This window comes from Alligator mississippiensis, chromosome 5 (genome assembly GCF_030867095.1).
Source record: "Alligator mississippiensis isolate rAllMis1 chromosome 5, rAllMis1, whole genome shotgun sequence".
Classification (NCBI taxonomy): Eukaryota; Metazoa; Chordata; order Crocodylia; family Alligatoridae; genus Alligator; species Alligator mississippiensis.
In genome coordinates, this window is record NC_081828.1 from 117,650,860 (window position 1) to 117,932,717 (window position 281,858).

Consider the following 281,858-nt stretch of genomic DNA (forward strand, 5'->3'; position numbering starts at 1 on the left):
TTAGATTGCTTCTACTTCTGGCTTCTTGAATATCTGTATTTAGCCTCAGAGCTTGCAGCTTTTTGCTGTGAGAACCTAACTCCTGGATGTTTCCAAAGCTTGTTCTTTACAGGAGATACTCTATCCTCCACTCCCTGAATCTGCTTTACCAGGGCATCCAGTGAAGCCTGAACATTCACCACAAATTCCTGAGTCTTATTCACTGCATTTTTAATGCTTGATATTTTTCTAGCTATGTCCTGTGTCAGAGAAGCTAACTCTCCGATCTGCTTCTCAGATCTTACCTCAGAGGCCTCCAATTTGAAGTCAAGGGGCTCCTTCATGGGTTTTTGATGGCCCCTGAAACTGAGGGGAGTGAGAGTTTTTTCCAGCCATAAAGAATGATCTATAGGAATCTGAACTATAATTTCTGTAAGAGGTTGGTGAATTTTAACAACTAAAAGTGACCAAGAATGTCACAAAATAGCAGGAGTCTGTTAGACTTGCATCTGCTTCAGTCCACAGTGCCCCCTGGCTCTCCTTGGCTCTAATTTCTAATAACAAAATATCTAATGTTGCAACCAACCAGTGTGGAAACTCCTGTTTAATTCAACAGGATTTCTGCAGGGGAAGTAGCCAGAAAACTAAAAACAACTTCCATTTGCAAACCTAAATTCCCCTTCTGAACTTTTGGGACCCAGAGCATTCAACTCTTTTAGGTCAGTGTCGTACCTTTATGTCGTCAGGCCCATACATCTCAAATGTTATTAATTTCAAGGACTTATTTTTGTTACAATATTTTCCTTTTTACTCGCATGTGTTCTACTCTTGCTTTTGATACTAAAAATTATTTACAGTGGAAGTAAAATAGAAGGTAAATTGAGTTGAGTCATTTATGATAAGAAGAAAATGCCATTGTTTTAAAATTCCTTGCATAGAGAAAGTTCTGGTGTCCTCCATTTTTTATTTTTACTGTGTATTGCCTCCCACAAGAGGGCATTGTCATGTTAAGATATTTATTGATATTTATAAGTGCAGGTTGTTTGCTGATATTTTTCAATAACCTCTGCATTGGTTATGCAAAATGACTTGAGTCCATAAAGAGCAGCTAAGCAAACTCACCCCTCATATTCACATTTTTATCATTATTCAAAAAGTCCTAGAGACATATGGTCAAAATTTGGAAATTTAAATTAATTTAAAGAATAGTAATTCTATACACAATTATTGCAGGGTCAGTTAATGAAGGCTTCTGACAGAAACTGATATGATCGAATCAGTTTTAATCGTAAGTGTAACAGTAACCAGTATGATCAGGGGATGCTGTGATTCTTTATAACACTGACTTAGCCTAATGGCATGTACCCAAGTGCAGGCAGCCTGTTGGGCAGGCGCTCTAACTCATGGTGCTTTACACAAAGTTCCATGAGTTAGAGTGCCAATGAAGCCAACAGGCATTTGCCTGCCCCAGGCCTGGCCAGCAAGTAGAGAACAGCCTCCTAGGAGTCTGCTGTCTGTCCGTCTCCCCAGCCCTGCTGCCCCCCACTAGCTGGCAATTGTTAGCTATGGCTGGGGGGAGAGAGGGAGTGGGATGGAGCCCCCCCCCCCCCCCCGACCTCAGCTCTGGACATAGCAACCACAAGGCTGACTTTGTCAAGAGCCTCAAGTGGGGGAAGGCACAGAGGCCCCCCCGTCATGGAGACTCAGGCAAGCTACCCCTTCTGGGGTCCTGTGGGGAGCCGAGCTAGGCCAATGAGACAGAGGAGCTCCATTCCCCTCCTCTCCCTGTCCCAGCTTCAGGCAAGGCAGTTACTGTCAAGATGCTCATGCACGGGGTGGGGCCATGGGAAGGGAGCCCCCCCACAACTGTGCAGGACCAGCCCAGCTCACCCCAAGACCCCAGCAGGGGTAGCTGGTGGGGGGGCATGCACAGCAGGGGCGGGGGTTCCTTTCCCCCATCCCCGCTCCCTCCCTTGCTGTGACAGCCCCTCAGGTGGTGCTGTGCTGGTGTTTGCCCATGTCTGGACCAGTCCAGCCTACAAAGCCACATTGGATGAAGGCAAAATTGCCCAAAATTAACCCTTGCAGGGAACCTATACATAAATTCCCTAAGGTGCTCTGCCTTAGAACACCCCTGTCTGAAACTTGATAAGACGAGGGTTACATTTTCACATAATTAGCCATTTTAAAAGTGCTCTTTAGCCATGAACATTTGTTACATTATGGCTATAGAGTTCATTGCTGAAAAATGTAACTTCTATAAATGCCTTCAGTGAAAGGGACCAAGAAATAGATATGAGTACTAGCATCAATTTGACATTTAGTACAATGGGTACTTTGTATATTTGCTCTTTCTATTCGTCTTTGCAGTAAAACTTACTATCCTGGCTTGAATGCCAAAGTGTAAAAGTAAATTCTGATTCAAGTGTTTATCCAATAAAAAATAAGTTAAGATCTTTTGATTAATATCATATCAGATGAAACCGATTCTTTTCAAACTTTCTGATAGACTAGACAGAGTCTATTATATTACAGATCTAAGTCTGACTTGTTTTAATTCTTTTGGTTTCAAGAATTGTCCTGCAACTTTTAACTGTATTAATCAGAGGCTAGTACATTTCTAAGACTTCAGCTGATATCTTCTTTTCCAAGGAAACTTGTTCAGACCATAGTTTACCAAATCCAATTTATGTGTAATGGAGGAAAAAATGCTAATTAACAAAGGTATTTCAGCAATTCTTAGAAATGTGCAAATATAGTGTGCAAATGTGCAAATATAGTGTGCAAATATAGAAATGTGCAAGCAACTACATGAGAGAGGTACTTGGAATTCTTTCTTAATTGATAACTTCCTGGGCGTTGCTCACTTTAGGAATTATTAACTAAGAACAGGTAAATTTGAAACAAATCCCATATCTAGTCAGCCTGGAATTCAGTAATACAGGATGTCAACAACTACAAAATGCAGATTTTAAAGTTCTGTAGCAGCATTTATTTGGCCACATTGTATGCCTGGTATATTTTATGGTACACATTAAACAATACAAATATAGCAAGTGATTTATTGAGCTTATGTGGCTATAATGCAGGGATCTAATTTTAGATTTAAAAATAATTGAGGGAAATTTGGTAAGTTTGTTAGAGATGTTAAAATATTATTCTAAAAATTGAGAAGCATTTGGAGTTTTACATAGCTGCCTGTAAATCTAAATAAATATAATAAGGAAAAACAGGAAGAGAAGAGACTGCCTTCATGCAGTGTGGTAGAGTTGACATAGGAACATTAACTTTTGCATTTCCTGGCTTCTTAATTTTAACTGTGTAACTATAACACTGCATGAAGGTAAGGTTTTGCTTGCTTATTTTTTAACTTGATTTCCTAGGGTTTAAAAAAAAGGGGGAAAAAACCAAAGTTCTCAGTTTACTCAGTATAATTAAGTTAATTTGGTACTTATGATGTGGCATGCTCTGTATGCTGGTTAGGGTACACAAGGATAATTATGTGTTTCTCCTCTGTGTGGTTTAGAAGGGATCACTGAGCTGCAGAAGTTCTTGATCTATAACTTGAATTTCAAGTTTAATAAAGTCTCTATTTACCTTCAGACTTGCCTCCACGTGGTTTCTGAGCAAAACACAGCACAGCATACATGGAAGGTAATTGATGCATAGCACTGAAATGTGTTCTATTTCTTTATTGCATGAGCACTATCAATATAAGACTTCTTTATACTAGATGCAGTCACACCAGTATTTCAACTATGTTTTAGTGATACCACTTCTAGTGTGAGAAAGTAGAAGTCTCCTGGCCCTTTACACTTCTCTTTTCAGAGTCCCAACAAGAATGCTAGTTAGTTTAAATTCTGAGACACAATTTAAGAGCTACATAGGATAGATGGCAATATTTGTTCCTTATTATGTCCTGATGAATAGTCTACCACTCCCCACACACAGTCAGAATTATTTCTTAAATTCTGCTATTCATATTCATGCTTTGTGTAAATACAGTTCTAAGGGAAAACAAAAGCAACATTAATTATTCACATCTTATTTTTGTTTATAGGAAGAGTCTGTTTTGAAAAATAGACTGCAATTTATAGTAGCACATTTAAGTCATATTAGCTATAATACATTTCTAGCTTTACTTATAGCCAAATTTTCCCCTTTTGAATATCTGCAAGAATTAAACATGAATGCTTGCTATGTGGCATATCTAACATTGCACATTTGTTTATTTGAAAATCTATGTTAATCGAGCCAGCTGTGGCAGGTATCTTGACATACTTGGCCACCCAAAATAAATATGGCATGATTTAACTCCTACTATTCCATTTGCTACTGATTCAAACATCTTTTGGTTACAGGCGCCTATCTCAAGTTTGAGATAGGTGCCTGTAACCAAGTGGACTTTATAAACACATCCTTCTTTTTTTACAATAACAATGACAATTTACTGTAGCTTTAGTTACCTCTTAAATAATGATACTTTGTAATTCTAAAGGTTTTTTCCAAGGATCTCAAGGCACTTTATATATATTCATTAATCCTATCTTCATATCCATAAGAATTTGTACTAAAGATGGGGAAATAAAGGCAAATGGAAGTGCTGCTGTCAAAGATTGCTTAACAAGTCACCAAAAGAATCACTTCTATTCTCCATTCTCTGTATCCATTTTACCCTATTGACAAGTAATGTTGAAACACAGAATAAGACTGAGGTGGCCTAGACTATAGAACAATTATTTGGAAATAGGGCAAATGTTTTCCAGCTTTTTTATCAGGTTTGGAAATTGCTGAGAGTGTAGTCTTTCAAAAGAATGTTGAGTTCAGCTATTAACAATTAAAACAACATCCAGTGCTTCAACAGACGCAATCTGTCTAATACTAGAATGAGATGGAAACACACACATCTTTATTTGAAAGAAAAAGATGAGAACATTTCCTCTTGTTGACCAATCAGTAACACAGACTGATAATTCCTGTTTCCTTAAAAACAGGGAATTTGTTTATCTGCAGTAGTAATCATTTGTTTTTAAACATGAATAAAAGCTCATTCTTTTTTCACCAAAAGACACGTAATTAAAAGATGTTAATCAGAGTATAAACTAGAAATTTTGAATTTAGATCTGGATTTTATATATATGCCAGAGCTAAAATCTGCCCATATATTTAGATGCTAGCTATATATACAAAGAAGGTACCAAAATTCCTTCCAAAGCTAACAACACACTTTAAGGCATACAGATTCAATCCCAAATACCACTGGAAAATGGTAGCACATGAAGAACATCCGCTTTTTGCTGAATCCCATTTTGCTTGCCAAGTCCTTTCCTTTTTTGGAGGTCTGCCATCCCAAACCTGGAGGATATATAAAGCTGAAGATCTCTGATTTTCAGAGAATGGCAAAATGCTGTCACATTACAAGGTACATAGAAAAGGCTGTTGCCAGTTGCTCAATTTACTATAAAATTCTGAGATTTTGCAGTGTGGATGGGATGGCAGATTTTGGCTTAGGATCAGTAAATATGCTCTTCTGGAATATTCAATTTAAAAGAAAATAGGTGGAAATTATTTACTATACATATGTTTCCTATATCCTCAGTGTCTGAATGTAAAATGAATTACAACAATAAAAGGCCTTCCTTAACACAAGTTGAGACATCATGGTTCTTAAAAAGCTGGCAGGCACCAATGCATTGTATATACTGTTGTTCTCACCTTTAATACCACTGGCACCAACAGTGGGAAGTTTTTTTCCAGGAAATGGATACTGCAGACAAGGCCAATAGGCCTGTTCAGGACAAAAGTGAAATATATTCAATAGTGAGAAAAAAACAGTATTGTACAGTTTTAGCTGTACAATACCTATACAGGCCCATTTATTAGTCCTCAAATTTGAATAGATTCTAACAGGTTCATTGTTAATTTTTGTTCTTTTACTTGTATAGGACCACTTGAGAAATTAAAGAGAAGATGAAACCATTTAGTAGAAATTGTTTATATGTAGATAGAATGTGGACAGTTTTTATCAACTTCAGATTAATGAATAAGAACTAAGCCAACTTTAATTTTTGCTAAATGTTATGTACTTTGGAAACAAAAAGACTGATGTAAGACCACAGCACATTCTGCACAGTTACAAAGGTATAATAAAAGATTAAATCAGCCATTGCTTTCATTTCTTTGGTATTGACTCCTGACTTTCAGGTTCACATAAGTTCCAGTCTAATTCAGGCAATGCCAAGTTAGACTAGTTTGGGAGAAAGATTTTTTGCACTTTTTAATGCATTGTAACTGACATAACAAACTGAATGGAACAAATGAAACCCTGGTTCCCCCACTGATAACACCTTTCAGTTACATGATTGTAACTCACAGCAAGCCCTGGCCCACAGTCCTAAATTTTAAACTTTTGTTTCCAAACTATATATCAAGTTTAGCTGTATTTTACATATTTCATTAGTCCAAATACTTGCACTTGAGTCTAATCAAATGATGGAAGGACCACACAAACGTATAAATTATTCAGGAATACAGACCCCACTCAGTCTCGCACACTTAATTGCACAGTCATTCACTCATGCATAGAAATGATCATAAAAGCAAACAATGACATGCTCAGTCATTCACATAATTAGTCAGTCACTGGTTCTTTTCTGAATTGTTGTTCAAATTTACAGGCTTAGAATCTGATCTCACTGTCACCAGTGAAAACCAAGAGTAACTCCAATTAAAATTCACTTAAGATTCATACAGCTCTAGATCAGAACAAAATCCTTCATTGTCTTAGATACTAAACACTGAAAAAGGAAATGACCTGCCATTATTTTGAAGTCTTAAGTAGGATTTTTGTATTATGCATGTCTTTTCTGGCCCTCTGTAAAAGAGTGAATTTCAGCCTATCAGCATAACCGCTTTGGAAGCAAGACAGTAGATTCTGCATTTAGCTACTTTTAATTTACACCAGTGCAACATAGAGCAAAGTGCAGTCTATTATACATAATTTGTAGAATGTGTTTTAGCAGTTGCCTGTGTTGTTGACGGCAGTTGATCCTTCATTAAGATGTGGCTACGAACATTAATTCGTGCAAAATACTTTCTTTCAAAAGTTTAAAATCCATGTATAAAATTGGTCACTTCAGTTTAGTTTCTCTTGTTGGATGCTTTGGATCCAATATGAAGGCGCCAGAGAAGAAACTCATAAAAGTTTTCCAAATCACTAGATAGAAGACTGTTTTTATTTTATGATACAAATTTGATACAAGTTCAAAGCAGTCATTTTTCCATTACTCATTGGTCATTATTCATGCATACACCTGAAGTTAAGATTCTACTTCAAGTGAAATATGAAAGTTAATTGTATCACCCTGTGACAAGCTTCTGCATCACTATGTACTAGATTTGATGTACTGTTATACAAGGCTAAGTACAGACAGTCATAAAGCCTGAGGCTGAATTGATTCACTCTTTGCAGGTTAGTCTAAGATGCATAGATTGAACTGATAAGCAAGTCAACAGACGCTCACTTTTGATCCCAGAAATGCAGCCCCATGCCTGAAGTGGCTCAGGTCAGAAGCTGGCAGGCACTAGAGCATGTCTCCCTGCTCAGCTGGAGCACACAGCTTAGGTCAAGTCTAGCCCACCTACAATGTGAGAGGTGAGGGTTTGTGGGAGAGGTGCAAAGCATCCTGGGATGCTGGGGGACTGTGAGTTAACTTGAATCTGGAGGGGATCTGAGACAGCAGTTCAATAAACTTCTTAAACCTAAATTAGTTAAGTCTGATACTACACCCATCCAGGTTTATCTTACACCAGTTTCTGTCGTTTTGAAAGTGGTCAATGTGTAATTTCTGTCCCTAGTCCAAATGTTTTGTTTTGACATTTATACATTCAAACATCCCCTCCAGCTGCGCTACTACAATAGTTACCCTTTCCTTCCCAAACCATTAAAATCTTGCCAAATGGATTATTATTTTCTCACATTAGCCAGAGTTCATTTTTTGTTTTATTTCCATGAGCAGAGATTTGCACATAAATCAAAGAATCAAATTCAGTGTTTTCCTCTATAATGACTGTCAACTATTTATAAATTCTGAACCAGAAACTATTAAATTGATTGACAGCCCCCCACCAGAGCAAATGGATCTGTATAACCCTTTTCTGAAAATGCATTTAGACTTAGGTTGGGCTGGTAAAGACTAGCATAGCATGCCCATGTCTTTCTGAAGATACTGTCATGTTCTTTAAGTTCTCAGGTTTTGTTTTAAAAATGAATTAAATCTAAACTGTTAAAGCAGCAGGAAAAATATTAAATGAGTATAACCTCAATAGGGATGTCCACTGCTTTATCTAAGCTAGGATTTAAAAGCATTACTTAATACATCTTAGGTAACATACACTACCTAACATGTTTTAATATTTTATCTTCATTATGAAAAAGTGTGTTTTTATCATATGTTAGGTGTCCAGGTTGTAGCCATATTGGTCTAGAAAAAAAAAGCAATCAGGGCTCATGGACAGAAGTGATATCTTTTATTAGACCAACAAATTTTTGCAAAAAAAAATTCTTTAATTGCAAGCTTTCAGGAACAAACACCCTTCATCAGGCATCAGAGAAAAGATTGTAAAAGTTCTCCTGGGTAGAAATGAAAGTTTGTATTTGCATCATCACAGCCTCACAGGAGAACTGAGACTCGTTACCAGCTAAGAACTGCTGCCCAGAGGGTTTTTCCATCTATTCACTCCTTTGTGAAATCCTATGAAACATGAACTTTCATTTCTACCCAGGAGAACTTTTAGAATCTTTTCTCTGATGCCTGATAAAGGGTGTTTGTGCCTGAAAGCTTGCCATTAAAGACTTTTTTTTGCAAAAATCTTGTTGGTCTAATAAAAGATATCACTTCTGTCCATGAACCCTGATCGTTTTATCATATGTTAGCTAATTCAAGAGCCTAGTGAAGACAAGGCACCTTGTACTTTTCAAACGTGTTAACAGGTTAAGGTAAAAACTTTGGGGGAGTCTAGGTTTACCTTGACCTGCTAACTTAAATTAAATTTACACCCATCTTCATTAGGACTTTACTTCATGCTAATTATCACTTTTTAGTTAACATGGGGTGTGTCTATATGTGAATTAATGTGTTACAGTTAATGCACATTAAATTTAGTACCTCTGGGCATTTATACACATACTCTGGGGCGGGGGGGGGGGGGGCAGAGCTGCTCTAATTAAAGTGCCCACAGTGTCATGTGTATGCAGTGTCCCATGCTTCAGAATGGTGGCGGGGGCACCTGAACTAGAGCTCATTCAATGAACTTTAGTTCAAGCACCCTCGCTGCCATTTTGAAATTTGGGGCTGCTGAATAGATGTGACATGGAGGCTGCTGGAGTGACTCAATTAATTGAGTTTGCTCTGATGCGTGCTAATTAGCACACATCAGAGCAGACATTTGGCATGTGTATAGGTAGGTGCCCTCTATTGCGAGGTACTAAGAAAATGTGCATTAGCCTGTCTTAATGCACATTAACTAAAGAGCACAGGGTGTCTATACAAGTACTCTGGGGTCGGGGAGGGGGGTGGTGCTTTAATGACAGAGGCTCTGAGAGCCGCTCTAATTAAAGACCTTCAGTGTCAAGTGTATTCAGCATCCTGTGCTTCAAAATGTTGGTGGGGGCACCTTAACTAGGGCTGTGCAAAATTTCAATGGGTGTTTAGTTTCGAAGCTATTTTGACTTATTTCGAGTTTAAAACAGCGAAATCAAAATGAAACGAAAGGCTTCACAACAGCTTCGAAACGAAATGAGGGGCACTCAAAATGTTTCAAAGCCAGCTTGCTTGCAGCTAAACAGAAACTAAGGAGAGGGAGGGGAAAGAGTGGGGAAGGATTGCTCTGATATTGACATCTAGCTCCCACGTCGATTCCCCAGCTCTCTGTTTGCTTGCCTCAGCTCTCTGATCATTTCCCCAGCTGTTCCCAGGGGGCGCTGACCCCCTATGTGCATGCAGGGTTTCAGCAGGCTGCCGAGAAAAACCCAGTGCTGGTGCTAGCTCCAGCCGGCAGTGGCAGCCTGCTGTCATCCTGCACACAGATCTGGGGGCTTGCGCTCCCTGAGAGGGCTGTGGGGCAGTGCCAGACTCCTCCCAGAGGGAGTGGGTCCCCGGATCTGTGCGCGGGATGACAGCAGGCTGCTGCTGCTGGCAAGTGATATTAGTTTTGCTTTGAACAGTTTGAGGTGCAGTTTCACAAATAACCCTGCAGCTATCTCTTTGAAACTTGTCAGGTTTCATGCCCTCAGGTGGGGCTACCGTCCTGTCGCAGGGCACTAAAGTGCCTGCTCCTAGAAGAGTAGAAACTGCCTGGGGAGAGCCCGAAGAGACAGAATGAAGCCCAGGTGGAGGTTATCAGGGCAACAGGCTAGAGAACGAATTAGCCTGCACCTGGACCTGTCAGCTGACCGGAAAGGGCAGGGCCCTGGGCCCTTATAAATCCCCAGGCCGGAACTAGGGGGGACAATTTGTTGCCAGCGGCCAAGTGGGAAGGAGCCCTCCTAGAGGAAGAGGCCTGAGGGCGAGTCTACCTTCTGGGAATGCCTGGGGCAAAGTCTGAATCTTTTAAAGGGGTGGAGAATGATGGGAACATTTGTGTTATCTTATAGCCCTAGAGGCTTATGTTTTGTTTGCCATTTCATAACAACTGGTGGTTTGGGTGAGGCTATTTGGGGAAGGAGGAGGCCTCATTGGGGGCCCACTGCAGCGTGGGGACCCCAGTTTCAGAGAGGGCATGGGATTTGGGGTGCACAGACCCTGGCGCCAGAGAGGGCACGGCACGAGGGGCGCAGAGACAGGGTTGTGGAGAGCCCAGGTGCCGGTGAGGCATGGAGACAGGGCTGCAGAGAGCCCAGAGAGGACAAGGGGGCCAAATCGCAGCAAGGCCTAGACTGGATAACGTCAATGCCTTCTGCGAGGATTGGGGTGTGGTAAAGGGGCGGTTGGAGCCACGCATATAGCCCATAAGGCTGGGGTGTCTCCAGGAGAACTATTTTGAAATAGGACCCACAAGGGGTCCAGGACCCACGGGGTTCAGGGAAGTCCAACAGGACCATGCTCAAGTAGGCTTAAAGGCAGCCTCCCTACTCATTACCATTACATAAGATGCGGCAGGCAAGAATAGAGGGTGCCCAGCAGGCCGTACTAGCATGGTCGAGGGGCCCTAGGGGTAACATGGCTATCGTTGAGGACCCCATCCCATGACACATCCCTGCAATTTGCATGCAGCATCAAAACAGCAAACAGTTTTGATGAAATGAAACGGAACAGTGCTTCAAAACAGTGAAACAAAACACTGTCCCTTTGAAACGGTGAAACGGAAGTCAAAATGAAGAGGTGCTGTTTTGCACTGCCCTAACTTTAACTAAAGCTTGTTCAATGGGCTTTAGTTAAAGTGCCCGCGCCACCATTTTCAAATGCAGGGACACTGAATACAGGCAGTCCTCAGACTTACGATGCAATTTGTTCCTGAAAACTGGATCTTAAATCGAAACGTCATAACTTGGAACCAATTTTCCCATAGGAACAACGTTATTCATGAAGGATTGGTTCCTTTATGACGCTGGATACAGCTGTGTCCAGCTGGTAAGTCTGGTGTGGTGGAAGGGGAGGAGGAAAGGAAGGGGTGTAGCGGGGTGAGACAGAGGCTGGGTCTGGGGAAAGTTGCTTGTCTGGCGGTTCCCACTGCTCGTCTGGGAGGGCATGGGGGGGGTGTGCCCCCAGATTTGCGTGGGGTGGGTGGGGCTGGGTCTGCATCGGGTTGGTGCTGGGACTGGGAGCTATGCCCTCTTGCCACTTGCCCAGCCAGGGTGAAGCGGGGTGGGACAGGTGTGGAAGGGGCTGCTGTGCTGCCTCCAGACACACAGCGATCAGCAGCAAGCACTGCCCGCCCCCCTCGGACAAGCCATGGCTCTGTTCCATGCCCGATCTGCCATGGCTGTGTGAGCAGCAGCAGGGCATGTGGGGGTGTGCCCTTGGATTGGGGTGGGCAGCAGGGTGAGGTGGGATGGGCGGCAGAGCGGAGGTTGTGGGGGGCCATAGCACACCCATAGGTCCCGCTGCCCACCTAGAGTGCAGCCTGGCACAGCCCCAGCACCGCTCGCCCCGATCTGGGGGCACCCCCCCCCATGACCTTCTGGATGAGCATTGGGAGCCACCAGATGAGCAACTTGCCCCAGCTCCAGCCCCTCCCTTACCATGGAGGGCTTTGATCTGCCCCCGCCACAAGCCTTCCCTTCCCCTATCCTTCCCCCACACTGAACTTACCAGCTGGATGCAGCTGTTTCCAGCATTGTAAAGTCGAAACCCAGGCTGGAAGGTTGAAACAGGGTGTCAATTTATAAATATCTTAACGTTGTCTTAATGTTGTTCATTGTAACTCGAAAAGTTGTAATTAAGCTGCTGGAGAGCGATAATTAGCACGCTCCAGAAGATTCACAGCAGACTGGATTAATTGAGTCTGGTTAGATGGATACTAATTAGCATGTGTTGGAGCAGAGGTCTGTCACGTATATAAGTGCCAACAGTTTTTAAATGATGCTTTAATGCACATTAGCCTATTTTAATGTGCATTAACTAAATAGCACTTACAACATGTAAATGCTGCAGCACTGGGCACTTTGAAAAGCACCTGGCGCTGCAACTCTCACAATTGTATAAGTGGCAAAATGTACGTCAGTGCTGAGAAAATGGGGTGGTGTACTTTTGAACTAAAACACATCAGAGGTGCTTTAGTTCAAAAGTGCACCACCGCCATTTTCAATTAATTGAGTCTGCTCCAAAGCGGCAGATCTCCAGCACATCACAGGATGACAAAGTATGTGTATAAATGCCCATGGTTTTTTTAGTGATGCTTTTATGCGCATTAAAATAGGCTACTATGCATTAAAGCACACATGTAGGTACACCCATTAAGTAATAATATACCTCTTTTAGTTTAAGACAACAGTAGACAATGCATTAGCGAAAATAAGTGAAAATATTAAGAAAATAGTTGAAAATATTTAATTTGTCATTAGGAAACATGCATAATTTATAGTGAATGACATTTCATTTTAGTGCCACAGATGATGAACCTATAGCACCATTTTTTATTCCTCAAAACCAAGAAGGTCAGACAGAAGAAGCCTAGTATGGGCTATTGACATATTCAATACTAGCCCAGAAGACACTTTCAGTCGTGTTTTGAACACATTCATAGATTCATAGATGTTAGGGTCGGAAGGGACCTCAATAGATCATAGAGTCCGACCCCCTGCATAGGCAGGAAAGAGTGCTGGGTCTAGATGACCCCAGCTAGATGCTTATCTAACCTCCTCTTGAAGACCCCCAGAGTAGGGGAGAGCACCACCTCCCTTGGGAGCCCGTTCCAGACCTTGGCCGCTCGAACTGTGAAGAAGTTCCTCCTAATGTCTGATCTAAATCTGCTCTCTGCTAGCTTGTGGCCATTATTTCTTGTAACCCCCAGGGGTGCCTTGGTGAATAAATCCTCACCAATTCCCTTCTGTGCCCCCGTGATGAACTTATAGGCAGCCACAAGGTCGCCTCTCAACCTTCTCTTGCGGAGGCTGAAAAGGTCCAGTTTCTCTAGTCTCTATTGATACATTGATACCTTTTTTCGGGAGAGGCATCTAATTTTGAAGATGTACTGGGACAGAGTTTATTTTTATGGATGGATGTTGGAAGACCAATATCCTAACATGACCTCAGATTTCAAAAACACCTGCACCTGAAAAGTATATGTAGTACTTAACAGTATTATAATATTATCTTATTAGTGTATTATATGTTGATGTTATTTTTATTATACTTAACAGAGAATTTAACAGTTTGCCAAATATGAAATTAATTTTAAAACTGTGGATTTTGACTAACTCAATCATTGCAATTTGAATTTTTTTATTTCATCAGGTGTGCTATAAAGTCATATTTGCATTAGGTTTAAATGATCGTTAGTTGTTGAATTTGTGAGAACATAAACTATTTGGACTACATATTATAAAAAGTATGTAGGGAGAATGTAGCTACTAAAACTTCTTTACCATTTTAGACTGTCAAGACTAGACAAGCCTAGGCTATAAATATATGCCATTACAGAAAAAAGAAGAGATTAGACATAGGTAAACAAAAGGAGAAAAAGGGAGGTTCAGGTTGTAAGAAGGAAGCCAAAGGTGAAACAGTACATATAGGGAAAATACATACAAAAGTAGGAGGGTAACTAGATGTGAGGAGAATGCATACAGAAGGCAAGTAATGGACAAACAAAGTGAGGTTTTATAACTACATTCATCTTTACAAGTCTTTAATTAATTATACAGGTACCATTAAATTTTGTTACCTAATGGCCACTTATACACGAGACATTGCATAGGAGTCAGTTTTTCTCTTTAACAGCTGACTTTGCAACCTGAAATGCATGATGATTCCATAGAGTAAAATTTACTTCTTTAAATGTTAATAATCTTCTTCATCATCTTTGTCTTCTTCCTCTTCTTCTATCTGATAGAAGAAGACATTTTTCTTTTTCTGATAGGAGAATAAATGTTAATAATATTAATTTTAAAGAGAAATTAGCTACACTGTTTTTTCCACAAGACAGAGCTTCTGATATCAGAAACAAAAAAGTTTGTCTTCAAACCTCTCCATTTTAAACAAGAAGATATGATCATGTACGGTATTATCTTTAGTGTCATATCATTAGATTTTAATTCTTTGTGCTGCTATCAGTTCCACCCTTGTGTGTCATGCAACTATTTTCCTGAAACAGGATGTTTTGTAGTAAAATGTTGTCTTACAATCTCTATGTGGGAGGTGAACTGACCGATAACCCTAAAGGCATCTTTGTCTAGTGAATATTCTGTATGAAGACGAGACAAATAATCAGTTAAATGTCTGATAGTTTGTATGTCAATATGGGGATGAAACTAATATAACTGGAAAGCTAAGAACTAGCTGCATGTGATGGCAGCTACAGTATGAGACAAGAAGGCCATGAATTGTAAGGAAATGTGAGCATTTTGATATATTAGCCCTATATTGTGATAGCTAAAGGTCCAGTAGTGTATTTGTCTGTGTTCTTCTTGTTGTACCTTTTTTTCTTGCTACACACTGAACTTTTAAAATCTTGAATTCTGCTTTCAACACCTCCAGGTCATGGATAGGTTTACATTTAAATTTCTAGCTGTGATTTACATTCCCAGGTTTTACACTAGTGTTTTATGCTCAAAATACAATATTTGATTCAGGTTGTGAGCACACTGTCTCTTTCATGGAGACTTTGGTTTTCTTGGTTTTTGTTCTCTAAATGTAAACTAAAGGTCAGTGTGACTAAAAGCATGCTTACCCTATGTGTATAGAAAATACACATCTGTATCATTTTGATTACTAAAGTAAGATCTAAAGAAAATATAGAAGACTGAAATAACTTTCAAAATTGGTTATAAGGTTGCATTTCTTTCTGTGAAAATTATAAAAGTAGCATTAAAATGTTAATGGAAAACATTTAAAAAGGAATGTTATTTTAAACAAAGTTGATATTCACATGGTGAATTATAACATTACCAATTAAAATTAAATAATTACTACAGTGAGCAAACATAATTAAATCAATCATTCTGAAAAATAATTAATCATAAACACCCAATTGAATGTGTTTAAAATATGGGAGCATTGAACCAGATTAGCTGTTGTTGGTGGTGGTCTGATGAGATATTAGTTCTGTAGAGCAGACATTTATATATATACAGTCTCACTGAATTTACATGCATTTGAATGCAGTATCTAGATCATGAAATCTCATTGTTAAAGTTATCACTGATAGTTTATTAATTTTATAGGATAATATGAAACCACTTTCCAAAAAAGTAACCACTTACTTCACAGGGAAGATCTTCTTGTAGAGTCTTAGATAAAATTTCACATGCTTAAAGTCCAGTATATTGGAAAATGTGTACAGCAGTATTATGAAGTGAATAAATAACTGGTGTGCCTAAGCTACAGCTGCTACTATAGATCTGCAGAGCGTCTTATTTAGCTCACACCCATTGTCCGCCTGCTATAACAAATAATTTGATTATTCCATGTGTTCTGAGAGTGTGGGTCCATGTAAAGAAAAAGGACTACTGGTCCTTTGATAAATTAAAAAATGTACTTATTCCCTCTCTAATTTAATTAATAGAAGCAGGACTGGACCCAGTGAATTTCAGCCATATATAAAGAACTAATGCTTAAAATGTACTAAATTATGCCACATTACAGACCCACACCCCCAAAAAACCTCTGCTTTGTCACTAGCTGCAGCCATATCTCAAAGTAGAGAGGACAGCTGTGAAATAGCTGACAAGGCAGAAATTTAAACATTTTTGTACTTCCTTGTAAGAGCCATAGCATCAGCTACCAATAATCCTGATGTCAGGCAATAGGGGTGGAGTTGGCTCACATGTACTGTACTCACTCCTAGCCAAGCAGGAAGCACTGTATGGCATCCAATCAACAAGTGTTCTAGGCCTGCCTTAAAAAAAGTGGAATCTTTCAAACTAAAGGGATTCCTCCACTGATTCTGCCTGGCTCCTCCAGACAGGGATACTATCAGAGGCCCTTTACTGCAGAAATTGGTAGTGAAATTATTAGAGACACGATCAGAAGCCCATATTTGTTAAAAAAAACTTTCTTCACGTTTAAAAAAAAAGTTCTACTTTGAGCCTACCAGTGTTTAATTTTGCTTTACACTATTGTATCCCTTTCTCCACGAGATGCCTGTAATTTAAGAATAAATAAAGACATGCTATTAGTTTGCCCCTATATAAATGATCAGAATTGCTTGCACTTCTGGCATTTTAAAATGTTTTTAAGGCCAAATGCAGTGCTGAGATGTCTGACTCATAGCATATAACAATTCAATACTCTGTAAATTCTTTATGTAATACTTGATTCATGCATCAAAAAACAGGCATGTTTCACTGGTGGGTTGGACCCAATCCTGCTTCTATGAAAATTCATATGATTTTGTCAAAGGGAACAGGACCAAACCAGAAAAATGATGAATAAAGAAATAAAAATGTTTAGAATAATCTAAAGAAATGTATACTATCCAAATCAGATTTTTTTTCTGATTTGGATTTTGTTTCCATTGTTATATAATTTAAACATTTTGAACATTAACATGATTTTCAAATGCTTTAATTTAGATGGTTTCATCAAGAAATATACTAAAATGCATGAAATAACTTTGCAAAATATCAATTTAATCATTCAAATGATATTCTATAAATTATGAATTATATCTTTTGTATCTGACATCTTCTTTTCCTTTCTTGGAGAAGAACATTTAGTTAAAAAGACCTTCTTCCATTATGAAAATAAGTCAGAAACAGAAAGCCACTTGGGAGGTTTTGCTCAGTGAGAATGGAAAGTCTACAAGCAGCTCTTTGCAACTTTAAACACCTTGGAGCAGAAAAAACAACTGCCAACACTCAGGCTGTTTGCAGGAGACTGATGATCAGACAGTCTGCTTTTTAAGAGTTATTTTCTGATTAGATTTACACATCAAGGCAACACAATTCAACTAAAATGGAAAGAGTATTTCTTTTTAAAAAAGTACACAACCCCCACTCCCACCAAAAAAACCCAGTCCTTTCAGAGCGTTTGATCTTTGATTTCCTAATTGGAACTAGTTAACTCCAAACAGGATACATCTACATATATGCTTTACTGTGCAGTAAACTGTCATTGTTTACATATGCACGGCAATTGGGCCAGTGTAGACTAATTTACAGAGCCGCTGGATAGTCGTCAGACAGAGATACTATCCAACAGTGGAGTAAATTACTGCGCTTAACTGCATGTGTAGACAGTGTCGTCAGTATTAGTTTGCTCTGGCTCACATTGCACCAGAGTTTATTCAGTCGCATTAATTGTACGTGTAGACATGCCCACAGTTCCGGGCACAAACAACTTTCCACTGAAGTGCAGACATCTGAGATGAGGATCTGTTAACAGTTTAATATTAATTTCTCAGTAATAAAATTAACTAAACCAATTACAATAAGTTATTTTTAACATTATTTGTTAGGACCATTTTATGCTTCCTCACTGAAAACAAACTAATGGTCTCAAATTCTAAATAGCAAAGAACTGGGTGGCCATCTTAAATTTGGCAGCCATTTTGGGGTAGTTTTAAATAGCTTTATATCCAGAATTGATCAATAGATCCCATTTTAGAAATGTGCCAATTTTGGTAAATACAATCACAAACGGGAATCTTTTGAAATTATCATTTTTTTTCTGCTGGAATTAAGAAAGGGATAGGAGAATTTGTAACTGCTATGTTTCTTTATTTGCAAAGGAAGATGTTACAATAAAAATGAACTATTAACATTGACTCAATGTAAGGATCAGAAAACAAAGGAGACAGAGCTATAGTTCTATCAGGTCAGAAGATTTTCTTTAAGTTTTGTGATATTTTAGATTTTTGTTGAAACACAGGTTGCTAGAATTAAGAGACAAATACATTTCTAGTCTTTATAGTTGCTGGGGAAAGGTTGCAAATTTGAAGTGAACCCTAAAGACTCAGTAATGGGAAAACAAAAAACACCCAGAATGTATTATTGAAAAAATGGTGTTTCACTGATGTAATTATTTGGGAGAGGGGTAACTCATGGTTGTTTGAATGTGGCTGTTGTTTTTACAGATAAATACGTTATGGCAGGACCAATGAGCCTCGATCATATTCGGGATCCCTTGTGCTAATTGTGGTACAAAGACAACACAGACACCTGGTTCTCTGACACCAAAGAACTTCCAATATAAGATGAGACAACAGGTAAATACAGATAGAGAAACAGATGCAAAAGTACAAGGAAATGACCCCAGTCAGCAATAGGCAGTGATTTCTGCATGCTTATTTGCCTAAATGATATTTTTAGGTATAATGGCCAAAGACAGTTTTCAGAAAAGACTTGAAGAACTTAGAGGAGCCTCTTATAAGTCTGAGTTACAGCCTAGGAGAAAGCATGCACATTTCTGATTGAGAATGTAACATGAAATTTAACAGGAAACTCTGCCAATGAAACCAGGCCAATGAGTCTTGGGAGCTGAGGTCTGACAATGACAAAGAGCTAACAGGTAATATGGGGATGGGCTATGAATAACCATGAAAATGCAGACAAGTGGCTTTTGCGTGGTCCAGCTAATAAAGTTGAGCTGGTAGAGGGATGTAAAAAAGGTGACATGGCCAAAATGCTGAGCTGGTAAAATCATATTTACCCTAGTTTTGAACTGGCATGAGTGGGAAAAAAAACCCTTTTTCCTTAGAAGGCCAAGGAAAAGGCTTAGGTAGTAAGCAAGAGTGTGGGATGATGACAGCCTGAGTGAGAAGGCCGCGTAGACAGACAGGACAGCCTTTTTTTGTGGGGATGCTGTAGAGAAAGCAACAGGAAAACTTTAAGCATGGCCTCCACTTGACAGTGTGGCCAAGACCGAATAGACAGCAGCCCACAAATTAGAGGCCTGAGAGGAAGGCTGATGTCAGTGGCATTAGGTTTTGGGTAATGCTGCAAGATGGGGCATTACTAAAAGCCCTGGATAAAAGCTGTTTTGCGAAACGTGGCATCCTGTTAAGTGCAGCAAGCTGCTTGAGGGTTTGTCAACATCTTTATTAGCAAACAAGGGGCCTGTTGGGAATTTCGCGACCGTCCGGGGCTGCACTGTCAGCTTGGATGTGGAGAAAAACACTACCGAGGATGCGAAGGGTCTTTGGGAAAGGGAGGGGCGAGGAGCCCAGGCTGCTCCCGGCCCCGCTCTGCGCTAGGGACAGTTTTGAACTGGGCTTGAGACTCGTCCCCGAGGCCGGCTCCCGGCAGGTGTCAGCCGGGGCGGGGCTTCCAGCGAGCCGGGGCTGAGCCCGTGGGGAAAGGGCAGCAGCAGGGACTGCGGCAGTGGAGCCGCTCGGGTCGCAACAGGTTGGCAGGAGGCGCCGGGGGCACACAGGCAGCCCAGCCAAGCCCGCCCCCCGCTTGTGCCCCTCCCGCGCGCGCCGCTGAGGCGCGACGGTTAGAACCGTTACGGCTCCCACTTTCGAACTGATTCAAACTCGGCAGCGCCGAGCAAGGGCAGCCCCTTCCCTCCGTGACGCAAATGACAGTTTCAAGGTCCCCCCCGCGCCCCAACCCCTCTCCTCCCCCCCGCGCGCGCCCACGGCCGGCGTGGAGCGGGGCCGGTGTAGGGGGGAGGCTTGAAACTCCCCCTCCCCGCGCTGAGCGCGAGAACAAAGGGCTCCCCCGCCCCCCTCCCTCCCGCACGTGGGGAGCGCTGACCCCGCCCGCCGCCGCCGCGGATTGGCTCCTGCGCACCGTCCTCCTCTCGCCGCGGCCGGCCAATCGGGGCGGCGCTTGGTGGTCGCCAATGAGCGCGACGCGGATTGGGCCGCCGGGCTTTGGCGCTCGGTCCGCCCGGGAGGGTGAATCCGGCGGCCGGAGGCAGCGGCGGGCGTTCGCGGGAGCCGGCGGCGGGTGAGGAGGCTGCACGTCAGCGGAGCTGGGGGCTCTTTATAACCGGCGCCCCCTTTGTGGAGGTGGAGGCCGCCCCCCGGGTGACAGCGCCCTTTGTCTCCCGCGGGCACGGGGTGGGGGCTCGGGATCCCGTCCGAAGGGGCCCCCGGGGAGCACCCCGCCTCCGGGCTCGGCGGGGCCGCGGCAGCCTCGTGCGCTGCCCGCAGCCGGAAGCCGCCGCTTAGCCCAGGCGGCCCCCGTGGTCGCTGCTTCCCCTCCCCCCGCCTGCCCGCCCGCCAGCTCCGGTCGCTATTGTGATGCACGCGCCGCCTCCCCCGCCCCCTGCCAGCGCCTCTGGGGGAAGTGCGGGGCAAATGCGGCCGCGTGCGACCGGCTCGGGAGCCGGCGGGGACCTGCTGTGAGCCCGGCCCCTTGGCCATGGCGGGAAAGCTGTCGAGGCTGAGCCGAGCATGGGCTGTTCCCAGCCCTCTGTTTGCTCTATTTTCCTTTTCTGAGTCTCCGCCATAGGTGTCAGCAAAGGGGTTGGGGAGCATCCCCCAACTTGGGGCAAATGATTCATGCCCAGGGAAGGTGGCGGAGGTGGAGGGCTGATTCACGGGCGCCTGGTTCTGACTGGAAAGACTTAGTGGGGTGGGCGGGCAGGCGGACTGGCAGTGTCAGCTTGTCAGGGGAAGGGCTGGAGGCTTTTGTTCTGGGGGCTCTGCTATGCAGCCGGTTGGTGCCCCAGCCCCACAACCCCCTGCCACTAGGAAGCTGGAGTTTAGCTTTTTGTTTTTCTCCCCTCTCCCAAGGGAAACAGGGGAGCAGGAATCCTTTTTTGATGACCCCAAGTTACAATTGTCGTCTTTCGCAGAAAAGGATTTGTATGGGGGGTGCTGTGGGGATTGGCCGTAAGTTTTGAGACCTAAACCTGTGCGGCGAGTTCTCATTTGATTTCCGAATCGGGGGTTTTCTTCTGTTCCCAGGGTTTAGGACTTTCCTGGAACTTGCCTGTCACTTGTAACAGTTCATTAAAAGCTGCTCTTTTTCTTTGTCCCAAGTGTCCATATCCAGCTGGGAGCTCCTGGGATGTTTATTTGTGGTAACCAGAAAGCATGTTGTGAAGGGTGAGTACATGTACGCAGTGTTCTAAAAGTACCTGCCATTTGGTCTGTCATGATTTGAATACTTAGGACCTTATGAAGATCGGTGATACGGACAGTATATCTCATGCTTTTTTTTTTTCTGAAGTAGTTTGATGCGGACAAACGTAGAACTTTTGGTTTAAACATTCTGTATTTGTGCAAGACTGAATGTTAAACTGAGTCAGATTTATTTATTTATTTATTTATTTATTTATTTATTGTGTTTGTTTGCTTCCTGCCCAAAAAGACCACCTACTGTTTGGTTGCTGTGGAGAGGATTATGAAAAGATAGTTTGTGAAAATATCCCCCCCAATAGTTATGGGGTATTGGCAGAGGTTTCTTTTAAAAGCATTCTTTAAAACTTAGCATGAGGTATCAACAGCTACATTTTCTGATGCATTTCAGGATCCTAATTTAGCATAATAGGATATATGCAAGGTTTGGTTTCTTTATACAGATTTTAAAATATAGTTGTATTCTGAAATGTGACAGACACTTTGGGACTGCCTGCTGTGGCAATGACTTGTAGATTAAATTTGCTCAGTTTACAAATTGTTTTCTTAATGGGCTGTAGACTGAGATCGAAATCGGAGTAACTTTGCCTCTCATTAGAATTACTAAAGACTCTTAAATGGAATTTAGGTAGCAATTTTGTTGAAGGTTTGTGTATCAGCCTAGAATCCAGTTTGCTCGTATAACTGGATCCAGCACTAACAAGGCTATAATGTAGAAAGTATATCCTTGTGCTTGTGCTAATGTTTCTATATTTGGGGAAGCTGCTACTTAGTAAGCTAAGGGATGAATTTGCAGTAACCTAGGTACTCTGCAATAAATGCTTGTAGGGATGTTCTTAATGTACATTAAGAGTACATTTGCGGTAGAAAGTGTGTGTGGACAGCCAATGTATGCAGTAACTTCTCTGTACTGTAAATTAGAAAGCACTGTCTTGACTGTCATGAGCTCTTGGACATTGTCTAAGCAGGGGTCAGCAACGTTTTTGGCCAGAGGTTCCAGAAAACACCCGAACCTCCACCCACACCTTGACTTGGCATGCCAGAGGCGTGGGACCCATGAGTGGTCTGATCCTCATTGCTGGTGGTAGCTGCACATGCGCCTCTGGGTGGACAGCGTGGGAGGTGCTGGGGTTGCGCTGCCCCGGCTCCTTCCCTGCCATGCAATGTGAGGCATGTGTGCCCCCACCAGTGGCACAGAGCTGGTGCTGGGGCTCTGATTGCGGCCTGCTTGCCACCTGCTGTAGCTGCCCAGAGCCTGGGCTAGCTGTCAGGCAGTCGGAAGGCTGAAAATTGTGGTATTGGGCTCTGCGCCACTGTGTCTGGTGGCGATGGCTGCATGTACACCTCTGGGCATGCAGCTGGGAAGGGGTCTAGACTGCACAACCCCAGCCCCTCCCCTGCTGTCTGCCCAGAGGTGTGTGCAGAGCTGCTGCTGCCACCACTGAGCCAATGGTGGGGCTGCAGATCACAGAGCAGCTGTTTGTTGCCTCCCAGCTGCCTGCCATTGCCAGCCTGGACTCCAGACAGCTGCAGCAGATGGTGGGGCAGCTGCAGGCAGTTGCGCTAGGCTCCGCAGCCTTAGCAGTGGTGGTTGAACACATGCCTCTGGGCAGATGGCAAGGGAGGGCCAGGCCTGTGTTGCCCCAAGCCCCTTCCCAGCCATTCACCTAGAGGTGCTTGCACAGCTGTCCTACCCATGTTAGCTGCATGGGGCTCCATAACCCCAGCACTCTAGTTTACAGCATCCTGGCTGCAGTTAGCCCAGGCTGTGGGCAGCTGCTGCCTACCACTAAGCCTGGGCTGACTCCAGCAGGGCTTGCAGCTTCCTGGCCACTTGCTACAAGCAGCCCGGGCTCTGTAGCTGGTGGCAGCTGCCCAGAGCCCAGGTTGGCTGTGGCATGCTAAGGAAAATGGTCTTGTGTGCCAGCTGTGGCATGCCTGCTAGAGGTTGCTAGTCCCTGGTCTAGAGTCAGATTTGGAGGTTCCATTTGTGTTCTCAATCTTTACATAGATTGTGGGCATTTTTTTTGTCAAACATGGCACAGATTAGCTCCACGCCTTCCCCAAGTGCTACTGGAATCTGCAACCCTTATGCAGTTGGTTGCTCTGCTTTCTGTTCCCTGCCCTGTACTCCATGCCCTATCTGCTGCTTTGCTTTCTGATTCCTGTCCCCTGTTCACTGCCCAATCTGATTGCTGCTGGCTGCTGTAGCTTCCTGTCCCCTCCTCTGGCTGCCATGTCCCACGCACAGAGGCTGCTTCTGACATTTGTGACCTGCATGCCACAGGCTGGCCACCCAAAGACTAGGCAATCTGTTCTTTGAGAATGGTAGAGCTTTAGGCCATAGTAGTTAAAACCTCTATGAATCCTAGTTTATCATGTTCTAAAACTATAGTGTTGTTAAAATTTACATTGCCTAGTCTATGTTGAGATTTAGAACATACTCAAATATTAACTCAGGCAGTATAAACAAATTCCTATAAATAAATGGGAATCTTGATTCCTCCCCCCCCGTGTGAAGGCGTCACCATACGTATAGCATTTTGCTGGGTTTTTATAGCTTCATTGGTTAGAGCATGTTGCTAATAACACCGAGGTGGCAGGTTCAATCCCTGGTTTGGACTAGGTGATTTCTTGAGGTACTTTTCAGCCTTGCCTCTCTATGAAAACTTCCATTTTTTTTAGTTTTTCTGGTTGTGAAGATAACCTTAATTGTACATAAATAGTCTTTTGGCTTTACATCTTCATTTAGTTGTCCTAATGTTGAGGCTTTGTCTGCACAAGGAAGGTAATGCATGCTAAGCTAGGGTGTGGATATACAGCACATTCTCTATTTCATGCTAAATTCCTGGGTGGACATTTGTACTTTGTACTAAAGGTGAGGTCCAGAGAAGGGCTTGGGTGATTTATGTTCAAAGTTACGACTCGTGTGCCGCCCCCGCGCGGCCCCCTCCCCCCCCGTCATAATGCCTGCAACCACCTAAAACTCATTAGACATCTCAAAGCTGAAAGTTTCTTAGCTGTAATTGCAGTTGTTAGTTTTTTTGTGTGTGCACAAAACTTTGTCCTAAGCAGGCAAGTTGCATCTAGATTTAGAAAGGTGGAGAGATGCTGAAGTCCCCCGATTCAAAAAGTGTGCACAGAGCATGCTGAATGCACCCTAACAAGATTGTGCCTTTCACAAAATGAGGCTGTAACTGCTTTATTTTTAAAATGTGGTCATTAGAGGCAGTGGTGGTGATGGTTAGTTTTTGTGTCGTGGCCTAGTGGTTAGATCTCTTGCCTATGATGTTTGGGGGGGGGGGTGGATTGGCAGGCTTCTTCTCACAACTGAGTTCCCTAACCAGTATGCTGTGGGGTTATGCTGCTTGCTTCCTTTCCCTTTGGCCTTAAGAATCTTTAATTTCTTTCTGAAGAGTGGTATAGCTTTAACAGCCCCTACAAAGCAGAGGCTTGCAATCTTTTACAAGAGGTGGGCTGGGAAAACCCAGCTCTGGTCCAGTACAGACTGGGTGTCTTCAGCAGTGCATCAGTGGGAAGGGGCTTTTCCTGTGCCCAGCCAGGCAGCTGGAAGACGCTGCTGCTGCTGCTCCCTGCCTGTGGCATGGGCACAGCTTCCAGTCAGTGCAGAGCTGCAAGATGTGCCCACACCCTTGGCAGGGAAGGGGAGAGAAAAGTGGCAGTTTGCAGATGCCCTGCCTCAGTGTAGCTTCCCCTGGGCTGGAAGCTGCACCTGTTCTGCAGCTGGAGAGCAGGGAGCTGGGGAAAGCAGTAGTGGCATAGCTGTCTGCCTCTGACTTGTGGCTGAAACCATCTGGCCTGTGCTGGACAGGAGGTGGGAGGGGGTAAGAATAAGCAGTACTTGTGCAGACACATCTGGAAGGTGCCTGGCCTCAGTGTGGGCATGGGTATGGGCACAGGCAAAGCCCTTTAGATCTGCAGGTTGTGTCCAGTGGCTCCACAGGCCATATGTTGTTGACCCCTGGCCTGTAGCATGGCGGAGACCTTTCTTGAGGTAAGTGACATGGGTTTGAATCTCCTGAGGCTGGTCAGAGAAAGCTGGAGGCTGTAAGAGAGGAACTGTGCGGGGAAAAAACTGTAATCCTATCCAGTTTACTCTCCTTTTCAGCATCCACTCTCTGCCATTGTTACACAAGGTACTTACTTGGCAAGAAGGATATATGGTCTGACCCAGTAAATGGCAATTTTTATGAGACTCAAACTAGTCTCCTACTTCTTGGGCTAGTGTTTTGGCCACTAGGCTATTGGATGATAACATGGGCAATGCTGTCAGTCCCTCTTCCAACACTGCTTTCCTTTTAAAAGCATGAAGTCCTCTTCAGGTCTTCAAAAGAGCAGGTGTAGGTGCTTACCCTTAGGGGCAGATCCTGGGCTCTAGCTCCAAAGAAGAAAATCATATGCCTGTAGCCCTGATTTGGGTACCTGTGTTCTAGAAAGGTTCTCAAAGTTTAGACCCCCATCTATATTTAGCATTTCTTCTTGGATAGCTTAAGGTGGCTATGGGAAAGAGGCAACTAAGTTTTGCCATGTATTGTAGAGGGAACTTTGAAACCTAACTCTGAGTTTTGCATTTCATTCCAAGGACTGGTTCCCAAAAGGTAGGCATTACGGTACCTTTGGATTCAGCCCTAAATACACAAGGGCATTTGGTATGCAATGAGGTTGTCTGTAGAGTGAGTTGATATGAATAGTTGGTGTTCTGTAAATCCACAAGCTACCATCATATAGTATAAGTATATTAATATAAGTTATAACTGTTCAACAATTTAAGTCCTGTGAAACAGCTTTATAGTAGTTTCATATATTTTCAAAATAAGATGGGAATTGTTACTTGGAAATTAGGGATAGTTCTTTTTATAAAGTAGAGTGTATTCCCATGATTGCACCAAAATCTTGTTGGTGTTCTGTGTTAAAAAATATTGCAGGGCAGAAAACAGAAATTTTAATACTGATTTTATTTGTGTAGTATTTAAGCAAAAGTGTCATGTAGTGCTTCACAGCTTGTTAGACTTGATTCAAATACAAGACAATCATATAGGTTACAACATTGGGTTTATTCAGTGTTCAGTATTTATGGCATTTAGCTGGGCACAGTTAAGGAGGAATAACCAAATTTTAAGTAGAATGATGGAGCAAGGGGAAGTGTTAGGAATTAAAGGTCTGAGATAAGGATTTGAGAAGTTACTATGTCAAATAGGCTTGCTTTTACAAAATGTAATTTTGCCCAAGCCAAAATCTATTTGACAGGCTTTGTAAGGGCAGAAAGTATAGAGGTAGCTTACTTACTAACTGAGTATAATTTTGAAGGGCTTTGTTAGGCCTTAAGGCACTGGAGAAATGTAAATGTTTAACCAGTTTCTATTATCTGTTTCTTTTGTTTCAAACACAAATACCTTATTTATTTGAATCCAAGACAAGCCCACCTCCCCATTCAGCATAGAGGGAGGAATCCACTCATCTTGTGTTGAGTACAAGATGGAGGGAAGCAGGGTGTGCAGGCAGCAGATCACAGCTCTGTGCTGGCTCTGGCCCACTCTGTCACCACTGCAAGATCCCAGCTCCAGAGCAGCTCCCCGCCCAACCACACACCCTGCCCAGCACTACTGGGGTTGGTCTCCATGGAAACCCTGGCCCCACTCCATGGAAATCCCCCGCCGCAATGTGGACAGGTGCTGCTGGGAAATGGAGTCCAGCTGCTGGCTGGATCTGTCATTTTGCCCACCCCTGCCCTAGTGGCTGCCTGCCTCCTCACTCCGTCTTTCTGCAACCTCTGTCCTCATTCTCCCCCTTACTGTCCGGCATGGCTCTGGCTTCAGCTCCATTTCCTCCTGGGGCATGGAGCACATGGAAGCTTCATCCCTTGCCTGCCCAGTCAGCAGTACTGCGGCTCCAGGATGCTGCTGAGTGGCTGGGCAGGGGCTGTGTTCCATGTGCTCCATGCCCTGGGAGGGGATGGAGCCAAAGTCATGTCTGACAGTAAGGGGACAAAGGGGAAGGAGACAGAGGCTATAGGGAGCAGTGGGGGTATTGGCTTCAGGCAGCAGGACAGAGGTGGCACTAAGGCAGGCACAGCAGGGCGCATGGCAAGCTGCAGGGGTGGGGGGCGGGTTCTCCACTGTAGCCTCACCCACTTCTCCCTGAGGTGGCAGCCTGGTGTCCCCTGGAGCTGCCCCTCAGAGAAGTGGGCGGGCTTTGGTGGAGAAGCCCTGGAGAGCTGCAAGAACCCTGCCAATGAGCCACACGTGACTCGCAAACTGCGGTTTGGCCACCATTGTACTAGGAGGACTGGGTAATTTTTTCAGATGGTGAGGCAGAAAGTAGGGCAGGATGGCATTATAGAAACTAACTCTAGAGACTGGTTAAGAGCTCATCGCTTTCTGAACCAGTTAGTCTCTAAGGGCACCTTTACCTGTGGTCTGGCGGGGAGGGGGAGGCACAGTTTAATTAGAGCAGGTCTTGGCAGCCGCCGCTCTAGTTAAAGCACTTGCAACATCTCATGTATTCAGCGTCCTGTGCTTAAATTGTGGTGGGGGCGACTTTTAAAGCTCATTTGAGCTTTAATTAAAGTACCCCTGTCTCCATTTTGAAGCTCAGGGATGCTGAATGCACTTGATGTTGAGGCTGCTAGAGTGCACTAATTAAAACGTGTTAGAGCATCTATCACATGCCCGAAGCCTGCTCCAAGTTGTGACCCTGCCCTACCTTTTGCCTGACTTCACACTAACATGGCATGTGGGATTTTCACTGCAAAGAGAAGGGTTAATCATCTACTCCAGGGATATGGGAGGAAAAAAGCCTGACAGGAAAACTATTTCAGAACGAGTGCAGAATTAGAAAGGTACAGGGAAGAGACAAATTTTCAAAGAGGAACTTGAAGATACTGACTTAGTTTGGTAAATCTCTTAAGCATATATTTGAAGGTAAAAACATGCAAGTGTTTTGCTGAATTGGAGTATAAGAGGGAAATTTATGTACTAGATGCTGAGATAAATCCTTTTCTGTAAAGACACGTGGAATATCTGAAGTTGTGAGGATTAGAGCCTTATATTTCCATGGCTGGATAAAATAATCTGTCATATTATATGCAAATTTAAAATGTAGATAAATTTGGGGTGTGGGGAGGTGGGGTCTGGGTAAGAGGTGAAATCGTGACTTCAGTGTTTCTGCAAGAAACTAATCGTGGGCCTGCTGTAACTTACCTTACCATGCCAGCCATTGTAGAGCTGAATTATAAATCAGGTTGGACACCAAGGGCGCTTCTACACGTGCTCTGGGGATTGGGGGGAGGTGGCGCTTTAATTAGAGCGGCTCCAAGAGCTGCTCTAATTAAAGTGCTGCCATATTTCCTGTATTCGCGTCCCCACACTTAAAATGGCTATGGGGGTGCTTGAACTAAAGTTCATTGAACGAACTATAGTTCAAGTGCCCTTACTGCTATTTTTAAGCACAGGGACACTGATGCACAAGACGCCAAAGGCTGCTGGAGTGCAGGAATTCCAGCATGTTGGAGTAGCTTCGATACTTTTGTATAGGTGCCGCTAGGTCTTTAGTGTCAGGAGTGACTTAGAACCAGAGGGGAGATTGTTTTGGTTAATCGGGATGCCTGTTTTGAATTAATTGATTTGAAGAAAGTTCTGTTATGCTAGGGATTTTAGTTGAGGCTATTTGTGCAATAGGTGTGACTATCATCTGCACGGCTGAAGTTCTTTCTTAAATGAGACTGGTTGTGGGTGGGAAAGGAACCCTGAGAAAAGCTTACAGAGAAGTTTAATTGGAGGTGTGTCAGTCAGTTGCTAGTCATAAAACAAACAAAACAAAAAGCCCCCAAATGGCTACTTGGAGATCAAGACATGCATTAAATAGCTTTGGCAACCAAGTAATATGGGCTCTCCACAGTGAGCTCCTTGAATGCAGTATAATGGATGTATGTCAGATAAATTGCTTCCCCCTTTTTTGTAGCTTTTCCTTGCACAAACTGACTAGTATGAGACACATTAATCTCTTTGTTTTACCATTACATATGCTAAACTTAACTTTTTCCGTGTCTCACAAGCAAACATTTAATTTGTGAATAGTACCAAGTAAGCTTCTGCACATTTAATTTATGTGATCAATTAAATTAAATTTATGTGGTCAGTCAGTGAAATACTTCTGAACATTTAGGATGAGGTACCAGTATTTATAGTGAAACTAAATTAGATACATAGGCTAATTTAATTAATGGGTGTAAGAGTGGGGTGAAATGCAGCTCCCATTTTTTTCATTTAAAAATATTTAAAGTATGTTGAATTCATTGCAGTACCTCTGGTATTATGCAAGTAAAATGGCATATGTTATTGTTAACAGTCAGACCTCTGTAAGAGCGTGGATTTTTAAAAAAATGTGTACAGTAATGGGTTCAAATAAAGCTTTCCAAAAATTGCAATAAAATTCGTCAATTTTCTTATGCTCACGTTTTTTTATGTTTACGTTACAGTATGCTCTGTTGGTTTGTGCTATATCCATGTACTACTATGCTTTCTCTTCTGGTGTTGCATGGCATACAGAATGATTTTATTATTCCTTTTCAAAACCTGTAACTTTTTCCCTTTGATTCCTCTCTCAGAACTACTAGATATAACTTAAAGCGGTGGTTTTCAACCTCTGGTCCACAGACCCTGGGGGTCCACAGACTGTCTTGGGGGTCTGCAAAAGATGACTATGATCAATTAAAAGTAGATGAATACTCACACTTACAATTCATTCAAAACCTCCATTTGAACTGTTTTAGGGGTCCACCAGTGAAAAAGGTTGAAAACCACTGACTTAAAGAAACAAGCTTCTTTAAAACAAGCAAATGCTAGATAATTTTCCACAAACCCGCTTTTCTTTCCGCCCGGGTCTTAAATGTATCTGCTCTACCAAAATTGACACACAACTTTTTTGGAATCTAGTAGTCTAACTTCAGTAGAACTGTTTCTCATATTAAGAGGCATGGAATATTGCAAATTCTTAGGAGTGGGATTTTATCTTTCTGTAAGACCATTTTGTTCTGGTGCTGTGAATATATCTTGGATTTGCCTTAAATTTGAAAGATTTAGGCTATTGTGTTTCCCTGATTTTGATTGTATGGGTTAAAATTATTTTTTCATTCTGTTGTTTGTGGTAGCTTTCCCCAACTGGCTGTCCACCAAGCTGTACTATAGATTGCTTAGTTGGTGCATGTGACTAGTGTTCTCAGATCAGAAATAAATCCATATATCTTAAGAATTTATTATTTCCCCTAGCACTTGGAAGAGAGAATTGGTGGCATAACTACTTTTCTTGTTTCTGTTTTAAGACCTGTGTATATTTACCATTAAATATCCACATCCTTCATAGTAGATGATTTAAGTACCATAAAATAGTGTTTAAGTTGCATCCTGAAGTTGGACTGTCCAGTATTCCAGCCAGTGGAGTTGGGGATCTTCACCAGTATGTGCTTTTTTCTTTCTTTGAAGAAAAACACTTGCTCTTCAATGTTTCTGTTTCAGCACTTAAAACTGTAACTGATGTACTTTTCCCTGCCTCCCTCCCCTGCTGATCTTTGGAGGGCAGGTGGTGCTACAATAGACTCAGTCTCTGTATGTTTTGTGGATCCCAAATACCATGCATTGACCTTAATGTGTCAGATTTTTAGAATTCAGTTTGGCTGTATAACCTCTTTTTTGGCTATCTCTACTGTTTGAAGCAAACTTCTAAATCTTTCAGGTCTTTTGGAGTCAAAATGCACTCTGTTTTAACTATATAGTTTAGACTGTTTTCTACAGTAATTTTTTTTTTTCTATCTACTTAGAGCACTGTGAAACACTTCCCTTATGTGGTGGTGTGAAATCTTTCAAGACTTTAGGGTTTGTTTATATAGAGTGTTTGTACCTATTCTACACCCACTCAGTATATGGATGTTCTTGTTCTGCCATAAGAGTGTGTTGCCATTCAAAGTCAATTAAGCCACACAGCAAAAAATGCATGCTTTGGCTACAAACACATGTCACATTCAACCATTTTATCCCTGGGGGGAAAAATGCAGTCATTCAGACAACCACGTCTGTTTTCCTAGGACAAACCCTAAAAAGGTTTGTGGGCTAACAGTTTATCCTGGGACATTGTGAAGTGTGTCTTAACAGTTGTTCTGGGATTGCATCATTTAATCAAAGGCCAAAAAGTGACAGTGTATTCAGCTGCTTGCTAACCCTGATTGGCAGGGTGATGTGTGTACATATTGATCCCAGGACTTTTCTGTTCTGGGACAAACATGGGCACAGCTTGACCTGGGACAAGTGCAGCGTCTGTTACTAGACTTAGATCCAAAGAAGAGTGTCCACACTGAGTTAGCATGGAATAGCTATTTCTCTTGAAATTCTTGTCTTGCACAAGCCTCCTGTGTATACAAGCCCTGATGCTACAAGCAGTTGTCTTTTAAGTTACTACATACAATTTGCCAAAAGGATTTGTGTTTGAGGAGTTAAGGGTAATTAACAGTGACTATTTAAAATGTGTATGGGAGGCTGCCAACTTGGAGTGCTATAGAATACATACTCTTTGAGCACCCCTGAACGTGTTTCTTCACATGAAGGGGGAAGAATTTGAGAGAAACCTTTAAAGAGCCTAATGTTATAAGTAACATTTTTTTCCACATGTGCAAACAAAGTTCTAAGATTTGTTTTGACGTGTAATTCAGCAGATCTGTGTATCGTATTGCTTAAAGTCTTAATGGTGACCTGTAGAGAACATTAACAGAATTGAGCTAAAAGCCTCAAACATAACTAAGAGTATTTTAACAGAAATCTTCTTTTTTATAAAAGAAAATCTCAGGAAACTTAAGTGTGGCCTCATGGTTTGACTGTGGATGTTGTAATGGGTGCTCTGAAATGTGTAACTTACAGAAAAGAGGTGTTTATCAAGGCATGCTTAATCAAAAATGTTAGTTATTGAAGTTAATGGATGTTAAAAGCTTTAACCAGCCTAACTATAATTTTCCTTTCAGTTTCATTTCTGTTAGCTCTTCCTTTTATAAAATTTTACAGTTTGAACAAAGTTGAATTTGTAGTTCAAAAAAGCAAGAAAGAAACAGCTTTTTCTGCCTTTTACCAGGGTAAGAGAAGACTAGCTTCTTAACGTTTGTCACTTTTACGTGAATAGCATATGTCTAGATTTTTCTTGTTAATCTAATTTTTCTACCCTTTAAAGCTAGATCTTACTAAATTCAGGTTATCGATTCTTCAAATAGGTCATTAAAAGGTTTGTTTGTTTTTTTTTCAAGTTACAGTATCATTGGTATTATATAATCAAAACATACACAGGTTGTTCACTTCAAGTATTTAAAGACTTGAATTCAAAAGACTTTAAGGATCTCCTTAGAATTGGCTTTGTTGTTCGCTAGCGTTCAAGACAGTAGTTCTCAACCTGTTTTGGACTTGAGGCACTTTTCATTGGATTTGAGGCACCCCTCCATAACTCCTGTGAATTTAATGGTACCCAATTTCTAAAACTAATTTGTATATTACATTGCTTATTCCTTTGCAGTAGGGGTAGGGAACAGCTAGGCAGGAGGGAGCCTGCAGTTATCTACTCACACCTGTCATTTCTTCACATCTTATGTCACCCTTCAGAGCATCTTGTTCTTGTAGCATCCCAGGGTGCCATGGCTGAGAATCACTGTTTTAATATTCAAACATATTGCAATATCTTGCTAGTATCAGTTATTTTATTAATGCAGGATCCCACATATTTATATTCTACCTCTGTGGAATATTCCTTTAAAATAGAACATGCCCATAGCTTTTCTGAGGGAATGGGAGAGAATTATAAATTGTAGTAGGAAGAAAAGCAACTAGTGAATTCTAGGCACTGATTATATTTGACTTTGGGGCTGCTAATTGAAGCTTTGTCTGCTACCCCATTTGAGTGAAGTCTGCATCTGCATGTGTCCTAGTGATTAAAACAGAACCACATACCAATGAAAATAAAGTAAATGCTTATATTGATGTGGCTGAAACACACAGTTGTCTTGGCTGTAAAAAGTCTTAAAGGCAATCCAAATTTCCTAAATTTTAATGGAATTGAATACCTTGTGGTGTAGAATTGCATTACTCAGGGCCTTGTTGCACATTACTTGTAGGTGGCTCCTGGAGCTCTGAACACCTGGATTGTTCATACATTAACAACTGGAACTATTTTTAAGCACACTTTAGGCAGCTTAAAGATAGGCCACTCCAGGGCAGGTTTAACTCTGATCCTTTTATCCAGGTTGTGTCCCATTAATGTGTGCCCATTCTCCATAGATGAGCTGAATAAATTGCAGTCCTCTAGCATCCCAGGATAGCGTCCCGTTCTCCACCCTCCTGTTCTGTGTGGACAAACTTTTCACCCCCTGAACTCTACTGCCCAGGGGGTGGTTCTGGCACCAAGCCAACTCCCCCCTCCTGTACTGGGGGTAGGACCTTCCCATCTCCAAGGGGTGCAACCTTGTGTGAACAGCTTGCAGAGCACATGCCAGCTAACCAGGTCACAGAACATGGGTGGATCCAGGAATGGGGTCTAACGGTGAGGGGGGAGCAAGTTAGGAGGCCTTTCTTCATGATTATTGGAAGGTAGGTGTGCTGACCAGCACCCTCCATACCCCAATCCCAATTTATTAGATTTCTTTAAATTATGTCCTCTTTATTTCTATTTCGATTTTTTTCTTCTTTTTTTACTATTTTTTTTTTTTATCTTTCAGTTGGTGACTTCCTTCATTTCTCTTTCTCCCACCCCTATTTCATTATTCACCCCCACCCCATTAACTCTACCTCTCACCTTCATATTCTTGCTCCTCCCCCCACCCCCAAAAAACCCCACAAAAACAAACCAAAAACAAAAACCCATCTCTCCCATACTGCCAGGTAGAATAGGGATAGAAGCCTATCCTTGCTTACTAGCCCTGTAGTGGCAACTCACAGCTGTAGCTCCTAGTCGGATCACTGCTTCCCATCCCTATAGTAGCAAGGCACAACTGTGCAGGTGGGTTTTTAGTCGGAAGGTTTTTAATCTTAAGGCAGGTGTGGGAAAAGCATGGCCTGTGGCCTGGATCTGGCTCACAAAGAGATTTTGTCCAGCCCGCAGCATGCCTTGGGCCTACCAGGCACGGGGACAGCCTGAGCTGTGGCATCTGCAGCTGGTCCCACTGCCCCTAGGTGTGCAGCGGGGCTGGGATGGTGCAGCGGCTCCTGCCAGCCTCCACGGCTAGCCCCAATCCCACTGCCTGGGCACCCTGGCCCATCTGCCCCACATCTACAGCCAGGGGTGCCAGATGGAGCAGACAGGCAGGGTCTCTGTGGAGACCCTTGGATCGCTTAGCAATGGGAGTGCAGGGCTGGGGCTTGCCTGGGGCACAGCTGCAATCTGCTCCCTATATGGCCCTGCCTATGAAACTGGCTCCAGTTGCTGGGTTACGAGGGGAGGGGATCATGGCTCTGCCACAGTCTTGGCCCGAGCTCTGTGCTGTCACCACTCTGTGATCCCTGGCTCAGGCTCTTCTGCTCCCGGATCCTGCCCTCAACCCACCTGCACCCCCATCCCATCTTCCTGGCCACTTAAGGAGTTTTGGTGAGCTGGGGGGACTGCAGGTGGTGCTGACCCAGAGCAGGGGGAGGGGCAGGGGGTGCTGGCCTGGTCCAGGACCACTCACCAAAATTCCGTAAGTGGTCCTCCAGCCCAAATAATTGCCCACCCCTGCCTTAAGGTCCCTGCTTCCCAGTTCGAGCTAACAATAACAGTGATCAGTGTTTGAGCAGCTCAAAGTGCAACATGCAGCATGACCTTTAGGTATATTTTACTGACTGTTTGTTCAACTAATGTTGGCTTTCAGCTGAATGAGGTTAAAGTGTCCATTTTGGGTTGTATTTTAATTGGAATTGCTCAGTCATGCACTAATGCTTTTCTGAAATGTATCAGCACTTAAATGTTAAATTTAGGGCTGTACTCCCCAAAACAATACTTTTATCATACTTTTTCATTTTGGAGAAAAGCAGTGAAACTGTGGATATAAAAGAACTTCAGAAAGATTTACCATGTAGAATTCAGTAAGCCAACTTAGGAATTTGGATGTCTGGGAATCCCAAGGCCTCATGTTATACGAATAGGACTTGATATTTTAAACAGAAGAGATCTTGTAGCTGGGCCATGAAATGATGCAACATTTCTATGAAAAATGAACATTTCTGTGTGTTTGTAAAGAGGTATCTTAAAGCATATGCTGCTTCTTAAGGTTTTTTTTTTTTGTTTGTTTGTTTCAGACTAATTTGAAAGGTATAGGGTGGGGTTTATCTCTTGAAATTTCATCTGTTGCACAGAAGTACTGGAAGTGTTTTTTTGTTTTGTTTTGTTTTTTTTCTTGAAGAGTATAGGAAAGGATGAGGGAAATTTTTATTAAGCGTCTTCATTAGTGAGCCAAATATGCTACTCAGTCTGACGTGGAAAATCCAGATGCAGTGCAGTGTGGAAAAACCCACTCTTTTTCTTCCCCCTTCTCAATGAGAGAACTGAAAGGCATTTGCTTTCTTAATAAGGGTTCTCATTGTGGATTTTGTTCATTGACTTCATGTGAGATCATCAGCCTTTTGATGGTGACTGGTGCCTGAAGCCATGTGTGACAATTTTTTTTTTTTTTTTTTTTTTTTTTTTAAAGCTTTAAAGGATTTGTTCAAAACTGTGTTTTACCCTCTTCTGTTTTTTTATGATGACTGTGTTAGATCTGAATGTCTTTATATCTTCTACATCCACTTTTTTCTGTATGAACATTCAGTTTACGATTATTAAATGCAGTGATGTCTTGGAAGAGTAAATGCAAGATATTAAAGCTGTTCTCATTCTTAAGGTGACAATAGTATGCACTTAAATGAACTGAAATTGATAGGGGAAAACGGGAGATGAAAGTATCGTGGAAAGAATATTACTACTTAGAACCGAAAAGCATGGTTTAAAAAGAAAAAAAATCCTCCAGATTAGGTACAAACTGATTGCAACATAGTTTAATGCAGGTCACGAGTCTTAAGCAACTGTGAGACTTTCATATGCTATAGTAATTTTTCTTAGAAAAGACAGAAAGCAGACAAGAATTCAGTGACTAAGATTTATAACCAGTTTAATTATGATATTTGTTCATAAAATCATAGCCACCAGACATTGCTACGGTGGAAAGTTTTTAAAATGGGACCAAACAAATATTGCCCTAATACTTGTAATAACTGCAGATTGAACTTGGAGACAATAGAGAACTAAAACCTTGCCCAAGCTAGTCTGGGGAGGGGGAGAAATCTCTCACTACTGTATGATTTCTGGTAGCAGTAATGGGAACACAAATAGAGGTTGAATTCAGGTAGTTGTCAACATTTTTACTTCTTGCCTAGACTTGCTGCAAGTGGGTTTAGAAGACTCTGCAATCATTAGTAATTTTAGTGACTACCATTGGTTTTAGTTGAATTATGTGAGATGTGAGGCTAGCATAGGTACAGCTGTAATAGAATATGTTTTTGTCAATTACACACTTAAAAAGAAGTCTACTTTTTTTTTTTTTAAGATGGGGGTAATAATGGCGCAAAAATTGCAAGTATGACTTTGTTTTAGAAGTTAGCAGCCTTGGTTTTAGACCATCCCTCAGAGAAAGAGGAAAGTTGTAAGTAATCCAGTAAGTGTTTGAAAATGAAAGAAACCAGGAAGCCCGACATAAGTTTAACAGGTAAAGGGATAGAAGAGTAATGAATTTTAAAACTGACATGGATGTTACATGCGATTTAAAATGGCTTCCCCACATATGATAGTAGGAAAGTGTGTCTGTCTGGTATAATAAAATCAAAGCTGGATAAACATTTTCTGAATGGTGTCGGGATTGACAGACCCAGCATAAAGGAAAACATCCACTATATCTAACCAAGAGCTGGTGTGGAGTGGGATTGGGCAGATCTTCAAGTCCAATTGCTAAAAGCTGATGGGTATCCTCTAACAAGTGGATTGGAGTATAATGTTGCATGAGTTACATTTTTGCATATGACTATACCCCAGGATAAACCTCCAAACTTGTAAAGAAAGGTAGAGAAAGAAAAAGGGTATCAGGAACCTCTTCTGTACAGTTTTGGAAGCTTGGAATTATGAAGCTGGAATATACAGGTTATGTTTTGGTTTTATAAAAGCTGATTCTGCTTCCTCCGAAACCCAGCTGAAGGCAAAATTCGCTGCTAGGAGTGGCAGTCTAGAATAAAACATTTTTATTTGTAACTTAACAAATGGTAGTTCAAAGGTCTGTGTGAAAGGTGATCTGTCCTTTTTAAGAAAGGGAAGCCAGCCTTTTTGAAGGACATAAGGGTCTTTTTATAATAAGGGGTGCACCGATAAAGATTTTCTTGGCTGATACAGATAGCCAATTATTTACCAGGCACATTGGCTGATACCGATCCAATAACTGATTTACAGGAGCGCAGCCGGGCAGCGTGAAGAGTAGCTCCCTTCAGGTAAGTCTGTGGAAGGGACGTTGGGGAAGGAAGAGGTGGGGGGGGGGGCGGATTGAGCCCCCCATGGTGAGGGAGGGAGTGGGGCAGGGGCTGGATTTGGGGGCGCTGCCCAGGCAGGGTGGTGAATGGGACCCCGAGGTCAGTGGGACTGAGCCGTGGGTGATTCGTCCACGGGATCACCTAGCGCTTTAAAAATGGTGGCATGGGTGCTTGAACTAAAGCTAATCAAATGAGCTTTAGTTCAAGTGCCACTGCTACCATTTCTAAGCATGGGGATGCTTTTAGGAGTGGAGCCAAGTGGAGCGAAGGCGGATGTGGGCTGCCCACTGTGGGCTTGGGGTTCTCAATCCTGCTGTCTTTGCCCTGGGAGCCATGTGCTGGCCCTGCATCCCCTGCCCACCTGGCAGTGGGAGGCACAACTTGCTGCCCCCACCGCTACTGGATGGGCAGGGGACACGCAGCCAGTGTGCAGCTTCTGGGGCAAAGGCAGTAGTGCAGAGAGCCCTGAGCCTGCAGCAGGTAGTATGCCTCTGCCGCCCCCCCCCCCCCCCCAAACGCACACCAGGGGGTGGGGGGACACATACCCCTTCCCCCCGCATTGCCTCCCCTTGGGGGGGGTGTGCAGTGGCGGGGAGCTGCTCCCTCCTTGTCCATGTCCCCTGGACAAGCTGCCTGGGGCTCTGTCCCACTCCTTCCCTCACTGTGGGGGCCCTGATCTGCCCCTTCCCCTCAACAGACCTACCTGCAGGGAGCTGCTCTCCACACTGCCCAGCTGCTATCTTGACCATGTGCCACGTGCAACTGCGTGCATACGTGCGGCTTCCAGGGGTTCCTTCCAGAAGGCATATTATATTTATCGGTTAACATTCTTGGCTACATTGGCCAAAAAGGCCAATAGCTGATAATGTTAATTTTTTCCTTTATTGGTGCCAATATATCGGTGCATCTCTGCTTCATAATGGCATCTTCCACTGGGAGTTTAAAAACCCCAGAGGGACACTGAGAATGAAGATTGAAGGGAGAGAGCGAGCGAGCAAGCAAGCAAGCAAGCAGTTTCTGTAGTTGCATGTCACAAGAGGAGGCCAGGCTGCTGCACTGGGAATTGGAGCCTGAGGGCCCCTCTGAATGCCTGGGACATGGCAAAAAGGTTTTGTTTTATTGGCTTTTTTTTTTTTTTATTTGTTTGTTGCCCAAGAATTATGTTGCTTGTGAGGATTGGCTGAGGTGTCGGCAGGCTAGGAAACCTGTGGATATGGCGTAGATCCTAGAAGTGTAGTATTCTAGCTATTATGAGTTCTGAGCATGAAGAGTCTTCCTGTGTTGCCATATTATTGCGACAGTATAGATGGAGCTAAAGAAAAGGCTTCAGGTCTGTTGTAGATTGAAGAAGACCAGTAAAAGGAATGGTTTCTAGTTGATTGTTGCAGGATACAACATAAGTACTGCTCATATAGACTAAAGACTTAATATGCAAATAGAACATTGTTTTGAATTTCAACTTTGTGCTAATTTTAATGCATTTTCACTAATAAAGCACATTTCCCTTAACAACTATGGCAGTCTTGTTTTCTCTTCTCAATTACACCTACAGATAATTGAAGCACCACACTCCACCTCAGCATCTGACAGTATTTTGGAGGGTGAGGGGATCCCTTCCACACTCTGTGACATCAAACTGAGATTAAAAGGTAGGAAAACTCCATAACCACAACTCTGAAAAATAGCATAGTCTGTGGTTGAAACATGCAGGCCCCAGTTTCAAGCTGAGCTTGGCGTATCTTACTGTGAGGGCCAGAGTGGCTGTACTCAACTTTTATGGTCCTTTGGATTTTAGGATCAGCTATGACTTATTCAGTTTCTGTATAAGAGAAATTGTATTCCCTTTACACAGTATTTGGATGTGTGATCCCAGTCTCAGAATCTTCTCATTGTTTTCTGCCTCAAGCTGAATACTTGATGCATACAGCAAGGGGGAAGTTTATGGCATTGCCTCATCATATTAGTTTTGTGTACGCCTTTTGTGTATTGCTTTGGTCTGCTTATTGTTGGATAAACTTGTCCAGGTTTTTGAAGTGGAAGAGAGGGCCATAACCCCCCCCCATCATAAGATAAACTGTAAAGAATGTACTTGTCAGTTAATACATCTTCCTATTTTTAAATAGTGACCTTTATGAAGATGAGTGTGTGTAACAGCACTTTATTTTCAGTTACTAAAGTTAAGTTCCATCTAATAGTTAGAATCTAACATTCTAATAGTCTAGCATTTTTCAGATTCTTCTTTTAAAAGAAAGCATGTATATCTCTAATATCAAGAGAATGTTGTCTCCCATCTAACTGTTTAGAAGTGGTTTGTTATAAGATGGCATGAATAATCCTGTGACATATTTGTTATCCAAACAGTGAATGCTTCAAGTTAAGAATATTTATCTTAATCATCAAGAAATTTCCTGCCCTTGCCCTTTTAGTTAGAATGTTAGGGAGCAAATATATGTACCTTGCGCCACCATAATTTTTTAATGGCAACACAAGTTGTGAGTAAACCGACATCTTGGCTCTTTGCTGCTCTCCATGTGCCCAGAGGTGTTTCCGTGACCAAAGGTAGTCACCATTTTTGATGCTTTTTAAATGGGAGGACATCTGCTACCTTATTGTGTACCATAGGGATTCCTCTGTAGGGGATTTCCATGGCTGGCATGCATATCAGACTGTCATGCCGTGATTCCACTTGCAGATGTGCACCACAGAAGATTTCCACAGCATGCATCTTGCTGTTGCACCCTTTCCCTATGGAATCCTCCGGGACAGCGGCCCAAACGTCTACAGATGCCAATGAAGTGGATCAGCCATGCTAGAACACATCCTGCTCTAAAGACATCTGTTTATAGCCAAGCTAAATTGGCAAATGTTGACTTATTGGAAAGATGATTTCTGTTGCTTTTGTTGAAGTGAATGAGCTCTGTGGAGGTCATAATTTTTTTTTTTACCTCTAATTTTTATTTTGCTTTTTCAAAATGTTAATTTTAAAACTTACCATCTTGCATCCATTACTGTGATTGTAGGTTATCTTGTTACTTTACTTTTCTGTAGCAAATGTATCTTATACAAAGCATTTCATTTGTATTCCAGCTAATTTTAAATGGAGGATTGCAAAGCTGTAACATGCTTCCAGACCTATTTTCTCTTTACCCAGAAAAGGAACCATGATAAGATTTGTCTCAGGGCCATGAAAAGAGAGAGGATGGTGGGGGAATCTGACATCAGTGACTAGTACATTGACATCCTGGTCTGTGACTGGAGGTCTAGATGCAATACAAGTACATATTTGGGACACACGCTTATCTTGGGTTCTTTTCTGATGAATGGAAAAGCATGTTACAGTTTAAGTAATTTTGTACCTGGCTTTATGCAGGAAGCAGAAGCAAGATTTCAAGTGTAGCTACTTTTTATATACTCATAGAAAGGGCAGAATTACTCCTAATATGTTTATACAGGCCATAATTTATAATACAATAATTTAAGTTGTTGAACTAAACAAAACAATCAGAGTTAAATTGATTCTTCTCCTTTCCAAATTAGAGAGACAGACAGTTTGGTTTTACAGGCCACCAGGGAATGTTGGGGAATGGTAGTTGTAACTGTCTTATTGGTTCACTTAGTACCAGGGGGTGACAGGCCTTCCTGACAATCGTGTAGGCTCACAGAATGCAGCTCTTCTTGGGGGCGGAAGGAAATGTTGCACCCTGTGTTTTTAATCTCTCACTCCTTCCAGTAAAACAAAGTATATCATAGATTGTATTCTGACAGAGGAAGGGGTTTCATTCCTATACTTCATCAACTTTATACAGATGTACTTCGTGTAGGAATGGCCTTACACATATGGTTCAAAGTTTCCTCAGTGTGAACAGATCTGGCTTAACCATCTTTTCATCCTCACATACCCAGTGAACCCTGGTTTAGGGGATAGAAAGGGATGTGCTTTGAGTGTTCTTATTACCTTAGTTATTCCTTAGTAGTGCTGTAGTCTGTAGAGTTAATTGCTGTGAAAACACATGTTCATGCAGTCCTCAGTTTCTGCACCTGGCTTAGAGTGAAGAGAGTGAATTTTGCTCAGTCTCTTCTTTTCCTGTTGAAATCCAAAGGAGCTAGGATATGAGTAGTGATTCTAAACTGGTGCTAGCTGCCTTTGTTTTACAAAACACATCTGGCCTTCTCATGTCTCTTACCTTGTTTTGAAATGTACTTAAAGTTAGTTTGTTATTCATAAATCATTAAGGTGAAATGAAAAAAATGTTTATTTTAATGTCTTCTGTTTAAAGAATCTTTTTTACGCTGGGACTGTTTAATACCGAATGTCATCAAATACTTTTCTGTAATGAGTTTGGGGGGGGGAGCAGCCCTGCAGTGACTCTCAGTGCATAAGTAACTTTCCAAAGAACAGTGACTAGGCTATATAAGTGTTGCATATAAATACATATCATCAACTTCAACTTGCAGGTGTTTAGGTTTTTATATGGGTGGCAGGGAAGTACTTTTTAGAATAATTCATGGTCTTGCAGATGGCTAGGGAGGCTGTCCTAGAGCTCTGAGCTTTGCAGGGATAAATTTCTTTTCAGCCCTCTGAACTTGTTGACTTCTACATTGCCAGAATTGCCGTGTTGGGGAGGAGATGCTTACCTCAATCACTGAGTGCCACTGATTCGCACAGCTGTTGACAATGAGGAATGGTAAATTTGGAGGTGTATAGAAGCAAGGGCTATCTGTGCAGCCACCATGAAAAGCTCTGGAAGAAGGTGGTGCTCTGGATAACCTTTTTTCACAGCTTTTATGACTGACACCAGTGGTGTCAAGTCCACCTCAGTTCCTTCACTGCCACTGTAGAGTTACCTTTTGACATGAGAACATCAACCAGGCTACTCAAATAATGTTACTTAGTTATAGATTAGTTGGTTTCTTTATCCTCTAAGACAGGGGTATCAAACTCGGGGCCAGATGAAGTGCATGAGGCCAATCTGACTGATGCACGCACCCCTCCCCCCCCCCCCCCCCCAGTACTTGATCCAACCTGCAGGGTTGGTCCAGTGTTGGTGGCACATGCAGCATGTGCCCTGGACTGGTCACACTTCTGGTTCCAGCCATGTATATCACATGCAGCATGCACCTGCCTGGGCCCCACACAGCTTGCAGCATTTGGGGGTGTGCATGGCATGCCACACACCACACGGGGCCAGTCTAGTGCATGCGCTGCAAGTGACATCCATGCTGGAGCTGGCACTTGGGGCTGGTCTGTGGGCCGAATCTGGACCAGCTTTGGATCGAGGGCCTGTCTGGTGCAGGTGCCACGTGCAGTGTGCGCCTCATTGTGGCAGGCAGCACTGTGGGCTGGATAATATAGTTCCATGGGCTGAATCTTTGACACCCCTGCTATAAGAGGTTCATAAAATCTGTGACATCGCATCCTTCTCATATATATATATAACAGATGCATAGGATTGATGCCTTGTATCTGCCTCAGTCACATAAGATTTCCCATTGTACAGTGTGCTGTGGTGTCATTCCTTGGATGAAAGTAGACATAGCTAAACAGTCTTGCAGCCTGAACTCTGATTAAAGCTCTACTTGTCCTTTCCCGCAGGAGGTTTGAGGTTTGCTGCTTTGTTTGAGGTATTCTTACATGTAGCCAGAGAAGTGTACTTTGTCCAGCAAAATGCCTGGAGCAGCTGAGCTCCCTGTCTAGATGGCCTGCACTAGCATGATAATAACATGATCATTCTAGTAGTGCTATATTAGCGTTATTGTTGGCACTGAAACTTCTTTGGAACCATTAACGTTACCAGTGTCACTGCAAGGCAGACTTTCAGTTCTTGTGATTCTACGGGGATGGGGGAGACAAGAGGAGCTTGTCCAAGACGAAGAAGAGGCATTGTACTTTGTCACCCGCATATGTTTACTCTGAGGACTTTTACATTTGGAAGGCAATGTCCTTACTGCTATTGCTGACTTACAAATCTATTAAAACTGAATATTGTAAAAGTCCAGTTGACCGTTGTGCAGCAAAATCCCCTGAAAATGCATGGGGGTATAAGACTCGCATTTATTCCAAGTAGTCATGTTCATAGATTGATCAGCATTCATTTGAAAGGATCTAATTGGTCTCTACTAAATAATTTAAGTTTAAAAATAGCACATCTAAATAGATACAACTTTTTAATCTGCGTGTGTTGCTGCATTCATTGAGCATCTATAAAGACACAATGGTCAGTCTTCTATTATGGCTGTACTTATTGTTGATATGGTCATGAACATCTTACTGAGATTTGCTATTTTCTAAATACACAGTCTCTGTGTGCATTATTTAAAAAGTACATGTGAAAACTGTAATAAAAGTCTCCCTTCTACATATATGGAAATCCCATATGTAAGACTTTGTGGTACTTCTATGATCTTGCACATAATTAGAGCTCATTATGTAGGAGTTATTGTAAATAAAGTGTACTGACACTATTTTCTGTATTCTACCCAACATTTAACAAATCATCCAAATACATTTTCATGCTATCTTTGCTGCTGCTATAGTTGATTGCCCACTCAATGTGGGTAGGAGTGGAGAACGAGGGTGGGGGGATTTCATAAGTGTCAGACTTTGAGTGGCTTCTTGTATTTTGTTTTTTTCCCCACTAGTGCGTCTGGTGTCCTGCGGTCAGTTAAATGACACTAGGTGTCTACAATATATGCCATAAACTTATTTTAAAGCATATCCTTTTGTTTGTGCTTTTGCTGACACCAACTGTTTACAAAGTTTAATTTTGTCAAAGATGACAGCTTTGTGACTTGAGGTTCTCTGTAGTTCACTGGTTGAGACCCCATGCGCTGCCACACCAACTTCAACAATGTTTTCCCTGTGTCTGTCAGTGATTCTCATGCAAGGTGCTGCAAAACTCTGTTGCAGTCCTTTTGTGTTTGCCAGGCTCCTTCATGAAGAAGTAAATGCTTGTTTCTCCATGTGCTGGGCACCCTATGTCTGCCACAGTTTTCTGTGCACAAGTGGCTCCAAACTGTTCCTCTAGGGATTCCTGCACCATGGCTGCCCCTCTACCAAGTGCCTCTGTGCTCTAAGTGGGGTGCTGTCCTGTGGGAGGGCAGGTGGAGGTAGAGCCTGGCTTGGTTCCCTGTTCCTCTCATGTTCCCAGAGCTTGTGGAAGAGGCTGTGGTGGGGCAAGTGGCTCTAGTCATCGCATACAGGTCCTCAAAGGAACAGCTGCTACAGCAGGGGCTACACCTGCCCCCCTTAGGTAAAGATTTGGAGGTTGGGACAGGGTGGATGGGGGATGGGGGAAAGAAAAGGGGGCATGGTGACATCCTGCCTGTCCCTATTGCTCTCATCTGGCACCAGCCTCTGCAGGGTGCAGCAATGTCTCCTTCAGGGATCTTATGTCCCACCCCCACCATGAAGGCCCTGCCAGCAGATTGGAACATCAGATCACCTTGCCATGCAGAGGCCTTGCTTGTACTGAACACAGTGTACTATCTTCTGCCGTGCTCTCAGAAGTGTCCCCTATCATCCTGTGAGATCCTTAAGGTGTGGTATGATGCAAGAAGGTAAGCTCTGTAAGAAATAAATTAGTTTTTTGGAATGGAGTGTTACTGAACTCATATGAGTTATGAAGGGGTGACTTGAGTCTGAAAATGTTGAGAATGTATTTGCAGGTACATAGAAGTTATCAGTCCTGCTCTGGCTGAAGTGTTGCAACAGCTTACAGAGGAATAAGGCAACTGAGTTTTCAAGTTCTGGTCACAGTCTGTAGTTTAGTGGCAGAATTTGCTGTAACATCTTGCCACACATTTCATACATGTGACTGGTACAAGGTTTTTGTAAACTGTCAGGTATGTGGATTCGTGTTTTAATTATTTGGTAGGAGTAGACTTTTTAAACTCCATTGTAAGCCAACATCCTTAACAGAAAATCGTTGGTCTTGGCTTACATAGTATGAACTAGAGAAAAATACTTTCCTACTATTCCCATCTCTGACACTTTCCCAAATCAACAAGGATTGAATGTGCTGTGACTGTTAGAGGTGGAGTGTTACAAATTAAAAGTATGTTAATCTTTTCTGCTTCCTTGTATTTCACAGCTGGGGTTTTAGAAATCAGTATAGTTTGGTGTCTGAGAAACAGTCTGACTGACCTTGGAAAGACTTTTCTTCCCATGGAAATGGGGTGTACTATATAACATGTAGGGATGGATGGACAAAAGGTGAAATTCTGCATGTTCCTTGTACAAACAAACAAAAAAACCCTTAACTGGTGGAGGGAGAATGCATATGATCACGTGTGTTCTTTCTTTCTCTCTCTTTCTCTCTCAGATGCAGGTACCACAAAGCATATTACTGCTAGAACTGCACTTACTGAATATTTAGAGCTGCCTCCTGGCTTTTGTTGCTTAACTTGTGTAATTGATGTGAAATCAGGAGCAGCTGAATAAGCAGCAGGAGATAATTTTGTTCCATGATCCACATGAATTATGGTTATTTTTCTTGATCATGAGATTTTTGAATGGGCATTTGTGCATTTTCTGTAAACTACCTTTAAAATGAGCCTTCTGTGGGTTAGATTACAGCAGAAATTATGGTGATTGTATTCTCAGATCAGTTTTTCAGCGCCTAGTTATGCCTAGTAACTTTGGAACCTTCTCTGTGCTAAATAGATAATGTATTTTAAACTGTTTCTCAGGCATAATAGAAACAAAGCCTATTGGAGTCTTTCCACTGACTGAAGTAGGCTTTCAACGCAGGCCCATAAACTGTCTTGTCTGGTTTTAAATTTAGTGCGTGAAATAAAATGGTTATCATTTAGAAAACTTAGTTACTGTTTATGGAAGTTTATTTTAAGTTTGGTTTGGCACATTGAAATATAGGTTAGCCATAGCTGAACAGCTATTTTGGTGATTAGGTTTTTAAGTACCATGCTGTTACAAAATAGACTTTCAGAAATTGAAAATGACTTCTTTATGCAGATTGTTTTTTATAATATGTAAAATGTAGAAATTATATTTATCTTTCAAAAGATTTTTGAGAGCCTTTAGATCTTACCTAAATTGTGATTAATCTCAGTATTCATGATTTATTATATTGTCTTTTATTATTTGTTTTTAGGAAGCATTGGATTCAATTCTTCATATAAAAACACTGAGATTTTGATTTATAACTTTTTAAATAAAAATTCAAAGGACCAGATTTTGCCCTCTGATTTCAGTATGAAAAGCAGTTGGAGATCACTGTAAACTGAGTGTTCTGACACCTGAAAGGGGCCCTAATCAAACACATCTTTTATAGGGGTGGGGAGGAGTTGCTGTACAGAAAGAGATGTAACATTTTACAGTAGGCAGATATTTCTGCTGATGTTTGAAAGACATAATTGAGTAAACAGTGAACACAACCAAGATTCAGTCTAGTTTAAAAATATGCATTAATTGACAAGTTCATAAAGTGCAGATTTGAGTGGGTCTGAATTTGTGAATTTAATTAAAAGTGATGAAATTTAGGTCTGGGGCTACAGCAATTTACATTTACAACTTTTCTTTGGAGAAATGAGATTTAAAATATTGGTTAAGAATATATCATTGATCACCAGTGCAGTTTAAAAAAGAATAATGTTTGAAATTTTGTGATGTGCTATGGACAAATTTGTTCAGTATAGTGACTCCAAAGTATCAATTGAGAGTAATATGTTGTGTAAATGTCAATAGCCATGAAAAATAAATGATTAGGAAGCTTAGTATTAGAAACATTGCTATTTTAAACCTCTATTAATATTATTACATCTTTGTAAAATATTTTGCAGCCTTTTGGTTTGGGTTTTTTTAATTTTTAAAAAAGTCATCCCTATTTGTTTCTCCCGTTTAGGGGAGGCTTTTTTACTTTTGTATTTGCATGCTTTCAGCTAGTAAGTCTAGTTACAATCTTATCTAAAGTAACCCTTATAAAGTTCATTACAGTGTTGATTTTTATATCACCTATACTTGTGTATGAATATTTCCATGGTGGATGAGAAGAAATAGGACACTAATTTTAAAACAAGGATATTTTTACTTTCAGCAGTAAAATGGCATGAATTTGAATTGATTTTTCTATACTTACTTGCCTCTCATTGTGAACTGGAGCATGTATCACATGTCAATATATCACTTGCAACAGGCAGACAGCAGTATTAAGTGAGACAATTAGGTCTGATTTACACCCTTTGGATGCTAAAAGTAAATACAGCCCTAATTAGAATTAAAGTAACTTGTTCTCTTTCAGGCTCTGTGCACAGTGTAGGGATTTTGTTGGCCAACAGCATTGCACAGAACTTTCTTGCAAGGTAGAATGATCAAACTCATATCTGTTACCTGCGAGTCCCAGCTCTGCAAGAATGAATGAAATTAAAAGGCATAATTCAACCCATGTATTTCTGTTTTAACATAAAAAAACAGTGGGTGACAATGTAAAAAAGACAGGCCTTATAACTCTCACTTCTGTCTGAAATAATAATATTGCTTACCCCTTTTAAAAAATACTGAGATAAAAACAGATTTTTTTTTCCTCTTGTCTTTTTTTTCTTGGTTTGCATATTTGATGCAGTGAAGTTATTTATATGGCATGTATTTCTTTTATGTTGAGATGAGACCTAGCTTTTATATATTTCAATATTAGAACCTTATTCACGTGTAAGTGTTTCCGGGACTTGGCATTTAAGTATTTTTCCCCGTTTATATAGGTTCTTCAGAGAAACAGAAGGAATAAAAATTGGAAAATGAAGTTACATTTAAAATTCTAGGTACAGCTTCTGAATGATGACTGAACAAGAAAGTTGTACTAGCATAAGAAAATGCATAATCTTGCAAGGACATATTTTTATAAGCCAAGTTTTAAACCTGTATACATGCAAAGTTGTACTGAACTAGTAGAACTTCTGTGTATATACAAACCCTGAAATTGTTTCTTATTTATATTTCAGTGTGCTAGTGGCAACAAGTTTAGAATAGGGGTGTCAAACATGCAGCCTGTGGGCTAGATCCAGCCTGTGGTGGTGGGCCCTCCAGCCTGTGTGGCCAGGAATTTGGTGCCAGGGTAAATTGATGGCAGCAACATTTGCCTCTGTAGCTGCCAGATCCTTTTGTCATTGGGGCCAGGCCCTGGGGGGGTTGATGGTGGTGCTGTTTACCCTGTTACCAACATTTCTAATACCGAGTCCCATTGGAGAGACAGTTCTGTGGTGGCAGAGCAAGCAGCAACAGCTTTAACCATCACAGCTGCCAGAGTCATGATTGGCAGGGTCAGCCCCCAGGAATTGACACCACTGCTACTCACTCCACTGATGGGATCAAAGGTCTGCTGAGTTTGATACCTCTGCTTTAATACATACAGTTTTCAATTTGAAGTCCTGGTACAAATCTAATTTAACATAATTAGTTAAGAGTATGGTGATCCTTCCTTCTGTTACAACGCAAAAATTCTAACATGCTCAATTAACTACATTTACCTGGAAAATTAGAAGTAAAGAAAAGGTGATGCACCTTAATTTTTCTGCATGATTGGATATTGTTGACACTTTTCATCTGCGGTTTTTAGGGAATAGGTGGATAATGAAAATTATTTTATTTCTTTATGTTGCTCTAAATCAGTGATTTTTTTTTTGATTTTTTTTTTTTTTTCTACCAGGGTGCCATGGCACCCTGGGGTGCCTTGAGGTCCTTTCAAGAGTGCCATGGGGTGCCAAACAATGTTAGCACTGGTAGGTGTGCTGACATGATTCACATAATTAAAACAGTTTTCAAATAGGAATCCATAGTGTTAAACCCATTCTGACTTATTTTGGGCTTTCTGAATTCTTTGCAATAGAATTGCTCTACTATTTTTTTTTTTCTCTAATAAAAAAAACACAAGTGAAAATTTAAGAGTGATATTTTTCTGAGGGGTGTTTTGAGTTTTTTGTTAAGGGGTGCCCCAATTCTCAACCTTTGTAGAACCACTGCTATAAATATTACCGCCAAACTTCTCAATTGGGACTTTTTAATGGGTTTTTTTTCCCCCTGCCATCCAGTTGATTTTTAGCATCAGAACAGAATCATCCAGATGCCTGTGCTTGGCTGCATCGTAGTTGAACTGAACAGAAACAGACAAATGTAGTTTACCTTCATAGTTTGAAACTCGGTACCACAAAAGCCTACTAACGTACTGTAGTTGGACCCTTGATGGTGGAAATAACTTCTCAAACTAAGAGTTCTTTCAAGAACTTTTTTTTTTGCCTTCCCTTTTCTTCTTGTGTTTGCACACTTGTGCGCCTCTGTTCCTTTCAGTGTGATTGGTGCCATATTTTTCCTTTTTAGGTTCTCATCCTGCAGAGGCCTTCTCTAATCTTTATATGCAAGCTTTGCATTAATAACTAAGTGTATCCGTGAGGTCAGCGCATTATTTGTAAAGAACTTTTTCTATTCCAACTTGACTACCCGTATTCAAATCTTGATCATGTCTTTTATTACATTTGATGTGAAGGCCTTTCAATTGCTTAAATCTGGATGTGGCAACCTATAGTCTGTGGGCTGGATCTGCTTCATGGAGCCACTGGATCCAGCCCATGTACTTTGGCTGCATTTTGTCAGTGAGGAACTTTGCCTATGGTGTGGGTAGGTGGCAGGGAGAAACAGGAATGCCTAGGTCATAGCAGTGGCCTGCCCTGGACATGAGTAAGTCATTTTGGTTGACCTCTGGCTCAAATGTTTGACTCGACTGCTAAATCTAGGGGGATGAGGGAGGGAAATCTTTTATGGTAACTGGAAAATGGAAATAGGACTGTTCAAAAAGAAGACTTTTTTTTCTTTGATGTTGCATTAAATGTTACAGACAACAGTGCTACCTGAATAGATTGTATTTCTTACTAAATGTGACATTTCTCATAAGTGCTTGTTTTGGGCTTGGAAACATACTTACAAGTTCTTTCCATGTTTTACTTAAATTCATTGTAATAATTCCACAGACATTTTAGTGTTATTTTATATACTTTGGTACGGTGTGCTGTATGCATGCAGGTTCCTTTTACTTTTTGCAGAATAGGAGTCATCTGGCAGTTTTACTTCAGAGTTTTCTTTAGTCTGTGGCATTTGATATTCTTGGAAAACTGGACTATTTGAATTGCTTATGCTGTATTTACTCTTAGCTACACCCCTCCCCCCCTCCACAAAAAAGCCTTCAAAATGGGTAGGGGGTATGTTAAGCAGGGAAGCTGATTGATGGATTGATTGATTGGTTTGCAAAGAATAGCAGCAGTGACATTTCTATTCAAGCAGCACTGATTTCACGGCTGTATTCTGATCTCCTTGATTGCTGCTAATTGCTGTTTACTGAACAGGTGTTAATGACCCGCTCTCGTTTTCAGTGGTCTTGATAATCTAGTAATTAAGATACCCTTCCTTTGGCAATTTTGATGAAAACTTTGCGGCTTAGCTACTTCTAGTCTCTTCTCTTATTTTGCAGCCCTACAGCCAGTTTTTAGATCTTTGAGAATTCTAGATCTGCCTATAGATCTAATCAGCAGCAGCACCTCCAAGTTTTGGCTAAGCAGCCAAATAATTCAGCTGTGAAAGGGATAAAATCATAGCTTTTGTTTGAGCAGGAAAGGGAGGATGAGTGAGCTGAAGATAAGACTCTGTCCCTGCTCTGTGTACCCACAACTCTGGAAAAATCTTTTTTTTTGTTTTTGTGTGTGTTTTGTTTTGTTTGTTTTTGTTCTGGTTTACCCCTCATTCTGCCTTCCCAAAAACAATGTGTGTGTCTTATTTGGGGGGAGGGGGTGGGGGGTGGACACAATGAAAGGGGTGGTAAGTGACAAAATTAACAGTATTTAATGCAATTTTAGTTTAGCTAAGCCATTCTATTTTATGGCTTCAGTGCTTTCATCTTGGGTTTCATTTGTCTTCTGAATTCATTGATAATTGTTTCATAGCACCTAGGGCCAGGAGGGACCTGAACAGACCATCTAGCCTGACCCCCTGCCGCAGGCAGGAGTGAATGCTGAGTTCACAAGACCCCAGACAAGTGATCATCCAACCTCCTCTTGAATAAGCCCAAGGTAGGGGCGAGGACCACCTCCCTGGGAAGTTGGTTCCAGATTTTGGCCACCCTAACTTTAAAATATTGCCTTCTGATCTCCAACCTAAACCTATTCTCCATCAGCTTATGACCATTGTTCCTCATCACCCTAGGTGGTGCTGGGGAGAAAAGAGCTCTGCCTATTTGCTGTTGATCCCCCCTGATGAGCTTGTAGGCAGCCACCAGGTCCCCCCTCAGCCTCCTCTTGCTGAGGCTGAACAGGTTCAGCTCCTTCAGTCTCTCCTCTTAGGGCCTGTCCTGCTGCCCTCTCACCAAGTGGGTTACCCTCCTCTGAACCCTGTCTAGGCTGGCCACATCCCTTTTGAAGTGCAGCGCCCAGTACTGGACGCAGTACTCCAACTGCGGCCTGAACAAAGTCGCATAGAGGGGGAGTATCACCTCTCTGGACCGGCTTGAGATGCATCTTTGGATACATGACAAGGTATGGCTGGCCTTGATGGCTGTGGTTTGGCATTGGCGGCTCATGTTCATCTTGGAGTCAATGTTGACTCCAAGATCCCTTTCCGCTTCTGTGCTTTCAAGAAGGGAACTCCCCAGCCTGTATGTACGCTGTGGATTCCTTCTCCCAAGGTGCAGCACCCTGCATTTGTCTACGCTGAATCCCATCCTATTCTCATCTGCCCACTTTTGTATTCTGTCTAAATCTAGTTGCAGCCTCTCTCCCTACAAATGTGTCCACCTCACCCCACATCTTAGTGCAAACTTGGACAGCGTGCCTTCCACCCTCTCGTCCAAGTCGCTGATGAAGATGTTAAACAGTGCAGGCCCAAGGACCGAGCTCTGGGGTACCCCACTGCTCGCATCTCGCCAGGTTGAGTACAACCTATCCACCACTACTCTCTAGGTGCGCCCCATCAGGAATCTTTTACCTATCCAACTGTGCAGGCATCAATGCTGCAGTCACTTAATTTATTGATGAGGATGGGGCGAGAGACAGTGTCAAAGGCCTTCTTAAAGTCTAGAAAGAGTATGTCCACAGCGACACCATCATCCAAGGATTTAGTTACTTGGTCGTAAAAGGCAATCATGTTGGTCTGGCAGGACCTGCCTTTGGTGAAACCATGCTGATTGCCCCTGAGCATGATCTCCCCTGCAGGCCCCCCACAGATATGCTCCTTGATGATCCTCTCCAAGAGCTTCCTGAGCACTGAGGTGAGGCTTACAGGCCTATAATTACTTGGGTCCTCCTTCCTCCCCGTCTTAAAAATAGGGACCACATTAGCCAGTTTCCAATCCCCCGGCACCTGGCCAGATGACCACGAATGCTCATACAGCTGGGCCAAAGGCTCTGCAATGACCCCTGCCAGCTCCCTCAACATCCTTGGGTGGAGGGCATCTGGACGTGCAGATTTAAAAATGTCTAGCCCTTCCAGAAGATCCCTAACTACATCTGCTCTGACTGAAGGCTTGATAGAGCTATCCCCAAGATTGCCCCTACCTCTGGTAGGTGGGATATCCCGGTCCCTGTTCAGGAAAACAGAGGCAAAGAAACTGTTAAAAATATCAGCTTTCTTGTCTGGTGTGGCCACCAGATTACCGTATGTGTCTTGCAGGGGCCCTACATTGCCTGGTGCCCTCTTCTTGCTCCCAATGTACTTGAAAAAGGACTTTTTGTTGTCCTTAATTCTGGACACTAGCCTGAGTTCCATCTCTGCCTTGGCCTTCCTAATAGCCCTCCTACACTCCCGGGCTGTTTAGCTTCTTGATAGAATTTTTCTAAATATTTATTTGTTATTATCTGATAACAGACTGAAACAGTGAGTTTATATTGGCAGTTCCTTTTCCTTTCCCCTAAATAGAAATTATCTCCAGCTTTCTTCTTTTTTTTTTTTGTATACGATTCATTTTTCTCACTTTTGCCTTTCTTTGCAATGCCCTGAATGTGATATAGCTGCCATGCTTTTCAGGACACTCACGTTAGTTCTCAAATCCAGGTCCTGTGTATTTCAAAGTGGTGTTCCTCATTTACAAAAACCTAACTAACCTCTTGACAATTAGCTCTCTCTGAAGCTTCTTCTGTGATTTATGGTAAAGCATTTGAGAGACTGTGGATTGTTTTTGTGCTTTGTTTGCAGGTTGGAATTCCTTGGGCATGGATGCAGGGCATATTTTTAGGGTATGGACAGATATAATACTTGAACTAATCCAAGAATGTAACTGTTTTGAGAACTAGTTCACAATTATTCCTGGGCAGCAGTGTTTGCATGAACATTTCTAAGGGTTGTAAGCAGATCCTCGCCCTTCAGTAACTGCACTGTTGATGAAGTGCCACTGAGTGCCCAGACCATCATGCTTTCCAGGGAGGAAAGGAGAAAATGTTAGGTGCTGGGGGGGCTGTGTGGCCCACCTGCTAGTAATTCACAGGAGACTGTGCTCCCCCCCACCCCTCCCAAGAAATCTGAAACTTTTCCACCCCTGCCTTAAAAGCCACGCTGTCAATTTGGTCTCCATGATAAGAGACCCAGGCTCATTTGGGATGAGGGAGAGGCAAGCCACTCAGTACCCCCGCAGTCCACCTCCTTCAAAGGAGCCTGGCACCCAAGAGCGCAGGTTGTTAAGCAGGAAGGTGAAATTGGCACAGCTTTCAAGGCATGAAAAGCTGCAGAGATATGGGTGGAGGGAGGGTGCAGCAGTTAGCTGCCTCCCATCCTCCCCCAAGGAACCACACAATCTGGCTGGGGCAGAGTCAGAGAGGGGGAAGTGGTACAGTTGCACTCTCATTTTGGACCACTCAATGGAAGCAACGATAAACAAAGCGGAAACAAATCTCTTCCCTCCCCTCCCTCCCTTTCTCCTCACCACCCCAGCCACTGTTGATGTCTCCTCCATCTCCAGTTGACTGTGGGGAGGCTCCAGAACTGCTCTTGCCCTGTTCCATTTGGGGACAGCAGTGTTGGCAGGTGTGTGGCGTGTCGTGTCGTTCCCCAGGAATAAGTAGCAGCAGAACACCTTGCGCTGCAGCTACTTGTCCCCGGGGAACACTTTTGGCATGCAACAAGTTGCCCTGGGTGAGGTAGGGAAGGCTGGGCCCCAGCAGCCTTACCTGGGGGCCTCCCGGGACTGCAGCCGCAGTGATTCTACTGTAGAGCCTGGCTGGCAGCTGCAGCTTGACTGGGTGGCCTGACTCTGCTTTTCAGCAGTGTTTGCTGCCTGAGCATGCGCTGCACCATTTTTTTTTCGACCCCTGCACATCCAGGGTTAAAAAGAAAAGTAATATAAACTGGCGCAGCATGCCCTTGCAGCGTGGAGAACGCGGGACTGTGCAGTGTGTGTTGCAGCAAACGTGATTGCAGCGCCACATGCCACAGGACCACACTTGTCTGGATGCACCCTGTGTTTCCCTTAGTGGTTTAACTGCATGTTAAAACACATTGCCAGTTTATATTTTTCATACAGTTTTTGGGCTTTTTGCTTTTGTTTTTTCTAATTGCGCCATAAGCCAAGTGGTGTACATGTCCTATGGTGAGTAAAGGCACAAGTGTTAACTCAGTTAAATGTTTAGAATTTTGTTACTGAATACTGTAATTTGCATGGTGGGTTTTTACATAAATATGTATTTTGGTTTTCTTGACTCTAACATATCTCCATTTATTAAATATAAATGAAGGAACAGTAATATGAGAGCAATTTGACTTCTGGCATTGCAGTAGTATACTTTATGATCAAGAGATCATCATGAAGTCATTTATACTCTACAGGTCCTATCTAACTATGAAATTGCAGTTGCTGAAAATAGCTCTGCCTACCGAAAACTTTTTACTTACACTATCTTAAAGTTGATAAAAATAGTTTTCAGTATTATATCAGAAATGTTGTCACAGCTGACAGATAGCATAGGCACTGAAACTCTGACCAGTGGTGCTTAATCTTTTGGCCACAAAGGCCAGAATAAGTGACTTGGGGCCAGTCTGCAGGCTGGATCCCACATTGGGTTGGCATGCAGGGTGGGACTGCAGGTGTGATCTTGCACATGGCCTGACCCTGCAGACTGGATCCAGCTGCAGAATGACCCTGTGCACTGGCCACACCACATGCCTGTGCTATCTAGTGTGCAAGTCATGTTACCTGACCTGTGAGGCTCCCTCTGGGTCTGGAAATTTGGTAGCAGGCAAGCAGCACTAAATGTTGCCACTGCTTCCCTGCAGCCAAATTTGCAGACCCATGTGCTGGATGACATGGCTTTGTGGGCTGCCCACAGATTGAGCACCACTACTCTAGGTTGGAGAAGGCAGAACTGCATCAGTTACGTTGTTGACAGGTTATCTTCACAATCAAAAGGGCTAAAAACTATTTTGCAGAAGATGAGGCTTGTCCAAGATAATGCCAGTTGTTCGAGGCAGTTGGATTTTTTTTGTTCTGCCAGGCAGGACTGTGAACATAATACAGCTGAATCATTATTCAAACCAGAAAATGTAGGTTGTAAGGGTGCGTTCATTAGGGAAATCTTGACGGAGCAGCTCTGTTCTAGGGATGGTGGCAGCCAGGAGCTGCGTTGCCTTCACAATGACTGTAGGGTATAAAGTATTTGGCATTGTTAAGAGAACATGATAGCTGTGTATTGGTAAAGTGGCCAGAATCTTTTTTGTCTGATTGCTAATATTACTGTTGAAAAAGTTTGCAAATGAATAAACTTACACTTTCTTTTCTGGGGTTGGGGAACACATAATAGCACCATTCGCTTCTGTTGGAGAATCTTCCTGTGTTTGCTACATTCGTTTGCCCAATGTTAAACTTGTGTCTACAAACTCCTTAATACAGTAGTGTTTGGCAAGTTGTATATTTTTCATAGTGCATCAGAGAGGCGAGTAGTTTACGGTATTTTATTTTGGTCTTGCCCTTTTGTGGTAATCCTTGAGATTTGATCACCAGCTGTAACTAGAAAGCTTTAAATTTACAAAACATTAGTTAGTTTCATAGTGGGAGGTATTTCTTAGCATGTGAACTTTTCCAGTTGGCTTCCTGAAGGAAGGGCTTGATTCTGCAAAATGCTAAGCAATCTAGCAAAGCATTAAAGCTTGTGCTTAAAATTTAAGCACGTGTTTGGTCCCATTCACTTTAGTGCAGTTACTCCTGTCATAGCATTTTTAAACACCGGCTTTGTTGGATGGGCCCAGACTGTTCAGTGCTTTTCAGGCTCAAACCTTTACAGGGTTGGCGTTACTGGTAAGTGTCTACTTTTTATCTAAACCGTTGTCTAACTCTTGTCTTTTGAGTAGATTTAAATATTCTATCAGCTAGTGTTGTAAAAAGAGTGACCATGTTGCTTAATCTTAACGCAGTTCTGTTGACTGTAGGGTAACCATGGGTCAGACCGGAAAGAAATCTGAGAAGGGACCAATTTGTTGGCGAAAGCGTGTGAAATCAGAATACATGCGGTTGAGACAGCTCAAGAGGTTTCGTCGAGCAGATGAAGTAAAGGTATGTCACCTTTTAGCTCCTTCATGAAGTTTTATACTGTAGGTGTTAAAATGGCTTTTCTTTTCTAGTGTCTATTAGAACTCAAATCTTGTACCAGTAAAGTTGTCTTGTGGCCATCTATTTACTTAATTTTTGGAAAACCACTTTTTTTAAAAGAAGAGCTATAAATACCTTTTTAATATCTCAGTAAATGTGAGCCACTAATGGTAAATGTAATATGTAATTAGCATTATTGTTTTCTAGATAGACATTTGCATACATCTATTTATGCATCTGTATAAGTAAAACATCTACTTTATCCAGGAAGATAAAAAATGCATTCGTTTATGCTGGGGGGAAAAAAATCCTTGCACATTTGAGGAGAATTGATTCTGGGGAAATTGGCTATAGGCCAAATCAAGCCTATTCCTTTTCTATACAATAACTGTGTGAAATCATAGGTCTCCAAACAGGTAGAAATTAAGAGGATTGGATGATGTCTGGTTCAGTACCTTTCTGTTAGGCAAAAATTCAGGTGCTATAGCGTATACGGTTATTTTCTTGTATTGTCTCACTTGTGTTTGGTTTTTTTTATATTGCTAAGGGGCAGGGAAAGAAGAAATGACTTTGTGCTCCTGTGTATTTCATTTAAAAAGAAAATGACCACCTGGATTTTTCTTAGATATTATTAATACTAAAGTCAAATTGCAGTGAATAACAAGCATGAGAGAATTACATTTTGAGAATAGAAATACTAGATAATAAAGCTAGAGCTGTACAGCTGTATATGCTTTATATAGTGGTGTTACTATAATCTGCAGGAGTTTAATGAAATAAAACCAAAACAAAATAAGTGACATTAGGGGCCCTAGGTCATATGCACTGATCACAAGGGTATTTTGTGACTTAATAATTTTGCAAATCTGTGTGAAGACTGTAAATTTATATATATGGTTCTACATCATTTGAGGAGAGGACACAGAGACAAGATAAACAGGATTCCTTAGACAAATAAATATGCCATTCACAAATACAGGCTTTTCAGAATACTTGGTAGAAGCGATGAAAATGCAAAGCTAATATTTTAATAAAATAAGATCGAAAATACAAATTTTATTTAAAGAAGGCAACACACATTTTCATGATGCTGCCTAAGTTCAGTTTGTTGGCAAAGATGAGTACTATGTTACTGAAATAGATCTGCTAGCTCTTCAGGTGGTTATTAGATGAGTTCAGACTCCTTACTTAGTTCACTTGTAATTTTTTAAAAATGTTCTTTTATTCTTAGAGTATGTTTAATTCTAATCGTCAGAAGATACTGGAAAGAACAGAGATCTTAAATCAAGAGTGGAAGCAGCGTAGGATACAGCCTGTACACATCATGACTTCTGTGAGCTCATTGCGCGGGACCAGGGAGGTTGGTTAACATGATGTGTTGTGGTAATTCTAGTTATGAGGTTGTCAGCACATTTTAGTTTTATTGGTGAAAAGTTAGCTGCTAATTTTCACTGTGACCATGTGAAGCTAACTTTCTTTTTTCCTATGAAACATTTGGAAACCACTTTCTAAAAAGTATTTCATACCAACCCCGATCAGATGATTACTGGGAAGGAATCAATAAAATGCAGCTTGGTTTGGCTTCTAAAATGTATATAAATCAAGACAATTTTTTGCTGCCATATATGAGATTTTATATAATACATAAACATCTTTTAATCAAGGCTTCTTGTCTCAGAGCCACTTAGATCTGATCCAGCTCTCACTGAATAAAGAATGTGCATGAAAGTAGTGAACAGATCCACTTCGTTTTGAATTTGTTTATGTTAGAAAAGCTTTACTGATTTAACTAAAGGCAGTTGAAATGGATGTGATTAAACTGATGAAAGCTCATAATTCTGGCTTAAATAGATAAGACACAGAGGTAGGTGCTGCAGTGTAGCGTGGAGATAAACTAGTTAATGTGGTTACTAGTAGTAGTCAAGGCATGGTAATGCAGAGCTCAGCAAAGCTGATTTATTTTTCTCAGCTACAGTGTAGATATTGCCCTCAAACTGGTTTAATTTGCATAGATAGTTTTACTTTTTAATGTTTAATGTCTCATGAGAGAACTTTTCATAGTCATGAATTAGATAAGGTTTTCCCATAAGCGTGAAAGCAAATTAAATCACAGATTTTCTGCAGGGGATATTTTTATTTAAGGCCTGGAAGAACTGCAGAGAATTGAAAGATTTTGAAGGGGAACTTACACAAAAGTGGTACCTATTGACCACTGGAAATATATGAAATACTTATTTTTATCCTAAAGAAATACTTTAAAACATGCAGCTTTTCATCCAAACTAGATGTTTGGAGCTCATAAATAATGGAAAGAAATGGAAAGAATTCATGTTGCTTATCTTACTGGGTTTTTTTGTAACTATATAGTCAGCTCATCTCTTTTAGCATGTCTTCCACTTTCCTCTATGAAAGTAGGTCTGTAGTCAGAAATGCAAAACATGACTGGCTTCAATCCTCTGATACTGTGGATATAGCCATAGATCCCCACTGAAGTCAGTAGGGCTCTGTGCTTGACCACTGGTCACATGCTTGGTATTGTAGGATTAGAGATTTGACAACTCTTAGCAGTAGCTGTATCTGCGTTCCAGGGTCATGTGCTTCACTTTTGCAATTCTTAGTTGGAAAAAAGGCCAAATTTCACTGTTAGAATTACAGCATGAATATATCAGATTTTGATTTGCTAGCTTGATTTGCCGTCCTGTTTCAAGGGGATAATTTTTATGTTAATTTTATATCTGAATTGATGGAGTGCATTCATTATTGCATTTTAATCCAGTTTGTATCTCATAAAGGACTTGGAAGAACACTAATTTCAACGTTTGATTTTTAAATTGCCATAATTTATAATGGGAGAATTAAGCCAGGGAAATGGTGTCTATAAGGCTGTATCTGAATCCTTTCTGAAGTAAATTTTAAAAGTATTTTTAGCCTCAAATACAACGTTGGGTAGATACTTTTATCATCGTTTTATGATAGTGAAGCATTTATTGAAGGTTGCAAGTCTTATATGATGCTTCCCTTTTCTGAGTAGCTCCACAAACGCCAGACGAAAAAGGGAGTTCAGTTTTTGAATTTTTTCAGCATTATTAATAAAATCTCAGGCTTTCTAATAATATGTCTTGGCCCAGTACGGCAACCAGCAAAGTCCAGAAGCATAGCAAATACTCTGACCAGTGTCTGTCCATGTCTCCTTGAACCTCTTCAGTGATGAGAGCATCCATAGCTTCGTGAGGCAGTCTATTCCAACAGCAAAGAAGTTTTTCCTGATTTCCAATCTAAACCTACTTTGCTGCAGCTTCAAGCCATTAATCTGTGTCCTGCTCTCTGTAGCAAGAGAGAAATGGTGTTTTTCTTCCTCTTTCTGGGAACTCTTCAAGTAATTTTGAAGACTACTATCATGTCCCCCCATTAAGTGCCTTTTCTGCAAGTGGAACATGCCCATCTTTTAAGCCTTTCCTTTTATCATTTGCCTTCATGGAATCATAGACAATTAGGGTTGGAAGAGACTTGCAGGAGGCCGCCTAGCCCAGTGGTTCTTAACCTTTTTTTTGTACCAGGACCCATTTGTAATAATTGATCAGTCCTGAACCAGTGCTCCTCACTCCTTACTTGCTGTCCTCTGCCCCTAGGGTCCATCCCCCGCAGTGTGTGGGGCAGGGGGAGTGTGAGCTATGGGGAGCCCCAAGGAGCTCCTTGCAGGCTGGAAATGCCAGCCTGAAAGGGAAAAATCACAGTTTCCCATATTTCTTTCCTTTAAAGGAGAATCCATTTTTAAAAATTTGTTGATCCATTTCTAAAGTTTGTGTGTAACCCTTTCATATATTCTTGCGACCTACTTTTGGGTCACAGCCCATGAGGTTGAGAAATGCTGACCTAGTCCAACCCCCTGCTCAAATCAGGACCATCCCCAACTAGGTCATCCCAGCCAAGGCTTTGTCTACCAGGGTATCGAAAACCTTCAAGGATGGAGATTCCACAACCTCTCTGGGTAACCTGTTCCATTGCTTTACTGTCCTCCTAAGAGATTTTTTCTTAATATCTAACCTGAACTTCCCTTGCTGCAACTTAAGACTATTGCTCCTCATTCTGTCATCTTCCACCACTGAGAACAGTTTAGCTCCATCCTCTTTGGAACAACCTTTCAAGCAGTTGCAGGCTGCTATTAAATCCCCCCTCAGTCTTCTCTTCTCTACACTAAGTAAGCTGAGACAATGGAAAAATGGGCAGGTCGCCAAGGAAATAGCAAGAACATGTAGGGACAAAAAAACCAGGAAGACAAAGAATGAGCTGCTCCTGTCAAAGAAGGTTAAAGACAACAAGAGGTTCTATAAATATGTTAGTCTCCAAGAATCTTGTCGTCATCTTTACTGTTGGCCATCTTGAGTTTGTACATTCACATCTTGCAGTTTCCTCTTTGGTTAGATTCCAATAGAAGCAGCATTGGTAGCACAAGAAAAAGTTTCTGCTTTCAGTTGTGGTTCCTGATATTATAGCAGCACTTAGCAATGTGAAAATGCAACTGAAGAGAGAGTATGGCTTAGTCCCACTGTATCCCAGAGGGAGCATGTTCAGTTCAAACAATCTTCAGAGAATTTAGCTGCCAAAATCTACGAAGCCTATATTGAACATGTGAAGACTGATTTTTCTTCTTCTTTTTTTTTTTTTAAATACAATTTAAACAAGTGTGTGTGTGTGTGTGTGTGTGTGTGTGTTAGAAACATTCGCCACATACCCTGATACAAGGGACTCCTCACTTTCTTCTTCCTGCTGGCCACAGGAATGAAGGTGACCACATTTTTCAGTGAAATTGTTTTTTTAATCTGGTTAGAACAATATGTTTCTTTCATTTAGATCTTGGAGACAACTGATTGCACAACTTACTGAACTAAAGAGATTTATCAGAGCCTTCTTTGCACTTAATCATTGCACATAACACATTATAGAAGCCATTCACCAAATTCTGCAAACAATTCCTGTCTCTTCTGCTTATTCTTGTTGCTGCCCTGTAAACATTGATGCACTTTTCCAAAGGCAGATTTACTTAATTGTGATATCTATATTTTATACAGTGAATTCTTTTGAATTTTGTCAAAATTTTCCTAGAAGAGAAATTTAATTTCTACCTCTTGTTTCAGTGCTCTGTTACCAGTGACTTAGATTTTCCAAAACAAGTCATCCCACTCAAGACTTTGAATGCTGTTGCTTCAGTGCCTATAATGTATTCTTGGTCTCCCCTTCAGCAAAACTTTATGGTAAGTTTTAAAAATGGAAGTAGTTTATATTTTAGGCAGCAAATGGCAGTTACAGTGGAAACCAGTCACCTAGTATATATGAAAGGGAAAGGAAGCATTCCTGTTGTTTTTAATAGCTGTATTTTGTCTCTGTATTATAACCGGAATATCTTGCTGCCTTTTACACTGCAGCCTCCATAGACTGCAGAGACATTGGACTCTAAATTGTACAATGATGCTTGGACCAAGTATTTTTATTCCAGAAAGATGGCTGGAGGAAGACCTAGGACTAATAGTTCATAGACTAATTCTGTGCTTTGCTGTGCAGAAAACCTGTGTATCTAGGGTCTGTAGCTGGCTGAAGCTGAGATTGAGAAATGACAATATCTGGTGAAAATTAGTTAAATGCCATTTGCATCGTACTTCTATGCTTGTAGCAAAAGAATGGAAAGGAATTTTTCAGTTTCTAAGATGGCTACTTTTCTTCCCAGGTATATATGATAAGTGCAGGTCTGTTTTCTATAATGGAGGGTGGGAAGGAAAAACAAAGTGACCCAAAATGAAACTGAGTGTTTGAATAGCTCTTTGTAAATTCCCCTTGCCTCTTGTTTCGCTGTCATAGTTGAGTGCTTCTTATCACATGTGCTTTCTGAACTCTGTAGAGGGAAGTAGTGGCTCTGTTGTGGGTGTCTGAGACTCCCTTAGTGTTTAAAAAAAAAAAAAAAAAAAAAGGGTTTCTGGCCTTTTTTTCTGTTAGGTTGCCACTTGTTACAGGTGTTGGGCAATAGCACTGCTGAGATGGGAGACTGGTCAAATATGCAAATAACGTTTACGTTGTGTTATTCAGATAATCTGTTTTTACTTCATTCTAGGTAGAGGATGAAACAGTTTTACATAACATTCCTTATATGGGAGATGAAGTGCTTGATCAGGATGGTACATTTATTGAGGAATTGATCAAGAACTATGATGGGAAAGTTCATGGAGACAGAGGTGAGTCCAGATACACACATTTATAGAATCTCAGTACTGGAAGGGACCTCAAATATAGGATGCACTGTTATTAAACCTGAATCAGTTCTTTGTACACAAACACAAAACACCAGTGTTTATGAAGCAATCAGCTATAATACACACTTTTATAACCTAAAGGCTGTTATAATACTACCTCTTCCCCATCATGATTATTGAGGACTTATTCAATTACTGTTTATAGTATTACTTAGGACCCTCTATGTCATGGGTATGGTAATTGCACTTAGCTTTAATATATGGGCTGTGTAAATATTAACTAAATTCTTGTGTCAGTTCAGGGTGGTGAAACAAAAAACATAGTTGCCCAAGAGCATAGCAAGCCATAATAGTTGAGATTTAAAGATATAGAAATTCTTGGTCATGTTCAGGCCACTGAAACATACTGCTTCTTAGTATATTTTGTCTTTTTTATTAGATGTAGTTTAGTTAAAAGGCAGAGTTCTGGTGAAGACAAGACTTTCAAGCAAGGCTGTGTAGCAGGCCAGTTTAATTGTTTAGGGGTTTTTTTGTATTTTAAATGCTGGATATGCTGCTGTCTTTTGGAACTAATTTAAGTCTTTAGTTATAGCATCATAGAAAAGTAGGGTTAGAAGGGACCTCACAAGGTCATTTAGTCATGCATCATGCTGTAGGCGGAACCATCCTTGACTAAACCATCGCAACTGTCTGTACAACCTACTCTTGAAAACTTCCAAGGATGGAGATTCCACAATTTCACTAGGTAGCATGTTCAAATGCTTGACCATCCCTGTAATCAAAAAGTTTCTCATAATCTCCAACCTAAATTTCCTCTGCTGCAGCTTGAGGCCATTGCCCAGTGGCCATTGCTCCTGTCCCTTACGACCACAGAGCAAAGGTCTTTTCCACCCTCTGTATAATTGCCCTTCAGGTATTTGAGGACTTATTAAATCCCTCCTCAAGTCTTCCCTTCTTCAGACTAGTTAATCCTAGCTTTTTTAGACTTTTCTTATAAGTAATGCTGCCCAGGCCCTTTAATCATTTTTGTAGCTCTGTGCTTGACTGTTTTCAAGCTGTCTGCATCCTTTTTGAAGTATGGTGCTCAAAACTGGACACAGTAGTCCAGGTAAGGCCTCACTGGTGCTGAATAGAGCAAAAGAATCCTTTCCCTTGATTTGCAAATGACACATCTGTTAATATATCCCAGTATCCTGTTCGCTTTTTTGCAACAAGAGCATGCTGTTCATTCAGCATATGGTTCTTTTATAAATAACACTTGGCTCCCTTGGGTAAAACTTCCTACAGGTCTGTCTTCTCTGTAGGTTTGTTGTATAGAATTTTAGCGTGTAAAGTTATTTTTTTTTTTTTTTTTTTTGCTCCATGTGGGAGTTGTCCCACAAGCTGTGTCATCTTTTGCCCTCTCTGGCTTATGGTGACAAAGTAACCTTTTGCTTACCTTTTCTGTAGCACAACAAAAAACAATAGATTCCTTTGTTAGGGGTCTAGGTTTTTGCTATTCAGGCTCCCTCTTAAACTGTCCCAGTTTTGTTTTGTTTTTTGCTTAGCTGCTCATTGGTTATAGTTTCATTTAATGCTGGAATAATTGGGATAGGTAAGCCTTTTGGGTGAAGCTGTGAGGTGGATATCAGCACCGCTATTTTTGAAGGGGCTGTTGTGGAAGACACGTGTTTATATTGAACAAAATATGGTACTAACTATCTGTCCTATTTCTGTTTCTCCATGAAGTCTTCTTTGGATGGTGTTGCTATTATGATGGAATGTTTTTTTGGGTTTTTTTTTTTTGTCTGTTTTCCAGCCCCCCCTCTTTCCTCTCTTCTGTGGCTTTTTCCTTGTACATGTTTTTATGTACACTGCTGGTACCCAAAGACCATAGTCTTTTTTTTTTTTTTCTTCTTCTTTTTTCTCTTGGAGGTTCTTATCTGGAAAACACAGTGATAATCTGTATGAGGAAGGGTGCCTTATAAAGACTTTACCTCTTACAACTTTGTTTCCCTTCGCAGATTAGATCCTTGGCTTATGGCAGTAATTAGCATTTTGGCCATCAAAGACACTTTTTTCAGTTTTAAATAGAGAGACTATTTTTCTTTAATACTTGTATCATTCTTATTTGGAGATGATCAATACAGGCAGCATGGGAATCTGCAGTCCTGAGGGGCCCTTGTCAGGAGGCAGGATAGTAAAATGCCTCTCTACTTAAAGTAACTTTTTAGGATAGTTATGGAATGTTTCATTCTTTGTATTATATCCTCTGTCTTCCTTTTGACTTCACTGGCTGTTGGCTCTGGATTTAGGACCCAGATGCCTTGTTCTGGAGGAGTAGAGATCCACCCTCAGACCGACCACGACCTTTCCGTTCGATAATAGGCAAACTTACTGATGTACAGTTATAACAGAGAAGAAATGATACAAACAATCAATTCTGGTAGCTACCAATTCTAGGGCTGTCATCAGAGTCAAGAAATGTCTGGCCAGGATGTAGGCTTCACTCTGAAGGCTCTCCTAGGTGTCAGCATGTCAGCAGCCTGGAGGTGGGATACCAAGGCCCCTCCCCCTCCAGTGGAGTGGATGAGACAGGCTGATGGTGTGCCTTCTGTCCATGGTGGCCTCGGGGACCCTTCCCGGAGGATGGGGACCCCTCTCGGGGACCTTGTTGGGGAGGAGGAGGACCCGGGCTTTTTGTTATTCTCAAGTCACTGCTTTGGTATTCTTTCTTCCTTCTGATGACTCTTGATGATTCTTCATCCTTGACTATCACTGCTTGGTCTTTGTGTTTGTTACACTATCCACATCCTGTGTTGTCAGCACATTCCATTTTCATAAACCTATCACATGCTCACATCCTACTTTGAAGCTTTACCGGTGTCCTAATATGGTCTGTTCCCCCAAAACTGGAAAACTGTGGCCCCCTGCTCTGGGGCTTTGTGAACTGGTACCACCTTCTCTCATGTTACAGAACAGTGTGGTACATGCCCCCAGTTTCTCGGACTCTGCACGTGCATTGGCCTTGTTGTGTTAGACAGCCTGTCTGCTTCTGAGGGATCAGAAAACTGCGTATGAGACCCAGGCATTCTAATGCGCGCGCGTGTGTGTGTGTATGCGCATTAGAATGCCTGGAGCTCGTACATGGGTTTCTGAGCCTTCAGAAGCAGACAGGCTGTCTAACGCAACAAAGCCAATGGACGGACACACCCACACCACACGTTTAAATACCACCTTTAAGCCATCACTGACTAGAGCAATTTTTTCTGGTATTATTCTTGGTCAGTGGTCTGTCAGGGAGGGGCTTCTAGTTGAGGAACTACCTCATGCTTGAGGTGTCCGTTTCTGTTCAGTAATAACGGCTTTTTAATCTTTGTTGCACGATTGGCACAAACTGGCCATCGGAGAGCTGAACTTTGGCCTTGATTCTCGAAATAGAGCAAGCAATCGACCCAGCTACCTTTGTAGGAAGAGAGAGGATGAGAGCCTTGCTTTTTTCCCCTCTTACTGGTTATTGGAAGGATTTTTGTTCTACCACTCTGCTAACATAAATATCTTTAGGAGAAAAATTAATAGGTAAGAGACTGTACTTTCTAACTCCTTCTAGCCCTCCCATGTCTGATGCTGAACCTAGGTTGTAATGTGCTTTAAATACAGAATGCACTTCATGCTAAACAGTAAAATAAGGGTATAAATGAAGACTTTGTGCGTGTGTGTTCATTACTATCTTGTTGAATTTCAGAATGTGGATTTATTAATGATGAGATATTTGTGGAGCTGGTCAATGCACTTGGTCAGTATAGTGATGATGAAGATGATGATGATGATGGAGATGATATTTGTGATGAGAGAGATGAAAAGCAGAAAGACCGAGAAGGCAATAGAATAGGTATGTCAATTTAAGTAGTATTTCTTGTATTTATTTGCTCAATGGAAGTTTACTTCTCAAAAATACACGAAATAGAAAGTGGTTAATAGATCTTTCCTCAGTATTTCCTATGCAGTTCAGTTCCTAATTAGCCTAGAGCAATGGTATTCAACCCTTTGTCCTCATTGGTATGTTGAGTGGCATGGGGCAGTCCATGGGCTGGCTTGGGTTGGGCCCCATGCTGCCATTTAGCATGCAGGCCATGTTATCTAGCCTGTAGAACCCCCATGCATTTGGGAATTTGGCTGCAGGGAGTAGCAATTAAGGCTTCCCTGCAGCCAAATTTTCAGATGCTTGGGGAGCCCAGTGGGCCAGGTGACTCTTCAGTGAGACAGCTCTGACCCATGGGCCTGGAGTTGAGAACCCCTGGACTAGAGACTATTATAGATAGGCTGACCATATGGAAATCTCTGAAATTTGGAACAGCATCTGCGAAATCCAGATACTGCCTGCAAGGTGCTCTGCACTAATCTAACCCCTGGCCAGACTGTGCCCCACACCCCTGTGTTTCTGGGATGTCCATTATAATTCTCAGTAGCTGGCCAGGACCAGCCTCTGAAATCCAGAACTCTCTGCTAAAATGGGACTTATGGTCACCCTAATTATAGGTAGTAGTATTGCAGCTTGATATTTCTATTTCATCTGAGATGGACATGCTCTGGGTTGTCACTGTATGGTAGTACTGTGCAGCTTTTAATAAGGAAAGATTAGGCAGATATAGCTGATAATTTGACTCCGCATCTACAGGTGTGTTAGCCGTATACATTTTGTACAGAGGTTTTTTTTCCCTACTGTAAATTCTTTTTTTCTTATTACTTTACAAACTAAAATTGTCATCTTCATGAAGTCAGGTCTTTAGCTTTTATTAGTTTAAGCCAGTAGGTCCTCCCCACCCTTTTCAATATTGGAGTAAGCGATAAGTTTACATGTAGAACAACATACATATACGTATGTGTGTGCTATTGCAAGGAAAAGCAAAATAATTTTCCTTTTTATCTCCCCTCCCCCCCGCCCCCTTTTTTTTTTTTCCTCCCAAACTTTTTATCTGTCCATCTTTGCAGACAAAGAGAGTCATCCACCTCGGAAATTTCCTTCTGATAAGATATTTGAAGCCATTTCCTCGATGTTTCCAGATAAGGGTACAGCTGAGGAACTGAAGGAAAAGTAAGATCTCTGTTGTACTTAATCATTGTGTGGGCTTTGGGGTTTTTGGCTCTCCCAAAAAAAAAAAAAGTTTGTTGCCAGCTGGGGGAGAGTGCCATCACTTCAGGCCTTAGGACTGGGAGGTGAAATTTGATGGCAAATAGTATAGGTTATATAGGTGATATTTAAAAGGCATTGGTTGTTTCAGATAAAGTATGAAAGACCACTGTTGCCTAGTGGATAAAGCACTGAACTGGGACTCAAGTCCTGCCTCCTATGCCTGGCTCTGCCACTGATCTGCTGGATGATCTTGGGCAAATAACTTCTGTAAAATGGTACTGAAGATATCAACCTCATTTGGGGTGGGAGTGTGGGGGCTTGAATCTACAAATGAAAAATGTTATATGGGAGAGAAGGGCAGTGTATAAGCCTTATCCAGGGGTTATCAAAAATATTTATGTATATGTTATTGCTCTGGCCTTTCAGTGAAAGAGAGAATACCCTACTGCTATAATCTTTGAGTGCAATGGGAAAGCTTTATCTGGAGGGGATAATGTTTCTAAAATGATAAATTGATCCCTGCCTTTTATATCTATTTGTGGATTAATGAGTAAAGAAATAGTAGTTTGTCATGACAGCTGTATGTACATAGCCATCAAGGACATTTGATTCAAGTAATTCAGATTTTTACTTACATTGTGGCCTTGGAAACCTAATACAAAACTGAATCCCCTGCCCCAACCTCCCAAGATAAATCGGTGGAGAGATGATTGTGGGTGATCGGTGCCAAATTCTTGTATAAATTCAAAATAACTACAAATAAATCCAGATTTACTTTTGGATTTATATCTTTATTTGGTTTATATTTGATCCTTTTTATATAGGTAAGCAACTTCTGATTTTAATTTCTTTTTCACAGATACAAAGAACTCACAGAGCAGCAGCTTCCAGGAGCTCTTCCTCCTGAGTGTACACCAAACATAGATGGACCAAATGCCAAATCTGTTCAGAGGGAGCAGAGTCTACACTCCTTTCATACACTCTTCTGTAGGCGCTGTTTTAAATATGACTGCTTCTTACATCGTAAGTGCAGTGATCGCAACATTTTTGTAGTACATCTGTTTTACATTATGGAACTCAAGAAGTTGTAAGTAGCATTAGAGTACAATGTATAACAGGATAGGGAAAAAAGTGCTAATAGGTGCTAAAATTAAATATGGTAATATTAGAATGATGTTGTAGCCATGATGGTCCAAGATTTTGGATTGAGGCAAAGATTTCGTAGGGTGGTATCTTTTATTGGATTAATTGTATAGTTGGGATGGAGTTAGACAAGCTTTCAAATGCAAGACATTTCTCTCTCAAACCTGATGAAGAAAGCCAGCACAGCATAGTAACAAACTGTTGAAAGGAGGGTGGAGAGAGAGTTCCTAGGGTAGCACACACAGAATTAGCAGAAAAAGTAGCAGATTAGTGGGAGATCAAGGTCTATCAAATAGAGGAAGGTAAGTATCATCACCTCTGTGTGGAAAGAATTCAGGAATCGGGTATGTTTATAATGTACCATAATGCCAATATTATTGTTAAATCCTTGGTTCTTAGTGTCCATCCAGCTTATGAATTTTTGTCCCCAAGTTCTCCTTTTAAGTGTTGGGTAGATTTCTCTTGAGCATGAGGATAATGAGTTCAAAGGGGGAGTGGCTGTTTTGTGAGAAATGTGCTCCTAATAGTGTATGTTTGTCCTTTTATATTTCTTTCTGTAAGAATTCATTCTGGTGCACGGTTTCTTGTTTCGTTTCACCTGAGTAGTTGACAGCAGTTGGTGCATTGGGTCAGGTATATCATGTTTTGGGAAAGGCATGTGTAGGAACCATGAATTCTGAGGGTTTTGTTGTGGAAGGTGTTGATTGTAGTAACAGCAAGAAATGCTTAACCTGTCAACAGATCTTCACTAAGGCAAGCCTGCGTTCCTCTTGATGTTTGGGCAATGGGGAGTTTGGTTTTCTGAGTTGGGCAAGTTTGGATAGTTGTTTGAAAACCAGGAGCAGAGGGACTGGGAACATTTCTTTCAAGGTCTCGTTTATGAGTGTAGGTTGTAATTGTTTCATAATCAGAGAAAGGAGACGGAGCAAGATTATATTGGTGGTATAGATGAGGCCACAAACTCTCAGAAGGTGACATTCAACAAATTAATTGCCTAAAGATTCCAGGTTTGTGGGGCCATAGAAGGCTTCAGCAGCACTAGCCTTAGTGTCTTTGTGCCAAAGAATGGATAAATTAGAAATGAAATGTCAACATACAAAGCCTGTGCTAATATCCAAAGATAAAGTGGAGGTCTTCATTTAAGGCATCTGTAGGTGCTCTTCTATAATGGCAACTTTGCCAGACACACCTTTTGGATGAGCAGAAGTTAAGAAGACTTTTGAGAAGTCATTGGTACTGTAGATATCCATCTTCTAGATCTGCTATTCTAGAGAAAGGTACAGGTGCCTGCAGAACTTCATAAAATCATCTGAGGCTTAAAGACAATCAAACTATCGGGTTCTATGCTTCCAGTTACAGTAGTGCAATATGAATATGATCACCAAGGCCATGTCAATTATAGAATGGAGTTCTAATTTTCAGAGGAGCACTTCTTTTGGCCAGAGAACTCCAAACGCACCAAAGCTAAGTCCTCTATATGGCAGGCCCTGAGTAGCAGGCGCTGTGGACTCCAGATTCTCCAAAACCATTAATATTAAATTTGTGACTTGGAAAGAGTGGCTCAGTTCAACAGAACAGACATCCTCAACAAGGTATTTGTTTTCAGGGAGGTCAGATTTGGACTACTTTTTCCTTTGCCTTCAAGTAGCTTATTATAAAATTATGTTGACTTTGTGTCCTGTCTAACACCATATTTGATTCTCTTTTCCACAACAGTTCATATGCTCACTTGAACTTGAATCTCTTCCTTTAGAAGTAGTATCTATTGTGTGCTGTTCAGTCGAGAGAAACTGCGAAGCATACAACAGTTACCTTGTCCAGTTCACTTGCCACAGCCTCAGAAATGAAAAACAGCATCCAAAAAACATCTAATTCACATGTGGAGAATAGAGTGGCACCTTGGTTTTCTAACACCATTATTTTTCCCTGAATCAATATTTAAGACTAGGTTTGTGTCTATGAATTTCAGTGTTTCCAAGAAAATAAACAGACCCATATACAGGATGTGTTCAGTTTCTCTGTAGTTATTGATTTAGGTCCTCAACTCGGAGGAAGGTTGGTCCCTTCATTTTCAAGATGGCTACTTAGACAGTGATTTTTATGCTTTTTGATGTTTTGTTACTATTGCTATCGGTCTCTTCAGTTTCTGAACTGGAAACAATTGGAAAAAAGCTATCTCATGTAAAGATGATGCTTGCAGGAACCTTGAAAGAGTTTTGTTTAAAAAAAAAAAAATGTGTTTAGGAAGACTGTGTGCATGCGTGCGCACATGCCAGAGAGAGAGCGAGGATACCATTGTTAGGTTGTGTTCTAGAGAACTGTGTCCAGATTATTAACTGAATGAGGAACTCATTATTCTTGGCTAGTCTTCCTGGAATTCTGATTCCATACACACCCTGTTGATTCTCTTTTAGTATAAGATAGTCATGTCAAATGAGTGTCAGATACCAACATTGATGTGACTTGAGTCAGTGTGTGTATTTTATACCTACATCTACCAGTACTGGTAGCAGTGAAGTGGGAAGCCATCTGCAGGCTCACTTCTGTAGATCAGATTGCAGTGCTGTCTTTATTTGGACTCATGTTTTCCTAACTGCTAGTTGTCATGAAAGTGGATCTGTAAGGTGCTAGTTGATAAAGAGCAACTTGTGGGGAAAAGGATGCATCTTTGCATCCTTCCCTTGAAGAAGAGCAGTCTGAATCTGAACACAGTAAAATTAAGTAAGTATTGCATGGGCTGTTGATCTTGATGAGGGGTGGGAAACTGCCACAATTTGTCAGACAATAACATCACAAAGGATTAAAACAGTGTCAGATTAGCTAATTGGAGACCACATGTCCAGTAGAATGAAAAATCGGTCACCAGCTGTTTGTCATATATGCCAGCTTGGTTGACTAACTCTGCCAGCAGGATTCCATCGCTGTTTTAGAAAATCCAGAGAATATTCTATCCCCATTTTCCATTAGAAAACAAATATCCCAAATCATTGTGTATTATCATGTCATGTGGACCTTCACTCAAACCCATGGAGAAGTTACTACAAAAGATAGCGAGGTTTGCTTCTTTCTGATTGCTGAGGACTAGGCAAAAGGGCATTATTCCCAGATTTGGTGAATTTGCCAGTGGAACTGTCACCCTGGCTTCTAGTTAATAGGTTTTAAAACATTGGATCCAGTCGTCATCATTGATAAAGTTCACCACTGGCTTACAGCGTAATTATGGATAGAGTCACCTCAGATAGGGAAGAATATCCATCAGTGGCAATTTATTCTTTTATAAGCAAACTATCTCTGTATAATACAAAAGAATTTGTTAACAACCATGCTAATAAAGATGGTACCTGCCGCCTACAGTTTTGTACTTTGGAGTTTTTGCAAGAGGAATGTTTTGAGGACGAGTATTGGGTCACTAATAGGGCTGTGCGAAATTTCAGCAGCCGTTTCGTTTCAGAGGTGTTTCGGACCATTTTGGCACATGAAACACCAAATCCGAATAGAAACGGAAGGCTCCAAAACATCTCTGAAATGAAACGAGGCATCCGAAAAGTTTCAGAACTGTTTCGGAAAATTTGGGAGTTTCAGAGCCGGGCTTGCAGGGAAACATCTGTATGCTGCTGCCCTGCTGCGTGACTCGGCTCTTCAGGGAGCAGAGATCTGTGCTGGGGTCTCCTTGCCACCACTGCCCCAGATCTCTGCTCCCTGCGGAGCTGAGTCATGCAGCAGGGACCAGCAGGCTTGCTTGCTGCTCTGGACTGCCTCCCTGCCCTGCAACCTAGCATGATAGGGATCAGAGATCCACGCGGGGGTCTCCTTGCCTGCACAGCGGGCAGTGGCCCCCCCCCCCCCCCCCCCCCCCCGGACAAGCCACCCACAATCCCATCCTGCTCCCCACTGGGGTCCCTGGCCCCAAGCTCTCCCTGGCTGGGCAGTAGGGCTGTGTGAAGCTTGCAGCCCATTCGAAACCGATTGGGAGGAGATTCGGCTCTGCAGATTCAGCCGAAACAAAACAGGGCAGTGATCTGAAACAAATTGCTGTCCTCTGAAATGACTGAATCAAAAACCAGATCGAAACACAGCCATTTCACGCAGCCCTAGTTGCTAATATTTCTTCAGCAGGAACTGCTGTAGGTTTTCAGAGTCCTATAGATACCTTGTCATTGGGGTGCATTGCATCATATCACTATTAGAAAACAGCAGAGTTAAGATGGTTTAATCAAACCTGTTCCTAGCAGAAAATAGATCTTAGTCCTGAATCTCTCTCAAAATTCCTGTTTGAGCCATTGTGAAAGATTTTTTTCTTAGATTCTTACTCCCCAAAGTGTATGTTTTGCTCTTCAAGGTGGCAATCTCTAGACTGGCTTGCAAGTATTTTGCATCGCTTTTTTCATCATGACATGGTAGTTATTTGGAAAGTTCCATTATTTAATTAATTCTTTCTTCACTCAGAAGAACCCCTCTCTTTCATTTCTTGCTAACACAAATAAGCAAAAATCTATTTGGAGGGGGGGGGGTTGATGGAACCAGAGCTGTCAGAATTTATTTGTAAAGAAGATGGTTCAGTTGTCTGAGACCAGACAAACGGAGACAGGGACAGGTAGGTGACTTACTGCTGCAGGCATGCATCAGTTGATCTTCTGCAACTGTGTTCTGCCCACTGCTAAATTGCAGTAATTTTACTCATGAATGAAACAGGTGGTAATGGAATTGTTACCATGGTTCAGCTGAATCCTCTAACCTTGCCCTATGAAAACATTATAAGTCAAAAGCCAAATCCATCTTGTTGAATTAGGAATAAAAGATTTACCAGAAAAAGTTTTGCATCAATGGTGGGAAGGTTGTAATGACAACATTCAGGGCACAAGCAGCAACATGAAGAATTACTTCTTGGACAAATGTTTGATGCCTCTCTGATAGCTTATTCAGTTGTTCTATTGTGCCATCTTCATAACATTGCTAAAGCAGTGGAGAGTGATATCCACGCTTCTGCTGCTGCAGTTGTCAAAAGAAGTGTCTGGTAGCAATGGTGGGATGCTATAGCAGTTGGAATACTAACTTGGGCGATCCAACTGCCTGGCATGGCATAGAAGCTCAAAAAAGGCTGAAAACTCTCCATATCTGATCTTTTTACTGAAGGAAGTTACTTTATACTGCCTTTCTGTTAGTCTACATTCCCATCTTCTTGAGAATAGTTGCAGGCTTTTATCACAAAAAGTTTGAATTCCTAGTTATATGTTGGAAATTCAGTAGACTTCTGAAGTCTGCTTGATGAGCTGCCAATCCCTTTATATACTGGTATATATGATGACACTCATGAAAATCTTTTACTGACTTCATGTGTTGGTAGTGAGGAATTTATATCTAAGCATCTGGGCTTGCAAAGAATATTAGAAGGAAAATTATTAGGTAGGGAGAATTTCCAAAATAGTTTATTATGGATTAAAAGTACATTCCAAGTTAAAATGTTACGCATGTGCTTGGACATTGTAAAATCATTAGGGTTCAGTCAAGTCTTGAGGATTGAGCCTGTTGGGGATGATACAGATCATAAATCCCAGGATGAAGAATGAGAGCTACAGACAAAACTCTTTTGGTTTGAAAGGACTTGGCTATAAAATGAATTTCTAGAAGAAATCATGTGAATCCAAAGTTTGATTTTATTTTTTAGGAAACTATCTGCAAAGTCTTCCACTTTTGGAAGGGGGTGAGGTGAAGAGAGGGAGGGCAGAAGCCCTTTTCACTGAAGAAAAAACAGTTTTCAAAAAGTTGATACACCCGATTGGACAAATTTACCTTTTTCATCCCTTTTAAAACAAACTAAGGACAAAATACTCCCTGCTGTTTTGATTGATAGATACAGACTAAATTCTTCAGGTGCAGTGTTTTGAAGTGTGTGTGTGTGTGTGTGTATCTCCAAATCTTATTTTTGTGAACTTTGTGGTGCTGGGTGTTAGAATATTGGCATGCCTCACTGTGTTCTGTTACAAATTAAATGGCAGCCTCTTAATTTTTTTGCTTTTCTGCTGACCAGGAAAAAAAAATTGGCAAATTTGAGGACAAATATAACTCCACCCAAAAGCTGTTATAATAGAAATGTCTCCATGTGAAACTATTACATATAACAAAAGTAGTTTTGATTTCTGCAGATTGCTGTAGTCTGGTAAACTGCAAGCTTTGGTCCCAGCTGTATTCTCATTTTACTGCAAAGCCATCTTCTTTTGGGTATGAAGAGAAAATAAGTCTTTTTTTTTCTTGAGCACTGAAAATTTTAAAGCTTTTCCAAGACTTTGTTGCTTTCTGTTTTCCTGCTCCCTTTCATTTCTTTTAAAAGCTGAAAAGAAATGAACAAAAGTGATGATGTTGAATCTTCAGATTTGTAAAGTTTCTTTGTGTATTTTATCTATGTGACATCTGAACAATTGAAGTGTGTGTGTGTGTGTGCACGCGTGTGTGTAAATCTCTTATGTAGATGAAAAAGATGTGTAAAGTTGCTTTTAACAGTAACTCACAAATTACGCTAACTGATTTTCTGTTTGTAGCTGTACTCCTTTTGTACTTGCCTATATATTGTGGGTGCCAAATGGGCAAATGGCAATGTTTTCAAATAAAAGGCATATAATTTCTTTATAAAAAGAAGAGTACAAAATTATTTGATCAGATACAGCTTTACGTCAATCTGCACTTAATTTTTTTTTATCTCTGAAAGGTTTTAAGCACTTTTATTAATTGATTAAACTTCTGAACACCTACTAAATATGTAGTATCCTTTGCACAGGCTGCATTTGGTTCATAGTGTAGGTGTGCCCTGACCTGGGTCCAGTCTGCTCACATGGGGCTTGGAAATTTGGCAGCAGGGTAGGGGTGGCATTGTTAATTGCCTGTTTTCCCCCCTCTGCCAAATTTCAAGACCCAGGGGGATGCCACTGGGTACATACAGAGTGGGACAGGGTTAAGCTCCCCTGGATTATGATAATGACTATATGCATCTAAAGTTGCATGAGATATATAATCAGAGATAATTTTCTAATTATGTTCATATGCATACTTAAATTCTATCCCCTTTTAAGTTGTATGTTCAACTATTAACATTTTCATTTCCTGACTTGAGGCTGTATGTAACAATCACACATTCCAATGAAATATTTCATAAGGAATTATTTAATAAGTTTGTGGCTTCTTACAGTAAGCACTTTACAACTAGCATTGTCAGAGGGAATGTGAAGATTTTTAGGATGTTTAAGAATTAAAGTTTCTTAGACTTGTGATTTATTTTGTGAAGTTTGTAGAACAATACAAAACTAATAGCTAGGAATAGAATCTGAGAATCATATGAATAGCATCTCTTCCCCTGCCTGCCCTTTTTTTGGGTCAGTGTGGTAATACTATGTATTGGCTACTCTGCCACTGGATATTATTTGTTTTAAGATGGAACAAGGAAACTAACTGCAAATTCTTTTGGGCTGACAGTTTAAAAGATACCTAAGCAGTTCTCATTTTAAACAGACCAGCTTGCCAGCCGATGTAAATTGGTGCAACCTGTTGTGTCCATAGCAATGATTTTTAATCATGATACTGGTGTTACAGGATGCTGCGCACTATTAACACTGTTAGATATGGAAACACCTACACATGGCTCACAAGATATACCCAGAGATTTCATGTAGTCCCTTTATATAGTGTCAAAAACATTTTGACTAGCTATGCTTTTTCTGAGTTCTTTAGAACAGAGCAATTTTTCTGTTGCTGTAGAGAAGAAACAAGTGAAGGCTAAGAGCTGGGATTGTGACGGGTGCCTTGAGTCTAATATGGGGTGCCATGAGTCGTCCCGCCTCTCCCCAAAAAAGGTTGAGAACCACTGGTTAATAGTGTCTTCACATGCAGTCAGTAGTGCTACATCAGTTTATACTAGCTGGTCTAGTATGTTTAGTGCTTTGGTTGTCTTGATATTGTGGAAACTTTAAACTTCTTTTCTGTATGTAATATTATAACAAAATGAATGTTATCTTCTGTGTTATGCAATTGAAGTATAACATTTGCACTACGGAATTAAATTGTTTACCATTGGGACTTGAGCACAAACCTTGTTTATGCATAGTGGCTGTTTTTTAAATCTTAATTACTTTTAAGAAAGAACAGTTAATGTTACTAAAGTGTTCCTATTCTAAGGATAGAGGGAAATGTACATACTGCTGTTACTTAATGCAGCAAACCTGTAAAAGATTATAGTGGTAATTATTTTAATTGCTCTAATAATAAATATTTATGTATGTTAGATTCTAAATAGAGATTAATGATCCTCTAAGAGTTTGATTCTCACTCTAGGCTATAAGTAGGATCACAGGTGGGATTTATTAGCTTTCTACCTTATGGTTAATTTTATATAAGTATTGACTTTTAAGAAAATTATTTATTTATTTTTTTGGGGTAACAGAGCACTCTGAATTCAGGGTAGATATCATACTAATAATGACATCATCTTAAACATTTCTGTAAACATTTATTTTCCTTAATCTTTATAATAATCCATTGGAAACAAAAACAAGAGATCTGTTTTTTACCAGTTTTTCCTCTTTCACTGAGTATCTCGGACAAGGAGTTGATTTTTATTTTCCTTTCTGGTTTTTTGTTCAGTTCTGACACACTTAGTACAGAAAGGTATTAGCTTGGAAGCTCATCTAGATTATGCTCCCATGGTGACCCTGATCTGTGGTCAAGAGAGCTAAGTATGTTTTGAACAAATGAATATGACCTGTCTCTTAAAATAATAAAAGTGAACCATAACAAAAGGTGTATACTCCTTGCCGCTTGCTATGATATAGAAAGTAGACTTTGAAAGTGGTATTTTATTTCCTCCTTGGAAAAAAAAAAAAGTGGAAATGACTGTCCATTTTATTCTTTGAGTATTAGAGCACTATCGGAATAAGAGCAATGTGGAAACCTGGGAGTAAAATTTTAAAAAGCGCCTAAACAACTTAGGACCCTGGGTTCTATTGACTGTCTCTGCACAAATTTGTCATCCCTAATTAGTTGAATAACAGCAATAACATGGAAGTCTGGATGTCTAAAAGTGTGTGTGTGGTAGCTACTTTGAGGTTATCTTTTGAAGTTCAGTGTGAATCCTTGGATGCTTTTTTTTTTTTTTTTTTAAAGTAAGATGCCTTCACCCTGTGAGTAATGTAAAGGAGGCTTAATGTGAATGGCAAAATGAGTCCACTGTCTTTCCAAAGACAGACCAAATAAGAATTTACTTTTTAGGTATTAGCTATGATCAGTCCTGGTTCATAGATTCATAGATGTTAGGGTCGGAAGGGACCTCAATAGATCATCGAGTCCGACCCCCTGCATAAGCAGGAAAGAGTGCTGGGTCTAGATGACCCCAGCTAGATGCTCATCTAACCTCCTCTTGAAGACCCCCAGGGTAGGGGAGAGCACCACCTCCCTTGGGAGCCCGTTCCAGACCCTGGCCACTCGAACTGTGAAGAAGTGTTTCCTAATGTCCAATCTAAATCTACTCTCTGCTAGCTTGTGGCCATTATTTCTTGTAACCCCCAGGGGCGCCTTGGTGAATAAATACTCACCAATACCCTTCTGTGCCCCTGTGATGAACTTATAGGCGGCCACAAGGTCACCTCTCAACCTTCTCTTGCAGAGGCTGAAAAGGTCCAGGTTCTCTAGTCTCTCCTCGTAGGGCTTGGTCTGCAGGCCCTTAACCATATGAGTGGCCCTTCTCTGGACCCTCTCCAGGTTATCCGCATCCCTCTTGAAGTGCGGCGCCCAGAATTGCACGCAGTACTCCAACTGCGGTCTGACCAGCGCCCGACAGAGGGGAAGTATCACCTCCTTGGACCTATTCGTCATGCATCTGCTGATGCACGATAAAGTGCCATTGGCTTTTTTGATGGCTTCGTCACACTGCCGACTCATGTTCATCTTGGAGTCCGCTAGGACTCCAAGATCCCTTTCCACTTCCGTACCACCCAGCAGTTCATTCCCTAGGCTGTAGGTGTGCTAGACATTTTTCCTCCCTAGGTGCAGCACTTTGCATTTCTCCTTGTTGAACTGCATTCTGTTGTTTTCTGCCCACTTGTCCAACCTGTCCAGGTCTGCTTGCAGCTGTTCCCTGCCCTCCGGCGTGTCTACATCTCCCCATAGCTTTGTGTCATCTGCAAACTTGGACAGAGTACATTTCACTCCCTCGTCCAAGTCGCTGATGAAGACATTAAAGAGTATCGGTCCAAGGACCGAGCCCTGCGGGACCCCACTGCCCACACCCTTCCAGGTCGAAACCGACCCATCCACCACGACTCTCTGGGTGCGACCCTCCAGCCAATTCGCCACCCACCGGACTGTGTAGTCATCCAAGTCACAGCCTCTTAACTTGTTCACCAGTATGGGGTGGGATACCGTATCGAAGGACTTCCTGAAGTCTAAGTATACGACATCCACCCCTCCTCCTGTGTCCAGGCGTTTCGTAACCTGGTCATAAAAAGAAACTAGATTGGTCAGGCACGATCTGCCTGCCACAAACCCGTGCTGATTTCCCCTCAGCATAATTTGTCCTGCCGGGCTCTCACAAATGTGAGCCTTGATAATTTTTTCAAAGACTTTGCCAAGGATGGAGGTGAGACTGATTGGCCTATAGTTGCCCGGGTCCTCCTTCCTCCCCTTTTTGAAAATGGGGACCACGTTGGCCCTTTTCCAGTCCTCCGGGACTTGGCCTGTGCGCCACGAGCTTTCAAATATTCCCGCCAGTGGCTCTCCAGTGACGTCGGCCAGTGCCTTCAGCACCCTCGGATGGAGCTCATCCGGGCCTGCCGACTTAAAGGCATCCAGTTCTTCCAAGTGCCTCTGCACCATCTCAGGGTCTACGCATGGCAGTCTGGCGCCTTGCTGCTGCCTCTCTACAACCCCAGTGAGAGACTTGTCGTGCCCCTCACTTAGGAACACTGAGGCAAAGAACTCGTTGAGGAGTTCAGCCTTGTCCCCCCCTGTCTGTCACCAATTGTTTCTGCCCATTTAGCAGGGGTCCTATTCCTCCCTGGGCCTTCCTTTTACTCCCTACATATCTAAAAAACAATTTCTTGTTGTCTTTTACTTGGGTTGCCATCCTCAGCTCCATGGTAGCTTTGGCCCGTCTAACTGCCTCCCTACAAGCACGAGCAGAGGAGGTATATTCATCTTTGGTGATCTCTCCCTGTTTCCACTTCTTATGTGCTCCTCTTTTGTCCCTTAGGCTGCCCTGGATTTCTCTGGTCAGCCAGGGAAGCCTCCTGGCCCCTTTCCCTCTTTTGCCTTGCTTGGGGATCGTCTTGCTTTGTGCCCGAAGGATCGATTCCTTAAGGCACAGCCATCCTTCTTGGGCTTCCATTTCTTCAAATCTCCTCCTCTGCAGTGTGTCCTTGACTAATCGCCTGAGTTCATTGAAATCAGCTTTCCTAAAGTCTAGTACTTTCACCCTACTAGTTACCTTACCCACTCGACGTCTTATGGTGTATTCTATTATTAGGTGATCACTGTTCCCCAGATGGCTACCGATCTGGAGGTCCACTACCATGTCATCTCCCGTTGCCAATACCAGATCCAGTATGGCATTCCCCCTAGTGGGACCATGCACCTCCTGTGTCAGGTGGAGGTCCTGTACACAGGTTAGAAACCTGCATGAGCGGTCGGACTTTGCTGTCTGTGACTCCCAGCAGATGTCCGGGTAGTTTAGGTCCCCCATGACTACCGCCTCTTTAGCTTTTATGGTCTCTGAGAGCTGCCTCAGGAGCCCCGAATCTCTTTCTTCCCCTTGATGTGGGGGTCTGTAGCAGACCCCTACCACCAAATCCCTTTCTCCTTGCCCCCCATGTAGCCTAACCCACAATCCTTCTACTTCCTCAACCTTGGATTCTGTCTTGATGAGGGTTGACGTATATTGCTCATTGACATAGAGCGCAACCCCTCCCCCTTTCTTCCCCGACCTGTCCTTTCTATACAATCTATAGCCCTCAATATGTACCGCCCAGTCATGGGATGAATCCCACCAGGTTTCCGTTTGCACTAAACACCTATGACTTAGTAGGGCTAGCAGGAGCGCTAGTTCATCCTGCTTGTTTCCCATGCTCCTAGCATTAGTATATAGGCACTTGAGCCCTGCGACTGGTGCTTTTGCTGCCCCCCCCCGCTCCGAGTCCCAAGGGGCCCTTTGATTCTTGCCTTCTCATTTCTTACCTGTGCCGTAGTGCTGGCCTCCCCATGGCTTTCAGGTTCCCAATGCTCTTTCTTCAGGTTGGGCTGTCCTTGTGGGTGCCACATGGTTTGGTGGTCCACAGCTTCCCCCGCCCTCATCTTCCCCTCCCCCTGGCGAGCCTAGTTTAAAGCCCGCCGGAGGAGATCCGCCAACCTAGAAGAAAACACACGCTTACCTTTGGGGGACAGGTGAAGCCCATCCCAGCTGAGCATGTCCCTCGTCGTGATGTGCGGGTCCAGGAAGCAGAAGCCTGCCTCGAGACTGCCGAAGCCGCCAGTTGGTCTCTCGGATGCAGTTCTCCTGCTGTCTTCCGCGTCCGTTCACTGGTAGGATGGAAGAGAATACCACCTGTGCACCGAACTCCTTCAGCACGCCGCCCAGAGCACTGTAGTCCGCCATCAGGTGATCGGGGGTTCTCCTGGCCGCATCATTAGTACCCACGTGGACTAGGACCATGGGGTAGTAGTCGGTGGGCTTGATCCTGGCCTGGATTACCTCCGTCACATCCCGAATCTTTGCTCCAGGGAGGCAGCATACCTCTTGTGCTGAGGGGTCCTGGCGACAGATGGGCCCTTCCATACCTCTCAGGATGGAGTCGCCTATGACGAGCACTCTTCGCCACCTCCTCTGGGTCCTCTTGGATCTCTTGATCTGTTTGGAATGTGAAGAATGTGGTGTTTCTTCCTGCCCAAGGGTTTCCTCCTCCCCTTCCATCTCCTGAAGGGTCGCCAGGGCCTCGTACCTGTTCTCCAGTCGAACTGGAGAAGCTGGTACCAATTCTCTGCGAGCTGCTCCGGTCCTGGCTGTGACCGTCTGCCACTCTGCTGCGGAGGGCACTCCCCGGGCTGCCTCTTCCTTTGGTGCCTGGTCCTGCAGGGAAAGGAAATATCTGTCAATTTCATCCTCCACCTCCCTGATCCCCCTCAGCCTGCTAACCTCCTCCCGGAGCTCCCTCACCTGCGCCTCCAGAGCCCTAAGACTGGCACCTGCCGGACAGGTGTGGGGGCCCCCAATCTCTGCCCCCCTCCCCGGCCCTGCTGGGGATCCCCCACAGGCCAGGAGGTAGGGGGACATCAGCTCCCCCATGGGCTCAGTCTGGGTGGAGGCCTCAGACCAGCCCCGGTTAGCCTTGTCCCCCTGGGCAGAGGCCCTAGCAGCACTCCTCGTAGACACCATTCTGAGCTGCTGTTTGTAGACCTGTGTGGTGTCTACTCCCTATCACAACAGGAGTCTCTCTCTTGGCCCTCCCGGCCCGCCTGCCGGCGCGAATGCCTGTGCAAACGCCAGCGCGCTTTCACAGAGCGCGCCTATTTGCACGCTCTGTTCGTGCTGCGCGGCTCGGGAGCACGGCTCCCTACCAGCTCAGCTATATGGGACCCGGGGGGCTTCCCCTCTGGATCCGGCTCAGCTGTGCCGGGTCCCTCTGCCCCACTTACCTTCGGGGGATCAGCTGTTGCTGCCCCCGCTGCCGATTCCTCTGCTGCTGCCGCCTCCAGTCAGTCAGTTGGTTAAGGGGACACACGTGTGCCTGGCTCCTCTCCTTCCCGCTGCTGGTTCCCGAGTGGTCTTTGTACTGGATGTAAAATGTATGTTTATAAAAAATAATCCCAGAATGAAAATGATACTAGTGGTATAAACTGCTGCATCTCTCCCCCTCAAAAAAAAAAATGCTTATAGGAGAGAGAAGAATAATAGTCTACATTATGATACTGATCTGAATAAGTACTTACACTTAGCTTTCTAAAGTTTTATTTACCTGCTTTCTTGGCTTCTTTCTTTGAATAACAAATGAAATATCACTTAATTTCTCCCCTGCCTATTACCAGTATTGCCATGTTAAAGGTCTGGTACTTGGTCTGGTTTCAATCTTAGACGAAACTGAGCAAGACACCCTTGTATTTATTTTGTTTGTTTGTTTGTTTTATGACTTGCTTGTAATGTTTTTATTCGACAGCATTCCACGCAACTCCTAACACTTACAAGCGGAAGAATACAGAAACAGCAATAGATAATAAACCTTGTGGACCGCACTGTTATCAGCATCTGGTAAGATAATTTCTTTGATTGCAGGGTTGGGAGATTTTTTTTTCCCTTGCTCTGTGTCCATGTATACTTGGATATGAATCACGGGAAAAATTCTTTTGTTTGGTGCAACTAATTGACAGTTTTCCAATTGCATAAAGGGTGACTTTAGGATTACTATCTGTGCATAAATACCATTACCCCTGCAGTATGGACATGTAAGTATACGCAGTAACTCAATGTAATTCCTTGGGGTGGGGAAGGTTACTTTCAGTCAAATGTTTCACGGTATTTTTTTTGTGAGAGTAAGGGTGTTATCATCAAGGACTAGTAACTCCATATTGGGAAATTGAATTTCTTTTACCTGCATAAGATGCGCAATGTTAGGCTCAGATTTAAAAAAATAAATAAAATAGGCATCTTTGACAGTACATATAGCTTTCCCTGTAATGGTGTTGCATCCAAACCTTAGTTTCCCTACTCATTTGTGACTTCAGCTGTTTATGGGATAGCAGTAGGGGGGGGCATAATTTAAATTATTTTTCATTTAATTTTAAATTCTAAACTGGAGACACTGTTTCATCAACAGAGAGGTTTCCCAGTCTTTGCATCCTGATGAAGCTAATGTGGCGAAAAAAGTGCCATCTGCTTTTGGACTGTATCAGCCCTAAGTTGATAAAGTTTCCATTCCATTCTTTACATCTTTCTCAGGTTAGCTGTTCAACAGAATAAACCAAATGTAATTCTGTAATCTAGAAATCATTTAAAATACATTCTTAGATTCCATGCCACTTCAAAGACAACTAGCACAAATAGAGCTGTGTAAAATTAGAACACTTTTAGTCATTATGTTCTGATAGTTCCTAGCATCTCTTGTTCATAGTGGAATTTGCACGGGAAAATATTGTTCTTCCCTCAAATTATTTTTCATTTGTTTGGATAAAGGGAAAACAAAATAAAATTAGGTCTCCTAAATACGTTCTACTAATGATAACCTTCATATTTTCAATGAGCCTGTGTTGGAATAAAATTGCAAAAGCATCCTAGATAAAAATATATACATGAATAAAAAAGTGAACATTTTAGCTGAAGTTTAAAATTGTAAAATGCGTATTAACATAGAATAATGCAGACTTGGGCCTGGAGTAATTCAGCATTCATTCCCATCTTTTTTTTCTACCCACAAATTTAAAATATTTCAAATTCATGATCTGAAAACTCTAGTGTTGTTTTACATAGGAAGGGGCGAAGGAGTTTGCAGCCGCACTCACAGCTGAGCGTATTAAAACACCACCAAAGCGCCCAGGTGGTCGCCGAAGGGGAAGACTTCCAAATAACAACACAAGTAGACCCAGCACACCAACAATAAATGTGCTGGAATCAAAGGACACTGATAGTGATCGGGAGGCTGGAACTGAAACTGGAGGTGAAAATAACGATAAAGAAGAAGAGGAGAAGAAAGATGAAACATCCAGCTCCTCTGGTAAGGCTGAATAATGTTTTAATAAAGGAGCTGCAAACATGTTAAATAATTCATAATGAAATATTTCATTGGAATGTGTGATTGTTGCATACAGACTCGGTAGTCAGGAAATGATAATGTTAAGAGTCAAATGTACAACTTAAAAGTGCAGTTTTGAGGAGGGCTCAGAGCATTGCAAACCAGCTTTAAAACCTATGTATTTTAAATCTAAGTGGGCTTTTTACTGATCAGGGATTGGCAACAAATGGCTCTGGATGAGATCTGGTCTGCAAAGAGGTCAGATCCAACCCATGAAGGTCAAGTCTATTTGGAAGTGCTCGGTGGCACAGGGCTGCATTATGCTGCCCATTCTCTCCACAGTGCTTCTCTTCAATGTGGAGCCTACTGCTCTGTTGTGTCTGTACTTGCTGTTGCTACAGAGCAGTTGGGGTTCAGTGGTAAGGGCAGCTGTAGGCTGCTGGCCACACCAGGGGGCGCATACTTGCAGCCCACACCGAGAAAAGATTCCTGACCCTTGAACTAGAAGACTAGGTATGAGTAGTTTTGTCACAGAGTCCTATGATGAAAGTTCAGAATAGTGATTTTACACTGCTATCTCAGTTCTTTCCACTATCTGTCTTTAGTTTCTCAAATAGGTATGTGAAGGGTTCTCAATTTGTTGCGTTTTTCCACTGGAAAAATATTGTAGATACTTTACAATAGAACTTCATTCTCATATCTTAAATCCATGACTTGATATTTTTGAAGGTTCATGGAAAGTGTTAAATTGTAAAACCAGCTTAAACTGATAGATATCTTTTGATTGTTGCAGAAGCAAATTCTAGGTGTCAAACACCAATTAAGATGAAGCCAAATATTGAGCCTCCTGAGAATGTGGAGTGGAGTGGTGCAGAAGCCTCAATGTTCAGAGTTCTTATTGGCACCTACTATGACAACTTTTGTGCAATTGCCAGGTTAATTGGGACCAAAACGTGTAGGCAGGTAAGAAGTGGAAAAGGCTCACTGAGATGGCAGCATGTGATTTTTTTTCTACCCCCTCACCCCACCCTTACCCCCCCCCCCCACACACACACACACACACACACTGGAGGGAAAAACATCAATACTATTTCCATTCCTTAAAGTACATTTGTTAACTATATTGGTTTTCCTGAGAAATGCTGTCATCTGAAGTTAATTCCACAAACGTGTAAATATTAGAGACTTTAATATATTATTGGAATTGTATTTATCTAAATTTTGCATAAATACCTGTTCTTAAATGACCCGAAATTAAAATTATATAGTAAGTCTTAGGGTATAGACATATGAGCAATTTATCATCAGGCAAAAGGGGTGGGATTTTATTGATATTTTTTAGGTGTTCTGCAGTAGGTGCCCATGTGCGTGATGTTACCTTGTGGCAAGTGAAGCAGATCCATGGGTAGCTTAGTCTTCAGTTAAAGAAGGGAAAGCTATTTCTGTTAAGCTTCCACTTACCATAGGGTAAGAGCATACCCAGAGACCATTATTGGAATGCAGCTGATGTGTTATGATAAAGCCCCACCCACCCCTACCCTGCAGTAAATTGTTTGCATACCTTTAGATACACAGGGAGGTGATTTTATGATTGGATACAATTTGTAAAATGTTGGAGGAAGTCGTTTAAAGTAGAAAATGAGCCATTTTCTACCAGTGAGAGATTCATCGTGGATATGTTATGGTATCTCTTGTTAGGTGTATGAGTTTAGAGTAAAGGAATCTAGTATTATTGCTCCAGCTCCTGCTGAAGATGTTGATACCCCTCCAAGAAAGAAGAAAAGGAAACACAGGTAAATCTGTTACTAAATAAATGTAGATGTTAAACATGAATCAGTGGTAAACAAGAACATTGGAAGAAAAAACATAACTTTTATTTTTTCCCTAGCTCCTTTTTGTCCCAGAAAAGCAAAACCTACAGATATGAAACTGATTTGTCCAATTTTTCAGTTGTTATTTTGGTCTCAATCAAAAGTATTACTTTTAAAAACAACAGCAAAAACAATTTGTTTTTATAAATACCTAAGTTAGTGTTAACAGACTCTTAAAAGTGTCCTGTTGTATTGAAGCTAGTAAATTCAAGCTAGGGTTAGAATCTCAATACTCCAAGACTATTGGTTATACTATTTTATATTTATAATGTTATTTTTTAAGTTGTGGTTGCATGTATTGGTCAGATTAGCAAAACATATTGACTTTTTAATGGCAGGTTGTTTCCTTTTATTGACATTCCATTACATCCTTTGCCATACATGAATACTAAGTCCTACTATGCTTGCAGATTAAGATGCATATAACCTCCCTCTAAAAATAAAAAATAAAAATAAATAATTACTTGCCACCTATGTATGCTCAAATAGCCTAACTTGCTTACTAGGTAGGTATTCCAGTTAGAGTCGTAACAGTAGGTTGCTAAATTTCCAGGGCAAAACAAAGATCAGATGGTAGCTTATCTTTTCTTGCGTTAAGTGAAAGGCAGAGCCATGAGGAAGTTCCTCTTGGGAACAGAAAGCCGATTCAAAACTAAGTTGGTTAAATTTAAACATTTTTTAAATGCAGAGAGAAGAAAATTCTTAAATGTTTCCTTCATCTTCCCACTGCTGCATTGATTTATTTTACAGAATAACCTTTTTTGCTGCAGACAATTTTTTAGTCCCAAAATTTATAACTAACAGAAATCTGCATTAGACTAGGGCTTCTGGGATGCCAGAGCCACATGTTGCGCAGGCTGCTTGCCATGCAGGCATCCCTTCCCCCCTGGCAGCCCAGCTTTATCCCAGCTGCACATGCAGCCCTATTCTCCAGCCAGGCAAGCTGTGTGGCTAGCTCCCATCAGCTGCTCCTGCACACATTGCTTCTTTCCTTCCTGCCCTGGGCACCCTGGAATTCCTGCTGTGCATGTAGCTTTGGTATCCTGAGGCAGGGGCAGAAAATGGAAGGCGGAGGGGAAGCCCAGAGACCTCAGCTAGAGTAATGTGGGGAGTAGTAGCTGGGCAGGAGCCCTCATGCTGCATGTGGTCTGTGGGCTGCCCCTTGGCCAGTCCTGCATTAGGCAGTTTTGTGTAGTCCTAAAAGGTTGAGAGAAAAATAAAGATAAATAAACTAAAATTTATGCCAAGCACACACCCCTCCAACAGGGCTTTCCCCCTCCCCTTTATTCATTCTTACTATTGTTCCTTGCAGTTGTCCTGGCTGCTTTCCCCACTTATTTCTTGATGTTCATGCTTTGTGAAACCTCTGATTGTGGTGGAGAAGCTTTTGCAGGGCTTTAACTTTAATCTGCCTACTTGTAGGATAGGCATCTGGCATTGGGTAGGGAAAAAAGAGTTGGTGAGAAGCTAGAAGAGACCTTGCTGTCCTTGGAGCAGAGTACTGAGTATTCTGGGGCTTGCTTTTGCACATGGTGCCACAGTACTGGCTAGGGGCGTGTGCTGCACACAGCTCCCTGATGGACAGGCCCCACCCAGCGACCCTCATCCGTCCTGTGGGGCTGGATGAATTTGAAACTGCTGCTCTAAAATATTGTCGCACGGTGTTTGAAAATCAAAACCAATAGCCTTAGTTACCATTTTTGAAGCTGAAATAGACTGTATATCAATTAACCAACAGATTAATGTTGTTTGGGAGATTTCAACTTCATTAAAAAAAAGGCTTGAAAATACTATGTGCCAGTGGGGTTTTTTCCTGATTGTTTGCCAGTATCAATAATAATGTGTGTTAATGATGGGTAATTTTGTAACAGCTTTAATGTTTTTACTATATTACATTGGAGGGAAAATTGATTCTACACTGAATTATGTCAAAGACTTAATGGGTAACGTATTTTTCTTCCTATGTAAGCAGCAGCTTAAGTCAAACACAAGGGCATTCTCAACCCACATACAGACAAAGAAACATGGGGACTGCTTGGTAGAGAGCTTTACAAATGGCAAAAGAACTTCGAATAAAGAGGGGACGAAAAAGTATATATTGACTGCACTCTATTAATATTAGTATTTAGAATATTAGTTCTATAGTTACTGTCTGTGACTCATTTGGATTTTGAACATAAGTTTCCATTGTAGGTCGTATAGTGTCTGCTACGTGCATCTATTTTCACACGAGAGGTGTGTGAGAGCAATATAAGAAACTGGCTAAAGAGAGAACTTTGTAACCTCAAAAAAATATATGAGCATACACTGGAAGGAGCGAAAAGCTCTGCACTTTTGTTGTTCATTCTTGTAATTGGGAATTTAGTGCATCTGTTGCCAAGTAATTGCCAATTTCTCTTGCCTTTTTTGAATTGATAAGGACCAGCTGTAATTTGTAGTCTTCTTGCTTGATTCCTCTTCATTGTGGCAGTTCTTGAGAAGAATTTCCCTTTTTCTTGTCCTCCTCCAGGGCTTGGTTTTTTCATGGCATCTGCCCACAGGTTGCTTGGTTTTTTTTTATTAACTTTATTCTGTGGTCTGGAAAAAAGTATGGCTGAATCTTGGCACAAATTACTTTGCATCCCACTGGAGAGAGATAAAGGACATTTAAAGAAACAGTTGAGTACAAAAGCAGAACCTGGCTGATGGCAGAAAAACAAAATCCTGCTTCTTGCATGTTGAATTTATCATTTTAATGGACATCTCTTTCTTGTTTCCTAGTAGTTGAAGCAAAACTATTGTCTTATGTTGCTGGATAGAATGGAAGAATAGAGGGCAGACAGACTTTCAAGAAATAAATCTTTTTTTCCACTATTCAGTACAGTCCCAGTATTGTAAAAGTTCAGACATCAGCCCTACAAAACATCTGAGGAAACTTGCAGTTCTTCCAGGCAGGCTTTACCTTCTAAGTCGTACATTTCTTGAAAGTTACCATATTAATAACTCTGCTTTAGGGCTATATACTGCTGGTCATCATTATAGTATTGGGGTGCATAATTGAATGTCATTAGCCCAGCTTGTTCTCCTTCAAACCCTAATTTGATCTGTAGTCTGTGTCTCGTCCCTTCCCTCACACTTCCAGCTGTGGAACTCATTGTCCCAATATGCCTTTAATTCCTTGTCTCAAAATGCTGCTTCTGGGCCCTCATTTTTTAGCTGAGTCAGTGAGTTTGTGGCATTCATCACAAACCTTCAGATCAAGTTTTGTGCAGGTTAGGTAATCTTTCATTTTAATCAGGCTTTTTCTCTTAATTTTTGTTTAAAATCTAAGCCTTGCCTTGTATAACCCTGTTTGTTATACATGTTCTGCTATAGTTATGTTGCTATGGTAACTTGTATACTCTGCTTTGTATACCATTGTTAATATGGATATTTAGAAGTTTGGGGAGATATTACCATAATAGAACATGTATAACAAGCAGGATTACACTAGAAATTGGGTGGTACACTTGGACCCTTTTCAGGGCACTAATTTGTTTCGCTATAATTGGATTATTCCTAATTCATGGACTTTTTATATTGATTAGAAGGTGCACTAAAGAGTCTTGTAGACTTTCTATAGCTATTGCCTATAGAGATGGGACTGCTAGTGTCTTTTGGGCCAAAAGGAAGAATTCATTTTTGGAGTAAGTATTGTTCAGCAGTGTGGTATCTGCTACAAGCTCCATGTTTTAAAATCTAGATAAAAGTGACTTAATTTCATTTTTGGTTATAAAAACTTTTAATTTTTTTATTTAAAGATCTTATTCCTCCCTTCAGTTACTTGAAAAGTCCAAAAGAGATTCCATTTGCTGAATTGATACACAGTAGTGTCCTTCTACCACAATAAATTTTGAGTAGCCCACCCTAACAAGGAACCAAATCTGTTTTTGAATAAAATTATTTGAGTTCAGGGTTGTTGTGTTTTTTTTTAACAGACTTGCCAAAGGACTGATTAAAAACAGTTGTTTAACATGTTCCTTTTAGAAAGAAGTATTTTAAGCCACAGTTACCTGCAAGAGACTCAACTAATGGGACACAAGATGCAACTGTTGAGCTGTCAGAGGGGTGTTGAGTAGAGAATCCTATTATGTTTGGCTGAAGCTGTTGTGTGTGCAAGAAGGGAAAAGGCATTTATTTATTAGAATCCAAATTGGCCTAACGCAGTGATTAAATGAAGCTAAATAATTGCTGTTGGTTAAACTAAGTTTATTTTTTTCAAAATGTGTACATTTGAGTGTGAATTTCATGGGAAATAAATGTAGATATTGTGGCTCATTTTTTCTTAAATGTTTTGAACCTATTATGAGGATGTCATTACATATCATCAGCATTATTACACTTACAGTAATGAACTCTGCCTTGAAATAGAGGCCTACTGAGAAGCAAATAAGCAGTATTTTCCATTGTTACAAAAAAAGTAGGTATTAATGCATACAAATTAACCCTTTGAAATACAAATTTAGAAAGTTCTGACTGCAAACAGTTTAACTGTGTGGGTAGGATGTTTTAGTTGAGTTAGTCTTAACTGCTAAAGAATTCTGTGTATTCTGGAGCCACAGCTTTTAAGATGGATTTAAAAAAAACACTTTTTAAAGTGTAAATATCACTTGTGTTAGGTACTGCCTGAGGGCCCACCAAAATTCAGGCTCTATTTTGCTAGGTACTGAGTTAACGCAGAATAATTAAAGTCCCTGTTCCAAAGAGCTTAAAATTTAAATGGGAGAAGGGTATAGTACAGAGTGAAGAGTGTATGGTGGCAAACCATGGGAGATGAGACAAGTGTAGAGTGAAGCTGAAGTGAGAGAACTTTGAGGGTGGAATGGGGTGGAGAAAGAGGAGTTGAACCAAACAGCCGATTTTAACAAAAGGAAGGGAAAAGTTCAGTCACAACTGAAGTAAGTTCTTTGACTGTCTGAAGGTCCCTTCTTCGGCTGCCTCTGCTGCTCTCCTACCAGCTGGAGTCTTGGGCTGCAAACTCTTTTAGTTTTCCTCTAAGGCAATGTGAAGAAATAGCACTACCTGGGTCTTAGTGCCTTTAAGAGTGGGGTTGGGATCTTCCCCTGAGAGTTCTGGGTCCAGAGGGAGATTGTGGGAGGAACTGTAAACTGCTCAAAGAAGGCTACTGCCAGATGTTTTCAATAAACGGATATTGTGGGGATTCTCTTGTAACAACTTCTGATTTTAAAATATTGGAAGATCGTTCATGTTGCAGAAGACTTTCCCAGACTTTGTGGGTGCATAGATGCAGCTACATTTCCCAGCCCAATACAGGAGGAGTTCCTGTCAACCTTTTTGTGTTTGTTTTGTGTTTTTGCAGGTTGTGGGCTGCTCATTGCAGAAAGATACAGCTGAAAAAGGGTTAGCATCTTTCCATTCAACTTTGTCCTGAACTTTTAAGTTCCTAATACTGTTTTTTGTTTTGCTTTGTTTTTAAACCTGTTAGGCCATTATGTGCATTCCATGGGGAATCGGGGGTCATGAGGAAACTGGAAATAGTAGACTCAGTACCTATCCAGAAAGGACAGAAAATCATCTGGTTTTTTTTATGTAGCTATTCACACAGAGTTTATATAATAATACAACTAAAAGGGGAGGAGGCTGTGAAATCTTAATGCTTCAGAGTGGCCTCGTTATTGCAGTGTAGATAAAACATCACTGCTGGAATGGTGATGAGCTGCATTAGTTCAAAAATAAGTTCACTTTTTAAAGATGCTCTAAAAATCCATGAGTCTTGGCAGGGGAGGGGGCACATTTCATAGCTTAATAAAGAACAATCTTCTGTTCAGAGACTTTTTTTTAAAGCTGCTGAGTTATTACATAAAAATAGACATAATAATGCAAATACACCTAAACCTACCTAAGCACTAAAGGCAAATGCATGTTTAGGGCCCAAAGCCTATTAAATGCTTTACAGGTAAAGCTATATATGTGGTCCTTCCCTGCCGTAAAGTTCTTAGGGCTTGTTTGCACCAATAAATTGACCAGCAGAACTATATTTGTGTTGCTGTGCCAGGGTAGTGTCAGTACCAGGATTCTTATGTGGATACCCCTCACAAGACTACAGGTTGCTTTATTAGGAGATTTCTCCATATGGCGCCAGAATAAAATCATTTTTACTTTGGAATGGTGTTTACTCAGGGAGCTAGACCATTATTATAGTTCTGTCAGTCACTTTTCCTTTGTAGACAAGACCTTTAAATTCCAATGGCAAGTAATAGAAGGATAAGGTGCAACAGGAAGCAATCAACTGAGTAATTGTTAACAAGCTTCTTGTTAATGGTGCAATTTTGGTGTAGTCTCATTTTCTAATGAAGAAATGAGTAAGTTTGATAGACTTTCTGTTGTTAACGGGAGTTTTAAGAAGGGACTTCAAAGGAATTTTCCTCTTGAAATTTGGGGATAAACAATGTACAGTTCTTTCGCGCTCTTAAATTTTTCAAAATATTACTATTTTTATTCAGATGGATCATCTAATCATGTTTACAACTATCAGCCATGTGATCATCCACGTCAGCCCTGTGACAGCTCATGTCCATGTGTGATTGCTCAAAACTTCTGTGAGAAGTTTTGTCAGTGCAGCTCAGAATGTAAGTAATAACTTAGAAAGGTGTTTATAATTGGAAGTCTTTTCAGTCTTACTAGTTGATATGTAAACTCACTACTGGGGAAAAAAAAAAAAAAAAAAAAAAAGGACTACAGATGGACAATAATGGCCTTATGCCCTTTTTGGCTGTTTTATAATGCTTTCAGGGCACTTTACCAAGCTATTATACTTGCGGGTTACCTGCTTGGAGTTTTTTGTTCAGAATTCACAGGTGGCACAGTTTGTCTGAGAATTCCACAGCAGCATTACAGAAATTTGAAATGTAGTTGCCTGACGTTTTTAAGATCTGGTTGTTGAAGCATATAAATTAAGCCCTGATCCTCCAGCCATTTAAGTGTATATTTCAGTGGGACTGCCCATTTGTGTAGAACTAAATACATATATTTAAGTGCTTGTAGGATGGGAGCAGTATCCGGGAGTATCGTATTTCTTTAGTCAGGCCTTACAAAGAAGCTACTGTACTCACTTTTTTGTTTTTGAAGCAGGAGTACTGCTTCTCTCTGTAAGAGACTATAGAAGAGTTCACTCCTAATAACCACTGATGGGTGCTCTGTTTACTTTTACATTTGCTTTTAAGCATTGATGAATTTGTAACATTTGGGAATCACAGGTATTTTGACTAATTGCAGGTCATTTGCTTTGGTGTAGTGTAGAGGTTGTTAGTCTGTTGTTCTTAAGCAATAGTTTATAACCTTTTTTTCCTGTAGAGAAGTGAGATTCCATGGCCCTACAGCCCCATTTTCTATTTTTCTGTCCCATGCCATATTCACTGTTCCAATCCGTGCAGCTCCTTCTGCTTTTCTTGGGTGATTTTTTTTCTTCTTTACTTAATCATGTAGCATCAGTGTCACTGGAAGTCCCTTTAAGTTTGTTATGAAATCTACAAAACTACATTTACATCTGGGCTCCTGTAGTTCCAGGTCATTTTCCAGCCAGTGTTATCTTTTGTAATAGCTCATAGTTAAGCATTTCTGTCCTTTTAGCTGGTTCCTCTAGCATCAGAATTCAAAACCTCTGAAACGTCTTTCATCTTTTTTAAGGGACTTGTACTCTTTCAGAGATCTAAGCCTATGTAGCACCAGATGCAGTTTTGATCTTGGCTTTGGCTTCAATTTGCAGCAGATGGTAGGACTTTTTTTTTTCTTGCATGCAGCCATTTCTCTTACTGTTTCCATTTTAAAGGCCAAAACAGGTTTCCTGGATGCCGCTGTAAAGCACAATGCAACACTAAGCAGTGTCCATGCTATCTGGCTGTGCGTGAATGTGATCCAGACCTCTGTCTTACGTGTGGAGCAGCTGATCACTGGGACAGCAAAAATGTTTCCTGCAAGAACTGCAGCATTCAAAGAGGATCCAAGAAGGTGTGCACAGTTCTCCAGACAAACCCCTTCTTTTGTCTTATGTGTTTTTCTGTTGACTGTCTGGGCAGGGGAGGCAGGAGAGGGGTTGTGTCCGAGTATTCCCATAACGGTGCTTGAAATTTTCCAGTGATTTCAGTGGCTAGCCAAAGGCCTAGCCTAAAACAAAGTAGCTTTTACCTGCTTTGTCATTCAATTACCTCTTGTCGTAAGGTCCTCCCGCAAGACAGGAATTTTTGTACTGCATTGGAGTAGAGTATCTGTCACTATCTCCTAGTACTAACTCCTGTGTGACTGTATGTAAACTCTTCTCTTGTAGGCTGCAAAACAACCTGTTGTTCTTAAGTGATAGTTATAAACCCTTTTTCTCTACAAGTGTTCCTAAATCTATTAAATTCCATGGTCTACAGCCACCACACTACCTTCTGCTCCCCGAGGCCATTTTCCCTAATGATCTCTTTATAGCCATGCTGCAGAAACACCTAAGCTAGCTTTGCACAGTAGGTCTAGAATGGAAGTGTTTGTTTGGCATGGCACCTGAGTTAATGAGCTCAGTCTCTTAGCAGAGCTAATTAACCTGTCCACAGCACTGTACACTTTAGCAACTGGAGCTGCTTGGTGCCAGGAATACTGAAAGGAGAGGGAGGAGTGTGATTGGCCAGTAGGCACTCCCGTCTTATCCCCATAGCTGCATTTATATCGTGCTAGTTGAAAACCACTGCTCTACTCCATCTGCCTGCGGTCAGAAAACGTAAGAACCAAACTTCTATTTGTAGACTTTTTAAAAAAGTCTTAATTTTCTTACTGCATTTTCTTGCATATAACCTGCACCCTGCTTCCCCCTCGCCAACCTCAACCAGCTGGGGAAAAATCAGGGTGTGCATTATATGCAAGGAAAAGGGCTCCCCATGGGTCTAGAACAGGGGTGGGCAAAATGCGGCCTGGGGGCCAGCTGTAGTCTGCCAGGCTATTCTATCCAGCTCGCAGGGCCCCTAACATTTTAGAAAATTAATATTTATCTGCCCTGGGCTGCCTGTCATGCGGCCCTCGATGGCTTGCCAAAACTCAGTAAGTGGCCCTGCACCTGGTCTAGAAATTGGGAGGGGTGGCAGCGTTAATGGATGCAATTTTGGGAGCAATGGCAATTAACCCTGCCACAGCTCCTTTTCCCTCCCCAAAATTTCCAGACCACGGGTCTGACCCATCACACAGCCCCTGACCTGGCCTACGGCTCCAGACAGCCAGTCCATAGGGTTGGACCTGGCACACATTCTTGGAGTTAGTGTGCTGGATTGGGCTTGCACTGTTGCATAGCCCCCAGCCCTGGCAAACCCCATGCCTCTGATACTTAATGGTACTGCAAGGTAAGAATCCCCTCTCCCATTTCTTTTTGCAGCCTTCTAAAAATAGTGTGCAAATTATATTCAAGGGCATGTAGCATGCAAAAAAACATGGTATCTTTATTCTGCTCTATGTATGTTTAATATATCCACATACAGTTCTGGTCCATCTTTTTTGGACTTAACCAATGAATTCCTACCTTGAAATGCTCTTTTGATAGCTCTATATGTCTTCCTTCATGTGCAGTTTTCTTTCCTTCCAACCCAACTTGTACCTGTGTGTAGGTTACAGCTATTTGATTTTTGTCAGCTTGTCTCATCTCGGGGACATGATGTAGGTTTGAGGCTAAGCAAGTCAGGCTTTGTTTCTTTCTTTTCCTGCATCCAATAGCATTTGCTGCTAGCACCTTCAGATGTGGCAGGCTGGGGGATTTTCATCAAAGATCCTGTACAGAAGAATGAATTCATCTCTGAGTACTGTGGTGAGGTAAGGAAAAATGATACCATTCAAGCATGTGCTTAATTGGTACAGTTCTACCAGCCCAAGTAAGAAAATGTTTTAAATAGTATTTGTGGACCACAGTGGTATGTTGTTTCAACTGAATATAAAGCAAAACTGATTAATGCCTCCCAGATCAGGGTTTAGTTTCCAGATTTACTACCAATTTTGAGGAATTACGAAATTCCTTGTAGCAATTTGCACCAAGTTTTACATATTTGGCCTTTGAAATTCCAGGGAATCTTTAATCTTGTGAATGGCAGTTGTCATCAAAAATATTTGTTAAATTGGCATTTGTCTATTGAAAAGATATTTCATAAAATGCCAAGGCCTGTGAGGACAGGGGCTGGGTGGATCTGAAAAGCAATTGCAGTTCAAGCAAATCTGGGGCTTCAAGCAGAATGATTCACTTTGTCAGCCTAACAGGCTTCTAGGCCCCATGCTGTGTGTAGGAGTTAAGCTGTGAGGAAGAGAGCGCTAAGACCAAAAGCTGTTCTGAAAGGAGCAGAATTACAAAATAATTCACTATTTTGGTCTGATTGACAGCACTGCTTTGGCAGCATTTGGGGCTTGGCTTTTCCTTTATCAAATGGGGAATGGCTGAGTTGGAGTTGTACTTGTCTGCAAGATGACAACTGGTTGGCCATCCAGCCATCCTTTTGGTAGCTAGCCAGCAGAGTAGCATCTGTTTAAGACATTCTCAGCCTTCTTAGCTGCAGAATTGGAGTTAATATTGAAAGTGCACTTAAGAGTAAGCATGTGAATAGTTATGTGATGACTTAACAGCTGGAGCCACTTTAATGCATAGGTAGTGGAACAGAGAGGGCAGCATTCTTGGTGTTTGTTTTACATTTGTAACGATACTATTTGCTTTGTATGTACTGTTTCTTTCAGATTATTTCTCAGGATGAAGCAGATAGAAGAGGAAAGGTATACGACAAATACATGTGCAGCTTTCTGTTCAACTTGAATAATGGTATGTATGTTGACTGACCATGCTAAAATTGGTTGTGATAGATCTTAAGCTCCTTCCATCATGTTTAAATCAAATGCAGAACTACTCACTTAGCACAAGTTTCTAAAGTCAGTAGATGGGGCTTGCAGCAAAGGTGGAGAAGACTTGTTGAAGTTGAATTGGTGTCTTGCCCTAGTCCATTTCCCAGAATGTGAAGGTTTCTGCACTGGTGACAGATAACAAAAAAGGTTTGGAGGTAGTCTTGCCTCATCTTCCCATAGCAAACTGGTAGGCTGCTAGCACTTTTCCCATGTGCATACTTCAGTGGAAATCAAATGTCACCCAAACTGAATTTGACATCACACAATGCAACAGTGTTGATAAGACCAGAAACACATTCTTTAGTTCGTGCCTACAAAAAGTTATCAAAATATAAATGGGAAATTGTTATGCATCTCTCTTCATCATTGGTAGCTGCCACCGCAGTTTCAGGGGCTAGTTGGCAGCCAAGTGAGAGAGTTGATATCTCTCTCATATGACTTTACCAAAAAAAAAAGGAAGCCTTTATATGTGTATGCATATGTACATGTGTCTGTATAAAAGGTTAGTGCAAAACATTTTCACAAGCTTGCGCTCCTAGAGAGGGATGTTTCAAAAATAGACACATCACTCTATCATCCAGGCAGGAGACCAAGGTAGATTGCTTAACTCGAGGGTTTTCAACCTTTTTTAGTAAGTGTACCCCTGGTGGCTGGATGGGGTGGGGGCGCAGCTGTACACAAAACAGCAGCAACGCAGGGTGGTGGGAAGTGGCGGTGGCTGCTGTGTGCGAGCTTCCTCTCCCCCTCCATGCCCACCCCTTCCCCAGGCCTGCTTCTAGGAAGCAGAGGTGTGGGGTAGGGTGGCAGCGCTCCATCCCTGCCCACCTGAACTTACCCCCTAGGGCCCTCCCAAGTACCCCAGGGGGTACACATACCCCCAGTTGATAACTCCTGGCTTAACTCCTAGTAATTGGAAACATACCAATTACAGGCAGCTTTGTCCAACTCCCAAACCAAGACAACTTCTTGACTTTTCTGCATGAAAAGTCAACATCAGATATTTTCCACTGACTTTAGAAGTTAAATTTGCCAAAGCCATATAGCATGCTAGTGCTATAAGCTAGGGTCATAAAATGGGCCAGGGGCCCTTCTTTTTTCTCTCAAATTGTATTTAGAGGCAACCTGTTCCAATTGTGCTTATATTCTTTTCTAGATTTTGTGGTTGATGCAACACGGAAGGGCAACAAAATTCGATTTGCAAACCATTCAGTAAATCCCAATTGCTATGCAAAAGGTAAATGTAGTGTTTAAACCAGTGCTAATTGTTTTTGTATCAACTAAGAATAGATGGTAAGGCAAATGTTGAAATGGTGGTAGTAGCATATTTTAAGTACAGCTAGGTGTGAAAATATCAGAGCACTAAGAACCTAACCATTTACTTTTTCTTTACAGTTATGATGGTTAATGGAGATCATAGAATAGGTATATTTGCTAAGAGAGCCATTCAGACTGGTGAAGAGCTGTTTTTTGACTACAGGTTGGTAGACTCAAATTTTTTTCCAATTAAACCAGATCTTAAATATGGGATATGTAAGCTAGTGTTTACCAGTATAAACTAGTAATGTAATAGGTAGGGGTGGGTTTTACAAAGTAATAATTGTGCTGTTCCTTTTTCTAGTACAGGTGGCCTTGGTCTCGCACTCCATTGTGGGCTAACCAAACACACTTGAAGCAGACTGCCGTTCTAGTCACCCTAGCGTGCATAGATTTTTAAAGATAGATTTATGCATGACTAGTCAGCATTGTAGATATGCTTTTTTTTTCCACTTAGTGACTTAACACTTGGGCTAACATCCTCCAAGTATTTGCTCCTTTCAACACAGCAGCCCAGAGGGGTACATAGGGAAGTGCCCAGGCTCCCGTTCCAGTACAGAGGGCAAGTTAAGTGCTTAAGGAAGGGATTCTCAGTTTGTAAAATGAGGGGGGAAAAAAAAAAGCAATCTAAACACTGCTCTGGGGATTAGGGGCATGTCTGCTTGAGATTTGCTAGCTGTGAGGCTGCTTATTTTTCTTTTGAATTTGACAGTCAATGTTTTTGTCTTTTTTTATTTCAGATATAGCCAGGCTGATGCCCTTAAATATGTGGGCATTGAAAGAGAAATGGAAATCCCTTGATACCAGCTACCTCTTCTCTCTCAAACAGAACAGCTGCCTTATCTTCAGGAATTTCTAGTACTGTGGGCAATTTTAGACAAATAAAATGATGCAATTTGAAATTCTAAATTTGCAAAGTACTGTAACAGTAATTTATAGTAACACATTTCAAAATCAACTTTTTATTGCCTTCTCACCAGCTGCAAAGTGTTTTTGTACCAATGAACTTTTGCAATAATGCGGTGTGGTACACTTTTTCAATCTTGAATAAAGGATACTTGAACTACAGTGTGCGGAGTACAGTTGAGATGTAATTCTGTACTAGACTGCAAACAGTTTCTCTCCTTGAAGACTAAATCTTGAGAGAACTACCAATTTTACTGAAGACACTTTGATATCGTCCCCTCATATTATAATGTCAAATTTCATTTATAAACTCTTGGGACCTGTAGACCGATGCATGAATATTAAGCATTGTCCTTAGCTGCCCTAGTTCAATGACTCTTACTATGAAAAACACTGAAATCAAAATGTACTGACAAAAGAATAATTCAGGTGTCAAAGAACAGTAGTGCTCAATCTAAATGTTGTCATTGGTTAGAGCACCATCTAGTGTATTTTATGCATATAACAAGGTGAGCGCTGGATTGGCTAAATGTTTACTTTGTCTGCATTAAGATTTTTGGCCAACCTGGATTTAAGATGCGATTAGCAGCTGTTATCACAGTTCCATATCAAAATGAGAAATCAACAACATGCAGTCAGGCTTCTTGTTTCACTAAATATAGATTCTTCTACTCCATTTTTAAATACAATTTATTACATGTTCTGTGTATAGCAAGTTCACTCAGTGTCCTGAAAAGATATCTTTACCCAAGAGACTCCTTGGTCTAAAGGTTGGGTCCAGTAGTTGGGATTTGAACAAGTAATTGAGGAAGAGTAAGTAACTTGCATTTTATTCCATGTCTGAGATATTTAAGTATTCACCTTGCTCCTGTGCAATGCAGTAGTTCCTGCTTCATGTGGAGTCTGCCTGTACCAGTCTAAAACGATGGGGGAATATTTACAATAAGTGGAAAGTGTAGCTTGGTAATAGATTATCTCACACACTGCTTTGTGGCAATTTAGTTTTAGTTTGCAAACCTATTTACTAGAAGTTCAGATTCAGTCTATAATGACTCAGGGAGCAAATAAATTCAGCAATTTTGTTTTTAACTATCCTGCCTTAAACTCCAATTAACACCCATATGGAGTAAACTGGGAACAGCTTGGGGCTTTGGCTCTGGCTTAATTCCACACTTGTAGGCACTAGAACAAGGGTTCCCAAAGTTTGTGCCATGGGGCAATGGCACCTGCAAGGCACCACTTTGGGAACTGCTGCACTAGAGAGGGGAGAAGGGGATTAATTGAGTATGCCACTGTGCAACAAGTGCTGCGCATGCTCACAGTGAAGCTTGGTTAGAAAAAGGTGTTTGGGGGAAACATCATAATATCAGTATTTGACTATTATAAGCTAATGTCAGGAATATTTCACCCTTATTAACAAGAACTTTTGTGAGAAATGCCAACTCTTATGTGGTTCTAGCCACACTAGGATAGAAACTTGTCTTTTATTTTTAAGGGGGCCATACAGAGATGACATTAGCTGGCCTAAAACTGAAGTGTGAACATCTAGTGACCATTAAGGAAAAAGAATGCTAGGACTAAACTGATACCACTTCAGTGCCATGCAGCATAGTGGTAAAAGACAAAGACAGCTTGCTTAATCCAGCTAAAGAGCAGCTCCCCATACAGGCCCCCTTTGTTCCATTTGGGACTGAGGATTCACATCAAGGACAAGAATTTGAGGACAGTGTTTCGCAGTGAAGAGCTACAACTGGCTGCAGACCATAACTGAGCAAAGGGACAACAGTGTGCTGATTCTCAGTTTTTCAAAGGAGGGGGAAAAGCACTGACCTTTTCTCTAGCTTAGTCACCATTTTGTTCAGTTCTGTCTAATAACCTGGCAGCTTCATGGTGTATGTGCGTCCATGTCCATTATTAGCAACAATGCACACAGCTAAATGCATGCTGCTTGGCTGAAAATGGAAGACAAGTGAAGAGGGAGATCTTCAGCAAGTAGCATCACAAAGTAAAGAGGAAAATTTAAAATTACAAGTTAAATATTGGGCCTGATGACCAAAGCATTAACATTACACTGTACTTACTATGATAGTCCACAGCTGTACTGTCAGATATTTCTACAAAGATAATCCCTTACTACAATACTACATATGTCCAAGCTACTGGCCAGCTCTGTCCCTGTGAGCATAGTTATGGTCTAGAATCAAAAGCAGTTCTCTATCTGGTGCATTAATTTTCAACCAGGGTGCCTTGAGTTCCTTTCAAGGGTGCCACGCAATGTTTGCACTGGGAGTTGTGCAAACATGACTCAAGACGAACACAGATTTCAGAAGGAAGTCTAGAGCGTCAAAAGCTTTCTGACCTGTTGTGGTCTCAGTTTTTTGCAACAGACAAACTTATTTTTCCATTGCCAAGAAACATGAAAACTAAGACCTGGTATTTTCAGAGGTACCTTGAATCTAAAAAGGTTTAAGAACTACTGCTCTAGTGAACTCTGTGGTGTTAGGGGAGATGCTTTATTTTGAGTGGTGAACACCTGTGCTCTTTGTCAAGTCCATGTTGCTCTGCCCACCTGGAATACCTTTCCACCAGCTTGCAACTATTGCAAAAGCTCTACCTATTCTTGTTCAATGCTGAGAAAAGGCTTCAGAAAACAGCAGACATTTTCTCATTCAGTTCCCCTGGGAATGTACAATGCCTTCAAAATGCCTCTGATCTGTAGAATACTTACCTAGGGACCAGTGAACCTGTGAAGACAGCGCAAATGCACACTTAAACCAATGTAGTAATGGAAACAACACTGCCACAACAGCGTACAAAACCCACTGCTCAACCATGTTTGAACAGTCTTTTCAGACCACAGCAAGACGTCAAGCTTTTTCTCCCCAATTATCCTTATCACCCCATTTCCATCTGTGCATCTCTTAGGGATGGCAGCAGCAGACACTCACAGTAATATCCTACATTAATGTGTTTTTCCTCAACAGTTGTCCAAGCCAACTCAAAGAGCAGCATGTCATCTTATCAGAAAGGCAGCTCTAGTCCACTTTGTAAAAGCAGACCACATTTTTTTGTGGTCCTAGGAAGAGTAACCAACTCCATGAGCACAGTTGGATCACCATAAGATGCAGTTTACAAACATCTTTAAGAGGTGGCAGTTTCACTTGCAGCTTTGCCAATTCCTCAGTGCTGTGGGTATGCAATCTAGCTGTTTCAAGATGTTGAACAGCGGACATTTCTGGCATTGTAAATAGCATTTACACACAACATTCTCATTGCTCTCCACACCCTGGGAGTTTGTGCAACAACAGCCATTAGCCATTTATTCCAACAGAAGAACACTGAAGATTGTGCTGAAGTATTTTTAAATAAGCCCGGCATGCAAGGGACACACACACACTTAGCACTAACATCTAAATCACCATTTCAAAAACAGCACTTGTGACAGGCGAGCGACTGCCAGCCTGAAACAATGCAATGGTTTGTTATGCTAATGACGGGGTTTCAGGGCATTTATACTTTGTTTCAGAATGCCAGGAGGTATGGTAGCTACAACACACAAATGTGAGATGGAGCTTGGCAACAGTGGGGTTTTTTTTGGTTTTTTTTACAAAGTTAGGGCCAGGTGCAGCAACTTGCCATCTTACAGTCTGGTAGAGTAATCTTGTCACATTTAGCTTGTTTGTAAGTAGAAACTTGGCTTTGGGACAAAACAAACTTAACTGCTTCACATCCAACTGCCAAGGCAGTTTCTTCCTCCACATACTAAAAGAAAAGAATAAGGAAAAAAGAAAACCCAATTTTTTTTTTAGGAAACTTTCCAGCAGTCGTGATGCCTTCCCCTTGTTTGAAGTGGGAGGTACAGCAGCAAAATCAAGCTATGTGACAATGGCAACCCTTTGATACTGATTGCAAAAAATATTTTTTTACATTTGTAAATCTGAGGTATGATGAGCAAAATATTTACATTAGGGACTGAGGTTATTTTCTATGGCTGCAGCCCTCCCCTTGCCCCCACTCAGCTTTCCGCATCATGAAGCGCCACACCAGCATGCAGGTTTAAAAAGAAAATGCTACAAGTGTTAAAGGCAGAGTTAGGCTAAATATAAATAGCTTTTAATAAGTACATACTGAGGTTCATACAGAGGTATTTATTCCCATTTAAATAACCTAGTTAAATGAGAACCATTCTCTGACTGGATATGTGCATCCAAAATAAAGACCTAAGCTATTGCCCAAAACACTTAATTATTCAGATTAATCTTGAACAATCATTGCGTCTTTGAAGACCTGTAGGTGATGAGTTAAGAGTGTTTTACCAATTCTGAGCTCAAATGCCAAGTTTCTTGTATAGATCCTAAGCATCTGCTCTTCTCTTAGCATATTTTGAAAAAATCTGTGGACAGTTAAATACACACTTCCTCATAAGCACAGACCTACCCCTCAACCAGAAGCGCACACAAATGTAATTTGATTAAGAGATGAAAACTCTTGTAATGTTTCAATCTAGTGAATAAGAGGTGCTTTGTTTGAAGTCCCTGAGAAACAGAAGTAAAAAAGAAAGCAAAACTAACAAACTGCTTGTAGCTTTCATAATCATTATACCTTTTATTTACATTTAGAAAGATAAGTAGTGAAACTTAAAACAATAAAACCAAATGCGACTTGTACAGAAATCATTTAATTTTTTTTTATTTATCACACATTAAAAAATGAAACACACTATACAAATGTTTCATAGCAGTTTACACATGGCTCCATTCAGACCCGCTCTCAAAGTGCTGCCAACATTTACAAGTGCTGCCTGTAATGGCAGCTCTTTATCATCTAGCCAATGTATTGATTTAAATGCAGTAGCATGCAACCCTCAGTGGAGAAGGGTTTGATTCCTTTTTTCTTAAATTAGGTTAAATGGCATTGGTGTCCATATTTACATACTTGAAATGTATCAATCCTGAGCAGTTCCGATGTAAATCTGAGACTGGCTGATGGGAGTCCTGGTCTCAGTTATTAAAAAGGGAGGTCCAAATGGCAGCAGGCTGGCTGCTATGAAGTTCAGTTGTTTTCATTCTTTCCATCACATAACTATTTGAGTGTCACACAGTCAGATAACTGCTAATAAAAATGTTAAGCCAGGTAACTGTAGGTGTCCTTCTCACCATCAACACGTTCCAAGTACTCCTTCTCGATCAGGATGTCGATGCATTTCTGTCGGTAGAAATTGAAAGGTCAGAAGCGTGTCAGTAAGAAAAATAAAAATCACATGCAGACTTGCATTTGCAGAAATCCTTTTTTGGAACAAACATGGCAGTTACATCTCATGACTAATCAAGGTTTACTCCCGAGCAGCAATGGAACTAGTTAGCTGGCAACTGGCATAAAAAATAACAGCCCATTCAAACTACTAAAATTTACTCCAAATTTTTGAGCGTGTCTGCAAGACTTTAATTAGCTCCTCTTCAAGTGAACAAAGATAACCTGATACTATGACATGCAGCTAATTCACAGCAGTGACAGGTCCATTGAAATCCATGACATTCTATAAGTTAGTACATCATCAGTAAATGATGAACTTACTATTTACTATCTGAGGAATGTGAACAACTCATTCCTTTAACCTTTGCAAGTCAAGTTTCTCTAAATCCTCCCCTAATCCAGACTCTTGTTTTAAAAACCCATAACCTATACAGCTGATCTGTTCACACACCTTAATCACTGGAACTCTTGGCTTGAATCTTGAGGACAGCTGGGTTAGCACTTCTCCAAGCAATTGCTGGTGTTTAAGAACCTTTCTCATTTTCATAATTCTCACAATAGCAGCCTAAATAGCAAAATTGAAAGACTTTTAGGAACATACAATGTACATTCTGGGCTGAGCCATTCTGGGCCTCTACCTGGCTTCTAGTTGCAGCTTATACCTGTTAATAAGGAGGGCAATGGAAGCAGCATGTAAAACACACTTGATACAATGGTACAAGGCAGGGGACTTGTTCGTTAACTGACCAAAGCTGTCCCAGAAACTGGAAAATGTGCATTCAAGCAGCATGCACCATAGCTGCATACATGCATTCAATTAATCTGGAAAAATCTTCATGGGTTTGTTCTGGGAGAGCCAGAGCCATATGTACAGACATTCAAATACTGAGGCCCTGAACAGCAGACAGCTTCTGGTGCGAGGGGGGGGCAGCTGTGCACACATCTTTGCATGTTTTGCAGGCTCTCTCAGCCCACTTGGTAACAGATGGCAGCAGTGCATAGGGCAGCCCTGATTGGCTGACCAAGACTGCACATTATCAATCAACCTGTTTCCCTGCAGCACACCATGGGGATTGTGAAAAGGGGGTGTTCTGCTCCCTCCTGGAGCAGCAGAGTCCAACAAGCAACACATTATCTCACTGGGCAGGGGTAGTGGGAAGCTGTAGGACTGTTCTCTTCTGAGAGAAGCCACAGCATGTACAGACATTCACTCTCCCAAGAGAAACTTGGAGTGATTTTAACCCTGGTTGTTTCTAGGTTATTTTTCCTCCTGCAGCAGCCATTTTTACTCTGGAAGAAAAAGCCTGAACATCTGTATACTCCTGGAAGAGCAGTAACTATCCCAGGAGAAACTGAACCCCTCTATGAAACCTATGAGTCTATTTTTAGTGTGTATAAATCTATATGGTTAAGAACAGATTTAAGGCATTTTTTAAGGAAAAAAAAGAAATGGGCCTTAGTGGCTAGGTTAGGCAGAACACTTATACAATATGTAGATAGTTAAGGCTTCCTGACTTCAGCAACGTAAGATTTTCCCCTTTACGTGCTGATCCTCAGCTGCCAGAGTATTGCCTCCATGCTCAAGCCAACTCCACTGAAATTATTTGAATTTGAACAAATATACACAGTTTACATCTAAGCTGAAAGCCCAGTAAACTCAGTGCATGGTAATGTGGAATCTGAATACTCCTTATCACGCCAGCTAATGTCAGCAACAATAAAATGGTTCTGTTATGCCCTAAATATTTCCTATTAAAAAAGCTAACAGCCTTTGAGGTTCCTGTGTATTGTCTTCACTTCAATCTTATTTTATATATATACTGTAGGCAGGTTGAAGTCAGGAAGCCTTAAACATATCTACATATTGTATAAAGTGTTCTGGCTAACTTTGCCACTGAGACCCATTTCTTTTTATATGGAAATAGCATGGAAATATTTGGCAACCCAGATCACCTGAATCAGTAGTTTCCTGTCTTCCTCTATGTTCTTGTGTGTAGTCTCCTGCTCCTGCTTCTGTTCAGTCTTCATTGGCACATTGATGTTTACCCTCAATTTTTTGCTGCCAAGAAAAGGAAGTTAAAAATAATTGACTCATTTCAAGGGACAAATCTGATACGGTAACCTGATTATCTCTTACGACACCGATTCTACAAAAGGGAAATTTTGCCCAGCAGAGGACATGGAAGATGAAATAGAAGAAATATCTGCGATTATTCCCCCTCATACAAAACGATTTTCCTCATCAAATGTGCCACTGAGGCAGCATTATTATTATTATTGATCTAAACATTGATATTACATACTATAAAAATTCACCAATACCAGCTAGATATTTCATGCTGCAGAGGAAACCCAAGTACAATTAAACACTTATTCTAAGCCAGGTCCAAAAAACCCAAGGCACCACAGAATGGCTGCAACCAGGAATTTAGGAGGAACATCATAATCCCAGAGGGAACCAAACAATAAGCTTGTTTCTCCCCGTGATTATTTTTTAGTGATATTTTACTTAACAAGGGACTCAGCCCTATGACTACATCCTCACTCCGGGATCCCTATATCTAAGAGGCCACCCTCTGAAGTAAAAGGAGGTCTGCCCAACACAAACAACTTGGCAAGGCCAGGGCCTTGGATAGTACAGTTGGGAATGTCCATTTCAAAGACGACCCACCAATGAACCAAAAACAGTAAGAGCTCGACAATGAAGGGGAGTTTGTACATCAGAACTCTGACTATAAAAAACTCAACACAAATACTCTCCAAGTTAAGTGTGCCTGAAAATATGCAAAGGCTAAGTTATGTTGTGTATACCATTTCCAAAGTGCCCAACTCACATTGTCAAGGGATACTCATCGAGTCAACAGGACTTCAGCACATGGGTGTCTACAGTAGGACATCTGTCCTTTTGAAAATGTAATATTTTATCTGACTCAAGAATAGTGCGCGACACTTTGAACAGTTATTTACTAGATGGGCTACGATTAGTCATTTGGTCAAACAAAGGTCAAATCTGTAACTATTTTTTGAAAGACCAGAGTTTCATCTTAAGTGAGAGATGTGACAGATGCTTGATTCCAATTATGCCAATGTATTCATAGGGCAGGGGTAAATGAATTGTGAGCAGCAACATTTAGGGGAAAGTAGCATATTGGTTGGCTGATTATACGCTGATCATAATATTACAAACTCATCCCAATATAACTGCTATTCTGATAATGTCTTCATATATATTACAGGGGTGTAAGTTGTAGCCGTGTTGGTCTAAGGACATAGGCAGACAAGGTTCTTTGGGCAAATCTGATATCTTTTGTTAGACCAACTTAAATAGTTGGAAAAAAAATTTAAAGCAGGCTTTCAGGTTTAAAAACCCTTTGTGAGCTGAGGAAGTTTCTGCAGTTGGTGTGTGCTCTTCCCGGATGGAATGAAAAGTAAAGAAGCCAGGGGCTGGGCTGGGCTGCATGTGAGATAGGCAAAAGTGATACAGAACTTTTATATCTCTTCATAGATGTTATGAAGAGATATAACAGTTCTGATCCTAAGTTCTGAGCCTAATGTTAAATGTTGATATTTTTCCAGAAAGCCATACTGCAAATAATCCTGTGGAATATTTTCAGTGCAGAAAATGGGACGGTACCATTCTGAATAATTCTGAAACAGGAAGGGGTAGATCTTTAGAAAGTAGAATACAAAAAATAGATGTGAATATTATAAAATAGGTGGAAAAAACAGCTGAAATGTAAAAAGTACTTCAACAATAACAATGACAATCTCCTTATCCTACCAATTTAAAACATGTTTTCCAGAACCCTACACTACAGCATTTGTAAACCTAAGATGGTTTCAGCTACCTCTCTACTGGCGCTAGTGAGACCCCAGCTGGAGTACTGTGTCCAGTTCTGGGTGCCGCACTTCAAAAAAGACGTGGATAACCTTGAAAAAGGATTCAGAGAAAGGCCACAAGAATGATTAAGGGCCTGGAGGACAAACCTTATGAGGAAAGACTAAGAGATCTGGGACCGTTCAGCTTGGGGAAGAGAAAAGACTGAGGGAGGACTTGGTGGCCATCTGTAAGTACGTAAGGAGTGAATATCAGCAGCTGGGAGAAAAACTGTTCACTAGAGTGCCCCAAAGGAGGACAAGGAGCAATGGCCATAAACTGTTAGAGGATGGTTTCAGGTTGGATGCAAGGAAAAGCTTCTTTACGGTAATGGTGACCAGAATCTGGACTAGACTTCCCAAGGAGGTGGTGCAGTCCTCAACCTTGGAGGTCTTCAAGAGGAGACTGGACAGACACCTTGCTGGGATCATTTGATCTCAGTGGTATTCCTGCCCAGAGCAAGGGGGTTGGATTCGATGATCTTTCAAGATCCCTTCCAGTCCTTAATTTCTATGATACCAGTAAGCCAAGTTGCTCCTAGGAATTTCAGCAAAGCCAACGTATCATGGTTTTTGAGCCAGAATAACATTGCTGTTTGTGAGTTCACAAAGCAAAGAATGAACCACCCAATGGTTATTTCTTGGGTCTGGAAGAAGGATATTTAATATTTAAATACAAGAGAGGTTGTCTTGAAGAAAGTTTCTTTCGCTTCCATTAATTCACTTCTCATTATTTTTTTAACACGTGGATTAAGTTAAAGTGGATGAATCTGAAAGGCTTCTTGAATATGAAAACAGCAGTTATGCATGCCTGAGTTTACAGCTAGCTTTTACTTAAGTGTCAAAAAAATTACCTCAATACAATAAGTAATTTGGAGTTTATAGGTACAGAAAATGGTACTGAAGCAAAATAAGTTAACAAAAAGATTCTCTCTGTACTATTGCTTTTTTAAGACACTTCGGAGCCCAGGTTTCTAAAGTAAACTCCCTAATATTTCTCTCTCCAACAGGGAGAAGCAGCAGTGAAGGCTTGCCTTGGGCTGCAAGGGGAGGAGGGGGGAAGCAGCAGACATGATCAGCAGCAGCACACAAAAATCAGGAACTGAAAAAAAATCATGTATATCCATTTGATTAAAGTCTGAGTGAGCCGAAATGAGAATTTTAGTGCATGCCAGAATGAAAGTATGAATCGAAGACATGAGACCAACATGAATGGTGAGGGAAATCCAGTTTGTTTTAAGGACTTCAATGTTTCTAAACCATTGTAAGCAAAACACAGTAAGTGGTAGGAGCTTCAAAAAACAAACAAACCACCAAACAAACAAAGACCACAACCACCCAAAAACTGGTGTATATTACTAGATTTTTCTTACTTTTTATAACCAAGATACAGTTTTATTAAAGTATCCGGCTTCAACTCCACCTCATCAACATTGGCATTTTCATCTTCCAAAACCTATACGAAACAAAGAATTAATAAATATTCACTAAACATTTTCTATAAATAAAATATGCAAAGGAGAAAACTTACCAATAATTTTGACTTCAATAAGATCTGTAGAACTTGTGCCAAGATATCCTACAAGCAACAGAAAAAACTGAGCAATACAAGCTTAACAATATATATATTTCTTTTTTCAAGCATCAAAAGAACTGGGATTCTCATGAGGGGTGTCAAAGATACCGTTCACAGGCCAGATCCAGCGCATGGAGTTGCTCCATCCTGCCAGATGACTGGAAGCTGGGGGCATGGCCAGGGAGAGGCAGACCCTGCAACAGCATATGGGGCCCCTGGATCCTGCTGGACATAGCCACCCATGGCAAGAGGGCTACATACCCTGCTCACCTTCTGGCCTGTCGCCACTTGGACCAACATGCCCAGGCTGCCATGACTTGGCTCTGCCATCCCTGGACCCCCCGCTGCTGCTCCCAGACCCATAAAGATAACGTTGAATCCTGCCATCATTCCCAGACCTGCCACCAGACCTGCTGGAGATGCTGGCCCTGCAGATCCAGTCCAGGCGTTCAATCCCCCCCCCAATATAAAAATTAAATATCTGGAATTATTCTTGTTTCAGATTTCATAACTATGAAAAGCAGATTTTGTGGAAACACAAAAACACATAGAGAACACAGATGATTTAGTTCAGTGGTTATCAGCATGTTAGACTCAAGGCACCCCATGGAAAATGCCAGGTTTTAGCTGTCACTTGTTTTATGACTACAGAAAAATAGAGCAATTCTTCTGCTGGAAAGAACTCAGAAAGACCACAGGTCAGAATATTTTCTTATTTGAATGGAATTTTATTTGTAATCTCTGGGTTTATTTTGTGGATCATGTCTAGGTGTCTGAACAGCTAACAGTGCTAATACTGAGTGGAACTCCACAAAGCCCTTAAAGGATCTTGCGCCACCCTAGTTGAAAGTCACTGCTTCAGACAGTGAAAACTGAAGCCTGAGGACAACTGCAAAAACATACAGGAAGCATTAAAGACAGCTTGTTATTGAAGGTTAAAGACAAACAAACTCCACTTTGGTTTCAATGTATTCTTTTATGTCAGACTAATAAATTCCTCAAAAAATAGCTCTTTTCCCCACAAAACTGTACTGACATGCAGGAATATAGCTACTCAAAGACTTTTGACTTGACATTTGCACTTTCTGAGAATTTTGATGCAACATAGCAGATTTCTGAATCCAGTATTTCTCAGGCCACATCTAGCCTGGGAATTTGCCTTGGCTACAGCCAACGGTGGAAAGCTACTGAGGGCCTGTCAAGATGGTGCAATGCAGTGTCATGCACAGGTAACCAAGATACCCAAGTGTAATGGGGGCAATACTGCCGTGCATGTGTTATACTGCATTGACAAACCCTGTGGTAACTGTAGTGGGACATGCAAAGCTAATACTTGCAACAGTTATTTGAATTTCATGGAAGCATACACTCCCCATCAATGCAAATGGTGGCTTTGTCTGCTTACAACACAAGATTTTCCTTAGGTACAGATGGTAGCGTAACTAGGGTGACCAACTTGTGCACAAGCCTTGGGTGATGACCAAATGGGAGCAGAGGGGCAACAGAATAGGGACAGGAGGCTCTGACAGCATAGACTGAGAGCAGTCCTAGTGGGAGACACTGCTACTGCATGGGGAGGTGTTGGGCTTCACCCTCTGACAGCTGCTCCTTCGGACACTAAATTAAGGTTTTTATAGTATCATTAGGTATACAATTCAGCAGCAGCTGCCAGATTAACTCTTGCAGACAGGTTACAGACAGACCTCCTCCTGCTGCAGTGGCATCTCCCACACATGGAAAGGCTTAGAAAGGGAATGGGAAAGGCTGAAGCTAAGGGGGAATTTCTGTTCCTGCTTCATGCAGTCAAAGCCCCAAGCCCTCTGGCAGGTACACCTCCCTGTGAGCCCCTACCTCCTCAAATAAAACTACCTACTCCTTCACCCCTGTTCTCCAGCACTCAGCACATCCTCCCTCACCTTGCCCCTTCCCACGCTCTGGCTCTGCCCAGGGCACTGGAATAGTTAGCTACGCCTCTAAATGCAGCTACATCAGCATGGCTGGCAATGAATGTCTGTATTAGAGGAAAATCCTCAGCAAAGAAAAGACAGCAGTTTCTTATTAAGAACTCAGTTTGCTGATTAGGAGTCACTTAACCCAACATGCACTTGCAGACCCTATATGAACGTACTAGCAAAAACGCACGTGCCTACTAACTGCCGAGGAGGAAGACTCATATTGAGGACACAATAAGAAACCTCTTTTCCAAGCAGATGAAATGAGCCATGCATCTATATTTATCAATTCATTCACATTTTGTTTCTGTTAAAATATATAGAAGATGGGAGATTCTCTGAAAAGAATAATAAAGGGAAACAGGGAATAAATAACCCTGCTCATAAACAGCAGTTTCGAACAAAACATAATGGAAAACCAATCTATTACTTCAGAAAAGGAAGGCTTTAGTGAGCAAATCTAAAAGTTTAAACCAAGGATCAATGGTCACATATAAAAGCTTCAGGTTTGTTTCGAAACTACCAAAATGAAACTTAGAAAGTTGCCACTGCTGGAAAGCAAAGTTTACCCAAAAAGCCAAACTGCTTTTGAACAGTTCCAACCTTGTGCTCCTCTTCCTATGATACCAGCACCCTGAACCCCATGACAAAGATTTTACACTGTAATAGTAATATAAATCTCATGTAACACAAGACATAAGTAAGTAAGACACTACCATTTTGATCTGAGTACTGTCTGTCAGTTGTTGTACGGTATAAGCATCTTCTGTGTTGTACTGCAGCAGGATTGCCATCTGGAATGTTGATGCCTTCCAGATCCCCAAAAAGAGAAAGGAAAGGACAAATATAAATTCTAAGTGAATAAAACCATACATGTTGGAGAGCTTTTAAAGAACAATTGTAAAACTTTTGAAGACCTAATTTTTCACCAGAGTTCAGGTCCTACACAGGTCCTAAAAAGAAATGGACATATTTTCCAGGTGGAAATTCCAGGTTTTGAGTACTGCTTATAGCCTGCCCACTTTTCATTTTACAAAACTGAATAGTAGCTGACCTCAAGTGTGTAAATGCCTATTTTCACAAAAGGAAAAAATCAATATTTTGCAGAGTTTAAAAAGTGATTTTCCTTTCCACTTTTTAGCTGCCTTAAAATTTTGAACCCAAAACAGTTACTTCCTATTTCTTTTCTCAATCCAGGGAGCAGCCAGGTTTGGTTTTTATCAATGCAGGGAATCTCAAAAAGGCCAAGCCCTAACTTTCTCTCTTCAGTCTCACTGTATGGGTAATCTGTGTGCAAACAAGTTATATTAGGAGCTTCCAAACTCAGTTTCCCTGCACGTAATAGCTCAAAGTAACTCATTACCAAAATGTTTCTTCACATTTCGTCTCAGGTATTTATCTAATCCCCATTACCAAAACACTGTGAACCTCACGTTGTCTAAGGTCTACTTCTTCACAACATCCTTTTGAAGGAAAGCACTGCTATAATCCCCATCTAAGAGATGGGTAAAGAGACAAAATGAGGCTAAGCAACTTGCCCAGGCAACAGAAGAAGTGAGTGGGAGACGAAGGACTGAAGCCCACAAAGACCCCAACTTTGCCCTTGGACTATTTTTCCTCATAATCATCACATCCCTTCATTAATTAAATGTTATTCTCACCTGTAATGTGTATCTATTTTTGAAACAGTTGGTAACAAGTTCCCCTTTGGATAGCTGATACAACCAAGTTAATTTTCTTCCACTATGACGACTGGCATAAAAAGCTGTAAATCTCTGATAACTACGTTCCAACTGTTTAAAACAAAACAAAAAATCCAAACAAACCCAAAAGTAAATGTTGTCATTGTATTTCCATTATAAAGAGACTGCTAAAATTTAGTTTATGAAACAATTCAGACCATCTGTAATAACATGCTTTCCTGAAGGCACAGATAAGAAACAAATCTCATAAGAAGTTTTCTTTTGTGATAATTTCATTTTCAAATGTCATCTGCAAAAGGAGGGGTAGAGAGAAAGAGGTGGAGGAGACAGGACAACACAACTGTCTTTCTTGTAAGCATGCAATGTGTTAAGTAAGGTAAGAACGGTAATTTACTTTTATCCTCTTTCATTCCCTCTTGACTAGGCTGAGGAACAGTTACTAGATAGACAACTAGTGATAATGTCATCTCAATAGTTATTAGAGATCTGGAGTGATTAAGAGGGGTAAACCCATTCTTAATTGAAGAAAATGAAGAGCTTTCTATGTAAATGGAAACTTTTGTTTAAAAGGTAAATATGTTTATCACCTCACCTCAGAAGGCAGAGCAAATGTGCAGGACTGCTGAAAAGGCCATGAACCAGAACTCAGAACCTGTATGCTGAAATCCACTGAAAAAAAAGAAATGCACATAGATTAACAGGCTCTTCAGCTGTCTTCCCTACTGTACTACAGTCTTGTCATATGTGTAGCATTGGGAGAGGCCTTCCCAAACTGGAAAGGGCTCTGTACTACTCAAAATGATACAGCATTAACTTTAACAACAAAAGAGAATGAGCATTACAATGTACAGAGCATTTGATTAAAATTAAAGACTCCCTACAAGACAAAGGTGAGGTTGAATGGTGTCAGATTTAGATTCATTGTAAAGATGAATTCTGAGTTTCCTATCAGGAGTGATCCATACTGGGTCAGATGAGAATGGTCCATCTAGCTCAGAGTCCCATCACCAGCAGTGACAATAGTAGATTCGTTAAGGGAGAGAATATGAACAGGGCATACCTTGAGTGATCCATCCCTTAGCATCCACCACCATAAATGTTTAGGGATATTACAGGATACATCCCTGACTGTTTTATGTAATAGTTATTATTGGACCTATCAGTCACACTTTTATCTAATCCTTTTTAAATGTGGCTATACTATCTGCCTCTACAACCTCCTGAGATAGAGCACTCCACAAGTTAACTACATGTTGCATATAGAAGTTCTCTCTCTTTCTTCTTTTACACTTATCTTCTACTAATTTCAGGTGGGGTCATCCCTAGCTTATTCTGAGACTTGGTGAATAACAGTTCCTCTACATATTTTGTCCATATGCTTCAGGAATTTACTAGACATCTGTCATATTCCCCCTTCAGCCTTCTCTTTTCCAAACTGAAGTCAAGACTTCTTGTCTCTCCTTGCATTGCAGCTGCTCCATACCCCTGATCATCTTGGCTACCCTTCTCTGTACCCTTTGTAATTTAGCTACATCCTTTTTAAGAAGTGTAAAACTGTACAATGTTCAAGGCATAGGTGCACTGTGGATTTTATATAGTGGCAGGATGATGTTTTCCATTTTGTTTTCAATTCCCTTTTGAATGATGCCCAACATTTTATTGGCTTTTAGAGAACTATCTGCAATAACTCCAAAGTCTCTTTCCTGAGTCCAAACAGTTAATTCATAGCTTAAGATATGAATTGTGTAGGCTTTCTTGTAGGCTCTCCTAATTTTCTAAAAAGAGAAAACACAGGACTTAACAAAAAAAAATTGTGTACAACTATTTAATTAAACGCCTTCCCAAAAGTATACTGAGGCAACTTGGGGAAAGTCAGTTCATTTATAATATAACAGTAGTTAAATACAACATGAAAGTGGCACACAGTAATGTAGCTCAGTGTATATCAAGCAATTACTCCTATGCAGAGGGATTCCATTTCAATGAGGAACTGAAGTGAAAAAGATCTTTGTAGCTGAAATCAATCTGGCTATCTACTGAGCAAAAAAACCTGCCCTTTTCAGTACTATTCCTATACAAGCCAAGACTTTAATCAAAGGCAAGAACAAGTAATAAACACACATCTCCTCTATCATAACAAAGGAGACAAAGACAGGATTCAACTTAATTTAATAGCTACCCCAACTGTAAGCGATAAAACAAAAAAGAGTCTGCTTATAGCAAGGGGCTTATGGTGCATTTGGAACATGTGAACCAGACCCAAAAGCTGCATTTAAAAAGTCTAAGTTCAAGATTTAATCATTCCAGTTTTCAATGTTATACAAACCAAAAAATTTCCTTCATGAAACAGCCATTTCCTCATGTATTTAGAATGAAGAAGCAGTTTGGCTATTCAACAGCAACTTAGCTTCTGAAATAAGGATATAAGGTTAAATACTTACGGTCTAATGGTTCTGAATTGGTCAGGTGCTTTTTAAATTGCTCATTCAAATCCTTGCTTACACCAATATCTTGGAACATCCTCTGAAGTTTGGAGGTGTACTCAAAGCCACAAGCTTGCTGTAATGAAAGAGCACAGCTTTGCCTACAGGGCCACGCATTTCAACATCAGGAAAATAAACTTAGCAAGAAATACAGGATTCTCTAGTACGTTTCAATTTTCTTAAGAAATTTATAATGTCCAGTTCCCCCCTATGAAAAAACGTCTTGAAGCAGTGATCTTGTGTAGAGTTTTTCAGAGCTGTACTGCTACCAAGAGTGTAGGGGGCAAAGTTATTTCGAAGTAAAATGAAAGCTTACAGAACACTACCTGCTTCTACAAGACGCTGACTGCGCAGTAGCCTGATACTATTGTGCAGTGGTGTCACGTGGCAAAAACCATGATGCAACGCTACTGTGCAGTAGTGTCACAAAAAAGGTGTTTGCTGGCACTACTGCACAATAACTCGGGTACTGCGTGTTTATTTTGTAGTTTAGTGTTTATACAAGCACTAAATAAATGTGCAGTAATAACCACGCAGCAGCATCTCATATAGCTGTGGCCACTGCCAGGAATGCAATAGCCCCCAGCACAAAAGCCTATGTGCCAACCCTTTAGACTACAATGATGAGAATGGAAAATTATGGATACCAATAATTTACTTTTCCTTCAAAAAAAGCTGTACAGAAATAAGATTTTGTCATGGTTGCTCTAAGCAGAAGCACAATCACGCAAATTATGAATCTCTCTCCTGAGATTTTACTTGGCTAAAATGTCAATGATGGATAAGGGGGATGATACACTATGTGACAAACTGGGGAGCTAATACTGCAGTTGTTTATTTGGACAGGAAGACTACTTTAAGTTTGCATTTGACCAGCCAAATACATGGACTACGATCTCTCAGGGATTAAAAGCAGTAGACAGTCCAGCTTGATTTCCATACCAGATGTTTAAATAAAAGCTGCAGAAAATTTCACAGCATACTCCAATGCCTTCCTAGCTACTGTTAAGAGATTATAATTTGGGAAGTGTAGAGTGAAGCAATTAGGGCTGAAAGTCTTACCTTCAGCTTAGAGATCATGCTTGCCTCAGCATCATCACTGGCACTGTTCTGGTGTACAAGTCTCTTTGCAAGCATTTTAGCATAGAACTTTTGAAACACATCTTTGTCTTCAATGTATTTGAAGACAACCATCTGGAGAAGCCAAAACACCTTTTGATTAGAGGAAAATACCTAAAAGTTCATACTTACATAAAAGTCCAACATTTATTTCACAGGAAGTATCAAGTTATTGATATAAGAAAAATGTTTTTCAGAACAAGGTATTTGTCAGATTGTTAAGAATGTTAATAAAAGCTAAAGTCTTAAATAAAAAAGAAACACACTGAAATATATGGAATTTTTTGTATGTTCCACAATTGTCTATGATAATCTGATTGATCTATGGTAGTTAAACGTTTGCACAAAAGAAAACTTCTTATTTAAGAATCTTACCACTTGATTAAGTGTATCTTCTAGTTCTGCTTCTTCTGGATTTTTAGAGCTGCAATCAAAAAAGTGCATTGTTTTTATGTTATTTGAACAAGCTTATGATTCCTAAGTTACGAATCCGATTTGTATTCTAGACTCAAGACATGGCAAGCATATCTAGATACTTATTTCATAAGCAAGCACTGGGGTAAAGCAAAGACTGGCTCAAAAATCTATTTTCATTTCAGAGTTGTAACCTATCAGAGATTCTTCAGAGGGGAAAAAACAGTATTTCCCCATCCTCTCATTAAAGACGCAGAGTGATACAATATGCATCATTCTGTCACTTACACTGACTGATGCACTGAATGCAAGCGGTAGATTTTTAAAGCTGAAACTCCCTGTATTCAGGAGAGCAAAAGAGACCTCTGCGAAGGACCCCCACAATAGGAAAGAAACAGTCACATACAACTATAAACTTTTTTCAGGTACTCACTATAGTCTTTCATTAATAGTCTTATGTTTATGCATTATAAAAGAGGTTGTTCTTATACCTGTAGTCACACAGTTGAAAGAGTTACACAGGTGAATCTTGAAACTTAAAAGCTAAGAACAAAACAACGTTTTCCCCCCTACATCATCTTCCCATCAAGTTTATCTCAACACTAAAACTAGAGCAAATAAATACTCGTAGACTAGGTCCATACTCTAGGCTTGAAGGCAAAACCACTTTACCATGCAGCGATAACCAGAGGCTGTGATAAAATCTTGGTCTCTTAGAAGAAAGAGTTAATAAAGGTTGCCTATCACTTCCAATATCATTACCAGTACACCAGTAATTTTATCAGCTCATTTCACAGGTGGCTAAATTACTTGATGGCAAGTACTGAGTGGGACATTGGGTGGGAATAACAAGAGTACAGGGCAGTTTTTTTTACTTGTTTGGTTTCCACTGAGAAGGAAGTAACAATAAAAAAGGAAAAAAAAAGATGGAGACAAGAATATTAACAAAAAGCAAAAATACTTCTTTGTTCTCTGATTTGGAAAAAAACCCCACGCATCACTATCTTGGAAAGATTAATAAATCTACATTGTAAACGTGAAAAAACAAAGTAAGAAATGTTTTTTTAGCAAACTAAAAATAAAATTTGAAGTGTTCCAGTTCAAATTCTGTAGAGCTTTTGGGCACTTACTATATAGTACTTTCTTGCTTGCTTCAAATCGTGTTAGATCTTTAAGAATAAAATACACTTTTGTAAGGATGCATAATTTTACTTCACAATGATGATTTCTGTACATGGAACCTGCAAAAAACATCTAAACTGTGTATGACAAACATACCTTTTCTTTAGCAAAGAGTCACAATATCGTGCCAGCAGCTCTGGGGATTTACTAGATGACTGGGCCATTTTTGTTACTGCGTTATTATTTATAAACCGACCACAAGCCTGCAAATTACAGAAAAGTGAAACTTAAAACCTCCTTAGACAATGAGATGGAATTGTTACCACAGATGCTAATTATACTTACTTTATCTAGTGCAGCAACAAAACCAGCATCATTATTGAATGCAGACATCACTAGAGCATTATATTTCTTATGGACATCCAACACTGTCTGTACATACATTTTTGGATCCTAAAAGAAAGACAGCTTGTTGCTTGCAATAAAACACATTAACCAGCTCTTCCTCCTGCCTCCAACATAGAGCTATGCTACTTCCTTTAAAGAAGATTTATAGAGTGAAAATTAAATTAATAAACACGTATTTTAAAATAAGGAAACATTCTAAACACCTCTGGGCATTCCAGCAAAAGAAAAAGCAGATATCAGTCAAAAACTGGTACTACTTCATAATTAGATCTCTAGTACTATCAATATAATAGTAAATACTATTATTTATTATTTATACTATTACTAATAGTAAACACTCTTTCAAGAGGCAAACTATCATTCAGAATTCCCACAAAGACAACCAAGGTAGCAACTTGAACATGTCAAGTTTCCTTGAACGAAAAGGATTTTAAACACGTTCGAGATCAACAGCTAGACTATTAGAATTGGGGGGGGGGGGGGGGGCAAGGATTTCAGTGAGATAACATGTCAGGGATGTCAAACTTTTGGGCTACAGGCTGCGTTCAGCTCATGGGGCTTGTAACAAAGACCAAAAATTAGAAGGTGAGGACCCACTGGAGCAGGCAGCAAGTGACAGTGGTATTAACCCCCATGGCTGCTGCCACATCTGGGGACAGCCCACAAGGAACCCCATGGTTTGGATTCAGGCTGCAAAGGGAGGTCAGGGGCAGGGTGAGTTTAACACCCCTGAATTAAGTTGTTTCATGTCAGAGAGTACATATAAAGTATGAAGAACAGGTGTATAAGAAAGGGAGGGAGAAGCATTTTCAGATAAGTAGCAAGGATGTTTTTAGTGGAAAGCAACTGGAGAGAGGCAAGAAATTTGTGAAGGGAGAGTGGTAGCAGAGAAAGACCGAGAAGTGTGTTTTGGAACCAAGCAATAGGGTAGTGCTGAGAAGGCTTGGGTGTTGGCAAAGGCTAGAGGGTACATGCTAATGTCACAAATCCTCTCTACAGCAGGCCAGACCTATTTAATTTTCTCTCTCTTTATAGGAACTTTCATATTATTCACAGCTAATAAGAATATTAGGTATGATTAAAAATGCTGGAAATATATGCTGATTTACATATCTCTAAATATATATGTCTACATCTGGAAGTACAGTTATATGGCAAGTTCAACTCGAATGCCAATCACATAACTAAGAGGTCATGTAATTTGCTAAAATTTACAGGAGGCCTGGCCTGCTTATCTTGTGCCCTGTACCTTAACCTTTTTTCTTGACTTACCATTCCTCCTCTCTCCTCCACGCCTTCTCCAAATAGCTTCATTTGCCTCGTGCCCCTTGCCTCTTGACAGCTTGACCCCTTTAGTGCTATCTACCCTTTTCTGACCTACCTAATTCTCAAGTTTAATAGACTGCAAACTCTGTATGCACATATTATGAATTACATTCTCTTCAAAGTCTTGTCCCTCCCTTCCTTACCTCTTCTGCTTCCTGTCTCCAGTTCTCCTTTGTAACATTTGTTTACACGAGACTGCAAATACTTCCTCCTTTTCTACTTCTTCCTTTGCCTATCATTAATTCTTAACAGTGCACATAATCTTCTCTCAACAGATTTCTCTTGCGGTTGGCTAAACATACAAGCTTTGTTTGTGGAAAGCACTATATATACAGTTAGTGGACTATGTAAATATTAGCCTCCTAAACTCTGCAGTTTACAATTTTCCTTGCCTGTTTCAATATTACTGTTACTTGACCACTTAACTTTGAAACGTACCTATTTAATTCCTTACAAAACACACTCGTTTAATCAGAACACTTCCATGGTAAGAGCAAACTTCCACAGTGCCCAGGGACTTTGATGCTGTTATGGGTCTTTTTGAAAAAAAAATCAGGTACAATTCTACTTCTCAAGTCAGAGCTCAGCCTTTTCTGTTGATGAAGGATACCTTATTCTCCCCATCTTTCCTTCTACACCAACCCATTCAAGTATTTAAAATATAGTATAAAGACACGTGGTCATGAGATGAAACTGCTGTTTGAAGTGGTGGATCTTTAAATGTATTTTGAGAAAGCAGAGCTGAACAAGGATTCTTTGGGAGGGTTCTTCCAAGCAAATCTGGCCAACAAAAGCAGTATTATAGTTGTGCTGCAGCTATTTCATTTTCAGATTTCTGTGAACATTTGAGAACCATTTTGTCCCCAAGAGCTGTAGTTGGGAGAGGAGGGTAATACATCCACACAGGATTACCGGAGGCTTTGGCCTTTTACAGTGTGAACCCTTAGCAGTTAGACACAAAATAATTGTTGAAGAGATACTTGCATTTAGAGCAGCCTCTCCACATTTCTCAATTGCAGCTAGACCCTGATTATGAATGTGTGTTTCCAAGAGTTTTTTCAGCTCTCCAAGGCCATCCTGGATCCGAGATACAAGGTTATACATGCGTCCCAAGTCTGGAAGAAAAAGAAGCACATCTCTCTCATTTGTATTAACTGTAGTTTCTCTTCACCCCAATTTCTCTTTTGCATTATTACCAAAGAAAAGGCCTAATATCCACCAACATGCATGTACTTACAAGTATTATTATTAGCAAGTCAGACCATTTACAACTAAAATCCAGACAAAAACAAAAAGGACTAGCACGGAATTGAAGGACAAATACTAACTAAAAAGAAAAAAATTCTATTTAAGTATTCAGCTGCAATTTACTTTCAATACACTGATATACAAATCTCATGGACCAAGGCAATACAAAAATTACACACCTCCCTTCCTTCCCCCTTGATTTCTTCATAAAGGCACACATTTGAGAAAAGGTATTATATTATAGGTCCCACAGCTTTATAGTTGGGAAGAAAACTGCTGATTTTAATACCCAGTTTTCCTCAAACCATTTATCTGATAAGCATTGCTCACATTGTTAATGCTGGTGGATCTGAATGGAATCGTGGGCTCCATCTGTCCACCCTTTTACATACTGTACTATATAAGCCTGCTCAGATCAGGTCAACCTGCTACAAACAGTAGTTAACTCTCTAGTCACTGCCTGCAGCCTTCTTTCTCTCCCTTCTCCCCCACTGATGAAAAACCAACAAGGGTAACAACCATTGGGAATCAGAGACAAACTCCCCTCCGAAGTGCAGACAAATAAAGTCCTCTGAAAAATTTGCTACTGAAATGTTCTACTGCCTTTAAAAAGAAAAGAAAAGAAAAACAAAACTTGAAAAGACTAATAAGCTGTAGTGACTTTGATATATTTTTTAAAGGCTACTAGAAGAACAATTGTCAAGAGCACCATTACAGAACTCAGGACCTTAATATAGAACGCTCATCTTTGGACCTAACTTCCCGGTCTATTAAACACCTGACAAAAAAACCAAACAAACAAAAACAATAATTTTTCATCAAGACTTTCCACAAACCACTAGCAAATGTGCAGCTTGAAGGCACCTGATTTTTGAAGGGCAGATGCTGACCACCTTCTGAAAATCGGGCCCTTTAAAACTGGGTGTCTTCTAATTGGGCACCCAAGATCAAAGCACACCCAAACACTAGTCATATCTGGAAATCTTGGTCTTACTGACTTGGACCAGTGGTTCTCAAAACACCCCTTAGAAAATGCCAGCTATTAAGCTTTCGCTTGTTTTCTGACTATGGAAAAAAATACAGCAAGTCTGCTGTTGGAAAGAACTGAGAATGGAGACAACAGGCCACAATCTTTTTGCCTGTAGAAATCTGGATTTATCACGTGAATCATCACATGTAAGTTTTTGCATTCCTAAAAGTGCCAATATTGTATGACAACCTGCTGTACCCTGGTTAAGAATCACTGGAGTAGACAATCAAGTTTAATGGTAACGAAAGAACCAAATTAGCATTCATTAGTAGGTTCAATGACAGGCAACTCAATGGTAATGCTACACTTTGCAGCCACATCCTCTGATTTAGCAGTGTGGGCTTTTTCTGTAGGACCTATGAAAAATGTATTACCTGTCTAGAATTACTGGACATTAACTAAAATGGATAAATATGATAAGTATTTGGGGGTAAGAAGCAGTACTGCAGAGAGCACAAAAAAGTGGAGCCTTTCATTGATTTCATAGACATTAGGGCTGGAAGGGACCTCAGAAGATCATCGAGTCCAGCCCCCCGCCCAAAGGGCAGGAAGTCAGCTGGGGTCATAGGATCCCAGCAAGATAAGCATCCAGTTTCATCTTGAAGGTGTTCAATGAAGGCGCTTGAACGACCTCCGGTGGCAGGCTGTTCCAGACCTTGGGGGCTCGGACAGTAAAGAAATTCTTCCTTATGTCCAGCCTGAAACGATCTTGTAGTAGTCTGTGACCATTCGACCTCGTCATCCCTTGGGGCGCTCTGGTGAACAAACGTTCCCCCAGATACTGGTGGTCACCCCTGATAAACTTGTAGGTGGCCATCAGATCACCCCTGAGCCTACGCTTTTCCAGGCTAAAGAGCCCCAGGGCTCTCAGCCTGTCATCGTAGGGTCTGCTTCCCTGACCTCTGATCATGCGCGTGGCTCTTCTCTGGACTCTCTCAAGCTTCTCCACATCCTTTTTGAATTGTGGAGCCCAAAACTGGATGCAGTACTCCAGCTGCGGCCTCACTAAGGCCGAGTACAGGGGGAGAATGACGTCCCGGGATTTGCTTGAGAAGCATCTATGGATGCAAGCCAGTGTTTTGGTCGCTTTACTAGCCGCAGCATCGCATTGCAGGCTCATGTTCATCTTGTGGTCAATGATGACCCCCAAGTCTCTTTCTTCCATAGTGCTAGCCAACATAGCACTGCCGAGCCTATAAGGATGCTGCGGGTTTTTCTTCCCAAGGTGGAGAACCTTGCATTTATCGGCGTTGAACACCATCAGATTCTCGTCCGCCCACTTGCTGAGCCTGTCCAGGTCAGCCTGGATCATCCGCCTGTCTTCTGGTGTGGATGCTTTGCCCCAAAGTTTGGTGTCATCTGCAAACTTGGCCAGTCCGCTTCTGACTCCAGTGTCCACATCATTAATGAAGATGTTGAACAGTATGGGTCCAAGGACAGAGCCCTGGGGGACCCCACTGGTCACAGGACACCACGATGAGTGACTTCCATCAATTACTACCCTCTGGGTCCGACCCTGGAGCCAATTTTCCAGCCAGTGGATTGTGGAGGACCCAAGGCGACAATTGGCCAGTCATCCCTTGGGATCCCAGTTTCTCCAAGAGACGATCATGGGACACCAGATTGAAGGCTTTTTTGAAGTCAAGATATATGACATCAATCTCATCTCCCTTGTCCAGGTGATAGGTCACCTGGTCGTAGAAGGAAATGAGATTGGTCAAGCAAGACCTACCCGCAACAAACCTGTGCTGGCTATCCCTTAAGATGTTGGTGTCGGCCAGTCCATTAAGGATGGCCTCTTTAATAAACTCTTCTAAGATCTTCCCCGGGATAGAAGTCAGGCTGATGGGCCTATAGTTAGCCGGATCCACTTTCCTCCCTTTCTTGAAGATAGGCACCACATTTAGAACACTTTAGAACTATGTGGAACAGCAATGACACCAAAAGACATCCAGCCCTTTCCACCTAATCTCTTTCCAGTTCCTTATCACTTTGGCAAACCTTAAACTTTCACACTGATCAAACATGATCAAAGACCACATTTTCTGGATGTTCTACTGCCCAACTCCATTCATTGACAGGAACACAAACAAAGAATATCCCTCACTGCTTCAGGATCCTGGCAAAATCTTTGGAACACTAGCTGTAATGCCATGCAAGGAAATAATCTGAGCTGTTGCTAGCCTTCTTCCACAAATAATGAGATGTGAATGGCTGAGTCAGGCTGCCTATAATTGGAAACACAGGGCTACATGCTTGCTGGAGCCTTTGTGGATTTACAAAATAATCTCTCCCCTAAATCACCTTACAGCCTGTGCCCAATGAAGATAATTACTTCCTGCAATAAATGTCCTGATACGCACAGGTAATGAATGATGAAGGTACACTATATCCTGTATTGTTACTTGCACAGTAAATTTAAGCATTTATACAACACAGCAAAAGGGAGTGGCTGGAAATACAGTATGTGCATCACCCCTTATATAGGAGGCCCAAAGGCGGAGGCCTAAACAAAGGCAGCCTGCCTAGCTGATGAACTATAAAGATTTCATTGCTATGAGTATAGGATCATTGACAGCAACTTACTTCAGCATGTTAGGGGTTTAGAGTCCAATGCCTTGAGACTCAATTGGGCGAAGTACATATGATTTACAGTAGTAGTTTTCAACCTTTTTTTCATTTGTGGACCCCTAAAGAATTGTGCATGGAGGCGCGGACCCCTTTCAATTATAAACGTGGGCATTAACATACTTTTGATTGATTGTAGTCATCTTTTGCGGACCCTGTAGCCTGCAGTCCCCCAAGGGTCTGTGAACCACAGGTTGAAAACCACCGATTTATAATTCTCAGTCAATGAGTTAAATGCAGCTGTTTCTAGCAATGACAACTCACAAGATTCTGGGCCTTAAAATGGCTAAGGAATAATTGCTGTTAGCTGTGCAAGTAGAACCACAAACAGGAAAGAAAGCCCTTTAAAAACGATGGCTATCTGAAAGTTGTTCAGAGTTCTGGAAGCAGAGAACTAATCTCAGCTCAAGTAAAATTAATGTATACAGTAGGTGAGTTAGGTAAAAATGCATATTTCATACATTTAAGAAATGAAATTTATCACCATACACACAGCATGAGTGAATATCACAGTGCTTCTTATGGTGCCATGGCACATTGGGGTACTTTGAAATCCCTTCAAGGGTGCTGCAGGTTGCCACACAATATTAGCACGGTTAAGCGTGTAAATATGATTCACAAGATAAACCCAGCAATTTCAAGTAAGAGTTCATAGTGTTAAAAATATTCTGGCCTGTTGTGGTCTGAGATCTTTACAACAGAAGAACTGCTCTATTATTTTTTCTGTAGTCAAAACACAAGCAAAAACCATGAGCTGGAATTTTCCAGGGGCTGCCCTTGGGTCGCATTGAGAACTACTGGCATATTATTAAAGGGATCACATGACCCCCTAAGTTTTGTAACATTTAAAATAAAATCCCTTGGAAAAACTCATTAGGCACAAACCTTTGTCACAGGTTGGGAAAGAAACTTTTTCAGACAACTTTTGTGAAGTTATTGGTTTTATTTTTCAATATTCAGGTTTTTTAAAACTGCTTCAGTCAAGCAGGAAAGATTTTTTCTATGCTACCTATCAATTAGATTAATTATCATTAGATTATAATTTTAAAATGTACATATATTCACCCTTGAAGCTTGAGATAATGTATATGATTCTGTAAGTCCTTTGTCCTGCTAATCTCATGACTTGTTCCTCATTTACCAAAAGATTTCTTCTGGTTATCAATATTAGCAAGATCACCATTTGAAAACTGTTACTTGGCTGCAGCTTTTCTCAGCTGTCCTTCCTGACAGTAATGTAAAAAACCCAGAAGTCTAGATACTTTTGCAAAAAAGTAAGCAGGGTGCTGGCCATGATAATCCTTCATTACAGTAACTGTTGTTAATAATTATTTCTATATGTTAGCTTGGCTGCTTAATTCTTAACTTTCTTCCACAGCTCTCATGTGAATGCTACCTGACCCTGGAGTTTTATCACATAATCTACACTTCTCTCACTTCCTTGTAATCCACTTCTCTCACTTCCTTTTGAAGCAGTTATTTCAGACAGAGTACCCCATCTTCATTCCTTATAAAGATTGAACCTCAGTTTATAACTCACACCCTTCCATAATCTTCTATGATGATAAGATGCACATAAACTAGTTTAGCTTCCAACTCCGACTGCCTCTTTTCAAATTCTGACATCTAGTGGACCTACCGGTTCACTTAAAGCAAGATACATAAGAAATCAGTCTTTTTAGCCATCTATGCCTTAACTTTTCATCTTACCTTCTTATCCTCCAATTTAAAATATTACCTATTGAGATCCATATTTATTCTATTTGCATCAATTAACAATTCTATTAACAAAAAGAATACCATATTGACTGAATAAACTCTTGTACTCCCAGCCATTTAATCATTTCCCCTCTTTCTTCTTTTTTTTTGGTTTGATAAGTAATCAATCTACAACTTTAACTAGTATTTTATAAGCTACCAATCAAACTGCATGGCTTTTTTTTAATGATCCATTTGGCACATTCTAAATGACTCTGCTAGTATCATCATCTCTTCTTTTACTGTCAACTTCATCTATTGAGGTAATCATCAATAAAGACACCACAGTTAATATTATTATAGATGTGAGTGACATGAAAGGGGATATCATTTCAAACTCTAAAATTAAAATGTTGATATTGGCATCAGCTCACCTTCATTTTTGTCAGCATCCAGTAAGTTCTGAAACTCCGTGTGGAAAATCTCCAAGTGTTTTTCAATAAGTACTTGCTCACATTTTCGTGCTAGTTCATCCTGTGTACTCTCATGGAGATATACCTGAACTCTACGTTGTTCCTCCAGAAGACGAGCTTCAGCCTACAGGACAAACAAATACATTTGAAATCAATGAACACAGGTACTGCAGCTATGTTACAAAAGAGATACTCTCACAAACTATACAGCAGATTCTGTTAATGATTTGTGCATTTAAACACAGAAGTCAGCAGCTGCAGTTCTTATGGGAATTCTAAATGTGACCACCTTGAATATATGCAATATTTAATATTAAAAATCTAGGTTGAGAATAAATCTTAGAACTACTACTGAAATGGAAAAATGTCAGCAAAAAATGTTTTTACTATATTTCTAAACCAGAGAACTTTTCAGAGAAACCTGCTCCACCCAATACCAGTATTGCTTAAATTCCCCTGGTCCTGAAACCGCCAGTCATTCTTTTAAAAACAAAATAAACATATGATCCCCCATGATTACACAAAAAAGAATGGGCCCAAAATTAGTTTTACGCTACTCACACAACACAAAATTATTTGAATCTTCATAAGTAGGCAGAAGAAAAACAACTTTCCAATGTTCTATCATCACGTGAACAACATAAGCATTGGAGAAGGCTACCTATAGAAATTGTGGAGTCTTCATTTCTAGAAATTTTCAGGACCAGGGTAGACGCATGACTGGGATAGTTTAGTCAGGGCTGATCCTACCCTGGTCAGGAAGCTGGACTAGATGACCCTATGAGACTTCTTTAACTTAATGCATAGGACTCTACATGGAGTACATATTCCTCCCAAGGCAAAACCCTAACTGTCACTAGGGAAATGACAGTTAAGTCCAAAATGCAGAAATTAATTTCTTTACATAGCCAGCAATTTCTTCTTAGTTGTCAACAAAATCCCTGAATTCTTTTAATGATCCATCTGTAAGAGAAACATTTGAAAGGTAGAGTCCATTCATCTCCTAAACCTTCAGATTAGCTGCACTTTCTATAAAAGCAGTGGAGGGAGGAAACAGGAGGGAATTTAGACAACTTCAAGCAGTATGAACTAAGCATCAAAGAGAATAATAGGTCCCTGGCAGACATTTCACTAAAGGCAATCAACCTGTAAATTGTGCCATAAACAGTAACACAACCACACGTTCAGCAGGGCTGTACAAGAAGTTTTCTGACATCCCCAATACATGGGGATCCCAGGATCGGGGAACCTCTCGCAGATCTGGGGCCCCAGAGTGCTGGAACCTTAAGCCTCATTGCCCCGCAAAACCTTTACCATGTAAGCTGCACACAAGGTTTTCTGCCATCCTGGTCCAGGGGCTCTGGGATTAGCCCCAGTGCTAAGACCCACAACCAGCTGATAGCACATGCACGCGACATCCGGGGGTCCCAGCCAGAAGGCATATTATATTTACTGGTGACATTATCAACCATACTAGCCAAAAAAAAGCCAATAACGTTTATTTTCCTTTTATCAGTGCCGATCTGATATGGCACTGATATGTCAGTGCATCTCTAAGAGTGAACCTTTCAAATTAGGTACTGTACTAGCACTGTGCTAAATCTATTACTATAATTAGCATCACTGACGATGTGCATAGATCTTGATTTTCCAGAGTTACAACAGTTAGGATTATAAACAACATCAAGAATTTGAAAACTCATGCTTTAAAAAGGTAAAAGCCAATTTCTAACTAGTGAATATCAGGAACAGATTTTTGCCTTAATAGACATTTATTTCCTATTTGTCTATAGCAAGCTTTCTTGCACGTTTTACTGAAAAATCTGGTAAAAATCTGGTACTAGCACAAGTATAGAGAACACAGTAACAAACTACTTTCCTCTTTCATGACAAGTCCTGTATTTCTCCAACTCAGGAGATTCTAGTACTCATCACTTTCCTGATAAGGAAAGTATTAAGAAACATTTAAGGACAGTCAACATTAAATCCCTCAAATTCTAAAAATGAGTTCAAAGTAATTTCTGATACTATATATTTTCAAGTGCCCTGAAAGTTTGTGTTCTTCCAATTCAATTTTTCAATTTTAAGTAGGATCTCACAAGCAGTTTTCCCATAAAGACCTAGGAAAATTGACTGCTTATACCAAAGATGTATACAAAACAATAAAAGTTAAGATAAAATGTTTTTATTGTATTTTGAAGTGTTTCAGTAGTAAAAATCAACCCCAAACTGCTGTTATTTTTAGTATGATGAGATTCCATTAGGAATCCATTTTCTTATCCATGGCTACTTGGGTCATCCCAGCTAGGGACCGACACCACTGTTCACGTCCTTCTTGAAATGCAGGGCCCACAACTGGACACAGTACTCCAGATGAGACCTCACCAGTGCTGACTAGAGAGAATGAATTGTTTCCCTGATTTGCAAATGACATGTCTGTTAATGCAATCCAGAACAATGCTGGTGGGGGGCTGGGGTGGTTTTTTTGGTTTTATTTGCAACAAGAGCATCCTGCTGGCTCATATTCATCTTATGGTCAACTGTAACCCTCCAGGTCCTTCTCTGTAAAACTACAGCCTAGCCAGTCATTCACGTCAGTAGTTGTGCATGCAGTTATTCAATCCCAAATGCAGGGCTTGGCATTGCCCTTGCTGAATCTCATCTGATTGACTGAAGACCATTTCTACAGTCTATTCAAGTCATTCTGGATCCCAACCCTACTCTTCAGAATTCCCACAATTCCACCTAACTTGACTTCACCAGCAAATTTGCTAAGTGTGCACTCAATCCTATTACCCAAATCATTAATAAATACGACGAACAAGATACCAGATTTAGGAAACACCCCTGGGGAACCTCACTTGATACCTTCTCCCAACTAGACATTGAGCCATTGAGGACCGCTCATTGAATACAATGATCCAACCAGTTACATATGCACCTTACAGTATTTTCATCTAGTTCGTTTCCTCAGCGTGTTGGTGAGAATGTCACGGGAGACTGACAAAAGTCTAAGAAAGTATTGCTAAAAGAAGTCTCATAGGGTCATCTAGTCCAGCTCCCTGACCAGGGTAGGATCGATCCTGACTAAACTCTCTCAGTCATGTGTCTAACCTGCTCTTGAAAATCTCTAGAGCTGAAGACTCCACAACTTGTATAGGTAGCCTGCTCCAATGCCTGACTGCCCTCAGTCAAAGTTCTTCTGAATTTCCAACCTAAATTTCCTCTGCTGCAGTTTGAGGCCAATGCTCCTAGTCCCATTCCCTAAAGCCACAGAGAAAAGTCCATCTCCATCTGCTTTACAAATGCCTTTCAGGTATTTGAGCCATGAAAACTACTTCAGTCTATTACAAATTATATTTCATGGTCACACTTTACAAGGGTAAACAACTTTAATCACTAACAGCCTTCCTTGAAGCTTTTCTGTCCATCTCACTTGCTGCCTTACAAACCAAAAAAAGTTAAAAACTTTACCTAATTCTAACACCACCACGGTAATTAATGATGGGTAGAATGATTCTATTTTGTTCCAGGCATTAATGCTGCACGTCACAACAGTATCTAAGTACAAGGAATATCTGATTAAGGAAATGACAAAACTGACTTTCTCCTCTGACGCTAAAATCAGGGTTACTTTCCTTAATAGTGCCTGCTTTTTCAGAAGTTATCTAAGCCCAGCTACTTTGTTCTGATAAACTGTGGGGTACTATGCCAGTGTAGAAATCAAACAACAGAGAACAAATTTGTACAGATGATCCAGATTCTAGTCTCACTAAATATTTTTTTTGTTTTTCAGGTAGGGCCACATCCCTTATTCTGCATGCATCATGAACTCTCCCACCCCATCTAGATTGGTGGCCTGATGTGCAGCCTTTTAGGTTTTCTGGTAAGGTTTCTCAAGCTCAGCTAAGAAAGGGCTTTTGACTTCTATGTTAGGCTATCCTCTGTGAGGAGAATTTAAAATAGTGACGATGGCCAAATTATAGCACTGAGAATCCAAGGCTCAAACCAATTGCTCCTAATAGACATGCATATTCTTGCTTAAAATTTCCTCTGTCCGTGGAAGACATATATTTACATCTCCACCCTCAAAATATCATCTTTGGAACAAAACCCATTTCCCTTTCATATATTTTTTGGGTCTCTAATATTCTCTAGGAGGCTGTTATGTTTTTTTGCATTTGCTGCTAATCCCCAGTTCTTGAAATAGCTGAATGACCGTCAGACAGCATTTTGGTGTCCCGCAATGAAACAGCCTGGATGAGCTGTGAATTACTGAGATTCCCTCACTCCTCAGTGCTGTACATAACACCCCCTCCATTCTTACATAAGTTTTGGGGAAGCCATTCAGAGGAAAGAAAGAAATCAAGCTAGAAATAGCATGAATTGCTAATTCAAAAGCTACAGTAAAAGTCAGGGCACATCCAAGGTTGACTGATGCTGGGCACATCTACAAGTTCATTAATACGCTTTAGGTAATGTGCATGCGCCACTGGGTGGGGGGGGTCCCCCTGCGGCCAATCACGCCAACCAGGAAGTGGCCACAGCGCTTCACCTGGCACCCTATTTCCCCAGCCAGCGCTTGCAGGGTGGGCACCAGCACTCCCACCTGCCCTCCCACCCATCATCTAAGCGGGGAGCGTGGCCTGTCAGGGGGTGCACCAGCGCTCTTGGGGGGTGCACCCCCTATGCATCACCACTGGCAATGCACATTAAATCTAGTACCTCCATTGTGAGGTACAGTATTAGAAAAATGTGCATTAACCTATTTTAATGAGCATTAGCTAAAGAGCACAGTTTTTTTGTGATGTTTTAAATGCACATTAAAATAAGCTAATGTGCTTTAAAGCACATGCGTAGAGTACCTATTGCAACCCTCCCATGCTAGATTGTATTTTATTATTTTGCTTTTTTTGTGCAAGATATACACTTTAAAATTAAGAACCAGGACTACTACATTTCAGGTGTTAATGAAAGAGCACAAATACCCCTGGACAAACAGAGAACCATAGTTCCTAAGGATATGAGCATGTTTTCCTGTGTTCATATAATTGTTTTTCATCAAAAAGGAAGGAGGGGCAGAATCAGGCTAGAATGTGGGGGAATTTATTGCTAATCTATGTAATAACACTTATATAGGATAAACAAGATTTGTTTAGCCTTAAATACTATAAAGCTAACTCAATAGCCAGGCTAGAAATTGTCAGTCTTTTCTAGCTTGTTCACAAATGCCTATCTGGGACCCAAAGGTAACTTGCAAGAAAAGCAGGATAAACTATCCAAGAATTTTAATCTGATTTGTTATTTATTCAAGTTATTTTGTAGGGTAATAAGGCATCATGAACAGCCGAAACTACAGTTATTTAATATACCAATTCCTCTACAGGATTCAGTTTCATAAAGGATGGGTTGGCTTTTGGTTGGGTTTTCCATCAGTGTGGTCTTTTCGACTTTACTTTGAAAAAAAAGTCTTAAAAACATCAGGCAAATTTTAGTGATGATAGATTGGTATCAGGAACAAAGTTATGATTTTAGAAAGCTCTGTTTTGATATATGCCTAGTTACTCTAGAATTTAATCATCCTCACTCTTGCACAAACTTAAGTCGTCTTGAAGCAAACTATGACACTGTAACATAGTCATCAGATCCAAGGTGCATTAACCTGACACTGATTCTGTATCAGCTAAATCTGCTTTTAGGAAACTTAAGGAGAATGCTGGTACCCTTGAAAATTAGCAAAATACATATCCGAGGGAGAGTGTATTTGGCAGGTATCAGCTGCTGAAAAAACAAAAGCAAAAGCCCCTGAACAGTCATGGATTTGTTTTGACGTAGTTTCTGTCCCCTGTCCCGATAGCATACACCAATGCTGCTGAGCCACTAGGAAAACAGCTACTGAAATCTCTTCACATTCGGGGGGAAAAAAAGAACTAAAGTTCAAACAGCATTCTTACCAACAGGCAAGGTATAAGAGGCCCTGCTGTACATGTCATGTATAAAGCCAGTTTCTTGTGCAGAAGCTGAACCACTGAGTTTGTAATTCTAAAGCATACCTTTTTGGCAGCAAATGACATATCTTTAGCATATATGAATATATTTATATTGCCTCTTTTTAAATCTTCCCCATTTAAAAGGAGAGTTTCAGCAATTTCAGTTCAGGTAACAGTATCCAAAAGAAATAAAACCAGGCTAGTCCCAATGGAAACATAGCAAGTTGTCTTTGCTTTACTCAAATAATTAGCATTTTAAGCATTTGGTAGTAAAGACCGGTTATGTTACTGATTACTTCTAAAGGACATCTGGATCCAGTAAATAGCTACAGAATTAGTGACTTAAATCATAGCTTACCTTTTTCATATATTCTGTGACTGGGTTCTGTTGCAAGAATTCAGTACTTTCTCTTGTATAAAATCTCTCCGTATCAGCAAGAAACTGAGATTCAAAGGATTCTTTATAGACTGTTAGTGTAGGCCCCTTTGCAAATGCATCATCCTCATTCAGACCCAGTTCCACTAAAAAAGCAAAATAACAATTAATTTACCTTCTATTAAATGGCCTCTTGTACATTATGGATGCAAAATATTTGGTTGAGTACTTAATTACAAAATCACAGAAATGCACCATTCCAAATATATTAAGTGCATGGAAATATACCCCAATTCATCAATACTCTATACTGCATATATAATTTGAATCAAAACAACTTTCCCAAGGATAGATGAATTTTGACTGAATTTCTTGGGTTCTAAGTCTATAATTTTTCAAAGCTTAAAGCTCTAATTAAAAACCCAATCCATTTTCACAACTTGACCTTTGGAACAGAAAGTATTCCACTGAGCCATTTGCTTGTCTTTGAGAGGGGGTATATACTTTGCTCAGCAAATAAAATGGTACTTAGAAATGTGGTTGCTGAACCCAAACTTCTGCCAAGTTCAGAAGCATGAAAAAAAAAAAAAAAAAAATCAACTCTATGTAAAAAATCAGAACACAGTTGACAAGATGTCTTTAACCTGTCCTAATGTATAAAAATAAATGGCAGAGTTACCAGAAATTTATACAAAGCAGGATACCCTCCAATATGCCATCGTGCATGATTTCACATTATGAAACTCAAATGCAAAAAGCACACAAAGGTGGTGCCCTGGAATAAGTGGTTCTTCCCAGAGGAGCTTGAAAAAGAAACATTATAGGATTATATGATTCTGCTCCATTTCAAGCTACTGAGGGAACTACAGAAACAGCTCCCTCAAGCAGAAAAGAAAAATGGCTGAAAAAATTGATTGTGCAGAAATCTGGAGTTGTGAAATAAAAGAATATGTTAAGGAACCAATATTCCACAGCTTTTAAAAGCCATGGTTTGAAGACTAGTATCTCTCTGTACTATCCCTAGAACAGTGAATTATTCCTAGAAAAACTTCTGGCGTATTCTTGGCAGCTATTACAGTAATTTCCTACTAGTCTAGCAGCAAGAAAGATTTAATGTTTAATTTATTTAAATTAATATTTCCAAACCATGGATTTACTGTACTCTGAACTACACGGGTTTGCACAGAAAACACTTGTATTTAATTTTTTAAGCAGTCCTTACTCTGCAAAACAAAACTACAGAAACTATGTAACACTATTTCCATGTGGTCAGTAGAACAGGAGTCGGTTCAAATTCCAACTTCCATCTTACCCTTTAAAACCTCCGGATTGTCTGAATAAATAAGCAGGTACGTTTTTAAATTAAACTTCAGATAATACCTCCTACTCTAAAGCAAATGGAAGAAATATAAGTTTATCCAGTAGCTCATCACCACAATGTGATATTTTTATTAAACTAAAACAGCTGTCTAATTGCTTGATAACAATGAGTACTAAATTTCAGAATAATTATTTAGTGCTACCTATCTGTTTTTGCATCTCATATGAAAAATAAAAACTATACTGTTAATTGGGTTAAATCATGGAGTTTTTTAAAAAATTGCCTTTCTAATTATTTGTATAAAAAAAAGGAAGTGGAATTAAATTTAATCTGCTAGAAATTTTTCTCTTCAAAATTATCAATGTAGCAAGGTTGTCACTGGTAGGAGATTTTTCCAAGATACTAGTTAATCATAATGGAAACAAATTTACCATAGGATTGTACGACTCCACTGATGAGCCTGGTGTTGATGGTTTCACCATTTCTTTCTTTTTCAATCAATTTCAACACAGCATTTGTTACCTTTGAAAATATAGATTAAAAAGGAATCAAGCATACAATAAAAGCAGCTATGGGTCAACTAATACAGTAATTAATCAGGAACGTACAGCATTCAAAACCATCCAAACACTTATGAAAGTTTTAAGTCAATATGCTAACCTTAACATACAGATCATTTCAGATCGCCATCGCAAAGATACTAGGGTCCTCCCAGCAGACAGGGCTTAAAGTTCTTAATATTTTTAAGTTAAAAAAAACAAGGGGGGAAATTGCAAAAGATTATCTTTTATCATCACAAAGCAGAAGCAGAAGGAAAAAAAGTTTTGTTTTTTTTCTATTTTGCAGTTCACTTTGAACTAGTTTCTAATAATGATTTAAAACTAACTAAAAGAACACAGATACAATACAAAATAGATACATACTTGCTTATTTAACGGCCTGAACAAACAGTCCCTCCAGGTCACTAAGGCAAGCTATAGAATTGGGGAAAGAGAAGGGTGGGGGGGAAAAATGGGAGAAAAGATTATATAATATGTGCTTGGCAATTTTATTTTTTTTTGTTACAGAAAACTAAAATATTGCATTATGCTAAATAATTTGAAGTTTAAGAAGTTATCTGTTGTGAAGTACTAACCTCTGTTAACAATAAGCTAGAAACAAGGAAACATTGCATTTAATTTTTATAGCCATACAAAAAAACTTTGAATTATAAATTAGAGTTTTTTCTTAAACCTCTATCCATCCCAGAAGAGGAAGATATGATTATCCACCACATACTCTGAAAAATTCTTGACTCTTCCAGTTTCTCCTAAACACAAGTTACCCATACAAGCTCAGATGTTGACATAGGTGATTATATTGACGGATCAAAGCAGTAGTTAGGAGATTAATGTTCAGACAGTATATTCTCAAACTGCTCTTAATTTCTTATCCAATGCAAAGTTATTTTTATGGTGCAGTAAGATACTAAACAAAAAAAAGCTCAACTCAGGAAATAACTTTAGATAAAAATACAAATGGATGCAACAGAGTTCAGAATATTCAAACATAATATTATTGTGGTTAGACATGACAGTCAGTCAGTTTTCAGAAGTTATACGGTGCAAAAAGATACTCACAGCATGTTTATTAAGAGGGGCTTTTATTAAACACAGGGACTGTAATAGAAGAGGACTTATAACCAGGTGACAGAAGAGTGCAGAAGTAATCAAGAAAGATGACTGGCCTCAATACAGTACATGGTGGGAATGTAAAAAAAAAAAGGAAAGAAGATGGTTTAACTGAAGTGAAGTCACAAACAGTTCCAAAAGTGATTTTTTTTTTTCTGTGGAAGATAGGAAGCCCATCAAGGGATTCAGAAATGAGTGGATGGGAGAGGGGGAAGAAGATAGAATATGATTAAAATAGCATATGATAACCTGCAGCAGAAATTACAGCAAAGATATAGTATAGGAAAAAAGAGTTGCAAATAACACTCAAGGCCAGGAACCACCAGAACATTTAATAGTGTTCTGGGCTCAGGGACAGTAAAGAAGATAATTCTGGAGATTGTGTATAGCAGGGGTAGGCAACGTTTTTTGGCTGGAGTGCAGAAAAAAACACAGTGTCTACCTTGGAAGATGCTGGAGTGCCGGCACTCCAGAAAAACAAAATGAGGGCGGGGAGAGGTGGGGATACATGGCAGGATGCACTGCATATTAGTATATTTAATAATCATGAATGTTGCCTTGGTAGTTCTGTATTCCTTTTTCGTTGAGCATATTGCAATGACAGAGAGAGAGAAAAAAGAGAGACAAATAAGAGAAAGTGGAGAGTGAGAGAGAGAGAAAAAGGAAAAGGAGAGCAGAGAGAGAACCAGGCACATGCACACAGAGAACCACGTGCACAAACACAGAGAACTAGAACACACATGTGCACACAAACATCCGCAACCAGACGTGTGCGCACACAGACACACAGAACCAGAGGCAGACAAACACACAGAACCAGATGCTGGGCTTGGAGCGGGAGCATGCGGGCTCAGCTGCTGCCAGCCACAAAGCCCAGGCTGCTCCCAGCAGGTGGCTAGGCAGCTGCAAGCCCTGCTGCAAACAGATCAGGCTCTGTGGTTGGCAGAAGCTACACAGAGCCTGGGCCAGTTGCAGCCAGGAGGCTGCAAACATCTGCTCCGGGCTCCGGCATCAGTTCCATACCAGTGGGTACACGCGGGCCTTGGAGCGGATGGTGGGGATAGGGCCTGAGGCAGCACAGTCCTCCTGCTATCCGCTTTGAGGTCCACGAGCAGTCGCAGCCAGCATGGAGCTGATGCCAGGGCTGTGAAGCCCAGCGCAGGTGTTTGTAGCCTGCTTGCTGCCTGCTGCAGCTTTCCAGAGCACAGGTTGGCTACAAACAGCTGCGCCAGGCTCCAGAGTCCAGTCATCAGCTCTGTGCCAGCAGCGGGGGAAGAGGCCAGGGTTGTGCTGCCTCAGGCCTCCCAACTCCCCTGCCCGTTCCGAGGTGCACGTGCACGTGCCGAGATGGAGCTAATGCTGAAGCCCGGAGCACATGTTTGCAGCCCCCTGGCTGCAACCAGCCCAGGCTCTGGATAGCTGCTGCCAACCACGGAGCCCGATCTGCTTGCAGCAGGGCTTCCAGCCGCCTGCTGGGAGCAGCCCAGGCTTCGTGGCTGGCAGCAGCTGCCTAGAGCCCAGGCTGGTGGTGGCATGCCAAGCAAAATGGTCTCACCTGCCATGCTTGGCACATGTGCCGGGAGTTGCTGACCCCTGGTGTATAGTAATATGACCAAATCGTTGTGATATCATAAAGCAAAGAAGGGGAAAGGTGACAAAAAAATATCACTAGTTTAGGAGACTTGTCCCCGACTACAAGGGATCATTCTATTCCTAAAAGTAAAATTGGGATTACAGTCAGATATAAATTTAAAGTGTGACCGCTATTAATAAGTATTTCACCTATATACTACAGACTTCAGATCATTCATATAATCTGATGCAGCTTTTACTTTACAATGGTGCTGCTTCTCCAATCAGATGGAGTTCAGGGGTCCTGAACAGGTGGTCAAAAATAAGAGGCAGCATCAGTTGGAGCACCTCCATTTCTGATGGAGCACCTCATCGGTCCCATGCAGCTTCACAAGCCCTCTCTTTCACGTACGGTTAGGAACCTAACAATATAAAAGGTCCAGATTATACTGTACAAATTCCTCTAGATATTCCTTCCAGATGGCTTCTGGGTCAATTCCAACCACAGTAGGGAGGAAGAATAATAGATGGAGTTTCTTAATGCACCAGCAAAAGCCACGCTTTCCAAAATGTGGAAATTAATACATTTTCAGGGACTGAAAACGGAGGGAGAACACTGAGAACTCCATCCTGAACAAGCAATGCCTTACTGCTTAAAAGAAAAGAAAAATATTGGTTTTAAAGTTACGTATTTTTGCAGATAAATAATTCCCATTAGATGCACTATAATCTACAATTACATCAGACCCACTTGGCTATACTACAAACAAAATGACAAAATTGCATAGATGTAAGACTTGCAGAGAAGAGTATTTGAAGAGAAAAATATTGCACTCTAGTTCCTTTAAGAATTCATGAGTACATATCAGATACATATTACACATGAGCCAAATACTCAAGGAAAAGGAAGAACTGAGAGTCCAAACAGTTACCAGGTTGTATGGTAACAGTGTAGGGCAAGGGCGGGCAATTATTTTGGGCAGAGGGCCGCTTACTGAGTTTCGGCAAGCCATCGAGGGCTGCATGACAGGCAGCCCAGGGCAGATTAATATTAATTTTCTAAATTTTTTAGGGGCCCCGTGGGCTGGATAGAATGGCCTGGCGGGCCACATCTGGCCCCTGGGCTGCATTTTGCCCACCCGTGGTGTAGGGCATATATAAACGCTGATGAATTCCACATAAATAGTGAATTTTCAGAAGCAGTTTGTGTGAAGAAAAAGCAGATGTTTCATGCAGTGGGATAGTTTATACGTTTGGACTATATTTTTGTTTCTACCAAAATCAGTTATTTAAAATCACAACATTTCTAAAAATACATACCGAGTAGATTTCGTATATTCCTTTACGACCTTCATCACACTCACGACGAACCCAATGTCGGTTGAGGTAGGCACAAATCCCATTCAAAACTTTGCTTGAAAACCTATAATCTTCCCATTGTTGAGTGTAGAATTTCAGCACACTCTCGTCCATCAAGTCTTCACCATCCTGAAACAGTTTGTGAATACCACAGATGGCTTTTTTATATACAATGTAATACTAGAATAGATGCAAACAACCAGCTACTGCAAGCAGATATCCATGCCTTATAACCAGTGATCCTGGTTTTCTCTGAAAAAGAAGTCCCTAATTTTCAGATTTAAAAAGAAGTTACGTAAAATCCACATTTTCCACAATTAAAATGAAATGCCACTAATATATACATATATATAGATACATATTAGCGGCATTTCATTTTAAATCATGGAAAATGTAGATTTTGGGTTTGTTTTTTTTTTAAATCTGAAAATTGGAGATTTTAATTTTTTTTAATCAGAGAAAACCAGAATCCCTGCTTATAACATAGTGCTACTGCCAAGGAAATCTTTTGTACAGAAATTCTGTAGAAGACACAGCACTAACAAATCCATTCTTACTTGCAGAAATAAGCCCGATTTCCACGTATACTACAAAAAAACCCCTACCAAGACATACTGCAAGTGCTTCTCCTCTGGCAAACTGTAAGAAAAACAGTATGTGTGATACAAAATCACACTGCTTAATTCAGTGCTGAAGAGGTTGGATGCTACAGTGATAAGCACAATTATAAGCAGCTTTTTAGAAGATAACAACAGCCTCCACTGTTGCTGCAATAGCAGTGAAGTGTAAGTGTAAATGCAACCCAAGAATAAGTGTGGACGTTGTCATTCCTTTTAGAGCTCCCATGTAACAGCAGTTAGACAAAGGAGGTAAGTACATGCCTTCTCTGGAAATACATCAACACATTTCACTTGCTACACAGATAAAATTTTTGGGAAGCAAGAAAACACAGTAGGATGCAGAAAATTCAAATAGCTTTCCAGACCAAATTAGTATGGCTTGTAGGAACAAAGATAGATAAAGGTACAATCGCATTCTGAATAAAAAGAGGGACACTTCTGTCCTGCTGTTACGATTAAGTCCAATTGTAAGGGCCCTTAGGTGTTTCTGTATGCTTTTTTCCTGTATTTAAATCAAAATTAGTAAAAAAAAAAAAAGTTGGCTTGGTTCATTAATGCGGAACAAATTCCAAAAGCATCTAGGAAACGTTCTTCCAGAAAAACATTCCAATGTACCATTGCATTAGGTCATTGATTATTATATTAATAAATTATGCCATGCAAACTGCATAATTCTGCAGTTGCATTAATATTGAGACTAAATACCTACCTGAATAGTTTAGCTATTCTTATGGCAAGACAGAAAATTACTTATAAGACAATTTATAAAGATGACCAAAAATGGTAGTATTCATAGGTATTGCACAGTAACTGATTTATGTACAAGGTAAAACCTAAACACTCTCAAGATAATGAAGGATTAAAAACAAAAAGCCGTAGCTTTCTGTAGATTTGGTAATCAATTTTAGTTCAACCATTGCAATTTTTTTTTTGGTGTCAAATTTTAGTTGCACAATTATTTCTTCTATCTTTCCTTCTGATTTAATATAATCACTCATTGAGTTGGCATTTCACCTTACCTTAAGGAGATTTGTCAAGTAGTTCTTCAGGAATTCTTTTAGTCTTTTGTATAATTCCAAGCCAACAAACTGAGCACCTCCAGGCGTCTGGCCTTTTTTAGATTTAGAAGGAGGTACTCCAGCTCCTCGTGCTTGATTAGATTGGTGTACACTAGTACAGTAGTTATAAACATGACTGAGAGAAGAGTTAAGGAATCTGTGTGTTCAATACATTTTAAAACACAAGCAAAAATATGAAAATAAGATACTCAGATGAAATTCAGAGGCAAAAAACAATGTAATCCTCCTACAAAAAATATGGTGAGAGGAGGTAATACCTCATATTACAGAAGGGAAAGCTGAAGCAAAGTAAGACTGTTATTTGTTCAAGAAAAGCTCAGTCTTTAACAAACACGAAAACAAAACTAAACTCCTGACTGACTGAATGAAACCAGTAACAATTATCTGAAGATGAAAAGTTATCCTAGCAGCTGCTGTCCAGTGAATTTAGTTTCTGTTCCCAGAAAAATGCATATATTTAAAAAAATCCATCTTGAAAGACTGTAACTAGACGATCATGGAATTGGATCATATGAGGTTTGGGGGTAGGAAGCAGGAAGGCAACATTCTAAAGTTAGTGAGCAAGCAGGGGAAACAGGAAATGCAAATATAGCTATTTTGGTTACACATTTCTATCGTATTTCACAGAAATGTAACAAAAATGCATTCAAGATGATTTGGACAGTTATATCATAGAAACATAGAAAATTAGTGTTGGAAGGGACTTCAGGAGCACATCTAGTCCAAGCCCCTACTCAAAGAAGGACCATCCCCAACTAGATCATCTCAGCCAAGGCTTTGTCAAGCTGGGCCTTAAAAACCTCAAAGGATGGAGATTCCACCTTCTAGATAACCCATTCCAGTGTTTCACCACCCTCCTAGTAAGAAAATTTCTCCCAATATCCAACCTAAACCTACCTTGTTCTGTCATCGATCACCACTGAGATCAGCCTAGCTTCATCATCTTTGGAACCACCTTCAGGTAGTTGAAGGCTACTATCAAATCCCCCTCAGTCTTCTCTTCTGCAGACTAAATAAACCCAGTTCCCTCAGCCTCTCCTCTTAAGTCATGTTCCCCAGCTTCCTAACCATTTTCATTGTCCTCTGCTCAACTCTCTTCAACTTGTCCACATCCTTTCTGTAGTGGGCTGCCCAAAACCGGACACAGTACTCCAGATGTGGCCTTCATCAGTGCCAAATAGAGGGGGATAATTACTTCCCTTGATCTGCTGGCAACACTCCTACTAATGCAGCCCAGTATGCTGTTAGCCTTCTTGGCAACAAGGGCACACTGCAGATTCATATTCAGTTTACGGTCTACTGTAATCCCCACGTCTTTTTCTGCAGAGCTGCTGCTTACCCAGTTGGTCCCAAGCCTATGGTGGTACACAGGATTCTTCCAAGTGCAGGACTTTGCACTTCTCCTTATTGAGCCTCATAAGATTTCTTTGAGTCCAATCCTCCAATTTGTCTAGGTCTCTGAATCCTAGCTCTACTCTTCAACATATCTGCTACACTCCCCAGTTTCGTGTCATCCACAAGTTTGCTTAGGGCGCAATTCATCCCATCTTCCAGATCATTAATGAAGATATTGAGCAAGCCAGCCCCTGGGGAATCCATTTGGTACCAGCTGCCTTGACTAGACCTTGAACCATTGATCACTACCCGTTGAGCCCAACAATCCAGCCAGCTTTTTAATCCACCTTACAGTCCATCCATCCAACCCATATTTCCTCAGCTTGCTTGCAAGAATGCTGTGGGAGACCATATCAAAAGCCTTGCTAACATCAAGATATAATCATGTCAGCTGCTTTCCTTCCAGCCAGAGAGCCAGTCATCTCATAGTAGAAGGCAATCAGGTTGCTTAGGCATGACTTGCCCTTGGTGAATCCATGCTGACTGTTCCTAATCAGGTTCTCCTCCAAATGCTTAGCAATGGATTCTCTGAAGACCGTCCCCATGATTTTTCTAGGGAATGAGGTGAGGCTGACAGGTCTGTAGTCTTCTGGATCCTCCTTCTTCTTAAAGATGGGCACTATATATTTGCCCTTTTTCCAATTATCTAGGACTGTCCCCAATCACCACAAGTTTTCAATACTGTACAAGTTTTCAATATTGTATTGCTTTGATTCACTCCAAAACAGATTTTAATTCAGAAAACATTATTCAGTACAAACATATGAGAAACATGATAGAAAAAAACTTGGGAAGCAGTAACGTGAAAGAAAGCTTGCATCAATAATGGACAGCAAAAGCAGGCATTTGTTTGCAACCTGATGCTATGTTTGTAACCAGTACTAAATATCTTTTAAAATTGGAATCAATCTAGTTGGGGGAGGTACTTTAACAAAACATACTACATTATTGTGAACCATTATTGAAACATTTCCCTATCAAATAATTTTCTCAAGAGATCCTAATCCCTTCTTTGGTATTCCTCCTTGTCAAAAGAAGGAGAAAGTACATAAAACCTTTTCAGTGATATCACCTGTATAAGTAAAGGACTTTAAAAACTCTTCAACTTCAACTGATTAAATAAAACACATATTTATATTTTGAAGTGGAACTATTATAAACGGATGGTAAACTGAAAAAGGAAGTCTAAACTGATATAAAGGAACTCAGATGAAGAAAATCATCAAATATGGAAAACTCTTCTGCTATCCTACATGCCACTTGCAATGCTTACATTCCCCAAAGCAACCTACACCAAACTGCAAGAAGCTGCTTTTGAACATCATATCCACCAAGGACAGCAACCATATGATGTCTTGAAAAAGTAGAAAGTGATGCACAATGCCAGCTTTATAGATCACCATCAAATGCATCAACTTTCCCCATGTTCAAAGGCAGAGAATGATCTCAATCAGTAGACCCTGAATACTTCCCCAGTACTTCTTTGTCACTACTATAGTAAATGGCAGACATGGAATTCTGTGTGTTCAGACAAGGAGAGCTTGGCTACATTACTTTGTTTGTATGGGTGTCCAAAACAAAGATTTTTTCTAAGAGCCTGACATTTTAAGATAAAACAAAGTGAGAACTATGCTACGATTCACCTGGTAGGACAAAGAACCACAAAAAAGAAGCGTGTCACTATTCTGACCACAAACTTGTCCTCGCGAATAAACAAAAGGTACAGTACTGAGAAATAGGGCATGAAGGTCTCTATACAGTCTAGCCAAATTTACAGCAAACAGAAAAAAATAGGACCTTGAGGGACAAATGCTGTTATGAACTTCTAGATGACTTGCACTGTGACCTGGTAAGGTCATTCAGATCCTAACTTTTCAAGGACTGGATGATTACAAGCCTCAGTTTCTTCAGTTCTGTAAAACCTAGACATGACTGGATGTATTCCCAAAGGACATAAGGTCTCCAGGCCACTAAAATGCACAACTGCTATAGAGTTAATGTTTAATGAACTGACCTCATTCACAAACCATGCAAAAAAGGTTCTCAAATATAAAGCAACATAGCATCAATAACTACTAAAGTATTGCATACCAAATACAGATAGACATATTGAATCAATCAAAACAGAAACCACTTTTTCACTCAAATCACTTAATTAAATTCATCAAAACATCAGCTACACTGTTAACCAATATTGCCATGGACAACTGAACTTTACGTCAGGACACTTTCCATCACCAGTAAGACAGAAATTAGGTTTCACTAGGTCAAGGATACCAAGGCACTTGCAACCAGTATGGCAAACACAGAATTAAGCTTAATGTGGACATGGCTACTTTTGAAGCATTTTCTCTATTTGAGAGATTTAGAATTTATAATTCAGTACTCCACTTGAGTAACAGAACAGCTACTCCCCCAAAGCCATGATCCCTGAATCTGCTGAAATAATCCTGTGCCAAAAGACAAACATCTCTCCTTCCCACCTTCCCCCACCACACTTTGAAGTACTGTGTCATATTCAGCATACAGCACTTCAAGAAAGATGTGAATATAATGAGAGAGTCCAGCAGACAACAACAAAAATAATTAAAGAAAACATGATGCATGAGGAGAGACTTGAGATTAATTTAGAGAAGAATAAGATACATTTGGTAACAGTTAGCAAATACAAAAAAAGGGCTGCTAGATACAGGTTGTTACCTGACTGTTCTCTGGTCTATCAGGGATAGAATAAAATGGATGAAAATTGCAACAAAAAACATTTAGGTTAGATCAATGATTCTCAACCAAGGTGCCACCAGAATGGTGCTGTAAGGGGATAAGCTAAGCAGACAAACACATACTCAGAGCCTGTTGTCTGGCTCAGGGGTTGGTGTGTTGAGCTAGTGGGGAGAAGGTTGAGAGTTCAAGTCTGGGTATAGAACCAGAGGCTCAGCTGCAAAGATGTGTCCCTTGTAGATGCAAGAAAATTTAGCCTGTAAGGAGCAAGTATTGGGAGCTGGGAGAACTAGGGTGCCCCAGAGGAGGACAAGGAGCAATGGCCATAAACTGTGTTAGAGGATGGTTTCAGGTTGGATGCAAGGGAGAATGTCTTTACAGTAAGGGTGACCAGAATCTGGAATAGACTTCCCAAGGAGGTGGTGCAATCCCCAACTGTAGACATCTTTAAGAAGAGACTAGACAGACACCTTGCTGGGCTCATTTGATTTCAGCAGTATTCTAGCCCAGAGCAAGGCAGTTGGACTCAATGACCTTTTGAGGTCCCTTACAGCCCTTAATTTATGTGATTCTATGCTGTCAGGCTTGTCTGCGCCTAGCTGATCTGCCCTTCACTACCCAGCACCTCTTCCAGAGAATAACACTAATATCTAAAAGCATTTTTTAAATTGGGTAGCACTCAATTCATAGAAGTTATGGAGAGGTACCTTGAGTCCAATAAGGTGTGCAAGTCCATAAAAGGTTGACAACCACTGGGTAAGATATTAGGAAGAACATTCTCTATCTTATGCAGGTTATTAAGCATTGAAACAGATTCCCTAGAGAGATCACAGAATGCCCATCACCAAAACGCTAAATCACAGGTTAGACAAATTGAACCTGCCTGGCCTCGTGTAGGTGCTCGCTTGCCACCCTGGAGCACACGCCCAGGGTTGGCTGCGGAGGTTGTACTTGCGGCCTTGATGCTGGGTCATGTTGACCCTGAGGGAGACCCTGATACTTTTCTGCCATGCCTTGATCTTTCCTTTCAGTGGTGGTGTTCCCTCCTGTGGCTTCCTTGCTGGTCGGGCGCTACCCCTAGCGGGTACTCTTGGGGCTCCACCTCCCCTACACCCCAGCCACGCGCCAGCTTTTAGGATGGCCAGTTGGCTCACCCTCCAATGTAGCCACCTGTCCTTTTTTTGTCAGTTTGGCTCCTGTTAATCTCATTCTGTACGGGATAGCTTCAGGATGTTGGGCTGTCCCTGATAACATGCTGGGTCTCCCTACTGCTACCCGCCATGCTGCCCCGGCTCCTCCAGATCCATGAACACTGCCCAGGGCCCTAGCCCCGGCCTTGGGGCTCCAGGACAATGGACACAACTAAAATAAGTTAATGAAAAAAGAGAAAAAAGGGGAATGGGATCTTGGACCATTCCACTCACTACTCCAGAGTCTGCGACTCCTCCGTCCCTCGACACTGTCCTCCCTTGTCCAGCTTTGCTGCTGCCTGGCGTGGTGGCCCCTTTAACTGGCCCTGGACCCCTCCGATGGGCCCCCCCTCAGGTCCTCTTCTTGCTGCTCATGCAGCCTGTGCTTGGCGTGGGGAACAGTTCTGCAGCCTGCAGTGTTGCCCCAGCCATTTTCCCACCTCTGGCTTTTATTTCAGTTGGGCAGCACTTCTTTATGACATCATCTGTCTGCACTGCTCCCAGGCATAGATAAATGCGGCTGATGAATCACATGCGTGTTCCCTCATCCAGTGTATCTTTCCCTGAAAAAGGTAAGTTCACTCTGTCTTCAGGGCTTTTCTCTTTGTCTTGATGGGTTGGCTCTGCCCTGGGTCCCGCCATGGGAGGCGTCTCCTGGCCCTTTGCCTTTGGCGCCTGGGACACAAATGTTTGTCTGGAATTCTTTAGAAAGAAATGATCCTCCCTTAAGCAGCGTTGTTAAACTTGATGCCCTCTGGAGGTCCCTTTTAGCCGTACTTATCTGCGATTGTATAGCTGTAAAATCACACAACAAAAGTCTTTTACTTAGTTTGAAACTCACATTTTCATTCACTTTGACTTTTATGTACAAACAAATCTATACCTTTAGCATTCTCTCTTTAGTGTGGTCCAGCAGGTTTTCCTGTACAGTGCCCCCCCCCCCCCATATATTAAACACATGATGTGTATAAAAAAGAATGCTCTCTCATGTGCCATCCTTGTTTACAATCTGCGTCCCCATCTGCTAAAGCCAACCACTGACAGGAAGATTGATGGATTCAAAAGAAAATCTCAAGTGCAGTGCCTGTAATCAATCTGTAAACTTGCAACAAAGTACATCACAGGCAGCCTGAATATCACAAGGAGAGTTCTATAAAAAGAATTCTTGCCTTAGTGAAAGCAAAACCTAGTTCCACAACAGCAACATGCTTTAGAAGCTACACATATATTCAAGGCCCTACTTTTACATTGAAATTAAAGCTGTACAGAAACCAGCTATGGAGTTGTTACACATTTTGAAATACTAACTTTATATTTGGTTGGCTCTTCTTGTAGCAGTCTGGTCATTTCTATCATGTGAAAATTACTTTGCACATGTGCCCAGTCTAACTTTGTTGCACAATTAACCAGTTAATTGCATAACATATGTAATGTGTAGCAGGGGCCCAAACGGCTACCAAGAAAAATCAAGAGATGCTTCTGCACTTCTATCCAATGGTTTAGAAGTCATAGTGAAAGGACAAGACAATTCTGCAATGGAATGTTCTGTAGTGATATGCAATAGAGTAATGAAACTTTTCCCCCAAAAACTATCTGCCCAGCTACTAACCACCAAGGTCTGATCCAGTAACATACTAAGAACCTTCTGAGAGGTAACAGTAATCTTCAATTCCCACTACTTCAAAATAGACATTTATAGTGCTTTGCAAGATTAGGATTCACTCTAAATTACATATGCATTGCTCTTGTAAATTAGAGGAATATATTTTAGCATAAGAAAAAAAAAAATACACAGTGGAAAAATGAGACCACAAAAAAACCTACCAAACTTCATTCAAATCAACGTGATTCAGAATTTGGAATCACCATGAGTTTCACACTCTTTTTCAGTTTGCCTATAAATAATGATAATCACAAGCTACCAACAGATAAAATTAATCTTTAGCACTTGCATGTTTAATTTTGTCTGTTTGCAGTGCTTCTGATACAACCTTACTAATCAATAAAACTTGCTTATAGAAAGGGGTCCACCAATATATCCATTGGCTATCGGATCAGCACCAATAAAAGGAAAACATTATCAGCTTTTCTGATCATTACGCCCAGAGCACCCTGGCGAGCATGGTCCGGTCCCCACACAGCACTGCCAGCCCAAGCCCATGGCAGGCTACAGGTCCCGGCAAGCAATGGGATAAGAAGGGGGGTGCCAGGGAGTGGTTATAGGGCTCCACACTCAGCAACAAAGGGACCTTTACCGGCTCCTTCTGCTGCTACCACAGCAATGCTGTGTGTGCAGCAGGGGCCTGAGCACCAGGGTTGCCTTGGAGATGTTGGGCTGCATGTGGGCAGGGTGAGGCACTGCACAAGGGGCATTCTAGTGCGCAAGCCATTGAGCTTGGCTGCACAGGGCCCACCAGCACTGAGGCAGCAGCATGCTCTGGGGCTCCAAACATGCCCGGCGCTGCAGTTTGCACAAAGGTGGCAACATGAGCTGCATGGAGAGCAGGGCTGCGAGTAAGAGCCGTGAGTGAGGGGGCAACTTGCATGGGAATAAGATGGTTACTGCCTTCCTTATCGGGGGCCAGAGCAGGCAAGAGGCATGCGTGCATGCATAATGCAAAACAAACAAAAAAAAGTTTTCTAATGTCAGTAGTTTAAAATGCTTTGCACCATTACTAAACATTGGTTATCAGATTAACATCAGTCTGTATTATTGGTTAATCATCTACTATCGGCATTGGCAAGAAAATCTTTATTGGTGCATCCCTACTTATAGCAGAAGATAGAGCTTCCCAGAGACCAGTCCATGGCATGCATGCTCACAGGAACATCTCAAATTTACCACCTACTTGCTCTAACTGAAAAGCAAGTTTCTATACTACCATCTTGACAACAAACAAAATAGAACAGACTTTAAAAAAAAAACTCTGCCAAAACTACTACAAACAAGTCTCGTATAGCAAAGACTGTAGGCACAAACATGTTAGTCATGTGACTTAAAACAGTCGTGCCACTTAATACTTGAAATGCATTCATATACTGAAAGTAATTGAATAAAACAAACTAATTACAGGCTTTCATCAAAGCTACAGAAATTGACTAAAAGGCATAAACAAATACAAATAAACCTTAACAAAAACTCTCTAATAAACTGCTAATACATTTGACAGAAATTAACAAACCTGAGAAAGCTGGTTTAAGAAACAGGATGGAACAGATAGGTAAAACTGAAAAGACCTGAAAGAAAAAGAAGTTAAACAAGGTAATACAGATACAGTAAAGAAACTATAAAGGAGGTTCTTCAAAATGAGTAAGCATGCTGATAAGAATGTCAAATTATTTCAACACAGAACTTTCCTATTCATTTCAGGTAGCACCTATGTAAGGGGTCTTTGCTACTTCATATGAGCCAGTGTTGGGCTCTTTATTGTATTAGGAACTGGCCCACCAAAAAGTAATGGCTGTGGTAAAGACAGACACAGAAGATACTACGCTTTTAAGAAATTACCAGGGAATTAGAAACATTTAAATTCTGTTAAATAGTTTTCCAGGAACAATACAGTTTATTTCATTTTTAGAGACAGAATCTTTCAGAAAACTTACATTAATATTAAATTAACAATTTCTGATCAAATACAGCTCAAAGATTATGTTGCATGAAAACAAGCAAATAATGCCACTGTAAACAATAAGAAATGAAAGTTTACATGATTTTTATAATACTCCCAACAATTCAAGCAGTTGAAAGAATTTTGATCATATTTCCAGAGTTAGGAACTTCCCAAAATAACTCACTTTCAAGGAGAGTTAACAAAGCTGCAGCACAAGTTCAAAGTTGTAATATGAGACAGTAACATGGCTTAAGAAAAAATACATTTCAAGCTATTCTATAACGAGATTTGCCAGGAACCCATATTAAATGCATCCAGGCATCATCATGAAATAAGATCCCTCCCCAACAGTAGTTCTTTAAAAACAAAAGAAAACAGCACATAAAAACACCCCTGCCCCCCTAAAAGCCATATTTGACTCTGTTACTTTTCCACAAGGCCAATAAAATACTTAACTATATATAATATTATTAAACTATTATAAAAACCAGTCCTGTTTGACATATGGAATAGAGGACAGAGAGTGAAAACACTGAAAGGATTTGTTTAGAGTACCAATGGTGGTGCTGGGATTAGACTCCAAACCTCATGGTCAGTTCTCCACACATTGGAAGTTGGAAGTTTGCGCTATGCAGTAAAAAATTCAAAGTGGTTTATGGGAAAGTCTAAATTGAGTAGAAAGAACGTGCATGAAGGGATCCTGTATCTGTCAGAGGAATATAGAATGACTCTATGGCACATACCTTATAATGTCATATTTCCTTGTAACCCCACATTCCGGTATGCATCTATAAGTACCTGGCTATATATATGTATTCAAACAGGAGAAAAACTATAGTATTTCATACTGTATGTGTTAGGGTACTAAAGTACTAGAAGAACTATAACTTTAAAATGTCTTGAATTTGTAAGTTTCAAAATTCTCAGAATCAACATGGCAGTAGCTGTTTTTGCACTGAATAGTCTTGTTTTTTTAAAAAGAAAATAAAAAACATCAAGTGATCAACATAAGAGTCAAATGAGAGGAAAAAAAAAAGATGGTGTAGTTACTTCAAACTGAAGAAAAAATTAATATATTTTATATGGCTACACACAATTTTACCTCCAAGCATTTATTTTTGAAGTTGCCTGGGATAAAGCATACATTATGCATTTCATTATCTGATGCAACACATTCTTTCTATATGTAAATGCATACATGTTTATTTTAACCTCCAGGATTCCCAACATGCATATAATGGCACATATTCAGAGATCAATGAAACATCATATACTCCTCTTATAAAAAATGGATACCAATGGGTAACAAAATACTAACTGCTTCAATGTCTCTAGGATAATCCCAAACTATTTACTAGCCAAGTATACAGCTCACTTGAAGTGGAGTCACTTTGGCAGAAAGGCAAACAAATGTGCAGTGTTAGCCTGCTTAACTAAACTTTCCACCATCTTTTGTCTACGTGGGGACTTCACAGTTCAATAGCATGTGGGCTGAGGCAAGAAGAGGTGCTTTTAGTTTTAAAAAAAGTACTCCACCTCTACTTTACTAACTGTGCGGCCGTACATTACGTTATACCTTTTGTCAAGAACAGAAGAAGCATCATAGGAGAACTGTCTTTTTTTTTTTAATCTCTTCACTAATGATGTTCTTCTGATCGTTCGAAGACAAATCTGTAATATGTAACAATTAGGTTTCAAGAGCCATGTCAGAAATGATCTTCCAGAATTACCTGAAAAACAACTGAAGCATCGTGTGATCCTGAATCTGAAGTACTAACAAATACTACAGCTTCATATTATCAAACAGTAATTGAGGACTAGGTAGATATTAATGCATTAGTACTGCAGAACTGTAGTTTCTAGAGGTCTTCCATTTTGCATTAAACTGACCCCAAGAAGTCCAGTGGACCCCTTTTTGCAAGTGTCATAAGAAAGAAATGGGAGCATGAGAAACAGCCCAAGGCAGCTTGAATGATATACTGTACATGTTGACTTATTGCTCAGACAAGTCTCCTACTGGTATGATATTAATCTGGCGGTAAAAAAAGTGTTTTACTTTTTAATTTAGAAATAGCATACCCCTGGTTCTTTTCATAAACTCTAAATACATCAATTTTAAATATTATTTTAATTCACAGAGGTAGGTTTATTTGAAACTTAGTATGACAGACGGTGATAAAAATTTATGATAAGGCTGCAGTAACAAGGCTACTTGTCTGATATGCTAATATTTTCATTTAAACTTCTTTCTTTCTAATGCCTGTTAAAGAAGTAAAGAAGGAACATGGAGATCACAGTGTGGCTGGGGTGCAGGGGCAGCATGCAGGGGAGATCTAGCTGTGTGGTTTCATGGGAGTGCAGGGCAGACCACACCACATGCACCACCAGCCCCCGCAACTTACATTCTGCTCCAGCTTTGGGTCCAGAGATGCTGCTGCTGCTGCTTCTGCCCAGCCAGGCAGGATGGGACCAGGCCATGGCCACCGCTGCTCACTGCACTAGAGCCAGAGCAGAGCAGCAGCAAATATGCAGCAGAGAAGGCTGTGTGGGAGGTTAGTAGGTGACAGGGGTCAAGCACAGAGCATGGGGGGCAGGTGGTATGTGGCAGGACGAATGGAGGAAATATGGTAGGGACAAATAGTAGGTATGGTAGGCATGGGGCTGGGGGGGGGAGGGAGGGTCTGACCCCTCATCCCCCCTGCCACTGCTTTCCCCACAGCAGTGGGAAGATGAATTTAAAGACAGCCCCCCCAATAATTAGATTATATCCATGGAAAATTATAATAAATGTACACATTTTCTATCTATTGAATCTAATTATTGTGGGGGAAAGGTCATCTTAAATTCAAAGTCATCTTGGATTTGGGTAAATACAGTGCACTTATTTATTTATTCCAGTTGTACAAAGAAGAAAGTCACTCCCCATTTGTTGACAAGCCTTGGCATGAATTTGTTCATGATGGCCTGAATTACTTTTCCCTTCATATGAGGTAGAAAAGACCTACAAGTTAAAGAAATCACTTTGAGTTGTAACATTTACACACTGAGTTTTTGCCTACGGATTTCAAAGCTCTCTCACTGTTAAAGCACCAAGATGTATTTTACTGAAGGAACAGCAGGGTCAAATAATGCTTCCATCTGAATGCCGTCTTGATTCACTATATCAAGTAAAACAGTACCTATTTTAGCATGGTTAACTACTTCATGTCTCTGCAAGGAATGATATTCTGAGCTAGCTAGTAATGAGCAAGCATGCTCAGGTTTTGCATAGGATTCCATGCTGCTGAAGCTTTAGACCCATTAGTACTAGAAAGAACATGAACTTCTTGATAATTTGAAGGCAAAACATAATATAGAAAAATTATGTTTCAGGAACTTGTTACATGGAAGAAAAATACTACCTTTTTGAGCAGCACAGACCGTATGTGTGCCAAAGGCCACAGGTGCAACTGAAGGCATCATGAGATCTGATGCATGATTCCCACGATTGCGCTTCCTGCCATGACACCAATGCATGGCAAGAGGTATGACTGGAGGGTCCCAGGCTCCCTGAGATCTTGATCTGAGGCTTTCCCTGCACCAGTCCCCTGGCTAGGAGCCCCAGCACCTGATGGGGCTCCCAGCTCCAGAGGTACACCAAATCAGCTGATGGGGCCATAAGCAGCAGGAGCACATTGTGCACCCCGTGGCTTGGAGCCTAGGATCAGCCGACAGCTCCCAGCCATAGAGGACACACTGGGTGGCCAGCCTGGCCACACGCTCAATGGACAGCATGAAAGGAACCAGCCAAAGTTACTACACATACTTTGTGTAGTAACTTTGTGCCTTATTCCTGGTTTTATCAAACCATTAACAGCATTAATACGTGGCCAGATAACTACTTACGTCTTGTTTAACTGGTTAATTACATCTCAAGTATAAGTGTGTGCCAGGGTCCTATAGAGAGGATATTCTATATAAATATAAAATTCCTGTTTCTAAACAAAATCCTAAATTCTCTATTAGGAAATAGAAATAAAGAATCTGCTTAAGAAGGAAGTCACAAGACACTGCCCCAAGTAACTATCTAGATAACAGGAGACAAGAACACTCCATTCCTATCAGTGTGTTACTATAGCAGAAAGACTCTTGATATTTTTATTACTAAATCTAATGACCTAGGAAAAATACCAAACATGCTGAAGACACTCAGAAAAGAACATGCTATTTCTACCACACTTCATTTCCTTAAGATTTCTACCGCACATTTTATCAGTTGTAGATTTTCTTCTTTAGTCAAGAATGCACCAGTTTGTTCCTGGTTTATGACCATCACAAACTGAAGTTGGTGCTGGAAAGTATTAGTCTCTAAGGGTTCCTGTACATGTATAGGGGTAATTACAGCACATAAGAGCAGTCTTGATTAACTGAGTTTGTTGGAGTGTACCAATTATCACACTCCAGCCAGCCCCTGTGTCTCATGTATCAGCATCCCTGCGTTTCAAAATGGTAGCGGGGCGGTTTAAGCGCAGTGTCCCCATTTCGAAGTGTGGGGAAGCTGATACATGAGACACTGTGGGCACTTTAGAGTGGTGCTCTAGTTAAAGCGTCCCCGTTCCCCCACCGAGCATGTGTAAAAATGCTTAAAGGTTTCACTCAAAATTTGTAAACCAAATCCTGAATCTTCTATATTCAAGTTTTACACCTACTACTGAAAAGACATTTTGCATGAAACCAACAAAGAACACGAGTTATTGCTACCAATTGGGAATATGAATCCACAGTTCAGAAGATTATAAATACAACTTTTTCTCTGAAGCTATAACTGCAGAACAGTAGATATGTTAGATGGACATTTTCCTACCCTCTTGTGAATCCAAAGCACTAGTAAACTTGTATCACAGCCTTCAGTCCCTCCACCATCCTTTTCCAAGTTTTGAACTTTATATCCACCACTTAACAATACTGAATCTTACAAACAGGACTGAAATCTGACAAACAATTTCTCAAATTACAAATCGGTTTAAAGAAATTTTAATGAAAGTCAATTTGGGTATTGGGTCTGCCTTCTTCCGCAAGTTTTAAGATTCTCAACCTTAGTCTATCAAGGAACATAAAATTTGATTAAAGAAATAAACAAAAAGTGTTAACTTACCAAATATTACTTTTTAATAGTGTGTCTCTAACTTGTTGGCATCCTTGTCTTATGAAGCACCTGCCTTAAATATAAGCTTGGAGGGTAAACAGGAGAGATGGAAGGCAAAAAGACCTGACCTTACTCTCTGAACCTTTTTCAAAAGCCATCTGTGTGCTTGTGAAAAGCATAAGCACATACCACACATTTCTCTATTCAAAATAAAGGCCAGAAGGTACATTCTTAGTAATAGGCTTTTTGTCTCTCTCTACCGTACATGACAGAAGCTTCTCTGAACAGCATCTCTCTGGATGGGAACATTTTCCTCTAATATAATACTCCAAATATCAGGCCAGCATACACATTAAAACAAATCTCTTACTAGTTTGACTCTCTCATTGGAAAATGGGTAATCTGAGAAAGAAAAAAAAATTCAAAAGGACTCATCCATAACTCTAGATTGAAAACTGTAAAACTGATTTTAGAATTCAGGAGACAGGCGTACTATACATATGGTTCACATGCCCCGCTACAAAAAAAAACTTACAATAATTGGACACTATTTATGACAAGTTAGAGTTACAGCAGCAACTCTTTACTGCGTTAACGTGTTAATGTTAACAGCAAGTACCACCTGGCATTTTACAGGTAAACACAGATTATAAGACATGCTGCATAATTTTTTGAGACAGCAAACTTAACCTAAACGCATTGTGCCATGCTTTTCTTTTACCAGTGACTGATCATTGCTATTTCTTTGCTGCAATGAAATAAAAAAAAAAAAGTCAGCCATTCTGAAACTTGAAGTTAAAAAACAAAACAAACACCACAGTTTACAAAACAGAAATTTAAGATTTAAAGTAATTTCAGCTGCTAACAGCAGCAGAAGTATCAACTGGCTTATTTTTTCTTAGAAAAGCATGCATTAGGATACGTGTAGAGTTCCATGTATCTGGACTTTGCCATACTTTGTCTGGTGTAAACTTGTTGAATTCCAGCTCTGAGATCATCCCATATCTGGTCAAGACCAATCTGTTTAAGTCCATGTGGGTTCTGACTCCTATTCGATGACATTTTGGGTTTCCTGTGAAGTCTTCCAGTGCAGCAGTTTGAGATCTGGTTATTCCTCCATCAGAAGTTAAGCAACATTCTAAGTCAAGGTCGCAATCACTCAAAAGAGATATTCTTTACATATGAAAAGTATTGTCCCCCTGCAAGATAACCTGCCAAAAAATAAGGAAAAAGCCACATATCATACACTGCTATTGCATTCGTTTTCATCAGCTATTATAACAAAAGATATAAAACTTTAATAGGAAATGCTGCATCTTATCAGTAAAACCAACTGTATACCACTAAATCTACTACTAATGGAACACAATAATTGCTTTCATCATACTAGTCACTGTCCTGGCACTTTAAAAAATAAATAAATATAACACAAAACAGCTTTACAACCTGAATTCACACCAAAAAGTGTCAACAAACAGATAAAGTTTTAAATATAGATTTGTAGGATGATCACCAAGCTTAAGGAAAATTTTTGAAAGACAACCATACTATTGCCCAAACAAAATACTGAATTTTAGAAGCAACCAGTGCTGATCTGCAATCACCACTTGTACTAAAGGCCTGTGTAATATTTATCATGGACCCAAAATATTCACAGAATAACTGCATCTTAATGGATTTCCTGACTTGGTTACTGATTTTAAATTTCTTAAGATTCATGAAATATAGATGATACACACATGGGGCCACAGAAAACAAAAGTTAGTTAACCTGAAAGAAAATCATGCTAATGTTATTGGAGAGTTCTTAGATCCTTATTTACTCCTATTTTCAATAGTTTTGTTTTTCCTTTTTGAGGATGCTTTTTGGTTTGACATTTACTAACATGGGAGTCTGAAGAGAAGAGATCTGGAAATACTCGAGACAGACAAAGCAATTTTCCAGTTCAGCACTCTATGACAAGCTGTGTCACCAGGCCCTAGGGCATCTGCCATGACAAAGCTGGAAGGGTAGAATTCTAGAAACTTTATTTAAGTTAATGAGGACTACTTCACTGCTAATAAGAAAGCAAAAAAAAAATATTCCCAATGCAAAGCTCTCCCAGCAGCTGACACTAAATTAATAAAACAGATTTTCCCTCCCAACAGTAGTAAAGTTGCCACACTTCAGCCTACACCAGAGGTTTATGACAAGGCACTGCTTAATGAACTTCCAGAAGCATTAGTAAAGATTCAGAGTTAGCCAAGAAATACTAAAAGTTTTTTTTAAAATATTTTGTCATCACAGGCCTAGATCCTCTCAAAACTTTTGATTTTAAAAAACGTGTAGAACAAAAACTGATTTCTGAAGCTCTGATTGAGTTAACGGACATCAGTCACCTTGGGCAGTATGCCTCTTGGTATGTAATGGAACAAGCAGCCATTAATGCATTAAAATGAATTTAAATTAAACAAAAAAGGTATGGAAAATGAGATAAAAGGAGAAGGCGGATAAACAAGAGAGAAGACAGAAGGACTCATAGGGTAGGAGTTTACTCAATCAAAAGAATGGCGGGGGTGGCGGGTGGCGCTGTAGCACAGAAAGGTTAGAACCACTGATAAAAACTGGTAGTCACATATAAGCCATTTAAAATGGCAGATATGACATGAAGAGAACAATCCCCAAGGACTGGGTGCCAAGCATACCAAGCACTGTAGGCATTTTAAGAAACATCTTTAGAATTTGATTATTACATGGTCCACCCACTGTGGCATCAGAACTATTAAAAATCTCCCTTAGGTAACAAATGAAAATTATACAAAGGACAATCTAAAAATTAACCCATGAATACAAAATAATTAGGGCCAATATATATATGGTACCAATGAACCAAAATTGCCACTTACTATGCTGATAAAGTTTGCCAGTACAACTATCTAACTGTTTTATCACTTTAAAATGGGGAGTCTCAGCATAAGGTTGCCTATGTGCCTTTTAACCAGGGACCATAGAAGCCCTTCCCAAATTTTACAAAAATGATGTAACTGGGGCCAAATTAATCATGCTTTTTTCTTCATCTGATTTAGAAAGGTAGACAGCATAACATTCCTATGGGAAATACAGTATTCGATAGGGCCACTGTCATAACTATTTCTGGATAACTGCTTGTTCTATACCAGCATTCAACCTTCTTTCCAGGTTTAGTATCATATTACAAAAAGCCTTCCCAGCTTTATGTCTGCCAAAAACTTTTAAGGTCAACCAGAATATATATTTGTATGGCTTCCTATAAAAAGCTGCTCTAAAAATCTTGAGAATGTCACGACTGTCACAACCCAAAGTTGTGATTTTTTGTTTGTGTGTGCTTCGGCACTGCTAAATTATTTTTCCCGCTAAATTGCAGCTTCTTTGCACGGTGGAGTTTTCTGCTGCAGAAGAGAACCCCGGTGCAACGGAGAATTTCCCGCCAATTTGAAGCTTTCTTTGCATGGTGCATTTCTTTTGCATCTAAGAAATGCACGGTGCAAGGAGTTTCCGCCATTTGTATAAGAATTCGTGCCACATTATTGGCCAGTTCTAACATATGCACACGTGGCGGCTAGCGATTGGCTTGCTAGCCGTATAAAGAGCTTGAGTGGTTTCCGCCCAAGTTGGAGGATTCCACGAACACCAGGAGAGAGAGAGAGAGAGAGAGAGAGAGAGAGAGAAAAAACCTTTGCCTTGCGTGAAGATCTCTAAGCGCTGCGGATCCTTATGGACCCAACGCATTTCTTAAAAGGCAATAGAGGCCTGAACAGCCTCTAGCCTCTCCCCATCGCCGATAAATTCCTAGACGTATCCCTTCCTGTACGAGAAACTACCGAACCCACGGAGCTTCAACAACTCCGGGGAAAAGAACGAATTTGTCGTAGTCCTCTAATGAGGATTTAAGCGGAGCTGTACCTGAAAACTGTCCACCCTACACCACGACCATCTTTGGTGTAAGTAAACAATCTTTAAATCAACCACTACGCGTCCGTGACTAATTCTAGCTCGCCTCCAGTCCTCTCCGACCCCGCGTGCCCGGGCTGATGGCCACAGCCCGTGTGCGCAAAGACGGGCTGCACCTTGCGCCCGGCCCACACAACGACATCTCAAAGACCCTAGTCAAACTTATGGAAGAAAGGGTGCATTTGGATGGATGGACAGACAAGCAAATAGAAGGATGGACTAGACAGGGACTGCAGACTTATGATAAAGTAGAAATTCTATTTCTTCATGGTCTCACCCTGTTAAATTTTAAATCCCAAACTTTACATTTTCATAATATTATCTTGAGTAATAGGTATTCTTGCATTTAATTACATACTTCTTTGAACTTCCAGATGGATTAGGAAAGATTTAAATTTAACTAGGAGTTGCTAATTACCCCCAGGTATCTTAGGTCCTTAATTCTGACAACAAATTATAAAATTGTAAAGAATTTGTGGATGATTGAAATGAAATTATTTCAAATGAGAAGCAAGTTATTGGAAGATCATGCAAAAAATGAGAAACTAGTAAATATAATTTTTGACTAAAAGACAAACTTTTTATTTTCCTATGAATTACAAACACACACAAGGACACACTAATATTGTGAATACATTACCAGAGTGAAACAGTAAACCATGATATAGAAGCACTGCGTGGTTAATTTTCACTTCTATCATTTCCAGAAACAGAAGTGTAACCTTTTAAATTCCACTTTCCTTAAATAAAAAATGGAAGACAGGAAGAATGTCCACCTCCCTATTATTGCAGGAAACAGATTATATGTATAACACACACATCCTACTACAATCCTTGCTCTGTACTCCGGTGTAGCAAGAAGTTCAAGAACCCTCCTCCTTCCCCACACACATACACACTTTCCCAGGTAAAGATGAAGAAACCATCTCCAGTACTGTTTGGAATTTTCTCCAACCAGTAACAGTGTTGACATGATACTTGTAGATATTACTGCTGACCACAGAAGGTTTCTTAGTAGCAGCCAAACACTGAGCAATTATCTCAGTGTTACACTGGTACTGATTGGACAAGCTAAAAAACAGCAAGAATAGGTACAAGACTGAAAGATATCAATTAACATTTGAAAACTTCTCTTCAGTCTTCAGAACAGAAACTTCCTTTGCTAAACCAAAGCTTCAGTTTTTGCAGAAACTGACTAATTTTGCACACCAACCTCCTTATAAGTAAATACAGGTAGTCCGCGACTTAGTGTTTCGAGTTGCAACATTTCGCATTTACAACATTTCTAAACTGACACCGTTTCAACTCGTAAAGTCGAAACTGACATCATAAATGCTTGATCCAATGCCATGCCATGCCAGCGAACAAGTTTGCTGCATCGCTCATCTCCCTGGAGAACATCCATCCAAACTTCCTTGGATACTTTCTTTAAGAAAGCAGACAAGACTCCAGAAAAACCTGCAGCCAATACTCCTGAGAAGACTCCAGCCAAGAACCCTTCAAGAAGTCCAACAAAGAGCCTTTCAAAAAGTCCAGCAAAGTCACCTCAGAGAAGTCCTTCCAACACAATACGATTCCTATTTACAATATAAATACATTAATGTAGCTATATATCTCATCCATAATTGATCGAGTACAAAATTCTGCGGTATTTTTTGTGAAAATAGGGTATCAGGTCTTGGGTCAGGAATCAATCCCCCATTTATAACATTGTTTCTTATGAGAAAATTGGTTCCAAGTTGCAACATTTTGACTTAAGACATGGTTTTCAGGAACCAATTGTGTTTCTTGTGTCATAAATCCGAGGACTGCCTATATTCCCAACTTGCTGGGGACAAGTGGACTTCAGGAGCACTGGGTCCAGTTTTAGGCCCCCCAACTTCCAAATGGTTGTGGACAAATCGGAGCAAGTCCAGTGGAGGACAACAAAAATGGTTAGGGGGTGGGGGCACAAGATTTATGAATAGATGCTGAGAGAACTGGGCTTATTTAGTTTAGAGCAGAGAAAGCTGAGAGGGGATTTAATAGCAGCTTTCAACTACCTGAAGGGAGGTTCCAAACAGGATGAAGCTGGACTGTTCTCAATGGTGGCAGGTGACAGAACAAGGAGCAATGGTCTCAAGTTGCAGCAAGGGAAGTTTAGGTTGGATATTAGGAAAAGCTCTCTCACTAAGAGAGTAGTAAAACACTGGAACAGGTTACCCAGAAAAATTGTAGTCTTCATTCTTCAAGGTTTTTAAGACCCAGCTAGACAAAGACTTGTCTGGAATGATCTAGTTGGGAAAGGTCCTGCTTTGAGCAGGAGGCTGGACTAGATGGACTCCTGAGGTCCCTTCTAACCATAATTTTCTGTGATTCTGTGATACTCTTTAATATTAGGGTTAGCAGCCAAAAGAAAAGAATTGTAACATTACCATAAATTTTAGGGGTTTTGATACTTACTGGGATAAACTACAAAAGTACACGTTTTTATATTTTATTTTTGGACTGGATATAATAAAGTCAATGCATTTATTCCCAAGTCTGGTTTTAGTCGGCTTTCATCTTGTGTTGAGAAGAAAACTGCATGCTTATTGGAACAGCTAATTTACTCCAGATGTTTTGAGGTACAATCCTATACTTGTACCTCTTAATCAAATCAGTATCTTAGCATTTTAAAATTAATATACTGGAAGAGAGGGGCAGGGGTAAATGGCCATGGTTTCATTTTGGTTTCAAATTTTCTGCAATTTATTTTTTAGACACCTAACAATTTACAAGGGTCTATCCTTTATATGGTTTAACTGGCACTGCAGTATCTGCATTTGATTACAATATTTCAGTACTGCTTGGTTAGTTCTGAATTGGAATTTGCTACTAAATGAATAAATCAAGAAAAGTAATTAACTCTGTTTACAAGCTTCATAGACTAAAACGATTCACCTTACCAGTTATTTGGAATACACTTGGTAAAAACAACATATGGAGAAAATTAAACATTGTGTACTTATATCTTTCTGCATATCATTCACCTATATGGAAAGGAGTTAAATGGTAATTCAGTTTAACTGGAACATAGAATAGCTGGTAGGACTACTCAAGTTATAAGCAGTTTACTTACAAAACAATTTCCTATTTAGTCTTTTTTGCCTAAAATATACTATTATATATGCACCAAAATTATATTTTGTTATGAAGTATAACTTTTATTACTGTATACATCTTTTTTAAAGAAAATGTGAAGATTTATCCTATGTATAAAGTTAGAGAATGCACTGTTCCAATAAATATTTTAGATCAGTGTGAAGAGAACCCATCCATGCGTGAATTCAGAGGGCGTCAGGTCTAGAGAATTTAATTATACTTAGTGTCTCTTACATGATGTCATGATTACTAAGACCTTTAAGAAAGTAAAAACTATGACCTTTTGGATTAGGTACATACATATCTAAGCCCTTGGAATCAGTCATGGCAAAAAATAAACACCATGAAGCATAAATGAAATACCTCACGCTTTTGCATTTAGTTTTGCATTGTCATACCCTGCTATATCAGCTCTATTTTGACATCGAGTTTATGGAAATTTATCCCAAGGCATATGGTAAAATAGTGACAAAGACTGGATTAGAAATCAGAAGTTCTTGGGTTAGTGGTGATTAGAACACTACAACATGCCGGCTTGCCAAACAAATGAAAATTACAAGCTCAAAACTAAAAACCCAGTTTTATAAACAATGTTAGGGTAGGACCTCTCACCTTAGTAAGCAATATCAGCAGCAGTGCATGGATGATTAATTTTGAACCAGTCATTAGAAAGATGGAATGTTGTTGGACAGATTTGATGCTTAAAAACTAGGACACTACAGTAGGGATGGTCAACCCCCAGCCTACACCCCTCTGGCCCGTGGGGCTCCCGAAAGGTCTGGAAATTTGGCAATGGAAGAGCAATTGCAGCATTAATTGCTGCTCCCCTGCTGCCAAATTTCCAGAGGGGAGCCCAAAGGGCCAGACAACATGGCAGTACACACCACATCTGATTGGTACAGGACTAGATAGGGTGATGCATGGGTCCAGATCATGAGGTGCAGGGCTGTATTGAGCTGTTCGGTGGCGGAATCCCGGTGGCATGGTGCTGAATTGCACTGGCCTGTGGCTGGATTGCAAGTGTGAATCCAAATCCAGGTGGTGTGCGGGTAGGGATGCAGATCAGGGAATGCTGAAACCGGCCCACAGACCAGCTTTATGCTTTTCATCCAGCCTGTGGAAGCAAAAGGTTGGGCCCTGCTCCTCTAGAGTTGTGCCAATTCTGCCACTAATTTACACTATGGCTTTGAAGCACCAGATCTACATTTATATCATCTCTGCAGCACCTGTTGTTCTTGTTAATGGGGAGAGGGGCAAGTGTACAATGAAACCATCACATTTAACATGGCATATGGGTAGTTGTTTAAGAAATGGCATATGTTATCTACTACAAACCAAAACCTGACACTTGTGAAATTAAGTTCTATGACACTATGTCAAAAGAAGCTCATAATTTTTCCTAATGTGACCAAAAGAGATAAACCAAAGGAAGAAAACATGACAGAAGTATCAGACTCTATTTAGAACTTTATTGTGATGGTTCAAAATAGGCACGTAAAAATGGCAAAAACTACTTTGCACTTTGAGGCAAATCCTACACTGCTTAAACCAGTGAAAGTTTTGCCACTGGATTACCAGCCCTGCATTACACCACTGTGGCACTTTTTATTATAAAATAACAAAGCACTCCATAACCACTTTTTATGCCACTATCAAGGCAACTTCAGTGTGGTCCAATATTCATTGATGATAATACTCTGCTCCAACTGACAGAAAAAATGAGCACGTTTGGCCAAGTTTCTTTAACTTATTGTGCCATGACTTTGCATGAAAAAAAGGGAGTGAATATAATGCTTCATATATACCAGGGTCCATGAAGGGATAAACTGTGGCCCCTAAAGGGCTAAATGGGCCCATGTAGGTTAAATTGTGGCCCCTAGGCTCCTCCTATCTAGCCACCATTCTCCTGATAATTCTATGAGCAAAAAGTAGTCAGTTTCTGGGCTCCCTCTCCAGCTTTCACTGCCTGCCCTTGGCCCAGGGAGTGGATCAGTGTCATGCAGTATTGCTTTGGGGACTTAAGGTAAGCCTGGGTTCACGGTGCATTAGTGGGGGGGGGGGGGGTCGAGTGCATGGTGCAGCAGCATGGGCGCATGTTGCAGTGTGTGGGTGGGGGGGTGCAGGGACACAGTGCAGTGGTTTGGGGGTGGGGGGGGCAGTATCTCAACTGCCTATAGCTGGGGTGAGCCCGTGGCTCACCTTCACAGAGCCCACAAGTATGCAGCCCCATGGCATTTGGCCTCCAGGCATTTAGAAATTGGACACCCCTGATGTACACCCTGATTTATCCAGCACAGAGCCAGTAAAAAAAGCTGCCAAATTCCAAATCATATCTTCATTGCAAAGGATTCACCAGGGGCAATAAAACTTCAATTTCATTTTTAGAAAGGGGGGGGGGAAATGAGGAGAAAAAAAAAAATATAGCAAAACATCACTTGAAACAGAATCCCTAAATGCTATATGATCATCTAGGACAGTTCTGGGTCACCCAACGCACAGGTTCAGCAAGTTGTTTATTGGTAAATGACTGTACTGCCAAATATTAAATTTAACCTTCAGTGAGAAAGCCCAAATGCCTATCTTTCAGAAGAATGAGATTCAAATTTGTACTTGTATCCTGAAAAGAACAAAAACACTCTGGGCTACCACAAAAAGTGTGATCTTACAGACTGTAAAACTTTGAAAACGAGATGTATTACAGCCAAGAGGTTTCCCAGCAACTTGGAGTAGAGCTACTTAGTAGTGTTGTTGGTTTGTTTGTTTGTTGTAAATACTATATCATTTATTACATTGAAGAGTTTTCCCTTCGTCCTCTATGGGCTTAAGTTTGACTCTAACTCAAGCATAGGTATTGAAAACAGGAACTGCAACCTGTATATCTTAAGTTTATTGAAAGAGATCCAATACTATAGAGTCACTCATACTCGTATGGCATATACTAGAAAACTAACAAGTTCATGAGAGATCTTATTTCTTAGTATCACTGTTAGCACCAGAGTTTGTTGCTTCTAGGTGCAGCATATATACATGTGCACCTGGGCACGCAGCATGTTGAGCCAGGGTGGAGCAGCCCCAGCTAACAAGAAGCCCGGGGAGCTCCTGCCCAGCTCAACATGCTGCAGAGGGGCTGAGACATGAGAGTGCTAAAGCGTTGGGCTAGCCAGCGGGCAGCCAGTCCTGCACTGAAGCACCCTTGTGCTCCAGCCAGTCTACACGTGTGCTGAAGTAGAGTAAATAATTCCACCAGAGAATAGTACTTGTGTTGGGCAATACTACCTGCAGCAGAGTTAATTAGTTTACTCCTAATAGCAATTAATAGTTTACGCTCAATAGCGCCACTCATGTAGATGGGCTGCTTTACCGCAGCAGGAAAGCCCAAGATGCTTTACTGCAGAGCTAATTAAACAACTTTGTAGTGAGCACCTTATATAGATGCACCCAGTATCATTTAAATAAACAGGAATCCAACTCCAAGAAGTCTTTACTACTCAGAACACTAATGAACTATCTGGAAATCAACTAATTTAGAAATAAAGTTACCCAACTATGAATGACAGGTCACTGGCAATGTTTTCACAAGGGCCTCTAAACAGCTCTTTCTGAAAAGCAAAAATAAAATAAGTTACACTTAGACTGTACTAAATCTGTGGAATGTTAAGCAGCATTAAAAAGTTAGAATGTGCTGTGAGCAGCCACACAGTAAGAGTCAAAACCTTTTTTTTTTCCCTACAAAGCTCTGACTTGACACCAGAGGGCTAACAAGCAGAGGTGTGGCTAGGAGCCAGGACACCTTGGCTCTATCCCTGCTCTTGGTTGTGGAGAGTTGGGGGCCAGGAGCTGTGCATCCTGGGATGCTGGAAGACTGCAATTTGCTCATTTTATCTCTGTGGAGCAGATGGATATTACCTTAACACAAGCTAGATAACATGGCCCAGAGCTAACTAACACCTGAAGTGGTATAACTGCAATGCTCAGAGGGCACTTAGTACAAGTTAATGAGCTCTAATGTGTGGATGCTCACATTTTAAGTGCCCTTAGTATGGTCTAAATGTAACCTATAACTTCAATTTATAATTTACTGACCAACACCATAGATAAGCAGAACACTGCTGATGCCTGTGCTCAACACACCATACTATATCAGCTTAATTTCTAGCCTTAAACAGTTCTGATTTTCTAAAAGTATTTATTTTTCTATCCTGAAATAACTGCACCTATTTTTCAGAGATGATTTTAGTAAAAAGGTAGATGTATTTATAAGCTGTTAAACTGCGGCATTGAAATCCAATCTATAATTGACAGGTGTTCCCCTCCTAAAATGGAAATGCAACAACAATAATAAAAGCAACTTTTCAGTGAGAGATTTTTGCACACAAACCTATGAAAAAATAAAACTTTTTATAAGCAACCAGATGTTTCATTAAATGCCATTAATATATTAATAAAGTTTGTAAAAATCTATGGTTAGGGCTATATTCTGGAAAGTGAGGATGTTCGTTGATCTGGCTTAGAGAAATGAAGAAAGGACAAGGAAAGATGAGGATAACCACAACAAAATTATGCAGTTACTCAGTTATATAACATATTCATTTAGATCAGAGGCTCCCAAACTGTGGTTATGTACCTCTGGAGATACACAAGACATCGTGGGGGGGGGGGCAGGAAGAAGAGGGGGGTACACAGCAAAAACGGTGTAATGGTGAACATAATTTCATTATAATTGGCATTTAAGGGGTTAAAATATAAAACGTATGCTGGTAGGGGTACAGGGCACCAGGTAAATTTGGAAGGGGGTATACAATAAGAAAAAGTTTGGGAAACTGATTTAAATCATTCTGTAAAAAAGGCGTGTTATTGTTTTATTACTGAACCTTGTTATTTAATCCTTAATTGGCTGTCTCAAAGTACCTAGCCCTCTAGTTCCAAATTTAAGCAGGAAAGGGGAGTGATGAGGTCAAGTCATCTACAACAAGATATGTTTGAATCAATTACCTGTAATACACAATTCTAGCTGGGGCGGCTGGGGGGGGGGGGAACAACCCTCTCCCCCTCCCCTTCCAAACAAACAAGGTACAATTTTCCCTTTTTCTACAGCAACAACCTACATTGCTAGGGCATAAAGGTATATTTCTGTGTGTTCATGTGTAGAAGAATAGTCAGTTTATTTCCAAAAGTTAAGAGATTCCATTACTACTACTAAAAACAATCAGTCAACTACACTGTGTGGGGAGTGCCACCACCTTCCTTTCCTAGGATCTGCCCTCTCAAGCATTATACAATACATTCCTAACATAATACAGGTCTTATGACACTTTTCCATATTATTTTTTTCCACTCTACATTCAGCAATTTTGTTTTTCTTTTCTTTAACTCTCCATTCAAAAATAAGACCTACTAAAATTCTAGGTGTCAGCATCAAGGAAGATAAAGCTATCCCTTGTGTTGTGAAGTCATAACGGAGATCTACTATATAACATGACTGCTAAACCTCCGAAAACTCCATGCCTAAAAGGCAAAAAAGAGAATGGGGAAAAAGGCAAAAAAGAGAATGGGGAAAAAGGCAAAAAAGAGAATGGGGAAAAGAGATTCCCTTCCTCTATAATGTTAAGGACCTATAGTGAAGTCACAAGGACTAGACTATGAGAAAAAATTATTTGAAGATGGGGAAGTTTTCTTTTACTTAAATATTCATTAGTAAAACCATACTTCTTTCTGAGCTTCATCTTGAAAAAAGTGATATGCATATAATAGCTTATCTATAAGAAAATCCACCAATATTATCCCTACTTTTAACTGCAATATATATGCTACTGTAATTCAATACTGGCGCTTTATAAAGCTATCTGTAGGAGTTATTTCCTTATTGAAATATCTAATTACAGACGTGCCCAAGGTACATACACCCATTAATTTTCTTATTTCTATGTTCTACTGCACCACTCATTCCCAAAATAAGACTGAAGTAAACTACATTTTATGTCTGTTCTTGCAAGTCTCTATCCTTATATTCAGGTGTCAGCTTTCTGTCAGCAATCACTTTTAGTTCTCAGGTAAAATTTTGCAAAGTGCCTAACAGATGTAGAGGTCCAACAGGGATTTAAAAAAAAAAAAAATGATGGAGACATCTTGAACTTAAATCACTTAAGTTACTCATGAAAAATATTTAACTTTTGCCTTGTTTCTTATACCTTAGTTGCTAGGGCAACTGGCTATGGCCTAGGACCTGGGTTTGATCCCAGAGTAGTAGGTTTCTACTCATTGTTTCTACTTCCAGCGAAGCCTTGAGGCCCACCCAGCCTCCATTCGATAGGTACCAGGAGCATAGGGCTGATCACATCAACTTCTTGTACAGTACTGTGAGTTAAACAAACAGTGAAGCCCTGCCTCCACTGCCCCAGTGAGCCTCAAATAGGACACCTTTACCTCATTTCTTGTCACACCGGGAACAACAAAGCAAAGGATGAGCATTGAGCCAATAACAGCAAAACGTTATGAGAAAATTAAGCTCACTAACTAGTTATTATTGAGTAAAACTCTGAGGCTTTCACTACTACTAACAAATCAGCCTCATTCATTATACAGTATTTTAGAGATTAAGATCAGAATTCCCCCCTCCATATTTTGCCAACGTCACAGAGTACTGAACTTATCTAATGTTTATTAAAATGCATATAGTTCCTCAATATCACAAATACAGTACAAACTTATAAAAATATAGTCAACAGAAACTGGTTTCACTCACTAATTGCTTTAAACCAGGGCGTCAAAGACACGGCCCATGGAACAGCATTGTCTGGCCTGCAGTGCCACCTGCAGGTCTCAAACTGGGCCTGTACGTTGTACGCAAAGTGAAAAGGTAAGGAAACACACAACACACTAAACAATGTATACACCATTCTTCTGTAAAATAGCATTAGACACCTCTGTAAGTAAAATATTAACTTGAAAGTGATGTAATAAGAATTTCTAGAATAAAGCATTTGAAAAAGTAGAGAGCTTCCATTTTGCAAAGTTCCTATGCAGAAATATTTCTCATGGAATTTTTTTTCCAGTTGAAAACTAGCTGTAAAATCTGAGCTGTACTTCTGCAACCAGATTTTTTTGGCAAAAAAATAAAAAATAAAAAAATTGCAGCTATTTCCTCTCAACAGTTATTTATATGCACATAGGTCATTCTAAGAAGACCTTTAGACATTTTAAGTACCCAGTTGTGCCTGCAAATCAGGGATTTGGTAATTACTTTACTTGTGATGACAATAAGCATAGATATTAACACACGACAGGTTCTCCTCAAAGTCAAACAGAAATTGTAGTCCTGTAAGGAAGATTTTACAGTATTAAAGCATTTTGTCCAAATTCATACTTTAGGTTCTATACATCTATTAACCTAAGTCAATAAGGTAGTTAGTCTATGTAATATATTTATATTCTGGATGAAGCATAATATTCAAAGCACTTAGCACAGTCTCAAAACTTTATCAGCATACAGGCTAAAGCATGTTTTACTGATGAGGGAATGTTGCATAAATAAAGTCTGTGGGTCCTCTATAGTAGCCAGTTTACCTAATGCCTCAGTGAAACAAAGCCAACAATGTAATAAAATATGCAACACTACTATAAAGAGACAAGTGAGAATATTCTTCTCTTGTTCACTTGTTTCAGAAGTAAGTCATCCAAGCCAAAATAGTCACTCTTATTCTTGTGTAAAATGCTAAGATGCAGTCAGCAAGCAAAGAGTTCCTAGGAAAGAAACTCTAAAAGTGTTGCCCAGCCTTAAAATATTAGTATGAAAACTTTCACCAAGTGTCATAACAGCTATTTAAAATTCATACCAGAAATTGGAATGCTATGACCATGTTGAGATCCGCCAAGTAAAAACAAACATTAGCCTGGCTTGACACTTCACTATAGCTACTACAGTACCTGCAAAAATTACCTAAATTAAAAGATTAAAAAACTTATTAAAAGATTAAAAACTAAAGACCTTTGGAACGGTCTTTTTTTCCCTGTCTACTTGTCCCTAACCCCAAAACACCACTTTCTCCACATTGCAGAATTTAAAATTACAATGAATCATTTCACACTGACCTGTTAGCTACACATTTGAATTTTTACTGTTATACACTGTTTATATGGGCACCTTTGACCTTAATGGTAAGATGTCAGTGACTTTTATCAGTGGTTTGAAAGCAATGAAATGTTAATTACTGACATCCAGTTCTAGTCCCAATAGTCTTCCCATGGGTTTATAATTTTACAGCTCTTTTCACCTTGTTAATTTTGCAAAAGCTCAGCTGATCAAGGCACATCAGGCCACAGCCTGCCACTTCAGCTTATAAATAAAGATAAGAGGCACACAGATTTGCCTTGCAAGCAGTCTGAAGTTTCTAGACATCCAAATATATCGCTGGAGTATGGTTTAAATCCTGAAATTCTTTCTTCTCATATGAACTCATACCAAAATTTATTTAGAAGTGACTAAACACGAGCATTATGACTAATGTACAGTTAAGGCAGTTCATGACAAATACACATCCCTGATGTTCTCTTTTGACACTGAGCGTGCTGTCCAAAAATACTAGTTTATTTAAATCATTTTACCAAAAAAAAAAACAGCACCCCTCCTAACCACTGTCTTTCTGGGCATCTAAAAGACAATTTGAAGGGTGTTTAAATATGGACCAAATATAAACTTACTCTTTCAACAATAAAAACTCTCCATATTTTTAGATGAAGCCTAGAGAAACACGGCTCATTCAGTTCAAACCAGGCACCTTAACCTGTAATAAACCCAACATTATGGCTAAGCACAGCTAGTCAAAAAGCTCCAGGCTGAATCAATTCAATCTTTGTAGATTAGTCTAAGCTGCGTGGACTGAACCGATATGCAAGTGAACAGACATTCACTTTTGATTCCGGAGATACAGAAAATGCTTGAAGCGGCCCAGGCCAGAAGCTGGGGGGTGCTACAGCACGCCTCTCTGCTTGGCTGAAGCAGACAGCTTGGGCCAAGGCTAACTAGCCCAACCCTTTAATAGGGGTTTGCAAGGGAGGTGCAAAGCATCCTGGGATATGGGGAGATTGAGTTAACTTGAATCTGGAGGGGATCTGGGACAGAAGTTCAATAAACAATATAATCCAAATCAATTAAGTCTCATGCCACATCCATCCACATTTATCTTTAACTGGTTTCAGCCATTTTGAAAGCGGTTTATGTACACTGAACTTCTGTTTAGATTTGAACTGGTTTCTGATCACTTATACTACTGGTTTATGTGTAATTTCTGTCCCTAGCCTATGTCAATTACTTCATTCTGCAAAGCAGATCAAGTAAGCATATCTTATAACTTCCTTTTAATTCATTTTTGTCTTCCAACAATTACAATAATATTAGGATCAGCTGCTCAGCTTCATCTATACTAGAGAAGTGTGCCTGGTTAATTAACCTGACTTATAAAGTTAATGTAATTAAATTAAAGCAAATCACTGAGAGATACAGTTGACCCTTGCTGGGGTCAATACAGCTTGCATCAAATTACAAAGTTAAGCTTACACTAGAATTTAATAGAGTCAACTTTAAACTTGTTTACTTTCCTGGGTGTATTTTCATGTTACCCTACTTTCACTATCAGTAGGATTTTAACACAAGTATGTTTTCAAGGAAAACAAACTAATTTGGAAAAATGCTTGTAATAAGATAAATGTATGTGGAAATACATTTGATAGCTGTGATAGCTCTGAATGAAAGTTAAATATTTTTTTCTTTATTTACCTACCTACTAATATGCAAGTACATTTGTGTATTACCTCACTAGCCTGTAAAACCGAGCTAAGAAATAGTTTCTTGCTTCACTTAAGTTCCTAATGTTATTTCTTAAAATGATTAAGAATGTTAGCAGGGCCATGGAGAATCCTAAATGCGTTTCATTTCACTATTATTTCCATTTTGCAAAAGAAATTCTTTTTTTCTCCATTTTCTTAATTTTATGCAACCTTCCCACTCTTCCTCCATTTGTTCTGGCTTCTATAAGGCTTTCATTTTTTACAACTCTTCAAAAAAATAAAATAAAACCCCTGTTCCTTACTAACTCCCAAGCCCCATTCTCACCCAAAGTTCATGCCTCATGACAACTACCCTTTTAGTAAGGAGGCCTGGAGTTTGACTCCATCTAAAATCCCTCCAACTGCTATAAGGTAGCTACTTCAGAGAACACAAAGGCTTAGGGGATTTCCTTGGCAGAACACACAGCTCCTGCTAAAATCAGCATAAAAGATTTATATAGAACTCTGAAGAGCTCCACAACCACTGGACAAGATAAACACTTAACACCACATTTTTTGTACATCTAGCATCTTTCACATGTTTCATCTCATTTGATCACCACCCCCCTTCTCCCCCTCCTTTCTTCTACAGGCCACTTTACCAGTATCGCTAGTCTTCCACAAACTGCTTCCCCACAGTGTTTCTCTATGAAACCGGGTAGAACTGAACCAAATTTCACTTTCCTGCTCTTCCTGGTGGTTTTCACCAACAGAACGTACAGAATCAGCGCAGGAATTTTCCGAAGGTAAAAAGACAAGTCACTCAATTCCCACACTTAGTATACAGCTCATCAATTTCTCCTGAGGTTAAAACACAATGTAATTTTTCTTAACTCAGACCTCTGCACTGTAAAAGAAGTCTCTGCAGACAACATTCTCCACTGTCATAAGATCAAAGAGATGCATCTACACACTAAATGAATTTAAATAATTAAGCATAATAGGGTTGAATTAAGGACAGAACTGTAACCTTAACTCTAAGAAGCTACCCTGTCTTAGAAGCCCATAGATGACAAAAAGCATCACAAATTTACAAATTATATTAGGTGAAATTTAAACCCACAAATAAGAGAATCTTGAATTCAGTTAAGGATGAAATTTTCATTTGATACTTCCCTATATTTTTCTGCTTTGATTTGTGTTTCAAATAGGAGCTTAATATTGAATTTAGTCTACATTTCTGTAAGGTTTTGCCAACTGAACAGCTCATTTAAGAAGTTTTACTTCCCTATGCCCCTTCAATGTAATTTTTAGGGTATCAACTTGACCCTTGCTGGGAATTTCAATATCATCAGCACAAACTGGAACTAGAAGTAGCAAATGAGTGCTAGCTGCTATAGCTCCCAATGAGCAAATCACTGGTAGCCCCAATTATTGCATCAGGAAGAAAAAGGAACATGTATAACCTTAAAGAATCTGGCAAAAAGGAGAAAGGACAAGTCTTCCCATAAATGGACCCAAATCTGAAACTTCTAACTTTGTGCACAATAAAATCAGTTATCTCAGCATGAATTTTCTCTCTTGCTTACATTAACAGTACCTTAGCTGTATGCCAGTGTTTGCTAGGACAACTTTGACAAACAGTCTTTTACAGACCATTAGCTTTGTAGGTATTTTTTTTTTAATTAAAGAGCAAATTCAATCATCATATTTTCAGTTAATGCTGAAATACAGATGTACAACAGGAAAGATGTTAGAAATAAAGATTAAATACTTTCTGACCCTTTATTTTTCAGTATCGATCTAACAATATCAGAATACACAGCTCTCTCATAACTATCTATTAACAGTGAGGCTTTTTATTCTGATGCACCTTTCAAAAGCAGGATAATCAAAAGGAAGGATGAGGGAGGCATGGAATTATATTAGTCTCCTTAACAGATTCTGAAAATAGCATTGCTTACACAAGGAAGTGAGGATAGGGTTGAGGTTGAACTACAGGAGAAGGTACTGAGAGACCCAAAACATCCCTGGTTGTGCCAAACTTCCCATGCGCTTTTTGTATCATTGTTCCCTCATCTGCAAAATGGGATAATGTTCCCATGAAACTAGGAAATTCAAGTTTATAAACTCTTCAAGATTCTCAGATGGAAAGTGCCAAGATGTGCAAAGCATTCTCCTAAATAATGCAGTGTAGAATCTCAACTACATTACTCATCTGGTGTGAACATTTTTTAGAACCTGTATCTTCTCTAAAGAGAAAATTATTATGTGGTTATGCAATACAAAGGAGATGGCCATTATGGCACTAAAAGGGTGGTTAGAAAAATATACCAAATCATTATCCCTTGGAGCATCTCCTGAAATAATACTTTTGCCATTATCAGCACACCAGAAAACCTAAGACAACACCCAATACATTTACACAAAAATAATAATTACAAAGAGCTTAACATAGATATGCCTTCCACTGCAATAGTCCCAGTGTTGCTGCAGTTGGTAAAGCTAAGCTTGGCAGCCATGGTGGAGGCTGAGTTCATGGCAACTTAACTTCTATGCAACTTTACCCTGTTCATAGCAGATCTAGTCTGCAGTGGTAAAAGCCCTCAGCTGTCAATCCGTACTAGCTCTCCCACCAGAAATGCAACACAACAGTGAGAAGTTAAGAAAGAAACTTTGCACAGACAACTTCTTAATCAAACCTATAATTGTTGTCTCCAATCACCATTTGTTGCTGTTCATCTTATCTTTAAAATATACTGTAGTAACTTAACAGCTAATAGAGCTTTGTCCCTGCCAGAAGCCTTTGCCATCTTTCTGAAACTAGTTCTCACATTCTTAAAATGCAGAAGTGTCTTCCATAACAAAGCTGATTATTGGTTTGCTGGCTGTCCTTCTTTCAAGCTCTGTATAGCAACAGATTGCACAAGTACATTGCCCTACATGTTGCAGATGCATATCCTCCAAGCATTCCCTGCCACTGTAGCACGGTATCTATCCCCCAGAAAGATTTTCCCCCAGATTGAAACCAATACAACATGGTGAATAAAGAATTACAAACATGGCTGTGACAGCAGAAATCTGAATATATCCAAACTTTGCTGTATTATTTGTGATACAGTTAATGTAGTCTCGCCTGTATATAGCTGCACACTCAGTTAAAAGTTGCAGTATAGACACTGTTTTAGCCTCCATCTGTAAAAGGAAAAGCATTCTTGCTCACAACTTTTGTCAGACATAGTTGCATTGGCCTCATAATGCATCTTTTCTACTGACATTTACGGTAACTTGTACAGGAGACGGAAATGTTTTTAATATTACCGAAAAATGTAAGTGACTTGATAATTAAACTAACAGGTCCGCTGCCACATAAGCCACTTCCAGTGGAAGCCAACCTGAGTTCAGGTGGACTCAAGCTAGTTAACCACTGCCACTGATGAGTCATTTCCCTCAAAGACCAGGCCTCTTAAAGCTCCATGTTCTCAAATCTACAATCTGGCACCTGAGAACTATAAAAAAAGAAAAAAAGGACAAACATTAAATAGAACAGAGTGAGTTTCAAATGAAAAGACTATATTATTCTACAGAACTGTATTTCAAATGACATAGAAGTGACTTGGACAATTACAGACAAACTGTAACCACTCTGAATGAATTCAAATCAATTTAAACTAAATCCAGCTATCAAACCAAAGCATCCTCATGAAGGAATCTGACAACTGAGCAAAATCCGTTTTCAAAGTTTTAAGTTGAACTTCCTAGAAATACATAAGTTACATGCGTACGCTCTATGAGCTATGAGAGAGTGAGTAAACTAGAAACATGGTGATTTAGTTAAACCAGGGCAACTGGATGTAGACCCACGCGGAAACTACTTAGCGTTAATCCAATGGGACATTATCTGACTGCAATATTCAAATATGGCAGGTCTTTTGTAGCAAGCATCAACAAAATTAACACCAACAACATAAGGCAACTAACAAAGGACAAAAGGGCCAAGATGGGAACTAAACACTACTGGAAAAATAAGAGACCTCCCAGATCAGAACAGAAAGATACCACTGTGGAGCAAAGTAATACAACTGCTGCACGATCGGTACTCAAAATCTGTAGGGGTGAAATTCACCCAAGAGAAGACCACAAACAGTGTGACCCTACCACAACCTTGGTTGGACTATGTGATCTCTTGAGGTCCCTTCTGGCCTTACTTTTCTATGAAATACATCTCCTCCTTTCCTAAAAATAAAACCACAAAAATGCCCCAAACAACTTGCCCTCCTTATAGATCACCAATTCACAATGCAGCAATGGAAACAAAGCTCCCTGCTTCTACTCTGAACTAAGCCCATCCCCCAGCATTTTCAAAAGAGCAGAGCTTATTAAAGCACTTGGCAGAACAAATAGTTAGTCCCAGGTAGACAGCGTGAGAAAACAAGAGATGGGGAAGAAGTGGGGGGGGGGGGGGGGGGGGGGGGGCAGAGGGGACCTCTACCTGTAGACACAGATTTAGGATGAGGTTTAATGGTAGGTTATGATCAAAGAATGAACGAGTCAAGCTGGGAACAGAGTGATTTAGTTGAACCAGAGCAACTGGCTGTAGACCAGTTCTGAAACTGCCTGGCATTCATGCCTGGGCCACTACATACACTGCTTCAATCTGTCTGCAATCTTCAAATACTCTCAGTCTCGTGTAGCAAGCATCCACACAACACCAACAACCTCTGGCAAGTGAAGTGACAAGACAGGAACTAGAGGCTGCTGGAAAAATACGAGGCCTCTCAATTCCTAATGGGAAGAGGCAACTAGGAAATAATGAAGCTAAGGAAATGCGTGCCTGGTCCAGCCCCCCCGCCCACCACCCTCAGTGCCAAGGGTGAAGTCTGGCAGGGCTAACTACAAAGCTGTGCTACCCCAGGACCCCCATCTGTCCTCCACACCGCGCAGCTGAGCGGTCGGAGACTCAAGTTGGGGGCACCTGGAAGCGCGGCCTGGAAGGAGGCACTGGGAAGGGTTTAAGGAGCAGGGCAGAGGGAGAAAAAGCCTGAACCACCGAGGCCAAGAGCTGCTGGGGTCCAACCCCAGGGAGGGGGAAGGCGCGGGTCGGGGCAGAGGCCGGGGAAGGAGTATGTGAGGGGACGAGCAAGGTGATGGGAGGAGAAATACCGGGGCGGGGGAGTGGGGAAGTGCGCAGCTCCCGGGGGCCGGAGGAGCCTGGGCCACGCCGGGTGTCACCAGGGCCGTAGGGGGACCCGCAAGGCCCAGCCAGGAGCCGCAGGGGGCGGCGCGGGCCTGCGAGGCGGGCAGAGGCCGCAGCGCGGATCGCGGCCCCGGGCCCATCCCCAGCCCGGCGGCAACGGCGGCCCCGCGCGGCACAAAGAGCCGCCGCCACCGCAGGCCTCGCTGCGCCACAGCCGGCCCCGGGCCGGGCCCCGCCGCGCCGCGCCGCACTCACCAGCATCGCGCGTCCCGCAGAGTCAGGCCCGCGCCACGGCCGCCCGCCCCTTCCGGCTCCGCCGGGCCCGGATCTGCCGCCGCCTCCTGGCACCGCCTCTCGCCCGCCCCGCCCCGCCCCGCCCGCCCCTGAGCCGCGAGCCTCGAGCCGCGGAGGGGCGATAGTATGTCCCGCAGCCCTGCACGGCCACGACGGCGACCACGACCCACCTCGGCGCCACACGCACGGGGGAGCCTCGAGCCGCCTGGGTGGGACTCAGCAAGTGAGGGTGGAAGCGAGCCTCGGGGACATCTAGGCCAAGCCCTGCCCAGGGCACGGCTGTCCCCAGCCGGGGCTTTGCTACCTGCGTCTTCACCCCCACTCCCGAGGATGGAGATTTCACCCCCGGTCTGGGCAGCTTGGTCCAGTGCTTTCCCACCCTCCTCCTGAGGGAGTTTTCCCTAATATCCAACCTAAACTTCCCTTGCTGCAACTTGAGCCCCTTGCTCCATCCGAGAACAGTCCTGCTCCGTCCTCCTTGCACCCCCTTCAGGCAGTTGAAGGCTGCTGTGAAATCCCCTCAGTCCTCTCTTCCCCAGTCTAAGCCCAGGCCCCTTGGCCTTCCCCAAGGGCACCTGGCTGGGGGCGGAGGTTACACATAAACCAGTATAAAGTACGATCAGAAACTGTCTCAAACGTAATGCGACAAAGCCAGATACAGACATTACACGTTTACCCATATTAAAGAGTGGAAACTGGTCTATACCCATAACAGACGGTAGGCACACACAACCAGTCTAGACCTGTAACAGAACAGAGGTTCAGCATGCACAGACTAGTTAAAAAATAGCAGAACCCGGTCTAAAATTTGCCCTCCTGCCACCAAAGAGTGAATGTGTGTTGTGTTCACCGCCCACCTAATCTAGGCTGCTTGCAGAAAACCACACAACTTAAATTGACTCTACATCAGACTTTCTGAATGTCTGCACCTAGTCCAGAAGTTCCGGGCACATAAACCACTTCCAGAATGGCCGAAACTGGTTTAAGATGAACCAGATGAAGTATCAGACCTAACTGATTTAGGTTACATTGATTTACTAAATGTCCATCCCAGATCCGCTCCAAATTCAAGATAACTCAGTCCCCAGGATCCTTTTCCCCTCCCCTGCACGCCCCCTTCGCAGGGTGGGCCGACTAGCCTTGGCCCAAGCTGTCTTCTCCAAGCAAGGAAGGGTGCTCCGGTGCCTGCCAGCTTCTGGCACGCGGCTGTATTCTTGAATCAGAAGTGAATGTCTGTTCACTTGCTTATCGGTTCACTTGCTTAAACTAACTTGCAAAGATTGAATCAATTCAGCCTAGGGCCTTTTGACTGTCTGTACTTAGCCAATTGAGTCCAAAAAGGTTGATAGCTCCTGCCTTAGAAGCAGCGAAGCCCGGTAAAGACACTTGTTCCTCTCTCGGCCACAGAGCAAGTGGAAAAAGTGCCCATCTTTTCCTCAGTTTATTATTTTGAGGGCCCTAAGAGGTGAGGAGGATGGAGCGAGGGATGGTTGCCGTGTTAGGCAGACAGACCTATTTGTTACACCATTGCAGAAGCCGCTAAGTAAAATTATAAGCCTTCCTTAAAAAGGAGGCCACTGAGGACATAGCAGTTGATTCCTTGGGACAACTGAAAGAAAAACAGGGAAAGGAGTGAGGGGCATAGGTTTATAACGAGTGCACAAAGTGGGGATACCAAACAGAGCACACAAGTCCAAGGAGCCAGCAGACACTGCCCAGTGAAATCTGCCTGGAGATGTGAATGGATGAAAGAGCGGGAAGCGGCCGCAGTATTGGACAGACAGGAGTCACTGTTACAGCAGAGAGGCAACAGAGAACAGGCCTGGTGCCCTCAGGCAGTGATGCTCAACCCTTTCATCAGGTGGGCCAGATAGGCAGGGTCTGGTCCATCCATGGGCCAGATTGGCTGCTGGTCCCAATCTTGTGCCCTCAGCAGATGGAGTGGGCCCAATCTGGCCACACAGAGGGAAGCGGGGGAACAGCCCGGCCCCAACCCAACCCTGCAGAAGAGGACTTGACTTGGCCCCGCAGTGGGTATAAGGAAACTGAACCCAGCCCCAACCCAGCCCTGTGGGGGTCTGAAGGGGGCTTGACCCTGCCCACACCAGCCCCATGGGGTGGCACCAGGAGGGAGCATGGCCTCGCCCCAATCCAGGTGTGGGGGACAGGGGGCATGGCCTGTCTTCAACCTGCCACATGGGTTTTGGCCATTTGGCAGCTGGGAGGTGGCTGCATTAATAGCTGCCCTGCAGCTCCTCTGCACTGCTGCCACTACGTTGCTGGGCGGCCCAGTAACAGCAGTGAAAAGGAGTTGCAGGGCAGCCTGGGCACGGGCTCTGGGTGGCTGTAACAAGAAGGACCCAGCCATGGCAAAGGGGAGGGACTGCTTTTCCCATATGCCGAGCAGCAGCTTCTGCCCAGCCACTGCTGCTGCTCAGCATGGGCAGGTGGTCAGGAGCAGGCATGCAGTGGGTCTTGTTTGGGGCTGTGCACGTGGGCTCCAGGTGGTCTGCTTCAGCCGGGGCAAGTCTGGAGCAAGTGTGTGGCGGGTTGGGGTTGGAGCTATGTGCTATTAGCAGTGGTGACAAAAAGCTGTGGGGCATGCAGGCTCCGGGCTGTTGTGGGGTAGGGGGTGCTGACTGGCCCAGGGGGGTACATGTGTGGGGAGGGGGGGGGAGGAGGGCTCCCATGTACACCCCACCATACGTACACACCCTCCATCACATTCCCCCACAAAGCCCACAATCCCATGCTCCCCCACACACAACCACACCCCCCACAAACACCACACCCTCCCCCATACTCCTTCCCCACACCCCCCTGCAAATCCCACACCCATCTACCCACATTCCCCCCACAAACCCCACACCCACTCACATGTAGCCACACTCATTAAGAGTGAACAAAACTCATTAACAGTCCCTCCAGCAAAAATAATTGCCCACCCCTGCTGTAGGTAGTATTCTCCCCTGTATGTCAAGCCCCAGCATTGTGAAGAGGTCATCACACTAATAGAGAAAGAGAGCTTTCAATATTCCCAATGGAAGTGACATAGGAGTATGTATCTTACTGTACTAGGAGCATCCTGACAAAATTCCAGTTAAAGTAATTGTGTTTGGATTACTTCCTTCACCAGCCATTTAAATTGCTATCATGTTCTTCTCTTATTAGCATGATTATGAAATGGCCACATCATCAGTGGATGCAGTTTCAATAACTCTGTTTTAGGCTAACCTACACATTTTGTGATAGCTGTACAAGACAGTTATTTTAGATGTAAATGCAGTGCTGTAGCGAGTGCCGCAGTGGGGTGACTGCTCCAGACATGGAAGTGAAGGGGCACCAACAGGCGCTGCCCAGCCAGGACAGGGCATGGGATGGAGCTGCAAGCAGCTTGTTTGGCAGGGCGTGGGGATGGAAGAAGGGCTGCTGTTACACCTCAGCTCTGTATTCTTGGGCAACCCTGGCACAGGATGCAGTCTGTCTGACTCACAAAGGACCCCCCCCCCCACCCCCTCCCTCCCCTCCTCTACATAAACGAAACTGATTAAGATGCAGTGAGAGACGCACCTAAAACTCTCCAGGTAAGGGTGATAAGAGTGAAACAACTGCCCTAGGTCTCATTTACATCCGAGATGGAACCAGATGACCATTCATTTACATGAGAGATGGAAAACAGAAAGCCTGAAGCAGAGACTGCAGTGAATTCTGGGACCAGAGAAGCAGGAGAGCGCTGCATGATGGGGAATCTGTGCTTCCAATGTTAATTAACCCATGTTCACACACACCCAGCTCAGCATTTATCAGACCAGTTCTAATCTGGATTTGCTAAGGACTTTTCTCCCCCCAGACACACACACACAGCTCTAAGTTTAATAGGCATCTCGGGCCATACATTCCCCGGTCCCACTATGGGAGGCCTATTTAAACTTGATTGACTAAAACTCGGTTGCCGGGTTAGGGAATGCTGAGGCAAGAGACCAAGTCCGAGGGGGTATGGGCAACATTGGAACAATGGTTAAGGGTTCATCACAGCATCCAGCCTGCTGGAGCCCTAATCCCAGGTGTTGTCGTATCTTTCCCGAGACGACTGGTGGGAGTCCTCTCCACAAAAGGTTATGAGCACCCCAATAATTGCTTTAAGTCTGTTAAAAGACTATAGTAAAATCTGGAAAAGTCATGCTAAGCTGAGGCTTGTGCACAACAAGTAAAAATCCAAAATCCTGATACTGCAAGCTATCTATTGTTCCTGAAGAAACCATGAGATATCCCATCAGGATATCTGCCATCCATAGGAATCTCAAGCTGGCTCCCAAGTATTTGGGTTACTCCCTAATCTTAAGTGTTTCCTGATTATCAATCAGTTTCCTGAGATGGTCCAAACCAGATAACCCCTTGTCAATAGAAAAGACAATGATTTACACTACTGAGGGTGCTTCGAAGCAGCTGAACTGAGGGTATAAAAATCTGTAAGTGTGTGTGCTTCAAAAAGAAAGAAGTAGAAGAAGGAGGAAAAGAAGGAGAAGAAGAAAGAAGAAGAAAACCCCTGTGCTGACACCATCCCCTGTCGTTCTTGGGACGCTGGAAGAACAGATCATCTCTCTCTTCAAGGATTGTGCTACGGACTGTGCCTGTCAGCTTTGCAGCTTGAGTACCGTGGACTAGGTGAGATCCCAGCGTTTTCTCTCTTCTTTCTAGGCATAAACTTCTGAACCTGAACTGTATCAGTTAAGCTTGAGCTAAGTTTCCCCAAATACTTAGTGAAACCAGGGTAGTATTGTCATTGTTGGTGTTTGTTTTTCTTTTGCATTTCTATTACTACTAGTACTATTATATATTTCATATGCTTAGCAATAAATAACTTTTATAGTCAAACTGGTAGTAATTGGGTATATTTTTCCTTCTCTGCTTCTCTTTCCTCCCGTGCTCTGCAGCGACGTTTCTTTTACCTATGCTAAAGATCCCTGTGAAGCCCAAATTATTGTGGGGTCTGCTCATCAAGAGGCCAAAGATTGGGACGTGCTGAGTTTGAAACACATAAGGGGATCAGCTTGTACAGGCTGATTGACCCAGTTTGACTCAGACGTGCCCTTATGAACTGAATGCTGGCCCATGAGGGTGTCAGCTGGACACCCAGCCGGATTCAGAGGGATTCTGTTTACCTGTGTGCTTGTGTTTGACTGCATTTTATTGTTGCTCTTATGAACTGATTCTTGGCATATGAGGGTGTCAGCCTGTCCATGCTGATCAGCCCGGCCAGATCAGGCGTGTCACGTTAATTTGTGTGTGTTTGTGTGTATGACTGATTTGGTGACTGGAGGAACCCAGTCCCATTGAGATTGAGTCCTGCAAGATAGCTCCACTGGGGGTGAGGGCTTGCAGAAGGGAGAAATACAGCTCCATATAGTAACACAAGCAGCACATTGACAGAATCACCAAGACCCTAGAAACTATCCCTAATAAATGAGCACACCCCAAAGTAATGGGCAAATTTGGTAACACTGCTCCCACTGCTGCAACCATTCCCAGGCAAGCATGGGGGGCATGTGCCCCCTGGATCTGTGTGCGGGTTGAGACCAGGCTGCCGCTGCATGCTCAGGCACCAAACTTCCTTGCCACGGTACTGTGTAAATGGGAAATAATTCTATTTAAAACAGGTTTCCCTGGTACTGTGGAGGGAGAGAAAAATATCTGTTTCTATTAATAAACCACCTAGAGGTCCCTGGTTACAATCAGGTCTCCGTTAACAATACATATAGTGAAAGAGGGCATTGCAAGAAGAGTTTACAGTGCAAGTTGGCTAGGCTGGAACAGGAGCAAGCAAGCAGGTTCAGAGAACTGAAGCAACTTGCTCAAGGTCAGAAGCAGACAATAGAACAAATGGATCACTGATTCTCAAAAAATTAAGGTCTGTAAAAATAACTTCTTTGAATAGCTGGAGATACAGTTAAGTTCCCTAACGCTTATCCACTCAGAAATAGTTATAGATATCATTCTATTATGTTTGAAAATCTGCATTTCTAACCTTGGTCACAGAGTAATCAGGTTGCAAGGCAGAGACAGTAGCAGGACTGCAGACCAAAAAAAAAAGGAATGCTAAGATCCTTGAATTAACTGACTCCCTGATCAGGTTAACATCAAGAATCATATCCTAAAGGACAATAAAATGTGAAATCTTGATGCTCCTCGAAGTCACATGCATTTGAATTGTTAGTTAACAGATCTATACATAAAAATCAATTTTCAAAAAGTAAACTTTTTTTCTTGGAAGGTAAAATTCCAAAAGGAAGAAGGTAGAAGTCAAAGAGGGAAAAAAATCCTATCATCCATTTGTGGAAGGATCATAAGTAGAGATGACATACTGTATCTGACTGGTTCAGAGTTAAATAGTTTTAAGTGAATGCAGCTGCAGTCAAGTCAATTTTAAATGTTTGAGGGTAAAATATCTTCCTACCACATCACATGGTTTCTCTGTAAATCACAAACCAGGGTTTTATTATGGTATAAAAATATGAAGTCAATCATGGAAAATTACACACAAGTTAAGACTAATTGTCCCGTAAAAATAATGGCATTATTGGCATTAAAAATAATGGCAAAAATATAAAGTCAAATTCTGTCCTGTTATTTATTGCTGAGGGCTATGATCCAGTGAGATTAGTGAGGTTCCACTAATGAGGGAGACTAGTAAGAAAAAGGAGATAGGACAAGATTTAGGGACTCTCATATAGCAGATACCTTGAATCTCAGAATTTTCCTCAGAGGACTTTCTACGTCCTGTAATCACAAACGGGGTAGATGTTGATTCGCTAGCTATCTTCTTTTGTAGAGTGGGAGCTGGATTCTGATCTTAATGATATCTGAATAGATTTGGAAAAACTTAATTGAACTCTTTTATAATGGTATAAGTGATATCAGAATCTGACCTCTGGTTTATAACATTTCCACAGAAATGACAGTACAAGCTCCAGTAGCAGTAAAAGAGCTCTCTTGAAAAGATTCCTTTTGGGCTGAGAAATTCTTCACAAGGGGTTCCAAAGTGTTCCAAAATAATTAGAATGCTCCAGCATGCCTTACCATCACATGTATTAAGCGTCTCACACTTCAAAATGGCCACGGGGCTCTTTAACTAAAACTCATCATATGAGCTTTAGTTAAAGTGCCCCCATGGCCATTTTGAAACACAGGGCGCTTAATACATGTGACGGTGAGACATTTTAATTTGAGTGACTCTCCAGGAACTTCTTTAATTAGAACGCACCACCCCCGAGCATGTCCATAGGCACCCTTATAGTTTTGACCTGCAGGACTATACTAGTCACAAAAATTGGACCCTATTACTTTTGGCCCAAACTAATACATTGTCATTTTTTAAAGTATTTGTTATACAATAAAAAAGTATTTCAGTGTACCCCAGTGAAGTGGCAACAAGCAAATTCACTGAAACAGCTGCTCTAACAAAATAGTCCTGATCTTACCAACAGGAAGAACTGCTTTTGGAACTTCGTTAGTGCATATGACCAAAGCTTAATTTGCCAGCTGAGTAGCAGGACACCACGTGAGTTAATTTGGTTTATAGAGACATGCTTTGCAAGCACTATTCTTGGGCATGGTATAGCACTTGGAATTTGCCTGTGCAGGAGTGCTGTATCAGGAGTGGAGTTACTGCATGCAATACAATACACCTAATTTACTGCAGAGATGTTCTCTTAAAATAGTGACCAGGGGAATAAAAGCACAAAATCTGAGGGTGGAATGGACAAACAATAAATATTAAAATAACAATGAACATGTTAATCTCTCAAAAAAGTAAGTGCATCTTGCTGTATTGCAAAATTCAGTTAGATTTGTACACTGTTAAAACTAGCATTAGTTATAAAAATATTCAACTAAGGACAAAGGCAGAGTTGAGGGGAGGACAGGGGCCAAAACCAAACAGATGCTGATGAGTAAAGAGTAGAAGGAGGAGGAGGAAGTCTGAATCATTATGCAGAAGCCACCATTACTATCTGGATATTAATTCTGTAGCATGACAAAGTGTTGGGGGTTTTTTGTTTGTTTAACCCTGCAATGGAAACTTGAGATCATAAAAGAAATTTGACCATGCCATCCCAGCAAGAAAGCTGTGGAGTATAATTGTGGTTTGCAAACCATATATAACTTGAACAAAGGGTAAGGCATGGATTTGTAAGTTTATTTATGATGGCAATGGCATAATTGGCACTGTGAATAAAACTTCGATGAAAAATTTAGATGTTGTACATGGTTCAAAGAGAAATAAATGTGTTGAATGAAACCCCGCTGTAGGATCCATGAGCACAGGAAAAGCCATGGAATGTAACGCCAAAATGGGTATCTTTGAGTCTGTCATAGCAAGCTAGAGGGAGCTGATACATTTTAAAATCATGCTGTGAAATTCATGGGCTTTGCATACAAAGAGGGAAACTTTCCACAGAAAGTGAGGCATCCAAAAAAACCTAAATTCTGTTAGTCCATTAAAATGCCCAAGTTTTTAACCAGATCAACTTTTCAATGCTGATGTGACAGGTCTTTTCTGGACACATCTTCCAAGTTACATGCTCATTGCATGTTATCAAATTGGCAGTGCCTGGATCTATTTCAAGCAAAGAAATGATAAGCATGTTCTCTTCCAGTGCACATGGGAGGCAGCATTTGCAGTTGGCTTTTGATTGGCAAAGCCAAAATGCCACAGTTGTTCAAGGGCACATATATGTGCAGTATCTGCCAATTCATTGATAACACCAGAAGGCAGAAGCATGGATAGGAACCTTTTCCAGGACTGGCTTCAGATAACTTTTGTGCCTTCTGACTGCAGCCATCTATAGAAACAACTGCCTGAAATCTCAGCAGGTAATTACTAAGTGCATCTTGCTGTATTGCAATATTCACTAATATTTATATACTATTTAAACCAGCATTAGTTATAAAAATATTCCTCACATACTCAAAAAGAGTAACCAGTGATAAGCAACTAGATTTTTGCTATGTTCTTGTCAAATGCAATTTCTCTTCTCTGCTAGTGGAACAGCCTCTAACACTTTCAAAAGATAAAGGAAGTTTTTATTACAAAAAAATAACTGAACAACACAGTTTTCTTTTTGGAAGCTATTTGCCCTCAAAAGATGCCATTTATGGTTCCGTAAGGAATGGAATGAGATGAAAGACACCAGATTGCAACATACCTCCTGTAAGCGGTGGTCAGATCATGAAGACAACAAACATTTTGCTGATTCTGAGAGAGATTCAGAGAAAAACAATGATTCCTGAACTTGAAGGTCTTGATAGTTTTGAGGAATCAGGTAAAAAAGAATTTACAAGAATGGCTCCCCTGTCATGGCAACCAGCCTGAATACGAAACTCTTCATGATTCTCACATTGCCTCTATTCAGAGAGAATGTCAAGAAGAGAGGTCAGGTAGTGGCTAAGATAATGCTACTGAGAGCTGGTACTGATCCTGAAGACGACTACAGAGGGTGTACTAGAGAATCTCTAGAATGCTCTGTTTTTTGAGCAACACAGTGATAGTGAGTATTTTGAGATCAATTGGTTATGTTCAACATATTACAAAGTAAGACATAAGATTGTTAAAAGGCCTCTATCAAAAACTTGTTCAAAGCATTTTAGATAAGTAGTACTTCAAGCTTATGTTATCCTGTTAATTATATTCCCATAAACTAATAAAATGTTTTTCACTGAGAGGTAAAATTGGTTTGATACAGTTTAATTTATTCAAACACATGCTAACACTTACCAGGTTGTATAACCATAAAGTAGCCCCAGTCATTATGAGGTTAAAAGACCTCAAAGGATGAAGTAGAGAATTAAATTGTCTATCTTTATGTATAGGTGTGACAGTACTAGTTGCCCATTTTTGCTCTCTAAGATATTTGGTTCACCATTTTTTATATGGTCTGGCTCTTTTTATGGTAAAAGTCAATGATTTGCAAATGTTTTTGGATTGCATACCCCTGTTAACATTTGTTTAAATGCTGTGTGCACCTAAGGTTCTGTGTTGCAGATAAGATACAAAATAAAAAAATACACCTACTTGTCACTCCATGATCTCTCCAGCAGATAATGTGGAATAGTTCTTCATATTTCCTTTTCATTTTTCTTTTTTCCCATTCTTTCCTTTTGCGCACTCCCTAGAAGTACTCCACTTATCCAAGTTTGGGAGACTGACTTAAAAAGGAAAGAGGCAATTAAGGCAGGCAGGCACTCATTGAAACAGAGACAGAGGCTGCCATTTACTCTTTGATGGAGTAGACACTAAGAAAATAGTGTTAATATGCTTTGCTCAATATAGTAATAAATTCAGTAAGTTAGCTTTTATAATATATCTAGAGACAGAAGTTTATCAGACATATATAGATTGTACCAATAATCTTGAAATTTAGAAGGCCCGAGAAAGTGGATTCAAGTTTTCAGAATAAAAATTCTGGAATTCAGAATTCTTACAAGATGGAAAATAATCAGCAGATAATATGTAGGTGGAGAAGAGAGGGGGTTTAGAAAGCTGCCACTCGAAGCAAGTCACTTCTGGCAGCTACCACCTTTAAGAAAAAAAACCACACTCACACTTGAAAGTGTAGCTTATGGTGCTTATACTGAGTCACTTGCAGCTTTACAGCAATACACTGACAAAAAATCTCAGTCAGTAATGTAGAGGTGGGCCTGGTGATGACTGCTAAGAGTTTTCATTAATATTTACTGCTTAGGCTTCCTAGATGAAAGTTTATCATAAAGTGTATTTATCTTAAGTATCCTTTTTCCTGATGATTCTGCAAGCCCCATGGTAAAAGTTGCCACATAAATTAGCCATACTTGGAACAGTAAGACCTTGAATAGTAGTTGGCACGTATGGGCTCCACAGATGATTCATAGGAGTTTGTAATCTGTGCTGAAGAATACATGCAGGATCCCTAAATATTAAGTAACGTGGAAATGAAGGTCTACCCAAATATGCTGAAGGTGGTGAGACTCTCAGGTTATTTCTCCTGCAACTAGAGAGCAGAGTTTTATGGATAATGTATTACAAAGTACAACTAAAGCGGATAGCTGGAGGTCTCTATTGTGTCAGGAGGCAAGCCATCTGTAGAAATGGTGCCCAACTTTCTCTTTCTCTCTATCTGACTTTGGTATGGCAGACCTAGTTGTAAAAGATTCTAGACCTCTTCAGAGGTCAAATTTAAGTTTTCCGGTCCTTCAAGATTGGTTTCTAACAGAGTAACTGCATGTATTCCTGGCAGTGGGACTACTGAATTTCTAAGTCATGACTATTTGTCCTTGCCTAAGGAAGTCAAAACAGTCCCCTTTTGAGTCTGGTCAGCCAGCTACTAAATAAAACCATCCACCATTTCTTGTCCATGTACCTAGTGCAAACCTGCCCTTTGAACTGAAGGCCCATTTAGCTACTATTTCTGCTCACTGGACAAAACACATTTTTATCCATTGCTTAATGAAACTGCTTTCTCAAAAGATCTTATGAAACCTACCTGCTAATCCTAGAGCATATGGGGACTTGAATTTGGTGTTAAAGAACACTTTCATGAGTTTTCTTACTAATAGCATCTTAGTCTCTGCATTATGTCCTGTTTGTGATTATTTTCTTATTATTGGCCATTATTTGACTAATCTTAAAAAATATTTGATTCAGATCGAACTGAATTTAATACTTCAGATTTTTCTCACTGAAACAAAAACCCCATAAAAGTCCATTTTGTTCGGCATAAAATATTTGACCATGAAATAATATGTTGAAGCCACAGGTTAAAAGAGACAGACAGAGAAGAAAATAGAGTGCTAAAGGTTAGAGTACTGCTGCCTCTGCCTGAGAATATTTAAATTTGCATCACTTACCATCCAGGACAGAGTCCTGATCACTAGGCTCTGTGATAATCTGAGGTGAAGGCCTACTCACCCTTTCCTACTACTGGAAATAAGCTGTGTGTTTCAGTTCCCAAAGAAGTATCCTAGCCACACAAATCTAAATCCACTGTGTAGCCAATATAGCACATTACAGGCATTATGAGATGAGCCTTTCCGTTGGAAGTGTACCTTTTTGTATAAAGAGTTACTGAGCAAAGGAGAGGGTAAGAATGAGCTGGTAGTTTGGTGACTGGACACTTCCTAGGTTCCAGAACCAGATTTATGAATAGTAATGGGGTAGCAATAATCCTTTTTTTCAAATTTCCCTTTCTCCAAAATGAACTCTCAGAAAGGCATTGAGAGAGTCTATGGGACAAATGTCATGAAGACTACAAAAAGGGATTCTTACCAGCAGTAACTTTTATTCGCCAAATTAAAGTGGCCCTCTGTTATCCCAGCTATGAGAGCCTGTCACCAAAAGGCATCTGGAACAAGGAACAGGAATAATTGGATGAAACAAGATACCCTTGGCCTCTGGAGTTTGAAATGAGGACAGACACTGTCTTTCTGCTACTGCCCAACAAGGTAGAAGTCCAAGCACAATTCCTGTGTTGTGGTTCTGTTGAAGCAATACAAGTAGGAGTAGAGAGTTGTTTTTGGTGTTATACTACTACTTATATTTAGAAAGTCTTGGATATTAAATGTAGGTCACTCTTGCTGGGGAAGATCTGCCTTCCTCAGTCTTTCATTCACTATTCAGTAATTCTAAATCAGAGAATCATAGACAATTATGGTTGGAAGGGACTTCAAGAGGTCATCTAGTCCAACCACCTGCTCAAAGCAGGACCATCCTCAACTATATCGTCCCAACCAAGGCTTTGTCTACCCGAGTCTTAAAAACCTCTAGCGATGGAAATTCCACAACCCCTCTGGTAGCCTGTTCCAATGCTTTACTACCCTCCAAGTGAGAAAATTTTTCCTAATATCTAACCTAAACTTCCCTTGCTGCTATTTCAGACCATTGCTCCCTGTTTTGTTATCTGCCACCACTGAGAACCACCACTCTGTCCTCTTTGGAAGCACCCTTCAGGTACTTGAAGGCTGTTATTAAATCCTCCCCACTCCCCTTCAGTCTTCTCTTCTCTAGACCAAATAAGCACAGTTCCATCAGCCTCTCCTCAGAAGTCATGTGCTTCAGCCCTCTAACCATTTTAGTTGCCCTCTGCTGGACTCTCTCCAACTTGTCCACATTCTTTCTGTAGTGGGGGACCCAAAACTGGACACAGTACTGTAGATGTGGCCCAGTGCCGAATAGAGGGGAAAATCACTTCCCTCAGTCTGCTGGCAACACTCTTACTAATGCCTCCCAGCATGCTGTAAGCTTTCTTTGCAATAATAGCACACAGTTGGCTCATTTTCAACTTATTGTCCACTGTAACTTCCAGGTCCTTTTCTGCAGAACTGCTGCTTAGCTAGTCAGTCCCCAGCCTGTACTGGTGCATAGGATTGTTCCACCCTAAGTACAGGGCTTGGTACTTTTCCTTATCAAACTTCATGATATTTCTTTTGGTCCAATCCTTCAATTTGTCTCCTCTTCAGCAATCCCTTGGAGTTGAGGATGATTGTCTTTCATGATTGTCTTATCTGCTTGTCCAAAGATGTCTGATGAGGCCTATCCAGGATTGACAGATTCTACTGCAGCTCAGACATGTGTTTCTGGGTGGGGTGGATGGTGCTGGATTCTTGATTTGGTCCGTGACACACTGTTTATGCCTCTTCCACTTTTGTATCTCTTGTTGTTGTCATGAGCCTTCAAAGTACTGAGATCCCTGAAGCAGACTCTTGCTCCATTTGAGGCAGTCCTGGACAATAGTATCCCATGAGTTGATATTGATGTTGCATTTTTTTAAGCTGGCCTTGATGACATTCCTAAAGCACTTTCTCTACTCCTGAGCTGGGAGAGTAAAACTTGGTTCGGGAGTCTGGAGTCGGACATCCAGATGACATGGCTGACCCAACAAAGTTAATGTTGGATGATCATTGCCCCAATACTCAGGGTGTTTGCTTGCAGGAGGATACTGATGTTAGTGTATCTGTTTTCCCACTGAATTTGGAGGATCTTTCACAGGCACTTCTCCAACAACTTTAGATGTTTCCTGTACGTTGTCCATGTCTCTGCTCCATACAGCAAGGTGGGGATCGCAACTGCTTGATATATCATGAGCTTGTTTTTGGATCTGATGTTGCAATTTTCAAACACCTGTTTCTTCAGGCGCCCAAAGGCCACACTTGCACATTTGAGGCAATGTTGGATTTCTTCATCAATGTCAGCTTTCTGCGAGAGATGGCTGCTGAGGTACAGGAAATACACAGTGTTCTCCAGAGTCTCATTGTGGATCTGGATTATGAGAGCTGGGGACGGTTCATTAGGAGCTTGTTGGTGGAGGACCTTAGCCTTCTGAATGTTAAGTGTCAGCCCCATTTTTTTGTATGCCTCGATAAAGACATCGAGTGCCTGGAAGTCTGCTTCCAAGTGAGCACATACCACAGCATTATCAGTGTACTGGAGCTCAATGATTGACGTTGGAGTTGTGACAGCTGAAAATTATGTCTGTGTAATAAAGGTGCTTGCTAAAGGCTTTATGAAGAAACCAAGTGTTTTTCTGTCATTTGTTTAAATATTAAGCTATATGTTGTTGCTAAGACCCTAATTAAAGTTTAAGATGTAGTAAGGCCTTATATAAAGTAAGGGCTAGTAAATTTAGCAAAACCTTAAAGTAGTAAAGCCCTGCAGCATAGTTAAAATTAACTTTATCAAAAGAATGCAAGGCTTGTACTGCTCTTGGTCAGTCTAAGGACAGTTGAAGTAAAAAGAATCTGAGTGGCTGTAACTTATCAGCACACCTCAGAAATTATAAATTGGCTGGCACATCCAGAAATCATTCAGAAGGAAGATACAGCTCTATAAAAGGGTTAATTAACTGTTGACCTAGATCAGTGGGCCCGTGAATCTCAAGTACCCAAGGACTGAATACCAGAGTCCTTCCTGGTATCTCTTGGACAGCACTGATCAGGGATGCCTAACTTTGCTGAGCTTTGTGAAAAAAGAAACTTGTCGTACATCAAGCATCAGAGAGGACTGCCAATAAGTTGCCGACACAAATTATTCTTGTCTGTCCTTGTTTATCTTGTTACTATACGTAGTTGTGTTTTTGTTAAGTCAATAAACCTTTCTTACCTTTCTATCCCCCGACCACACTCTCAATCAATCGCAAACCCTCCGCTGGTGTCTGGGACATAAATTGGCATCATGAACAGGATTGAGAGACTCTGGTCTGGAGAGAAAGGTCAAAATGGAGGGAGTTGCGTGGTCCCCGTTAGTGGCTTTGCTTAAGGAATTGACAGGGATGGAGAATCCCGGGTGGGATAAGGATAAGTTGAGACCTGCCTGGAGTGACCCGGGAACTGTACCCTATCATTGGGCTGGGTTTGCTGCTGCTGCCCGGGGTAAGCCTGAGAAGGGATGCCTGTCGTGGCTGCCTGCCACATGCCTGTGGTTAGGGGCTAAATAGAATGCCCAGCTCCAGGAAAAGGTCACCCGCCTGAGTAAGGAGTTAGAAGACGTGAGAGGTTCCAACAGTGTGGCGTGCAAGGCTGCGTGAGCTACGCAGAGCCACTTGGAAACATTAGAATGGAGGGAAGGAAAAATTATGATCACATGCATGGCCGCTTCCCTTCAGAAGAGGGTGCAGTTAGCACAGGCTGTGGAGCCATCCTTCCACAAGTGTCTGGATAGAGATAAACCAGAAGTTGAGCTCTGGGAAGATCAAAGGGAAGAGATTGATGGAGAGAAGGAGATTGATGATGAGCCTGGTACTGAACCACCCCTGTATGTCCCTGCCCAGAGGGAGGAACCTGGCCAGGCCTTTCCCGTCCAGAGAGAGGAACTCAGCCAAGTTTTTCCCATGGTGATAAGTCATTCAGGGCCGCAAGGAGGGAATCCCTGAACAGAGCTGCATTCCTTTACCCGTGCTGAGATTAAAAATATACAAAAGCAGCATGAGTCCAAGCCAGGAGAGCCAGTGATAGACTGGCTAGTTCAAATGTATAGTGAAGGGGCATCTGCAATTTCAGTGAGTAGAGCCAAAGCAGCACAAATGGTTCTGTACCCTGAGCTCCAGTTAAATCAGTTTGCAGGAGGTGATGAAAATGTTACTTTGTTTTCTGCTGTGCTGCAAGGAACTGCAGCCAGTTATGGTAATATGGAAAAAGAGCTTAACCCTGCCCCTTGGGCGTGGGCCAATATAGAAGAGGCTGTCCACTGCTTGTACCTATTAGCACTAACTGAAATCATTCGTGCAGCAGTTTGGACTCACATGCCAGATGCAGAAGTTATGATAGCACCGTTGTGGAGGTTTTGCCAACGAGCACCAACAGAGTGCACCTCAGTCCTGTTGGCCTTGGAGCCAGAGTCAGTGAATCACCCGGTAAGAGATGAGATCCGGCGATTAGTGCAGCTTTTACCCATTTTGCAGAAGCCAAGGCTTACCAAGCTGATGAAAACTGCCAAGGCCATGGCAGTGGCCTCAGTGAAAGATAAACCCCCTGACCCCCCCAAATTGTTGAGAAAAGCCGGGAAAGGCCGGCCCAAGACTCCGCAAGCAAAAATGTGAAAAGACTTGTTAGCTGCCTGTTTCAATAAGGTGCAAATTGATAGATTGCCCACCAATGTCTTGCAAGGGCTGTGGGCTAAACACTGTACCAAAAGGGCAAGACCAAAAGCAGAGCCTTCTGCGCCACCAACAGTGTCACCAGAGGGATTCTCTGCCCTGAGGGCAAAACTGTCAACATTTTCCCAGGCACATGCAGAGCTGCCAGCTTTTACACCCCCTGATCACATGGCTTAGGGAGTCTGGCTGGCCCAACCCCCAAAGAAAGGGGCCACAGTGCGGGTGGTAGCAAGCTGGGGACCAGTATCTAAAGTTAATATTGGCCCCTTAATTTGGATACCTGTACAAATTCAATTAAGTAAAAATGAAAAGTCAATTAATATTCTATTAAACACAGATGCCCAGATTTGCATTTTAGATTCCGCAGATTAGGAGGAGGAGAAAGGAACCCCTTATCAAGTAATTGGAGTCGGAGGCACCAGACGAGCAGGACACCTGGTCCAAGCAACCTTTGCGTTACCTAATGGCTCTAAGGTAACAGCGACAGCAATAATACGTAAAGGAAAAACAAAGTTACTGGGACTTAATGTACTAAGAAGACAGCGGTTTGCCCTTAAGCAAAAAAAAAAAATTGGCAGTTTAAGTGTGCAGTGCCTCACCAGAAACCTGAGGAAATGGCTAAAACAGCTCTAACTCAATGTAGCATGATCCCACTAACCCTGCCTCCCATGAAAGGAGTACACACACCCCAGTATCAAACTCCCCCCCGAGGCCACCCAACCTATCCAGTGTATTATAAGCCAGCAGTTAGAAAACGAGGCTATTATCCAAAACCACTCTCCTTATAACAATCCAGTGTGGCCAGTGCGTAAGCCAAATAGAAAGTGACAGCTAAGTATTGACTTTTGAGCTTTGAATGCTAATACTGACCCCTTGATGGCTGCCGTCCCATCACTACCAGCCTTGACAGAAAGCATCCAGTGTTATAAGCCTGCATGGATAGGATCCATTAATATCAAAGACATGTTGTGACAGTATGTGTTTGTAGCCATAGAAGTTATCATGAGGATAACGTTCGCCTGCACCTCAGTGAAAGCTACAGCCCAGGACACTTCTGCAGCACTGGAAACTCTGCTAGCTGTATATCCACCACCCATAGAACTACAGAGTGACAATAGCCCTCACTTCCTCAATCATCTTGTGTATGACTGGACTGCAAAACATAGCATGTTATGGACATATCACATCCTATACCATCCTCAGTCTAACGAATTGGTAGAGTGAGCCAATGGCATCCTCAAATGCAATATGCGGTTGGCTGCTGGCCTGGCTCTTAAGGACTGGGACTTGCACCTGGATCAAGCTATCAATTGGGCCAATAACCGACCCCATCTGGGAAGTAGCCCTATGCAACAGGCCTTTGGATTGGGTGGTCCCCGATTGGGTGCACCCCTAGGAGCCAGCAGTAGCGCGACCTAGGGGTGGTGACCTGGAAAGCTCCAGGCAGGAGATTGGGTAGTAGTGAAGCATCCTCAAGGAGATAAATGGGAGGGGACACTATTAGCAAAAGGCATGCATAATACATGGTGGGTATTTAAGTCAAATTCATCTAAAGGGAGCCAAGCTCCTTGTTGTCTTATTCCTACAGATTGGATCTGTCCACAAATGCAGCCATAACCATTCCTAATTGAGCCTGCCACTGAAGACGACTCCTGCTCTGTCACCAGTCTAAATTGACTGGCACCATGAAGCAGTGGACTGTTATAACTGTACTCTTTTTATTAATGCCTTATTGTGTTTCCTGGGTAAGGCATGTCTACTATCTTTCTAATTAAACAGATATTAATAAACTTGCTCCTGAAGACCTAAAGGAGTGGCCTGACCCTGAAGAGCATCCCCTGGAAACATGTTCAGATGACCTTCATGTGGTCCAGCTGCAGTATCCATACTGGAAAAAACCCACCACCCCAGAGCAAATGAAGTCCTGGTCTCTAAGTAGAAGATACAAGATAGTGGACTGGCAAGGTGGTAAGTGTCAGTGCACCTGTGGCACTAGTTATTATCTTAGATACATTCCCTACCTGAAGGCTGGAGTGGCTAACTGTGGGAGGGGAGGTAATTATTGTAGCTCTGCTTGTTTGGGGATTTGTTGTTACATACTTCCTGAGGGAAACCCCATTGACCTCAACGCCCCTGAGTCTGTGTCCCCAGTTGTGCATTCTGCATCTGTTCAGCCTCTTGAGCCACTGCGTTTATGGGAGAATCTGCCCCCTCCCATTCCTATGGCTAACAACACTCTCCAGCAATGGTGTGAAGACCACCAGGTGGGAAGGTGCACAGCAGGTTGGAACAAAGTTATTACATAGTTTGTAAATCATACCTATACGGAGGCATGGTGGAATAGTACCCACTTTAATACAAGTAGAAGGAGGCTGTATCCGCAAGTCTCCACCGCTTATCCCCATGCTTTTATACCAGTAGGGTTCCTAAAGCAAATTAGTGCTATGATTCTGCCAGGGCAGTGCCGTTTCATCAACCCGGTACAGCATCGTCCCCAGAAACAACAGTGGGAACTCTTTCGCTCCCTGGGAGATGAAGCATGGTTACAGGCTCCCAAGGAGGGAAAGATAAATATAATCTGTAAGAGAATGGAGTGTTCACTATTATCTCTGGCCGTTCCCCCACGGAAGGCCCCAACACTGCCCTTTTATAACTCCACACCCTGGTAGAGGTCACAGGTTAAGATCCCTCCCCATTCCCTAATGTAGCATCTTAACTGTAGCTATCATAGTGCTTCAGCAAGCAAGGGGTGGAGTGTGACAGCTGAAAATTATGTCTGTGTAATAAAGGTGCTTGCTAAAGGCTCTATGAAGAAACCAAGTGTTTTTCTGTCATTTGTTTAAATATTAAGCTATATGTTGTTGCTAAGAGCCTAATTAAAGTTTAAGATGTAGTAAGGCCTTGTATAAAGTAAGGCCTAGTAAATTTAGCAAAGCCTTCAAGTAGTAAAGCCCTGTAGCATAGTTAAAATTAACCTAATCAAAAGAATGCAAGGCTTGTACTGCTATTAGTCAGTCTAAGGACAGTTAAAATAAAAAGAATCTGAGTGGCTATAACTTATTAACACACCTCAGAAATTATAAATGGGCTGGTACACCCAGGAATCATTCAGAAAGAAGATACAGCTCTATAAAAGGGTTTAATTAGCTGTTAACCTAGATCAGTGGGCCTGTGGAACTCAAGGAGCCCAAAGACTGAATACCAGGGTCCTTCCCGGTACCTCTCCAACAGCGCTGATCAGGGACACCTAACTTCACTGAGCTTTGTAAAAAAAAAGCTTGTCATACATCAGGCATCAAAGGGGACTGCCAATAAGTTGCCGACACAAATTATTCTTGTCTGTCCTTGTTTATCTTGTTACTACGCATAGTTGTGTTTTTGTTAAGTCAATAAACCTTCCTTACCTTTCTACCCCCCGACCACACTCTCAATCAATCCTGAACCCCCCACTGGCAGCTAGAACAGGAGTGGTCTTATTTTTGGCTCAGAGTCAGTTAAAGTTAAACTACCATCCATTTGGTAGTTTAGCTCCACTCTGGCTAAAAGCTTGTTGGTGGTCAGATGTAGCATCATGGCAAGGAATATTGGAGTAATGATGCAGCCTTGCTTAACTCCCATTTTAACCTCAAAGGGATCTGTGATAGATCCATTACTGAGAACCACCACTCGCATACCATCATGGAGCAGGCATAGGATGGTGACAAATTTCAGTGAGTAGCCGTACTTCAGAAGGATCTTCCATATCATTTCTTGACTGACAGAGTTGAAAGCTTTCATGTGGTCAAAGAAGGCCTTGTAGAGACTTATGTTGTTCCCAGCATTTCTCCTGCAACTGGCAAGCTGTGAAAATCATGTCAGTTCTTGATGCCCTAAATCCACACTGAGATTCCTGGAGGAGCTCTTCAGCAAGTGGAAGGAGATGGTTCAGGAAGGTTCTTGAAGTGATCTTTCCTGTGGTGGACAGCAAGGTGATCCCTCTGTAGTTTCCACAGTTAGACTTGTCTCCTCCTTTCTTGAAGACTGTCACAATCATGGCATCCCTGAAGTTGTCTGGGATTTCCTCATCTTTCCAGATCTTAAGATGAGGGCATGAAGCTGTGATGTGAACTCCTATCCCCCCTGCTTGAAGATTTGCCTAGGTCTCTCTGATTCCTAGACCTACCCTATAACATATCTACTACACTCCCCCCAACTTAATGTCATCCACAAACTTGCTGAGGGTACACTCCACTCCATCTTCCAGATCATTGATGAAAATATTGAATGAAACCAGCTCCAAGACTAACCCCTGTGGGATTCCATTTGATACCAGTTATCAACCAGTCATCAAGCCATTGATTACTACTCTGAGCCAGATGATCCAGGCAGCTTTCTGTCCACCTCACAGTCCATTCATCCAACTCATACTTCCTTAGCTTGCTTGCAAAAATATTGCCAAAGACCATATCAAAAACCTTGCTAAAGTCAAGGTATATCACATATACTATTCTCCTGGTATCCACAGAGCCATTCATCTCATCATAGAAGGCATTTAGGTTTGTCAAGCATGACTTGTCCCTGGTGAATCCATGCTGACTGTTCCTAATCCCCTTCTTTTCCAAATGCTTAGAAATGGATTCCTTGAGGATCTGTTCCATGATCTTCCCAGAGACTGATGTGAGGCTGACTAGTCTGTAGTTTCTTGGATCCTCCTCCTCCTCTTTTTTAAAGATGGGCAGTAAAGATTTTCCAACCTCTTCTGATTGCCACGAGTTTTCAATAATAATGGCCAGTAGCTCTGCATTCTCATCAACCAACTCACTCAGCACTCTTGGGTGCATCACATCCAGCCCCATGGACTTGTACATGTCCAGCTTCTCTAAATAGTCCCTAACTTACTCTTTACACTGCTGTTGGCTGCTCACCTACTTAAACTGGGCTGCCAGGTGCAATATGGTAGCTGATCTTGCCTGTGACGACTGAAGTAAAAAAGGCATTGAGTACTTCAGCCTTTTCTGTATCATCTGTCACTAAGTTGCCTCCCGCATTTAGTTAAGGGACCCACACTTTCCCTGATCTTCCTCTTGGTGCTGACATACTTGTAGCAACTGCTCTTGTTACCCTTCATGTCCCTTCCTAACTGCAACTCCAATTGCTCTTTGGCCATCCTGATTTCATCCATGCATGCGTAAGCAATAGTCTTACACTTCTCCCTTGTAGTCTGTTCAAGTTTCCACTTCTTGTAAGCTTTCTTTATGTGTTTTAGCTCATTAAAGAGTTCCCTGCTAAGCCAAGCTGTTCTTCTGCCATCCTTGCTAGCCTTCCTGCGCAGGAAAGATGGTTAATTCCTGCACTCTAAGTAAGGTTCCTTTAGAGTACAAATCCTCTTGCTTCAGTAAGTCAGAATGAGTTTCTGATTGTATCTTGTGGGCTATCGTGCTCAGTGTTACTTTTTGAGACAAAATGCTGTGATTCCCAGGAAACAAATGTTTTGCTTATCTCTTACTATGTGACTGAGATATTGCAGTGCTTTAGAAAGCTGTTGTGGTAAAGAGTGCTATGATACTCTGTCCTTTACTGTGCTATCACCATTCCCCAGTAAATTAGAAATTCTGAAGAGATTACCTTGCTGTTCTCAAGAAAGATGAGTCTCACCATTTGGAGGAAGGGAAGGGTCAATTACGAGGGACAAAAATGCAAATTAAAAATGGGTGCATATCTGCACTTCACTTAATTCCTTAACTGCAGCTGACAATATGAAGGGGTAGGGCTATGAAATATACAAATCATACCTACATCCACATATACTACTTTCACATCTGCAACGGCCAAGACATTTTAAAACTGAGTGCTGGGTGATGATGAATATGTTCTTCCATTTTGAAATTACACTTGCCCTTCTTATTCCTGAAATCTGTTCTTTTATGGTTTCAAAGTGTTACAAAGACTTTGAGTAAACATCCTGGAACACAGGTTCTATGATCTCTTTCTGAATGTGAGATGATTTTTTAGTAATTTGCATCTTCACTGCCAGGATTCTTTCACATTCCTAACTGGAAGACACTTGAAGGAGCTTAAATGAATTGTTGCAACAGAATTGCTTTTCATACTGTAAGACCTTTCTTGGTCAGTTTTTTCCATTCAAACAAAAATAGGATCCCAGTTCCAATTGCTTCTTCTGTTGATTGACAGCTATAGCTACCTTTCCCTTGCTATCAAGAAAAAAAATCCACAAATCAACAACCCATAGAGCAAATAATTCTGAGTGTTATTTAACAGCAAATGGTAGGAGGTACCGGAAGTGTAAGGAGGTCTTTGTAATACAAGACTTCTTTTGTCATCTCTTAGATGAAAAGATTTGTTAGGAGCTAGTATACACTACAAATTTTGCTGGTAGAAGGCTTATGTAGACACTCTTGCACCTTCTGCCGGCTGTAGCAGCCTTTTCAGCAGCTCCTTCCCAGGATGTGCTTTGCACTTTGATGCCACTGCAGTTGCTCTGGAGTTGCATGGAGCAGCCACAGCAGCGTGGATATATATGTCCTCTGGCTGCTAAGCCACAGTGGTTGCTGTCAACTGTCAGAAATCCTACCACCAGAGGTAGGTAAATAGAGATGAGGCTTAGAAAATTATAAAGTAATTAAAACTTCTGTGAAAATAAACCAAATACAATTTGTAATGGATTGCCCTTGGATTTGTTCATTATTCCTTGTTTGTTTGTTCAACAGTTTGCATTGGGCCTCCCAATTATTATTCCAAAACAGTTAGATTCTGCTGGGTAACAAATACCATCATTACATCCAAAAACAAAAGACTGTATAAACACAATAAGGACAGTATTAGAATAAATTTGGAGCCACAGGTTTTCATAAAGAACTACAATAGCTCTACTGTATTGTAAATACTTCAAAGAAGCAGTGCTCTGAGGTTTTTTGTGGCTTGTTATAGAAATTTGCTGACGCTAACTTTGATTAAGATATGGGAATAATTTGAGGCATACAAGGATGATCTTCTATCTTAAAAGTATGTCCTAATGTCTGTTAGAGACACTTACAAAAAGAACTTGAGTTTGGGTTTAATTTAGTTTTCATGTTACTAAATGTGACTAAGGAACGCCACCTAATCATGTAATTATTATTAACATACTTTACTTTGTATAGCTATTTGAAATTATCATGTTAAAATCAATAGGAAGAGAGAACAGGATTAAATAATTTACTCAAGGTTACGTGAGTAGTGAGGGCTTGTAAACATAGTGTAGTACTTGTAAACATAGGTGTGGACTTTTATTTTTTGCCATGGGGGGTGGAGAGGGCCTAAGATGATGGACACGTGGAAAGTTTTATGCATTTCAGGTAACAGCCCTCTTCCTAAGGGTAGCCAGGCCCTAGGACCCCCATGTACTCAGCACCTCTGCTTAAAAATAAAAGTACTATCCTGCTGCAGAGTAAAAAAATGTGTAAGCAGCACATGTGTAGATGCTGCCTGGGTTGGCTGGGGCAGAAGAGTGCTTCGGTGCAGGGGCTGCCTGCTGGTTAGCCCTGCACTGAAGCACCCTTGTGCCCCAGCCAGGACCTCCGCAGCACGTTGAGCCAGGGGGAGCAACCCTGGGCCGCCAGGCTGATCCTCTGGGCAGCTCTGACCTGGTTTAACACGCTATAGTCCCAGACGTATGTGTAAACATGCACCCAGGAGCAATACACGCTGGTGCAATAAGCACCAGAATTGATCTCATCACATTCATATGCACATGTAGATCCACCCAATTAAGTATCATTCAGATTAATGGTGTTGGTTTCATTTTCACACAGCCCCTAGGGCATTTATACACATACCTTTTGGTCCCGCTGCATGCCGGAGATCTAGAGGGTCAGAGCAGACTCGATTAATCTTCGAGGTGTTTTAATTCAAAAGCATACCACTGCCAATTTCTGCTTGCTGATGCGCATTTCGGTGCTTATACAGCTGCATGCTTTGCAGCACTGGGTGCTTTTAAAAGTGCCCAGTGCTGTGGCGCAAACATATGTACAAATGCCCCTAGCTTTGGCCTAAATTCCATTGCAATCCAGATAGGCAGAGTTTAGGCACCTTTCAGTACCAAAGTCCCCCAAATCCAGAATGCTTGCTGGGAATGTAATGCAGATTATTGCAGCACGTACCTTAAAGGGTTCAACACAACCCACAGCTTGAAGGTGAATCGGATATTTACCAGGGATGAGATCTTATTTGTTTAAATCTAAATCTGAATACCAATGAATAAGATAATTTCTATAAGAGTTTAGAAAAATTACTACTAATGATCATAATATTAAAAATGTAAATTGGGCATTCTACTCAAAACTGTAATACAGATCACAGTATGAGAGAATTTACACAGCAGAAAGCCAATAGAAGCATGCTTCTAATGGATTATCCAACTGGAAGATCACATTGCATTAACACATTAATTATATAGCATTAAAAACAACATCGCTTTCAGTATAGACAGAGGCTTGACTATACCAAATATTTAACGTCATAATAATTATCACATTAGACACGATAGTATTTTCCACTAAATGGAAGTCATAACAGGTGAGAGATTGCACAAACTGAAGATAGTAGGTAGGTGCAAATATTGTTGGAATTACTATTCACCTTCTCTAGTATTCTGGATAACATTTAAAAAAAAATCTGCCTGTTTACTAGCATGTTGTTTGGGATTCTAACTGACATTTCCAATTTTTCAAAAGATTGCTACATCAGACTGAGAAAGACCTAGAACTCAGGTCTTCACCACTAGCTGCATTTTTTAGTTGAAATCAGTGCTGTTGGGGCAAGTTCTATATTTTAGAGGCATTACCATATTTTAACAGATTCCTGTATAAACCTATTTGATTTTACCTGCAATTTTTTTATTATATCCATTAACAATTGACTTTTATAGGGCCACCATTTTACCTTTATAAATGAACATTTAAGGAGAAAATAAAAGTTATTTTACATTAAACTAATTTCTAATGGCCTGAAATTTTACATGCCATGTAAGTGACTTAGCTGCATTCATTAAAGTTGCACTAATTCATATATGTGATCTGCTTGACTTACACTACTCCAGATCTTAATGTTTTTGTTTTTTACTTCATTAGATGAACATCCTGGACTTGAGTTCATAGACATTTTAAAAAAAATGTTTTATGTTTCAGGCTTTCTTTTTTTAACTATCTTTATTAATTTACTGGAGATAATTTCCTGTTTGGTAAACAGCTTTTAAATTCATTGATAAAAGGAGCTATATCAAACGAGACTATTATAACTTTGTCTCCTTAACCACTCCTTATTATTGATATTGAACCTTTTAAGATAAAGGAGTTTAAATATGTCAGAAAATTCATTTTTAGAAACTGCTGCAGTGAGCAGAGTTTGAAAAACTGATTCACAATTTTCTTTATTGTAGGATGTCTGGACTGACAACCTCATCAAGGAGGTGAAGATTTTTTTTGGTTGTATGATGACATCATCTTCAGTAATTTCAAATACCACTGGCAAATTCCTTTCTCTTGACATTCCTGCTAAGAAACCTATTGCTCAGTTAGATTTTGTTCCTATGCCACTTACAGAAACATAACGTTAACAGGATTATGTGCACTAATACTACTGAAATCAGTTTTCACACAGAACAAATCAGTTCTACGCTCTTGCAGAACTGGTGGTTGGGAAAGAACCCACAACTTATCTTGTAGGGCTGTAAAGCAACTTCAATTTTGGGGCAGGTGGACCTTTCTGAAAGGCAATTGTCTTCAGGAAAGTTGTTATAAAGTCAGGCCAAATTTTTCAAACTCTAGATATTTAGTTACTAGATGCTTCAAGTTAGATATGCAATTCTCTATTGAGGTATAAGCCAGTTGAGATAGCCAGTTTTCAGAGAGAGAGAATGTTCAGCACTTTGAGACAAAGACTAATATTTTAGATAACCAAGTTTGAAAATGTTGGTCTAATAAATGAAAATCAATACAATAAGAATCCATGACATACACATTAGGCGCTTTACGTATATCAATAAAAGAATGATTTAAACAAAATTGATGGCTTAACTTAGGACCAACTAGTCAGGTCTAAACAAGCAACCAAAAAGAGGACAAAATAGACCCAAGATCAACAATGAAAGAAAACTAGACAGCAAGCATGCTGCTACTTCTGCTCACCTTGCCTATATGACTCCTCTTTGTGGACTTGGGCACATCATAGGACATGAGCACATAAACAAGTTGCTGCAAGATAAACACGGACAGGACAGAACATCAGCTACTCCATGGTTACACTGTGAACACTTTGACCCCACAGTAGATGAAAGCTAACCCCTTTCACCTTAGGGCTAAGTTACTGAAGGTTTGATTACATTTACCATGGGCAAAAAAACATGCAACAAAGACATTGTGAGGTACTAGAAAAAGGCACATTAGCCTATTTTAATGAGCATTAGCGAAAGTGCATAGTTTGTTGTGATGCTTTAATGCTTATTAAAATAGACTAATGCACATTACAGAGCATGTGTAGATATTTCCTCTGAGACTAAAACATCATAAGTTTTCCTAGAAAATCTTTCTAGGAAACTAGGTACTTCTGTTGATTTCAGTTAGGTTTTCAAAAGCATTTACCTGCATCTTCAGATCGCTAAATACTCTTAAAAAACGCTGGCTCCAAGTGACTTGCTCAAGTTCATACAAGAAATCTGCTACTGTTTCATCCTTTGTTTCTTTTTCTAGACTTATTATAGACTTATTATCTGTTGTCATATCTGTAAACTGTAGAAACTGTTTTTTTTAATTACATTATACCAGTGGTTCCCAACCTTTTTTTCTGTGACCCTAAATTGGCCACCAACAGGACCTTCAGACCTGGCACCGTGGGAGCTGCTGGGAGTGGAGTGCAGTGGTGGCGGCCCAGGGTGTGGGCGGGAGAGCCGCCATTGCCCACTTTGTGCACGGCAGCCCTGCCCTGCCTGCCCAGCCACCCACTGCTCCTAGGCTGCGCACGTGAGTGTGCGTGGGCATGTAGGCCCTTCGCGACCCTACTGAGGACCCCCCACAACCCTGATTTGGGTCACATTCCAAGGTTGGGAACCAATGCATTATACAGTGATTGATACAATGGGGCCCTGGTTGGAGCCTAGACATTATTAACTACGAACAAGCTGAAAATAAGTTTTGAAAATGTTCACAGTTGATCAGATCAAATTAGAAAGCCCTTATCCTGAGTTAGCACTGAGGGACAAGTGAACACTTTAGGAGGAGGTCCCTAGATGAGACCTCTGCGTCAATCTGAGTTATATCTTCTACTATGCCATAAAGAGCTTAAAATAGAGAACAGTGTTTATTTGAATAATGTCAGTTGTCTTGGGGCAATATATATAATCATGCACATGTCTCAAGGCTAAATTATTAAACATTTGATACACTTTTTATCAGCCCTCCAATGTAACTACTTTTTAAAAACTTTTTGGAAACAAAAGAAAACTGTTTAAAATGTTAGAACATGAGAAAATATGCTCAAGGGACAATAATAGATCCACTGGAACAAGTACAATTCTACTGGATGTGTGTGGAAAAGTAGGATTTGGGGAGTTCCCTAAGAGTTTGTACATTTCCTGCATACCAAAGACTCACTCACTAGTAGTGCATGACCTGGAAGAAAGATTAATCAATCTTATAACCTAAAACCTAGAAGTTGTTTGACCTACTTGGTTGAAAAAGCATTTGCCTCCCAGGCATTTTCATTTACTTATTTAGGTTTAGACTGTTCTCTTAACATGAAACTCACTGAAGGGACAGGTACAAGGCCCTTCCTCTTTTCTTTGTACCTTCAGTCAAAGAACCAGCAAAATGCCCTTCCTGGGTCCCCATGGTATACAAACCATGCCAAAAGAGATAAGGATCAGCAAAAGCCATACTCTTCCCAAAGGTCCAGAACCATAAAGTTTGGGCACATGTTGGTAATGTGTTGTCCTCAGTCAGGCACAACTTAATTTGGCTCTTAGATATTTTATGTGGTTATCATCTCCAGGATATACGTCAAGATAGCAAATTTGGAATTCTTGCTTATTGCTTGTCTCATTCTTAATTTTTTTTACAATTTGCTATTTGTATAATTTGTATTGTACAAAATGATGTTTTAAATAAAAAGACAAAACATGCTTGGATAGCTTCCTGCCTGTGCAAACCCTTGCTGTAACTGAGATTATAAGAACTGTAAATGTCAATATGACCCTGTCTAGCCTTTATCAGACACTATATATCGACACATCCACAGACTGTAGACTACAGAGTAGCTGTATGTTGTGCAGACACTGCCATTTACTCAGTGATAATCCACAAATATCAGCCTTGTTCATATATTGCTTCTTATGCTTTAGTTCAGAACTTGTCCTATGCATTTTTAAAAAACCAAGCCAGTTCAAGGGGGAAAGTACTTGCTTAATTGATACAGGAATGGAACTTATCTTGCTTTGCTTTGTAAGATTTACTTTGTGGAGGGAGAAAAAAAATCAGTAATGAAAGCATTTGGACAACTGTAGTGAATCTCCAGGGAATTTATTTGAGTTAATTAGTAACGTGTAGAATAGATGGGAACCTTGCCTTCACAGAGCACCACGCTGATTAAAAAAAAGACAATTATATCCTCATTTGAACCTTAGTCTGCTTCCTATTGGATAAATACCAGCACGGATCAGTTTGTTGGTTGACAGTCTAGAAAGCATAGTGTTTTAAATACCAGATATAGCAGTAATGAATTCTTTACTTTACCCTATGAACGCTAATAGGAATCCAACATGACCATACTTTTAAATTAAACCCCCACATACTATACAGAGATAACTGGATATATATCAGTTTCACACGGGGGGGGGGGGGGGGGGGGTCACAGTTCTTATTTATTGTAGTTGCTCCTACTTGTACAGCTGTAGGTATTTTTCCCTTTATAGTTTAAGGCAACAACAGGGAAGTTTAAGGTAGATTTTCTTCTTGCATGGGTCCAATATTGTCCTACCATAAGTTTGAGAATCACCCATATTTTTTTAACTTTAGTTTTTTTTCTTCCATTAAACATTTAAGAAGGACTGGGCAGAAATCTCTCATAAGTACTGTCCCTTAAATGTCCTGCAAATGGAACTGCTCAAGCCCTCAGTAGCACTGGGGAATCAAAACCAGGAGTGTTACCTTTCTAGAGCTCGCTTTTTCAATCTTTCTATCTTAAGTATGTGTTTAATACTAACCATTAGGACTTCAAGCCAGTTCTAACTTGCAGTGAAACATAAGTTAGGATTTCCCATCACTGTTATACAGATGTTGTTAATGGATGCAATTCCATAATCTCAGACACCACAACACAGTGGTAAACATAATATGGCAATTTTAAACATGAAACGGAGTGGGATTGTTTCTTTTGAGACAGATGGAAAAAAGAAGTTATAGGCTTAGGCTGGGCAGAAGACCCACACAGATTTGAAATCCAAGATTTAATACTCTGCATCTTAAAAAAAACCAGTCTTATTGAAAACAAAGATTGGCATGTATGTCATTGTTACTCATGTGGTCTGATTTTTTAAACTACACTAAAATCTCCCTTAACTGTGTTCTCTTCCTTATCCTCCATTCCTTCTTTTTGGGCTTTCTGAAGTGTTTATTTTCCTCCAGCTTTGCAGCCCCCAATGTACATTTGTTATTTCCATACAAGGTTATAGAGATAACTATTTTATAGTATGGTAAGTGTCTGGTAATCTCATGCTTCAGGGCTTTTTCTGGTTGCTTGTAGGAGTCAGGAAGGTATTTTTTCCTCCTCATAAATGCCAGTGGTTTCTGAGCTCTTTTTTTCCTCCAACTTCCTCTGAATGATTGGGACACTGGCTAGAGCTAAGGCTGCAGGGTGTGTGTTTGGGTGGGGTGGGGGCGAGTGGAGGCACTGGGGGTTGAGTAGGTTGTGCTCATGCATCTGCCAGTACTTAAAAAACACAGAGGTTCCTGGTCGGTAGATCTTGCTCTTCTGGTTAGGGTCATTCTTAATGTCAAATTGTAGGTCAGGAAGGAATTTTTCTTCTACATCAGATTGACAGGAACTTTGGGGGCCTTTGCCTTCCCCTGTAGCATGAGGTGTGGTCCTTTCCTTAGAATCTTTTAAACACAATTTTAACCAAACTGTTTTCTTATCACTGCAGAGGCACTGCCCTTCATTACCCCTGCTTTTAGTTATGGCATGCTATAAGGTGATCTTGATATTTTGAGTACTATGCTTTATAGTTGTGTGTAAAATGGTGATGTGGGGGAACCCTTGGGTAAGTGGTTGTCTGCAAATGCGGGGAACTGTACCAAATGGTCCAGGAAGTCCATTCCAATTCCATGGTTGAAACTTTCTGTTTTCCTGCATGCTATTGTATTTCAATAATGTTGATTAAAATGTACAGTTTACCTGTCATATAAAAAAATCCCAACAAAACAGTTCTCACTCATAATATTCTCTTCAAGACACTTTTTTCTTACTTAGTACTCTTGCATTTTGTTGGGAAGGACAGCATATAAATCTAATAAATAAATGACATGTTCTGTTCATTCTCTTTTCTGTCCCTACTTGTTTCCTAACTTTCTTTGATCTTTCACTTCTTAACCTTTCTTCTTTACTGCCTCTTTACCCCTCATTCTTACTCTCCCTCTGTCCCTCCATTCTCCCTAGTACCTTTGGTGGTTTAACTTTCAGAATTTTGAATGAGACCACTCAAAACATGATGGAAAGGTTCAAGTTAACTTCAAAGGATGCCCTAGGTTGGAAGAGGAACCTTTGAAAATATACAAAGTAAACTAAAACTATTGTAGAGCTTAGGATAGAGCATACTTTAAATATAGCAATGATTTTTCTTTGTTCTTATATCATCTTTCCTTTGAGAATCTAAAATGCCTTACAAAACATACTAAATTAAGCTTTACAAGACCTTGGGTGAATTAAGTATATATTAAATATCTGTATTTTACAATTAAAGAAGCTGAGAGGCAGAGAAGTTTCTCTAAGCATAGAACTGCCAGAATGTGCCTTTGCCAAAAAAGAAAAATTGGGGTGGGCTTCACCCAAAGAAATTAAATGCCAAGTTTTCCAAAATTGGATTTTAAAGGTAAATGCCTAAATTTAGTAAACTTAATTAAAATTGCCCCATTTTTCAGAGATGCAGATCATGAACAGTTCCTGCTGTCTTTAATTGAAGATGTTGATCTATAGTATCCCTGAAAATCTGAGAAAGTTTATTTATTCAACAACCCCCTTTGAAACAGTCTTAATGGCTTAACTCAAATCATATGGTAAGTCTGAAAGACTACAAAGCAATCCAGGCCTTCTGAATGTCAATCCTGTGCATCAATCATGAGTCTTAATTCCTTTAGTCCATTTCTAAACTTCACCCCGGCTTTATCCCACCGGATCTTATATTACACAGATTTACAGATTATTGCATCCAGTAGCTCCAAGCCCTGGTGAAGAACTGATAACAGCATGCAGCAGGTTCATACAAAGGGGGTACATCTACATGTGCCCCTGACTGTGCAATACCCGCCGGCACTGTGTAGTCCTGGAGGCGCACAGTTATTTTTAGACTCCGCCACTATAGCAATGAACTACGATGATGTAGCCTGTCACTATGGTGATGTAGTGTTGGCATCACCATTTGCACGCGCTGATGCTACGTCACTATAGTGACGGGCTATGCTGCCATAGCTTGTCACTATGGCGACATACCATCTTGTGTAGATGTGCCCAGGAGGTACTTTATGCTCCATTTCAAGATGTGTTATCACATGACTATAATTACAAGAAATCATTCTTCCAGTTGACATAACTGATCCCATGGTGGAAGTTTGGAATATACACAGGTAAACTATCTATCCATATTATATAAAGGTTTTGTTGTATTTGTGCATGCACAAACTCTTTCAGTGGTTCTGAATGGGAGTAGCATCTTGTTAAACTGCATTTTTAATAGACGTTTAGAAACTCAAAATGTGAGACAAGAATTATCCCTATATTACAGATGGAGAAACTGAGCCATGAAATAGTGAAAAGATTTGCCCAGGGTGACAGTGAGTTAGCATTAATATAAATAAACTGAATCACAGTCTTGCGACTCTCCCTATAATCATGAGTGTCCTAGGATCATGCTGTAGGCTCCCAATAAGGTAGTTGTATTAATAGAGACTAAGAAAAAATAACAAGAGACAGAGAAGCAAAAGTGTAACTGGGCAGTTTTGTGCCCTAGGTAGGTGACAGCCAGACTGTCAGCAGGGGCAGCAGCCAGTATTTCCATGTTCTCTCCCTAACTTGGCATTCTGCATGCCCCACTTAATGTACTACTGCAAAGAAAAGAAACAAGGAAGCAGGAAAGAATTATAATTGGCTCACTTACCCTTGATGTCATAATCCCATCATTGTTTAATAGCTTGTGTGAAGCACACCTAAGAGGGGAAGGGGGAGAGGAGGATGATGAATGAGACAGAGGAAAGGAGGGAGATTTGCTTATGAGGTCATAATCCTACTACTCAACAATGAGCTTTTCTTAGGGCTAGAGCAGAGGGAGGGAGGAAAACAGAAATAATGTAAGTGGAGAAGTTTGTGTTATGCTTTGGTAGAATTCTTGCTAAAGGGTCAAGGAGCCACTGGGCGCATCAACATGAAACATTTACTGCACAGTAGACTAATTAGCTGCACAGTAAATGTCTTGGCATCTACACATGTGCTCCTGTTAGGCTGGAGTAAACTAATTTACTCCACAGCAGGGTAGTACTTGTAAATACAAGTACTACCCTCCTGCAGAGTAAAAAACTCTGCAGCAGCGCAACGTGTAGATGCTTCTTGGGCTGGCTGGAGCATGAGGGTGCTTCAGTGCTGGGACTGCCTGTTAGCTAGCCCCCCCACTGGAGCACCCTCATTCCCCAGCCAGCCCTTCAACAGTGTGTTGATCTAGGGGGAGCAGCCCTGGGCTGGCAGGCCATCTCTCTGGCACCTTGCCAGCCAGGGCTGCTCTACCCTGGCTCAACGTGCTATGTATTAATAGGCAAATGTAGGTGCACCCACTATCTCTAAGCTCCACCTTGAAATGACCATGCAGACCTCAACATCTGGAGACACAGGCAGTAGATTTCAGGAAAGGGAGAAACAGAGTAAGACAGTAAGCTATCCAATGCTTTGCCTGATACCTCTCCTCCTTCATGGGAGTGTGGTGGCTGAACAGCTAGGCATCTTGCTATGGCTTTAAAAGTATAAGTTTAAAACTTGTGACAAAGACTGTGTCAAGTTAACCCAATTATAAATGGATACCTAGTCATATGGGCCAAAGAGCCTACAATAGCCAGATGTGATATTCACCACATTACTCCCCTTTGTGGTGTTAGCTATAGAAACCTGCGTGCTATAACATACTAACTTGATAGGCTGCTCAACCACCTTGTTTAGTCTATAACAGTGATGTTTGTGTTTGACATCTCTTAATAATTAAAAATAACTAGAAATAGCTCTAAGTGATTTGTCAAGCACATTAATAAAAATGAGCAAATATCCAAGCTGTAGTGCTTGGTTTTTCTGGCAGGAAAATGTTGTAAAGTTTCAAACCCCTGGAGATATTCATAATGTGTGGAATGTTGGAATCCTGCCCTATGTTGCCCAGGAATTCTATCACCACCCACTCTCAGGCAGAAAAAAATATCTTACTGATAATGGATAAATCAAAATTGTACTCCTGATCGCACTGTTCAGCTTCAAGAAAACGTAGGACAGGAAGACCCACGTTTGGAAGGATGACTTGCTTGTGCCCTTAAGCTTTGCTAGGATTTCCTCCTAGTCATATTAACCTGTGTAGGGGGAGAGAATTTTATGGTGTTGAATTATTCACTTTTAATATAACCACTGTGTTTAGTCTATCACAGTGATGTTTGTATTTGACATCTCTTAATAATTAAAATAATTAGAAATAGCACCAAGTGATCTGTCAAGCACATAATAAAAACGAGCAAATATCCAAGCTGTAGTGCTTGTTTTTCTGGCAGGAAAATGTTGTAAAGTTTCAAACCCCTGGAGACAGTCATAGCGTGTGGAATGTTGGAATCCTGCCCTATGTTGCCCAGGAATTCTATCACCACCCACTCTCAGGCAGAAAGAAATATCTTACTGATAACAGATAAATCAAAATTGTACTCCTGATGCCACTTCAAGCTCAAGTTCAGCTTCAAGAAAACATAGGACAGGAAGACCCACATTTGGAAGGATGACTTGCTTGTGCCCTTAAGCTTTGCTAGGATTTCCTCCTAGTCATATTTATTTAGTCTCTATTTTTGTTTCCTCTGTTTAGAATATTGATAAATCAGAACACTGGTGATTTGGCTTATCTGGCCGTTCTTGGAGAGTGAGTGTATCGAGACACGTGGTGGTTGTTTTGTCACAGCAGGAGAGAAAATGAACAGTTGATACAACATTACAGAGGTCTAATAATTTCTCATATAAAGACTCATGGATCTATTTTCCCTACAGTTATTAACATTTTAAACTTAATCAAAATTCATATGCAGCAAGATTTCCTTATAGCTTATCAGGTAAGCCAAAGCTGAAATTGACAACAAGCATGTCTCAGCCGCCTGCGGAGGGTTCGGGATTGAGAGTATGATCAGGGGTAGAAAGGTAAGAAAGGTTTATTGACTTAACAAAAACACAACTATGTGTAGTAACAAGACAAACAATAGCAATTCATGTCGGCAACCTATCAGCAGTCCCCTCTGATGCCTGATACACAGCAAGCCTCTCTTTCCACAAAGTTCAGCGAAGTCAGGCGTCTCCGATCAGTGCTGTCTGAGAGGTACCAGGAAGGACCCTGGAATGCAGTTCTTGGGCTCCTCGAGGTCCACGGGCCCGTGATCCAGGCAACAGCTAACTAATCCTTTTCACAGAGCTGTATTTTCCTTCAGAATGGTTTACAGATATTCTAGCTAAAATATAGCTTCTGTATGGTTCTGATAACGTACAACCACTCAGATTCTTTTTACTTCAACTGTCCTTAGACTAACCAATAGCAGTACAAGCCTTGCATTCCTTTGATAAGGCAATTTTAACTACGTCACAGGGCTTTACTACTTCTAGGCTTTGCTAAATTTACTAGGCCTTACTTTATACAAGGCCTCACTACATCTTAAACTTTAATTAGGCTTTTAGCAACAACTTATAGCTTAATATCTAAACAAATGCAGAAAAACACTTAGTCTAATCTTCATAGAGCCTTCAGCAAGCACCTTTATCACACAGACATCATTTCAGTTGTCACAAAGCAATTTTAAGTTTCTTTCTAACAGCCACGCCTGTGTAGACCTATTCTTTAACATTGTTCCCCATATACCTAAAGCTGTTGGGTGCCTATAAATGCGTGCTGAGGCTGCTTATGTTGGAGCATGAACACTGCATTCCCCTGGAGGCTGGGGGGCATGGTTTGCTCCTGCAGGTGGTGGCATCGCTGTAAGTGGCAGGAGTGTGGTGGCAGCGAGCAGGGAGCTCCAGCAGGTGGCTGCAGCGCTGTTGGTGGCTGCAGGGGGTGGGTGGCAAGTGCTAGCCAGCAGTCGGAGACCACCTGCAGATGCCACTGGTGGTGTTGGCAGTAGGCGGTGGTGGTCTTGGTGAGCAGTGACTGCCCGCAGGTGCCACTGGCAGTGTCAGTGGTGCATTTTCTCAGGGGGTGCACTGCCATGCTCAGGGGCTGCACGTGCACCCACATGCAACCCTTATGTGTCGCCAATGTGTTGGAGCAGACTCAATTGAGAGCCACTGTAATTAAAATGCCCCTGCCTGGCTCTGGAACATGTGTATAGATACCCCATATATTGTCATTTTTATACCACCTAAAACTTTTCTAGTAAATTTTCAACTATCCAGTTACAATTTCACAGACAAGACCTAGTGGTTTCATAGAAACATTTTAAATTTTTAACAAAATAAATAGCTGCATGTGGAAACCTCAAGAAAGGAAATATTTGTAGATTTCTGGCTAGCATTCCTTACTGAAGATTGGTTTCTGTCCTGCTTAAAACTGGTGTCATGCAAGAGCTATGAAAATAGTTTATGTTGATGGCCAAGATTCAGAGCCCCAAACCTTCTGGCAAACTGATTTCAGACTTATCCAATCTAAATTTATCTGTAGTACTAAAATATCTATCACGATATTGGCTAGGCTCCATTGGTTATTTTAAAGGACTATCCAAAACCCCCCTAGTCCTGCATCTTACTCTTGTTCAATTAAGAGTTGTTTCTTTTAAGAGTTATACTATTTTTTCTGATATTTCAGTTCTTTGTGAATGCTCTGGTAAAGAGGCTTACAATTTCCTGAACTCCCCCATAGGCATGTTGCTTCAGAGCTTGGGTCTGCTGTTGAGAAGGCACTACAACAGACTCTTGTCTTTACTGCAAAGGTAATTTAGGCTCTTAGTCAGGGGCTACATTCTAGCATACAAGGTAGAATCCAAGAATCACTAATATTTGAGTAGGTAATCTGCTCACTTTGGGGTGAAGACAAAGTTGATACCACCTGAGTACTGATAGCCCTCCAATGCCTGTGATAGGCAAGTTCCTCCCACAATTGACTGAGAAAGAATCATAGAAGTTTACTTCAGTGGTAACAACCACGGAATAGGACCCCACAAATTCTGGCGACATACATAGCTGACACACCATCAGTCTGGACCCAGCACCTTAGGTATAGCTTTACAGCTAATATTTGTTATCACATGATTTAACTGTGTTGTAAGGATACATCCTTAGCTTTAAAGAAAATCTTGAAAATGTGACCAAAGTATAATTGATGCAGCTGAGTCTTTCTGAATTTCCAGGTCTTGAAGCAATGGTTTTGAGATGTGAACAGTCCCATTAATCTCAAAGGATTTTACTTCGGTATATATGCATGCTCACCTAGATTTCCCTACTATGAGGAAAGAATAAACAAATGTACAGTGGGTGCGTCCACACATCAATGTACGGCAATGTTGCTATGGCACCATATTTAAGTACTTCCTTTTGAAAGTACTAACGCAAAGCACAGTATGGGTGGTTACTGCTATGTCGCTGTAGCATGTCGCCATGTCACTGTAGAGTGACTTGTAGATGTACCCAGTATTTCCCTTAGTAGTACTGGCAAATAGTACTAGCAAAATGGATCTCTCTTGTTTGAAGGGTACCCACTATAGTCCTATTGGAACCTATCAAATATTTAAAAGGATACCTCTTCCTCAGGGTATCCTATAACAAAGCTCTTCTTGAACCAGCCAAAATAAATGTGGCAAATGTCTACAAGGTATTTCCAAAAGGTGGATGGATGTGGGTGTCTTTATCTCCAGTTCAAAGATGCTTGCAAGACAGAATGCTTGCAAGCAATGAACATTCATTGCTTGCAAGCAACAAACGCTTGCAACCAACAGATGCTTGCAAGCAACGGACATCAGACTAAAGGACTGGGACTGAAGTGCTTAGAAACAGCCTGTTAAGCATGGAATGAAGGCTTTTGAGCAAAGAAGAGCCCAATGTGCAAAGGAAAGAAGCAGAACCCTTCAGGATTGCATAATACAAACTTTAAATATAATATATGCAGCAGGGACCATCACTCGAGAACTGGGCTCTACAGACACACACAAATGTTTAGCAAAGCTGAGGCCTCTGTCAGAGCAATTCTATTGTCTTGCCAGACATACAAATGCTTAGTTTAGGAGAGACATCAAACACAAGGCCAAGGGTTTGAGCATTTCTTTACACATCCCTTCCCAGGATCACACTCCAAACAATTTTAGGCTAAATTTACACTGGAAGATAAAGATCAGAAAAAAATAGGTCTGTTTATTTACTTCTCATACTCCACAGCCAGCTTAGATTAAACTATTGAATTATGTGGCTTCTTGTCCAAATACTCATTTTATCAATTCAAATTCAATTTCTGAGTTTACAGCTAGATTGGCTAGGTACAACAAGAGCTAACTGCCATCTCAGCATGAGAATGCCTTTGCAAGCTGCAGTTGATACCATGGCGATCTCTATGTGCTGCTCCTCCTGGTTCCAAGGGTCAGAAATTTCCCAAGAAAATCCAGGATTCAGTAGAAAAGTTTATCATGCAAAACGATCTTTTCCTCTGATGAAACAGATGACACATTAAGAAGAGTTAGGGATTCCAGAACCCCAATCCAGCCCTTAGGGGTATGTAGACAGCACCAAAGAGGAAGCTTCAGCCTCAAAGCAGACTTTCATTTTGTTCATCTAAGCAGGCAACCTACCTACTGGGATGATATAGTTGAGGATGATATAGCTGGGGATGATATAGGTTGGCTGGGATGATATAGTTGGGGATAGTCCTGTTTTGAGCAGGGGATTGGACTAGATGACCTCCTGAGGTCCTTTCCAAACCCTAATTTTCTATGATTCTATGATACTGCAAAACAGATTCTCGACTATTCCTTCTCTGTATAGAACTTTAATGTGTGTTATAAAGAGGATGATGATTCATTTTTCTCTCTGTCCACAAGGGACAGGCCAAAAACTCGATGGGCTTAAATTGCAATAAGGGAAATTTAGGAAGAAATTTCTGTTGCAGAAGATGGTTAAACACTGGAACACGTTACCAGGAGAGATTAAGGACTGTCTATCATTGAAAGTTTAAGTGCAGGTTAGACAAATATTTGTCTGGGATGGCTGAGAGGGAGATGTTCCTACTTTGGACAAAGGGCTAAACTAGATTAATTACTGATGAAGGTTCCTGTTTTCCTGTGATGCTTTGTGCTATAACTGAGCTCTGGACTAATTTTTGAGAATACCGATTCCCTGCTCAAACTAGTGCTTTTTTCAGATCATCAGTCAGTTAAAATAAGTAACTAATTTGTTACTAAAATATGTTAAACCAAGTTAACCAAAACATACATGAGGTCGTCCCGCCTCCACACCCAAAATCAGAAGTAAATCATGCTGTATCATTTCTCCTTGTGGGGAATTGTTTGGACTTTATAAATCCTTCATTTAAAACAAACAAACAAAAACAATCAGTGCCCTGTTGCTAAATGAAACTGCAACCAAAGTTTACTATGCATAAGGCAGTGATATATAAAGTAAGCAAAGCCAGTTAAACCCATATATCTATTCTCCTTATTCAACTGAAAAAACAAATCATGGATAAGGTGCATATTCTAAGAGGATGCTCGGAGGATTCTATTTTGATATCAGCAAAATAAATTTATATATAAATGACCTTAAAATAGAAGCCAAACACCCACAATTTTCTTGCAGAATCAGGAGTCCCCTAAATAATGAAAGCTATACCAGATCCAGGAACAGATTCAGGGCAGCAAAATATGGGGTGTGTGGTGTTGTGCAGAGCTCACTGCCACTGCCTATGCATCTGGGAACTGAGACTAGAGCTCTTGCAACAAAAAGAAAATGAAGGAGGGTATAATTGCACCAGTACACCCCCTCTAGATCAGCCCCTGACCACAGACCTCAACATAGTATTCAACTGCTTAGATATCCTCTAGATACCTCTGTATTCACAACACTTAAAAAAAATGAGGAGCAAACAGAAGACAAAATAATTGGTTTTAATTTATGCAAAATTTATTCTATAGTCAAAGATTGGTATTCTTTAAGATCATGTAACATCAGGATTTACATTTGTTAGTTGAAAAATGGCAAGAAAATTAAAATGTTTGCATTTGTTTTTTTTTACATTTGGGAAAATGTTTTGGCAGGAAACAGTTATGGGTCCTTTTAAATACATGTATCATTATATTTATCATCATCATGATAGTAAAGGTAATATACAAGGTCAGGAAACTTGAAGGTGATCATCTACTGACTGGTAATTTTTCATCTTGCAGAGAGATTCTGTGTATTGTGAATGATAACGTTCTTCTTAGTTTGTCTCATTTTCCTGAGTCTAACACTGGAGCATAAGCAATTGGAATGCTCTGGTGAAAATAATAGACTAAGTGTTCCTGTTGGCATGGAGATAGGAATAAAATGAATCCACTGCAATAAAGAAGTCAAAAAAGTGTACTTTCAGCATAACATGGTGGGTGGATTTGTTAAAAAACTTTATCTTCCATTAAAGCAGCACAGCTTTCAGAAAAATCATTTTCATTCTGTGTACTTTACTTTTATTTCCGTCATTTCATTTCTAAAATGCAAGCAAATTTCTAACTGGGGAATCTGAGTAAGTTTCTATCACCTCCTGCTCACTACAAATCAAAAGGGTACATCCTGAATGTGGCTTTTGTCAATTGCCAAGTCAATTTTCCTCCAAATATGGGCAGTGCTAAGAGCAAGATACCTGCTTCTTTGTTGGGAATGTCTTTTCCCCAAAGTTCCTAGCTGTGGGCAGCCTCTGTTTCTGTCTTGGTTTATCTGACCTGTCCTTCGGACTGTGCAGTTACAAATATCAGCTCCAAAGAACCATCCCCCAGATTGTAGATCTGTCTATCTTTGTTTATTCAGAGGCTTGAATATCCCAAAATCCATTACAGCAGCCAACAGTTGCCCTTACAAAGGGATTCTCTGTCTATTCCTTTTTCTTTGATTGTAGCGTAGTAGTTAGCCATGTTAGTCTGAAGTAAGGCAGAAGACAGGGTAGATTAGCACCTTATAAATTAAATCAGAGATGTATAGCATAGGCTCTCATAAACCTGAGCACACTTCATCAGATGCTAGTGGGGATTGGCATAGAAACTGTCTATATGTTGTCTAAATATTTGTCCATTCAGGTGAAGCTTGGGGAGTGAAATTCCTAATTATAGTATTTCTTCCTTTTATTATTTTCAGGAATTATTTGTTTTATAAAACAATTTTCAGTAGAATTCTTGTCTCTAGAAAATTGATTCTGAGATATATCATATTATGCAAATACATTTAGAGGTAGATTTTTGGAAAGCATTAAGAAATTGCACATAGTTAGTAATATCCTGTGGTATCTCCCATGTACAGTATTTGTAACAAAAAGTCAAGGTATGTTGTCTCATAAAAATATTGTAGGCTGTCAGCAGGGAAGGGCAGAGATAGGCTGAGTTCCAAGTCGTTACAGTGTTAAATCAGTCAGATAAAAATGAATATGCTCGAGTTATGCAATATGTACTTTCACAGGTAAAGTAAGATGTCTTGATGCTGCATGTTCTTGCTCCTTGCAGAACTAGACTACAGATTGCCTTTGGCCTTTGAACAGTTGGGCCAGATCTCTACCTGGCATAAAACAGGATAATTCCAAAAATAAACTAACACAAAAGCCCCACCAAATTGCAACGATTGCCTTTGTGAGCTTGGCTTTCTAAGGGTTGAGCAATATGTGTTCACCAAATCAATGTTTTTGGCTTTATAAACATGTTGGATCTCTTTTGCTGGCCTAGTAAAATTCCAGTGATACTGGAATATAATTACATTTAGCCACATCAGTTTCCCTTTAACTGTTCTTTTCTTAAGGAAGATATTGTGTTCCTTCTTGAAGCTATTAAGTTTTAGCCTTGTTTTGGCTCTTCAATCTTTCTAAAATTCTTTATCCTGTGTACTACACAGGAGGCTGTTTGGAAACACATTGACTTGAAAATTTCACAGTTGATAGTTAAGGAAGACCAAATACTCACATGGTGAAGAAAAAGGATTATCTTGTTACCCTCAGTTGCAACAAGACCGCAAATCTTGCTTTCAAGCAAGATTCATTCAACTCTCATTGGCCACATGGAGGACCTCTGGGAACATTACCACCTGAAAAAGGGAGCTGGTGAAGATTTAGGAGGGAATCACATTACCCTGAATCACTTATAGTGGCAGTATACTCAGCAGGAAGGTAATAAACAGGTAACTCATAGTTTGTTCTCAACCAAAATTTTACTTTGGTAGAATTAAGGATAACTTGCTACAAACATATAGATTTTCAAAGGGTTGGAAAACCAAGCTGAATTTTCTTTTATCAATATAGGATCAAACATATGAGTTGTAGTGTTTTAAGACAGGGACAGAATATCTTAACCATACTCAGATTTCTTCCACCAAGCTTTATTTATTATTTCTCCATGATATTATACTTGTAGGGGGTATAAGTTATATTAAGAATAAGTTAATAGTTCTTCCTCTGTATGTCAATCATTCAAAGCCAGCTCAACTCATTGACTAAAGTTATATTTTTGAAAGGGTATCATGTAAATCTTCTGTTAAATTTTGAAATAGCCAAGTTTTTTTCCTGCCTTTGTTGAGTTCACCACTCTGGCTACTGATGAATGATGCCTGTTAACAAGGATTTATTCCTAAAACCATTTCTTACCTTCAAAATACAACAAATTGCATTGCTTCCAAGTATTTTCAGATTATATTCTTGGAGATGGTGGGCATTTTTGAGAAAGCCTTTGCTAAAGCTTTGCTTATTCATTATTGGACTGAAGGTCATTATCTTATCCAAAAATTCTGATGGTGGCCAGCTCTGTGAAATACATTGATGGTCTTAGTTCATGATAGATTTGACCCCAGATCCATATACAAATACATCCTAAAATTACCCTCTTTCTAGCAAACTTCAACTAAGGCTGAAATATTAAATAGACAACAAGATTAATTCCCCCCTTACTCCATAGGTGGGATCTGCCAGCTGCAGGTAACATAAAGGGAGTACAATGATAGATTTCTCTCCCCACTGCCCTGGAAAAGTTTTTATTATCAAATTGCGTTTTAATTTTTATTTTTTTTTGGAGAATGTGTTTTTTTCAAAAGCCATGGAAGTGACCCAGAATCAACTGATACTTAGTGTATGCATATTTATAGTTATCATTTTGTTCTTCTCAAATTTCCATCCTTTTTTACCCCCATGAATTGAAGATCTCATGAAATAACATTGCCTAGCCATAACTACAGAGGCTAAGGACAATATAAAGATTTCAAACTGTGGAGAGACACCATCTAGTGGCTTTACATATAATTCTCATGTACTAAAATAGGTACTGCAGCCAGTGTTCTGCAGTTGATTGAAGAAAAGAATTGCTCCGTCTGTTTGGCTTTTCAGACAGAAAAAAGCATGCTTATCTGTTTACTGGGTTTTGCAGACTTTGAGATTCTATGACAAGGACGTCATTTTTTAATATAACTGATATAGAATGGTACAACTTTTGTAACAGGACACCTTTCAACAACACATATTCCTATCAAGATTGTTGGTTGTAGCCATGTTAGTCTAAGGACATAGGCAGACAAGTTCTTTGGGTAGATGGGATATCTTTTATTAGATCAACTAAATAGTTTGAAAAATTGTTCTTAATTTTATTTTATTTTTCCAACTATTTAGTTGGTCTAATAAAAGATAACCCATCTACCCAAAGAACCTTGTCTGCCAATATTCCTATCAGAGTATTTGTGGAAATTTCTTTCCTTTAGGAATGAAACCCACTATATGTTGGTCTACTGGGTTTTAGTAGAATCACAGAATTTTTGAAAGCCACATCCAGGTCATTCTCTAGCTAATGGAGTGCCATTGCTACATTTAAAAGTGTTTCACAGAATCATAAAAGTAATATCCTTGTATAAACTATGGGTTTTATATATGGCTGATTACCTTATTAAGAATCTAACTTGTTTTCTCAAGTCCACTGTGTTTATTTAGCAGAAATGAATGACACAATTATTTTCATTCCATCCAGGAAGAGCACACACCAACTGCTGAAACTTCCTTAGCCTGATGAAGGGTTTTTGAACCCGAAAGCTTGCTTAATAACTATTCTCCAACTATTTGGGTTGGTCTAATAAAAGATATCAGATTCACCCAAGGAACCTTGTCTGCCTATGTCCTTAGACCAACACAGCTACAACCTACACCCCTGACACAATTATGCGCTTTAAATCTTAACACCTTTTGAATAAAGTCCTATTGTATAAAAATTATATATTTATGAACAGCGATTTTTTTAAATGGGCAAGAATTGCCTGTGTTATAACTTGCTGGAATAAAAGTGTTTTGGTTGACTTGAAGTTGTGATATAATAATCTAACAGAACATTATCCTGTGATCTACCTGATTTGAAATTGATCTACTTTTGATGTTTTTTCATCACCTATTGGGATCTCCCAGTAAGTCTCATTATAAAAACATCTTGGTGGCTTACAACTTTGACTGTTCAGACTGAACTTTTCTATAGTTAATGTCTAGCTTTGTCTTTTTTTATTCATTTCTTAATTTCAGCCAAAATGTTTCAGCCATTTTCAAGAATGAGGGTAGTGAGAAATATTTTGATTAGAAAATTATAGTGACATTTTCTTCTCTCTCTCTCTCTCTCTCTCTCTCTCTCTCTCCCCTTACCCCATTTTCCTCTCCTAACCCTCCTTGTACCAGTTGTGTGAAAGGCTGCCAAAGTTTAAATTTTTCAAGAAAAATCCACAGTTGACCTGCTCAGGAAAGTCTTCCTGGAGCCCATAGCTTATACCTCTAAAGCCTTTATCCATACTGGGCAATTACTATCCAGGGCCTAACTAGAACTTTCCCTACAATTGCAAATCTGGGCTGCTGCAGGCAATGTTGGGGATAGAGCACCAGATGGAAAGAAATGAGCTCATCTCATCTATGCTTAATGTCCCTTCTTATGCCTAGGCAGCATAGAGGAGGAAGACTTCTCAGGTTGAATGCAGAGAGAAGAGTCAGGCCAGGACAAGGAGCTTTGAAGGAATACAAGGAGAAGAAGAGACAAGTGCAAAAGGGAGAACCAAGATTGGACAAAAGGTAATTGTGGAGGGCAGCCAATAATGAGGGATCATACAAAGAAAATGCATGTGTATGTGTGCGCATGCACGCACACACAGACACACACAGGCACACGCACACACACGTATACATCAATTGGGCTTGTGGAGATACCATTAATTCTGGCATTTCTTAAATGTTGACTGTTTTGCAACCTTAAAGTTCTTTTAAGTGAACGAGAGAGAGAGAGACGTTTAAAGAAGTTCAAAGGCACTTTTACTTATGTTCCAGGCAGGCAAACATGAAGATTTAAATTGTCCTTCTCTCAGATATCACAGCTCTGAACCACTTCCTACAGTTATGTACCTAGCAGGGGAAGCCAGGTGCTGCTGCTTCATACTTAGGAGCTTTGCCATTACTCAAGCAAACTTAGGATGTGGACTGAGTTATGTTTGTGTAGGTGAAAATAGTGGCTCAGCAGCCCTGGATCTTTGTAGTTTAGGGCTGTACTTGGAGCCCAGTGGGTAACTTGCTAGTTTCCAAAACTGAAGGGCCCTATTTAGCTGGATGTGTGGGGCAGTGCCCCTTTCCCCCTCGCCCCTTGTCCAGGTGTGGTTCTTTTTTCTTTGCTGTCTCCGGTAATGCCAACTAAGGAGTCTAACACAGAGAGATGTGCTGCTTTTGCCCTCGGTAGCTTAAGTCCCTGCTTTGGGGCGGGGAAGGTGTGAGTTCAAGGCTTCTTCCATTTCTTGCAGAGCACAGGTAGCTGCCCTGCTCTTCAGAAACCTTAAGGATGTGGCTGCTGAGCTGCTCTCTTCCCTCAACTCAAGCATGACTCACCCAGGTCCCAACGTTGCTTGAGCAAAGCTCTAAGGCACAAAGTGGCAGGACCTGGCTACCTATTGCAAGCCCTATTTCCACCCCTGCCCCAGTTCTGGATCTTGTTTCAGGGCTGGAGTGTCCATGTTGCTGAAAGAAAGGAGAGGAAGAGCTGAGGCTAGTCAACATCTTCTCTTGGCACTGAAATTTATTCCCTGGAAATTTTAGGAATGGGTGATATAGGGGCAAACCCTCTGGTAAGCTTGCTGGTGTCCTGAGGTCATGGTCTGGGGTTTAAGACCCATCTTGGGCTGGACTGTGTAGAGTTGGGTATCTTTTTCTGGTTTTTTTGAGGAATACCAACTGAGGACTCTGAAAGACAAGGTTGTGTGTCCTTGGTCCTCTGTAGCTTATTGCTTCATTTTGGGATGCAGAGGTTGAAGACGAGAGTTCAAACTGTCCTCCTCTACTTCTTTTTGGGTAGAGTTAGAATTAGGGTTAAGGCCCTTGATTGAAGGTCTGGCCCTGGCTTCCTATTGGAAACTTCATTATCAGCTGGGCTGAGCACTGGAAGCCAGATCCTGCCAATTGTGTGTCCCACTAGCAGGCCTTCAAAAAATATGTATTTTTTGAGTTAACAATTGATCTTAGTTTGTCCATAAGGCTCATTCCCCATGTCACAGATATTGTAAAGCTTGTGACAATAAGGAGTTTTGCTCTCCATTAACTCCAGAAGTGTTCACATCCATATGTATGGAGGTAATTGTGCAAATATAATAATATGAATCCTGTAAGTTCAGCTTCTCATACTGCTGTGGCTCAAGGCCAGAGTCAGAGCTGCAGCAGTTGCCTGCCCCCGCCTCTGCTGTGTATGCAAATTTAAGATAAGGGGCTTTTTTCCCACGTTGATTGCAGGAAAAAACCTTGTCGTAGATGCATGTAAATATGGTAATTATGGTTTAATTCATTTTATTGGTACAGATTATTGGGCTAATAGAACAGAAAGAAAAATCAGTCACATGCATGCAGTGGTGAACAGCTGCACAAATGAAATCTGAAACAAGCCCTTAAGTCTGCAGTTTGTCACTTGTAGTTTCAGTGTGAGTCTCAAACAGAATGCCATGGCACTCTGGAAGTGCCTTGAGACCCTTTTAAGGGCATAGCAATGTACCGTGCAATATTAGCACTGGTAAGTAGTAGTATCAACATATACATGACTGGAGATAAATTAAAACCATGGATAGGGCATTACATTTATGCCGGGGAAAGCACCTCTTTCTGGGCACAAAGAGCCTTATGTATAGGCATTCAAGCAGCTTGTGGTAGAAGAAACCCAATGTTTCAACCACAAACTGCTAGCACTTTCAAAGAGCAACTTCCCTACTCTGGGCAGTTTTCCAGTCCACATATAATCCCAGTACATTTACATGTGGTGAAATAGGAGTCCTTAGAGACTGCCAGTATACCACAATCCCCAGCTCTCCAGTCCCCTTGTAAAGGAGAGTGGCTGTTTCCTTGATAGCCCACCCAGCACTGCTGCCCTCTTCCCAATCCCAAATACCTATACATGCTTCATAAGCAGAGATCTGAGTTTGTGTGTATGGTGTGTGTGTGGGAGTCTCTGTGCCTTCAGGTGCCTGCTGGTGCTGGGGGAAGCACTCAGGTGCCAGGCTGCAGCAGGGCAAGGGGTTTTCAGGCAGTGCTTGGTACTACTGCTAAGCCCAGCCCAGCATTGTTTCATAGTTTCATAGTTGGTAGGGTGGGAAGGGACCTGAGCAGTTCATCAAGTCTGACCCCCTGCCATGGCACGAAAGAGTACTGGGGTCAAATGACCCCAGCAAGGTGTTCGTCTAACTTCCTCTTAAAGACCCCCAGGGTAGGAGCCACCACCACTTCTCTTGTAAGTTGGTTCCAGATCCTAGCCGCACTGACAGTGAAGTAGCGCCTCCTGATGTCTAGTCTGGATCTACCCTCTGTCAGCTTGTGGCCATTATTTCTAGTCACTCCTGGTAGTGCTCAGGGGAACAGGGACTCCCCCACTGCCTGTTGGTCCCCTCTGACTAGTTTGTAAATGGCCACTAGATCTCCCCTCAGCCTTCTCTTGTGGAGGCTGAACAGGTTCAGGTCCCTTAGCCTTTCCTCGTAGGGCCTGCCGTTACCAAATTTGCCCATTACTTTGGGGTGTGCTCATTTATTAAAGGATAGTTTCTAGGATCTTGGTGATTCTGTCAATGTGCTGCTTGTGTTACTATACGGAGCTGTCTCTCTCCCTTCTGCAAGCCCTCACCCCCAGTGGAGCTATCTTGCAGGACTCAATCTCAATGGGACTGGGTTCCTCCAGTCACCAAATCAGTCATACACACAAACACACACAAATTAACGTGACACGCCTGACCTGGCCGGGCTGATCAGCATGGACAGGCTGACACCCTCATATGCCAAGAATCAGTTCATAAGAGCAACAATAAAATGCAGTCAGACACAAGCACACAGGTGAACAGAATCCCTCTGAATCTGGCTGGGTGTCCAACTGACACCCTCATGGGCCAGCATTCAGTTCATAAGGGCACGTCTGAGTCAAACTGGGTCAATCAGCCTGTACAAGCTGATCCCCTTATGTGTTTCAAACTCAGCACGTCCCAATCTTTGGCCTCTTGATGAGCAGACCCCACAATAATTTGGGCTTCACAGGGATCTTTAGTATAGGTAAAAGAAACGTTGCTGCAGAGCACGGGAGGAAAGAGAAGCAGAGAAGGAAAAATATACCCAATTACTACCAGTTTGACTATAAAAGTTATTTATTGCTAAGCATATGAAATGTATAATAGTACTAGTAGTAATAGACATGCAAAAGAAAAACAAACACCAACAATGACAATACTACCCTGGTTTCACTAAGTATTTGGGGAAACTTAGCTCAAGCTTAACTGATACAGTTCAGGTTCAGAAGTTTATGCCTAGAAAGAAGAGAGAAAACGCTGGGATCTCACCTAGTCCACGGTACTCAAGCTGCAAAGCTGACAGGCACAGTCCGTAGCACAATCCTTGAAGAGAGAGATGATCTGTTCTTCCAGCGTCCCAAGAACGACAGGGGATGGTGTCAGCACAGGGGTTTTCTTCTTCTTTCTTCTTCTCCTACTTTTCCTCCTTCTTCTACTTCTTTCTTTTTGAAGCACACACACTTACAGATTTTTATACCCTCAGTTCAGCTGCTTCGAAGCACCCTCAGTAGTGTAAATCATTGTCTTTTCTATTGACAAGGGGTTATCTGGTTTGGACCATCTCAGGAAACTGATTGATAATCAGGAAACACTTAAGATTAGGGAGTAACCCAAATACTTGGGAGCCAGCTTGAAATTCCTATGGATGGCAAATATACTGATGGGATATCTCATGGTTTCTTCAGGAACAATAGATAGCTTGCAGTATCAGGATTTTGGATTTTTACTTGTTGTGCACAAGCCTCAGCTTAGCATGACTTTTCCAGATTTTACTATAGTCTTTTAACAGACTTAAAGCAATTATTGGGGTGCTTATAACCTTTTGTGGAGAGGACTCCCACCAGTCGTCTCGGGAAACATATGACAACACATGGGATTAGGGCTCCAGCAGGCTGGATGCTGTGATGAACCCTTAACCATTGTTCCAATGTTGCCCATACCCCCTCGGACTCGGTCTCTTGCCTCAGCATTCCCTAACCCAGCAACCGAGTTTTAGTCAATCAAGTTTAAATAGGCCTCCCATACTGGGACCGGGGAATGTACGGCCCGAGATGCCTATTAAACTTAGAGCTGTGTGTGTGTGTGTCTGGGGGGGGAAAAGTCCTTAGCAAATCCAGATTAGAACTGGTCTGATAAATGCTGAGCTGGGTGTGTGTGAACGTGGGTTGATTAACATTGGAAGCACAGATTCCCCATCATGCAGCGCTCTCCTGCTTCTCTGGTCCCAGAATTCACTGCAGTCTCTGCTTCAGGCTTTCTGTTTTCCATCTCTTATGTAAATGAATAGTCATCTGGTTCCATCTGGGATGTAAATGAGACCTAGGGCAGTTGATTCACTCTTGTCACCCTTATCTGGTGAGGGTCTTAGGTGTGTCTCTCGCTGCATCTTAATCAGTTTCATTTAGGTAGAGGAGGGGAGGGAGGGGCAGGGGGGTGAGTCCTTTGTGAGTCAGACAGACTGCATCCTGTGCCAGGGTTGCCCAAGAACACAGAGCTGAGATGTAACACTGCCTTGCTGACCCCTGATCATACGGGTGGCCCTCCTCTGGACCCTCTCAATGCTGTACACATCCCTCCTGAAGTGCAGTGCCCAGACCTGGATACAGTACTCCAACTACGGCCTGACCAGTGTCACATAGAGGGAGAGGATCACCTCCTTGGACCTGCTTGAGATGCATCTATGCATGCATGATAAGGTACGGTTGGCCTTCCTGACTGTGTCCCCACACTGTCGGCCCATGTTCATTTTAGCATCAGCAATGACTCCAAGATCCTTTTCTGCCTCTGTGCTGACAAGAAAGGAGTTCCCCAGCCTGTAGGTATGCTGCTGATTCTTCCTCCCCAGGTGCAGCACCTTGCACTTGTCAGTGTTGAAACCCATCCTGTTCTCATCTGCCCACCCCTGTAACCTGTCTAGGTCCGATTGCAGCCTATTCCTCCCTTCTAGCGTGCCCACTTCCCCCCACGACTTAGTGTTGTCTGCAAATTTGAATAGGGTGCTTTTTACCCCCTCAAGTCACTGATGAAGATATTGAACAGTGCGGGCCTGAGGAACGAGCCCTGCGGACCCCACTGCCCACATCCCTCCAGGTCAAAAATGACCCATCGACCACCACTCTCTGGGTGCAGCCCTCCAGCCAGTTAGTGATCCATTTGACTGTGTAGGTGTCAATGCCACAGTCCCCTAGTTTTTTTAATGAGAACGGGGTAAGAGACAGCGTCGAAGGCCTTCCTAAAGTCCAGGAAGACTATGTCCACTGCTACCCCTGTGTCTAAGGATTTTGTGACCTGGTCATAGAAGGCCACCAGGTTGGTCTGACGGGACCTGCCTCTAATGAACCTGTGTTGGTTGCCCCTAATCATAATATCCCCTGCTGGCCCCTCGTGGACATACGCCAGGATAATTCTCTCAAAAAGCTTACCCAGGATCGAGGTAAGACTGACTGGCCTATAGTTCCCTGGGTCCTCCTTCCTCCCTTTTTTGAAAATGGGAACCACATTGGCCCTTTTCCAGTCCTCTGGCACCACACCAGAGCACCATGAGTGCTATAAAGCCGTGCCAGGGGTTCCGCAATGACCTCTGCTAATTCCCTCAGCACTCTGGGGTGTAGATCGTCAGGACCAGCTGATTTAAATATGTCCAGTCCCTCCAGAAGTTTCCTGACTAGATCTTCACTGACCCTAGGCCTGGATGCGCCTCCCCTGGGGCCTATGGGGGGGGGGGGGTGACCCGATCCCTGCTCAGGAAAATGGAGGCAAATAAATTGTTAAATAGGTTAGCTTTGTCGTCTGGTGCAACGACCAGATTTCCTAGTGTGTCTCTCAGTGGCCCCCATGTTACCCGTTACCTTCTTTTTACCCCCTATGTATTTAAAAAAGAACTTCTTGTTGTCCTTGATCTGAGTAGCTAGTCCCAGTTCCATCTCCGCCTTGGCCTTCCTGACCACCCCCCTACAGCCCCAAGCAACTGAGGTATAGTCCTCCCTGGTGGTGGCTCCTCTCTTCCATTGGGTGTACGCCTCCTTTTTAGCTAGGAGACGTTCCCGTATGCTTTTGGTGAGTTAAGGGGGCTTTTGTGTCCTCTTGCTCCCTTTGATCCGTGTTGGGGTTACCTCCCTTTGGGCTTGGAGGATCATCTCCTTAAGGAATGACCACTCTACTTGGGCACCCAACTCTGCTCCTCTCCGGGACCTCAGTGCCTCCCTGACTATTCTCCCTACCTCATTCAAGTCCGCCCTCCTGAAGTCCAGGGCTGCTGCCTTGCTGCAGGCCTTTGCCACCTTGCGCTGGATGGTGAATTCCAGCAGGCGATGATCGCTGTTGCCCAGGTGATTGAGCACCCGCAGACCCCTCACCAAGTCGTCACCAGTGGCCAGGACCAGGTCCAACAAGGCAACTCCCTTGGTGGGGCTGAGCACCTTTGGGTATAGATGGAGGTCCTGTATCTCGGCTAGGAACCTACGAGAGCAGTCAGACTTGGCGGACTGCTCTTCCCAGCAGATGTCTGGAAAGTTCAGGTCACCCATGATGACTACGGCCTTTGACCTAACTACCTCAGTGAGCTGACTTAAGAATTCTCATTCTAGCTCTTCCCCTTGGCTGGGTGGTCTGTAGTAGCCCCCTACTGTTCCCCTCAACTTTCTTGTATTTTAACCCAGAGCACTTCAGTGTGCCCCTCCTCTGACCTTGTGCTACTTGTTGAGGATGTGTATTTCTCCTTGACGTAGAGCACCATATAGTTATTAAGCAAGCTTTTGGGTTAAAAAACTCTTTGTCAGGGGTTTATCAGAGAATTTCAGATTTTTAAACAGAAAAAAACAGGATCCCTGTTTATAAGATAAACTCAGAGATTTCAACTACAAATCCAGAGTGTCAAAAACATTCTGACTTGTAGCCTTCATTGTGCTCTTTGCCACAGAAGAATTGCTTTTTTGTATTTCTGTAGTCAAAAAATGAGTGAAAGTTAAGAACTGGTATTTTCTGAAATGTCTTGAATCTAACAATGGATTCCTGGGGTCTAAAAAGGTGAGGAAACTGGTCTAGAATTCAAGCCACTTTGTAGTTGTTTAAAAGTCATCCCTGACAAGCAGTTATCCTCTGTCTGTTAAGATACCCCCATTTCTGGTAAACTCAGAGAGAAAATAATTCCAATGTAGTAGAAGCTCCTCTCTTTTGTATGTCATTTTCAGTTGCAAACTTCAGGGGAGAGCAGCACATTTAACAAAAAACCTATAATTTCTAAAGCTACTATATAGAACATCACAGGAATAAGTAATCCACCTATAATAAAAGCTAAATAATACTTTTACTGTATTCATATTACATCAAATCGGAGGCAGAGCTAAGAAATTTTGTGCCCTGGGTTGAATGTTGGATGTAGAGTGGAGGGTGGTCAGCCTTACCTACTCTGGGGATTTGAAGGCTCTGGCTGCTGCTGCCATGCTGCTGTTTGCCTACGTCCAGCTGATGTTGCTGTGGTGCAGGGCTGCTACTGTCTGTGCAAAGAATCCCCAAGGGGCTGCTATTTCATTGCCCTCTGTTAAGTGGATACCCCATTTGCCCACTCTAAATTATACTACTGCAGCAAACCCTTTAATAAGAAAGAGCAGAGACGCTTGTCAGAGAACAGATTACATGGCTTTTTAACTATCCCAGACACGGTATATACAGGTTTCCCTCACCAACCATGGTTTTGAGTATCCACGTTTAATATTCTATATACCATTTTGGCTACCATGGTAAAGAGTTTTGAGTAACCACGGTTTTCCATGGCCGCACATCAGCCCACCACCTGCCATTTTCCTCATAAGCCTTTTGTCTTTCCAATAATGGTTTTGCCAACCATGGGGACTTTCAGGAACCTAACCCCAGTAGTTGGCGAGGGAAACCTGTACTGTACTTGTTTAAAATAATGTAACACTTCACAAGTTAAGGTTTCAGAAGTTTGGTACAATGGAATAAATTGTTTGGATATTTTATAAAGACATCTTCAATTAAAAAAAAAAGTCTTCTATACATGATCAGGCCCTGACCTTTGTCTTCAGCTCCACTGAGGCTAGGTACAGGTGTTCAAAGTCCAGCATTGCTGGGAAATTTGCAACTGTGGAAAAGATGGCAAGAAGAGGGGCATACATGCATTTCAGTCCCCTGCCTGGGAAGCATCAGTCACCTCAAAGCTGACCTTTTGAGCCAGGGTGTGAAAGGAAGCTACCACTCTGTTTCTTCCTGTCCCCATGGCAGACAGGCTGTTGTGTGGGTATTAGCTGGAGGTACCAGCAGGAGATAGACAACCCTCTGATCACTTGGAGAGGGCTAGGGTCATGCTCCCTGCCCTTGCCCCCAGCTGCAGGGGACCAACCATGCTGTTGAAAGGGCAGGGTGGAATGGGGTCTATTTCAGAGTCTCTGCAGGGCTGGGCAGCTCTCTGCCCTCTACCCTGTAAGACCCAGGCTGTTCCTGGGCCCTAAACCAGAACACTGGCACTTTCTGGTGTTCTAGCTACAGGCTTCTCTTGGGGCTGTCAGTGCAAGAGCCTGTGCTTTAGCAGCTCCAGGAGCACTGCTGGGGGACCTTGCCTTCTGGCCAGAATGTCAGGCAGAGGGCAACTGCATCAGCTAACTGAACTAGGCTAGGGACAGAAGTTACACATAAACCAGTTTAAATGATCAAAAACTGGTTTAAACCTGTAACAGAACTGAAGTTCAGTGCACATAAACCAGATAAACCTGGTTGAATGTAGTATCAGACTGAACTGATTTAGGTCAAACTAGTTTATGAAACTTCTGTCCCAGACCCCTTCCTGGTTAAAGTTAAACTGCAGTCCCCAGCATCCCAGGATGCTTTGCAGTCCCGGGCTGTTCCCCTGGAGCTCTTCTCTTGGAGCTGTCAAGCTGTCAGCTGTGGTTTGCCTGCAGGGGGGGCAGTCCCTCTCTGGCTGTTGCATGTACACACACACATACACCCACACCTCTCCCACATGCGTACACAACCCACACTCCCCCACATCCCCCCACATACACATGTCCCCCACATCTCGACCCAATAAATCACACTCAGGCTGAGCATTCCCAAGAGCCCATCTCCCCCTGCCTCCTTTCTGCTTCCTCCCACCCAATGCTTCACTTTAAAGGAGAAAGTGAAGCTGGTCTGAGCAGCTGCCTGCCCCCTTCCCAGGGAGGTTTGCAGCCCAGGCTTTGCCAGCTGCCCCTGCAAGAGGGTGTGCTCCTCTCCTCTCATTTTTGCCATCCTCAAGCCTCCCTAAGCCTAGACAAAGCTGATAAAGTGCTGCTGATGGGACAGAGGCTGAACCCAAACGACTCAATGCACCCAGGGGCAGACTGAAAATAACTTTCCTCACACTTTCCCCTTCAGCCAAAAGGTTGCTGGAGAGTTTGGGTGCAAGATCTAGCAGCAGTCATTTGCTTGGGGGAACATGAGAGAGAACAGAGGTGGTGGATAATGCAGGGGTGGGGGGAAGTCACACCTTGACAGCTGATGCTTTGGGACCCAGGCTGGGGGTCTCATGTTGACCATGGTGAGGGTTTTAAAGTGCCGCTCCCCCTGGCCTCAGCATGCTAGCCCCGGTCTGGGGCCTGGCCATGCCCCTTCTGCTGGAGCAGGGAGCGGGGGAAAGCATTGGAGCTTCAGTCCTTTCCCTTTGGCACTGGCTGGCAGGCTGGGAGTTGTGCTCTCGTGCCCCCTGGCTTCTGGCCTGAGCTACTTTAGGCATGTGGCTGCGTTTTCTGAATCAAAAGTGAATGTCTTTCTACTTGCTTCTCAGTTTAATCTCTGCAGTTTAGACTAACCTGCAAAGACTGAATTGATTCAGCCTCTGGTTTTTTGACTGTTTGTACTTAGCCCTGGAGTTCTGCTGGCCCCACAGCTGGGACACAGCTCCCTCTTCCCCGAGAGGATTCTGAATCTTGGACAGACACCAGGCAGACGGCACCCCCTAGAGCCACTGTCAGCTCAGTTCCATGATCTAGGATAGGGAAGGGGGCAGCAGTGCTGAGTGGGCTATCAAGGAAACAGCCACTCTCCCTTACAAGGGCACTTGAGAGTTGGGGACTGTGGGATACTGGCGGTCTTCTAAGGATCCTGATTGGACCACATGTAGGTGTAGAGATTATATGTGGCACTGGAAAACTGCCCAGAGTAGGGAAGTTGCTCTTTGAAAGTGCTAGCAGTTTGTGGTGGAAAAACTAGGTTTCTTCTGCCACAAGCTACTTGAATGCCTATACATGAGGCTCTTTGTGCCTGGAAAGAGGTGATTTCCCCAGCACAAATGTAATGCCCCTTCCATGGCCTTAGTTTATCTCCAGTCATGCATATGTTGATAAAATAGCTAGTGGGGAAAACAGCTGTCAACCAGGTCGCTGTGGTCATAAGACCTTAAAGCCATAGAACTGTATAGAGTGACTTTGCATCCAGTATTTATTGTCTCACTTACTTCCACATTAAATCTACTTCATTTATAATTCAAAGGATGTGTTTTTCTTAACTACCAGCCTTGTAAATGCAATCTGGGAGCTGAATAGAAGCTGTGCTCTTTCTAGCTCATGCCTCCTCACTGTTAAATATTTGAGTTGCTTCAGGCAAATTAGGACTTCAGCTCTACTTAAATAACCCCATTACCTTCAATGGATTTTTTCACAGAAACTGCCTGGCCCACTATTGGAAATCAGTTAACAGTTTTGCTGATGATGCACAAGAGGGAGTTAAAATCTAGCTCAGACAATGTTACAAGAAGTAACAAGCACCCATTTTATCACTAAAGGCAGCAGATTTGACCAATTATACCCCAGGAGTAGAACTGTTCATTAAGAAGGGCTTGTTTTTCCATAAGCACACTCATGTCAGGCCCTTTTTCAAGCACCATCACTTGCATCTCAATTGGTTCTTGCTTCCCTACTGATGCCACATGGCTGTATGACTGGTTTAGCCTTCCTCCTGGGTATTCCCCTCCACCAAACTGGGATTGGGCTTCAGTTTGGCAGAAGCAGTGCAGGGCCCTAGGGCCCAAACCCAGCACATTGGGGGTGGTGCAGGGCCCAGTTCAGCTCAAAGACCTGCCCACAGGACCAAAATTGTGAAATGCCCCTGGTTTAATATACGGAACTGTCAGTACTAATCACACCCATCACCATAGCATCCCAGCCCGGTTTAAAAAAAACAACCCTGCAGATTAAACACAATCCATGTATGAATTGAGTATCACCAAAAAAAAAAAAAAGTCAGAAAAACCCAACAAAGAATATTCTGAGTTATGGTAGTACCTAGAGGCAGGTGGTCTCCAGCATGATAAGTACTATACAAACAGATTATGTATTGATCCTTTCAGACAGGCTATAATCTAAGTGGACAACACAGTACACAAACATAGAGAGGATACTGCAGAAGCATGGTAGTACCATTAAATTATATTTGTGGCCAATCTGCTTCCTTTACATTATATATAAAACATTATATAGTACAAGTGGGCAAGGAAATGATAGGAACATGGATCTCAGCTGGGGGCAGGAATAAGGTTGGGCCTACATTGCAATCAGTAGTGCAATTGCAGCGCAGATATGAGCAGTCAAGTGAGCCTGAGTACCAAGAACAATGAAGGCGTACTGGCACAAATGTGCGGGTAGTACAAGCCTGCCCAGGCTATTGGATATTTAATTGTGCTACTAACTTGTACTAACGTTTGTGCATTCCAGCTTCTCTGCTGTTGATCTGTGCAGCAGCTAGAATGAACAACAGCTTTGATATGCCTGTGCTGCAATCACACCTCCAGTTCAGGATACTCTTACAGTTACTGTAAGGAAAGGAGGTGAAGCCAGCAGCCAATCAGCAGGAGGTAGGGATTTTCCCAAGTGTCAGCTGTAGAAAACTGGCTGGTGTTAAGATAATTGGCAGCAGGTTTGGGATGGATGGGTCCTAACATCCCCAGCGGGAGAGAAGCATGCTCTCTGCAGAGCTTTGAGTCCGGGCTATGAAGAAAGAAAAAGTTACCCCACTAGGACTCAACTTTACCCAGGTTCTCCCTGCCAGACACTTTGGTACCTGGGGCTTGTATACCCTAGAATTTTGTTTCCTCACCACAGCAAAGCAAAGTTAATTGTTCCAGCATTATACAAGCATCCTTTAACTGACTCAGACAGCATTACTCTGGATTTACACTAATGCCTCTATAAAGTTTAAGTCATAAAAACTCTTTAAAAGAGTTTTTCCCATTTCCTTGGAGGACCATAATATGATATTTGCTAATGTATTGAATTAATTTGGCACTACAGAAGCAGTCAGAGCCCAAAAGCATGTTAGCAACAATCCCCAATTCCCCATCTCAGTTTTGCAAAATATCAGAATGATCACAGCGAAGTTTTTCTATTCAGTGTCACCATTCACACTTCTGTCTGTGGCTGGCATATGCTCCAGCAGAGCCTCTTTAAGAAGTAGCCACCCTCCCAGGAGGATCACACTGCCAGGAATGGTGGTGGGCCCAAAACTGATGTGGATCAGGTGAAGGAACACCTTGAGAAACTGGACATTCACAAGTCTGTGGGCCCAGATGAAATACACCTGAGGATCTTGAAAGAGCTGGTAGACATCATTGCATCCCCTTTGGCAAGGATATTTGAAACATCATGGTGCTCAGGCGAGGTCCCAGATGACTGGAAAAGAGCCAATGTGATCCCTATCTACAAGAAAGGGTGGAGGGATGACCTGGAGAACTATAAATCAATCAGTCTGATGTCCAACCCTGGAAAAAATACAGGAGAAAATTGTCAAGGGATCCATTAACACCAGACTAATGGAAGACAAGCTTTTGAATGCCAGCTAACATGGCTTTGTGACTGGCACGTCTTGCCCAACCAACCTTGTCTCCTTCTATGACCAGGTAACATATGCCCTGGACAAGGGAGATGATGTGGACGTCATATATCTGGACTTCAAGAAGGCCTTTGACCTAGTTCCCCATGATGTCCTCATGGATAAGCTGGTTAACTGTGGCCCTGATCATCATACGGTCTGATGGCTAAGCAACTGGCTATGGGGTTGGACCCAGAGTACTAATTGAAGGGAGCAAAGCAACGTGGCACAGTGTTACCAGTGGAGTCCCTCAGGGCTCGGTACTCGGGCCAGTAATCTTTGACATTTTCATCAATGATCTAGATTCAGAAGTCAGATGTGAACTGGCCAAGTTCACAGACGATACCAAATTATGGCAGAGGGCAGTCACAGCGCAGGACGTGGCTGGGAATACAGGCCAACTTGGATACACTTTCAAGGTAGGCTGACCAAAACCTGATGGCCTTCAATGTAGAGAAGTGCAAGCCCCCAGTGGTCAGGGCACCAATAGTTCCAGTTTGTGGTCTTTGTTGTAGCCATGCTGGCTGCTAACTGAGGTGGTCTGGGCTGAGCAGGATGCTGCCCGACTTCAGCTGTCCCTTCCTGCCAGTGCTGGGGATGCTCCCCAACCCACAGCTGTCCTGGAGTTTTGCAGTTGTGAGGGAAGGCTCTGCTTTCCCAGCATAATGGCACACCCCCTGCAGGGGTCTGTCAGCCTCAGCCCTAGCGGCCCAAACACCTCATCATCTTGGGCTCCAAGTGGAGCCACAGTACTAAACAAGGGCCTCCCTGGGGAAGCTGCTCATAATCAAACCCCGGGGGCCAGGGGCAATGGGTTCTTGAGGGAAAGCAGCTGTGGGTGGAGGGTAAAGTGGGACTCCAGGGGATCTGTAAGAGGGATAACTGCGGGGGGGGAGGAGAAGGTCTCAGAGGCTCTAGAGGGAGTAAGTGTGGGAGGGTTTCTGGCAGGGAAAGGAGTCAAGGCCCAAAAACTGGTGTCAGAGCCAGCACCACTGAGTACCTCCCAGGTCCCATGTGGGCAGGTGTTACTGTCTAGGTCCTTCCTACTGTCTAGGTCATAACCACATGGGCCTGAGGAGAAGCCCTTCATCACCATTTTTCCTCTTACCTCTGCTTCGGTCTCCTGCTTCCAAAACTAGTGCTCCACCTGCAGCTCCTCTTCCCCCCACGACTGGAAGAGAACAAAGGAAGGGTCCGTGCAGGGAGCAAAAAGTGTCCCCCAGGACCTTGTCCACAAACACGCCAGCCAGCCCTTCTTGCCCCAATGTAAGAACACAAGAGGCACCCGTACGTGCCTGTCCATGAATTCATGTGGAAAGGTGCTGAAGGGTTTCCTCAGAGCTTGCAAGCTCAATCAGGGTGTTTGCACTCTTGGGACAAGGCTCAGCAGCAGGCCGTGCACACAGAGTGCACGCACGTGATTGGACAGCTGGACCTCCAGGGCGGGAAGCCCGGGACAAAACAGGGGAGATGAGCTGGGGAGGCGGGAGCTGAAGCTGTGCTGAGAAGGGCTGCTTCTGCGGGGGCTGGTACCAGGACAATTGCTTCAGAGAGGACGACTGGCAGAAGGATTGTTGCTGAGTGAGCTGCTACCAAGGGCACCAGCTACTGAGTACCCAGGATCACCTGGTATCGTTTACTAAAGGAGCAGGGGTTATGCAAATGGGTTCCCCTCCCCACTCTTAAGATCCCTGAGTGCAGAGAGTCACTGGAAGGAATTGGGAACAGGGGTTGCTAGAGAAGGCTCTCTGGGACAGCTAGAGAAAGCAGCAGGGAATCGTGGCTTTGTGGGAGCTCCAGCAGAGAGCTCAATAAAGTACAGCCAAGAAGGGGCACTCCAGGTGCCAAGCACAGGTTAGCTGCCTTGGGAAGTGTCTGGGGAATGGTGTGATTGATTGGAGGCACCAAAGGAAGACTGGAAAAGGGAAAAAAACCCTGGTCTCTGGAGCAGCCACACCTGAGGTCCTGACAGGCATCCCTGTCTTCTGTCCAGATGACGACATCGCCACCCCTCTTCTGAGGCAGAGCGAGCGCCACTCCCCAGGGCTCCACTTCATCCACTCCACAGTGCGCTACTTTGCTGTGGGCAGAGTGATTTTGTGGAGACCTGGCTGATTAAGTATATATACTTGTTATAAGTTGCCTGAGTGTTAAAGTTGATAACATAATTGCTTTTGTTATATGATAAGTATTTGCTTTATCTGCTGGTATAGATTATTATCGAGCTCATTGAAAATATTCTGTTTATTATTTATGGGATGTCGAATTTGTCAATCTCTCAGTTACTGTCATAATAAATTATTTTAAATAGTTATTTAGTGTGTGCTCCGGTGTGGGAAGGACCATGGAAGAGCACTCCAATGAGTGGTGCTCCCAGGTTACAGATGGAGTGGGAGTAGACCGAGACTTATTGGCACCCCAGGATTCCGAAAATTTTGACGTGGCTGCGGGTAGCACTGCTGCCAGGGTTACATGTGTGACCAGAGGTGTACAATCATGCACACACAGACCCTTCTCCAGTCCAAATGGGAATGCACATATTTATACCATTTCATGTGGGCACTGACTCCAAGAATGCAGGCTCATGCCTCCATGCGTGTGTGCGCATCTACCACCCATACTCCAACAACTACACAAGACACCTCTCAGCAGGCCCACAGATCACTCCAGAGGGAAGGTCATGTACCAGAGCTCCACATTCTCCAGCTTGTGGATGCCCTGGAGCTGGACAAGTGACTTGTCCATATCTGCCAGCTCCAGTTCCTTTGGTTTCATTTCTGTAATAGTGAGAGAGGTTTGCAGGTATGAATGGTTCAAACAGTTGATTAAATTACTGGCTCTGTGAGTCCCACCCTCTCTAGGCAATGACCATATGGCCTGAGGATAAGCCTTTCATCTCCTTCTTCCTTTTACCTGAGCCTCAGTCTCTGGTGTAAAAGCCACTCCTACTCTCACTACCAAAAGTACTGCTCCACCTGCAGCTCCTTTTCTATCCACAACTGGAGGTTTCACGAGATGTGCAAGGGAATGAAGGATGATTCAGCACAGCACAGCAGGTGCCTCCCACCCCGGACACATTCCCATACAGACCAGCTTCCCCTCTTCACTCTGATGCAGGGACATGTAAGACACACATATGTGCTTGTCCATCAATGCATGTGGCCAGACATGCACAGTTGTGCACACACAGACCCTTCCCCGGTGCTCAAGAACATGCACAAATTTGTCAGGACATCCTTGCATATGGACACAGACTCCCAGAGCATAGGCTCATGACTGCATGAGTGTGTGCATCCAGCACAACAGCCCCAAAAGCCACTTCTCAGGAAGTCCACAGACATCCACCGAACTGGAAAGCAGGGCTGTACCCCATGGCTTCACCTAAGTACCCTGAGCTTCTCGATGCCATGGGTAACAAGGGTCTTCTCCATTTCTTTCCATTTTTGGTCTGGCAGGAAAGTCCAGCAGCTTTGAATTGTTGGGCAGTCAGTGACATTACTAACATCCTGCCAGGAAACAGAGCCCAGTCCCTTAAGCACACTGACATGGCCACAAGCTGGGGTTCCTTCTGCACACTCTATGGCATCCCAAGGTGGTGGCAGGCTGTGCTGCCCTCCACACTGTCAACAGCAGCCATCGGCAAGCCCCTAATGAAACCTGTGCCTTGGTTTCCCCATCTATACAAGCAGACCATAGGCACATGGTTGGAAACCCTCAGGTCATGCCACACTTACCTGGTTGCCACTCCCAGACCCAAACATCAGCTCCTTGCCCTTGACCTGTGCAGTGTGGGGGAAGGGGCAGGAAAGGCTGGGATGGTCCTTGGATGCAATTCGTGTGGTCTGCAGGCTTCTGGGCAGTGTTTCTGGGGTTGGCTGCCCTTGCCTGCTGCGATGGATCTGGAGCTGAGGGGAACAAGAGGAACAGAAAACATGATTAGCAGAGCCACTCTGAGGTCCAGTCTCCCCAGCAAGAGACCTCCTCTTCCTTATCAAAAATGTCAGTGTCCTCCCCTACTGCATGTATTCTGGTTTCATTTCTTTTGGGGTTGTTGCAACACAGGGACACCAGATGGTTCTGTTTCCCACTGCTGAGGCAACTTGACCCTTAATCTGGGCTCTTCTGTCCTGTGTGCTGCTTCCCTCGCTTCCAGCACTGGAGTCTGGGGGCTACATTTTGCTGAGGACATGGAGCTTCCTGGTATCACTCTCCCAGTCATCCCTACTACAACTTGTGTTGTAGCCTTTGGGAACCTGCAAGTTGCTACAGGGACCTGCCAACATTTCTTATTAATGCTCTGGGATCAACTCCTGTCTTTTGGCCCCAAGACCTGATCAGAGCCCAGGCTGTAGTGCCTGGTAACCAGATGCTCCACCCAGATGCTTCTCCACTCTCCACCCAGATGCTTCTCTTCCCTCAACATTTTTTGTTGTCTTCCCAAGAGCAACATTTCTTGCATCTTACAAGTGTAGGATCCATCTCAGGCAGCTGGGCCAAGACTCCTGCCTGAGCCACACAGAGGGTGACCTTTGCATTGACTTCTTCTGTCAACTGAACTTTCTTATCATCCAAGACATGATATGACACAATCTCCCTCGAATTAACCCCATTGTGGAGGCAAATATTTGGGACCAGAGGGGGCAGTGTTGCATTCCCACCTCTTGTAGCTGTGCTTAACATGTGGAATGAGCTATCTGAGCTTATCAGAGGGTCAGTGCAGGCTGCAGCCTCTGCTTTCATGCTGCTCCAGAGCCCAGAGGGTGACTGCTGCCACTGTTCATCACTCCATTTCCCCTACCGCAAAATGTGGCATGGAGGAGGAAGTGGGAAGCAGGAAACGGTGGTGCTACCTTTGCTGCTCTCTCCTCACCAATCACAGTTGCCAGGGGGACCAGTCTGACATTTAAATCCTAGGCAAGAGCCCATCTCTTGAGCCAAAGCTTTGTAACCAAGCAATGTGAGGTTCTTTGTAGATTACCCACTTGCTTCCAGCCCTTGTTCCTCCTCTCGAGAAAGGGAGGGTTGCCAGTGTGTGTCATGTAGAAGCAGACTCCTTTCTTTTCTTCTCTCCTGATTACAACATCAGAAGCACTTTGCACAAGTATGTTGCTCCTTTGCATTCCCACTCCTATTCTTTTGCTAGGGAAGGGCTTGGACACAGACTGCCAGCTGCATTCCACCAGGGCAACCAAGCACTGTGCGTGGCCCAGGGATGTTTGATTTCAAACTTTTGAGGAAGTTCCACCCTGGGGTCACCCTCTTCATTTAAACTCTGGAATTATCCATGTAATAAGGAAAATATTGATCTTGTATTACACTAGAGAGAAGTTCTATCCCTGGGGGCTGGCTGCCTGGTGGACTCGGACCATGATCTACCATTTCACTTCCAGGCCCCTGAACACCGTTTGGGCAAGGCCAGCAGTGACCTGCAATTTCTTCCACATGGGGCATGCCTGGAGGCCACCGTGGAATGAGTTGGGATGGGGAAATCGGGTCTCAGTCTAGTCCCTGGTGAGCACATGCCTGCTACTCCAAGATCAGCAACCATATGGGAAAAGTCCTGGCCTCAGAGCATAGAGAAGAATGATGTGCAGACTCTGGTGACGTGGTTTTTTATTTAAAGCCTGTATAGAATCAGGGGTAAAACCTGCTGGGCCAATGTGGCAAGTCCCAGGGAGCAGAACACCTGGCACAACACTCTCTGTGACTAGGTGATGGTCATTAGGTTAATTTACTAGGTTGGCCTAATTTATCTGTGTGCTTTCACATCCCTCCTCCTCTGGCCCAGGAACAGAACTGCAACACCTTCCCCAGAACTATAAGGGCATTGCTGCAGCTAGAAGCATTGAAGCTGCAGGTGCCCAGCTACACTGAGGACAAGCCACCCATACCTAATGCTGATGTTCCCCAACTGCAGCCCACAGGCCATGCGCAACTCACTAAGAACATATATACAGGTGCAAAAGGACTTTTTCATGTTGGCTATTACTGCTCCCCCTATTGAATGTAAAGGTGTTGTGTTGTGTATTCATTTTGTCATGTGCCCCCCACAAGACAATCCATCATTTAAGTAGTTCTTTGTGAATACAGTGATAAGAGCCCCTGGCTGAACAACTGCCTTCCAGAACTAAGATCCAAAATTAAAGGTCAGACTTTCCCATTGGAGCTGCTTACTTACCTTTGGCTTGGGGAGAGGCTTTCTTCACAGCAGCCCCCTCCTTGCTCCATCCCACTTGCCACAATCTGCTAAGGGAGTGGCTCTATCTAGTCCCTGGTGAGCATATGCCTGCTACTCCAAGACCAGCAACCATATGGGAAAAGTCCTGGCCTCAGAGCATAGAGAACAATAATATGCAGACTCTTGTGACATGTTTTTATATTTAAAGCCTGTGGGCAATTCTTTGGCCTGGATGGCCACTTAATGACTTAAAGTGAGCTGTGGAGGGCTGATGGCAGTGGGGGCTGCAATGGATCCTATCCAGCCATCTAGCTGCCACCCTGAGCCTGAGGTGGGATGGCTGCTCCCCACGCTATACCACTTTGCTACCGCCATGACAAGTCTGAACCACCAACTGCGCAGAATCCTACACCCAGTACACCCTCCACCCATACCCCCTGCCTCCTAGTTTCCTGTTGGCACTGCACAGTCTTGACATCATGGCTGCCAGCAGCCAGGCCTGCATGAGATGGGGCTTGATGCAATGAGCTAAGTAGCTGTCAAACCCGCCTACCTGCACAGCATGGAGGATTCTGCATGCTGTGCATCCCGATGCAGCCCCAGCTGCAGCAGAATGCAGAAGCGCGGGGCAGATCCATCCCTCCTCAGGCTCCCAGCAGCAGTTGGAAGGCTGGATAAGATCAATTTTTGGCCCAGATATGACCCACAAGCCTGTATTCTGCCCACCCATGCCCTATCTTATTGTTACATCATCCTTTCCCCTCACAGCAAATTGATCTCAGAGCTTCACCCTGAGGATTATGGCTCTGGTCCTCCTGCTGTCAGTCCCTGATTTGTACCTTGCTGAAGTCCAGCTGAGTCCCAGCCAACACGGGGCTTCTGGGGAGGGTGGGGAATGGCCCCAGCCTCCCACTAGGTTTGAGCTGTACTCTTGACACATACTCTTCCCACACCCAGCAAAAGTAACTCTGGTTCTGTCTGGGGAGGGAATCTTGGCTCCAACTGTGCCACTAAGACAATGAGTAGGGAGAAGGAACGTGATTCAGATTGGTTTCTCTATCTTTAGTCTCCAAGCCTGAAGGACTCCCTATTATTAAGGACCCACTTCCTTTGTGGTTTTGCAGATTTCATGTAAACCAAGACACCTGGAATTGTTTGCAAAATCAATAGCTTAATAAAAATATAATGCTGGGAGCCAGCAGTCCTCATTGCTGAAACGGAAGGCACCAGCTGGCAAGGCAGCACAAAGGGCAGCAGACAAGATGGCAACTGCCCCCTCGTCCCTTCTCCCCACCATTGGGGCCTCTCCATCTATCAGCACTGAGGGGCAGGACTGCACAAAGGGCAGCCAGCCATAAAGATGGCAGCTGCCACCTTGTCCCTCCTGCCCCCCAGGTCTCTCCACCAATCAGGGCCGAGTGATGGGGCCACCACAAAAAGCACACAAAATTGGCTCTGAGGGCAATGGTCCCACAAAGCCAGAGAAGGATTATATCCAGTCCTTTTTGCCCCTTTCAGGAGTTTTTGGCTGACTTCACAGCTGATTCAACCTTCTCATTGCTTTTCAAGTACTCTGGGGAAGTCGCCTTGTGCTCCAAGTCCCACTTTCTGCTAAACCATTTGAATTCCTCAGCTGTGTATTGTGGCCTGTTGTTCGAATACAAGTTATGGAGCAGGCCAGCCCTGGCAAAGTGAGCTGGTTTGAGTGTCCTCTAGGTGGTCCACCCTCCAAAAAACTGGAGTGCTCATCTATTGTGACCATATTCTTTCTATCACTGAACACAAACAGGTTTGACCCAAACTTTTCTCAGGGGTGTGTTGGGTTGTCCTGAGGGTGCATTGTCTCCTCCCTCTCTCCCCACCCAACATCAGATGTATCCTTTTCCACTCCTGTGTCCTCCTTGCAGTGTGGTACGAACCATGGTCAGCAAGGACTTCCTGAGCTTAACTGAGTTTTGAATGATTCATTAAACTTTGGGGAAAAACTAAAGGGGAGGGAATCTTGATTTTGGGAACAGGGAAGGTACAGCCTGGAATTTTTAGTCCCTCGGAGTCCTTTCCCTGCAAGACAAGGGAAGAAGAGGAGAAATGTTAGGAAAAGACAGAAGCCCCCAGGAATCAGGCCACAAGTAGCTCACTTGTGGTCTCCGTTCTGCCCATGCTGGCTGCTAACTGAGGTGGTGTGAGCTGAACAGGACACTGCCTGACTTCAGCTGTCCCTCCTTTCAGTGCTGGGGAGGCTCTCCCATCCCACAGCTGGAACTTTCCAGCCATGCAGGAAGGATCTGCTCTCCCTGCACAATAACAAGGAGCCTCCCTCCCTGCTCTGCACAGGTTTGTCACTTTTGTGTGTGTGTTTGTGTTCATATGCACCCAGAACCCACAGCCCAATAACCCCATGAGCCACCTCTCAGCAGATGCAGAGACACATCTACCATTCGGAAGCACAGGGTCCTGCCCCAGGACTTCACTTTTTTCCTCAGTACCCCCAGGTTCTTGATGGCATGGATCTGGACAAGGGCATTTTCCATTTCTTCCAGCTGCTGGCTTCGTTGGTCCCATTTTTGGATTGGCAGGAAAAAGTCCCTTAAGTACTTTTACTTGGCTATAGACTAGGGTTCCTACTACACACTCCATAGGATCCCAAGGTGGTGGGATCTGTTCTCCACACTGTTGCCTAGTGGCATACCGATGGGGCGTGGGCCACGCCCCTGGGCACCAGCTGGGCTCAGTCCCTGGTGGCACTGCTAGTTTTGCTGCCGGCACTTCCAGTTTCGCTGCTGGCATTTCCAGGCTTGGTGATTGGCTGCAGATGGTGGGGGGGAAGTGGGGTTGCAAATGCAAAAATTGGGCTCCGGGTGCCAGAGATCCATGGTATGCTGCTGCTGTCACCAGCAGCCCCAGGAAACACAGGGTCATGGAGGGCAGCTCAGACTCTGTCCAGGGTTGCCCAGGAGGGATCCTGCCTGAGCTGTCTCAATACAGCCTTTCCTGAAGCAACAGGTGGACTGGTGCACCATTAGCTCCTCAGCAAAAGACCAAGACCACATGGGACTAGTGCTCAAGGCATGGGGCTCCCAGGCTTCATGGCTCTACCAATGACTCCTTGCAGCCTTAAGCATGTCCTCATGCAACCTGTGCCTCAGTTACTTTGTCTATACAAGCAGACCACAGGCACGTAGTTGGAAATGCTCAGGTTATGCCACACTCACATGATTCCTGCTGCCAGGCACCAAACGTCTGCTTGTTACCCTTGTCCAATCATGAGTGGGGAGCTGTCCCCAGTTGGCATGGTCTGCAGCTTCCACATGGTGTTATTGGAATTGGCTGCTCTTGCCTGCTGCCACAGACCCAGAGCTAAGGGAACTGGAGAAAGAGATGTGGCCATATTATTTCTGTCATTGAACACAGACAGGCCTGTCCCAACCTTTTCTCAAGGGTGTGTTGGGATCTCCTGAGGCTGCAGCATGTCCTCCTTCCTCCACCCCCTTCCTGTTATCACATGTACCCTTTTCCATCCCTGTGTCCTCCTTACTATGTAGTACCAACCAAGGTCAGCAAGGACATCCTGAGCCTGACTGAATTTTAAGTTATTTATTACATTTTGGGGGTCAAACTAAAGAGGAGGTAACTTAGGTTTTGGAAAGAGCGAATGTCCAGCCTGAGACTGGGGGTCCACTTGATTCCTGTCCCTGTAAGAAAAGGGAAGAACAGGAAAAATGTTAGGAAAGGCAGAAACCCCCACGAGTCTGGGCACAAATAACTCCTTTGTGGTCTCCGTTCGGGCCAAGATGGCTGCTTACTGAGGTGATCTGGGCTGAGCAGGATGCTGCCTGACTTTAGCTGTCCCTTCCTGCCAGTGCTAGGGATGTTACCCCATTCCACGGTGGTCCTGGAAATTTCCACCTGTGTGGGAAGGCTCTGCTCTGCCTGGGCAGTAGTACAGAGCCTTCCTCCCTGCCCTGCAGGGGTTTGTCATCCTCACCTTGACAGGCCTAAACAGCTCATCCTCCCCAGGTCCAAGCAGAGCCTCAGTCCCAGACCAGGTCCTCCCTTGGGAAGCTGCCTGGGGTGCAACGTAAAGGGGGGTCCAAGGGACCTGTAATAGGGATGACTGGGGGAAAGAAGGAGGTGTCAGAGGCCGCAGAGGGGGTGAGTTTGGCAGGATCCTTGGCAAGGAGAGAAGTTAAGGCCCAAAGCCACTCAGCTCCCTGTAGTCAGAGACAGTCCCACTGATGCCCATCCTGACTCCATGTGGGCGGGCATTACTGTCCAGGCCACAACCACACGGGTCTGTGGACAAGCCTGTCACCTTCCTCCTCCTCCTACCTGAGCCTCAGCCTCTGCCAAAGAAGACGCTCCTCCTCCTCCTCCTCCTCCTCCTCCTCCTCCCATTCTCTGCACAGAGAATGGACCCCATTGGAAAGCTGCTCCCGGTGAAAGAGGTAACCAGTCTGCAAGACTACAACCAAGAGCAGCAAAAATGAAGGAGAATGCCTAGCAAGCCACTTACACACACTCGGTGGGGTCCTTCTCTTCTATCCATTCTTATTCTATTTCTAACACTACCCTTACAAACTATGGGAAATCCTATCAATAGGGAATATGAAGAATTTCTAAAAAAATAATTCCTACCAACACTAATATTAAGCTACTAACTATATAAATTAAGCTTCTAACTACATAAACTAAATAATATTAAGCTACTAAGATACTAACAATATAAATCCTAATCACTAATGGTAAAAATATATAGACATATAATTAAAGAATAAAAAATGAGAACCAAAGAGAATAAAAAAACAAGAATACATATAATGCCAAAACTGGGAACCCAAGTAAACCTATACACTAGCTCTCTCGGATGATACTAGCAGAGGTATGAGGAAAAATACTCGACAATGCCTTTTTCCCTCCCACATCACAAGTCTCCATGGTGACATGATGGCATAAAGGGGCACGTGTTATGAAGTAGCCTGTGCTGTTGACTTGAGACATGCCAGATCAACACTCTGGATCTCAATACTGTGCTGTTAGGAGGGCATGATACAAAGTTACATACACACACACACACACACACACACACACACACACACTACACAAACATCACTATGAGTTCACATACACATACACAAACATGCAAACACATAGTTCTGTGGCTGTGTGTGAACGCTAGGGTGTGTTTGGGGTAACTTGCTGCTTGGGGTTACTTGCAGTCAAGGTGCCTTTGGGCTTACTTTGGGTCAGTTGGGGTTGGGGTTACTCGGGGTGAATGTGCCCCAGGGGTTACTTGGGGTCATTGGAGCTTGAGGTTACTTGATGATAATTGAGGCCCTGAGGTTACTTGGGGTCACCTGGTGCTGGGGTGGAAGTGAGGGAAAAAGCCCAGTGGCAAGGAGGAGACAGCTGGGAAATGGAGGGGCTGGGAGATCAGGAGGCAGGTAAGTGGTGGCACAGAGGTGACAGCTAGGAAACAGAGGCAGAAAGCTGGGAGATTGGGGCTGAAAGGAGGGGCAGAAAGCTGGGAGGTCAGGAGGCAGATAAGTGGTGGCAAGGAAGAGACAGCTGGGAAACAGAGAGGCAGAAAGCTGGGAGACTGGGGCTGGAAACTGAGAGGCAGAAAGCTGAGAGATTGAGGCTGAAAGTAGGGGCAGACTGCTGGCAGATCAGGACTGGAAATGAGGCAGAAAGAACCAAGGGAGAAAGCTGGGAAATCAAGGAGGAGGGCCGGGAGGTCAATAAGACAAACCCAACTTGGAGTTTCAAAATAACAGTTTTATTAATCAGGCAGCACACTATACAGTCCCACAAAATTATTGGTTCCCACACACACAGACACTCTCACCCCCACACCCCCACAATGGTAGCAGGAAAGGAAAGGTTTGGTGCAGAGACTGGAATCAAGGTGTGTGGGGACACAGTCCAGGTCCTTTGCTTGGGGAAGGAAGGTGGGTGATAGCTACCTATCCTGGGCTGTGAGTTGATCCTCGACGGCCAGTCAGGGTCTTCTCCAGCAAGGTGTTGTCCAGAGGGGATTGCTGGCAGGGCCTCTGGGTGGATAAGCGACGTGGCGTAGTGCTGGTCCGGATGGAGAGGGCCTCCCAAAGAGGTCATACTCTACTACCCCTTTTATAGGGGTGGGCTGCTTGTGTCTCCTATGGGAAGGACACGTCCAGACAAGGCCAGTCCTGCTCAAATACATACGTGCAGATCCAGGTGTCCTCATTGTCTGGTGAGATACAATGGTGGGGTTGCTGGTTTCTGTAGGTCTTTGTCTTCCAAATGTTGGTTCCTGTAGGTTCTTTATCTTTCAAATGCTGCGTTTTGTCTCTGTTCCTGGGTGAGGTCTGTGGCTCCGGGGTGAGTAAATGCAAAGCAATGATCAGGTAGTTGAGCTGATGGTCTGGTTATTGGTTTGATGGTCTGGTTGTTACTGATCATTCAGTAGAGGCCTGCTACCATTATGCCTCAAGCACCCTCATGCATTCCCATTCATTCAGGAACTGATTTACATGAGACTGGTTAGACATGAGTCACAGTTACAACATACTATACAATAGGTTATACCTGGGCAGGGGATGCAAATGGAGGCTTGACATACAAAATGGAAACTTGACATTACTTCACATTACTTTACAGACACAGGCCTAAATCATATTAAAAATAAATACAAGCATAATAGGACACTATTTACAATATAAAAAGGGGATTATTACTATAAAGGAGTATAAGTACCTATGACTACTTATAATTACTTATAAGGGATAGAGAGGGCAGAGAGAAAGTCAGAAATGGTTGGGGAAGGGAAGGGAATGCATTTTAAATAATAAAAAAAAGAAAAACTGGGGGAGTTTGCTACAGTGACAGGCCCTGTACATGGGATTTTCAACCAGGCAGTCTCAGCTTTCCTTTCTTCCTTCAGAGACGTCATATGCATCTGAATTTCTTTCTGTATAAATGAAAAGAAGGCAGGGGGGCATGGGAGAGGGATATTTCTTGGTTTCCTGTGCCACCTCCTGCCTTCTACCCTACTCCTGGCCCCCAAAAAGGAGAAAAATAATTGTCCTGCAACACATTTTGGCTTTGATCTGATCAATACTTTATTTAAATTCTTTCCAAAGAATTGGGAAAAGTGATGCTTTTTTCATGAAACCTCATTTTCTAAAGCTCCCGTGTAGAATCAGGAATGGAAACATGCCTGACTTTCTCCATGCACCCCTTCAGAACAGAGGGACAGAGATTTTCCTGTGAATAGCTGGGTTTTCATGTGGTCCTCCCCCACATTGCTTCAAATTTACTAGCACGGCACTGCTCTCCAAGCTGCCTGCCTGCATTTCTGGCTGCATGCATGCGTGCAGCTGCGCACATTCATGGGGGACTGATTGGTGCCAAAAAAAGCCAATAGTCGATAATGCAAATTTTCCTTTTATTGGTGCCGATCAGATGTGTGACCAATATATTGGTGCACCTCTATGAGGGACCTAATTATTTTGAAGTTTCTCAGATTTTGTGGAAAAGAAGAAACCCAGAATTGTCCACGAAATCAACAACAGCAACAAAATACTTAAAATGAAATCCTGGCTTCCCAGGGGGAGCCAGCGGTTGTCGATGCCAGAAGGAGAAGGCACCAGCTGGCACGGCAACACAAAAGGCAGCACACAGGATGGCGGATGCCCCTTTCCCCCCCTGGCCAGGGTCTCTTTGCTAGTCAGCACCAATGGGCAGGGCCACAGAAAGGGCAGCCAACCCATCAAGAGGGCAGCTGCCTCTTTGCCCTGCCTCAGCCTCTCTGCCAGTGAGAACTGAGGGGCAGAATCTCTCTGTTAATCAGCAACAAGGGGTGGGGGCACCACAAAATGCCCACCATATTGGCTCTGAGGGTGGGTATTGAAATAACCCAACAGCTGGTGAGGGATCATATCCAGTCCTTTTTGCCCATTCCAGGAGCTGTTTGGTGGTCTTCACAGCTGATTCAAGCTTCCCATTGCTCTGCAGGTGCTCTGGGGAAGTCGACTTGTGCTCCAAGTCCCATTGTGTGCTAAACCATTTGAATTCCTTTGCTGTGTATTGTGGCCTGTTGTTTGAATACACATTATTCGTAGGCCATCCCTGGCAAAGTGGTCCTTCAGCTTCCTGATTGCTGTTGCTGTTCAAGTGTCCTCTAGGTAGTCCACCTCCCAAAAACTGGAGTGCTGATTGATTGTGGCCATATTATTTCTGTCACTGAACACAGACAGGCCTGTCCCAACCTTTTCTCAAGGGTGTGTTGGGATCTCCCGAGGCTGCAGCATGTCCTCCTTCCTCCACCAATCCTGATATCAGATGAACTCTGTTCCACCTCTGTGTCCAGGGGTGGAAGGTCCAGGGGTACGAAGGTCCAGCCTGGGACTGGGGGTCCACTTGATTCCTGTCTCTGCAAGAAAAGGGAAGAACAGAGATATGTTAGGAAAAGGCTGAAGCCCCCCAGGGGTCAGGGCACAAATAACTCCTTTGTGGTCTCCATTTGGGCCAAGATGGCTGCTTACTGAGGAGGTCTGGGCTGAGCAGGATGCTGTCTGACTTCAGCTGTCCCTTCCTGCCAGTGCTAGGGATGTTACCCCATCCCACAGTGGTCCTGGAAATTTCCAGCTGTGTGGGAAGGCTCTGCCTGGACAGTAGTACGGAGCCTCCCTCCCTGCCCTGTAGGGGTTTGTCACCCTCACCCTGACAGGCCCAAACAGCTCATCCTCCCCGGGTCCAAGCAGAGCCTCAGTCTCGGACCAGGCCTTCCCTTGAGAAGCTGCCTGGGGTGCAAGTTAAAGGGGGGGGGGGGTCCAAGGGAACTGTAAGAGGGATGACTGGAGGCATCAGGGGCTGCAGAGGGGGTGAGTTTGGCAGGATCCTTGGCAAGGAGAGGAATCAAGGCCCAAAGCCACTCAGCTCCCCGCTGTCAGAGCCAGCCCCACTAATGCCCTTCCTGACTCCATGTGAGCAGGCATTACTGTCCGGGCCACAGCGGCCTGTGGACAAGCCCTTCACCTTCTTTTTCCTCTTACTTGAGCCTCAGCCTCTGCTGTAGAAGACGCTCCTTCTCCTCCTACTGCCACTCCTGAAAATATTGTTCTGCCTGCCGCTCCTTCTCGATTCAAAACTGGTGGATCAAGTAGAAGCAGAAGGGAACAAAGGAGGATTCAATGCAGATAGCAGCACCTGACCCTACAGGACACATCACCACAGATATGCCAATGAAACCCCCTCACCCCAATGCAGGGACATGTAAGGCACACTTATTTGCCTGTCAATCTATAAATGTGACCAGGGCTGCACAATTATGCACATGGAGACCATTGTGCAGTGCACAGGGACATACATGTGTTTGCCACGACACCCTTGCATGTGGGCACAGACTCCCAGACTGCTGACTCCTTACTGTGCATTTGTGTTTGTCTGCAGCCAACACTCACAGCCCAATAACCCCATGAGCCACCTCTCAGCAGACCCACAGACACTTCTACCACTTGAAAGCAAAGGGCCATGCCCCAGGACTTTATCTTTCTCCTCAATACCCCCAGCTTCTCGATGCCATGGAGAAGGGGTCAAGGGTCTTTTCCAGTTCCTCCAGTTGCCGGTTCCACTGGTCCCATTTGTGGACTGGCAGGAAAGCCCGGCAGCTTTGTATTTTTAAGCAGTCGTGGATACTGCTGACATCCTGCTAGCAAGCAGAGCACAGTCCCTTAAGCACCTTGACATGGCCATGGGTTGAGGATCTTTCTGCATACTCTGTGGGATCCCTAGGTGGTGGCAGTCTGTGCTGTCCTCCACACTGTTGACAGAAGCCCTCAGTATCACCGAGCCCCGGCAGGCAGCTCAGACTCTGTCCAGGGTTTGCCCAGGTGGCCTCCTGTGTGAACCTAGCCTTTCCTGGAGCAACAGGAGGCCTGGGGCACCATTAGCTCATAGGCACTGGACCAAAACCACATGGGACTCCCAAAGCACATGGCTCCCAGGCCCCATCCATGGCTCTGCCCATGACTCCTTGCAGCCATCAGCAATTCCTTTGTGTAGTCTGTGCCTTGGTTTCCCCATCTATACCACCAGAACATAGTTGGAGGTGCTCAGGTCATGGCACACTTACCTGATAGCTGTTCCTGGCCATCAGATGCATGCTTGGTGCCCTTGTTCACTTCTTGCTGGGGGGGGGGGGATCTGTTCCTGGACCCAATCAGTGTAGTCTGCAGACTTGCAGGTGGTGTTATTGGTGTTACTGAAACTTGCCTGCTACCGTGGACCTGGAGCTCAGGGAACTGGAGGCAGAGAAGAGACGATTAGCAGAAGGCACTCTGGGGCCCTGTCTGTCCAGGCAGAGATTACTGACTCCTCTGCAGCCCTGGATCCTGCCAAGAATTATTATAATCCCTTCTGCCCATGGGAAAGCTCTGCTCATCCTGTGGCAGGGCCTGAAGCTATTGACCTCTTCAGCAGCAAGAACTTAAGTGAGAAGGAGAAAATGAACACAAGGGGAAGCCACATTTATATAGTTTGTCAGGCCTGTATTGGTCAGAAATCAAACATGGGATTGTAGAAATGGCGGGAGCCTTTTAAAGGAGTTTGGTCTGACCAGACAGGAATAAATCAGCAGGAGTATAACTAGAGCAGGGCCAGAGGGCACCAACTCTGGGCAAGTGTTCTACTCTCCAGCCCTCACCAATGACACCTATGTCCAGGACACTACATTTCTGCTTACACCTCTGCAAGACAGGCCGAGCATTATTGCAGGTTGGCAGATGCCCAAGAATGACTTTGGACAGTGATTCTATTCAAGCTACAGACCAGGAGGATAGAGGCCTACATTAAACAGGTGAAGAAGCAGCAGGAAAAAGAAACAGACAACATGACGCTAAACAACAGTCAGAAGAGACTCACAGATTAAACATAAGGAGGTTGCAAGGAACCCTAAGCACATAAGATGGGAGAACATGCACAGACACAGAGAATGCACCCTATCGGAAAGCTGCACCAGATGAGAGAGAGTACCAAGGTGCAAGACTTTACAACTAAGAGCAGGAGAAATGAAGGAGAATGCCTAGCAAGCCACTTACACACACTTGGAAGGGTCTTTGTCTTCTCTCCATTCCTATTCTCTTTCTAACACTACCCTTATAAACTATGGGAAATCGTATTAATAGGGAATATGAAGAATTTCTGAAAAACTAATTCCTACCAATACTAATATTAAGCAACTAACTATATAAATGATGCTACTAACTACATAAACTAACTAATATTAATCTACTAAGATACTAACCACATAAATCGTAATCGCTAATAGTATAAATACTATTGAATTAAAGAATAAAAAATGGGAATCAACAAGAATAAAAAAAGAACAACAATAAATATAAAGCAAAAATTGGGAACCCTAGTAAACCTAAACTCTCTCGGATGATACCAACAGAGGTATGAGAAAAAATACTTGACAATGCCTTTTTCCTTCCCACATCACGAGTCTCCACGGTGACGTGATGGCATAAAGAGGCGCGTGTCATGAAGCAACCGGTGTCAGGCCCTGTACATGGGATTTTCAACCATGTAGTCTCAGCTTTCCTTTCTTCCTTCAGAGAGTTCGTATGCATCTGAATTTCTTTCTGTGTAACTTAAAAAAGGCAGGGGGTCGGGAGATATTCCTTGGTTTCCTGTGCCTTTTCCTGCCTTCTTCCCTACTGCTGGCTCCCCAAAATGAGAAAAACCATCTCCAGCTTGGGTACGATCAATGGTTTATTTAAATCCTTTAATTAATTAATTGGGGAAAGTGATGCTTTTTTAAAATCCTTTAATTAATTAATTGGGAAAAGTGATGCTTTTTCCATGAAACCTCATTTTCCAAAGCTCCTGTGTGGGATCAGGGCCTTCCGCAGAAGTGAATCAGGTTATCTTTTTTTGAGATCATATTATAGTTTATTTTTCCACAAAAAAGACTGCAATGAAAAATTAAAATGAAGTGAATGGAACTCTTCAGAGATACAGCACTACTGAAATAATCTGGGCACCCTCAGGCCTTAAGTATACAGTGAAGGTTGTTAAAGGATCCAGGAATAGGTTATTTCAGGGTAGGAAGCCATTCTGCAAGTCCTTGGATAGCTGGAGGTGTTGGTTTATGCAAGCCATCCTAAGCCATCCAATGTGTCAGATTTTCCCTGTGCATCCCTTCAGAAAGCAGGGAGGGAGATTTTCCTTTGAATGTCTAGGTTTTCATATGGCTGCATTCCTTGTTTTTCCTTTTACATTCGATGTCAAGATTTTAACGAAACGAAACAAAACTTAGCAGGCAACAAGGTCCTTGTGAAGATTCTGTGCTTTAAAATAGGAGTGTTAAACTCATCTGGCCAGATGGTGAGCCCAGGTCCAGTCCAGGGGCTGGATGTGGAATGTGGGGCCACAGCATCCATAGAAAATTTGACAGCAGCTGTGTTAATTGCTGTGCATCCTGGAACCATGGTTCACCCCACTGCCAGATTTCCAGCCATGAAGACAGCCCTGCAGACCAGATGACACAGATCCAGGTCCTCCGGACCTTCCTCTTTCTTCTCAGGCATAGTCAGCCATGTTTGCTACAAAGCTGTTGCAGAATTGTAGTATTAGCCTAGAAACTATATTCACTTAAGAAAATTAAACACAACACCAAGGGGAGCTGATCAGGGAGCAGTCTCAGGACTGTGGTGCTAGGGCCAGAGACCTATGCTTCCCTTGTGGGGAAAAGGGCATAAATGTGTCCTGCCTATGAAACTATTTACAGGAGCTATTTACAAAAAAGCAAGCTCACACTGGGCCTCCAAAGTGCTCCCTGCCAGAAAAGCAGCCTGGAACTCAGCCCACTTCTTAGGCTCTTCACATCCAGCCCAGTCCTGCTCTGCTGAGAAGCTGCAATGGGAGTTGTCTTGCAAGGATGGAGAGCTTCAGGGACATGTTGGAGGCAGGGGCCCACTAGCCTGCTTCTGGAGTGTGGGCCTGAGCTACCTCCCCATATTCCTACTCATCTCCCACCCCAGATCTGGCTCCAAATTCACAGCTGGCCCCTTCCCCATGTCAGTGTGTGAGCATGAGTACAAATGGCAAGGAGGGGCAGTCAGGTGGGAGGTAAAGAAAAACTTCCTAACCCCAGCGGTGGTCTGGTACTGCATCACCTGGCGAGCACACCACTGGGGAACAGCTGCAGTCCAGATCATGCAGTGAAGCAGCAGCTTCATGTAGAGATGGAAAATGGGAGAAGTGTCCTTGCAGCTCCACTCTGTACCACCAGCATGCCCTCCTGCAACCCCCTGCTTGCTAGCCCTCTGCAAGTGAGCCCTGGTGCCTGGATGGCTGTGCTGTGCTAACTCCTGGCTAGAGCACAATGACAAAGATCAGATCCTTACACATCCTGCAGAGAGCCCTGGGCAATGCCTGGCCTGTGACCTGCAGGTCAGAGCACTCCAAAATGGAGGTGCCTGGTTAATTTAGGCATCTAGGGAGTGACTAGGCACTGCAAAATGGAGGTATGAGAGCAATCAAAGAAAGCTGAGACACAGGGCATTGTGCTGTGCTAACACATCTTTGCTGCTTCTAGGATGTGATGTCAGTTATTCAGAGCTAGCTCAGGTATCTCTTCCTCATGGCCCTGCACTGTGTCATGTAGACACAGCCTTGCAGAGTGTTTTGCCTGCCCTTCTCAAAATGGAGGGGCCCGAGAGCATGGCTGCCATAGGAGGGTGGAAAAACCTTGTGGTAGTCACTTGCTCCATACTCCAACAGCAGCCATCCATCTGCTATGTCCCTGCCCACTTTCTGTTCTGGCCACCCAAGTGAAATAAACACATCAAAGCAAATAAAGGCTTCTTCATGGCACAATCTATGATATACGATCCAACGTGTGAAAAGACTTCAATCTTTCCCCCATTCCCCACCCCCTGCAGTCAGGACTGACTTTTCTTTCAGTTCTCAATTACATGGCAGTTCTCTGCCAGAGAGTATCAAGTCCTGGGGACCCTAACATGAAGAAAATGGCCACTGTTCACAAGGCAGCTGTAACAATGGGCCTAATCATAATGTGAAATGACAGGCCATTTCTCCCAGCTCCAGCCCAGGTACCCTATGTAATACAGCTGAAGCCAGCATTCCTTCCTCCCATACTGCTCCCCATGTTGCTTCTCTTTTGAAGGCATCTCCTTTCTCTCATATTTCTCTTTGCCAGTTGTGCAGGCAACTCTTTTACAGTACACTGACATAGGAAACTCCTCTCAGAATTTCCCCGCCCCCATAGCCTTCTTATCTTCAGCTGCTGCAGGGCTAGTAATTAGTTCCAGCTCAAGAAATTGTTTCCCCATTAGTCCCCGAGCAGCCACAATACTAAGGGCTTACCTACCCATGGGACATAGATTCAAAAGGAAAGAATAAAGATAAATAGTGGACTAAATCCAGAAAAGGATCTGAAGAAGTTAAGCATCATGGGCCCAACTTTGTGCACTGGGGTTGTAGAGAAGATGTAAAAGCCTTCTGGGGAATACTACTACTCCATGGGGAGTTCTAGACCAGATGGGAACTGGTTCCATCAGCTCGATGACACCACCATATGACATTACAGGGGACATTATCAAGCAGGACAGACAGAGTATGAACAAGCTGGAGGAGCAAGTAGGGAAGGTATGTTGTGCTCCTGGGGCACCTGTACCTGGTTTTTATTCTACAAGCCTGAGAAGGCCCACTGGAAACTTAGGCAAAAGTTCAGGCTCATCTACATGGGACACATGGGAATGTTAAGTAACTAAGGGTGCGTCTACAAATCGCCCTACAGCGACGTTGTTACTGTGCCATGCTTTAGTACTTTCTTTTGGAAGTACTAAAGCAGGCTTGTTCAACATACGGCTCACGGGCAGCCATGTGGCCCACCAAGGCATTTTCTGTGGCCCACGGTGCTGCGATGGGAAATGAAAGTAAACACGGTTAACTTTCGTTCCCACCCCTTGTCCCTCCCCCAGCTCCTCAGCAGCTTCCTAATGGCTGCTGGAGGGTTGAGGAAGGGACAAGGTTCCCACACGCACCGCATCAGCTTGACTTTGCCGATGTGGTGCGTGTGGGAAGAGGAGTAGCCTTGTGCCTCTCGGGACAGGATGAGCCCAGCCGGAGCAGCAGGGGCTCAGCTGCACTTTCCCTCTACCTGCGCCGGTCAGTCCCGAGCGGCACTCAGCTCCGCCGCCACCTCTGCTGGCTGGTGCTGACCCAAGCAGGTCTGTCCCATCCGGAGCAGCATGCAGCTGAAGCCAGATTTCCATGTGCTGCTGGGGACAGGAGGAGGCTGGCCAGGTCAGCACTAGCCAGCAGAAGCAGTGACGGAACCGTGTGCAGGAAGGGGGAAAATACAGCTGAGCCCCTGCTGTTCCAGCCAGGCTCGTCCCATCCTGAGCAGCACACAGCTCCACCGCCTCTTCTGCTGGCTGGTGCCAACCTGGCCAGCCTCCTCCCGTCCCCAGCAGTGCGTGGAAAGCCGTCTTCAGCTGCATGCTGCTTTTCCTGGCCAGTGCCGACCCGGCTGGGCCCATCCCATCAGGGGCAGCATGTGGCTGAAGCTGGCTTCCCACGTGCTGCTAGGGACACCCGGCTGGGTTGACACTGGCCAGCAGAAGCGGTGGTAAAGCCTCTTGCCTTTTGGGACCAGCTGGCACAGGTAGGGGGAAAGTGCAGCAGCACGTGGGGAAGTCACTGCTTGATAGGGGATGGGATGGGCTGGCTGGGCTGCACCAGGGAGGGAAAGCTGTGGCTGAGCCCCCTGCAGCTGTGCTGTATGCTCCTTTAAGACTGAACAATATGCTCAAGAATAGAGCATGAATGATCTGGGCTCCAACGTAAATTTGGAGCAGGTAAAAATACTGTCCAGTGTTTGGATTGTGTTTGCTTCCGTTTCTCTTTGTGCAGGATTGGGGGTTCAACTTGCTACTACTTGTTAAAGATGTGTTACTAACAAGTTATTAATTCAATAAAAGTAAATCTTCTTGAAGATTATCAAAAATGCCCATATTTTGTTGCTTTGATTAGTTTCCACTCTGGCTGATATCTTTTCCACATTTGATCTGTCGACTTGCATTATGCTTCTTTCATTCATTGAGAAGTGAGTCGAAGTGAAAGTGTTTATTTCAGTCAAGTGTCTGGTATTATTTCATTCTTGCTTTTGTATTGTTTTTATTTTGGATTTTAAACCACATTTCCAGACCCATTTCATTGTCACTTCCTGCAACTTCATTGGTGTCAAAGGTCACATGACATCACTTCTTGATGTGATACCACTTCCTGTGAGGTCTTTGAATATGGCTCGCTGGCCCACTGGGCAATAAAAAGTTCATGAATTGGCCTCACATTCAAAAAGGTTGGACACCCCTGTACTAAAGCATGGAGCAGTAACTGCCCATACTGCACCATACTCACGGCTCACGGTTATTTTTAGCTGCTACTTTGCTGTAATGCTGCGCTAAGACAGGGGAGCATGCTGCTATGGTGAAGTAACTGCTGGTGATGTGTAGACGCACATGGTTGCTATATCACAGTACTGCATGGATATGGCGATATTGCGCATCAGTATGGTGATGTAGCACGACATGTAGATGTGCCCTAAAGGCATGAATTTTGAGTGGATTGGTTAAATTGCATTCACTTCCTTTGTAGATAGCTATTCAGAATGAAAGTGGTCTTAATTAAATTTAGATTAATCCACATTGGAAACAAAGTAAGATCCAATTAAAGACACTTTAAGAACAGCAGCATCCACATAGCTAAATACAGTTTGGCTCAGTCACTTTAAAAGTTAATTTGGATTAACTTCCATGAATGCTTCCATATAGACAAGCCTAACCATTAAACACTGTTCAGAGTCCCCTTCTTCCTCTCTCCACTACAGGTCATGTTTTTAAGATATACATTTTTAATGACATGATTAGGCCATATTTTTTTTCTGCTGATGTTTTACTCAAATGGAAATAGATCAAATCAACTATTTTGCTGTGATGTGCTATTCTGTTACTGAATTACAGAACCTCAAAAGACCCCTTTCAGCTTCATAAAAAAACCTTAGTGAAATTAAACAGATTTTATTTTACACAAGAATTCGTTTTCTACATACTAAGCTGCTTTAAATATTAAGAGGCCACTCAGAGGAAGTCTAGTAATCACACATAAAAGTCAGATTGAATGAAATTTAGTTTCAGGCTTCACTTCTGAAGAATCACAGGCTTCTTTTTGGTGTATTCTTATTATCTTACAGTTTGCATCCTTTAACATGTATTTCAACTGATCATCTGTTCAATTTAAGGATTTCCTCTAGTATAACTTGGCTGAATCTTTGGCAATAACCTTTAACTATTTTTGCTTCACATCCCTTCAAATGGTCTCCCATCCCTAGCTGTATTAACTCCCTCACATCCAACTGCCATGTAGTCAGAGAGGAATAGATAGAACCAGTACAGTAACTAGAAGTAGCCAAGTATGGCACCAGCCCCAGGCACTGATTTGGGTTGGGGGTGGATTAAGAAAGAATGGCTGTTGCCCACCACAGATGTCGCAGCTATCACCGTTACCCACAGCCCAGTGCTATGCTCCTGGATAGAACATGCTTTCCAAGATAACCCCCTGTTCATAAGTCTTAAGGGCTCCTTGCAGAGTGACACATGAGAACTCATGTTATTTTTCTGAGAAGCTAAGAACAAGCAGTGAATCAATGTTTTTATGGCTGGAAACGCACAGGAAGCATAGGAATGAAACAACTAGTTGGATACATAATGAATGTAGGTATATAAAACTACAGAAACCATTTAAGAAATTAGACTATATACTGGTTGAAGTATTGGAGTTTGTGCATGTGATGAGCTCACTGGTACTGAACTTAGGTTCTTGGTTACAGTTTTAATATACTGTGGGTGAATCTATGGGCATTTGTACATGACATAGGGGTTAATTCCCCCTAAATTGAAGCCGTGGTTTTTTTAAAAACACGGCTTCAATTTAGGGTGAAGTAAACCCCTGTGTTGTATACACCATGTCAGAGCTCAACCCTTACCTGCCTCTCCAGCAGTGGGGGTGGGGGAGAGCAAGTTGCTGGTGGGCAAAGTGGTCCCTGAGCTGTGGTGGAGGTGGGGGGAGGTGCTTTCCTCTGCGGCAGCACTGGGAAGGAGGGAAGCATTGGGCCCCCGCACAGCTCAGGCAGGCAGGCAGGCTCGAGGGGGGAGGCAGAGATCAGGTTCTCTGTTTTTTTTTTTCTCCTTCTGTGGAGCCTGCCTTCCCAGGCTGCTGCTGGGCTGCCTGCACGGTCTGCACAGCCCCTGAGCTGCATGCAGCCTGGTGCTTCCCTCCATGTCTGTAGGGTAGGAAACTAAAACTCCTCAGAAGTGTTTTACTTTGCAGCGCCCCAAAGTCATTTGCTGCATCCCAAAGTCATTTAAGGCGTATTATGCTGCCGAATGTGCTACAGCAGCTGGAAATTGCCATGCTCCAGCAGAATCGTTTAATCAAGTCTGCTCTGATGTGCTGGAATTCCAGGACATCGGAGCAGCCTCCATGCTCATGTATAGGCATCCTGCTATATTCTTTAGTTAATGCATATTCAGATAGGCTAATGTGCATTTTCCTAGTACCTCACAATGGTACTAGATTTAATGTACATTAACTAAAGCACATTAATGCATGTGTAGATGCGCCCACACTAAAAAGAAGCTAGATTTAAAATTCAGAAGGGTTATAAAGAAAGAGAAGAAACCATTCTTAGCTGGTGGAACATACAGATGCTCCTTTGTGCAGAACCTGTCAAAGATGCCCTTTATCATGACATGGCAATTGGGTCAAATAGAGGGGACCAGACAGCACCTGGGAACAGCAAAACCATGGTCTATATGTGGCTTCAGACCAAGCAAGGACAGTTGTTGTTGTTGTATATTTGTAAAGAAGTAAACAAAATGTTGTTATTTTAAAGGGGTAGCTTGCAGCAAGAGAACCTTAGTATATACATTTACCTATTTTCTTCATAGGGGCCAGGAAGGGGTCTGCAGTTCCATAGGTTTGTTTAGGACTATTGATTTGGCCAGGTCAAAACAGGCCTCCCTTCTAGAAGGGGGAGAGAAATGGTAAGGCATAGGTCATATACAGCCAGGGCACTGCAGTGCACTCCAAATGAAGCAGCTGTAATGAGGCACCTGTAACCCAACAAAGCTGCATATACAAAACAGGAAGAAATCTGATTAGTCAGTGGAAGCAGACACTACCTAATTAGCATGGTTTCAAAGCTCCCTTTGCTGACATGAGCATGCCTTGGGTAGTGCTAGAATCAGAGGATAATTTATCAGCACCTTTATGTTTATATTTTGGAGCCTCAGGGCCTTGCTGTGTTGCTGGCAATGGTGACTATTGAAACATATGAATAGGGCTTTCCTTAATAGCTCATCAAAAAACACACACACACACAAGCACACACATATATACATATACATACATACACAGACACATATATATATACATTCATCCATCTATATATTTATACATTCAAGCTACAGACATCTAATACATACATCTATACATCCCGTCGTATGTATGTATGTATGTATGTATGTATCTCTGTGTATGTATGTATAGCCCACCAGAAAGCAGAGACTCACTCCCACATAAAAAGGCCTGCTCTTACCTTTGTGGAAATTTGATGCAAAATTTCCACTGATTTTCTTGACACAGGGGCCAAGTCCTTAAAGCAGTTACTGCTAAGATGGTAATGGGAGAATGTCTATATTGTTTCACCATTTGTGTCAACATGATGCTTTGAGCAATAAATCAAGCCTTTATGCCATCTAAGTGGCTGAATGAATCATTTGGTATTGTACAGTACTGTTTGTGCCCACGGTTAAAAGAGTACCCCAAAGTGTAAAGAATATTTAAGCAGAGGTGGCAGGCACAAGTAGCACTGAAAGAGACTAGGCCTGACTAATACAAACACATCTGGTCAAAAAGGTAGTACAGCTCAAAAAAACTGCTTTGGGATACCAAAACTTCATCAGAGGGACAGAAATATGCCTAGGATGCTGGGAAACATTGCCTAGATGTCACTGATATAATCCAGACTGGGACCCATGTTTTCTGGCCTAGTGTCAGCATTGACACCATGCAAGAGAAGGTGGTTATGCCAGTAAATTTGTCCATCTTAATGCCTTGACTCTTTGCCTCATCACAGTTTCATGTAGACATAATTTCTTTGTTAAATTGTAAAGCAGAGACACTGTTACCAGTAGCTCATCTCATCCAGTGGGTAAAGAAACATAAGTGTGCAAAAATGATATATTCACAGAGGGTGCTTAAAACTATAAGCCTCCACCCAGTTGTTAGAACATGAGGTTTGATTTTTCATAAAGTTGTAGTCACCATTAGTGTAGTCTGGTTGTGCTGTTGGTTAAGGAGACTCTTGAAACAGCAACAATGTAAACTAAATTTCAAACAAAGCCTGTGTGAAGCAGTGAAAGAAAATTTAAAAAAAGAGTGGACTTTGTAGGCAATAAGACAGGCCAAGAGCAGTAAGAGTTAAAATCTTCAAGTTTAAAGTTGTATGGACACCATACCAGAGTGCATCAGAACATTTGGCATTGCATCAAGAACCCTGGGATTTAAGGATCATTACAACCTCCTGTAGCAGATAAGCAAAGTATGTAGGACAGTGCAATCAAAACCTGGAACACATCTGGGAAGGTGTGTCAAAATGTTGTAATTAAATAATCAACAAACTGTAAGGTGCATGGCACTAAGATTGATCATGTGTGGGCAATGATGTGGGTGTGAGGTAAGTGCTTCTAATATTTAAGAAAAGTAGAAAGGCAAGACAGTTTGGATTTGTGTTTAACCCTGCTCTGTCCCTACTGTCAGCCAGTCTGATTACCTGGCTGATAACAATGAATAAAGGCTCTAACAAGTTTATACTCACTGAATAGCTGCCACATACTTATTCAAAAAATATTTCAGTAGGACCTAACATGCTTGGGGGCGAATGGGGGAATGACACAAAGGTAAAACAAAATTCACAGACTCTGATCCATCTCCTTCCAAGTAAGTGAACGCTGAGAGTTTTTTGTAAGCTGTCATGTTCCCCGTAAGCTCTTGTTCTCTTAAAGTTACAAACTAGATTGTGAATCCATCATTTCAGGTGGTATCTCAGATAGTGTTGGGAACTTCAAATAATTTAATATATTATTTGAGGATTATGTTGACCTTGCCATTTGTGTAAGACCTCTCACGAATAAAGAATAATGTGTGATGTTGCAGACATTTTGTTACGTCTCAGCTCCGTGTTCTTAGGTAACCCTGGCACAGGATGCAGTCTGTCTGACTCACAAAGGACTCACCCCCCTGCCCCTCCCTCCCCTCCTCTACCTAAATGAAACTGATTAAGATGCAGCGAGAGACACACCTAAGACCCTCACCAGATAAGGGTGACAAGAGTGAATCAACTGCCCTAGGTCTCATTTACATCCGAGATGGAACCAGATGACCATTCATTTACATGAGAGATGGAAAACAGAAAGCCTGAAGCAGAGACTGCAGTGAATTCTGGGACCAGAGAAGCAGGAGAGCGCTGCATGATGGGGAATCTGTGCTTCCAATGTTAATCAACCCATGTTCACACACACCCAGCTCAGCATTTATCAGACCAGTTCTAATCTGGATTTGCTAAGGACTTTTCGCCCCCCAGACACACACACACAGCTCTAAGTTTAATAGGCGTCTCGGGCCGTACATTCCCCGGTCCCACTATGGGAGGCCTATTTAAACTTGATTGACTAAAACTCGGTTGCTGGGTTAGGGAATGCTGAGGCAAGAGACTGAGTCCGAGGGGGTATGGGCAACATTGGAACAATGGTTAAGGGTTCATCACAGCATCCAGCCTGCTGGAGCCCTAATCCCAGGTGTTGTCATATCTTTCCCGAGACGACTGGTGGGAGTCCTCTCCACAAAAGGTTATAAGCACCCCAATAATTGTCTTAAGTCTGTTAAAAGACTATAGTAAGATCTGGAAAAGTCATGCTAAGCTGAGGCTTGTGCACAACAAGTAAAAATCCAAAATCCTGATGCTGCAAGCTATCTATTGTTCCTGAAGAAACCATGAGATATCCCATCAGTAGTATATCTGCCATCCATAGGAATTTCAAGCTGGCTCCCAAGTATTTGGGTTACTCCCTAATCTTAAGTGTTTCCTGATAATCAATCAGTTTCCTGAGATGGTCCAAACCAGATAACCCCTTGTCAATAGAAAAGACAATGATTTACACTACTGAGGGTGCTTCGAAGCAGCTGAACTGAGGGTATAAAAATCTGTAAGTGTGTGTGCTGCAAAGAAAGAAAAGAAGAAGCAGGAGGAAAGGCGAAGGAGAGGAAAAGGAAAGAAGAAGAAAACTCCTGTGCTGACACCATCCCCTGTCATTCTTGGGACGCTGGAAGAACAGATCATCTCTCTCTTCAAGGATTGTGCTACGGACTGTGCCTGTCAGCTTTGCAGCCTGAGTACCGTGGACTAGGTGAGATCCCAGCGCTCTCTCTTCTTTCTAGGCATAAACTTCTGAACCTGAACTGTATCAGTTAAGCTTGAGCTAAGTTTCCCCAAATACTTAGTGAAACTAGGGTAGTATTGTCATTGTTGGTGTTTGTTTTTCTTTTGCATGTCTATTACTACTAGTACTATTATATATTTCATATGCTTAGCAATAAATAACTTTTATAGTCAAACTGGTAGTAATTGGGTATATTTTTCCTTCTCTGCTTCTCTTTCCTCCCGTGGTCTGCAGCAACGCTTCTTGTACCTATGCTAAAGATCCCTGTGAAGCCCAAATTATTGTGGGGTCTGCTCATCAAGAGGCCAAAGATTGGGACGTGCTGAGTTTGAAACACATAAGGGGATCAGCTTGTACAGGCTGATTGACCCAGTTTGACTCAGACGTGCCCTTATGAACTGAATGCTGGCCCATGAGGGTGTCAGCTGGACACCCAGCCGGATTCAGAGGGATTCTGTTCACCTGTGTGCTTGTGTCTGACTGCATTTTATTGTTGCTCTTATGAACTGATTCTTGGCATATGAGGGTGTCAGCCTGCCCATGCTGATCAGCCCGGCCAGGTCAGGCGTGTCACATTAATTTGTGTGTGTTTGTGTGTATGACTGATTTAGTGACTGGAGGAACCCAGTCCCATTGAGATTGAGTCCTGCAAGATAGCTCCACTGGGGGTGAGGGCTTGCAGAAGGGAGAAATACAGCTCCATATAGTAACACAAGGGGCACATTGACAGAATCTCCAAGACCCTAGAAACTATCCCTAATAAATGAGCACACCCCAAAGTAATGGGCAAATTTGGTAACAATTTATGTAACGAGTAAGGTTACTGGACTGCATAAGTGTTTGCTGGGACGGTCCTAACTGCAGCACATTAATTGGGCTGCCAAGCTGACACGTAATATGGTATTTCTATATGACCTACAGCTTGACTGAAGTAAAAACAGTGTCAGACTAAAGCATTACTAAACAACTAGATTTTACAACAGTCTTAGGTCCTCCACTTAACAATGTTAGTCTTCAGGTCTACATGACATTTCAGTCCCAGAGGCTGCATCTACATGAGATGCTGACTGAGCAGTGGCTCGTTACTACTGCACTGTAGCGTCACGTGGCAGGAAGTGTGATGTGACGCTACTGCACAGTAGTAATGAGCAACTGCTCAGTCAGCATCACCAAAAAGCTGTTCAGGGACACTACTGCGGAGTAACAACTGTATAGTCAGCATCTTGTGTAGACACAGCCAAAGAGAACAATTACAAAAACTGCTGAGCTTTTAACCTTATTTTGCATATGCTGGAGCATACCTACTTTAAATTTAAGGATGCTAAGGTTTAAGGAGGGTTAAGTGGTGCCTGGTCTTTCACTGAATCGTTCACCTGGGAAATGAAGTATGGTTTAACAAATACATTCGTACTTATAATGAACCTATTGCCCTTTCTTTGTAGAAAAGAGAGAGCCAGGTTTACTGGAGAACCATGAAGTAAAATTAAAATGTGAGAAGGCCAGGTTCCTAAGAAACAGAAGTTGATATAGAACATACTGCTTTTGTGACAAGCTTTATAAATTTGAAAGCCAAGCAAAAATGATAGAGACATAGAAGCAGTTTATGGTCTTTTCACTTCATTACGATCAACCATTCAGGCACCCAACCAACCAGCAGTGCATAAGAGTAATTTCCTCATAGGTCTGTGTTTTCAGACTGTGAAGCTGCTAGAAGGTATGAATGACCAGTCATCAATACAGCTTTGACTGCTGGTTTAGCATTCTCTCCTGAGTTGCTAACCTAGGCAAGCACCCCTCCAAAAAAATCCCTGATAAATTTATTGGATGGAGAGTATAGACACAGTATTAGATCTTGGCTGCTAATGGTTCCTGGATCCCCAGAGGGAATGTCATGTCATGTCCTGTCTCTGCCCTGTCCTCTACACCACTCAGGGAGCCAAGCCTCCTTGACATAAGGGTGTGTGCATGTATGTTGGGGGGTGGAGGGACATAGGACTGTATTCTTGCTAGACAGCATCAGATCTGCTTTAATGGCTGTTCCTCTGGAGTCTTTTGTGCATCTCATTGGGTGCAGACTAGGGTGCCAACTCTGAGTGTAGCTATTTCAGGAGATTCTGAAGGTATTCTGGGAGCAGGCAGCCTCAGCCCCACCCACTCCTGGACCTGGCCCCGCCTCTGGCCCGCCCTCCACACTGGACTCCGCAGCACAATCTCCCGGATTGTTTTCAAGTATTGCTGGGAGATTGATGCTGATTCTGGGAGACTCCCGGTGAATCCAGGAGGGTTGGCAACCCTAGCACAGACAAAAGTGACAATTTTCGTCTGATCTGGCTACAGAAAGCAGTTTACAGCCATGACCAAACACAAGTGCATGGCTGCAGACTGCAGTGCATGAGGGGTCAGATGAAGAGGTTTCCAAACAAAAAGCATCTTCTGTAACTTTTGTTTATGTGACTTGCCAGCCTGGAGCTGTTTTGAGAGTGGGGGGGTGGGGGAAAGGGAGCAGAGAGGGCTTGGTCTGGAGTTTTTTTCAGCCCCTGCTGGAGGATGAGGTGGGTGTGTTAGGGCCTCTTTGAGGTGTGTGTGTGGGGGGGAGGGGGCTCCAATTCACCCACCCCACCATCCAGCGTTGGCTGGGGAACCTCTAGAATGAGCCCCCTCTTCTCCCTTTCCCCACCTCCCATTCTGAAACAGAGATAGGTTGGGAGAAAGGAGGGGTCATTGCTAGGGAAAAGCAGCTGCAGGTTGGCAGCCAGCAGCTAGATTCTTCTCCCCCCTGGAACCAACAGCAAACTTCTGCTTGGTCCGCGGGATCATTGTAACTCAGAGCACTTCCTGCACTTACAGCAGGGAGCTGCACTTCTGTCTGAGCCCGTTTATCTCCTACTATTGGATCTAAAGGAAAAGCTCCACCACGTGCTATCAATTCAGCACTTACATATTTTATAGTTAGCTGCATTTAATTACCTTCATAGTTGGTTTCCATTACTCAGCACATCCTGCTTTTGGCAGCAGTTTAATGATAGACAATTTATTTTATGAAGTTTCCATGTATGCAAATATGAGGGGCTTTTTTTCTCCCCAGGCTGACTGTGGGAGAAATAAACCTCTTCTTATATTTGAGTAAATACAGTAATTTGCTCTGGGTTAAGGCACACATTTCAGGGTTGAAGTACATAGACTGCCACCCCTCCAAGTTCTCTTTGAAATCTCAAGCTAAGTGTTCCTGAAGAAGAACATATGCCAACACTGGGTCTGAATCTCACCCCAGTGTTGTGATATTCCAGTCCATTCTACCACTTACTTCACACATTTCCTGGAGTTTTATTTTCCAGCCTCCTTACTAGTCATCACCATACCTCCTTCTCAGCTGAGGCTTGTATCCTGAGAACAGAAGCTCTCTGCTTTCTTCTTGAATAGAAGGATAGTTTCTTCCAATCAGGCTGAGGGAGATCAGAGCCTCTCCCAGGTTGAAGGAGTGTGCACTAACCACCAAGGTATGCACTAGGTTGGGTAGGGCCTGTGTTCACCCCTCTGGTTGAAGCTGTGTTACCTTGCATGACTGTAGCCTAGTGATTAGGGCATTCACGTGGGAGGTGGGTATAAACTTCCACATTTCAGTCCATAACTCCAAGGCAAGTTGCTTCTCTTTTTTAAAAACAAATCCAGTAGTTGTTTGATGTAAAAGGCATTGACAGGCCTGAGAACAGTGGTTTGGACCTAGGACTCCCACTACCAGTAGCAGTATTGTAGAAAGAAAGTAGCTATGACTGTATGTTGTGGTGGGGAGATGAGAGGGAAGAAATCCTGATGGGGTTTGTTAGGCATACTCTGAGCATGCATACTAGATTGAGCACTTAACTAGGACTTGAGTGCCACCTCTCCTGTAGGAAACAAACCTGTAGGTACTTGGGGAACCTTCCCATTAAAGAGGGAACTGCTTCCATGGTGAGTGGCTGCCCGAGGAAAGCAGAAGGCAGCTGGCAATTATGTATTTGGGGACCTCAGGTCTGCCCAAGTCCTTTTTTTTTCCAGATCTGTCTAAAAGGTGCTTTCAAATTGCTCTCTGATGAACTTTCCAGTTTCCAGAAAGCTGGACATCTTACCACATCCTTTTTGTCAGAGCTCAGTTTTGTGATGCTGCTCTGGTTGCAAAAGCTCTGGCCATGCAGTGATGCTTCACTGTTGGGGTGTGGTGCCATTTGAAAACAGAGAAAGCAGATGGGCTCACCCAGTCTAAGTTTCTTATTTGAAGCTGTGAAATGTATCCAGATGCTGCCATATAATGATGTGGAAATTGAAGCCTTGTTTAATATAATTAAGAAAACCAACAGCTTGTTGATCAAATAATAACCTGACATATCAAGTACAACAGTAAAGCCTGTATGCAAATCAGACTACATCAGTTGTATTCCATGGCAAGTCACAATCCTTAACTGAACTTTTGCTGCCAGAGACCAGTGCTGGAACACGACTTGAAATAGTCATCAGTGACTGACTTGTAGCTGAAAAAGTTACTGCTTTCAAAATAGACTTCAATTGATTTGAAAGAATATGGCTTTATAGCTGACTTCACTCATCCTCCCACCATCTGTGGAGTTACAATGATATTAAACCTTTTAAAATAAGGTCAGAATAGGCCAGAAAACCAAGAAAACTTCTCAAACAAATGAATGACAGTAGTTGCTTTAAAAAGACAGACACAGATTCTGCTTTCAGTAAATACCATTTTTGCTAGGGATAGACATTACACATAAACTGATTTCATAGAATCATAGAATCATAGAAGTAGGGTCAGAAGGGACCTTGTAGATCTTCGAGTCCGACCCCCTGCCTGAGCAGGAGGAAAACTGGGCTCAAATAACCCCAGCCAGGTAGGCATCAAGCCGCTTCTTAAAGACCCCCAGGGTAGGAGCCAGCACCACTTCCCTTGGAAGTTGGTTCCAGATCCTAGCCACCCTGACTGTGAAGTAGTTCTTACGGATGTCTAATCTAAACCTACTCTCCAACAACTTGTGACCGTTATTCCTTGTTATCCCGGGGGCGCTAGGGGAAACAAGGTTTCCCCCAACCCCTTGTGGTCCCCCCTAGTGAGTTTATAGACGGTCACAAGGTTCCCCCCTCAGCCTCCTCTTGTGAAGGCTGAACAGGTTCAGGTCCCGCAGCCTCTCATGGTAGGGTCTGCCCTGCTGTCCCCGGATTATGTGGGTGGCCCTCCTCTGGACCCTCTCAATGTTGTCCACATCCCTCTTGAGGTGGGGTGCCTAGAACTGGACACAGTACTCCAGCTGTGGCCTGACCAGTGTCGTGTAGAGGGGGAGGATCACCTCCTTGGCCCTACTTGAGATGCACCTGTGGATGCCGACCGTGACCTCGCATTGTCAGCCCATGTTCATCTTGGAGTCAATAATGACTCCAAGATCCCTTTCTGCCTCCATGCTGTCAAGAAGGGAGTTTCCCATCTTATAAGTGTGCTGCTGGTTACTACTGCCCAAGTGCAGCACCCTGCACTTGTCCGTATTGAAACACATTCTGTTTTTGTTAGCCCACCCCTGAAATTTAAGTGATCAGAAACTGGTTTAAAGCTGTAACGGAACAGATGTTCAGTGCACATAAACCAGTTTCAAAATGGCTGAAACTGGTTTAAGATAAACCTGGTTGAATGTAGTATTAAACGTAACTGATTTGATTCAAACTGGTTTATGCAATGTCTGTCCCAGACCCCTTGGTGGTTTAAGATAAACCAGACTCCCACAGCATCCCAGCATGCTCTCTGGGCTGGGCTGGGCAGGGCTCTCTGCTCCATAGTAGGGCTGGCCCCTCCCCTCCGCTCCCTGGCTGGAGCTTGTAAGCTACAGACTGGTAGGCACAGAGCATCTGCCTGGCTTTTCCCTGCTAAGCAGGGATTATTCCCCACTCGCCTCTGCCTTATGCAGATACCTCAGCATTAGCTAGCAGACCGCACGCTGGCTACAGCTGGTGCTGTGGGAGAGAACAGAAACAGACAGTAGGCCAGTGTGAAGTGGCTAGTATTTGTTTCAGATTCGGCTGATTTGGAGGACAGTGATTCATGTTGGTGATTTGAATCACTGTCCCAAATTGATTCAGTTGAATTTGATTTGGAGCTATGGCTGCTGCCGAATCAGCCAAATCTCCAAATCAAATAGGCCCAATCCCTGGCACGCTCTCCCAGCACCCCACATGGCTGCCCCACCTGGCCACAGCACCTGCTCTTTAAAAAAAAAAAAAGCCCCATACCCTCTGGCTGCTGCAGCTGCTGCGGGGCTTCTGGGGGCTTATGGCAGAGCTGGCAAGGGATTGGAGCTCATGGGAGATCTCCCCATGCAGCATGGGGCAGTGGGGTGCAGCTGGGATCGCCTCCCTGCCTGGCAGCAGCCAGTGACTGGGGGCTTTTTTTTTAAAGAACTGGGAGCTGGGGTTGGGCGGGGCAGCCATGGTGGGGGGGAGGGGCTGGGAGAGCAGGCAGGAGTCACGGGGTGCTCAGGGGGGCTGGGGCAGCACTCAGGGGATGGGGACTGGTGGGAGTCCCTCTATGGTCCCCTCCCCACTCCTCTAGCCCCTGCCCCCTACTTACCAGCAAGGAGTCCGGTCCAGCTCCATGTGGCAGTGAGTGGGGACTGACCAAATCTCTAGAGCTCTCTGAATCTTTTCCAAATTGATATGGAAAGATTTGAATCAATTCAGACCTTTTTATTGGTTTCCTGATTCAATTTGGATTCAGAGATTCGGCTGCCGAATCGGGCCGAATCTCCCCAAATCGAATCAGTACCTGAAGCTTCACACAGCCCTAGCAGACAGGCTTTTTGGAGCTAATCAACAAACAGCTTAATGCCCTTCCTTGGAAAAAACTGTTTAGGAAGAGCTCCATTAGTTAAGAGGCTTTGTTTTCTTAATGAGTTGATAAACACTGAGTTAGGGTGATAAACATTCCCTGCTGGGCATCCCAGGAGTGGGGGGGAATAATCAGAGCATCCTGCCAGGGCTTGGCCACAACCCCTTCAGCTCAGCCTTGTGGAAGTGAAGGGATGGCTGCTTTAGCCCACCCCCCCGGCTTCTAGCCTGAGCCACTGCAGGCATGTCCCTGCATTTCTGGGATGCCTGTCTGGGTTACAAACTGATTCAGCCTAGCCAGGTTAGACTAACCTGCAAAGATTGAATCAATTCAGGCCGAGGCTTTTTTAATGTCTGTCCCTAGCCTTTATGTCCACACTAGTAAAGTCAGTGGTGTCACTGAATCTATACAGGTGTAACACTAGCAATGAAATTTGGCCAGTGTTTTTATGTGCAAGGAGGGTGAAATTTCAGTTCCCCTTAAGCTACCTGAGAAATTCCCATTGGGTTCAGCAGGGCCAGAATTTCACCCTGGCTCCTTCCTAACAGTCATTCTTGGTGAGAGACCCCATTTACTTAACATCTATTTCTATGGTCATTTATTTACTGGAAGCCTTTTAAAAAAAACCCTTCACTACTGTTTGTTGTTAGACCAAAACTTACCTTTGGATTCATGTTAGTTCCACGTGATTCCTTGCAGAAATCAGAAATGTCACTGATATAAATCTTGCTGTGCTGCAAATGGAGGTGTCACTGGAATTATTAGCACTGAGAGCGTGAGAGAGAGCACACACTAGAGATATTATTTAGGATGAGGTCTAGATATTTTAAGTGGAGGAAATTCAGTGCTACCTCTAGTAGCTTCTAACTATCCTCTAAACACCTCTGACCTGCCTCAAAGTCCATTTGTATTTTACTTTTGGTTAGCTTCCATTTACCTCTTTTTTTCTCTTGGTTCTCTCCTTTTATATTGGCGAGTTGATTCTGTTTCTACCTATTCACTTTCCTTCACTTTGTATGGTCTTTGTTTCACCCTCTACCCTTTCATGGCCTCTTAAAGGGGTTAGAAACCTCTTAAAGGGGCAGACTGAAGAAAGAAGCTGAAAGGAATCCTAACCCATTTAGTGTATAAAGCCTTACTGTTCTTACAGCAGAAGAAAACTAATTAGGATTCAGTAGTTTCTGTCTGTCCCAAACCTTCATTGTTTGTTCCTGATCAACTGTGCTTTGCCATCTACTCCCTGCACAGAGAATTTTTGTGCAGAACTTGACTAATTCGCATGTTCTTTCAGCAGTAATCTCTTTACACAGGACAAAGCGTGATGTATCCACAACTCAACAGTCATGCAGATATTGGACAGACTTATGAGATGGTGTAAAACATCCTTTTGCAGTTCCATTGAAGTCAATGGAGCTATATATATATTTTTACACCTATAAGGAGCTGACCTATGTAAAGCAACCCATTTACAGAGCACAAAATCTGGGGGACAGTCCCAGATGCTTCACAAATGACTGTTAGCAGCCCTCCAATTGATGACAGCTAAACAGTTTCATAGCTGCTAATAGCAACCCTGAGATTGATGGCACTCAGGTTTGGGGCCCCTGGAGTCACTGGTTTTGATTGCATCAGGATACTGCCTGGTGCTAGTCCAGGGCCAGTTTCTGAGCCAGAGGTGTGACCACCTGGGTCCGGGCCATTGTTGTGTTCCCTCTAAGGCGGCACTTGGGCTGTTGTCAGGGCTGATTATTACACTACCATCCTCAATTTTGGGATGAAAAATTTTGTTTCAGGGAATCCTCTGAACAACCAGGATCAGAACAATCAGGATTGTTGTTGCTTTACCTTTATGGCATTTAAGGTTAAAACAGCTGATTCTCTAGCTTTGCACAGCTCCTTACACACGAAACAAAAGCCCACTTGTGCACTAAATAGTCCTATTCACCCCCTTCCAGGTCCTCCTTCACCACCCTCTCCCCACTGTTTTATCCTGTCTTTTCTAGGACTGACCTCCAGTCGTGTATTGTGCACGCTTCCTTTTTTCTACTACCTCCACTTCTAATTAAATATTGGTACTTATAACACTCACAATAAATTGTGAGCCACAAGATACTCATTTTTCCTGTCTGCTTCCTTTCTACCTATGTATTACTTATGTAATATGGGTGTCAGATTTTTATGCTCTTATTCCTGCTCAGTTGTACTTTTATCTTTCAGTATAATCTAAAAGACATGGGGCTACTATTTGTAGAGGATGGCACTTTTCAACCAGAATATGGGAGGCAGACTGCCTTTCTTTAGATTGCTCACTTTTAGGGACAGGGGCAAGATCCAGTGCAAAGTTATGAGCTCATGTAATGTTAAATAATAAATATCATAATAATGAAGTGAAGGAGGTGAAAGGAGCCTAGAGATTTGACTGCATTGGTGACTTGAATCAAACAAGTTAGTCTAATTTATGGCTACCAGGCAACACTCTCATTCTTCTCTTATGCAGTCCAGATGACAGGTTGACAGAAAAATGGCCTGTGCAGAACCAAATCATTCATAATTTTTATTCTGCCCCAACAAAAGGTGATTCAGCTAGGAGTCTGATACCTTGGGGAATTGTTATTGCAAGCTCAGTCCAGAAATCAATTGTAACAGAAGCAAAAAAAAAAAGGGGGGGGGGGAGGGGGAGGTGTTAAAAATCAATGCAATTGATTTTGAAATACCAGAGTGATTCTTCTTTCTGCTGGCGTAAAAGCTGGAAGATTTCTTTTCATACAAGAGTTTACAAATGGCAGAGCACTGAGGACGTGCATGAAAGGAGTTGTAGAAATTTGTTTGTATACAGAGGCCTTTGTTGAAATGGAACAGCAACCACAGTAGGAGCACTGAAACATTTACTTTATTTAAAGTACACAGGCTGCTGCTTTCCTGCTTGGGTATAATGTGTATTGTGCCCTGGGTTTTTGTCTGCTCTACCTATCTGGTAGTTAGATTTTGAACAAACTGGAGATGACATTTCACTGACTGTTGGGACTCCAGAATTATACTGTTCAGAGCCTTAGCTGATTTGTGTAGTAAATGGTCCAGAAAATCCAGAAAGATTGCGCCCTCAAAATTGTTTTAGGGGAAGGAGCTGGAAAGGTAATATCCATATATATGAAGGCTGAGATGGTATACAATGGCTATGATAGTGGTAGGGGTTGAGACTCTGGGTGGAGAATTAGGAAAGATGTACTTTTTGGGGAGCATACCTTTTTATTTCCTTGCTTTTATGGCTCTGGGTTAAGGCTACCATTTACTGGCAACCATAACTGTCATACAGAGTTACTTATTAGGCAGAGGTACATCCTGGGATCATTTACACAAGGCGTTTACTGTGCAGTTGAATAACTAGCTGAGCAGTAGACATTGCACATCTACACATGCACCCCTTTTAGGCCAGAGTAGATTAATCAACTAGGACACCTTATAGATGACTAAACTGAATCAGCGATGTAGCCTCAGAGGCTTGAAAGAGAACAGCTGAGGCTGTTTATCCAGACAGAATCTGCTTGGGGCTTCAAAGCAGAAGACTGTTTGCTGTTGTCCTGGGAATGCTGGTTTTGTTAGGAAGAGCTGCCTGCTGCACTGAATATGACTTTGGGTGTGCTCTGTCCCCTTGAAGAGGTAAAATCCCTCACCAAGAACTAAGCCAGAAGGTGGCCAGTGGGGATAGGGACCCATGAATGGGTCTCTGGGTCCAACGAGCCAGGGTTTCACCCTCTGTAGAAGATATGAGCTGGCTTTAGTGGGTATTCAGAGAGATTATATAAGGTTAGAGGTCCCAAGCAAATGCTCTTCTGGGGAATCTGTGACACAAAGAACAAGGAACCTACATGTGCGGGAGGAAACCGACAAATAAGTAGCCACAATTTTCAAAAAACACGAACATGCTAAATGTTCAGACCTAGAAATCAATAGCATTTTCAAGGCTACTTTGTAGATGAAGCCACATCTCCACAGTCAGCTTTGCTAAATGCAGAAAAATGAGAAGCAGAACACAGTGAAAGTGCTATTTCCATACAAGCATATGGCACCACCAAACTAACCAGCACAACACAAAATAGAAACCCAGTTAGAATAACATTGGTCACTTGTTCCTAATACAGTCATGCTTTTTTCTTTTTCTAAAAAAACTGCAGTGTGGGGAGGATTATTTGTTCATGGAAAAAATGATTCAGTGCTAAGTCAGCCTACTGTATTTATGTATATATATGGTTGAACTGGAGATAGATCTTTTGTGCTATGTTTTCTCTAACGCCCATGAAATACCTAGACCTGCAGCAGATTAAATAGCAAGGGCTTTCATTAAGTGTTCTTGTTCATCTGAGGTTTAAAAATATTGAGAGATTATTTCTGGTTAACACTTAGCCCAGGTAGTTGCAGTCACATTAAAGCATCAGGTTTTGACTATTTCTTAAATGCCAAGAATATATATTTTATTTTCCTTATATTAGATAAAAGTTTCAAAAGGGCCAAGTGATTTAAGATCTTAAATTTTGTGAACAAAGGGTATGTCTACACAAGATGCTTTACTGCACAGTAGACTAATCTACTGCACAGTAAAGCGCCGCTGTGTAAGCACGCACAGGAGCCACTGTGTGGTAGATTAGTCTACTGAGCTGTTTTTTTACAGACTGTAAATACAGGTAGTAGATTTACCATGCAGTAGTTACTGCACAATAGTGCACAGTTACATACCTGACCAGGTGCAAATTGCTTCCAGTCAGCCCAGACAGCAGGGGGTGGGAAAACAATCCCCTGCCCCAGAAGCTGCCTGGGGTGAGCTCTGATCATGGAGCCTGGGTGGAGACAATGTTCCCGTGCTCCAGCAGCAGGCAGCTCCCTGCCCCAGCTCCATAATCAGAGCAGGGGCTGGGACATTGCTTCCTGCCCTTGGCAGCAGGCAACTCTTTGCCCTAACTCCAGTTGTGGAGCTGGGGCCAGAAGTTGCCTGCTGCTGGGCCATGGGGACGTTGCTCCCACCAGGGCTCTGATGTTGGAGCCTGCCCTGGCAGGAGCAATATCCCAGCCCCCGCTCCAATTGTGGAGCCAGGGCCAGGAACTGCCTGCTGCCAGGGGCAGGGAGCAACATCCCAGCTCTGGTTCTGATTGTGGAGCTGGGGACAGGAGCTACTTGCTGCAGGGGGCAAGGAGCAATATCCCAGCCCCGCTTCATGATCAGAGTGGGGGCTGGGCAGCAGGTAGCTGCCTGGGGCAGGGGTGCGGGATAGCCAGAGGTGGGACAGAATTCTCCTCCTGGAGCCCAAGCCTGACAATAGTGCTCCCTGCCAGACCAGGGCCAGCACTCGGGGAGCCTAGAGCCCTGGCTGCCATATAGTAACAGAGTAGGCGTGTCTCCATATTCATTAATGCGCCGTAGTTACTGTGCATTAAGTTTAGTACTTGGTTAACCAAGGACTAAATCAATGTGCAGTAACTCGCACTACTGTGCAGAAGCACCGGTGCACGCATTTTTAGTGATGCTTACCGCACAGTAGCCTAATACTACTGTGCAGCAGTGCACTAGCACGGGTTTTGATTAGACTGGGGCACGCTACTGCGCAGTGTTATTAGGCTACTGCACAGTTAGTAGATGCGCCCCTGAACTGCTCCTGTCAGGAGCAAATTTGCTCTCAATGTGCACAACTTGCATTCAAAGAAAGTAACTTTTCTGAGCATTAATTGCGCATGTAGACTTAACCCTACCTTGCTTGGGTGTTGTTATCTGTATTAATCATGTAAAAAGTGTCTTAATGACTGATACCCTAGACAAAATCATTACCTGAGGTATAATCACTAGGTACACAACCTTAAAAGAGCCTAGAGCAAGACACTAAATAACACTGAAGATCTGGCTTTAAGCAAAATAGAACCATACTGAAACGTAACTCCCTAAGAATTAGGTTCCTAAATGGCTCTGAGTGTCCAGGCCTCATGGCCAGATTTATAACAATATTTATTCACTTAAAGATACAGCTGGATGCTAGCTAGGATTTTCAAAAGCACCTGGGTATCTGTTTCCCAAGAAAATTAATCCTGTGCATTGATCCTGGAGATGTGATCCTCAGCAGTGAGCGACTTGTTCACACTTTAGGTCCATTTAATCCTTAATGAGCTGGCAACAAGGTTGAAATTAAGTGTCAATGAGGTTGTATGGTGGTTTTCTAATTGGACATTAATAATGTGCATGTATGTGTGTTAAAAATTTGTAATAAGATAAAAAGACAACAGCCCCAGGAGATAATTAATGCAAAGTAAAATTAATTAGCATTAATTTACAGAGAGGATGGCTGTGGGGTACAGGACTAGGAGCAGTAGCCTCAAGCTTCAGCAGGGGAAATTTAGGTTGGAGATTAAGAGAAACTTTCTGGTTGCTTACAGACATAACACCCCCAAACCCCTCCGCAAAAAAAATACAAAAAAAAAAACTCCAACAAATCCCTGTGCTTTACCAGAAGAAGCAGTGCGTTAGTTGGACCCGGCTCTGCAGTATCTGTATAGATCATGCACTTCAGCCGCGGAGCGTTTTGGTGCTTTTATCTAAGAGCTGATTCAATAAAAGTACCAAAAAAGCCCCACGAAAGCACTCAATTTATATAGACGTTGGGCGAGCTGGGATCAACTAACACAATAACTCTTTTGGGCATATGCTGGGCTCGGTGTGGGACCACACTGACTTTAAAGTGCTTTTTTTGTTGTTTTTTTAATGTCTATAAGAGACCTCTGAATATAAGGGTCAAGCATTGGGGCAGGCCACCTAGAGAAATTGCAGCGTTTCCATCCTTAGAAGTTTTCAAGGATGTAGGTTAGACAGACACTTGGCTGGGATGGTCTAATGAGGGTCCCTTCTAGTCCTACTTTCCTAATTCCCTACGATCCTAATTTGATCCTTATCTTTTCTTATAGATCTCTTCCTGGTATTTATTTGCCTATTTGTCTTCCTGGTATTTATTTACCTATATCTATCAATGTTTAGCTTAAATGAACAAAAGCCAAGCCAGGCAGAGAAATTCTGGATAGGTGCAAGAGTGATAAACAATTATGGCTATATTAAAAATCACCATAACTCCTCTGGGCTTTATTATTAGTCTATATCTTTAGGCAGTCCCTAGCCAAATTTTGTTACCCTTCTATTTGTGTATTCCCAAGTGTCATAATCCAAGTTTTCCTGTACAGTCCCTCTGATTTTCTTTGGGTAAACACTGCATTTTTAGCTGTATTATCAGTTTATACTTACTTTTCATGCTCTAGCCTATTATTGAAATATTTATACGGCCTCCTTTGCTGTCATACCTGACTTAAGTGTTCTGATATCTTTGTATGTGTAATGCTTTGGCAAATGTTAATGATCATGATTACCGATTTGTAAGAGAATAAGGGTTTTTATGGAACCTATGTAGTTGCAGGGGCAAAACTCAAGTGATTTAGGACCAGTACGGTAAACTAATGAATTTGCCTATGTGGAATACACCAGTATGATTTCATTTGCATACTTCCTGGAAGCACCCCCTTCCTAATTATCAAATTTGGATAATTGGGTACTAGTAATACCCAATTAGATAATTGGGTACTAATCATTTACCATTATTTGCATTCTTGTTTGCATTCTTGTTGGAGTGGTGGCTTAACCAGTATACTGTAATTACTGGCTGCCCAAGACAAGGTTTGATCAGTCTTCTCTGTTGATTTGTCTTCTCAGATGGTTATTTTTTGCAGTATCATACTACAGAAACAAATCCTGCATATACTTATGTGAGTGAATTAAATCTGACTGCCTCTGTCTTCAGAACACCTGGTGGCTTCAGTCTCAACATTGAGTTCA

The 281,858-nt window shown here is 42.1% G+C and overlaps 2 protein-coding genes across 5 annotated transcripts; one reads left to right on the forward strand and one right to left on the reverse strand.

Moving 5' to 3' along the window:
• Positions 1–20,426: 20,426 nt before the first annotated feature.
• On the forward strand, positions 20,427–101,174 carry EZH2 (enhancer of zeste 2 polycomb repressive complex 2 subunit). Of its 4 annotated transcripts, none has more exons than XM_019483355.2 (21): positions 20,427–20,530; positions 21,571–21,636; positions 57,634–57,757; positions 59,025–59,153; positions 62,929–63,045; positions 63,897–64,017; positions 67,760–67,906; positions 69,007–69,109; positions 70,008–70,171; positions 84,475–84,566; positions 85,782–86,025; positions 86,837–87,006; positions 87,742–87,836; positions 93,253–93,293; positions 94,397–94,522; positions 95,722–95,900; positions 97,629–97,724; positions 98,631–98,712; positions 99,946–100,026; positions 100,185–100,269; positions 100,847–101,174. In XM_019483355.2, the coding sequence occupies exons 2-21, from the start codon at positions 21,599–21,601 to the stop codon at positions 100,905–100,907; spliced, it is 2,295 nt and encodes a 764-aa protein (XP_019338900.1). In that variant the 5' UTR covers positions 20,427–20,530; positions 21,571–21,598; the 3' UTR covers positions 100,908–101,174. The 4 variants fall into 4 exon arrangements, with proteins under 4 accessions (XP_019338900.1, XP_006274474.1, XP_019338901.1 ...); XM_006274412.4 differs by having other exon boundaries at positions 59,025–59,126; XM_019483356.2 differs by lacking the exon at positions 20,427–20,530 and adding an exon at positions 20,573–20,592.
• Positions 101,175–105,590: 4,416 nt separating this feature from the next.
• CUL1 (cullin 1) lies at positions 105,591–179,732 on the reverse strand. The gene is made up of 22 exons (XM_059728634.1): positions 179,654–179,732; positions 158,270–158,558; positions 143,249–143,423; positions 141,571–141,738; positions 137,932–137,982; positions 137,440–137,530; positions 135,670–135,833; positions 129,283–129,445; positions 123,229–123,359; positions 120,856–120,963; positions 120,667–120,773; positions 119,350–119,398; positions 118,918–119,049; positions 117,814–117,931; positions 115,965–116,041; positions 115,331–115,462; positions 114,386–114,478; positions 111,673–111,720; positions 111,515–111,597; positions 108,219–108,324; positions 106,717–106,830; positions 105,591–106,217 (listed from the first exon to the last, which is right to left on the reverse strand). Exons 2-22 carry the CDS (start codon positions 158,407–158,409, stop codon positions 106,137–106,139), a joined length of 2,331 nt encoding a protein of 776 aa, XP_059584617.1. The 5' UTR covers positions 158,410–158,558; positions 179,654–179,732; the 3' UTR covers positions 105,591–106,136.
• Positions 179,733–281,858: the final 102,126 nt, after the last annotated feature.

Coding starts and splice junctions, on each gene's coding strand:
- CUL1 (XM_059728634.1), bottom strand. CDS start 158,409: ATGTCATCGAATAGGAGTCAGAACCCACATGGACTTAAACAGATTGGT. Junction 129,446..135,669: donor TCACAGAATATATGAAAAAG/GTAAGCTATGAT, acceptor TTTGTCCTGTAG/GCTGAAGCTCGTCTTCTGGA. Junction 119,399..120,666: donor GACTCTTTGCTAAAGAAAAG/GTATGTTTGTCA, acceptor TTTTGATTGCAG/CTCTAAAAATCCAGAAGAAG.
- EZH2 (XM_019483355.2), top strand. CDS start 21,599: ATGTTTATTTGTGGTAACCAGAAAGCATGTTGTGAAGG. Junction 67,907..69,006: donor CCGAGAAGGCAATAGAATAG/GTATGTCAATTT, acceptor CCATCTTTGCAG/ACAAAGAGAGTCATCCACCT. Junction 84,567..85,781: donor CGCACTGTTATCAGCATCTG/GTAAGATAATTT, acceptor TGTTTTACATAG/GAAGGGGCGAAGGAGTTTGC.